Raw genomic sequence first — 288,358 nt, forward strand, 5'->3', positions numbered from 1 at the left:
CCAGGCAGACAAACTCATCTTTGTGGTACACAAACGTTGCACATTCACACAACGAGCTACCATACGTGTGACTGACACAGGTTCTATCCTGTCCTGCTCAATTTGTGCCACAGCTGCACTCGACTACATGTCTGTCTTGGACACAATATAACTTGTCCTGGTCCACTTAGCTGATGCCTGTGAAAGTTCACAAATATGATACAACTGCTAGTGAGTCCACATGTATATTTAGGACATTTATTATGCTTAACAACTTTGTGACATTACATAATACTTCATTCATAGGTGTGTTTCTTCAGTATACCATTTAGGTAGAGCTGATTGGTGAAAATTAAAATATTTTGAAGTGTGTTATGTAAACGAATCTAACTGATAAAAGGAAGCTTTTTCTTAGATTTCTTCAGTCTGCCATGATGTTTTGAAGAAGGTGCATGGGGGCTCCACCTATAGGTGCAAATGAAGATGGCCATGTTTAAATTCCACATATAATGATGGCTCAGGACTCTATTTAGTATTGTCCACAACAATTCTATACCAGTTAATCACAGAATACTCTCACATATACACATTAGGCCAATAGAGACTCAATCCAATCTGACTGGAAAAAAACTTAGTTTGTCATAACTAAACACAATGAACACAATAAAACAAATCTTTTTTCAGCAAATGCAATGTTTATGTTAGTCTGTTTAATTGGATATAACATGTATATAGCTATATATTTATGAAAATGACTATAATTCTGCTCACCAGTAAGTATATTAAGAGCTCAAAGGGTGGAGACAGATCATTTTGAGGGAGAGTAGTATTCCACTGTAACATCAGCTCTGTCGATATCTCAGTATTAATAATTCTGCTACCCACTATTACACTCTCCACTAGTTATGTCTATAACCAAGGCAAGCAGTAAGAGCTGCGTGAGGCTCAATTTATACATTTTCTAAACTTTCTTCTCCTTTCCTTAAATTGCACTACAGGATGGACTGCTGCCACGTATGCATCCAGCCCCTCCAGGCCTTTCCCTATGCCACCAAAATGTTTTATTGCAAACCAAAGTAATGGCCACTGAGTTATTAATAATACCATAAGACGTGTTTAAAATTAATTCCAAGGAACCTTCTCAGTTTTGATTTTCATACATTTAGTGGGTCAAAAGAGTTATTTAACCCAAACAGCCCCAAGGTCTCCCTACTTTTCTTATTTTAGTGATATCCCACTCATTGTTTTAAAGACTTGGCCAATCTAAAGTCAACATAATTCTTGCATCTTTGGGCAATGTGAATAATAAAACAGAATTTCAAAGGAGAAAAACTATTAGTAAGGAAGTAACATTTAATAAAAGTGATAGGTGATTTCTAATGTGGGAATTCTAGGTAGTGGACATTACAAAAGTTAGAAACCATTAAGTAACTCACTCCAAAATTTAGTGTGGAAATAAAAGGGTCATTTATTTAAAATAGGATAGTAGGGAAAATTCTTTGTACATGAGCAATGACAGTCCACAATAAAAATGAGAACAGTCTATTCACAGTGCCTCTGAGCACACATCTAGGTAACTGGATCAGATTCTCGAAGGTATAGTATGTGTGTAATTTACCCACATGCACTCATGCAATCCTCGGGAAAATATTTTTTTAAAGTTACATCATAGATAGATAGATTTGCTTTGAAATACTATAGCATTTTTTGAGACACTTCTATTGAATAATTTGTGGGCTAAAAGTACTCATGAGTGTGTTACAGAGAGGATGTGCACTATTGGTCATAAGTGGCATCAGTTTTGCCTTCATTCTCTCCTCAATTACTACCTTCTCAAAGTTTTCTTTAAGACGAACAAAAAAAAAAGTGAGAAATGGTGTCAGTTTATGCTGAAAAAAATTTACATCTAACATCTCATTTTCATTCTGTATTCATACTTGTATTTCTATAAAAAAAAGTCACACTTTCAAATAAAATATTTTTTTGCAGTTTAAGAAGCAGTGTTTTTTTTTATACAGGTATGGTTACGCTTGGGTCACAGAGTTGCACGAGAGACAGGAAGGTGAGTCCAGGTTTCCAAGGAAAATACAGGTACTTTATTACTGTGTAGAGAAGGCAGGTGCATCTCAAGACTTCTTTCAAAACAGGAGCTGTTACTTCAGTACTCAAGCATAAGAGATAGGAGCCATAACACAGGGTTATCATCCTGCTTTAGCTCCCATCTTCAGATTGGAAGAACACCAGCAGCTCAGAATCACCCTGTGGCAGACCAAGAGTGTGCGAGGAAGAGCATGTCAAAGCCCGGTGTTAAATGTTCTAAACATTGTGTGACACGCACGTTACACGGTAAGCATGATCCTGAAGAGGACAACCAATTACATTGCCCTTGGTTTACTATTTAGCAGACATAGCAGAGCAGCTACAGAGCTGTCCTTGCACCGCTGCTGTGGTCACAATAGTACACTTATTTTTCCCTAGATTCATTATAATGAAATTTCCGTTATAACAAATTTGTTTTTTCCCTCCTGGGGCGGCTTTCCCCCAGAACAAAACAGGAAGTTAAGCATGCTTTTCTTTCTTTGTTCAAGAGTTCTTCTACTGTGCCTGCAGTCCTAACAACACTAAAAGAATTTCAAAAGATTTCTGGTTTCAGAATTAATTTGAATAAAAGTGTGCTTTTCCCAGTGAATTCTCAAGCACACAATACTAGATTGGACACCTTCCCTTTTATCATCACAGATCAGTTTAAATACCTAGGAGTAAACATCACAAGTAAACATAAAGCTCTTTATCAACAAAATTCTGCCGTTTGGATGGAAAAAATTAAGCAAGACTTGCATAGATGGTCAACCCTTTATCTCACTTTAGCTGGAAGAATTAACATCGTTAAGATGAATATCCTTTCTAAGCTTCTCTTTTTATTTCAAAACATTCCAATATACATCAATAGATCATTTTTTAAGAAATTAGATTCAACTATAACCTAATTTATTTGGAATTCAAAACATCCACATGTCCAAAGGGCGACCCTACAAAGACCTAAGACAGAAGGCAGCATGGCTCTACCTAACTTTCAATTTTATTACTGGACAGCAAGCATACAAACTATAAAAACCTGGACATGGAACCAAATAGATGAACATACACAGGCCTGGTCCGCAATAGAAATAAAATCCTGCAGTACTTCTTTATATTCCTTGCTTTGTACCCCAATAAATACAAGTTATCGCCAATATACTAATAACCCAATTGTGCTTCACTCAATCAGAATATTGAACCAATGTAGGAAGTATTTTAAGATAGAGAAGCTTTAATCTTTGGCACCTCTGCACAAAAACCACCTTTTTCCACCCTCTCAAGCATACGCAGTTTTTAATACCTGGAAAACATCCAGGATCAAATCACTTAGAGATCTGTACAGAGACAACATTTTTGCATCATACGAACAATTACACTCCAAATTTAATTTATCAGCAACACATCTTTTTCACTACCTCCAAATTTGAAAAACTTTGTTAAACAGGACCTGGCCAATTTTCCTCACCTTCCACCTATCTCTATATCGGAAAAAATATTGCTCAGTCTCGAGGACTCAGACAGCATTTCTGTAATATATAAAACTATTTTACAGTCCTTCCCTTTCAAAGATCCAAGAGAAAAGTGGGAAAGGATCTCTTACTCAATATTTCAGAAAAGGAGTGGAAAGTAGCAATGCACAGAATTCACTCGAGTTCCATATGCGCAAAGCATAGAGTTATTCAATTTAAAATTACAGTAATCCCTCCTCGTTCGCGGGGGTTGCGTTCCAGAACCCCCGCGATAGATGAAAATCCGTGAAGTAGAGACCATATGTTTGTGTAGTTATTTTTATATATTTTAAGCCCTAATAAACTCTCCCACACTGTTAACATTATTAGAGCCCTCTAGACATGAAATAACACCCTTTAGTCAAAAGTTTAAACTGTCCTCCATGACAAGACAGAGATGACAGTTCTTTCTCACAATTAAAAGAATGCAAACATATTTTCTCTTCAAACGAGTGCCGTCAGGAGCAGAGAATGTCAGAGAGAGAGAGAGAGAGAGAGCTCACTCGCAAAGAAAGCAAACAATCAAAAAATCAATACGTGTGCTTTAAAGTTTAAGCGGCATTTTTTAGAGGAGCGTTAGTTATCTTCTAAGCAAACAGCCCCTCTGCTCACATCTCCTCCGTCAGGCGCAGAGAACGTCAGAGAGAAAAAGAGAGAGAGCGCGAGATTAAAGCAAACAATCAAAAAATCAATACGTGTGCTTTTGGAAGCACCGAGATAAAGCGGCATTTCTTAGAGGTGCGTCCGTATCCACTAGGCAAACAGCACCTCTGCTCACACCCCCTCCGTCAGGCACAGAGAATGTCAGAGAGGGTGAGATAGAGGCAGAGACAAGCAAACAATCGAGCACCGCGCGAGAAGCATATCTTATAGCATTGAAGAGTTTTATTTAATACGTAATACATGCTCTGATTGGGTAGCTTCTAAGCCATCCGCCAATAGCGTCCCTTGTATGAAATCAACTGGGCAAACAAACTGAGGAAGCATGTACCATAAATTAAAAGACCCATTGTCCGCAGAAATCCGCAAACCAGCTAAAAATCCGTGATATATATTTAGATATGCTTACATTTAAAATCCGCGATAGAGTGAAGCTGCGAAAGTCGAAGCGTGATATAGCGAGGGATTACTGTATATATTAAGCACATCTCTCTTGTTTAAATTTGTCCAAAATGTTTTCAGGGCCAGATCCAACCTGTGAACGCTGCAATCAAGCTCTGGTCTCACTGGGTCACATATTTTGGGTCTGCACCAAATTAACATCATTTTGGACCAAAATCTTTAAATGCCTTTCAGACAGCCTTGGTGTCACAATCCCTCCTAACCCATTAACAACTGTGTCTGGTGTACTCACAGAATGGCTTAAAGTGGAGAAGGACAAACAAATTGTAATTGCCTTTACTACAATATTGGCATGTAGGTTTATCTTGGTCAATTGGAAGAATCCTAACTCTCCTATTCTAAGTCAGTGGATAACTGAGGTTCTATGCTATTTGAAACTGGAAAAAAATCAAATTCGCACTTAGAGGATCTGTAAAAAACTTTTTTAAAACCTGGCAGGATCTAATCAATAACATTTTAAAATAAGCAGTTAAATTGAGGAAGTAGGTTCTTTCCCCTCTTTTACTCCATCTATCTTTATTGATTTATTATTTTATCTATTCTTTTGTTTTTACTAACATAAAGTTTTACACTGCTGGCCTAACTCTCTGTCTCAGGGGTGGGGGTTGATTTGTTTCGACCTTCTTCCTTTTTTCTTTTCTTTTTGTGTGTATGGAGTGTTACTTGATCTTAAAAAATTAAATAAAATTAAAATAAAAAAGGAGTTCTTCTTCGCCTTGATCACACCATCTGGTTACAAAGGATACTGCAGTTTTCTCTTTGAGGTTTTTACACTCAGGGTCCTCCTTTGGTTAGCCTAAAGTTTACATTTGTTGGGCAGCTGGTGATCAGTCATTTAAGAGTGGTTTTCCATTCTTCTAGTCCAGCATCAATTTGTAACAGGGATTGCTGCCAGCCTTTGTTACAGCCACACTCTAGGAAATGTTATTTCTTTATGAAGCAGAGTTATGTCCAGGCTGAGCAGTGAGGTTACTAGAGAAAGCACAGATCTGGTATGTGCAAGGTTTTTTAAAGGAAGGAGTAGATGGTTTTCCATTATTTTCTTGGGGCACATAACCTGTGTCGATTGCACATTCTACAAAGAACTTCAACTAAGGAATCAGTGAGGTCACAAGTTAAGTTCTGTTATTCAACACCTCTGTAATAGGCATGAAAAATGACTTTAGCAGTAAAGGTAAGGATGAGTACATAATATCTCTCTATTATAAAAAAAAATCCTGGAGAGAAACAGTAGGGCGACGATACATGATCTTCCCGTTAATATCACGGAAGACACCTAAAAGACCCGCAAGACTAGAGAGATTTGTATTATCGTGATATTTCCCTCTACTTGCCCTTTACCTGTTTCCTCAAGGGTAAGTGTTCTCGTCAAGTTCGTTATCGGGTTGGTCTACTGTTGCACTTTAAGATGAACACACACACATAGATAAACACACACAGAGACCCTAACCACAACAGTGCCCCATGAATGACACACACACGCTGATTAACCCTTAGCACTTTAAACCACACAAGTGCTATAGGAATAACAGCCTGTCATTCAGCACTTCAAGAGACTTACTTATTTTCGGCACGAACAACATACAATGTTTTAATGATATCTCAGACCTAAATATTACTTTTGGTCTCCAAGAATACATTTAAACATACAAAGACTCAGCACTCTTGACTATAGGCCATTTATCAGCCAAGAAAACCTTCTTTATTGTATTTGTCCCTTCTGTTGAGTAGCGCTCTCACTCTCAGCCTTATAAACCTTGCAGCACAGAAATAATGGCAAAAATCCAGCTGTCACCAGGTGCTCAAAGAAATCTAACTTATTACTTCAATCACTCTAGGCATTAAGACAAAGAATAGAAAGTTAAAAGCAGCATGGTATTTATGACAAGAATAATAATAATACCACAAGAACAAAGAATACTAGAAAATAGGTACTGATAGGAAAGTCTGAATATATAGTCTTTAGAAAAAGCGTACGAAAAAGTTACAGATGACAAGGATGAATGTCCCAAGGAGGCGTTTGAATTAGCAATCGATGTTCATGATGCCTTTCTGACGACCAGGGCCGTCTTCCTCTTCTTCTCTCTTCTTCTTCCTTTGCTTCACTCTCCTTCTCCCTTTGCTTCTCTCTATCTTGCTTTTCAAACCAAGGCATATTTATTATTAAATGTCAAGCCTTGGTTTCACAACACATGCACCTGATTGGCTGGTTGTCAAAATGATTGATGAATTAATTCACTGTCCGTTTTCCCACACAACAAAACCTTTGATGTACTCTGAGGTATCAGTAGTTCTTCCTGTCCCAGGCTGTAAACCAAACTGTTGTTCCAGATGTCCATCCATAAAGTAATCAATAGCCCGAGGTATGAGCTCAGCATTCTTTCCCAGGCTGTAAACCAAATTAGCATTAAGCTATGAACAAAAAGTAAGGTGTAAGGGAAGAAAACCTGCTTTAATTTGTCTTAGTTCATCTGTTGTCTTGTCTTGAACAAAATATAATGGAAACCAAAATGTACAGATTTTATACAACATAACAAGATTGGACACAGAGCGTCTCGCGGAGACCTTAAACAAGAGACTTTGTGCCATGAGATTTAACCAGGACCGTCTTGCGATGATGTAGAACATGAGATTCTTGCAAGACACGCCCTTCTTACAACCAAATAAGAGCACAGGCAGCCAGCAACAGTCATGTCTTGGCTTTGAGGAAACACAGATCCATGGCTCTCAGCGCATATAAAGCGTATAAGGACAATACGTTATAAATGAAACATAGACGACTAAGCGAAGAAAAGAGACAAAAAAGAAAAAGAATAATCTAGGTGCAAATTCAGAAAACAAGGACAGTAATTATCAGCCCGGAACAAGTGGAATTGAAAAAAAAGCATGTCCAATCGGGACGTTGGCTCTATACACATGCAGAGCAGGTTAGGGATTATGAAAGCAGTGGAATTCAAAAGGCTCAAAAAAATAGTTGTCGCGATACACGCGGAGAAAGTTAAAGAATATGAAAGTAGGAAAATTAGAAAGTATAAAAAAAGAAAGTAAAGATCGCAGGAGCGCAAATAAATGGAAATTATTACTTGAAAAAGGGAAAATAATCACCACGGACCAGGCGTCATTGAAAAAAAAGCAGGATAAAGCGAGGTCAGAAATAAAAGACAGAGTAGAAAACAAAGTAAAACATCATAAAGAGGTTAAAAAACAAGGGGCCAAACACATGCAGAGCAAGATACAGAATATGAAAGCAGAATGAAATGACAGTGTCAAAACAAAGATAGTAAACATCGCATTAGTGCAAAGAAAGAGAAAGTATTACTCGGAGAAATAACGAAAAGGCAAATAGAGATTGAATATATGGACATAGGTGATATGTCAGAAGTATGTAAATGTTGTAAGTCTTTAAAGATTAAGTCAAGAGAATTTCAAAAACGGAGTTTACCTCACATGCATTTATTGGTTACTTTGCAAAGAAAATTAACAACTGCGGATGATGTAGATCGTTTTGTCTGTACTGGAATTCCAAACAGACAAAGCTATCCCGAATTATAGTACAAAGTCATTAAACTCAAGTCTCACAGACCTCATTTAAAAGATTCAGCATATTGGGACTCGAAAAATTCCAAATAATTGTTTTTACAGAAGTTCTGAAATAAAAGTGAAACTAATGAAATAACAACAATTCCAAGAATAAAAAATCTTAAAATTGTGTATCCGGAAAAACAAAAACAGGGGTTGGCGAGCAAAGCAAATAGAGGGCAAAGCCCACTAGTTATATAAATATAAACATATGTATTTGTGTATATATTCTTTTGAATATGTAAGATAATAACTGGAACTGCAAAATGTTTCCAAAATAGGACATTAAATATTTTCAAAAAGGGGGACACCTTGTGCCAAACAGTATAATTTTGCAATGATATGGGATACAAAATCTAAACTTGGTAGAATAATATCTGACAGATTGGGGCACAAAAGAAAACTGATTTATGGGTTGGGCATCATAAAAGTTCTGGGCTATGTATTGTAAAATCCAGCTTTTTGGAGATAAAGTCATTCATCTAACCATCGATTATCCACCCCGTTATAGCTTAACACAGGGTCACACTGAAGCCAATCCCAGTCAACACAGGGCACAAGGCAGGAACAAACCCTGGGCAGGGTGCCAGCCCACCGCAGGGCACACACACACACACCCAGCACAATTTAGAATCGCCAATGCATGTCTTTGGACTGTGGGAGGAAACCGGAGTACCCAGAGGAAACCCACACAGACATGGGGAGAACATGCAAACTCTATGCAGGGAGTACCTGGGAAGTTAACCCAGGTCTCCTTACTGCGAGGCAGCAGCACTGCAAGTGCGCCACCGTGCCACCCAGATAAAGTCATAAAATGCCTACATTCATATAAGACTTTCTTTATAAAAATTTCTAGTGTTATAGTCACTACTCTCAATCGTTGTGCATCTCCTTTTTAGCATAAGCAGAATAATAGCCATTTATTTGGTTCATCCACCTGCATATTCATATTACATATTTGCTTTATGACAAAACTGCTCAGTGATTTTGTTAATGGCTCAATTTTTTTTAATATGAAATAAAAAGGCCATTTCTATTCACTTACTCACTCACTTTCACAATAGTAACAAGCTGAGCAGGTCAGACCAGACAGCCCTGTCCCAAGCAACATTCCTCACTTGATTGGTGGCCATTCCTCGGCCAGCATCTCTTTTATCTGCTTCTGAGTCTCCTCCCAGTCAGCCAGGAACCCAGATCATCTTATCTGATTCCTCCCCATTTTTGAGAAGGAGCAGCTCTACTGTAAGACCCTCACCCTGTCAGAAAGGGTGACCAATGGATCTCATTTCTCTTGCACCAGCAATCTCATTTGTTCAGTCGCTATTCTAAAGCTTACATTGTTACTATGGGATGGAGAGATTGACTGAGCAGTATGTGTGAGTAGTAACCTTATAAAATTTATTTTGCTTAACAGACAAATTGTAGTGTTACTTTTGCCAATCAATAGATAATGATGGACTACTTTACCCGATTACCATTTCACTCTGGTTATAATAAAGCTTCAATATCCCCAAGCTTACGTTAGCACATTGAGTTTCATGACTGTTAAACGTAGTATTATCCAGCCCTCCCAATATATGCAAGAAAACATTGAAAGCAGACTTTAGAAAAACAAAAAATATAAAATGGGTCCAGTATATATTTAGATTGTAACAGAAGAATAAATAAGTGGCCTTATCTTACAATCACCCAAGTAATACAGAGAGCATAGCCATTCAAACTCTTTCTAGGCGTCTGAGCACTGGAACCATTATCAGACTTACTAATATTGTTTAGGGTCTTGATCACAATACAGAAACCAACCTTGGATTAGGCACTGAACCATTACAGGTCAGAATTGCTCATACATGACCAGTTAATTGACTCCCGTTAAGTAAACCTACATGTCTTTGAAATGTGGGAGAAGAAGGAGAGACTGCAAAGAAAAAAAACACACAGTGACAGGGAAGCCATGTTAAATCCACACAGATCGTGACAGCATTTGAGCAAGGATGTGAACACAGCACGACTCTCCAACTGTGAGGCAGCTTCATCGTTGTTATTGGTTTTGGAGGATCAACTTCTGGGCTCAACAGAGGTATGTAATAACACTCCAGGATGAGACGCAGCTCTGTCACTAACAATATCATCTCCTTCTTCCTCCACAACTCTGAGATGATAGCCAGAGAGGGCAACTGACCATGTCCCTTTCAGGTTGAGTCCTATAAAACCAGGCACCCCCCAGGCACCAGTTTTGAGCTGACTGGAAGACGGGGCTCCTTCAAGCCAGACCCGCTCAACAAAGCAGTAGTTATACCTCTGAGAAGGCCATAGCCTGCATTTCTTTTGTTCAATGTCGATGTGCATTTGTTTCATGTGTTTTTGTTTTTGAATTAAACGGGGTGTCCCATGTGGTATCCCAACATTTTTTTGGACAAAAGCCTTCCTCACGCTTGGCCACACCTCCTATACTTTATTTTAATATACAGAATCTGAAAATACATTTTTGGATATATGTTACATAATTAGAATAACATGTAAATAATTAGTAAATTGGGTTATCATCCTTGATGTGTATACTTCGAAAACCTTCTTGGTCCAACATTTTGGTTTATGCGGAATTCAATGTTGTTAACAAATGCCAACTCAAATCTGACTATAATAGACTGCAGACAAATTTAAAAGACAGCTTTTCAATATACTAAGTACAGAACAGAAGCCTCAGGGCAGTTCATGTTTCTGTAAAACAATATATTAGAATGAAGATCTCCACCCCCATGTTTCAGTCATGACAAAACACTGACAATGCGCAGTTTCCTTTTACTGAAAACTCTTTTTTCCATTTTCATTTTGTATGTAGCTTACACAACCAAAAACCTGAAGCAGTCCTAAAGTTCCACGCAGGCAAGCTTATTCATCACCTACATTTTCAAGACTCTTTTGTTCTTCTCACTGTCTGATCATTATTTCTTTTATTCTTTATAATCTCATTCCATTGTAGATCACCATTGGCAGAGAGATTGTTTTTTCCATGCTCTCCTCTGATAACTTGTAGGGTTTGACTTTATGGAACAAAATGCTTATGGGCATCATATACATATTCTACATTAGGCGCCCTTATTTTTTCACATAGTAATCCTGTAATCATGCTGTTTTTAAAAACTACCCATACAATGCACGCTGTCTTATTTGAGAATAGGGAGATTATCTTAGAACCCCTTCTATACTTGCTGAATGACACTTTGCATGGCTTCTACTTCCTCAAAGTTTCCAGAATGTTAATTCACTTTTGTAATATTCCACATTCTCTATGTGTCTGCTTAACTTTTTCTTGGCATAACAGTTTCCCCAGAATGCCAAATGATATATGTATTAAGTCAACTGGTTAGTAAGATGGCCCACTCTGAATGAGTGAGGGTTTGTGAGTGTATTATCCCACTGATTCCATGATCCTACTAGGAAAAACTCTCACTTCATGTGACTTTATAATAGAAAGAGCATTTTTTGTGAATTAGTGGCTTAATATTATAGTAAAACAGAGTTTCATTTGCTGATGACTACCTGCTTCTCTAGCACTGCAGCATTAAGGATCAAATTCAGCACAGAAAATCACAGATGGAAAGTCAAGGTTTTGACCACAATTACGTACCCATGAGTGGCATCATGGAAACTTCAAGGACAAAATTCTAAGTAAAAGTCTACAGTGGTGTGAAAAACTATTTGCCCCCTTCCTGATTTCTTATTCTTTTGCATGTTTGTCACAGAAAATGTTTCTGATCATCAAACACATTTAACCATTAGTCAAATATAACACAAGTAAACACAAAATGCAGTTTTTAAATGATGGTTTTTATTATTTAGGGAGAAAAAAAATCCAAACCTACATGGCTCTATGTCAAAAAGTAATTGCCCCCTGAACCTAATAACTGGTTGGGCCACCCTTAGCAGCAATAACTGCAATCAAGCGTTTGCGATAACTTGCAATGAGTCTTTTACAGCGCTCTGGAGAAATTGTGGCTCACTCATCTTTGCAGAATTGTTGTAATTCAGCTTTATTTGAGGGTTTTCTAGCATGAACCGCCTTTTTAAGGTCATGCCATAGCATCTCAATTGGATTCAGGTCAGAACTTTGACTAGGCCACTCCAAAGTCTTCATTTTGTTTTTCTTCAGCCATTCAGAGGTGGATTTGCTGGTGTGTTTTGGGTCATTGTCCTGTTGCAGCACCCAAGATCGCTTCAGCTTGAGTTGATGAACAGATGGCCGGACATTCTCCTTCAGGATTTTTTGGTAGACAGTAGAATTCATGGTTCCATCTATCACAGCAAGCCTTCCAGGTCCTGAAGCAGCAAAACAACCCCAGACCATCACACTACCACCACCATATTTTACTGTTGGTATGATGTTCTTTTTCTGAAATGCTGTGTTCCTTTTACGCCAGATGTAACGGGACATTTGCCTTCCAAAAGTTCAACTTTTGTCTCATCAGTCCACAAGGTATTTTCCCAAAAGTCTTGGCAATCATTGAGATGTTTCTTAGCAAAATTGAGACGAGCCCTAATGTTCTTTTTGCTTAACAGTGGTTTGCGTCTTGGAAATCTGCCATGCAGGCCGTTTTGCCCAGTCTCTTTCTTATGGTGGAGTCGTGAACACTGACCTTAATTGAGGCAAGTGAGGCCTGCAGTTCTTTAGACGTTGTCCTGGGGTCTTTTGTGACCTCTCGGATGAGTCGTCTCTGCGCTCTTGGGGTAATTTTGGTCCTGGGAAGGTTCACCACTGTTGCATGTTTTTGCCATTTGTGGATAATGGCTCTCACTGTGGTTCGCTGGAGTCCCAAAGCTTTAGAAATGGCTTTATAACCTTTACCAGACTGATAGATCTCAATTACTTCTGTTCTCATTTGTTCCTGAATTTCTTTGGATCTTGGCATGATGTCTAGCTTTTGAGGTGCTTTTGGTCTACTTCTCTGTGTCAGGCAGCTCCTATTTAAGTGATTTCTTGATTGAAACAGGTGTGGCAGTAATCAGGCCTGGGGGTGGCTACGGAAATTGAACTCAGGTGTGATACACCACAGTTAGGTTATTTTTAACAAGGGGCAATTACTTTTCACACAGGGCCATGTAGGTTTGGATTTTTTCTCCCTAAATAATAAAAACCATCATTTAACAACTGCATTTTGTGTTTACTTGTGTTATATTTGACTAATGGTTAAATGTGTTTGATGATCAGAAACATTTTGTGTGACAAACATGCAAAAGAATAAAAAATCAGGAAGGGGGCAAATAGTTTTTCACACCACTGTACATACTAAATGCCAATAAAGAAAAGAAAAGCATTCTCTGAGGTTGTCTGCTTCATCTCAAGCCAAAGCGCACCTTTTCCCCATGCACTTTATGTACGAAAACCTGTAACTCGACATCACTTGGCTCATGGTCCTCACCCAGCAGCCTCACCTGAGGACAAGCCTGGCATAGCTGTGATGACACATCAACTACGGTTTTGTGCAAAGTTCAGTGTTAACACATTGAAAGAAACAGATCACTGAAAGCATTTACAACCCCAAATCAGAAAAAGTTGGGATGGTATGAAAAATGCAAAGAATAAAAATTTACTTTGACTTTTATTTCATTGCAGACAGTATGAACCCAGGATAATTCATGTTTTGCCGGTCAACTTCATTTCATTTGTTAATATACATCCATCTCTGCATTTCAGGCTTGCAACACATCCCAAAACAAGTTGGGACAGTAAAGCATTCACCATTTTGTAATGTCACCATTCCTTCTTACAACACTAAAAAGATGTTTTGTTGCTGAGGATGCCAAGCGATGAAGCATTTCAAGTGTTATTTTGTCCCACTCTTCCTGCAAATACATCTTAAGGTGTGCAACAGTACAGGCTTGTTGTTGTCACATTTTTGTTTCAAAATTCTCCACACATTCTCTACTGGGGACAGATCACGACTACCGGCTGGCCAGTCCAATACCGATACCCTTTTCTTCCACAGCTGTACCCTTGTATTGTGCACAGAATATGGCTTGCATTGTCTTGTTGAAAATTGCACAGACGTCCCAGGAAAGGATGTCATCTTGAAGGTAGTATATGTTGCTCTAAAATCTCAATGTACTCTTCTGCATTAATGCTGCCATCACAGAAGTATAAATTACCTTTGCCAAGGGTGCACTGACACATCCCCATATCATGACAGACCCTGGCTTTTGGACTTGTTGGTGGTAACAGTCTGGATGGTCCCTTTTTGTCTTTGGTCTGGAGCTCACAGTGTCCATTTCTTCCAAAAAAGATCAGGAATACTGATTCCTCTGACCAAAATAGACATTTCTATTGTGAGATGTTCAATCCCGGATGCCACCAAGTTCAGAGAAGTCAATGCCTTTTTTAGATGCTGTTTTTGTACCAAATCCTGATTTACAATAACCTGTTGACATCCCCTATTTGAAACCACTTCATTATTTAATTATTTTACCTCATCATTGCCCCCCGTCCCAACATTTTTTTTGGAATGTGTTGCAGGCCTGAAATACAGGAATGGATGTAGGTTAAACTAAATGAAGTTGCCCACACAAAATATAAAATACCTTGGGTTCATAATGTCACCAATGAAATATAAGCCAAAGTAAATTTCAGGATCACTGGATTTTTTTTATTTGTATTTTCATATCGTCCCAACTTTTTCTGATTTGGGGTTGTAGAAAAAGTCCACAACAACAAAAATGAAATCTACTCAACCTCCAACAAAAAAGTATGAAATAAATATTGTAACATTATTTGAAACAATCTACTCCAAGGAAAGCAAGCATAGGAATAAGCTATAAAAGTAAAAATTAAGTAAAACTGCATTTGGAACAGCAACCCGGAAGCATTTGTCCACATAAAAGTCATCAAAAACATGAAATATACTAGAGGTTCAGGAGCTGAAATGGACATTTCTAAATATGTCAGCATGGCTTATAGTGACAGGTTAGCTATTTACTGACAAAATGAGCGAGAAGGACAGAAGAGTCAATGTTCTCATGAGAAATTTTAGATTCATTAGAAAAAAAAAGCCAGAACCTGTTCTAACCTACAGTATATGGTCTGCTGCCAAGACAAATGAGAGAGACAGAAATATCATCAAGCTCTGACAAGCCTTGCCATTTGTAATTAGTGTACAAAAGTCTTTGGCAGAATTTAAGTCTGTCAAACAAACCCTACAAAGGACATTTTAAACTGATGCAGTTGATTTGGTAAGTGGCTAGCAGAGAACAACATTGAAGAAACTCATCCCAGCTTATGACAGACACCCATTACATGCAGAACTTAATTTCAGTAAATAAGGGAGGATCGACGCTTTAAAGGCCTACACCAACCGTTCCAGAAATTCCTTTCTGGAGTCATGTGACTTTTTATTAAAGAATTTCAGAGGTAATAAAAATCCAGGAAATACAATTTTTCATATGCATTGTTTTAGGTAAAATACAAATTTAGAAGTAGTTAGCAACACTATAAATATTTTATAACTTTTTAGATGTTTTAACTTGCCATGCAGTGGGCTGGCGCCCTGCCTGGGGTTTGTTTCCTGCCTTGTGCCCTGTGTTGGCTCCAGCAGACCCCAGTGACCCTGTAGTTAGGATATAGCGGGTTGGATAATGGATGTTTTTTTTAACTTGTTTGTCTCAACGTATGCTTATTTCTGTCCAGTATTAGATGCAGCTGGTAAGGCAAATTTCATGTTTTCTTGTGTAAACACATCCGATTCAAAACCTTGAACCTTAAAGGAAATAAATGGCATAATTTTAAATGGAATCTGAATAAAGAACTAGATATTCCTGAAGTATATATCCACATAAAAGATTTTACTTTTACAACCCGTCATGCATTGCCTGAAACATGTAGGTTATGAAGACTGAGTGTTTACGATTACACTCAGTAGGGTTTACATGTTTTCTTGATACACTTTAGTACAGGATTTGGAAAATTTTACTTTTTCATGAAAATGATGTGTTTTCAAGGTTCAGTCACAAAAACTGTAAACTGCTGTATCATCTCATGATTGTCAGTGCTGAAACTGAAAGAAACATGAGAAACACTGACAAGGGGGCATGATTAGGGGGCAAGCTGGCTTACTTCTCAAAGTTCTGTTTTATATAATAAGGACTTAAACACAAGCAAATATAGAAATCATTATCATTTATTATAAACATTTCATGTATAGCTATTTTTTCTAAAAGATACAATTATATTAGAAGCAAGTCACAAACATTACTGCTCTTATTTGTTCTTTAACTTCATTTACAGTAAATAAAAGAGGCAACAGAGGTGCATAAACAGTAGATAAAAATACAGTGCAATAATTTTGTCCAAAATTGACAGCAAGCTGATAAACATTAAAGCTTATTCTGTTGTAGCTGAAAACAATGAAAACTGAAGAAAATGTACATGAAGAAACGGCAATATTTCATCCTAATCTCCTATAGCACAAGTCATGTTAATGTACAGTAGAAGCTAGATAAAATATATCAATGATATGGAATGAGAAGAAGGAGTACAAACTATCATTCAAACCACCCTGACTTAGGTTATTTATTACATTTCTTATTTCACATTGGGCCAAACTTCTAGAAGTGGAAAAATGTAACTTCTTTACAACATTCAATCTGCCAAGGAGAGTGAATGAGCTAAAATAGGGACATCAGCTTAAATTTGAGTCATCTCTTTGGCTTAAGGAGCCTTCTACTTTTCCACTACCATCAGGAATCATCAGAACCTGACTAATGGTCTGTTCTTGGTTATATCAAGGATTAAGCAACAGATATCTGTGTGCCTCACCATATGTATGATATGCCAGGCATGAACACATTTACTTAGTTGGCTGATGCCTTCATCCTCAGTGACTTACAATATTCAAGGTATAACTGGTTCCACTTCTTTTGGTTTTTCTCAGGTAGGTCAAGTGACCTGCTCATGGTCACACAGTGTCAGTAGCGGAATTTGAACTCATAACTTCATGGTTTGAAGTCCAAAGCCGTTACCACCACACCACACTGCCTGCCTAATGCAATGCTAACCAAACATCAAGCCAAACTTTCATAAGTGCTTTCACTTTGTCACTGGTCCAGTGTGCAAGTGTTCTGTGTGACAAATCAGAAGCTACAATGTCACCACAGCGTCATTTGTATGTGATGCATGTCAGTGGTTCAATACGCTGATTGTGCTCATTTAGGTTGTATGAAATGGCCCTTACTTTAAACAGGGGTGGCCAGTCCAGGTCTTGAAATATTTCTGCTCCAACTAAAATCTTAATTATATACTAATTATTTTGGAATAAGCCCTTTAATTTGATGCTATACTCCTTGTACCTGTTATGACTCCTGTGCCAGAAATTCATTCCACATTTTTACTTTTCTAGGCAAATTGACAAAATAGACCGAAGGGAAACAGAATTGCCACATGCCTTAACTTTTCTTATTTTTGTCATAAATATCGTAGCCAATAACGAAGACACTAAGGTAAAAAGGGCACCAATGTGGCTGGTTAGCTGCTGTCTATCTTGTAATTTGATACTCATGGTAGATCACATTCTCGATAATAAAACGAAACTAAGAATTAAAAAGGTAAATTAAAATGAATCAAAGAAGTGGCAGTGGAAAGCGTCTTTGTGGATTTTCACAGCAGTGAAAGTCATTTTATGATAAATTTCTGAGACAGCATAGAAGTCTGATTAAATGAGGAGTTCAAGTAATAGTACTTTGACTTTAAATTAAGAAATTAGTTTGAACAATACCCTGAAGTCACTTAGGATTTCCTGGACCAGGACTACTCAACCCTGTCTTAACAAATACTTCTTAATATAAAATAAGAAGTTAGATTATTATTTTTTTAGGTAATTAAGCTAATCAAAGTCAGTTCTTTTTGTGAGTAATATTTTCACCGCTGCATTTTTTGATATTTACTTTTTATGTGATTTTCATGTACATCTTATACATAGAGAATTAAACATATATTGCAGTATCTTCTTCAATTCCGACATTTTTCTTTTATCATAGTTCTACTGCAGAGATTGTTTTTAAATGCAGTGTTTTTATAATATATTGTTATATACAGGGTGGCCCATATTTATGTATATGATTGAAAAGGTGTTATTGTCAGGAAACTACCAATGTTATTACCAAGTAACATAATGGAACATATGGACATTAAGAACCTTAAATGTTTTTACATCCTTGGTTCTCCATGGTGTGGTCCACCAATGTGCCATCCAGATCGATACACGCCTGAAGACGAACAGCAACATTGTCATGTCACGTTCTGTATTGGTATCTTCTGAAATTCTTTTGTGATAGCTGCATGTAACTCAGCCACATTGTGGATGCAATGTTGATACACTTTGTCTTTTAGGTAATCCCACAGGAAAAAGTCTGGCTTGGTCAAATCAGGAGACCAAGCTGGCCATTCCACAGGCCCACATCGGCGGATCCAGCGTTGCAGGAATGTTTCGTTGAACCACTGTCACATTGGTATGGCGTAGTGTGTTAGTGCCCCATCTTGCTGCCACCACAGATCATCAATGTGCAGTCGTGCAGACAATAAAGGATAAACAGTACCGGTAAGCAACTGCACGTAATTCTCTCAGGTAATTTAAATGCTACAGCCTGTAAAACATCATATACTTTGTACATAAATATGGGCCATCCTGTACTATAGCATTCAGGCTTTATTCAAAGAAACTATGATGGATGAACACAAAGAACAACGTTCTTATATTGTTGCCAAAAATGTAATTCCTCAGGGAAACTACACGCTACAGCTACTTCTTTATTGTTTTGGATTGTATGCACTACACAAGCAGGAATGTTATAGAAAATCTCTTCAGATATAGCTTTCACATCATTTTTCTTCTGGTTTTCCATTAACTGATTTATCTGAGTTTTGTTGAGGGGCTCTGGAGATGAACTGTAAGAAACTGAAATATTGACAGTATCATTAACTTTGAGTACGTCAAACCGACTTTTACCTGTCAGGCAGTGATATTCCTTCCAACATAACTTACTAAAGATCCCGGTTGGCTCATTGAATACACGTACAGACCACATTACCCAGTTATATTTCTTCTTTAGAAACTCCAGTAAAAGGTCTGCCATCTGCTTATTATTTGTAGCATTATTATCTCTCAACAGCCTCTGTATGTCAATTTTTGCTTGTTCTGCAAAGCTTCCAATACAGTCATCAATAACTATTTTCATTCTGATCTCAACATCTTTGATCTTTTCTGACCATTGCTTTGCTAATTCTTCTTCATCTTCATTCTCCAAAGCAGCATGACCCATCAAGACAATCAGTCCAATGCAGAACAGCTTTTTCAGGCGGTCACAGAAATCCTCCATGACACGACGATTTTTCTCTTCATAATTCAGAGCAATCTCTAGAATGGGTTCACCGAAGGCTCTGTTCCCAGTCACTGCATCATACAGGATGTTCAGGTTCTTTTCACCACCAGACTTGTTAAAGTGATCCAAAAACAACTTTTTCTTGGTCTCTCTAAACTTTGGCTTAGCGTTTAAGAAGTCCATGAATTTTCTAAACTGGTTAATCAGATTTTCCTCAATAGAAAAGTATTCACTATCCATGGTGCTCTTCTTTATTTCATTGTTGATGCTGGTGATCTCTTCAGAAATAACGTCAAGCTTATCCCGGACTTTCTGGAACTGTTCCTTCATGAATTCTGCCTCTTTGCTTTCTACATTATCTAAAGCAAGTTTCACAATGGGTGCAGCTATCTGGAAGATAGGAAAAATCTCTCCTACCACACTAGCAACAATTTCAGCACCCTGTTCAAATATATCCATTACTGTCTCCACTACCTCCTTTTTCTCTGCCACCAGTTGCTGAAGAGCAGACATGTTGACAAAATTCTTGTCAGACAAAGCTTTCTGAAAATGATCCTGCAAAGAGAAGAACACATAAAATTAATATGAGGGAATATAAATTTACACAAAGACATTGTATAATCAAAAGATGTTAAAAGGATAAACACCAGATTGCTATTTTTGAATTATTTAATTTTGGTATCTAAGGTGCAATTAAAGTTAAAAAGTAATTGCTTTATATTTTGACCACAACAGGTGCTAACTGCTTGACATTTTATTCATGATGCAAATATTAGGGGAACTGTAATTAAAATATATTGAATTTGAATATGAAAAAATATAACGATGAGCTAAAACATACATTGTGGTGTATATTGTAATCTGAAAAAGAAAAAGAAAAAAAAAACAACCATGATACATTCTTTACCTCAAAAATGATAGACACCATGTGCTTAAACTGAGGTCTTAATTAAAGCAGTCGCAAACAAATGAGACTTTGCTGGGAGGTTTAAAGAATTGCTTGCTTCCAACTGCATTATGCACAGGTTGAATGCATAATAAGACTTGCTTTCATATACAGTACCTCCATGCAAGATCAAACTTGCCATGGAAATCTCTCACATGGTAAGGTATGGCTCACACTTACTCTTATATAATAACAACAAAATAACACAAGTATTGATTGTGTCATGTCTGCTTGCAGTGGTGGATAATATCAATGTGACATAGGCAGGCAGTATGGCATAGTGATTAAGGCTTTATACCCAAATTCCACCAGTGACCTCATGTAACAATAAGTAAGTCACATTATCTGCTTGTACTCCAACTGGGGTAACAAAAAACAAATAACTAACCAACTACCTGTGCTGTTCCATATAAGACAGATTGAAATCTAAATAATCGACATAGACCTCCTGTCACTGTTACACCCCATTTGGTATGGGATTTCTAAAATCAGTGTTAATGTTTGTGATGTATTGTTTATTGAAATGACAGAGACATAGCAACCAGATGGGTACACAAACACTTGTCCTTTCATTAAGGTGGATTCCCTTTTAAATGTTGCAAGTCACCTTAGAAGAAGGTATTGGCCAAAAACATTAACACTAAGTTTTCTCTCCCTCTGATATACAGTATGAAGTGGCTTTACTATGAACATGTAAAATTACTCTATACCTTGTAAATTAGATATTACTGGATAAAATCATATATCTGTTTTCTAAACCTTTTTTTCCCATTAGAGTTACCTTCCAGTTATATGAATGGGCTGCGATTATTCACTGATTAAATTGTAATGTATTGGAACGTATCATAAACAAATCCTCACTGAGCAGTTTTATGGATTGTCTCTTAAATGTCATGTGGTTGGCATAGTAAATGTATGCATACTATATATCATTTTTTTCTTAATGCACATGTACACAATACAGATAAACATACACAAAACAGAGAACCATATACCATTAAAAAATGTGCCCACAAGGTATCTACCAGCACATTAAATCAATTGTGGAAATGTCTTCTTAGATGTTATGAAATTGCTATTAAGTCAACCATTGATAAACCAAATCAATCTCTGCCTGGAATCTCTCAAGTCTCCATTTCTTTACTTTTGATCTACAATTTGCTATTGTGCACACCCACTATACATTTTAAGTAAAGCAAGGCCAATTATTATATCTCTACACTGCAAATTAAATTCCATCAGTTTCACTTACACTTAAAATGCCTGAGGTATGTCAGGTTATTCTTCCTTTTACATTGTCATTAGGTAAAAAAAGACTGTTGATCTTTGTAGCTGCAAGCATCTGAAGTTCTTTAGTAAAAAAAGCAGTAAAACTATACAAAGAAAACTGACAGTGAAACTGCTCTTTTTATATATTAACTACTACTACTGATCGCCCCCTGTTTGCTTCGTTCCCCAACCCCCCCAGCCTGCGCTATGCGCCTGCCACTTCATGTCTCTGCCGCTCGCGTTGTGAAGAGGGGGGCTGAACGTACCCCAAGGAGACGTGGTCGCTCCTCTGAAACCCCCTCTTAAACGGTGATACAATTGGAAACAAATACAGTTTTTTTTTTACCTCATCTTTGCTCGATCAGCTGCTGGCTTCCTGCTGTTGCCGTTCCGTGTGATCTGCATCTCATGCGATGCCTCAAACATTTAAAAGCCTGTACATCAGCTGTCCTACTCTTTGTCTTTTATTTCCGGCCCCAAGTATGGAACAAAGTCTTGTCTCATGGAACGTGAGTTCTTGATATTTTTTAGTTTAGAATTTAAAAATGTAATAAGAATTTGAAAATCTAACAACATCACATTAAAGTTCGATAAATTCTGAAAAGAATGATACCAAACATATATATATATACATATATATATATATATATATATACATATATATATATATACGTAGGTTTAAAATAAGCCCAATTTAAAGTGTGACAAAAAAGTGACATAAAAACGTTGTGTTGTTGAGAAACAACTGGATATCTGTATGTGGTGAGAAACTCAGAATCATAATGTGTGTATATGAGTGTAATTTGTTTCTTACTGCTGCCATGCTTTAAAGCCAGTAGTTGAAAGAAGGTCCCCATTTGATATCATGTATAAATGAAAGCATGATTTTCCATGAGATCATTGTCTCACATTCTCTGAGTAAATTATTTTGTGAGGGACAAAAAAATATTTGAAAACCATACCAAATTGATACTGTATATCTCTCATGGAAATGATACCTCTGCAATATATAAATATTTGGGTATATATTTGGTGTGTTAACTGTATAAAAAGTAGCTGAGAGTAGCTGGGAATGTGCTTTACACAAAGGTAAGAAATAGTTGTGCTTTATGTATGTGTGCCATATTATGGTATTTCTAGCATATTCAAGGGCATGTTCTGTTTAAAAAATTTGAAGTAATGGAAGTATTAACATTCTTTTGTTGATTCGATATTTTAAATAATCCAGATTGTGTCTTGTCTTGTAGGTTTCTGCTTTCTCTGTAGACTGGTCCAAATTCTTGCTGTTCTACAGTAATACTGTATCGGAGAAGCCACACACTGAGATTTGAAATACAAGAAGCCTGCACCTCAGAGATGAATAATTGTACCAAGGCCGGTGCAAGTACAGTAGACAATTAACCATCTTGCTTGATTCATGTGAAATATAAACTACTGGCCAACAATGAATCAGAACACCTTTCAGTGGTAAAATGCAAACATGCCATACCAATTTAAATGTTAATTTTAAAAATAAGCATTGCTATAAAGAATATACGCGTAATTAACACTATAACACAAAGCATCCCCTTGATTACACCAATGCTATCTGGAGGGACCGAAGTCATGAAAATCAACTTTTCTGAATAAACTTTTTTTTAATGATGATTGAACAGTTTCTTCACTTAGTTACAGTTACAGTGTTTTTAACACAGCTTCCTTTCGGGAAAAAAGAAGCTGCCCCTTAAGTAACATTATAGAATTACATAAAGAAGTAACATTGACGCTGGATATTGTTTTGCTGGAATCTTTCTGTTCTGTGTATAAGTAATAGATAGGGCTTGATTAGGTAATTGTGGCTGTATTTACAATCTGATCTACTTCATTTGTAATCTTTAATGAAGGCTGGGTTGGCCACCATCACTTACAGGCACTGCACTATAGTCATAGACCACAAAAGATGTGAGAACTGTGTAGAACAGCACCGCTTTGAGGTGACTATCATGGTGAGTATTCACACAACTGCACATAATAACATTTTGCCTTTTTAAATGAATGTGCTTTTCACTACAACATTATCTAACATCCAAACTAACTTCAAGAATTTGATCTCACTTAGGCTTCAAAACAAACGATAAAGGAGAACCTGAAAACTTAAGAGGCATTTTTCTAGCATTGCTTTAAAAAGGCAGTTAATAAATTGTCAAATATGAGTTATCTGTGAACTCACTTAAAGCGCAGACACTCTGACGCTTTGCTCCACTGATGCCGTCCATGTTTTCGTCATCAGTCTCACCATCCACATCGAAAGAAGTACTCTTGCTCCAGCCATTGGAATGAGGAGTGGCTAAATATGGGTGGGTTTAAATTCTTAACTCCACCCATACTTTCCATTTGTCACAAGTTTGGGTCCCACCCACAAATTCAAGCTAGAACTGCAGGTCAGAGTTCACATGAGAACATTAAATCACACTGATGTTAAGCTCCCTTTTTAAGATATAAATATTCTGATATCATCTGAGCAAATCAGAACAGCATGTGCTATTTATGACAGACTGTTAATCATCTTTTCTTTTTTCTTTTTTAAAAATAGTAAACATTAGATGTGATTGATTGAAACTATTCAGTACAATTCACCTCTATCTTATTTTCTCTCTGAACCTATACTGAAATGAATGTTGATATATTCATCATTAATTTCCATTCATATCCCACTTTAAATTTACTTGATAAAAGCTTTATTTTTCTGTAATTGTGTGATTTAAATTGTACTTACTGTATTAATTCAGCCAATTCAGTAAACTTCATAAAAACCTTGTTTATCAATAGCTACTTTTGCTTAGCCTCGTTTAAACCAGACTTTTCACTTTGACAAAGGGGAAAACAGACATGTTTGTCATCAAAACTGTAAATAAACCATTATTATTATAACCATTATAAAAATTATGAATGTAAAAAATGTTTTATGTTCTGCCTTCAGGCACATTTTCTGTTTTCAACTATTCCTTGCATATGCTCCCAACCTCACTCTCTATCTTACATAAAATGTTCCTTATGCTAATACAGTACTTAATTTCATAGTCTCCATTTATAGTTTTAATGCAAAACAACATTCTTTTTTAGCTCTAAAATGTTTGTACTAGGCTGGGTTAAACAATTAACTCCACCTATGAAGGTTTAGCCTGACCTCATTCTGACAGAGGCAGCGATGACCTTGTTCATCCACATGCCTTAGATTTTTAAAATATCTGATGGTACTTTTTTTATGATTCATCTTAATCAGCAGTTACAAATTGTAGTCTTTTATTCATTTGTTATTTTAGGGCTATCTTTCAGAGTGAAATGTTGTTTTAAATGCAAAAAGTATCTTCTACATCTGCATATTGCAATTTTGGTAGTGATGCAATACACTGTTTAAATAAAAAATTAAATAAAAAAAAAAAACAGTTTGCTAATTGAACACAGTTAAATCATTCATTTAAATGAAAAAAATACCTTCGTCTATCATCACCTAATAAGAGTGTTTTTGTTAGTTACTTCAATAAGACGCTTAACCGCACACATCTTACTAGGCCTGTATTATAAGCTACAAGTTGTCTAACCCAAAAATGCCTGCCCTTTCAGCACAGTTCTCAGATTTGCTTTTTGGTGGTTCTACCTATGAACAGACCTGCTTGGTTATGGTTGAGATCTTGTATAGATTTAAAACTAGATCACTAACTATCTGGGCTTCCCAATGGCCTCCGTGTTAAATGTAACATGAATTTATTGAATTCCATCCCAGCTCAAAAAAATGTATATTTAGTTAACAAATTATTTTCATGCTTAACTATCAATCAATAAGCAGATGAACTCACTGTTCAAAATTACTGAAACATTTCTCTCCTGCCATTACTTCTAAAATTCAGATAAGATAGTAAGATGTATACCCACCATACATCTCCTAACATTTCATCATTACTCCCTTCAAATATACAAATGTATATTGCTTGTTGCAATAGTGTCTAAATGTATTTATCTGTCATGCAAAGACAAAATTATATTCTTTAATGAAGTGTTTATGATAGTTTCTGAGGGGTGTGACCGCCCTAAGAAAAAAGGAATTATACCATATAGTTGTCAAAATCAAGAGATAAACAAGCAACCTGCTTCAACATGCAAGATTACACAAAATTGGGTGGGGTCCAAAGATTTTCTAATCCCACTGCAATGTTTGTCTGGATTTATAGATGAAACAGGCTTCCATAAGGAGAGAAAGTCTCATCCTTGCATTACTTTTTCCTCTCTTACACCAGGCTAAACTCTCTGCAACCCCAGGAGCACCACAGTTCTCTCCTGCTTTTTGAACTGAACCTGGCAAAAACCCACCTGCCTCAGGCTGGCAATGTATCTGTCTGCAGTCTAGCTGAACATGTGGATATACCGAAAAAGGTGTTTCCTTCATAAATACTTAAATAATATAGTGTCAAGGATGCCAGGGGCCACAACCCGGCGGGCACGCCTGGATAGTCCCCGACGTGGACACTGTTACTCCTCGGCCACGAGAGGGCAGCCGCCCGGCCTATTTGGGGCCACAAGGAGTAACCTGGGACACTCGGGACAGGACGTGGCCACCGCCAGGGGGCGCCCGGACAGTGAGGGAATCCTGGATGGCAGCACTTCCGCCACACCAGGAGGTGCTGCCGGAGATAATTCCAAGAAGACCCGGAGTGCTTCCAGGTGCTTTCCTGAGTCTTCCGCCACACCAGGAAGTGACGTCAAGGGGAGCACCTGGGGCTCATCCGGGTCATGATATAAGGGGCCGCCTCCTTCCAGACATTGAGCCAGAGTTGGGAGGAAGGAGACGAAGCTTGTGAGGAGGAGGAAGGAGGTCGAGAGAGAAAAGAGAAAGAAAAGAAGAAGAAAGGAAAGAGTTGGTGAGAGAAGAAGAATGGAAAGAGTTGGTGAGAGAAAGCATTGTGGCGCAGTGAAGAAAATAAATAAAGGAGTGTGTTTTGTACATCCTGGTGTCGGTCTGTCTGTGTCTGGGGGTGCATTTGCCACAATAGTAATACTTTTCTTAAATACTTAAACACTATTTAATACATAAATACTGTATTTCTTAAATACTGAAACAAAGAAACGTATTTACTCTTCACTCGGTGGTCTGGTACATTTTGGAGTTTTCTGTAATTAACACTATACTGTACAGTATGTCGATTTTGATATAGTCTAAAACTGAACCCAATGCTGAGTCCAGAAATTGTGCTAATGGGGATGGGACATTAATGCACATACCCACACCAGGACAATTTATAGTTGTCACTTAACTAACCTGCTTTGTGTTTGGAATCTGAGAGAAAAATCAGAGTACCTGGAGAAGAACATGCTATGTTAAGCTTATCCACTGAGATTAAACTACAAGTCTGTGGAGCTGTGATGCACAGACGTTAGCCACTGTGCTGCCATGCCATCCCTCTTTTTAAAATTATATGTATATGTGTGAATGCTAAAGTGACACAGAGATCAGACCCCTTGTAGTTTAAGTGACTGAGAATATTTGTATCCCTTGCAATAAGGTCCTTACTTTTGGAAGCCATCAGGAACAAATCTCAGATGCTAATTCAAGGCTGCCAAATGGTTAGCTTCTGGATTTCTGATGAAACATTAATTTGCTGCAGTAGGTATACTTAATAACTAGCATGCATTTATATCCACTGATTGCTCTCATACAAGTATTAGTGAAAAAATAAAGTCATGTCTGTTTGATTTTTATCTGTCATTAACCACCCACATTAGATCCAAGATAATTATGTAATCAGCCTCAAGGCCTTTCTTCTCTTTTTTGTTATCACAGTACTAAAAAGAAAAAGGCACCACGAAGTTGCAGAACACCAATCAGTTCTCCCCAAATCACAAAGGCCATCATGCCCTGCAACTACACTTACAGCTGGACCGCCTAGTATGATGCAAGCAGTTTCACTAGGAATACTACTGAGATTTATTTAAGGGTTTCCTTTATAATCCACAATAGTCAAACAAAAGCCAAACACTGACTTGCTTCTTATGTTCTTTTTGTACGTGAGAAGACAAAGCAGAAGAACCTGTTTTAAAAATGCATTACATAAAAGCTCGTGGTTTCATGTGCATTCTTCTTACAGGTGCATCTCAAACACATTAACTATACTTGTTGCTTGTGTTTCTCTTTCAAGTACACTACCTAAACCTTTTATAATGGTATATAAAATGAAACAAATACACAACTCTTCTGTGATCTTCAATAGTGGTGAATGCCCACAGTCCTTTCAATTATTTTGCAACTCTGAAACTCTTCTTACATTTCGAATGAAGAAAAGACACTTTGTCAAAGACAGTAAGAACCGTTCTTATATTTTTTTCTTGTATGACTTATGATTTTTCTCTTAAAAGCCATAAAGAGAACACCTTTCACAAATTATCTAGTCTGAAGGACTTACTGTATAAAGCACAGGACATAAGAATGAACCACACTCTGGCAGATATCAATCCCTTTCTGCATCCTTAATAACCCAAATGGGCCAAACAATAAGGCTCATTAAGATAAAACTGCACCCACTTAGATGATGGGGAAAATTGGGAAAATTCATACATTTCTTATAATTAATGAGTCTGAAAGCTCAAAGCACTGCCAAATAGTTAAACAGAACTGTTAAAATACATATAACAGCAACCAAAGCCCACTGTGTCTTACTAAAGAACCATATTCAATAACGCTGTAAGTAAATTATGGCATGGGGTTTATTATTGCTGCCTTACAGTCCAAAGGACCTGTGTTCAGTTATAGGTACGATTCCTACCTGTGTGAAATTTCCTCAGACTACTACAATTGACTTAAACATTATTATTACTGTACAGTATATCTGGTAGACGCCATTAGCCATGACAACTTACAACATCTGAAAACAGTAAATATTTACCTGTGTATTTTTTACAACTGGTTTGAAGATAGAGTGCCTAAATTACTGAGGGTCGCACAATGAATCATAAGTGAAGACTGAGCAAACATCTTTTATCCTATCCAGTGCTATAGAAGGCATGTTAGATTACCTGACAGATATAAGTGTGTACCCCGCGACCCGACCTCGGATAAGCGGAAGAGGATGGATGGATATAAGTGTGTACAGTATGTGAGTGTGTCCTGCAGTGGACTGGTGTCTCCGCCTGGGGTGGTTCCTGCCTTGTGTCTGAGGCTCCCTGGAGTGAGCCCCCCTGCCCAAGACCTTCTAATGTACAAAAAAGAGAGTACTGCTTGTTTTACACATTTCACTTGTCATCTGAAAGTAGACAAATTTACAAAAAGCAGGTGCAAGGACATTGGTTAGTCTTTAAAACAAGCACTGGTAGTTATAATTATGGTTTTGTTGAGAGAGTGGGGACAAAGTTCATTCAGTGTATGGTGTTAGTTGGCCTAATCCACCTAATCAAAATCAGCAACTTCCCCATTATAGCAGGAAAATGATAAGATTGTTGCTTTCTAAAAACAAACCTTTTGTGCTTTGTCGATGGGAAAAAGTCATCTTCTGTGAGGAAAGTAACACAATCTGGTAACATAATATAACATTTTCAAACCCGCCTAAACCAAAGCAGGGTCTGGGGAGGGGGGCTGGGACTTATCTGCTCAGTTCTGTAAACACACCAACTTCTCTGAGCTACTGGAAAATAAAAAAGTAAGCAGAAAACCGAAAACACAGTCTACCATTCACAGCTGAATAACATTTAATTGGAAAACATCCCATTAAATGCATAAACACCACTATGAACGGAGCAATAGTGCTGAAACCAGCAAAACAAGGTTATGACGTTGTTTTAGGGTTGGATTTAAACTTGAGCTGTAACAAAATATTTCCAGAAAGTGCAGGAATTGCATATCCTTGTAGGGAGCCTTTTATCGAAGATGGCACAATGACAAAGTGTGTAATGGGAACCTGATTTGGAAAACCATGAGATGCTTTTGCAAAAGCCAAAGGATAGGCTTACTGAAGAGAACGGATAGAAAAATGGGAAGAATATTTTTAGCGAAATGTGACATCTAGCAATAACCATTTACATACAAAAGTATTCCACAAAACGATAGAGGTGTATTTGTTTATTTGTGTGCTGTTTGTGAAGACTTGAACATTGACTTCTCTAGGAAACCTTGCATTATTAAAAGCTATTCTGCTTGATAATAATTACTGTATATGTAATTTATAATGCTGTTAAAGAATTACTGTGTACAAAGGTTTATAAAACTTGCAATGTACTTCATGATTGGAAACGCCTTTATCCAGCGGACAAGAACACTTGCGGCTCAGTTATGAAGGACAGGTGCCACTCCTTTTAATAGTATGGGCAACATAAGAAACCACACACCTGTATACTATGAAAAATGTAAAATGAGTACAACATAATCTGACGCCCAGTGCTTGGAAGGGAACCAGATTACTGGCAGCACCCTATTCTTGGCGATACAGTTTCTGCTTCAATAGTTGGTGTTCTAAGCTTCAACTGGTGCCAGATGCCACGGTTCGCTAAAATAACTTGCCAGTAATAACATCGATATGCCGTTACGATACACTGACAGTCGATCGGTGTATTTGTGTGTGTGTGAGTGTTGGGGGTCCACCGTTAAGATTTCTCAAACGATGTCTGTACTCTGTGTTGGAAATAAAAGAAGTAACTGGAAACTGGAAGGAGTGTCGGCACTGCGCACAAACTTCAAGCACTGCTAGTGACTTTTAAAAAATACTAAGGGTGCTGCAGCATAAAATGTGTCTTCTGTTTTTAATAAAGTAATCGACATATTATGGAACTATCATAAGCGATCGATAAAGGGAAGCGCACGATTTTACAAAGCCTTTGTTACAATTATAAAGGGATTACATCATTTAAAGCCAATAATGATGCGCCAATAAGTAATTTGCATTTACAGGGAGATGAAGAGAAAGTACTTTATCGCTGCTTATCACACACCCTTATTTATCAACGCTACTGAATCTGTGACATGCACACATAAACACCATGTAATACCCACTTGTGGACTGGCAACTTTGTGAATTGAATGCTCAAGTATCTAAAACTTTTTTTAAGGGTACAGCTACAATTATCCAAATCTGTTGTGCATATCTAAATTAGTTCAATTTAGGTCCTTTTTAATACTTCTTAAATCGATCTCCTCACTCTCCTTCTCCTCCTCCTCCTCCTGCTCTCCTGCCATCACCCGATCTTGTGAGTTTTGTGAGGGAAACAGAGCGGCCTCTGCTTCCTGCCTGCTCTTCAAAGCCACAGACTATCTTTTCGACGGATATGAAATTGTCTTGTAAGTCATCGCACTTCCCGTTTGTCTCAAGTTTATTCATGACTTGCTCCCACAAATCGCTAACAAGCTCTCTACTGCTTAAAAAATGGCCGTTATTGCTTGAAAATAAATGATACTGACCTTATCACAATGTTCCGCCTCTCACGAAGTTTTAACATAGTTGTACTCTATCAGTCAATAACAACATCACAAATGTCTTTTTAATTTGTCGCAGCAAAAGTAAACTTCTTGCCGCAATTCAAAAAGCGCACAGACGCATCGACAGAACTTTTGCCAATGACCAACTCCCGAGTACGTACCTTTCTTTCTCCGCCGCACCAGGCAGTGTGGATGTGGACAGATGTTGAGAATCTCTTAGGTTCCGCTTGTTGCTGGACGGGGTCGTTTCTGTGACGAAAGACACACCCTCCGAGGAGAGCTCGGCTCTGCCACGTAACTTGCGCCTCCTCCGCTATTCAATAGCTCGAACACCCCCTGCTTTGGCGAGGCACTGCGAGACGCGGCCCTCCGCTCCAGTGCTTGTGTGAGAAGCCGAAATACCGAAAGCTGCTTAGCCGCAGGTGCAGACGCTTCCCATGTAGCTTAAATTTTAAAAAGAGAGAGTCATCGTTTTATAGGGTCTTTTTGTGCTGACTAAGAGGGGGTGCATCTCATGTGCTTATTAGCTAAATAACTTTAGAGCAATGTTTAAATAGTTTGTATCCAGTTATTTTCTATACCAGATAAATTCCATGTTATGGTCTCGGGCAGGTGGTGTGTCAGGAGAATCAAACGCAAGGCAAATATCCAAGCCTGAATGGAGCGCCCGTTTAGCAGGGGACCCACCACGCTGAGTTACAGCGGGGCAAAAGTCGCCAGTGAACCAATAGACTTTTTGATGATGGAGAAAAAAATCTAAAGAGCGCCCAAAGGAAATATAAATTGACAGAGAGAACACACAAACTCCTCACAGGCAGCGGTCGTGCTGGAGCCGTGAGGGAGGAATATAGAAACACAGAAATCGGAGACGTTTAAAGACATTGTATGCGTTTAGTGCTGAATTATTACATTTAATTGCCAACAACACATCGTTACACCCGTTTGTCCATTTTCATAATCTGCTTATCCACTTCAGGGTTATAAGGAGCCAGAACGTAAGCCAGCTGCAAAGGACACAAAGAAGGAATCATTAATACATGAGATCGTGTTTTATCACCAAGACCAAGTTTTGATGTTTCTAATAATATGATATCCAATCCAATGGAAATGTCCGTTTTTTTAAATACTTTGTATGACGTATCTTGAAAGCTCATCAGTATACTGTTGATGTAAGTGATCTTTAAATATTTTTAAAAATAAAAAAACAACTAATAAAAATAACCTCCATGTACACTGTCATATTTTAAGTTTCATAACATAAGAAAAAGTTTTGTTCCATAAGAAAATATCAAAGAGAATTGAATAAGCTTGCTTTTTTGACTATGTGGCTTATTGCCAGGCTGTAAAGTATGGACTGCCAAGCCCCATCACTGTTTCACTTTGTAATGCTGAGTGAGTCACGTAAAATTGTTTTGTCTTTTTATATGTTACCAACCCAGTGTAGTTTGCATTGCGAAATTACGTAAGAGAGATTCTGATAGAGTGGGACCCAATAGTGACCAGCTCTGGACGACAACAAACAATGTGAAAAAGTTCCATGGAAGTTTTTTTTTTTAATTCTCACATAACTCATGTTGCGTAGTCCATGTCCGTTATCTATAGGTATGTTCAAATCATGCAAAATGCATTCATTTTTTCTAGAATATTATTAATACTTAATTCTGGAAAACTCAGAATTATATATATATATATATATATATATATATATATACAGTACAGGCCAAAAGTTTGGACACACCTCCTCATTCAATGTGTTTTCTTTCTTTTCATGACCATTTACAGCACTCCATCACTCTCCTTCTTGGTCAAATAGCCCTTACACAGCCTGGAGGTGTGTTTGGGGTCATTGTCCTGTTGAAAAATAAATGATCGTCCAACTATCCTGACTTCTGCACAACACAACTGCTGGTCCCAACCCCATTGATAAAGCAAGAAATTCCACTAAATAACCCTAATAAGGCACACCTGTGAAGTGAAAACCATTTCAGGTGACTACCTGTTGAAGCTCATTGAGAGAATGCCAAGAGTGTGCAAAGCAGTAATCAGAGCATATTCTAGTTTTGAAGAAACTAGAATATAAAACATGTTTTCAGTTATTTCACCTTTTTTTGTTAAGTACATAACTCCACATGTGTTCATTCATAGTTTTGATGGCTTCAGTGAGAATCTACCAATGGAAATGGTCATGAAAATAAAGAAAACACATTGAATGAGGAGGTGTGTCCAAACTTTTGGCCTGTACTGTATATATTTCTCTTCTGCTTCATCCTGCTTCCTCTTCAAAACCGGTCCCGCCCACACACAGCCGACACGGCATTTTTCGATTCCTATTCGTCCTCTTCCAAACCCTTCCCCATGCTGCCTGCAGCCTCCCATACACCCCCACGCCGCTTTTCTCGATTCCCATTCTGCCTTCGGACTACTAAACACCTATTCACAACTACGTCTTTCAAGAAGTATTTCAATCAATCAATCAACATTTATTTATATAGCACATATTCATACAAAAAAATGTAGCTCAAAGTGCTTTACAAAATGAATAGAAAAATAGAAGACACAATAAAAGATAAACATAAGTCAACATTAATTAACATAGAATAAGAGTAAGGTCCGATGGCCAGGGTGGACAGAAAAAACAAAAAAAAAAACTCCAGAAGGCTGGAGAAAAAAATAAAATCTGTAGGTGTTCCAGACCACGAGACCGCCCAGTCCCCTCTGGGCAATCTACCTAACATTAGTCAAACAGTCCTCTTTGTATTTAGGGTTTTCATGGAAGGACCTGAGGATGATGGTCACGTAGACTTCTGGCTTTCAGTCCATCAATGTTGGTGCATCATGATGCTTTGAGTAGCGCCACCACCACCACAAAGAAACCGGAAAAAGAAACAGAAGAGAGAGTAGGGGTCAGTACGGATTTTGGAGCCACTGTGAATAGTTATTATGAAGAATTGAACATACAGAGTATCAGTATTAAGTTAAAGTGAAGTTATAAAAAGGCCATATTAAAGTAATGTGTTTTCAGCAGTGTTTTAAAGTGCTCTACTGTATTTGCCTGGCGAATTTCTTTCTTCTTGAATTCTGAATTCCTTTCTCACCGTTTTCCATTCCTATTCTTACACTGCCGAATGCTACAGCGGTCGTCGGCTAGTACAATATAAACAGTAAAGACACATTCCCATGATGCAGTGTCTTTGAAATGAAGAAAGGATTTTTGACCAACGAGTAAGGGGAACAGACGGATCCTATATACCTGTATATATATGTATAGGTAGTATGTAGATAGTGGTACCACCATTTTGTACTTTCAGAATGGGTGTATGATTAGATATAAAATTAACTTTGTTTCTGTAGTTTTAATAGAACATTAGAACACAAGAAATTTTACAAACGAGAGGAGACCGTTCAGTCCATCAGACCAGCTTATTTAGCTAAAAACTAAGCTGTCCCAATATGTCATCCAGATTCTTCTTAAAGGTTGTCAATGTCTCTGCTTCAACTATGTGTCTCGATAGTTTGTTCCAAAGTCCCACAACTCTTTGCATAAAGAAGTGCTTCCTGGCTTCAGTTTTAAATGCACCTTCCCTTAATTTCCACTGATGTCCTGAGTATGTGATTCACCCTTAAGCTGAAAGAATGTTGCTGGATCTACTTTATCAGTGCCTTTGAGGATTTTAAATACCTGGATTAGGTTTCCACACTAAACATGTTTAATTCTCTAAATCTGTCAGAGTAGGACATGTCCTTAGGTCCTCTTGCTCTAATATTTGGCACATTCCATTTAGTTTGACTTTGCTTTACAATTCATTGAAAATTATGTTTTCAGTTTACACGAATCAAATAAAAGTTTCCCATTTATATATAATATACACGCAATATAAGAAATGTACTATACCCAGTATTCCATGAGGTGTAGTCCTCTGCAACTGCCTTTAATGCCAGAAAGAATGAATATGTTGCTTCTATGATGAGTCCAGCAAAACAAAATCTCATAGATTGTAACATCACATGCAAACATTAATGGTGCTACAATGCACAGGTGGGGCTAGATGGTCTTTTGGCCTCCGAACCTACAAGAGGTTTATTTCCCCCAACACTTGTGACAAATACAAATTTTGTTTTCCTAATTTTAAATTCAGTTAATGTTTGTTAATGTAATGTTTCTGGAGCCTCCTTCAGTAAGTGCAGGCTCAGAGTGTTGTTCCTAGTTCACAATTACCAACTTTACAGATTACAAAATGCACACACAATGCACCGGAGTGATCTCCTACCTGTCAATCTGTATACCGGGGTCATCAACTACATTTGTTGAAGGGCCAGAATTTTGACACTATGACACTGTGGGGGCTGAACTTTCTAATGAAATGAAATTCATTTATTTGGCATACATAATTAGATATTATTGTTTAAAATGTTTACTTTCTTACAAAATTAATGTTATTTTTACTACCTTATATCTGTGTGATAACTGCAATTAGGCAAACCAAATGCTTTGGTATTTTTTAATATTACGGATATGATACTGCATATGGCAGAACCTGGAGTGGAATGCAAACCTAATGAAATTATATTAATAGCTACTGCATATCACAATTGGTTTGGAATGGTTTCAATATTTTAAATCGCTTAGTGCATGTTCCTCTCTTTACATTTTCTTTATACATTAATTACCTCTTTGAGAGCAGAATATTATTTTTACCTGCAAGGAAGAATGTGCAGCAGAGCATGCAGGCGCCAGCCACCGGAGCTAAAGACAGATCTGGCGAAAGAGCAGAGGGATTATGCAAAGTAAAATACTCCATGGACAATGTTTTGCATATTGTTGCTGAATCAGACTCTGACTTATTGGACTCCGATTTTGATGCAAGTGATTTAGAGATCGAAAACAAAAGTGTCAGTGTCAGCTGATCGGTCTCCAGCTGATCGCAGTTCTGAATGCGTTTGTGTAGTGCCGACACTCTTACATGTCATTATATGGGATGTCAATATCCGCCTCGAAAGAGTTAATTAATGAATGAATTAATTCATATTTTGCAGGCTGGATGGGAGGCTTCGGTGGGCTGGAAGTAACCCGTGGGCTGCCAGTTGATGATCCCAGGTATATTCTATATATGTGTTCAATTTGGACACTATGTTTTTCCCATTGTAACAATATCAGATCCAAAACTACCTACTGTAAAACAAACAGAAAAAGAAATTAACGAAGAGTTGGAGATTCCACCCCATATACTTGAAATTTAGGGAATTACAAGGAAGTCTTTGCAGTCACGAGGTCAAGATAGATCTGAAGTACAGCAGAAATCAGGGCAGTTATATATATAACAGACAGGAAGAGGCGGGTTTTAGGGACCAGAACCGGAAGTACAATACAATACAATACAATACAGTTTATTTTTGTCTAGCCCAAAATCACACAGGAAGTGCCGCAATGGGCTTTAACAGGCCCTGCCTTTTGACAGCCCCCCAGCCTTGACTCACTGAGAAGACAAGGAAAAACTCCCAATAAAAACCTTGTAGGGAAAAATGGAAGAAACCTCGGGAAAGGCAGTTCAAAGAGAGACCCCTTTCCAGGTAGGTTGGGCGTGCAGTGGGTGTCAAAAGTAGGGGGTCAATACAATACAATATACAGAACAGAACAATTCCTTAAGACAGGATAATAATAAAAATTTTAGAAGTACGGTTTAACAGTAGATGATATGACATAATTAGGTTTGGATATTTTTAGAGTCCTGGAGACCTCATCCATCTAGCTGCCTCCCCATTTGGCCATGCCACGGCTGAAACGTTGCTCCGATGAAAGGACCCCTCTTTCCCATGATTCCTGTGATCCTCCATCAGGGATGACTTTACCATAGGCAGGCAAACAACTTGGCAGGTGGGCCGTGGCACCAATGGCCACATTTGGGTACCGAGAAAAGAAACAGAATAGGTGAGGGTCACATCTCAGGAGTCAATTCTTCAGATGGTCTGAAGAGGGAAAAAAAGGAGAAAGTGCTAGAGGACAGTGCCAACCCCTAGTCACAGAAATGCAGTTATTTGAGCCAGTAAACTGTCTCCCATGCGCACGTGTGTAACACTACATTAAATAATAATTTCATTTACCCTCTCATCTGTTAAAGATATTTCTATTTTTAATTTTATTTTTGTAATTTTAATTTTTGTACTCTTTGTAAAGTATTAGGTTTTATTATCAATGTTGTTTTTATTACCAAAGACTACTATCACTTAGATGTGTTATTCTCCCCATTCCACATGTATTTGCAATCTATATTGTTATTTTTTGTTGCTTTCTGTTACATTCTTATGTCTTAAAAAACTCACTGAAAAAAGATCTACAAAGAGTATTACTGATTGCTTATTCATTTCATTAAACTACCATCTACAGTTTGACTGTCAGCACTGACTGAGGCATTGGGGATCGTACCATGGATGGCTAATGCTTCAGCAGTATAAATCAGGCTGGTCTGACCTAAATTAAAGCAGACAGCATTCTTGTGATTCTTGCTTCTCACAGCAATTCCAAATTGTTTCACTCAAAGAATTTTGGTGCCTAATCTCATTCTATGCTGCCTGCACCTGAGGGAATATTTGTTTCCCTAGATGTGTCTTTGTTAAAGTTTCCTTAGTTTTCTTAAACACTCAATGGGCTTATTTGTCATTCGAAGTCTGTCTACTTTCACGGCCATTCAGACACTTTGCGCATCGCTTTCTGTGTATGCTTATTTCTTGCTGCACATAGTTGAGATTTAATGTTCTTAGGTAGGTGCTGCTTTTTATCTATGCAGAATTTCATTCATTTCATTCATATGCAGTTTTAACAAAATTAAAGGCTTAACCTGCTGCACTGAGTGTGGCTTTGATGTCATCAGTTTGCCCAAATTGAGAAAGACTACATCTTGATGAACTTCAGGGACATCACATGATTTTCTACTCTGTGGCTGTGATTATCAGTGCAAGGGCATAGATTCAAGTGTAAGAAGAGTAAGATCTAAGTTAGGCATGGTATGAAATGTGAAATAGCTCTTAGCTAAGAACAAAATGTTTAAGGGTGAAAGAGCACAATACAGTTAAAGAATGAAGTGCTTTGAGTAATGGGAATAGTGCTATAAAATGTAAAGAATTATTATTGTTATTATTAAATGTGTTGTACTAAGAGGTACATAATGTCACTTCCCTGCAGAGAACCAAAGTTATGGTAGCTTCCTGATTGAGATCCATGAGAATTCCTTTAGCTGTCAGGTTAAGTTGCTCATTTTTCTCTTCTTCACAGCTGTGTCACTCCTCATGAAGCTGTAAATTCAAAGCCAAGAGAAGGTAACTTGAATAACTGTTGCAGTAGAAAAACATTTCTTGAATGAATTTTTCAATCAAAAATAGCAAACTCATCATTCTATAATGGATAAATTAACGGTGCAGGACTATATTCTAGTTTAAATTAATATTTTTCAGGAACGGTTTTCCTGCCTCTCTCATTGGGTTTATCTGCAGTGAGTTAACCCTTTGCTGAAGATCTAAGCTCACCTTGTACTTTAGTCAGCAACAAGGCAGGTGCAGCATTAGCACAGTTTTCTTTTTTTTTCTTTTTCTTTTTGAAAGCCTTAAAAACATCAGGCCCTCAAAAAGAATAAAAGATAGTGTTAATCCACTGTTTTCTTTACCATTAGGGTGGATCCACCTGCACATTTGAGAACCAAAAGAGAAAATGATAGTGTTTACTCTCAATGTCTTATCACTGAGCTAATAAGCTGTCTTTCCTTATCTTTTATCAGGTGCTCAACAAATTTCACTGGATGGATGTTACAGTAAATTATCTTTTGCTGTATGTACTTTTAGCATTTATGTAAAAATGTATTTCTTAATGTGGGATTATTTTTCCCAATGAATAAATGTACTTCAATTAAAGGTTGGATGTTTCTCTTTTTTGTGTTGTGAGCCTATATTTTTTGGGAAAAAAAAGAATTTACAGTATTAGAAGCCTAAGAACACATCTTAACCAGGGGTGCCAATAATTGTGGAGGGCGCTGTATATATGTATGTAAGTGTGTGTGCGTGTGTGTGTATTGACTGGGATGGAAGGTAAAGGTGCATCCTGGCTGGAATGGTTATTGACTCCTATCCCAGTCAACATAAAAGAGCAATTGATGGACTGGGGGATTCTGAACAGTTTATCCTCCAGTATGAGAAGGGGCGTACTTAAAGGAAATTATGGAAAGTATATTTAAAGGAAAACCCAGAAAAACATTATTTAGCACAGAATACATTTTTAAAGTCTGTATTATAACATCCTATACTTTCATTCAGGAATCTGATGACAACATTGGTAGCAAAAGAGACTTGGAAAGATGCATTGTGAAAAGATATCCTTCAATGAAATGATGGGATGGTCTTGTTCTGTAAACTCATACACACACACACACACATACTGTATTGATATATTTCCTGATGTCCAGGTCCTTTGTAATAGCATTTGCGATTTGTGTGTGTAATTAATAAAACAGAATTAAAACTTTTATTTTTAACCTTTGCTTATCTGTCAATTAAAGACATTTTAATGGCCTAAATATGGCTAACACTTTTGGCAGGCGAGGGGATCCTTAGCTCTCATTGTCCACGCAGATCAGTGTGATCATCAGATCAGTACCTGTTGGTGGTCCCATAGTCACACCTAAAAACGAAGAGTGATTGTGCTTTTTATTGCGTAGCTCCCAAGTTATGGCATACAGTGCTTAAATAAAGTGTTTGAACTACAGTACCTTTTGTCACCAGATCAGCCTCATCAATTTCATTTTGTTTTAATCTAGATGGAAAACCTTTTTTGTTTTCTTTGGCTTATAAATGATTTGTTAATGTGTTCTTTTATGTATGTTTTTATACCCTATTTGTGTTGTATTATTCTATTTTTTTGTTTACTAACTTTATATACTCCTTTACAGCATTCGTGAGCCTTGGTTATTTTAAAATGTGCCCTATAAATAAAACGTACTTACCTAGCTTGTACAGTATGATCCCAAATTAATGCTTTTGCAGATCTACTTTATTTGGAAGTAAAAAATCAGATTTCTTTTGACTACTGGTGTCGTACACATTCTTATATTTTCATTTTTTGTTACTACTTTAACTTTAGAAATGCTCTCTGTCAATGCATCCTTTCTTACAGCACACCGGAGCTCACCTAACTGAGCTTGTTACCTATCAGTATTAATTTTATATGACACCATTAACAATATGCAGGAACTGGAAAGTTTACAAACCAAACAAAACTGCAATACATGATCAAATATATAAGCTAAGCAGTACAATAAAATGATAAAATAAAATATAGCATTTATAGATCTAAGGCGGATGATTTTAAACAATATGACTAAAAAGCCCATCCAAGTCAAATACAGGTGCAATATAAAATTATTGACAAGTGTACAGTGATAGTGATAGAGCGACAGACGTGACAGAAGTGATAAATTATGGGCCGATCCTTCAAGGCTGCAGACCAAGTTAGTACTGTCATTACTGCCCTTCATAACTTACTATTTCGGTGAATTTCAGAGACTTCTAAAACTCAAAAGCCTTTCAGTATATTCATTTCAGATTTGATAAAGAAAGATGGAGAGAGTAAGCTGTCAAAACTTGTGCAAAATGTTTTTAGACCATTAAGAAATCGAGTATTTGGTAGTCTCAACCGGTCAATAAATTTTTATGGTGAAAAAATAAAAACGATATACTGTAACTGAATGTTGGAGTGTATAGCTCTGTTAATCAGTTAAAAAGTTTGAAATTAAACTTGAAACTTTGTCAAGTAGCCGATGTCCAGGAGCAAATGGAAAAATAATAGCTTCTCTATAGTTTGAGTTGGTCAAGACCCTGGCATGACCCCAGTCTTATTGATCCAGTCAATATTTCATGGAAAATGTCATTTTATAGTAAATTGCAGTGGTCCTGCTGAGAAACTATTAAAAGTACCAGTCTAGAGAGGTAGGGTTACACTGATGTGATATTTCATAAATGAAAATATCAACTATTGACTATAGCAGAAGTGTGGAATTTAGGTAATTTTTTCTTGCTGAACTGAACTCATTTATTGAATCTTTTCCTACTCTCTCATTCTGGCATATCCTTTGCTTGTAACCTTTTATTCTTTTGACCTGTGGTTTTATTTGTATTTAATTTTAGAGTTTTTTTTGCTCTGTGCCGTTGTTTTTAGTTCATGTACTGACTTATGCCAGTCCTGAGTGTGGCTTACATCTTAGCAGAGCTAAACTATGACAGCAATGGCTTTCCTCTTTCCATGTCTGAAAGCTCATTGAATTCATATAGAGCATGAAGATTAATTGAGGAAAAGAAGGTGTGTGGTATTCTTAGTTAGAAACACTGTGGCATATTGATTGTTAGCAACATGATTGGCAGGTATCCATGCCCATCTTTTCTTTGTTGCCTAGACTTTTCAAAATCTTTTTACCATCACAAGTTTCTTTTCCCTTGTTTCTCCATTAAAAGCTGTCAAGAATGAGTTATTGTATTCTGTTTGCACATGTTTAGTATTTGTAGTATATTAGTATTTTATTTTGTTAATGTCATATCTTTTGTGTGTTGGTTTCTGTGTGCTACCATTTTAAAATTTTTGGTTTCTAAGATGCCATGTCGCTTCTAAGCACATGCTGACATCAAAGAAAGCACAACATAAAAAAGCACAAGTCAAAGTATTCAGAACTCAATCAATTAAAGAAATGACATGGTTTTCACTTTAAATAGCCTTTAAAGACAGAACTTGGTTGAATCTGTTCAAAGTCAATCATTATTTGTTCTATCTGAACATCCATCCATCCCACTGAATCCGAACACAGGGGTCAGCTGGAGCCAATCGCAGCCAACACAGGGCAGGAACCAATCCTGGGCAGGGTGCCAACCTACCACAGGACACACACAAACACACCAAGCTCACACTAGGGCCAATTTAGAATCACCAATCCACCTAACCTGCATGTCTTTGGATTGTGGGAGGAAACCGGAGCGCCCGGAGGAAACCCACGCAGAAACGGGGAGAACATGCAAACTCCACGCAGGGAGGACCCAGGAAGCGAACCCGGGCCGCCCGTGCCGCCCGTTCTATCTGAACATAGCAAAAGCAATTTAAATACTAAAAGTAACAGCAAGCATTGTTTGCCTTGCATCATGTCTGAGTTCCCTTTCATTTGTCCAAGTACTCTTGTATGCTTCAAAATGTTTATTAGCCACTTTTAGCTTATTTTGTCAAAAGAGTTCTAAAATGTATAAAGCCTGTGCACACCCTTTTTCCCAATATAGGTTCTTTAATTACACAAACAATAAATTCACAGTAAGATAACTAGTTCATCCATTGCAGTTCCACAAGTGCAGATTTCAGACAGTTTGAAGTATGTATTAAATGCACCACATAGAAGTGTGCACTAAATTAAATTGAATTGTGTTTTTGTAATAGTACTCTATTTAGAACAGGATTTTCTTTGCCTTGAAACTGATGGCTAATGAGAGTCGAGATAGAATTGCATTTGTACAGGCAAGATGAGCTTGATATTGAAGGACAAGGCTAGAACTGTAATTGCAGAATTTTAAAAAAGTACAAATGTCCTGTAATTGCAAGAATGAGATACTGAAGCAGACCACAAAGCTTAAGGGAAAGATTACAATATACCCTGGTCTGTATACTAAAATGCTGAAGGCACAATTTCAATGTCTATGGCCATATTTTTGACTTTAATGGGGGAAACATGTCTACAGGTTAAGAGACTGTTGCACCAGGAAACTCTTTCTGGGTTTATGATAGTATTGGAGAACTGTCTGCATTTAATAACTCAATAAAATGCACCTAATATGAATTCATACTTCATTTCGCTGTAACATTAAAACCAATGAAAGGTGAAGTGAAAAACATTAATTATTTTGTAACAATGGCACCTGTAAAAAGGTGGGGTATATTAGGCAGCAAGTAATAATAATAATTTATTACATTTTTATAGCGCTTTTCTCAGTACTCAAAGCGCTATCCACACAGGGAGGAACCGGGAAGCAAACCTACAATCTTCCACAGTCTCCTTACTGCAAAGCAGCAGCACTACCACTGCACCACCTGTGAGGGCTGAACAGTCAGCTCTTGAAGGTGATGTGTTGGGCAAGCGTAAGGATAAGAGCAAATTTGACAAAGGCCAAACTGTGATAAGAAGTTGTTGGGGTCAGAGCAAACTCCAAAAAGACAGGTCCTCTGGGGTGTTCCTGGTAGAAAGTGGTCAGTGACTACCAAAAGCAATCTAAAGATGCACCTGTGGAGCAAAGGCTAGCCTGTTTGGTCCGACCTCATAGAAAAGCTACTGTAGCACAAATTGCTGAAAAGCTTAACACTGGCAAGGAGAGAAAGGTATCAGAACAGAAAGCAAACCGCAGCTTGCTGCAGATGCGGCTGTGTAGCCACACACTGGTCAGAGTGTCCATGCTGACATTAACAACAACATTTATTTATATAGCATATTTTCATACAAGCAATGGAGCTCAAAGAGCTTCACAAGATTATGGAAAGAAAGTTGTATGAAATGAAAAACAAAAAAGATTAGGCAATAATATTAAAAACTAAGTAATAAAGGAAAAAGGTAAGGTCAGATGGCTGGTAGGACAGAAAAAAATTAAGTCTGCAAGGGTTCCAAGTCCAAAAAGATCACCAACTGGGCATTCTACCTAACATAAATGTTTGTAAATCAGTTCTCTTTGTTTTCAGGCTTCACATGATAGGATTTGATGATGCCGGTCTTGTGGACATGTGGAACACCCGGCTTCATTCCATCATCACAGGGGGCTGCCTTTATCAGGTGGTGATGGTGCAGATTGCCACCACAGAAGAACCAGAAAAGGCAACAGAGAATAGAAAAGATTAGCACAGATTGCAGATCCCTGAAGAATATGATAATTCTATGCCCAAATGGTCCATCAGGAAATACAGCTAAAATGTAGCTATTAAAAAGCCCTATTAAAATAATGGGTTTCTAGCAGTATTTTAAATGATCCACAGTACTAACCTAACAAATTTCAATCAGTAAACTATTCCAGATTTAGGGTGCATAACAGCAAAAGGACACCTCACCACTTCTTTTAAGTTTGGCTCTTGGAGTTATAAACAGACCTCCATTCGAAGATCTAAGGCTACGACTTGGAGTGTCGGGGGACAGGCTTTCAAAAATACAGGCAAAATTATTTAAGGCTTTATAAACCATTAGTAGTATTTTAAAGTCAATTCTAAATGTCATGGGTAACCAATGTAACAATACTAAAACTGGTGGGCTCAGATTTTCTTTTTCTAGTTAAGATTCTGGCTGCTGCATTCTGCACTAATTATAGCCGATTTATTTCTTTCATAGGAAGTTCTGTTAGGATTCCTTAAAGTAATTTAGTAGACTAAAAACAAAAGCATGAACTAATTTTTCAGCATCTTGTCATGTTATAAGAAGTCTAACTTTTCCTATATTCCTTAAGAGAAATAATTCTGACCTAGTAATGGTTAATATACGATTTAAAGTTTAAAGTATAGATCAGAGTTAATGATTACCCCTAAATTTTTTACCTCTGTCTTGACTTTTAAGCCTTAGAGATCAAGTTTATTTCTAATACCCTTGCCTAATTATTTCTAATTTTTCTGACCCCTTCTAATGCTGAAATTGTCTGCAGTGAGCATGTGACCATCAGAATAGGACCATGGAGCAATAGAAGAAGGTGGCCTAGTCTGATAAATTATGTTTTTTTTTAGGTAACTAGGGGGCTCTGGTTATCTGGATATACAATTTAAAGAGATTGTTATTTTGATTTCATAGATTTTTTATTTCTTGATATTTGACAGTAAAAAAGCTGTAGTTAATGAGTTATTCCCCCCAGTGGGCTGCTAGTGCCGTGCTGCGTGATCTGCCTGTTGCACTGCGCGTCGATCATTTAAAAGCCTGTACAGCAGTTGCTGATGCTTGTGGCATGCTGCGTGATCTACCTGTCGCACTGCGCGTCGATCATTTAAAAGCCTTTACAGCAGTTGTCCTTTTATCTCACTTTTTTGTCTCACGGGACGTTAAAGTGTCTCAGAGAATTTGTTTGTAAGTAGGGCGCGTCGTGCAAGTAGTCTTGCAGGACTTCAAAGTGTCTTCCGTGCAAGTAGTCTTGCAGGACTTCAAAGTGTCTTCCGTGCAAGTAGTCTTGCAGGACTTCAAAGTGTCTTCCGTGCAAGTAGTCTTGCAGGACTTCAAAGTGTTTTCTGAGAAGATCACATCTCGTCTCCCTCCCAAGATTTTTTTTTATACTAGAGAGATGTGTTTGACTGGGTGTAATGTGCATCATTTACCTGGGGAAAAGATGGAAGCAGGATGCACTAAGGCAGTATGATGTTCTGGGCATTTTTCTAGTGGGCAATGATTGGGCCTGGCATTCATGTGGACATGTGGATTCACTTTGACATGTATCACCTGCCTAAAGATACTTGCAGAGCACCTAAGCCTCTTCATGACAACGGTATTCCCTGATGGCAGGGGCCTCTTTCAGCAAGATAGTGTGTCCTGCCACACTGCAAAAAGTGTTCTGAAAAGGTTTGAGGAACATGACAAAGAGTTGAATTCCCAAGTTCTCAATCTGATTAAGCATTTGAAGGATGTGCTGAAAAAACATGTCTGTCCTATGGAAGCCCCACCTCACAACTTACAAGACATAAAGGATCTGCTGCTAATGTCTTGGCACCAGATACCACTGGACACCTTCAGTGGTCTTGCGGAGTCCATGCCTCAATGGGTCAGAACTGCTTTGGGAGCATGAGGGGGACATACACAATATTAGGCAGGTGGTTTTAATATTGTAGGTGACTGGTGTATGTTTCTGCAAAAGAGCTGACACAAAGACTGCAGCTACCTAGGATGGAGATTTTCTAGCTTTACAAGCAAAACAGGAAGTGGCACCAGCATGTGGTTTATATTCAGACAATATAAGAGCAAACACAAATGCAAATAATTAATATTTTACAGAAGAGTGACTAAACATAAGCAAAATCTGTCATTGCCCTGCTGGACATATAGCTCAAGAAGAATTGGACTGCTGCTATTCCGTTAGTAACACAAGAGAAAATCTAGGAAATGAAAAAACTAAAAAAAACAAACAAACAAAAAAAAACATAAGAATGTTTTTTAAAAATATGCTAGAATTAATGCCACAAGTTAAAATTCTTACAAATCCTGTTCTTTGTTTATTTAGACATTTTTAAATTGAAACATACCTACATTTTATTGGATATTTCTTAAACTGGATTAAGCAGTCTTACTAAATGAGCAGATGGATAAATCTCTTAAGGTAACAGATATGAATTTTGAAATTGCATAGATCACCTATATTCTTTTGTTTAATTAGTTCTATTTACTGTATAAGAAACTCATTGTTTATGGAAATGGAAAAATTTCACTCCAAAGGGAGACATCTATTTAAGCTAGACCTCTCACAGATTTTACCACATCAAAAAGGCTTGAGTATAGAATTTATCTGTGCCTTCATCATTTCTGCCAACTAGCTCAGTAGGAAGAAGACAGAGAAAGGTAATGTGGGGTTCAAGACAAGCTCTTAAGAACATAATGATAGTCTTACTGTCGATGTCTGCTTGCATCCTGTATATGGAGTTATTTCACTTTCACAAGACTGACTTCATAATAATATGTCTAGAAATGTCTTTACCTTAATGTGTATAGTGTGTGAATGTGCAGTACAAGAATTAAGAAGTGATCTCAGACAACCTCATCACTTACTCTATTTATAAAAAATGTACACTGAGGGGAGGAATATTTAAATCAAAAGAAAATCTGAAACTTTAAATAAAAGAAAAATCAGAAATTTTTAAATAACTGGATACTGTAAATTTGATGGACCTAAAATACAGAAAGAAACAGAACAGAGTCTTTTCAGATACACAGTTGGAGTTGTATCCCACAGTCTGCCTTCATTTCAAAATTGCTTTAAAAAAAAGAAACAGATTCATATAAAATAATGTATAAAATAAGGCTTACAAGAGGTCCATGATCGTATTTGCTTCTATTCCATTTGATAAGTTGATGTACCCCTCTAGAATGACCATACACACCACATAAACGCAGCAGTGGATTGTGGTCCTACTGATCCCAAATGTCTCTCCCACAACTCTGTAGTTGATGTAAGTGGAACAATTTGAACAAAGTTATGGTAACTCATGGTAGGAACTCAATGTTGTTGGGGTCTTAGTGGTCATAGTCTTACGAATCTACGTAGCATTTCAAATATTAATCTTGCCATTATAAAATGTTGCAGTAAGATGCTTTTACTACAATGATTCTCAACTACAACATTCAGGAACTTTCAATGGTCTTTCTCATACATTTAGCTCATGATGCTTTAAAGGGGTGTGGAGAATGGCCGGCCGTTTATCCCGGCCAATACCCCCAAGCCGCCAGGTGGAGCCCTCCTTGCAGTATGGAGGTCCCCAGAAGACCAGCAGGGTATCATGGACAATGTAGTTTTTATGCGCAGCCCTGCTGGATGCCGTGGGGGCCACTAGAGGATGCTGCAGGGAGGACCGAAGACTTCTTCGTGCCCTATGACCTGGAAGTTCGTCATAGGAAGAGCGATGGGCTTCCGGGATGAAGAAAAGAACTTGTACCTGACCCGGAAGTGATTGAGAGTCACATGGACTGGGGATGGAGAACACTTCCGGGTCAGAGAATATAAAAGGACTGTGAGAGCTCCCAGACGGCGAGCTGAGCTGGGTGGACGGGTGGCAACGCATCTGGGAGCTGGAGGATTGATTTATTGTGATTAGTGATTGTTTATATGAGTATTGTGGTGGAGAGTGTGCTTTTTGCACTGTAGTGAATTAATAAAGTCAAGTATTGGACTTTTATCTGGTGTCTGGAGTTGTGGACAGGGATTCAAGGGAGCGAGAGCGCCCCCTATCTGTCACAGGGGCTATTATTTGAAGGAGTATCACTTGGACAATTACTTGATTTTGGTGTTGCTGGTTTTGCATGTTATTCACTGTGTCAGTGAGCTGAGAAATAACAATTATTTGTGTTTCCTTCCCATTAGGTTTTTGTCAGTCTTATCAGTAGGATATGGAGATATCAGGGAAACACAAAGGTACATAATTTGCAATGTAAATGGAATTCAGGAGGGAAACATGTCGAATAAACTTTTAACGTTGATGAAGCAAAATATGCGCAACAGTCTTTTGATTTCATGAAATAACATTTCATACATCATTTTTATTGCTAAAAGTTAATTTGATTGAAGAAAGCTATCCAAAGCATAGTTTGTAAAGAGTTACTTAACACCTTTTCATTTTACTAAAATTTGTAATTGATAGTACAGTGAATTCAGAAAGTATTCAGACCCCTTCACTTATTTCACATTTTGCTATGTTGCCGCTTTATGCTAAAATCATTGAAATTATTATTTTTTTTTGCAAATCAAGCAAAACTCAATACCCTAGGTTTACAAACTGAAACAGGATTTTAGAACTCTTTGCAAAAAAAAAAAAATCTGAAATATCAGATTGACAGAATTATTCAGACCCTTTGCTATGACACTTGAAATGAGGCTCAGATGCATCAAGGCACAGATCTGTGGAAAGCTAGGAAAAAAATTCTACAGCTTTGAAAGTTGCCAAGAGCACAGGAGCCTCCAAAAGTCTTAAATGAAAGAAGTTTGGAACATCTGCAACTCTTTCTAGTGCTGGCTGCCTGGCCAAAGTGAACAACCAGGGTAGAAGGGACTTGGTAAGAGAGAAGTCTCAATGGTCCCTCTGGCTGAGCTCCAGCAGAGCTGTGTGGAGATCTGAGAAACCTCCAGAAGAACCATCATCAACAACAACGGCACTTAATTCTGTTGCACATTTTCAAATACCAGATATAGTTCAAAGTGATTTATAAGATGTCAAATAAAACCGTACAAGAAAAAAAAAACAAATTAAAACTGGCATAACAGAAAATAGTCGGAGGCAGAATAAGGTTTGGGGATGACCATACCATATACTAAAAAAAGCAGGTTGAAAACAACAAATGTCTTTACAGAACGGAGATCAAAATGGAACTGGTTAACAATTAGGTTCTCAGGTATATATATATATATATATATATATATATATATATATATATATATATATATATATATATATATATATATATATTGCACAAGCAAGAAAAGATGGAGTTTCGGGAAGCCAAAAGAAGAAGTGATGTCTGTAGAGGTGGGTTCTGAACCGCATACAATGTCATTATATGATGCCAGAAGTAACACTGTCAGAGGGAGGAACAGAGGTGGTGCTACTGGAAGGTACGGTCTACAGAGGAACAAAAGGAGAGAGTATTAGAAGGCAGCATCAACCCCTGGTCCAGCTGAGAAATGGCACTATTTGAGCATGTAAACCATCTCCCATGTGTATGTGTGTGACACTGGATAAGGTAAGATCATCATTGCAACACTTGCCAATCTGGGCTTTATGACAGAGTGACCAGAAAAAAAACACATGAACGCTGCTTAGAATTTTCAAAAGGCACTTAAAGAACAATCAGACTGTAAGAAAAAAAAATTCTCTGGTCTGATGAAACCAAGATTGACTTGTTTGACATCAACTCTAAATGTAATGCCTAGAAGAAACTGTGCACCACTTACCAACTGTAGAATACTATTCTAGCAGTGAATGTGATGACCACATCGTGCTGTGGGAATTTGGGCTAGGGGACTAATCAAGGCAGAGAGAAAGCTGAACAGACCAAAATAAAGACATATCCTTAATGTTAAAGGAACATTAAAGAGTATAGAATTAAGTGAATGAAACTTCTCGGATATTGATCTGGTCTTTTAAATAGCAGAGGGGGTTGTTAATCAGTTTCCACCACTTTGGTGTTAATGAAATTAACAACAGGTGCACTAGAGGGGCAACAACACAACCCACAAAACGGGAATGGTTTAACAGGTGGAGGTCACTGACATTTTTCCTTCCTCATCTGAATGTTTTTTCACTAGTTTTGCATTTGGCTATGGTCAGCATTAGGTGATACCTGGACCCTACAGAGGTTGCACAGGTAGTCCAACTTCTCCAGGATGACACGTCAATACATGCCATCGCCAGAAAATTTGCTGTGTCTCCCAGCACAGTCTCAAGGGTATGGAGGAGGTTCGAGGAGACAGGCAGTTACTCTTGGAGAGCTGGGCAGCGTATAAGGTCCTTAACCCTTCAACAGGACCGGGTTTTACTCTTTTGGGCAAGGAGACACAGGATGAGCACTGCCAGAGCCCTACAAAATGACCTCCAGCAGTCCACTGGTATGAATGTCTCTGAACAAATAATCAGAAACAATCTCCATGAGGGTGGCCTGAGGGTCAGATTTCCTCTAGTGGGCCCTGTGCTCACTGCCCTGCACTGTGGAGCTCAATTGGCATTTGCCATAGAATATCAGAATTGGCAGATCCACCACTGGTACCCTGTGCTTTTCACAGAGCAGGTTCATCCTGAGCACACGTGGAGAAGCCGTGGAGAAGGTAATGCTGCCTGTAACATCGTTCAGCAGGACCGGTTTGGTGGTGGGTCAGTGATGGTCTGGGGAGGCATATTCATGGCGGGACGCACATACCTCTGCATGCTAGACAACAGCACCTTGACAGCCATTAGGTATCAGGATGAAATTCTTAGACCCATCGTCAGACTCTATGCTGGTGCAGTGGGTCCTGGGTTCCCCCTGGTGCACAACAATGCAAGATTGTTCATATGGCAAGAGTATGCAGGCAGTTCCTGGAGGATGATGGAATTGATATTATTGACTGGTCCCCATGCTCGCCTGACCTAAATCCACTAGAACACCTCTGGGACATTATATTTCGGTCCATCCGACGCTGCCAGGTTGCACCTCAGACTGTCCAGGAGCTCAGTGATGCCCAGGTCCAGATCTGGGAGGAGATCCCCCAGGACACCATTTGTCGTCTCATTAGGAGCATGCCTCCAACATTGTCAGGCATGCATAGAAGCACGTGGGGGCCATACAAACTACTGAGTACGATTTTGAGTTCCATCCATCCATTATCCAACCCACTATATCCTAACTACAGAGTCACGGGGTTCTGCTGGAGCCAATCCCAGCCAACACAGGGTGCAAGGCAGGAAACAAACCCTGGGCAGGGGTTTTGAGTTGCAGCAATGAAATTTCGGCAAAATGGACTACAACAACAACAACAACATTTATTTATTTAGCACATTTTCATACAAACAGTAGCTCAAAGTGTTTTACATAATAAAGAATAGAAAAATAAAAGACAATAAGAAAACAAAATAAATCAACATTAATTAACATCGAATAAGAGTAAGGTTCAATGGCCAGGGGCCTCATGTATAACGCCGTGCGTAGAACTCGCACTATAACATGGCATAAGCACAAAAGCCGAAATGTGCTTACGCACAGAAAAATCCAGATGTAGGAGTCTGTGCGTACTCCAACTTTCACGTTCTTCCGCTACATAAATCCCGATCATCGTGAAAACTAACGCTCGTGCACGCACATTATGTAACGCCCCAAATCCTCCCAGAATTACGCCTATTTCAATATGCAAATCAATATAAATCGCCCTTAAGCGCAGCCTTCTGTGAAAAGACAATGGGAAAAGCACGGGGGGAAACATAAGAATTTCAGCGAATACCAAGTGGAGGCAAATGAAAAACATACTATTTGTTCAAATAAGCCGTGGTATAATCAACAAAAGGAAGTTGATCGAGTGGCATAGCGTGTTGGAGAAACATGAAAGCTCACATCCACAAAATCGCACAGTGCCGGAAATAAAAAGAAGTCACATATCAAAGTCGCCGTGGAAAGCCGAGTTGTAAGCCCACTGTCTGAGTGTCATATGAAAGCTTATTAGGGTACAGAGAAAAAAGCCACACGGTGGGGAAAAAGCACGAAATGTCCACTTCAATCTCGACATTTCCACTTTAATCACGTAGTTTATTTTGTCATTAAAGTAGAACATCATAAAATTCATCTTAAAATTGTTTAATTAACCAGTTTCTAAAATCACATCGTAATTAAAGTAGCACGTTAAATGCTTTGTTTTGTATTTGATTTTCTATGTGCTCTATGTGTGTGAATCACTACTTGCTTCTTAAACCGGCTCTCTTCCTCCAGCTGGACACAGAGCCCATTACATTCGTGATATTACAGCTCTCTGAATAACTAAAATACTGAGATGTATACGTGATATCATTTTCATGATGATAGGAGTTAAAGCACGTTATTAAACATGTTTCACTTCGATGAAATAATTTATTGCAGCAGTACTCGGGGGCGGCTCCTGGCTTGTGGTGGCACTGGGCAGAGGAAGAATTGGTGGCTCCTTAGCCCGCCAATGTCATGCACGGTGGATGGCCACGTATGTTGCAGACACTAGCCGCCTCGTGCTCATGACACAAGCATTTAACTTTTGCCGAAATTTGTCGCTGCTTTTTAGCTGTGTTGTTATTTTATCTTTCTGTTTTATATTCAATATATATTGGCGTAGCCGTCACTGCAGTCAGTGCTTTTCTTTCCCCAAGTAACCGTTTGCCATACAATCAGCTCTGTAATAGACGTTAAGCCATCTGTAAGCTTAGCGCCGATTCTTCAAAACGTTTAAAGAACATTGAAATATCTTCGTAGTACATGTTTAATTATTCTATCCTTAAAGACACTCCCAGTGAAGAATATAGATTATTTAAATGAAGTTAAAGTTTTATCTGTATAATTTAACAAACATATTTTGCTGCATTTCACCTTAAAAATGATATCGTCATCATATGTAAATACGCTTTATAAAGTGGCTCAGGTTGTGCGATATTATAACTATAGTGCAAGTTTACAGTGGGGTGATTGTACTTATAAGTACAAACAGTTTTACAAGGAGCACTTGATTGGCTGCATTTAAAGTTCTTGGGATTAAACTGTTTTGAACCGCGAGGTCCGTACAGGAAAGGCTTTGAAACGTTTTGCCGTACGTGGCTGAGACAGCATGTCCTTAATGCCGTATACCGATAATTCTCTTTCCGATCAGCTGCTGCTGTGATTCACACTCAGATACAGTGATATAAATACTCCGAGTGGTGCAGTGAGAGAAATAAGGAAAAAGATGATCCGCTGTGGCAACTCCTAACGGGAGGAGCTGAAAGAAGAAGAAGAAGAAGAAGAAGAAGAAGAAGAAGAAGAAGAAGAAGAAGAAGAAGGAGAAGTAAGAGTAACAACGCTAAAGCAGTTATGGCATTTGGAATACTATGGCTGTTCCCTGGACCATTATATTGTTACGAGTTAATTACAATCAGATGCATTACACTAATAAACAAAATGCGGTTAGTTTCTGTGTATTTATAAAGCCGCGTCATGAAAATAATGAGTAACCACACAGGAACAGTAGCATTGCTTTGACGCTGGGTGCCGCCAGTTTGCAAAACCGAGCGGAGAACTTGCGTACGACAAGGCATGAGATACCGTGGAAAAGTGCGTGGCTTTACGCCAAGTGTAGGTTTTATACATCATGATTTGAACGTGGAAAAGTTCTTACGCAACATTTCTGTGCGTACGCACCATTTATACATGAGGCCCAAGGGAGACAGAAAAAACAAAAAAACTCCAGACGGCTGGAGAAAAAATAAAATCTGTAGGGATTCCAGACCATGAGACCGCCCAGTCCCCTCTGGGCATTCTACCTAACATAAATGAAACAGTCCTCTTTGGATTTAGGGTTCTCACGGAAGGGCTTGATGATGATGATGGTCACGTAGACTTTAAATCCATCCATCGTTGTTGGAGCATCATGAAGCTTTGAGTAGGTGAAAGAAGCCGGAAAAAGAAACAGAAAAGAGAGTAGGGGTCTAGTCTGCCACATCACTTTTTCACTTTGATTTTTAGGGTGTCTTTGAATTCAGCCCTCTGTAGGTTGATCATTTTCATTTCCATCAAACGATGTGGCATCCTTTCGTTCTTAACACATTACCCAGTCCATATCAGTATAGATTTCCTGCAGGATTTTTTTCCCTTTGAGATCTGATGTGTTTTCAAAGTGTTCCTTTAATTTTTTGAGCAGTTTATTTTCACCCCAGGAAACATTAAAATGTTATTAAAATCAAGCATGCCACCCACACTGTATATAATGTTTGACCTACAAAGCATGTCTTCTTGAACATCCTACCTTGCGACATAGTAAAGTTCTATCTACGAGTGGCTCCTGTCTTGTTCCTTAAAAAAATGTATCCAGGAAATGGATGAATATGCAGTAAGACATAATAATGTAAACCTAGCTGTTGTGATGTGAGATTTTGCATCCAAGTTGATAAATATTTTGTATGTCTTAATTTGTAACTTAGGCAAAGCAATGTAATATTAGTGTTACATTAGTGAGAAGCATTGATGTTCACAACAATCCCACCACCAGTCTCTTTGAATTTTACGACAGAGTTGTGGGAAGTGCCTGAAACAAGTTTGGCTAATGTTTATCTGAAGTCCCTCAACCCACATAGGGGCAAGGCTGCCTAACTGCCAAGCTTTACCTTAACATATGGTTTGGAGGGTAGGTGTGAAGGTGTTATATTCTCCCATTGTTCTGAAGTATGGCTGTTTGGAACTGGCTTGTATCAGAAGCTTTTAAGTACTTTGACACCCTATTGGCTGTAGGGGTTGGACAGTAAAGCCTATAAATTTGCTTGCTTTATCTCACCCTCTCTCTGTTACTAACATCTGATGAAGGGGCATCTCACACCATGAGCTGACAAGAACAACACAATGAAGAGCACAGCTCAGCAGCCATATTGAGACAGGCATGCAGCCTGTTCTGAAGAAAGCTGACCACAAATGATGCCTTAACTAGAGACATTTTTAAGTAACTAACAAGTCTGTGTGCCGCCTGAAACTACACATCACCATTTATCAGGTTGCATGGTTGCCAATATTCACATGTACTTTGCATTTGTTATTATTTATGAATATTATCAATAATACATTGTTTAAATTGTAACTTAACTCCTGCTTGTCTTTTACTACACCTAATTGCCTCAGGTTATACATGTACAAGGGAAGGTGGGGAGAAGTTATATACTATAATATCTTATGAACAGTGGTAAGTGAGATCTGTGAGATCTGAGGTATTCTGACAAAGGCTACATATTAATAATACAATAGGGGAAAGTAGAGTAAAATATTACTCTTCCAAGACAAAACACTAGTAATCAGCAGTGATTTACTATATTACAAAAGCAATCTTTGATTTTTTTATTGTGTATGTAACCTTTATGTACTCTAAAATGTCTGCAGTGCTGTGTAATGTTTTAGGCCATGAAACCCCAAGAACAGCATTTCCCAATATATAAAATGTAGCAGCACTGTAGGTGGGATACAACTTACTTTTGATGAAACCCTTTCCCCTTCCCATCACTCTGACGGTTGTGTTTGATTCATAATGGCAGCATCACAGGACCACGGCCAACCCCGGATGAAATACCGAAATACCACCCAGCGAACAGATGATCGCACTCAATTCACCAAGGAGGAAAACTATTGATGATCAAACATGATTCATTAGACAAGCTGCTGATTACATGGGAAGCTTCCTGTCCCCAAACAACGGAGCTTGATTCACCAAAAGGGACCACCCTCTCACCCCCTCCCCACACACATATGATTGTGCTAAATTCACAGAGGGGGATTATGATGGGCTGTGAACATACTGGCATGTAAATAGCTGGGTTATGACACCACAAAGATGGGGAGCACAGTTTCTGCCTTTTGTGTTGTCACCTTTTAGGTCACGCAGGCTCTTGACTCACTGTTGTTTTCAATGGGAAAGGGTTGCGTACATTTCCCAAAATGCTTGACGATACTGCAACAACTGTCTGTGATTTTCCACTCTAATGACTGTTATGGACTGTGTCTTGAAAACAATAAAAAGGGCAAGATTGGGTCACAAGAAAAAAAATTTAAGACACACTGATCTATAATAATGAATAGATCGTGTAGTTTGCCTTTTTCAAATGTTTTGCTTTTATTTTTCAAATATTTACATTTTTTTTATAAAAACCATGAGAACAAACCCTCAGAAAGTGTCCTGCAGCAATAGGTTAAAGGCAAGAAATACAAATCTGGCACCTTTATCTTCAATCAAAAGTAAGAGGCATGTTATGACTTGATACTTTGATAAAGCAGTGAGGCTATAAAAGAAATTCTTGAAAATGATTTTGCTGCTGCCTATTCTACTTCAAAAGCTAAAAAGATTTTATCTAAAGAATGTATAAGTAGCATTTCACCCTGTAGATCACAAAAGAATACAAAAGTTGTGCCCCAGTCTCAGAAATTGGTTCCTCTCAGTTGTCTTTTTAAAAGAGTTAATCAGAAATTGATGTTCAATTAAGATTAAGTGCCTATAAAAAATATTCACCCCCTTTGAAGTGTTCATATTTCATTTTTATACAATACTGAATTACAGTGAATTTGATTTGGCCTCTTCAATGACAAAGTGAAAAGAGATCTTTGTAAAGTGATATAAATTAATCACAAATGTAGTACACAAAATGACTGAATGCACATGTATTCACTGGCTTTAATAAGACATACCTAAATCATCACTGGCACAGCCAATTGTTTTTAGAAGTCACATATTTAGGTAAATGGAGATTAACTGTCTGGGGTTTCAATTGATTGTTGCCTAAATGCTTCTTATCTTGAAGGTCCAGCTTGTGGTGAGTAAATATTGTGGCCCAACCAACACAATGAAGACAAAAAGAAGACACCATGCAACTCCATGAAAATGTTATTTAAAAACAGCAGTCAGGAGACAAGAAAATATCCAAGTAACTGCATAACCCTTGGTATCCAGTTGATTCAAGTGATATCTCACGGCTGTAAATCTGCCTCAAGCAGGCTGTCCGCATAAACTGAGTGATCTTTTTACATGCACTCTAGGAAATTAGATAGATAGACAGATAGATAGATAGATAGATAGATAGATAGATAGATAGATAGATAGATAGATAGATAGATAGATAGATAGATAGATAGATATGCATTCTTAACAGATCAGCCCATACAACTTCTACCATTTCCATCCATCCATCCATTTTCTAACCCGCTGAATCCAAATACAGGGTCACGGTGGTCTGCTGGAGCCAATCCCAGCCAACACAGGGTACAAGGCAGGAACCAATCCTGGGCAGGGTGCCAACCCACCACAGTTCTACCATTTCACAACATGTTATTCAAATTTCCACTGATCCAGACGTCTAGGTTTTGCATTTTATTGTACAGTCTATGAATCACCCCAGACAATTTAGCAGACACAAGTCTCCTTTTGTGTTGTTAGTCTTATAGTATGTAGCCAAGGACTTAAGTATGGATCAGCAGCCCTGGACTGGGAGAGCCTGTTTGCTGGTTTTCACTAAAAATAAACAACACCTTTTATTAAAACATGATGCTAAATTCAGTTTTGTTTATACTGTACTATTGTGAATCTACAGTAAAGCTGCATCACTTTAAAGCCAATTAAACAAATTACAACTAAGTTACCTTGCTTCAGTAGAAGTAACCCAATTAAAACAGCTACACTGGAAGTATATGATCTATAGAATTGTGTAATTTAGTAGGCAAAACTGTTATCATGTTTATTTTGTTGAATTATATATAGTTTTTCTTAGCTTTAATATTTGAAATATGAATGAAAATGTAGTACAATAATAAGTGTCCAACTGGATATTAACATGTCTTTTCATTTTTGTGCTTGCTGTTTCAACAATTAGATTTTAGTATCATAAAATGTAATGAATACTCGTTTTGAAATTTCACATTCTTACACATGCAATGTAATTTACAAAAAACTATATACTGTATTAGTATTTGACTCATATTGAATATGAGAAAGGACATACCTGATGCAGGACAAATGTATAAGCTATTCACTTTAACAGTTCAAAATTCATGTTGAATTTACTTAATATTTTTGATATCAGATGCAGTGCGGTCTGTTCAACAAGCAAACAGGTCTGAGGTTTTCCAATAATTGTGTACTTGAGACTTCATCAAAATAAAAAATGACGAGAACAGGCCATTCAAACTAACATTGCTGGGAGATGAACTGCTCAAAGTGATTTATTATGAAACATAAATGTTTGGAATGTATTGTCCTGTGATATGATTAATAAAAACAAATCAATCAATCAAACAATCAATCAATAAACAATAACTTCAGTAGACTCACATTTTGTTTAGAATTTAATTGCTGCCAGTCATATTGACAACTGTGTGATTGTTTCTTCAGTTCCATCTACAATATATTGCATATATGCTTCATTTAATCTATGATGTTTTGTTTGTTTTTTTTTGTCTGTTGTTGGTATTATACTATTGTCATTGTTCAATGTACACATGACAAGGAAGTTGAACCTGAACCTGGGTGTTCATCACTGCTGTTCCATTTCTGCCTTCTGTTTTAGACACAGCATATATTTCTCTCTATATAATGGAATTTCTGAAAGTTTAGATCTAATCTCAACATTATCTGCAAGCATTTACAGCTAAGCGGATGACATCATAGCAAGCTCACCTAATAGGACTTGGTGTTCCATACCTTCTGTGAGACAATGGGATGGCAATTTCTCCTTCTTCATATTTGCAACACTCCCCCTCCCTAGAGCAAGTTCTCCCAAAGTAGGCGTATTGGATTCATAGATTTGTCAAATCGGCACCCTTCTTCACTTGTGTTTTGTCTGTTAGCCCATGGTATTGGAAGGGCTCAACAACAGAACCAGTGTCATATAACTACCCATCAGCCACACAGGTGTACTCACTACTCATCTCTGTACTGCGTCTTTGCTGTAAGTTGTGCTTTGCCACCCTTTGATATCTACTGGAAGGCCTATTTGTTTGCTTGAACTCCCAAAGCTCTCCAGAGCAAATGCCCAAGAGAAGCCTCTGCAGCCAACCCCAATTAATAGATTCCATACTTCACATCCTTTCTGTTGTCAATCAAGAATAACAGGCTAATATTTCCTGTTTATATGCCTTCTTTGCTCACATGGCACTGTTAGCCCTATAAGGACTACCTGTAGTGAGCTTTTTGACCAGTGAATGATATTTAGTTATAATTCTGTTATAATAATTTCTCATTTAGACCCTTTTTCATCAACAACTTTTCATCTCCCGTTACTTGACCCTTTACTTTGAATCTTTACTGTACATAATTATGTCCTCAGGCTTTTCACAGGCTTATCTCTGACAGCTGAAAAGTATTCCCTCCAAGTCTTAAATTTAAATTGGTCCTGGACATTACTCTGCTTCAGGAATACACTTCCAAATTTTGATAGTTTAAACTTCTTCCTGGTCACCTTTAATAAGCTCTACCAAACCCATCAAGATCCATATGGCTTCTAGGACTGACTGTACTGTTACTGTTATAGATACATACATCTGATTGGAGCCTGATGGTTCTCACTTGCCAGAGCTGCACCCCGTCTGCAGTAAAAAAAAAATAATTTGTTGGAGAACTTAAATAACTTGAGTAGTTCAGACTCTTCATTTGTGTTACTCTAACCACAATGGAAGGAAGTTGTTGAATGTAACTGATAATTGTGAACATAAAACAGTTTTGTTAAACTAAATTACTAAATGTTAACAATATTTAAATATGTTGATTGCACACTGTTGAATTATATGATAATTTCCTATTCATTAAGTAAACCCAAAAAGCAAGCCTTTGTTTTTAGAAGCTTTAACTAAACTGGTAAGCCATTTGATTTCTAACCACAACCACATGATTATTAAATAAGATTGCCAAGTAACCAATTACACCCAGGTAATTAACATATTACATGCTGTAGCTTCCTGTCATCACAAGTAGATGAAATGCCTTCTCGCGTGATGTAAGGAGTGTAGTAGGTTTGCCAGGTTATTGAAGACAAACATGACCCAAAATCACTTTATAGCCACACAACTCTTTAGAACTTAAAATATTGTTATGGACCATCTTTATCTTTTTCTGGCATTATATAAACTTGTAGATATTGCAAATTCACAAAAAGAGTGGTCTCCTAATACAAATCAACTACACTTATGCTAATGAGGCATTTTTGCCACCAAAAGTAACTCCAACTGGCTTAGACATTCTGGAAACTATCCCATAAATATCACTCTGACCAATCCTCATTTTCCCCAACTAGAAAATGTTCAGAAAAAGAAAAAACAACTGTTTGGCAACACTGATGTGACATCCTGATATTTATGGTAGTTTATGTTAATGAAATTAATTTACTTTTTTATAAAACATAAATTAACTTAGTGTTTATGACATCTACACAAATTATGTCAATTGTACTAGAAACAGAAAAGTAAAGCACACAAACACATTTATTTTTGGTTGAATAAACTTAAAGTTGTAGTGTAATAACCAGCTGTCCAAAAAAGTATCTTTTAAAGCTTAAAAACATTTTTTTTGAGAAAACTCAACTTATTGTAATTGGGTAATGACAATATACCATAGAAAATATTTATGTGAGTAGTTCTTTTAATTAAAGCAGTGAAATTCATTCATATTGTTTCCATATTAGTTATACTTGTTAATGTGACACTCAGTTGTACTAGAAATGTGTACGAAAGCCTCAAAGCCCACTCATTTTAAGAAATGTCAATTTATGTTAACAAAGCAAAAGCAATGCACTCCAGGAATAAGTACATAAGTATTGATTTCACCAAGAGGTTCATTATCATTTAAAACAGAAGCACCAAGATGGTACAGTCAATGACAATGAATACCTCCTATCTTTGTAACAAGTGAAGAGTACCTTCAGGAACATTTTCAGGTATATAGCAGGCTCCGAGTATGGCTTTCACTGTCATGCAAGGTATTGTTCCAGGTAGTGTTTTTATTTTGAAGTATAAAATGCAAGTAAAATGATCAGGAAAAATGTCAATGTGCCAAAGTGTAAAAATAAAACTGTGTTTGTTGACTTAGATGTTAAAGCTCCCTCTACTGGAAGAAAGAATCCAATGTGAAATCATTGCCTAAGTCACCGGTGTCAAACTCCGGTCTTGTAGGGCTGCAGTGGCTGCAGGTTTTCATTCTAACCATCTTCTTAATTAGTGGTCAGCTTTTGCTGCTGTTTAACTTCTTTTGCCAGAATTTTAATTAACTTGACTCAGGCCCCTTAGTTATTTCTTTTTCCTTAATTTCCTCAAATGTAAAACTAAGGGGTACAGGGCTTTTGCAGCTGCTGCTCCTCGCCTGTGGAACTCTTTACCTCATTACATAAAGGAGTCGTCTACAATTGAACTGTTCAAAACAAGATTAAAGGCTCATTTCTACTCACTTGCATTCCGTGACCTTCAGCAATAATTATGGTTTCCTCATTGTGATTATGAAACATTACTTCTGTTTATTATTTATTTTATTTATGTTCATTTATTTTATTTCTATTTATGTTATTCATGTTAATTGTAGGTTTTTCTTTTATTCTATTATTGTAAAGCACTTTGGCCACAGCATTCCTATGTTGTTTTAAATGTGCTATGTAAATAAATTTGACATTGACATTTGACAATTAGCAGTCAAACAATAATGAGACAAAAAACAAGCTGCCACATGACCAGCTCAGCTGTGCCCATCATACAATATCTTAATCTTAAAAAGTGAAGGTCTCAGTAAGGTTGATCTCTCAGGTCACCAAAACATTTTGACAGTGTCCTTAGAAAAAACAGAAAATCAACAGTTTTGGAAATGTTTGCTGTGGCAGAACGAGAGCAGCAACAAGCCACAGAATTAAAAAAAATGAGAATCGGTTTCTCATTAAAAGATTGGTTGGAGTTTGAAGCCCCAATTTAGCTGGTCAACTGTTTGCTTGTTTCATGTCTCATTTGTGTTTGGCTGTCATTTAATAAAGAAAAGAATCAATTCAGAGCACTGAATCCTTAAAAACAGGGCTATTAAAATGATTGGAAAAGAAGTTAATTAGCAGTGAAAACTGATCGCTGATTAGGAAAAAGGGTTAGAATGAAAACCTGCAGCCACTGTGGCCCTCCAGGCCTGGAGTTCAACACCCCTGAACTAAGTAAATAAAATGTTTTAGTGGACTGATATTTTCAGTTTATGTTTACTACTACAATAAACATGTCAAGGAGATATGAACAGAATTCAATTCAAGCTTTTAGTGGAGACTGAGTCTTGTGTCAAAAAGCCTCAAAAGAAAAACAAGCAACCAAAATAAATAAATGAAGAACTATCATCTAGAACAACAAAAACAATCTATGTAATTTGTTTTAATGCAGCCCATAATGAGCTGATCCATTTGCTAATCCTGATACACGGTGATGAATCGAAAGTCAAACCCCTATAGTATTCCTCCAGCATGTTCTACATAAAACCTGGGTTCTTTCCAAATGAACCACATACAGAACAACCTTGTTGGTAGGTGTCCACAGAGCTTCTTCATTATTTGTCTAAACTACCACAGTTGATTTCCTCTTTCCTGGCACATTTTAACATCCTTTTCCCAATATACCCAGCATCTCTCCTCTGCACACGTCCAGACCAACACAATCTCACCTCTCTGGCTTTGTCTCCAAATTGTCCAACTTGAGCTGACCCTCTAATGTACTTGTTCTTAATCCTGTTCATCCTTGTCAAACCCAATGCAAATCTTAATATCTTTAACTCTATACCTCCATCTCTGATTCCTGTCTTTTTGTCAATGCCACCATCTCCATCCCATATAACAGAGGTGGTTTTGTAGACCTTCCCTTTCACTCTTGCTGATATCTGTCTGTCACAAATCACTCCTGACACTCTTCTTCACCCTCTCCACCCTGTCTGCACTCTCTTTTTCAACTCTCTTCCACACTTTCCATTACTCTGTACTGCTGATCCCAAATATTTAAACTCATCCACCTTTGCCAGCGCTACTCCCTGCATCCTCACCATTCCCCTGAACTCCCTCTCTTTTACACACATGTATTCTGTCTTGTTCCTACTGACCTTAATTCCTCTCCTCTGTAGAGCATATCTCCACCTCTCCAAGGTCTCCTCAACCTGTTCCCTACTCTTGCTACAGATCACAATGTCATCAGCAAACATCATAGTCCACGGGGAGTCCTGTCTAATCTCATTTGTCAACCTGTCCATCACCATTGCAAATAAGAAAGGCCTCAGAGCCGATCCTTGATGTAATCCCACTTCAACCTTAAATGCATCCATCACTCATACTGTAGACCAAACTACTGTCACACTGCCCTCATACATGTCCTATACCACTCTTACATACTTCTCTGCCATTCCCAACCTCCTCTTACAATACCACAACTCCTCTCTAGGCACCATGTCATATGCTTTCCCTAGGTCCAGAAAGACGCAATGTAGCTACTACTGGCCTTCTCTATACTTCTCCATCAACATCCTCAGAGCTAACATCACATCTGTAGTGCTTTTTCCTGGCATGAAACCATAATGTTACTTGCTAATCATCACCTCCCTGTTGTGGATGATCAATTGTACCCTTCTGCAGTTACTACAGCTCAGCACATCCCCCTTATTCTTAAAGAATTGGTACCAGTGTGTTTCATCTCCACTCCTCAGGCATCCTCTCACTTTCCAAGATTGCATTAAACAATCTGGTTAAAAACTCCACAGTCATCTCTCATAAACACCATCCACAGGTTTTTCTTTTGGACCAACAGCCTTTCCATTCTTAATTCTTGTCACAGCTGTCTTTACTTCCTTTTTAGAACTTGCCATTTTTATTAACGTAAAATTTAAATTATAAAATTACAAAATATATAATAAGGAAGTAAAGTCACAATCTGGCCTCAGAAATGGTAACTTCTACCCTAACGTGAGATGAAAATGTGTAATGTATTTTGTCCTAAGGCAGTGATAAAGGCACATGGCCATAACCTGAACGACAGACTGAGAAATGCTTTAAAAGCAAGGATAAATATTAACTTGGAGACTGAAGAAAAATTTTTAAAAAGTATTAGTCACCACCCCCAACAATATTAAATTAAATATAAGCTTGCTGCTATTAGAATCAACTGTGGATAAATAATCTTCTACAAAAGTTTCTCTACAAGCATAAACAAGTGATCAGATTACTGTTTGAATAGTGTTTTATTTTTTAAATAATTTCATGAAAAATGATCAGATTGCCATTCTAATAATGCTCTTTCAATAATGGTGTAAGGATGCCCTGTAATTGATGGGGTAGGTCCTGTCTGCCAACAACCCACAAACAGAAATGTAAAGTTTACATCTTGCCTGAAGAAGGCTCCTGACTTGCCTCGAAAACTTGCATATTGTAAACTTTCTAGTTAGCCAATGAAAGGTGTCATTTTGCTTGACTTCTCATTACGGTTCACAGAATGAATGGATGCGTTGATTCACCCTACAGAAATTACAAGTTACCAACAACACCACCTGGTGGTTGACTACCAAAACTCAGCTTCCATTAAAGGCTACTCAAAATGCATTTGATTAGCAAGAATGTGCTACAACTAACTGTAGTCCTCCTCAAAGAGTTCATTAAAGAAGTATGGACTAAACACAACTTAGCGTTAGTACAGAGACCAGAGATGACACACAATGACCTGATGTGTTGCTCTTTCTGAACTTGATCTTGAAAGTAACAATCCAAATACACAACACAGAAAAACCCTTCTTCATAAATGAAGATATATATATATATATATATATATATATATATATATATATATATATATATATATATATATATATATATATATAATGACTTTCACTAATATGCATTTTCAAACCTGGATCGGTTGTTTCACCTTTAGATCATGTATAGCAACAAAATAAACAATTAATGAATAAATGATTTGTAAAGATGAAAATAACCATTTTAGAATGTTTTAATGATTTATTAATGCTATATATCATAAAGTAATACTAATATATTGATTCTTTTAAATAATATTTATACCTATTTGAATGGCCATTAACAAATAATGTTAAGCATTATATAATGATTGTAAATGACTAATTAATGAATGTTATTATAAAGTGTTATTGGAAAAAATGTTAAAATTAAAAAAAAATCTTAAATAGGAAAAATGGCGAAAGCATGGTAAAATCTCTTTTTACTGTGCATTCAGAATTCACAGAATTGTCTTGGGATGCAATACAAATGACAAGAGAAATTTCTGTGATGATTAATATCCACATACATAATCCCTTTTCTCTCTTTTGTTTGATAAAACGTTTGCTACATCAACATAAAGCTGTGCTTTCACCAGTGAAACATTTTAAGTCATACTTTATTATGTAGTATGAAATTGAATGTTTAAAAGAGATGCATTCTTTTCCAATTTTGATGTAATGGGGGCGTAAATTTACAAAATAAAAACATTAAAATCAATATCTCTGCAGAGCAAAATCTACTGGACAACTCAATAGATTTTCAACAATGTTCTGTGGTAATAACTATAAACTTAAAAAAAAACAGTGCCAAAGTGGTTCTTCAGAGGAGTGCTGATGGTTGAACAGAAGACCTATTCACATGATGGTGCCAGAAAGAACATCCATTCATTTAAATCTGTAACAGGCTACACATAGTAAATAATTATAAATAGAATATAACAGATTTATGAAATACCAATGGCTCATGAATTTAAAAGGACTCTTCCTGCATACAATCACACTGGCTAAGTTCTAGTTTTCCTAATCTGTTAATGTCCTGATAAGCAGCCAACCATAAATTAAAGATTTCATTTTTTTCTACATATTAGGGTGTTTTTCAAAGCACAAAGTATCAACTTTATATGCAGAGGAACCATACATCCCAGTAAAGAACCATAATGTGCTATTAAATAACCAGTATTCTTGATTGTAGAAAGTTTTTTTTTTTGGTTTTGGTTTGAGTGGTTAGCTGTTTAGTTATTAGGTCCAAATACACAGGCAGACAATACATTTCCTCGGAAAGCAGTCAATGCAATGCAAAACGTGTAAATCTTTAACAATCCTGAAAATGAAACTTTGGCACAATACTTTCCCTTTACCTTCCATTTAAGGGACAATATAAAACTTGTTTGTTCAGAAATGTTTTTGACTTACTGTACATTGGCTTTCTTATCTTTTCTTTCAGTTCATCCTCTCTCTTTGTCCAGGTGCTTATTATGATACACAGCTTTACAATGTTCTGCTGTTTGTTCATGTTTATTGCTTCTTACTTTCATTCAGAACCTTGTTTTTCAAGTATTTATCTTTTATTCATCCATCCATCCTCTACCGCTTATCCGAGGTCGGGTTGTGGGGGTGGCAGCTTAAGCAGAGAAGCCCAGACTTCCCTCTCCCTGGCCACTTCTTCCAGCTCTTTCGGGAGAATTCCAAGGCGTTCCCAGGCCAGCCAGGAGACATAGTCCCTCCAGCGTGTCCTGGGTCTTCCCCGGGTCCTCCTCCCGGTTGCACGTGCCCGGAACACCTCACCAGGGAGGCATCCAGGAGGCATCCTGATCAGATGCCCGAGCCACCTCATCTGACTCCTCTCGATGCGGAGGAGCAGCGGCTCTACTCTGAGCCCCTCCCGGATGACTGAGTTCCTCACCCTATCTTTAAGGGAAAGCCCAGACACCCTGCGGAGGAAACTCATTTCAGCCGCTTGTGTTCGCAATCTCATTCTTATGGTCACTACCCATAGCTCATGATCATAGGTGAGGGTAGGAACGTAGATCGACTGGTAAATTGAGAGCTTTGCCTTACGGCTCAGCTCTTTTTTCACCACGACAGACCGATGCAGAGCCCGCATCACTGCGGATGCCGAAATGATCCGCCTGTCAATCTCACAATCCATTCTTCCCTCACTCGTGAACAAGACCCCGAGATACTTAAACTCCTCCACTTGGGGCAGGATCTCGCCCCAACCCTGAGAGAGCACTCCACCCTTTTCCGGCTGAGGACCAGGATTCCCCGAGGGACACGGTCGAACGCCTTTTTCAAGTCCACAAAACACATGTAGACTGGTTTGGCAAACTCCCATGCACCCTCCAGGATTCTGCTAAGGGTGTAGAGCTGGTCCACTGTTCCGCGACCAGGACCAAAAACCACACTGTTCCTCCTGAATCTGAGGTTCGACTATCCGACGGACCCTCCTTTCCAGAACCCCCAAATAGACTTTTCCAGGGAGTCTGAGGAGTGTGATCCCTCTATAGTTGGAACACACCCTCCGGTCCCCCTTTTTAAAGAGGGGGATCGCCACCCCGGTCTGCCAATCCAGAGGCACTGTCCCTGATGTCCATGCGATGTTGCAGAGATGTGTCAACCAAGATAGTCCTACAACATCCAGAGCCTTAAGGAACTCCGGGCATATCTCATCCACCCCCGGGGCCCTGCCACCAAGGAGTTTTTTGACCACCTCGGTGACTTCAGTCCCAGAGATGGGAGAGCCCACCTCAGAGTCCCCAGGCTCTGCTTCCTCATTGGATGGCATGTTAGTGGGATTGAGGAGGTCTTCGAAGTACTCCCCCCACCGACCCACAACGTCCCGAGTCAAGGTCAGCAGCGCACCATTCCCACCATATACGATGTTGACACTGCACTGCTTCTCCTTTCTGAGACGCCGGACGGTGGACCAGAATCTCCTCGAAGCCGTCCAAAAGTCGTTCTCCATGGCCTCTCCAAACTCCTCCCATGCCCGAATTTTTGCCTCAGCAACAACTGAAGCCGCATTCCGCTTGGCCTGCCGGTACCTATCAGCTGCCTCCAGAGACCCACAGGACAAACAGGTCCTATAGGACTCCTTCTTCAGCTTGACGGCATCCCTCACCGCCGGTGTCCACCAATGGGTTTGGGAATTACCGCCGCAACAGGCACCGACCACCTTATGGCCACAGCTCCAGTCAGCCGCCTCAACAATAGAGGCTCAGAACATGGCCCTTTCGGACTCAATGTCCCCCACCTCCCTTGGGACGTGGTCGAAGTTCTGCCAAAGGTGGTAGTTGAAGCTACTTCTGACAGGGGACTCTGCCAGCCGTTTCCAGCAGACCCTCACAACACCTTTGGGCTTACCAGGTCTGACCGGCATCTTCCCCCACCATCGAAGCCAACTCACCACCAGGTGATGTTCAGTTGACAGCTCCGCCCCTCTCTTCACCCGAGTGAAGACATATGGCCGCAAGTCCGACGACACAAGCACAAAGTCGATCATCGAACTGAGGCCTAGGGTGTCCTGGTGCCAAGTGCACATATGAACACCCTTATGCTTGAACATGGTGTTCGTTATGGACAATCCGTGATGAGCACAGAAGTCCAATAACAAAACACCGCTCGGGTTCAGATCGGGGGGGCCATTCCTCCCAATCATGCCCTTCCAGGTCTCACTGTCATTGCCAACGTGGGCATTGAAGTCTCCCAGCAAAATGAGGGAATCCCCAGAAGGTATGCCCCCTAGCAACCCCTCCAGAGACTCCAAAAAGGGTGGATACTCCAAACTGCTGTTAGGCGCATATGCACAAACAACAGTCAGGACCCTTTCCCCAACCCGAAGGCGGAGGGAGGCCACCCTCTCGTCCACCAGGGTAAGCCCCAATGCACAGACTCCAAGTCGGGGGCAATAAGTATGCCCACACCTGCTCGGCACCTCTCACCGGGGGCAACTCCAGAGTGGTAGAGAGTCCAGCCCCTCTCAAGGAGATTGGTTCCAGAGTCCAAGCTGTGCGTCGAGGTGAGTCTGACTATATCTAGCCAGAACCTCTCAACCTCGCGCACTAGCTCAGGCTCCTTCCCCTTCAGAGAGGTGACATTCCACGTCCCAAGAGCCAGTTTCTGTAGCCGAGGATCAGACCGCCAAGGTCCCGCCCGCCACCACCCAACTCACACTGCACCTGACCTCCTTGGCCCCTCCCATAGGTGGTGAGCCCATGGGAAGGAGGACCCACGTTACCTCTTTGGGCTGTGCCGGCTGAGCTCCATGGGTGCAGGCCCAGCCACCAGGCGCTCGCCATCGAGCCCCACCCCCAGGCCTGGCTCCAGAGGGGGACCCCGGTGACCCGCGTCCAGGCAAGGGAAAACGTCGTCCACAGTTTTTATTCTTCATTAGAGGTTTGTTAACCGTTCTTTGTCTCATCCCTCACCTAGGACCAGTTTGCCTTGGGTGGCCCTACCAGGGGCATAAAGTCCCAGACAACATAGCTCCTAGGATCATTGGGACACGCAAACTCCTCCACCACGATAAGGTGACGGTTCAAGGAGGGGTATTTATCTTTTATTTGGTGTTTAATGTTTGATAGTATTTTGTACTCAGTATTATTTAATTTTAAAATGTATAATAACAATAATAATAAAAATAATAAAAATTATTATTACAACAATAATATAGCCATGGGAAATACTTTGTCCTAAAATGGATATCTGCTGTTTATTTGCATTACTGCCACCTACTGGACTGTCAGAATGAAACTTTACAAACCACCAATCTATATATATAAGCAAGCCAATGAAAGGAATACAGAGGAGGCTTCTTCAAACTTTGATTATTTTGCGTACCACCAGTACAAGGTTCTTCATTTGATTTTTTGCTGTCACCTCAACAATCCCCTAGACAGAGCCTTCTGAGGATGTGGTAGAAGTGATTGGGATGCATGTCCTTATCTATTGAGGGTACAAAGCTGAACTACATATTGTCGCAGGAGGCTGGGGGACAGACCCGGCCGGGACGCCTGGAAGGACCGAGAGGTGGTGCATTCGTCCTCCGGGCCACGAGGGGGCAACCGCCCTGGATCAGAAGAAGCCCATGAGAGGGGAGCAGGGAGCCTCAAGCCCATTGGGGCCTCTGGTCACAGCCAGGTGGCTCCCCGAGCCTCATGGAGCCCGGGACACATTTACTTCTGCCACACTCATGGACGACAATCCTTCCAGGGACACCCAGAGTGCTTCCGAGTGCTCTTCTGACACACAGTTACAGTTACAGTTACAGTTTATTTTTGTAAAGCCCAAAATCACACAGGAAGTGCCGCAATGGGCTTTAACAGGCCCTGCCTTTTGACAGCCCCCCAGCCTTGACTCTCTGAGAAGACAAGGAAAACTCCCAAAAACCTATTAGGGAAAATGGAAGAAACCTCGGGAAAGGCAGTTCAAAGAGAGAGACCCTTTCCAGGTAGGTTGGGCGGCAGTGGGTGTCAAAAGTAGGGGGTCAATACAATACAATACACAGAACAGAACAATTCCTTAATACAGCATAATAATAAAAATTTTAGAAGTACGGTTTAACAGTAGATGATATGACATAATTAGGTTTGGATATTTTTAGAGTCCTGGAGACCTCATCCATCTAGCTGCCTCCCCATTTGGCCATGCCACGGCTGAAACGTTGCTCTGATGAAAGGACCCCTCTTTTCCATGATTCCTGTGATCCTCCATCAGGGATGACTTTACCATAGGCAGGCAAACAACTTGGCAAGCGGGCCGTGGCACCAATTGCCACATTTGGGTACCGAGAAAAGAAACAGAATAGGTGAGGGTTAGTATTCAAATATAATTATCATGTTACTTATGTTATAGTGCTAATGACTAACAACAGAGATGCAGTATGTACAGTTAATCAGCAGCTCTAGTCAGGATATGCTAAACTGAAGTAGTGAGTCTTCAGCCGAGATTTAAAGGCTGAGACTGAAGGGGCATCTCTTATGGAAGCAGGAAGACCATTCCACAGTTTAGGGGCCCTGTAACTAAAAGCTCGACCTCCCACTGTTACTTTATTAATCCTTGGAATCCTAAGCAGGCCGGCATCTTGAGATCTTAATGTGCACTCAGGTTTGTAAGTCATGATAAGTTCAGACAAGTAAGCCGGACCTTGGCCATTTAATGCTTTATATGTTAAAAGGAGGATTTTGAAATCTGCCCTAAACTTAACTGGGAGCCAGTGTAAATATTTAAGAACTGGGGTTATGTGTTCATATTTTCTTGTTCTTGTAATAATTCTTGCAGCAGCATTTTGGATTAACTGGAGGCTGTATAGAGAACAGTTTGAATAGCCAGTGAACACCGCATTGCAGTAGTCAATCCTACTAGAGATAAATGCATGAATTAATTTCTCACAATCCTGTTTATTTAGAAAGCCTTAATTTCCTAACATTTTTAAGATGGAAAAACATGTTTTGGACGACTTTGTAATATGCTTTAAATGACATGCTAGAGTCAAAGATAACACCTAGATTGCGGGCTGATTCAGTAAAATTAATTGGGATTCCAACTGAGTTAAATGATGACAAAATATTGCTGTGAGCAGCGTCATTCCCTCCAACAATTAACACCTCTGTTTTATCTGTATTTAAAGACAAGTAGTTCTCATTCATCCATTCCTTTAATTCACTAACACAACTAATTAAAGACAACATTGGAGAAACTTCATTTGATTTAAATGAAAGGTATAACTGGGTGTCATCTGCATACGAAAGTGAAAATTAACATTATGTTTCCTAATGAGAGATCCCAGTGGAAGCATGTAAAGTGAAAACAGTAAAGGTCCTAGTACTGAGCCCTGGGACACCATATTGAACTTCTGTGTATAATGATGGAGTACTGTCTGCACATTACTGTACATACTGGAATCGATTTGATAAATAAGAACTAAACTAAGCGAGCACGGGGCCTGTAAGCCCAACATCGTTTTCTAGCCTGTGCAGTAAAATCGAATGGTCAATGGTGTCAAATGCTGCACTTAAGTCCAACAACATAATTACAGTGGAGTTTCCTTTTTTTTTTTTTACCGTGTCCTGTTCGGCTGTGAAGCAATCAGAATTGATGTCTGAATGCTGGCGACTAGCCTTACAGTTTTTCTCTCAGGTGGAGCGTTACAGCTTCTGCTGACGTCACGCCTGATACCAAAACTTTATTAAAAATATTTTTAGATGTTTTAAGATTCGAACCGGACACGGAGACAAAAGTGAAAGAAAAAGAAGAGAGAGAAGGAAGAGATGGAGGTAAAGGGGGAGGGGGGGGTTTCGTATAGAATAAACAATAAATGAACCAGAATCTGCTTCTAGACCTGCAGAAAGAGAGGGGAAAAAAAACAAACCACAAGACAAAAACATTGCTGCATCAGCTACATGAAGATATATAAAAGTAAAAATGTTTGCTGACAATCATACAGTAATTATTACTGAGGCATTTAGGCCACCACAACCTTAGATCATGTGCTGAAGATGTCCAAGTCATACTTATGAAATCACCATGTGAGCACCTGTGTGCGTCGCGCGCTTGTATGTGTAAGGTTTCTCTATAGGAGCATCCAATAGTGAGTGTGAAGGGCCACAGACCTGCCCCCAAAACGTGCGGAAGATGGAGGGAGTTCCAAGCCCAGAGATCCAGAGGTCACCCCAGAGCACGGAGACCCCAGGGAGGCCGTCACCAGAGAAGCCCCAACCCCCACTCGAGAGGCGCAGAGGATCACCCGGGGGTCACAACCAGCAGCCGGCAGAGTCCCGGGAGATATCAACGGCAAGCCCTCAGGCCGCCCGAAGCCGCTCTCCCGAGTCGGCCGGGCCGGAACCCAGCAGCCCGGGACCCAGGGCGACCCACCCGCCGAGGATCCAACAGAGCCCAGGGAACCAGATCCCACCAGGCAGCCACCGGGAGCGACCAGACAGATGCTTAAGGCAGGGGGAGGGTAGGCAAAGATGTTGTAGTATTGCCAGATGTCCCAGGAGAGGGGAGGAGTCCAAAACCCCACCTGACATATACAGTCACACACAAACACAGTCATACACTCCCTCCCTCATGCTCTCACATACACATACAACCCAAGACTTACAAGGATGTACGCCAGACACCCATTCACACTCCCACACACACCCTACCTAACTCTGGTCCCGGTGCTGCCGTACCTGAGGTACAGCCATTCCTGGACGTCAGAGTTAGCCCGTTCCGCAGGGGTAATAGTGAGCAGGCACCCCGTCCAACGAGAGCAAAGCAACCCACCACTCCAGACCACAGGCAGACGGCCAGCTCCCACTCCTAGCCTCCAGCCCGGGCAGCTAACTGAGAACAGAGGTGTAATAAGACCTCTAGTCTCCCTCCACCTGCTCTAATGTAGTGTTGGTGTGTGTTGATAAGGTGCATTTTGTGGTTGGGGGGTGCGGGCAGTGCCGGCACCATGTGGCCTACACCAGCTGATGCCAACACACAGCCCCACCTCCCCCCCAAAACTCTCCGTGACTAGGTGCAGTTTAAAATTGGAAGTGGACACCGCACTCGGAGTGAGGCTGAAATTTCCCCACCGGATGCCGTTGAGTGTGCCCACTCCCAAGGCCCTAAGTGTGCATTTGTGTGGAATGTTTTTGTGGAAGTGTTTAATGTGCAAATAAAATTGGGGTGTAGGCTGCCACAGGACTGCGGAAACGGGATCCATACCCGCACCCCCTGACTTACCCACACCCCAAGGCCCTATGTGCATGTTTGTGTGATGATGTGAAGGAGCAGGAGGAGGAAAATGTCTGAGGATGGGGAGGAACGGCTGAGGGGCCTGAGCCCTCCAGGGAGCCAGCTCCCCTACTGGCCCCAATAGGCACCTCCGCTCCCAAAATCCACCCGGGCACGGAGGCCCCAGCCTATCTAGCCATGGCCAAGCAGCAGCATCACAGAGCCCCACGGAGTCAGAGGCCACCAACCCACACCACCCCAGCAGAATATTTACTCCCATCCCCACATTTACTCAACATTCAGATTAAGTAAGACATAAGACACCCAGGATAAAGCTGGATCCTCCCCCTCCCCCATGGTGGAACTGCCGCACGTTCCGGCCCTCTTCCCGGCAGCGTACATGCCAGGACCCAATCCCCAAGGCCCCACCCATATCCCCATCCGGGACGGCCGCCCCATACCCTAAGCCACCAGGCCCACACCCAGACCAACCCAGGGGCATTGCAGCCACTAGGCAGCGACCGCAGCCACCGTCAAGACCCCCTAAGGCCCCACACACAACCACCAGAAGCCCACCCCGAGGTAACCCAAGCACCACCAGAGTCGGGCAGCAGCCCCCCAGCCCAAGACCCCCCTAGTGAACCCACCCCAGGGATCCTCCAGATACTCCAAGCTCAGACTCTCCACCACATCAACCACAGCATCCTGCAGGACCATATCAATGACCCTCCATCATCGCTATGTGATGGAACCGATCAAAGGAGCCCAGAGAGATTGATTTGAAGTGGAGGCAGAGGCTGTCTCAAGTGTAATATGATCCAATAAAAGATTTCTATACTGGTTAATGCAAAGATTATCTTTTTTTTCCAGTTTATGAAGATAGTTTTCTTAGCGATGCATATGGCAGTGAGAACCACGTGAACCAAATTTGTTTCAATCGGGACATCCTCTAGGTTCCCCAGCAAGCAAAATGAGGGGGAAGTTGGGATATCACATTTCAGACACTTTGACAGGTCTTCACATACTCTATACCAGAATCCCTGAACAGGTGGACATGACCACAGTGCGTGGATATAACTGTCAGGAATGTTGTCTGTGCAGTGTGTGCAGGTGTCAGATGGCACAAATCCCATCCTGAACATCCGATGACCTGTATAGTGTACTCTGTGTAGAATTTTGTATTGAATTAGTTGTAAATTGGGGTTTCTGATCGTTTTAAAAGTTTTTAAACAGGTTTGGGACCAGAAAGTCTGATCAAAGCTAACTAATAGATCCTCCTCCCATTTGCCTATAGGAATTGCTATTGTATCATCTATTTTGGTCAATGTTTTATATACTTTAGACAGTAATTTGGGGTGTTTGAGATTACAGAAGTCTAATACCCTTGATGGTGTTTGTAATTCTACTTTAAGCTTAAATTTTTCTTTAACTACTGATTTAATTTGGAGATATTCTAAAAATCTATTCTTGTCTATATAGTGGAGTTTCCTTCATCAGAGGATATCAGAATGTCATTTACAACCCGTGTTAGTGCCGTTTCTGTACTATGACCAGTGCGAAAGCCAGACTGGAATTTCTCAAATAAATTGTAACGCGTAAGGTGTGACTGAAGCTGACTGGCTTACTACTTTCTCTAGTATTTTAGAGAGAAATGGTAAATTCGAAATAGGCCTATAGTTATTTAGTATGTGTGGGTCTAGGTCTGACTTTTTAAGTAAAGGTTTAATGACTGACACTTTTAGTGCATCAGGTACGGTGCCATGCAGTAATGAACTATTGATAACGGTTAGAATAGGTGCTGCAAACACATCCATTGCACTTTTTACTAGTTTTGTTGGCACTGGATCTAGGGAACAAGTAGTGGGCTTCATTTTAGTAATTAAAGTTAAGACTTCCTGGTGAGTTACAGGATTAAAATTATTAAAGTGCTGAATGCAATGTGCGGCAGGGTCTGCTAAGCTAGTATTTGGTTTGTACTGTGATGCTGAGATCTGGGATCTTATATTTTTAATTTTCTCATTGAAGAAGTTCATAAAGTCTGTACTGCTAATATCTGTTGGTATTTTGCACTGTTGATCTGAATTCCCATTTGTTAATTTAGCCACTGCTCTAAAAAGTACCCTAGGATTTTTATTATTGCTATCTATTATTGTAGAATAGTATTCTGAGCGAGCTTTAAAGAGAGCTTTTTTATATTTATTTACACTCTCTGTCCATGCAATTTGAAAGACATGTAGCTTTGTTGTTCTCCATCTGCGCTCCAGTTTTCGACACTCTAATTTAAGAGCTCGAGTGTTTTCATTAAACCAGTGACAGTTTCTATGTGCTTTGATCACTTTTGTTTTAGGGGAGCCACTGTGTCCAGAGCATCTCTCAAGGTCACATTATAATGTGATATTAGCTGATCTAAATTGTTTTCCACGTTTACATTTGATGTTAACTGATCTAAATGGTTTTCCACAATTACACTCGACTTACTCAAGGTATCTATAAATTTTGAAGCAGAATTACAATCTAGATGTCGCACTGTCTTTGTTTTAATCTGCGAGTGCGCTGGCATGGGCAGAACTAAATCAAACGTAATTAAGAAGTGATCGGAAATAACTACATTTAATGGAGTAATATTTAAATTTTGAATTTCAACTTTGTAAGTTATAATTAAATCTAATGTATGGTTATGATTATGAGTTGGACCTTTGACAATCTGACAGAATCCTACTGAATTTAACAAATAAGTAAAACATTTGCTAAAAGTGTCAGTTTCCACATCAATGTGTACATTAAAATCCCCCATCAGAACTACGTGATCATAATTTATAGCCAAATCAGACAGAAGGTTGCTAAATTCAGTCATGAACAATGAATATGGCCCTGGTGGTCTGTAGACTAGCACTATAATTGTGTTGGAATCTGTTTTAATATTTAAAATGAATGCCTCAAAGGATGTAAAGTTGCCTAAATTTTTAGGAGTGATTTGCAATTTGTTACACACCAGGAAGTGATGTCGCAGGGAGCACCTGGAGCACATCCGGATGAGAATAAAAGGGCCCGCCTTCCTACAGTCTGGGAGCTGGAGTCGGGAGTGAGAGCGGGACAAGGCTCCTGTGGAGAGAGGAAAAGGTAGCCCATGGATAGTGAGAGAAAGGCCCAGTGTAAAGGTGATTGGGGCAAGAAGCACAGTGTGTTGTGCGGGACTGAGTTGTGTGTTGTTGGGAAGAAAATAAACAAGAGTTTTATAAAGATGCGGTATGGGTCTGATGGCGTCAGGGAAAGCTCATAGTATATTCTACAAAATACCTTCTTGCACCAAAATCTAAGAGTGCATCGAAAAGAGCAAAAGATAACTGATTAGGAGTTGTATGTCTCTTTTCTTTTGTTGGCAGTTACCATGGTGGTGATGATGGTTTCATTTATTGTTTGGCAGAAATCAGTTTATAGTGTTGGTAACATCTAATTTGAAAAATGCATGTTAGCAGATCCCCGTGACCCGGTGTTAGGATATAGCACGTTGGATAATGGATGGATCATTTAGCTCATATTTTGATTCAATTTATTTTAGAATTGCTCTTTAAACTATCTTTGGTCACTCTGGCTACCATGACATGACTGACTGGTGTCACAAACTCGACAAAGAGCCATAGCAAGGTTTGGGGCATCCACCCATATATTGCTTCCTGGCTACAAAGTTGAAAAAGTGATAGCACTGATGTGCAGAAATTGGAGTCCAAAACAGAACTGAGGGGATAGGGAAAAGGTGGAGGCTTTTAAAGGCCAATAAAGGAAATGACATCAGGGGGGTAGAGACCAGAAGGGTCTTCATCCATAGTTTCGAGCCCGGAAATTACATCAGAGGGGCTGGAACCAGAATTGACATCACCAGGACCAGGCGGAATTTCCCATGGACGGTCTGCAGAAAAGCAACAAAAAGGGTCAGTGCACTCTGCCATTTCCCAGTCTGGTTCGGAATTACTGTCATTCAAGCCCTTTAGCTGCCTTCCATGCGCACGTGTGTGACACTGACTTCTTGCTGGATTCTTGGTTGCAGGTATATCAGTCCCAAATAATTGAAGAGATTAAATATTTTTGTATACTTTATATATTGCTCCTGTACTGATTTTCAAAATTCAAACAAATTTTAAATATCAGAAGTGATGATACTACTTTTCAGGTTATTTTGAACCACTAGGATGGTGATAGAATAATAAGTCTTCTTCCTGTTATACATGTAGTTTAACCATTTTTTTTTAACAAAACAGTAGTGATTAAACCTATGTAAAGGGAAAAAGACGCAAGGATATTGGTAATATGAAATTATTTGTCTTTCTGTTAAAATATCTGTATTTTATATACTCTATAACATTATGTAAAAAAATTGCTACTCAGAAATGCTGGTGCAGTGTAAACAGCGAGGGCCACCAGAGGGCTCTGCTAAGCCACGGAAGTCTCTTCTAAAAGCTAGAAGTTCCTCATTAAGTATACCTGAGAATGTGATACTGTAAAACCCTGTTTTCTTTAGAAACATACTGTAGGAAAGTGTGTAACATAACATTTAGCTTTTGATTGGTATCTGATTTAGCAGATTGCCTTTTGGAGCTGGAATAAGCAGCCCAGAATATTAATTAAATAAGTCATCTTTTTTGTTTGTTTTCCCTTAGACCTCTAACAGCATAGAGAAAACCAATAATAAGAGGTTTGTATGCTCCACTTGCCTGTGGGGAACTGTCAATAGAATGGCCTGGAAGGGTCACCAGATGTCCTTGCAGTGAACTATAAAATCTAATGCATCACAAATTCATTCTCAAGCCAAGAAACGTAAGGAAACAAATTCATCAGGTTGTTCTGGGTAAAGAGAGAGTTTTTTTAAGGGTCATCCAGAATCAGGTCTAACTCAAACATATTATTTAGCTACCTCTACAGGGCTAACATTAAGCATCAAGAATGGCTGCTTTTATTAAACATGACAGGTATTCATCATTTAGTTTATCGTTTACCAGATACTGTTCACAAAAATATATATTTGAAAATTGAAGTACATACTCCTAATTATTGTACTCAATAATTACCTACTTAGCTATACAGGGTGGTCCTGATCTAATTATGCAGATCCAGATCGTCTGGATGACAAATCACTTCTAAAAATTTAGGCAACTTTACATCCTTTGAGGCATTCATTTTAAATATTAAAACAGATTCCAACACAATTATAGTGCTAGTCTACAGACCACCAGGGCCATATTCATTGTTCATGACTGAATTTAGCAACCTTCTGTCTGATTTGGCTATAAATTATGATCACATAGTACTGATGAAGATTTAAATGTACACATTGATGTGGAAACTGACACTTTTAGCAAATGTTTTACTTATTTGTTAAATTCAGTAGGATTTTGTCAGATTGTCAAAAGTCCAACTCATAATCATAACCACACATTAGATTTAATTATAACTTACAAAGTTGAAATTCAAAATTTAAATATTACTCCATTAAATGTAGTTATTTCCGATCACTTCTTAATTTGATTTAGTCCTGCCCTTGCCAACGCACTCACAGATTAAAACAAAGACAGTCGACATCTAGATTGTAATTCTGCTTCAAAATTTATAGATACCTTGAGTAAGTCGAGTGTAATTGTGGAAAACCATTTAGATCAGTTAACATCAAATGTAAACGTGGAAAACAATTTAGATCAGCTAACATCACATTATAATGTGACCTTGAGAGATGCTCTGGACACAGTGGCTCCCCTTAAAACAAAAGTGATCAAAGCACATAGAAACTCTCCCTGGTTTAATGAAAACACTCAGCTCTTAAATTAGAGTGTCGAAAACTGGAGCGCAGATGGAGAACAACAAAGCTACATGTCTTTCAAATTGCATGGACAGAGAGTGTTAATAAATATAAAAAGCCCTCTTTAAAGCTCGCTCAGAATACTATTCTACATTAATAGATAGCAATAATAAAAATCCTAGGGTACTGTTTAGAACAGTGGCTAAATTAACAAATGGGAATTCAGATCAACAGTGCAAAATACCAACAGATATTAGCAGTACAGACTTTATGAACTTCTTCAATGAGAAAATTAAAAATATAAGATCCCAGATCTCAGCATCACAGTACAAACCAAATACTAGCTTAGCAGACCCTGTCTCACATTGCATTCAGCACTTTAATAATTTTAATCCTGTAACTGAGCAGGAAGTCTTAACTTTAATTACTAAAATGAAGCCCACTACTTGTTCCCTAGATCCAGTGCCAACAAAACTAGTAAAAGTGCAATGGATGTTCTTGCAGCCTATTCTAACCATTATCAATAGTTCATTACTGCATGGCACGTACCTGATGCACTAAAAGTGTCAGTCATTAAACCTTTACTTAAAAAGTCAGACCTAGACCCACACATACTAAATAATTATAGGCCTATTTCAAATTTACCATTTCTCTCTAAAATACTAGAAAAGTAGTCGCCAGTCAGCTTCAGTCACACCTTACATTACAATTTATTTGAGAAATTCCAGTCTGGTTTCGACTGGTCATAGTACAGAAACGCACTAACACGGGTTGTAAATGACATTCTGATATCCTCTGATGAAGGAAATTCCACTGTAATTATGTTGTTGGACTTAAGTGCAGCATTTGACACCATTGACCATTCTATTTTACTGCACAGGCTAGAAAACGATGTTGGGCTTACAGGCCCGTGCTCGCTTGGTTTAGTTCTTATTTATCAAATCGATTCCAATATGTACAGAAATGTGCTGACAGTACTCCATCATTATACACAGAAGTTCAATATGGTGTCCGCAGGGCTCAGTACTGGGACCTTTACTGTTTTCACTTTACATGCTTCCACTGGGATCTCTCATTAGGAAACATAATGTTAATTTTCACTGTATGCAGATGACACCCAGTTATACCTTTCATTTAAATCAAATGAAGTTTCTCCGATGTTGTCTTTAATTAGTTGTGTTAGTGAATTAAAGGAATGGATGAATGAGAACTACTTGTCTTTAAATACAGATAAAACAGAGATGTTAATTGTTGAGGGAATGACGCTGATCACAGCAATATTTTGTCATCATTTAACTCAGTTGGAATCCCAATTAATTTTACTGAATCAGCCCGCAATCTAGGAGTTATCTTTGACTCTAGCATGTCATTTAAAGCATATTACAAAGTCGTCCAAAACATGTTTTTCCATCTTAAAAATGTTAGGAAATTAAGGCCTTTCTAAATAAACAGGATTGTGAGAAATTAATTCATGCATTTATCTCTAGTAGGATTGACTACTGCAATGCGGTGTTCACTGGCTGTTCAAACTGTTCTTATACAGCCTCCAGTTAATCCAAAATGCGCTGCAAGAATTATTACAAGAACAAGAAAATATGAACACATAACTCCAGTTCTTAAATCTTTACACTGGCTCCCAGTTAAGTTTAGGGCAGATTTCAAAATCCTCCTTTTAACATATAAAGCATTAAATGGCCAAGGTCCGCTTACTTGTCTGAACTTATCATGACTTACAAACCTGAGCACATTAAGATCTCAAGATCCCGGTCTGCATAGGATTCCAAGGATTAATAAAATAACAGTGGGAGGTCGAGCTTTTAGTTACAGGGCCCCTAAACTGTGGAATGGTCTTCCTGCTTCCATAAGAGATGCCCCTTCAGTCTCAGCCTTTAAATCCCGGCTGAAGACTCACTACTTCAGTTTAGCATATCCTGACTAGAGCTGCTGATTAACTGTACATACTGCATCTCTGTTGTTAGTCATTAGCACTAAAACATAAGTAACATGATAATTATATTTGAATACTAACCCTCACCTATTCTGTTTCTTTCTCGGTACTCAAATGTGGCATTGGTGCCACGCCCACCTGCCAAGTTGTTTGCCTGCCTATGGTAAAGTCATCCCTGATGGAGGATCACAGGAATCATGGGAAAGAGGGGTCCTTTCATCGGATTTGCTGGCCCAGCACTGTTTCAGCCGTGGAATGGCCAAATGGGGAGGCAGCTTGATGGATGAGGTCTCCAGGACTCTAAAAATATCCAAATCTTATTATTTGATATCATCTAATGTTAAATTCTGCTCGATACTTCTAAGATTTTATACTGTATTGAGGATTTCTTTGGTTCTGTGTATTGTATTGTATTGACCCCCTTTTTTTGACACCCACTGCATGCCCAACCTACCTGGAAAGGGGTCTCTCTTTGAACTGCCTATCCCAAGGTTTCTTCCGTTTTTCCCTACAAGGTTTTTTGGGAGTTTTTCCTTGTCTTCTCAGAGAGTCAAGGATGCTGGGCTGTCAAGAGGCAGAGCCTGTTATAGCCCATTGCGGCACTTCCTGTGTGATTTTGGGCTATACAAAAATAAACTGTATTGTATTGTATTGTACTTTGATTCATGCAGTGACGATTCAAGTTCGGCGCAAAGACAATTCTTCATGTCGTCAGTTCGCACACTTCTCAATGATCCGGGGGTTTTTCAGGTGATTTTCTATGTAATAAACTTAATAAGTTATAGCGTAATGAAAATTGCATAATTAGATCTGGACCACCCTATAGTATGCGAGCCATTACTACTGTGTACTTACTGTTGCCATCTGAGTAATGGTTTAGGTAAGGACTTATTTCTCATTCTTTATCAACGTCTGATTGTGTACTTTCCTATTCCATTACATGAATATGATGCAAGTATATTAAAATAAAAGACATTTCATCTAATTTGTTGCAAGTTTGCCTAATGTACCCATATATAACACAATTTTTCAATGTAGTATGCAATATTTGAGCGTAAATATAACACATTAACCAATATACACATTAGACTTTCATGGACATAAAAATGAAAATAAAATCAAAATGGTTGGTGTCAAAATATTTATTTTGAAAATGTTCAGTTTTTAATGTAATCTGTATTAAGAATGGGTGCTCCTTATGTATACAGCTGTAACATTTTTGCAGTTAGATATTCAAAAATAGCTAATATAAGCCTGCAATAGACAGCACCTCATCTTGGACTGGTCCCTGAATTGTACTTAAAATGGTTGTCTCTATCTGCTGCTTGCAAAATGAATACTGGAATCATAAAATTGCCCAAAGCTTTCAATATCTCTTTCATATCTTTTGTGCCAGTCTCTCCCTCCCCTTGGAGAGGACATTCATTTCAGTGGCTGGGTCTTTGCCTTAGATATCCGTGCCCACTATGAATAAATACTAGAATTATAAAATTGTCCAAAATCTATTTAAAAAGATTGTAGGATGTCTTCTAGATCATTTTCACGCCTACTTTATCATATATATTGGAGGTGTCATATATTTTCATGGCCTGGCCTTTGCCATAGAAATGTGTGCCACCTGTCTGCCGAGTGCAAAATGAATCCTGGAATTATTATATTGTCCAAAATCTCTTTTAAAAGACTACAGATCACTTACAGTTCTTCTCTACTATTATTACTATTCTCTCTGCTGGTGGGGACATTCCTTTTATGTATGGGGATAAACTTTAGAATTATATTTCTGTTCTGAAAAGATGACCCTCTATATTCAACATTTTTAACTAAAAAATGAAAAAAACCAAGCACTCTTTGCGGGGGTTGGGGTAGGGTGAGCGAAGAGAAGGGAAAGAGAGCAATTTATTAATTCATTATGTACCAGTAACACTGCACTGCACAATAATGTGCAGTGAATACACTTGACTTGAGAATTCATAGTTTTCAGACTCTTTCTCTGTCTCTGTTTAGCATTTGTTTGCTCAGAGGTTGATGCGCTTGCTGCTTCCTGAGCAGCTCTTCTTTTCTCCACCCTAGCAGTCAGCTTCTTCTCTTCTTTCGTCGGCATCTTTTCACATTAAAAGTGATTAAGTCAGTGTTTGTGTTGCAATTACTTATAGGTTTTCCTTAATTTTTCACTTAAGCTGGCACTTATGTCTTCAATCTGCCTCAAGAATGATTTAAGTTATGAAGAGGTAGGGGAAGTGATGGCGAAGGTGGTAGGGATGAGAACGGTGCCTGCTGCGTGCTGCTGAGGGTTGATTCTACAATAACATAAAATAAAAATAAAAAGAGGAATAACCTTAGAGGTCGATCATCACCCAAAAGTGGATAGTAGACATCAAGTAGTATATGTGCACTAAATTTAAGGTCAATTAGGTCAAATGGTTTGCGAGCTACAGGTGATTTAAAATCCTAGACAAACAAACAAACAGCTACAGTAGCGTATTACATATAAAGATTTCTTTCACTCACACAGTTTAGCTGGCAATAAATATTTAATATTAGTGTTAAAGCTGAAAACTGAAAAAAACTTTTACCACTTTTTCATAAAATCACATACTGACCCTTAACACTGGCAAGCTGTAAAACCCTAATCAAACTTTGAGCTTTGTAAGATGGGAAGTCAAAGGTCTCAATCACAATCTAAACAGAAAAAAAGTATGCTCCGATTTCACAGGTTTAAAGGCCAAGATGTTTTTACAGGAGACTCACCAAATAAATAAGAACCAGTTTCCATCCATTTCCTAACCCGCTGAATCTGAATACAGGGTCACAGGGGTCTGCTGGAGCCAATCCCTGCCAACACAGGGCACAAGGCAGGAACCAATCCTGGGCAGGGTGCCAACCCACCACAGGACACATACAAACACACCCACACACCAAGCACACACTAGGGCCAATTTAGAATCGCCAACCCACCTAACCTGCATGTCTTTGGATTGTGGGAGGAAACTGGAGCGCCCGGAGGAAACCCACGCAGACACGGGGAGAACATGCAAACTCCACACAGGGAGGACCCAAGAAGCAAACCCGGGTCTCCTAACTGCGAGGCAGCAGCACTACCACTGCCCCACCCCCAGAACCAGTTTCAACTTGTCCAAATCTTTCATTCCAGCTATAAGAAAACCAGAGGTGTGGAAATTTTAATTCATAAATCAATACCATTTGTTGCAACAGATGTAGTATCAAATCGTGAAAGGTGCAGAGTTGGTTATGGGTACCTTATTCTACTCTAAAATAATCCTGGTAAATATACTGCTCAAAAAAATTAAGGGAAAGCTTTATCATTGCAATCTAACACCTAGTCAATGAAGCTTCTGGAATATCAATCTGTCCAGGTAGGAAGCATAAACAGTTGTGAATCAACTTCACCTTCTTTGGTGCAAAAGAAAGTGACAAAAGGTGTACTGGAGAGGCAAGAGCAAGACAACCCCCAAAAAGGGAATGGTTTTCTAGGTGGTGGCCACAAAGAATTGTTCTCTCCTTATTCTTCCTGACTGAGTCTTCTCTAGTTTTCCATTTTGCTATTGTCTTTGTCACTACTGGTAGCATGAGGCAGTACCTGCAGCCAATTCAGGTTGAAAACGTAGTCCAGCTCCTCCAGAATGGCACATTCATATGTGCCATCGCAAGAAGGTCAGAACTTACCCTTCAGGTAAGTTAGGCATGCAATGGTTGTCAAAAAATTCAATACACAAAACAAAACATAAGTAATCCTCTTCGCAAAGCTAAATGACCAATCTGTAATTGCCATCTCAGAAATGCAAAATACTTTGTTCTTGCATTGTGCTGCTCACCAAGTGCAAGAACAGAACACTGTGACAACTCTCAAGGCAAAATGTAATAGCATATTATACCAATCAATAATTAATAAACTATCACATATAAGGATATTTTTTAAAAATATTTCAGTTTATAAATATTGTACTACTTACATATGTTTTAGTACTAATGACTAACAGCAGAGATGCAGTATGTACAACTGATCAGCAGCTCTGCTCAGTGTATGCTAAACTTGAAGTAGTGAGTCTTCAGACTGGATTTAAAACCTGAGACTGAAGGAGCATGTCTTATAGTAGCAGGTAGACCATTCCACATCTTTGGTGCCTCTCACTGTTATTTCTGTAAATGCTTGGAATCATAAACAGGCCAGCACTGTGAGAACTTAATGTGTGCTTTAGTTTGTAAGTAATAATGCATTCACATAAATGATCAGGCCCTTGGCCATTTAAGAGTTTACATATTAAAAGGAGGATTTTGAAATGTCATTGCAAGCAGCCATTGCAAGTACATATAAACATCTTTTCCAATACAATTTTGCACATACCATGGATACAAACAAACTTTATTATATACAAACGTTCACTTTAGCAGGAAGAATTAACACTGTCAAAATGAGCATCCTCCTTAAATGGCTATATCTATTTCAGAGTATTCCTATACACATAAACAAATCGTTCTTTAAGTAAACAGAAACAATCATAACATCATTCATCTCGATTTTGAAATGGCAGAAGCAGAAGGTGGAATGGCACTGAATATACTTAACTTTCAATTTTAGTACTGGGCATCAAATATACACACAATCAAATTTTGGAAGTTATTAGAAATTCCTGAATTCAAACTAACCTGGCTTGCAAAGTAAAACAAATACTGTACTAAGTCATACTTGTATGCCCTGCTTTGTGCTCCACTCAGTATTACCCAGCATCAGTTCACCATTAATCCAGCTCTGCACCAATTATTTAAATATAGAACCAAATGCAGGGCACATTTTAAGGTAGAGAAGCTCTTATCTTTTGGTCTTATACACGATGATCATCTTTTTCAACCTTCTTAGACACACTCAGTGTTAAACTCATTGAAACCAACAGAGGTTAAGACACTCAGAGAGCTTTATACAAACTGTGTTTCTGAATTTTATGGATAATGATGTTCCAGATTTGGGCCTTGTTCAGAAAGCGGACGCCAAAAGTTTAAGATTAGGCACCCATACACTATTTTAAGATTAGGCACTTACTTTAAATTTTTAAGATTAGGGACCCTGGTGTACCTATCCATACCCCCATGGACCTTAAGTTCTGGGTTTGTAGTATGGGTAGGCCAGTCTAAAACTAACAACAAGAAGGAGATGGCATCCGCTTTTTGAACAACACCCCCAGATTTAACTTGGTGGTACCTAATTTTTTTACCTATATGCAAATTAGAAATTTTGTTTAAAGAAAACCACCAACTTTCCAGATCTCACAACTACTGTATCGCAGAGGACATACTAGACTAGTCTTGATGAAGACTCAGATTGCATTTCCACATGAAAATATGAAAATATTTCAAAGACTCTACCCTTCAAAGATCATAGGGAATGATGTGAAAAGAACCAATTAATTGGCATCTCAGAAGAGGAGTGGAACATTGCCACACACAGAATAAAATCTAGTTCTGTATGTGGCAAGCATTCCAGTATTCAGCCAAAGATCTTTCATCTATAATATTTATCCCAAAATTTACCAAAGGCAAGACCCAGCCTGCTGTCTAGCTCCAGTATTATAAGGCCACATGTTTTGGGAATGCACTAAACTAACATTATTTTGGACCAAAGTCTTTAAATACTTCTCAGGCAACCTCAGTGTTACATTCACTCCTAATCCACTAATGGTGATAACTTGTGTATTCTCTTGTGTACATGTGTTTTAGCATATAAGTACTGTGTTTCAAACACTTAACTCATTGCCTGAGCTACCTAAATGTGTAGCCTGTAAACATGATTGATTGTTTTTGTAATAAGCTAAAATAAAACACATTTCAGTATTACATCTTATCTTCTGGTCTTGGCTATTTTAAAAAAAGGGCAATTGTATGTAGTGTGTTCAAGACTAAGCAGATTCAGTAAACTACAATAATAACATTAACCCCTGGTGAAAATCCATTTGAACTATTTCATGATTTCGTGAAGAATGTTTTATACTATCATCAAAAATATATGTCCTTTCAATTTATTTTCCATTTTTCTTCAGCGGATTTTTATAACTTTAGCAATATTTTCAAATTCCTACTGGTTATTAGAATGGTGCAACATATTAACTTAATGTTGTCTACAATAATTTGCTTATTGAAGAATGAAAAATGCTCATATTCCATTAAGGGTTCACCTAAAATTGTGTTTAATACAGTATATTTTCAATTGATTTCATTGTACTTCAATGTGTAGTTGCCTTGCCAATCCATCATCCTCAATTCTGTTATCAGTATAGTTTACACGTACCCCTTGGCTGCATGAGTTTCCAAGCCACATCCACAAATTGGCTCTAAATGACTGGGTGCATGTGCATGAGTGGCACACCTTCCAAGGGTCAGTTCCTGTTTTTTGCACACTTACCCTGAATAGGATTAAGCAGAACTGAATATTATTTTCTGAATTATATGTTCTGTTTTCATACAGTGAGTAAATGGGTATTAGTGGCATAGTACATACTGGCTTGCATTTTGAAAGATTATCTCAATTAAAACTACAATTTTAGTTCACAAAGGAAGAATATTAGGGCCATTTGGTTTTATAGTAAACTGATTCTGCTAATTGTACAGAGTGTTATAGAAGCTAGAAGATAAAGAAATAATCTATTTTCTTGAGATATTAAGGAGATCAGGTAATAAAATACTCATGAGAGAATCCTTGAAGAACACAGATCCATCTGCCTAATCCAAAACATGGGCAATTATATGTAGTGTATTGTATATAATTGTATTTTAGCCCCTACTTAACACAGCTAGTATATACTGTATATATATATATATATATATATATATATATATATATATATATATATATATATATATATATATATATATATATATATATATATATATATCCTTCTATATAAAAGTGGTTGGGATTGTCCTTCTGTCCCGTAAGTGCTAAGCAGGCGTGAAGTTTCACACACGCCCCGTCCATTTTCCAATGCACGATGGGATTTGTAGTTTCTTTTTTCCAAGTAAAAGATGATTTTCTACTCCAGACTGTGCGATATCTTCTTCTTCTTTCTTACTATATAAAAGCGGTCGGGATTGTCCTTCCGTCCCATGAGTGGAAAGCGTAGCGGTATTCCGCTTACCACAGACTTACTACTTGCAGTTTGCGGTACGAAGCGACATGATGTGAGCAGAGTTCTGGTGCTCCCATCGTTCCCTTGCTTTTGTGTGCGATGTGCTGGAAAAATAGACAAAATTATGTCTCTGGAAATAATTAATGTTGATGGAGTACAAATACCTCACCGCATAGTAAATATCAGGGGGGTTCAAAAGGGCGACCTCAATATAGAAAAAAAATTTTAATTTCATCACAAAAATAACAGAAACTACGAGTATTAAAGTAATACCGCTCAAATGCAATATAACCAAATTAATGAGTTTGTATAAAATATCAAATTGATCTACATATTGAATTGCCTTAAGAAGTGGTCAACTTAAAAGTCGGTCGCCTTAAAAGGTGGGTCAGCCTAGTATATTATAGCGTGCAGCTGGGGCTCTTGCCCATTTGGGACATCTCAACGCTGGGATGATTGGGGAAGCAAGCAGGGCCAGAGCGTTACCTTCCCCGGGATGCTAGATGAGAACCCCCTGGGTTGCAGCGGTGCTTGGACTCCCACAGGGCTTCATGGGAGTTAGAGTGTGGTGTAGGCAGAGCTGAAGAGAGGACAGGAGGCGGCCAGAGGAAAGGCACAAGGACTGTGAGCCCTGGACTTTGGGGGAATTGGTGAAAGAGGCACTGGGGTTGCACGTGAGCACAAATTGTAAATATTGTACAATAAACGGTGTGGGGGTGAACAATATGATGTCCGTCTGTGTGTGTCCGGGCCAGCGTTCACAGTGGCGTAGTCGGCAGGATGCTCCGCCTGGTGCAAGGCGGGGACCTGCATCAATAACAAATATTTCTGTGAATGGCCCAGCGCAGCAGCGGACCCCACACACTGGCCGCAGGAGCAGCCTGTGCACAACCCCGTGGGAGCGTTTAACCCCCGAGACCGCCGTCGGACCGCAGAAAGGCCATCCCCGGGTGTGGAGGAGGAACCGACGTCGCAGGAGCGCCGCGGGCCCCGAAAGTCGCGCTGTCGGGATGGACAGCCAGGCCGGCGTTGCAACACAGAACGCCACACCGAGGCACGGGCCTCGGCATGACGGGATCCGGGAGGTGAGTGCCCTGCCCTGCAATAATCGGCCCTTCGGGGTCGTACATACATACGTACATACCCTCCTACAGGGAGGGACGAACCGGATCCGCGTCCATGGCAGGAGCACGCCGGGCCACGGGCTGTCGGCAGCACGGCGGCAGCAGCAGAGGAGGCCACGTATTCGGAGCCGCTGCAGCTCAAAGAATCGCCGCAGCTGCGGAGCTGCGAGGAGGCACGTCTCCGCACCCAAAGCAGGGGAGACAAGATGGCACGGGATTGGTTGGTGTGCCCGCCGATGATTGGATGGAGGCGGGACCTAGGAATGCCAGTCTCGTGTCGAAGAGGGACCCGATTGGGCCAGAGGGAGTGGCCCAGAGGAGGCAGGCGTCGCGTGGAGCTGATGGACAGGTAAGCTCACCGACGTCTGTCTCTTTCTTTCCACCAGCGGCTCGGCACGTGTCGGAGGAATCACTTCAGCCCGCCGAGCCGTCGTTAGAGCAGGTGCTGAGTGCTCTCGGCGCTCGTTTGGAGCAGCTGACGGGGAAGGTGGTCGCGCCGGGAGAGACGCCGTGGGAGACGGAGGATCGGCGCGGCGCTGGAACTGGAGGCCGGCAGAGCACAGCGGGGGTGGTGAGTATTGCCGTCCCCGTAAAGCATGTGGGGGGGTTCACCGAACATGGCCGTGACTGTTTACGGGACGACCGGCTTCAAGTAGGCAACTCCCCAACAGCGGATGCGGCGGTGCAGATGGCCAATCGGGCGAGGAGAGCGAGCACGCAGGCGCTGGCAGGACAAGGGCTGATGAGTTCCCTGGGTCCTAGCGCCCTGTGCTCCAAGCCCGCAGCAGTCTCCTGTTGCTCTGCAGGGACGCAGACGGGGCTGGATTTGAGCTATTGCCATGCTCAGACCCAGACCGTCAAGCCGTCCAAGAATAGAAGGAGGAACCAAGGGGTGAATGCCGGGACCTCCGATACGAAGGGGCGTCTCGCTGGGTGTGAGCGCCCGGAGAAGGGCCATCCTCTGCGGGGGCAGAGGAAATCCCCTGGGCGGCTGGGCGAGCCGCCTGCGAGAGCGGTCCCGCGGACAACGAGAGGACGGGCATGGAACCTGCGGCGGAGGACTTCGGCAGGCAAGTCAGGGGCTGTCGGAATGGGGCAGGAGCACTGCCGGTACAGAGACCGGCAGGACGCTCGGGGTGAGTGTCCTGGCAGTGCTTCTGGCCCTCTTTTCCTTTTTCCACAGGCCCAAGCCCCAGCGCTGAAGCCGACGTCGTCAGGGACCTGCCCTCCTGGAACGGGCCGCTCCGCGGGAGAGCTCCACGCCGGGAGGCCAATAGTGACCCAGCTGGGGGAGACGGCGGGGGCGAGAGCGGCGCAGACCAGAGGGGCACATTTGCGTCGGAGGGGGTGCCGAAAGGAGATGTCCCAGGGTGCCGTGTTGGACCCTGGGGACATAGTAGGACCCTCTCTGGGGACGTGCTGCCCTTTCGGGATGTGCCGTTCGGACCCACGTGTCCTTGCTAGCGGAGGGGCACTGTGGTCCCCGGTCGGGACACCCAGGAGGACGAGAGGAGGGCTGGTGCCTCCTCCAGACCACGAGGGGGCGTCCGTCCTGGTTATGTTGGGGGCCTCAGGTAGGGGGCTTGGAAGCCCTGCTCTGTAGCGACCCGTGGCCACCGCCAGGCGGCGCCCCGATGCCGGTTTATCCCGTGTGGTCCTCGGCCGGGGCTGGAGCCCGGCCGGGACGCCTTGGAGGACCAGAGGAGGGCGTGTGCCTCCTCCAGACCGAGAGGGGGTCGTCCGTCCTGGTTATGCAGGAGGCCTCGGGTAGGGGACTTGGAAGCCCAGCCCTGTAGGGACCCGTGGCCACCGCCAGGCAGCGCCCCAGTGCCTATTTATCCCGGGAGCCTGGCACTTCCGCCACACCAGGAAGTGCTGGGGGGAAGACGACAGGGGACACCCGGACGGCTTCCGGGTGCGCAGCCGGCACTTCTGCCACACAGGGGTGTGGCCAAGTCTAATTGCCGGGAAGCAGCTGAAGCCCATCCGGGTTCCAATAAGAGGGGCCGCCTCCTCCAGTCATTGGTGGATGTCGGGAGGTAGTTGGCAGAGCTGGAGAGAGGACAGGATGCTGCCAGAGGAAAGGCACAAGGACTGTGAGCCCTGGACTTTGGGGGAATTGGTGCAAGAGGCACTGGGGTTGCACGTGAGCACAAATTGTAAATATTGTACAAAAAACGGTGTGTGGGTGAACAATATGATGTCCATCTGTGTGTGTCCGGGCCAGCGTTAACTATATATATATATATATATATATATATATATATATATATATATATATATATATCTATACTAATAAAAGGCAAAGCCCTCACTCACTCACTCACTCACTCATCACTAATTCTCCAACTTCCCGTGTGGGTGGAAGGCTGAAATTTGGCAGGTTCATTCCTTACAGCTTCCTTACAAAAGTTGGGCAGGTTTTATATTGAAATTCTACGAGTAATGGTCATAACTGGAAGCTGTTTTTCTCCATTTACTGTAATAGAGATGAGCTTGAATGCCATGGGGGCGGAGTTTCGTGTGACATCATCACGCCTCCCACGTAATCACGCAGTACATAGAAAACCAGGAAGACCTCAAAAAAGCGCTTTAGAAAACATGCATTATATAATTGAGAAGGCAGCGAAACAATAAGAAGCGGAAAGTGACATATACAACCATATTCATGAGTTCTGCTACTTGAAACAAAGCACGATGTAAACCTACACTTTAAATTAAGTTCATAGACAGGCTGCCGCTGGCGTTTGTAATTTAGTGCCTGCCCATATAAGGACGTCCGTCAGCGGCAATCCAATAGCATACTGCCACGGGTAAATATTCACGGGTGAAGGACTGTGCTTATGGAGAGGAAGATGAGATGGTCAGGGTGGTGTTTGACACAAACTCAGCGAAACTGCGAGAGAAAGTTTTAAGTGCCAGGACTAAGGTAACATTAAATACAGCCATGGACATAGCACGAGATGGCACCAGCACAGCTGGGAACCTTCGATGCATGTACTCCAAGCTGCTCACGTGAACTGACGAGTGCACAGATAAAAGCAACAGTTCCAAAGAGCTGAACAAAAACGAATTACACAATTGAAAAGGCAGCAAAAAATATGAAGCGTCTGATAAGCATATTCATAAATCCAGCTACTGTGGAAACAAAGCACACGGTGGAAAAAGTCAATGTCCCGCTAAAGGAAGACAGTGTGAAAAAAAAAATACCCGTGCATGCAGTGTGTCAGGTCTCAGATAAAGAAGAAGACGAGCTGTTTATTGATGCAGTAAGAAACGAATCGATGAAAGAAACCTGTCATCTTTACAACGATTGACAAACACGGAATGTAACTTGAACACAACACATCCTACAAATACGAACCTGATTGAAAGAAATAATGATAATCAAATCCTTGATGACAGCAACACTCAGTAACACTCACAAACAAATACTGTATATTGACAGTCATGTTACGTTATTTTTAAAATGTTCCCTTTTCTTTTTCTAGCTTTTAACACACTACTTCTCGCTGATACGCTGGTATATATATATGTATATATATATTCCGATCTACATACTCGAATAATGGATACTTTATTCGCCATCAATGATTGTTTTGGTAAAGCCATACTCAGTGTATTCATTAGATGAACGGTAAAAAAGTAAGAGCGAGGGGAGGATGACTCATTGAGGCATGCAGGCTGTAGCGTCAACTCTATCTGAATTGCGCGATCACATTTGAAAAATATATCTTTTCAAGTTATATTTACTCCATATGTGTCAAAGTCAAGGCCCGCAGGCCACATCCGGCCCGGCGTGTAATTATATCCGGCCCGCAAGATCATTTTATATACTGTATTATTGTTATTAATGGCCCGGGGATATGAAGCACTGGTAACACAATAAACTACAGATCCCATAATGCAGCGCTTCAGCTGCCTTGCCGCCTCTTCAGTCGTTTCCTTACTTTGCGAAGGAAGCAGCTTTCTCAGAGCTTCTGCACTGTTTTATAAACGAACGATATATAAGAAAGTCCTTTTTCCTTGCTTTGCCAACGAAGCAGCCTTTTTATTTAATCCACGGGTTCTCCGCTGTTTCATTGTTCATTTACTACGATTTTTATAGTTATTGTGTAGGTTTTATTTAATCCACGGGTTCTCTTCTGTGTTCACTGCGGTGTCTTCTTTTGTTTACGAGCTTGCCAAGGAAGCAGCTTTCTCATAGCTTCTGCACTGTTATAAAAACGAACGACATATAAGAAAGTGCTTTTTCCTTGCTTCACCAACGAAGCAACCTTTTTATTTAATCCACGGGTTCTCTTCTGTGTGTAACTGCGGTGTCTTCTTTCGTTTACGACCTTCGCCAAGGAAGCAGAAACTAACAATCACCGAAACTTTGTAACGGCACAAGACTTCAGGTCACATCTCTATAAAACAACCTAATTGAAGCAACTATATTTACTGGCAGTGCCTCAGTGACACAGTTTTTATTTCTCGCATCCCCGTTATACCATCTAATCTCCCATTTTAATTCAAACGCGTTCAATTTCCAGTAAGGCTCTGCTTCGCAATGACAATTAATAAGTCTCAGGGACAAACACTACAAAAGGTTGGCATTTATTTGAGGCGGGATTGCTTTTCACATGGCCAACTGTATGTTGCATGCTCAAGAGTGAGCTCAGCACACAGCTTAGTCATATTACAAACAGAGGGCGAACTGACAACGTGGTATACAGAGAGATCCTTAACAATTAATTTTGACATTTTCGCTCAGTCTAAAATGTTTACTTTTTTATTAATAAAAATATTCAGACAGTATTTCACCGCTGCGAAGCGCGGGTATTTTGCTAGTATATATATATATATATATACAGAGAGAAATGAACAGCCTCAACACACAAAAAAGGTTTAGGGTAGCCACCCACACACTTGAAACTGGCTGAAAAAGCACAAATGAGTACAGTACTGAGTCCAAAACAGAAATGATCAATGGAGGGAAGATGGTGGGACCGGAACCGGAAGTAACGTCTTAAGAACACAGGCATAATTTCCCATATCTGGTTTGTAGCGATAAAAGAGGAAGTTTTTTTTTATTTTAACTTTATTGTAATCATTCCATACAAATAGATCAATTTAAAAAAAAAATAGGATTGAAAACAAATCGAACCCCACCCCTGAGAAAGAGGGCATGGCCAACGGAGTAATACTTAAAGCTTGTAAGCATACCTATATTGATGAATTTAATAGGGCAATAGAGATGAATGGAGAAGAAAAAGAAATGTGGAGAGAATTACTCTTTTTTATTCTAAAATATTATTGATTAGATCCTGCCAGGTTTTGAAAAGTTCTGTACAGATCCTTAAACTAAGAATTTGATTTTTTAGTATAAAACATTGGTTTGCCACTGACTTAAAAGAGGAGAGTTAGGATTCTTCCAATTTAGCAAAATTAGTCTGCGTGCCATAAGTGTAGTGAATGCAATCACAGTTTGTTTGTTCTTCTCCACTTTAAACCCATCTGGAAGAACACCAAACACAGCTGTTAATGGGTTAGGAGGGATTGTGACACCAAGGCTATCTGAAAAGCACTTAAAACTTTTTGTCCAAAATGATGTTAATTTGGTGCAGGCCCAAAACATGTGACCCAGTGAGGCTGGGACTTGATTGCAGCATTCGCAGGTTGGATCTTGCCATGCAAATATTTTGGACAGTTTTAAGCGAGACAGATATGCTCAATATATCATTTTGAGTTGAATAATTGTATGCTTTGCGCATATGGAGCTCGAGTGAATTCTCTGCATTGCTACAGTACTTTCCACTTCTTTTCTGATATGTTGATTAAGAGATCTTTTTCCCATTGTCCTCTTTTAAATCTTCCAGCTTGAGTGACCGGGGTTGACCATCTATGCAAGTCTTGCTTAATTTTTTCATATAGATGGCGACATTTTGTTGATAAAGAGCTTTATTTTTACTTGTGATATTTACCCCTAGGTATTTAAACTGATCTGCAATGATAAAAGGTAGGGTGTACAATCTAATATTATATGCTTGAGAATTCACTGGAAAGAGCAAACTTTTATACAAATTAATTTTGAGACCAGAGATCTTTTGAAATTCTGTAAGGGCTGTTAAGACTGTAGGCACAATATTTCCTGGGTCTGATATATACAGTACCATATCATCTGCATATAGAGAAATTTTCTTTTCCAGTCCTTCTCTAATAATCCCCTTTATCTGATATGCATTTCGACAGTGAACTGCCAGTGGTTCAATGGCAATTGCAAACAGCAGTGGTGACAAGTGGCATCCTTGTCTGGTACCACGATCCAGTTTAAAGTAGTCTGAACAAATATTGTTAATACAAACTGAAGCTTCTGGATTATACAGTAGTTTGATCCATTCACAAATGTTCGGGCCAAACACAAATTTCTCTAATTTAGTGAAAAGTTAGTTCCATTCAATTATGTCAAATGCTTTTTCTGCATCCAATGATAATATCTCTGGGGTGTTTGACTTTGCTGGTGAATATATTACATTAAACAGGCATTGGAGATTGGAAGATAAGTGTCGGCCTTTAATAAATCCAGTTTGATCTTGTGATATTACCGAAGGCAGCACTTTCTCCATCCTTCTAGCTATGATTTTTGAGAGTATCTTAACATCATTATTCAGAAGAGAAATTGGTCTGTATGATGCACATTGTAACAAGGCAGGTTTTTCAAGTCGGTCAAAGGAACTGATGTCCTCAGGACTGGAACTGGAAGTGCCATCTTCGTGCCTGGAACTGAAAGTGACTCCTTCAGAGCCAGAGCTGGAAGTGAGGTCTTAAGAATGCAGGCATAAATTTCCCGTATCTGGTCTGCAGAGATAAAAGTGGAAGGTTTAATATACCCCGCCACATGCCAGGCCAGGGGGTGGCGGGGCATATATAAAGTCAGCGTCGGAATATATAAAATCATTCCTGAATATAGAAAGTTAGGACAATTCACAAATAAAATGGTCTAGTTTCATGAAATATTGTCTAATCTCCATGCTTGTTGTTTTACTCATACTAGTGGAAGGTAAACATTGACGGAAGCCACTCAGAGTCAATTGGGCTTGTGAGGTTCATCCAAAAATGTGCCCATACAAAAATAAATAAATATAATGTTCAAAATGCTGGGCACATACAGTACATCATTTTAAATCCATTAACTGAACAGTGTTTTTTTTGTTTTTTTTTAACTATCGCTTCACTCGCCCACCTCACAACCCCCACCCCCAGGGGCCCACTTCACGCTAGCCAATTTGCATCTGTTCCGCTTGCATTGTGAAGTGGGGGCTGAATGCTCGCTAAGGAGATGTGGAAGAGTCAGCTGCTGGCTGTCTGCTAGCTGCTACCGAGCTGCGTGATTTGTATGTCTACACTGCACGTCGATCATTTAAAAGCCTGTACAACAGTTTTTCTTATTGTCTCACTTCGTTGTCATGTGGGACTTTAAAGTGTCTCTGAGAAATTGTTTGTAAGTAGGACGTGACATGCAAGAAATCTTGCGGGACTTCAAAGTGTCTCTCCGAGATGATTACATCTCGACCCAAGATTTTTTTATATAATAGATAAATATTTTTCTGAATAAGTTTTAGTTAACTTATTTAATTTGTATTAGGAACTCATTGAGTTTACTAAAAATGTGCCTGAGTCATTTCAATCAATATATTTTGACTTTGATTTTATATATTCTGGAATAACTTTATATATAATCTAACTTTAAATTTATATATACAGGAATGTTTATATACTCCGACCCTGACTTTATATAATTAGGATTGACTTTAAATATTCTGACACTGACATTCTACACTACATTCAAGTTTTGACTTTATTCGGAAATTACTTTATTTATTCTGACGCTAACTTTATATATTCGGGAATGACTCGATATATTCAGAACACTGACTTTATATATTCAGAAAATCATTGTATTTGCCTGTTTGGCAGCCCATATTAACAGTATATATATATATATATATATATATATATAAATATATATATATATATATATATATATATATATATATATATATATATATATATATATATATATATAGTGGGTCTCGTAGACTGGAGAGACGGCCCTGCCCTTAACCAACCAGGATGGCACTGTCGGTCCTCCACTCCTCTGCGTGTCTTTATATTAGTATATATTAGTTTGCCGTGGTCTAGAAAAAGGATCCCGTGTTTGCAGTTGTCTGGGCTGTATCTCAGGGAAAGGAGGAAAAGGAGGAAAAAATTACTTCACTTATGGCAGAAGCACAGTCAACGTCTCAAAGGCCGGCACAGCTACATGCGAGTGCCGCCTGCTCGACTTTTATAGTATTTTTGCAGGGCAGGAGATGCCACTTTTTGCAGACACGTTCATGTGATCAAAAGTCTCCGTGCTCTTTGGAGGTCTTGCTTATTCTTTGCGTACTGCATTCACAGTCAGTTCACGTGAGCCGTTTGGAGTACATGCATCGAAGGTTCTCAGCTGTGCTTGTGCTATCTCACACGATCTTGTGATGTCCACGGCTTTATTTAATGTTAGCTAAGACTTGGCACTTAAACGTTTTTCTCGCCCTTTTGCTGAGTTTGTGCCAAACACTAGTCTAACCCTGACCATCTCATCTTCGTTTGCGTAAGCACAGCCCTTCACCTGAGAATATTTTTAGCAGCAGCATTTCTATTGGGTTGCTGTTAACTGACGGCCTTATATGGGCAGGCACTCATTTACATGGGAGGGACGCAACTCCGCCATTCACGGAGACCGAGCTGCTGGCAATGGTCGTATATATGTACATAAGTAGGTTCCAGTTATGACCGTTACGTGTATAATGTTGAAATGAAACCTGCCTAACTTTTGTAAGTAAGCTGTAAGGAATGAGCCTGTCAAATTTCAGCCTTCTACCTACACGAGAAGTTGGAGAATTAGTGATGAGTGAGTGAGTAAGTGAGTCAGTCAGTCAGTCAGTCAGTGAGGGCTTTGCCTTTTATTAGTACAGATGTATATGTATATATATATGTTTATATGTGTGTGTGTGTGTGTGTGTATATATTATATATATATATATATATATATATATATATATATATATATATATATATATATATGCCAGCAACACTCATGACAATGACAAAAAAATTACATTGTCAATCATGTTACGTTATTATTAAAATGTTTCCTTTTCTTTTTCATTACTTCTTTAACACACTACTAACATATATATATGTTAGGTCAATAAGCATTTGGACAGTAACACAATTTTCTTAATTTTGGCTCAGGTGTGAGTCTGTGCAAGTGCTTCACTGTTAGTTGTGTTCCTGAGAGGCTTACCATTTCCCCAACTTTTGTCTGCCTAGTGGATTGCGAGTTTTTGTGTAACAGATGAACAACCATTACCATTTTAGATGAAAGCTTAAAACAACTTTAAAAATGGAACTGAATAACGTTCATGGCTTCTGAACATTCAAGTCAAGAGTGGTCCATGCATTATGGCTGGAGAAAAACCACAGTCTTCATGTATTCATAAGTCATGGCTAAAAAGAAAAGCAACAAAAAGCATAGTAATAAAACTATAGATATTTAGAATAAATAGTAATAGAGCACAGATAAAATAGAAGTAGGACTTCAACTGAAGCAGAAAGTATCCCTCAAAAATGCTGCTTTTCCCAATAGTATATTATAAAAAAAAACTGGGAAAAACTGAACCTCTGTGTTTTTCCCAGTTGATTCTGGGGTTCGTCAGGGGTGTGTTCTTGCTTCTTATCTGTTCAATGCTTGCATGGACTGGGTGTTGGGCAAGGTCGTGGGGTCCAGCGGGTGTGGGGCATCTGTTGGTGAAGAAAGATTCACAGATCTTGACTTTGCTGATGATGCTGAAATCTTCGCGGAGTCAATGGAGGCTCTGATTGGAGTAAGGAGCCAGAGTGTCTGGGCTTGCAAGTGTCCTGGATAAAAACCAAGATCCAGGCTTTTAATGACCTCTTGTGCACAGCCATCAGCAGTGTGTCTGTTTGTGGAGAGAGTGTTGACCTTGTTGAGAGGTTTACTTACCTTGGCAATGACATTTATGTCTCTGGTGACTCTTTCTGTGAAGTCAATAGATGGATTGGGAGAGCATGGGGGATCATGAGGTCACTGGAAGGGGTGTGTTGGGCTCCCAATAACTATCCAAAAGGACAAAGGTTCAAGTCTTTAGAGTCCTGGTGCTTCCTGTCTTGCTAGATGGTTGCGAGACATGGACGCTATCCAGTTACCTGAGATGAAGACTGGACTCCTTTGGTACTGTGTCTCTCCGAAAAATTCCTTGGGTACCATTGGTTTGACTTTTTGTCGAATGAGCATTTGCTCATGGAGTCCCGAATGAGGCACATTACCTGCATTGTGAGGAAGCATTAGTTACGGCACTACGGCCTTGTGGCGCATTTCCCCTTTGGGTGATCCGGCTCGTAAGATCCTCATTGTTGGGGAACCAAGTGGCTGGATAAGGCCAAGAGGTCGCCCACATAACACCTGGCTGCGGCAGATAGAGGGTCATTTCCGGAGGGCGGGACTGGACTGCGTGTCTGCCTGGGGGGTTGCAAACTGGGATCCCGCGTTGTTTCGCCATTTAGTGGGTGCGACAACGAACTGTACCGGTGCATGCTCCCCAACTTGACTTGACTTGATATTATAAAAGACTTTCTGTATTGTATGATTTTTTTCAACAAAAATTTAAACCATTGTTGTGTGAGATGAATCTGAAGCTGAGTCACACATTAAAACAATCACACTCAAACAAGTCAAAGAACTTTAAGTTTTGGAATGGTTGGTAAAAATCTAATTTTAAATGCATTCGACATATTGTAACAAGACATGAAATGCAAGTTTCTTGTTTGGTAAACACAAATAGTTGTGAAAGGAGTAGTTAGCCTACATGTTTCCACAGTGCTGTAAGAAAATTGATAGATTGCAGTTATTATAGCTAAATGTGGAATAATATCCCAATAAATTCATTGGAAAAATTTACCATTTTGAAAAAGTAAACTAGTAATCGCGCTATTGCGTATCTTGCTTGCTGGGTCTACAGGTAAGGCATGTGGCAGTTTAGGGTGCAGCACAAAGAATAAAAGTGCCCAGAGGCACCATGAGCTTGCCAGACAGATCAGCTATCATTGCTTTTATCTGAGAAGCACCTCCTGTTATTACCTAAGAAACATCAACTGCTGGAAGTTGGTGCATTAGCTGTACTGTAGAGAAGTATTTGTAGTTTCGAGCTAGAGTGTTTTTTTTTTTATCATTTAAACGGTATAGCATCTCTTTCTGCAAATTACAAAATGTGATTACTTTAGAAATTATGCTTATTTAATTAGAAACAATTACAGTATATGCTTTTGTAAATACTGATTCCATGAATATTTTATACTATTTTCAAAAATATATACCATTACAATGTGCTTTACATTTTTCTTCAGTAGTTTTTTTATAATTTTAGTAATAGCTTCAAATTCCCACTGGTTATTAGAATAATGCAAAATATTAACGTATTGTTATCTACAATAGTTTTCTAATTAAAGAATGAAAAACACTCAGATTTTTACATTACAAGGGTACACCTGAAATTGTGTTTAATATATTTTCAATTGATTTCATGGCACTGCAATGTGTAGTCGCCTTGCCAATCCATCATCCTCAGCTCTATTGTTAGTGTAGTTTGCACGTACCCCCTTGTCTGCATGACTTTTCAAGCCACATCCCCAAAGACTTAATCATTAAGTTGATTGGCCTCAAACAAGTGTGGGCACACCGTCCAAAAGGTCGGTTCCTGTTTTTTCCACAGTTATCCTGAATTGGATTAAGCAGAACTGAATATTATGTTCTAAATTATGTGTTCTCTTTTCATATAGTGAGTAGACACGTATTAGTGACCTAGTACATACTGGCTTGCATTTGGAAAGATTTTAGTGATTATTTCAATTTAAACTACAAATTCACGTCACAAGGATATAATATTAGGCCTATTTGGTTTTATAGTACACTGACTCTACTAATTGTACAGAGTGCTCCAGAAGCTAGAGGATAAAGACATCATCTCTTCTCTTGGGGTGTTAAGGAGATCCATTAATAAAATACTCGTGAGAGTATCCTTGAAGAACACAGATCCATCTGCCTAATCCAATTTTATGCATTTTACTAGATGCAAAGTAAGAACCTACTCAAGAAAGAGTACTTACTACAAGAACACAGATACAAAGGAATATTCACTAGCAAAATGAAAAACAGACCATAAAGGTTAATAAGAATAATTTGTGAACAAATTTAAGGAAGGGAAATACTAAACTACTGACTATGACAAAAAATCTTAACCACACCATTTCAAGAATTTCAAGATTTGATAGGTTTGTTGGATAATCTTTATTGGTTACATCTTTAACATGGGCAGAGTTGATTACAAATATTTCAACATATTTTAAACTATCTCTTCCTTCTAAAGGTCTTAATTAAATGTTTTTCATTCTAATAAAATTAATAACATGTGGTATAAAGAAAGATGGATGAGTTGCTATTAGATGAACAAAATTCAATGTAACAGACAAGCAAAATACGGTACAGTAGAGGTCTAACTATTAATCTTTAGATTATCATAAATGTTTTTTAAAAGTAAAAGTCAGCAGATAGATATATAAAGATGAAGTGTATTGATTCAAGTTTTAACATTAGACAGTTGACAACTGAGACAAATAATCCAAAACATTTGCCATAATATGTATTACAATTATTTACAGTACATGTTACCAGAGAACTGAATGTTACAAACTAAGAATTATTAAGCTGGAAGAAAGAGAATATGACAAAACGTATTTGAAATAAACTATATTTACATCCTACCAGTGGACATAATTAAGGGACTGACCTTAAAAAGTTTTAAAGAAAAATCTGAAGCTTCTGATAAATGAATTCATTAATAAGTTGTTGACAATTTAGTTTACTGACTCAACTGGCTTTCTTTTAACACCTGTGCCAGACACCTATCCACATTTTCCATTTTTTCTTCCCACTCTTTCACACATTTGTCTACATTGTCGTCAGTAACAACTTTGAAAGCAACAAGGGCAATAATTCCTTCGGCAAAAAGACACTGCAGAAATGTGCACAGCTTCTTCATAACCTCAGGGTCATTGTCTGAACTTTTCTTATAAACCTCCAGAATAGGCTCCCCAAATAATTTTTTTTCCCACAAGACATTATCATAAAGGCTGTCCAGATTCATGCTTCGTTTACACTCTTTAAATGTCTTAATAAATTCGTCAGTCTCTTGCTTTTTAAAATTTTCCTTGGCTTCATACATATCTTTAAACTTTTTAAACTGATGTTTGATGTTTTTCACTGTATCATCATTCTGTAAAATAACTGACATTTTTTTGATATTATTCAGTGTTTTCTTATTTTCAGTTAAAATCTTTTCTATTTTTGGAAGAAGTTCATTCAAGTCTTTCTGAACCTCTTGGTCTTCATCTTTGTCCACTGCACTTGATATACCCTTCATTACTAATCCCACTATGCCAAACACAGGGTGAACCACTGCTGCGTTACATGATATTTCTGCGATGCCCATCCAAATTCCACGCATAATTTGCTTAACTTCAGAGTTATCCATGGTTTTCCAAGTAGTTAAATGTTTTGTAAGACACAACTAAAAAAGAAAAGTAACAAAATATCTAATAATTCAAAGGTTAGGCATTTAATATAATTTCAACTTAATGAAGAAAAAATCATGCTTCAAAAACATTTTCTTGACCAATAATAAATTTAAAGAGCTAAAGAGATATTTAGAAAACCTTTTCTAAAGAAAAAAATGAAATTATTATTGATCAGTAAGTACTCATTGTCACACGCATGTGCATTCGGGAAGGTTTAAGGGCTCTGGTGATGGTAATTCTCTGCTGATCCAGAGGTTGACACTCCATATTAATGCTTTTTCTTCTTCTCCCTCTACAGACAGGAGGATTGATGGCTTTTCCACCGATGACATCATTTCCGGTGTCTGCCTGTCTGGGAAACATCATAACCTCCATCTTTGACAGTTAGATTCAGACTCCTGTTTAAAAAGACATTTTCTACAGTGCTTATTAACTGTGTTTTATTTCTTTTTTAAATTCAATTATATGAGATGTGCCTATGGGTGCTCCAACACTCCTTACTGTCTCTGCCTTTGTTTTTACATCATGTAAAATAACATTAAATAAATCAAAGGTAATTGTATGCCAGGGTTTATAATGTTTGAAAAGACATTTGAATAAGCAGCTACATAACCACATAGTGATTTATTTTAATTCTTACTTAAAGACTAATTATATATATTTAAAAATGTATTATTCATAAATTCACATACTTTTATTAATGTCTTCCAATAAATATAGATGAGCATTTCATGTTATATACTTTTGGATTATATGAAAAATTATTTTACTGATATTGGATTTTAATGATGGTTGAAAGTTTGTTGTGTTTAGCATTATTAAACATGAAGCATTATTAACACTTACTGTTATGTTTTATTCATCCTTCAATGAAACCAATTTTCCAATTCAAGCTTGGCATTTTGTGAAGCTGGAGCCTACCCCAATAATACTCTATAAAAGACGAGAATCAAAACTCTTTTGCCACAACTTAACACACATGAGCCTTTTGGAATGAGTGAGGAAAACTGGAGCAGTCTGAGAAGGTGTATATAAATGTAATGAATTATTAATTATTATTATTATTATAAGGTACTCTCAGGCAGTGACTGGTCCAGGAGTTGTATGCAGGAGTAGAGAGACATCTTAACTAACTACTTCACTGCAATGCATGTCTTATTAATAATGATGAAATTAGTCAGCACTACTTTATTGTATACCATAATATTATTGTACAGTATACTGTATTGTATTATTGTATTGTAATATATATTGTATTATTGTATACTATAATATTACTTTATTGTATTGTAATGTACCCATATACAGTATAAACATGGTTCCTTCCTTTTTATTATGGAACTATCAAACACAAATTTTTGATTACAAAGATTTAAAATATAACACAATAAGCATTGAAATTGTTCCTACTACAACATTATTTTCTATGTTCATGTTGCTTATTATCACAATATCCTCCCTCTCATTTACAGTCTTTTTCTCTTTATCAAGGCTTCTCTCTACGCTTCATCTTTTCAACTAGAACAGCCGCTTCTTAATCAGACCTAGTGTTTTATTACATGTTTAGGATGTATGTAGGACATTCCAAAACACTCCAGATAACACATCTTCAGATAGGTAGAACTTTTACTACAATTCTGATATACAGCACATGTTCTGATTAAGTTGGAAAATTACACTCTAAACCTAATGGACAGATGCATTGGAACTTCAAGTCTCTAACATTAAAAGTTTGATTCAAAATTTAACTCTTATTCAGCCTTTGGAGTGCAGAACATGGAGAACATGCAAACTCCACAAATTCATTGACTGGATGTTGAACTGAAAGCAGGTCTCCAAGCTATGAGTAAACAGCATATTCCACTAGGCCAGTATAGCCATTATCTTTTAACCAATGTGAGCAACTTAATGCAGTTATGTTATAACACACCTTCACTCAGTACAACCAAAACAAATATCTTATTAGTGACTTGTATTACACTGAATATTAATTGGGCAGCATTATGGTGCAGTGGTTAGTTCTGCTATCTGACCCACTTCAGAGTCCTCATGTCACATATTGGCTTGGACAGCTCTGTGTTTATATGCATATTCTCTCCATGTTGCTTTGCGATTCGCCAGATGCCTTAGTTTTAACCCACATCACAAAGAAGTGACAAAGGGCAGCCCTGGCGGAGTCCAACTCTCACTGGAAAAGGGCTCGACTTACTGCCGGCAATGCGGACCAAGCTCTGACACCGATTGTACAGGGACCGAACAGCTCTTATCAGGGGTCCGTACCCCATACTCCCGGAGCACCCCCCACAGGATTCCCTGAGGGACACGGTCGAATGCCTTTTCCAAGTCCACAAAACACATGTAGACCGGTCGGGCAAACTCCCATGCACCCTTCAGGACTCTGCTAAGGGTGAAGAGCTGGTCCACTGTTCCGCGACCAGGACGAAAACCACACTGTTCCTCCTGAATCCGAGGTTCGACTATCCGACGGATCCTCCTCTCCAGAACCCCTGAATAGACTTTTCCAGGGAGGCTGAGGACTGTGATCCCTCTATAGTTGGAACACACCCTCCGGTCCCCCTTTTTAAAGAGGGGGACCACCACCCCGGTCTGCCAATCCAGAGGCACTGTCTCCGATGTCCATGCGATGTTGCAGAGACGTGTCAACCAAGACAGTCCTACAACATCCAGAGCCTTAAGGAACTCCGGGGTATCTCATCCACCCCGGGGCCCTGCCACCAAGGAGTTTTTGACCACCTCGGTGACTTCAGTCCCAGAGATGGGAGAGCCCACCTCAGAGTCCCCAGGCTCTGCTTCCTCATTGGAAGGCATGTTAGTGGGATTGAGGAGGTCTTCGAAGTACTCCTCCCACCGACCCACAACGCCCGAGTCGAGGTCAGCAGCGCACCATCCCCACCATATACGGTGTTGACACTGCACTGCTTCCCTCCTGAGACGCCGGACGGTGGACCAGAATCTCCTCGAAGCCGTCCGAAAGTTTCTCCATGGCCTCCAAACTCCTCCCATGCCCGAGTTTTGCCTCAGCAACAACGAAGCCGCGTTCGCTTGGCCTGCCGGTACCTATCAGCTGCCTCCAGAGACCCACAGGACAAAAAGTCCTATAGGACTCCTTCTTCAGCTTGACGGCATCCCTCACGCCGGTGTCCACCAACGGGTTGGGGATTGCCGCCACGACAGGCACCGACCACCTTGCGGCCACAGCTCCGTCAGCCGCCTCAACAATAGAGGCACGGAACATGGCCCATTCGACTCAATGTCCCCACCTCCCTCGGGACGTGGTTGAAGTTCTGCCGGAGGTGGGAGTTGAAGCTACTTCTGACAGGGGACTCTGCCAGCCGTTCCCAGCAGACCCTCACAACACGCTTGGGCCTACCAGGTCTGACCGGCATCTTCCCCACCATGAAGCCAACTCACCACCAGGTGGTGATCAGTTGACAGCTCCGCCCCTCTCTCACCCGAGTGTCCAAGACATATGGCCGCAAGTCAACGACACGACCACAAAGTCGATCATCGACCTGAGGCCTAGGGTGTCCTGGTGCCAAGTGCACATATGAACACCCTTATGCTTGAACATGGTGTTCGTTATGGACAATCCATGACGAGCACAGAAGTCCAATAACAAAACACCGCTCGGGTTCAGATCGGGGGGGCCATTCCTCCCAATCACGCCCTTCCAGGTCTCACTGTCATTGCCCACGTGAGCATTGAAGTCTCCCAGCAAAACGAGGGAATCCCAGAAGGTATGCCCTCTAGCAACCCTCCAGAGACTCCAAAAGGGTGGATACTCCAAACTGCTGTTCGAGCATACGCACAAACAACAGTCAGGACCCTTCCCCACCCGGCGGAGGGAGGCCACCCTCTCGCCCACCGGGTAAACCCCAATGCACAGGCTCCAGTGGGGGCAATAAGTATGCCCACACCTGCTCGGCCTCTCACCGGGGGCAACTCCAGAGTGGTAGAGAGCCCAGCCCCTCTCAAGGAGATTGGTTCCAGAGTCCAAGCTGTGCGCCGAGGTGAGTCCGACTATATCTAGCGGAACCTCTCGACCTCGCGCACTAGCTCAGGCTCCTTCCCCTTCAGAGAGGTGACATTCCACGTCCCAAGAGCCAGTTTCTGTAGCCGAGGATCAGACCGCCAAGGTCCACGCCTTCGGCCACCACCCAACTCACACTGGACCCAACCTCCTTGGCCCCTCCCATAGGTGGTGAGCCTATGGGGAGGAGGACCCACGTTACCTCTTCGGGCTGTGCCCGCCGAGCCCCATGGGTGCAGGCCCGGCCACCAGGTGCTCGCCATCGAGCCCCACCTCCAGGCCTGGCTCCAGAGGGGGCCCGTGACCAGCCCGGGCAAGGGATAACATCGTCCAAGGTTTTTATTCTTCATTAGAGGTTTATTGAACCGCTCTTTGTCTCATCCCTCACCTAGGACCAGTTTGCCTTGGGTGGCCCTACCAGGGGCATAAAGCCCCGGACAACATAGCTCCTAGGATCATTGGGACACGCAAACCCCTCCACCACGATAAGGTGACGGTTCAAGGATGGTTCAAACTTTTATGGACAGAATTTCTAGGCGCAGCCAGGGTGTTGAAGGGGTCCGGTTTGGTGGACTCAGGATTGGGTCACTGCTTTTTGCAGATGATGTTGTCCTGTTTGCTTCATCAGGCCGTGATCTTCAGCTCTCTGGATCGGTTCGCAGCTGAGTGTGAAGCGGCTGGGATGAGAATCAGCACCTCCAAATCCGAGAGCATGGTCCTCAGCCGGAAAAGGGTGGAGTGCCCTCTCAGGGTTGGGGGAGAGATCCTGCCCCAAGTGGAGGAGTTCAAGAATCTCGGGGTCTTGTTCACGAGTGAGGGAAGAATGGAGCGTGAGATCGACAGGCGGTGCGGCATCCGCAGTGATGCGGGCTCTGCATCTGTCTGTCGTGGTGAAAAAAGAGCTGAGCCGTAAGGCAAAGCTCTCAATTTACCAGTCGATCTACGCTCCTACCCTCACCTATGGTCATGAGCTATGGGTAGTGACCGAAAGAACGAGATCGCGAATACAAGCGGCTGAAATGAGTTTCCTCCACAGGGTGTCTGGGCTTTCCCTTAAAGATAGCGTGAGAAGCTCAGTCATCCGGGAGGGGCTCAGAGTAGAGCCGCTGCTCCTCCGCATCGAGAGGAGTCAGATGAGGTGGCTCGGGCATCTGATCAGGATGCCTCCTGGACGCCTCCCTGGTGAGGTGTTCCGGGCACGTCCAACCGGGAGTAGGCCCCGGGGAAGACCCAGGACACGCTGGAGGGACTATGTCTCCTGGCTGGCCTGGGAACGCCTTGGGATTCTCCCGGAAGAGCTGGAAGAAGTGGCCGGGGAGAGGGAAGTCTGGGCCTCTCTGCTTAAGCTGCTGCCCCTGCGACCCGACCTCGGATAAGCGGAAGAGGATGGACAAAGAAGTGACTTTGAACTCGCTTTCTAACTTCCCTTTTGGAAGCATCACCTCTTTTAATCTGTCCTTTAAAATTAGCTGCTCACAGTACTCAGGGCTTTCCTGAAGTCACGCCTCTTCTTTGTTGGTTTTAAACTGTCACTCTGTTTTCATTTGTCTTATACTTGAATCCTTTTTCAGGTATTTCAATCTTTTTTTTAAATAATAGCTGAAGGTTAGGGACACAATGTTTTTATGTGTCCTTTTCTAATTTATTAGTATAGGAATATACTTCCCAATTTTGTTCCTTTTACATGCTCATAAAATCCTTGAATAACTTAATTTTGTAGTTTCTGGTGTGGTTTATAAAATATCTTTATGATTAAACATCTTATGAAAGATGCTATACAAGTCGAAACTTGTATTACCTACGCCTATATGAATTTAGAAATTGACTTTTACAATGCATTTTGCAACAAAGCCTTTAACTACAACTTCAGGTTTTGCAGGAATATTAAAAGTATTTTAAGCCTTTAGTGACTACTACCATTTTTCTAAAACAGGAATAGTGGAAGGCTCCATTAAATAATATAATATAAAGCATGATATTCTATCATAAAACAATGAAAATACTTTCATACATTGTTTCTTTTTATAATTCTAAATAAATTTTACAAATTTAAATATTAAAAAAGTTAGCTCATTTTTTCTGTACCTCTTATGGGACAGCTTCCGTTCAGCTAAACAGCAAACCAAAGGTATCTGGATGTCTTGTCTGTGTGCTTCTTCTGCTTCTCCAGTGCCTTTTCTTCACATTTAAATGCTTTTCAGCACCAAGGTAAAAAAAAAAACAAAAAAGGAGTGAACTGTTTTGATTTGTCTTTTGAAATGTATGTGGGAGGAGTCAATGATCTTTGTAATTTTGAGTAATCTGTTGCTTCAGGCTTTGAGCAGATATCTTTCATATTTTTACTTGTTATTTCAATACACTTTAGTGACATTGTTTTGTGGGAATATGTTTTCTATATTGCAAAGTCTTTGAGAGAAAAGAATGTAGTAAAAAGCAAAATGACACCTGTTATTGGCTAACTAAAAAGATTACAATATGCAAGCTTTCGAGGCAACTCAGGCCCCTTCTTCAGGCAAGATGTAATATAGAAACTGTAGTTCCCTGTGTTTATATACACATTTGTCCTAGTGTGTGTACAGTATATAAACATAGGGAACTCCATTTGATCATTTTCCTCAATAAATAAATGACCAAGTATAATATTTTTGTCTCATTTGTTTAACTGGTTTCTCTTTATCTACTTTTAGGACTAGAGTGAAAATCTGATGATGTTTTAGGTCATATTTATGCAAAAAAATAGAAAATTCTACTGGGTTCACAAACTTTCAAGCACAACTGTAAGCAAACACACATACCCTAACCACAAAAGTACTGTATGCATGCTGTATACACGTGCAGTTATTCCCTAGCACTTCAACCCACACAAGTACCGTATAAATAACACATGCACAGACTGCTTTCCCTAGTATTCCTATAGACTTACTTATCATAGGCACAAACAACGTGCAAAGTCTTAGATATATCTCAGACCTAAATATTACCTTTGGTCTTGAAGAACATATTCAGAAATACAATGCCTCAACATCCCTGGCTAAAGGCCATTTATCAACCAGTGAGTGTTTTACGTTTATGCACTGTTCATTATTGGTCCTTATCCAACATATAGGTATCCCTATCCTATGATTCCTAGGTCATTTTCATATGTTTTCGATTTTCTGTTGTGTATTCAAATCTAACATTCCTACATTTAATACTTTACATTTACTTACATTCAGTTTCATCCCCAACAAATCTGCCCAAGCCTGTATGCTGTCTAAATCTCTCTGTAATGATTCAACTGATTCCAGATTATATGCTCCTCCACCTAGTTTGGTATCATCACAAGTTAACTAGCTTGTTATTTATACTCCTGTTAAAATATTATTTATGTATATTTTAAAAATAGCAGCAGCCCCAGCATTGATTCCTGAGGGACACCACCTTTTAACATCCTTGCACCATAACCCTTTGCTTCCTGTGAAACTGCAAAGATGTTTCTGGGCTGGATTTATACTTTTTATTTTTATTTTTATTTTGATTTTAATTAGCTTACTAATATGAACATCTCTCATGTATGAATCTGACTTGAATTTGAGGTCTAGTTTCAGTTTTTTGACTCAGTTTTTGAGATGTCCATAACAGTCATTTTGGTGTAGCAGCACATGAATAAATGAAAGATAAGTGACAGCCTGTGATTTAAGATCATAGCACCATGACTTGAATGGTGCTCCAGTTAGTCAACCAGACAATTTTGCAGCCATGTTTTTAAATAAAGTGAAAGTTCCCTTCCAGTTAGGATGAAGATTGCCTCTCTTAATAAAACTCCTTCCACTCTTTTACAAAGGCTAACATTTTATTTGTCCTCCAGAAGTCACATTTATGAAATTTGCGTTCACATTAAAATAAGTCCAAAATGTACGTAAGGAGCTTTCTACCAAAATAAAGGATATATAAAAGAAAACTTGATGGGAGAACTTGTGTATATTTACAGCAACTCTAACCTATCCATATGGTTCAGAGAAAGTGGGAAATGATGACACCCTTGATAAATTAAGGAAATGCAGCCAAAGCCACTAAAAACATGACTCACAAGCATAAGAATTCATATCATCGAGTTGTTATTATAATGTGTGTTGATGTCACCAACATATTAAACCACAAAACTTATTAATATGATGCCTTTTCAGTTGCTTTTAAGAGAGCCAACGCTGTGTATTTGCACTGAAGAACATTTTTTTAAAGTTTATATCAGCTACCTGTTGTCACATCTTGCAGGACAAGGAACTAATGTCATCACCTGTTGTCTGTAACTGTGTTAAGTAAAAACATGGACATGATTCACTCCCTGCATAAAGAAAGCTATAAATATACCCTATAGCCTATTCATAATTCAATGGTTTGACACAACATGACTTGTTTGGTAATGCTTGAAGAATATGCAAGTGTTCACATACAAAGGAAACTATTTAGGCCACCAAGAACCATTCTCTTGGAACTATGTTCTGAATTGAGAATTATGAGGAGATGGACACTGCTTAATGCACCGACAACATATAAAGAAGGCATTGGTGTGGCACCCAGGATTCTGCTGGGACACTTTACAATGTGGTCATCCTGTGTGGCTCCTTCACCACCTCCTTTAATAAATCTGATTGCTGTGACATTATGTTAGTCTCAACATGTTGGTGCAAGGTGGCCAGTGTAGTCACCGGGGAGACATTTTATTTTAAGATCTTAATAATCTAAAAGATGTGTATATTGGTTAGATTAGAAAATTTTAAATATGTGTGTATGCAAAGGTCACGTGGTGCTTTGCCTGGGATGACTCTTAAATAAACATTCATTTCTTTTGGGTTATGTGCTGGATAATAGATATGTTTATTATGGAGAATACATTTTGTGAGCTTTTGAGCTACTCTCTATTTATTTGGTGTAATTGAAATAATTGCTTTAGACAAAATAAAGGTTTGGGGACCGTCCCCATATATTGTTGGCGAGACAATAAGCAAAAAAAAAGATGTTGATTCAAAGTCGGGAATTACAATGAATCTAATTGAGACAAAATGGCGTTTATATGTAAAAGAAAAAACATGTGACAGGAAATGGTTGGCAGTCTGGAAGCTTTACAGGAAGTGACGTCTTCAGTGTTGGCCAGAAGTGACGTCATCAGGGATGGCCGGAAGTGACGTCATCGCGGCCATCTTGAAAACCCGAAAGTTGATTTATTATTTCCAGTCTTGGTTTCTGTTGGCAAAAAGAGTTCAGGTAAGCACCACGTGACAACCCCTCATCTCGCGATGTTTCACTCACCTTTAGGCTCTCTGACTGCCTCCTAATCGCACATGTGTGACATTGGATAAAGTTTAATTCTTATTTTGCCATTACTATCTGATGTTTATGTGGCACGGAGCTATGTGTCACAACTTATGAGTGGCATTTTGATGAAATTTGCAAAAGTTCCATTATAAATACCATGATTCTGTGATGTAGGTTCATCCCTTGGTCTAATAAATATATCTAAAACATTTCTAGAATAGTTAATGTATTTATCAAGTAGACTAACTGCTAGGCTTTGTTTCAGTTTTCAACTATCTTTTATTCCCGACTTGTCTTTCAATTTGCCCCTTTGTTTACCCTCAATCAACGTAGTTCTGACCTTTTCTTGCCGTGTAAAGCAAGTCTTGTTGTTCTTCAGAATAAATTTTGGAGATGCTGTCTCAACATCTAAAAAGAGCTCATGAGTGACTGTATGATTTTTGAGGTTGTTACTAAGTTTGATCGCCTGGGGAAGGAGGAAATTGCTATTAGGGAACAAATGAAATGACTTACAGCCTCCGTTCAGCATGCAATGTATGAAATGTTAGCTTTCAAAGAACTCTTAAAAAAGTTTAATATGACTGAACTACACCTTCCTACTAATGAAGGCTACACCAGAGATCCAAAAAAGTTTTGTAGATTAATGTGAGAAAGCATTGAATCTCCAAACCTCGCACTTAGGCAGATGATGGAGCTACAGTTGCTTACATTGCTTCTTTCTCTTTAATAAATCTATGTACGCAAAATTTTTAACTTTTTTTTAAAGAGTTTACATGTGTTTTTGATATTCCCAGTTGCACTCATAATGCTACATTATATCTTTTGGAACCATAGCATCTGATTTGGGTTGGAATGAAGCCACTTTAGTAATAGAATTTAGAGATGGATTGTCCAATAAAATTGAGGATGAAATTTAGAAGAGACTGTTTTGCTGCTGCACTCAGTTTTAGAGAAAATATTAGCCGTAATAGTTAACAATTGCACCAGTGTTAAAGGCATTCATTTTGATACTTTACTTTCTCGGTATTTAAAATACAGAGAATTCTCTCTGCAAGCACATCTGAAAGAAGTCCCAGAGTTGCTATTTGACTATTGAGCAATATGAATTAGTAATTCTTCATTTCAGACTGTTTTTTGAATAATATTTGTGCAGAGCTTCAACAGAGAAACATCATGTACTTGCCAGAATGCTAAAAGACAAGGGGCCTTGTGTATAATGCCTTGCATAGAATTCTCTATGGACAAAACTAGAAATGTGAAAATGCAAAAAAGAAACATTCAGATGCATAAAACTGTGAGTAAGCAAAGTTCTACGCACTCTTCCTTTAAAAATCCCAATTAACGTGAATTTTAACACATGCACGTGCCTACAGCTCCACCCCAACTCCTCCCAGAATCTTACCTATTTGAATAGGCAAATTAATATAAAAAGCCCCTTCTGTTAAGTGTTTTGTTAAAAGACAATGGCAAAAGCACTTTTAATAAAGAAGAACTTTAGCAAATGCAAAATAGAGGTCTTGCTCAGTGAAGTGTAGGCAAGGAGAAACATACTATTTGGTGGCTTAAGCAGTGGTATAAGCAGCAAAAGGAAACTGAAGAAGTGGTACAGTGTGGCAGAGGCACTCAAAAGTTCAAGTTCAGGAAGTCGCACATTGCCCAAAATAAAAACAAATAGTTATATATCAAAGTTGACATGAAAAGGCAAGTCGCAGCACACAGTCTGAGTCTCATAAGGAAGCATATTAGGGCTACAGAGAAGAAAAAAAATAGGGTCACGGGGATTAAAAGGGTCTATGTCAAGATTGAAGTTGAAATGTCAGCTCGAAATTTTCAGTTTAATCTTCTAGTTTATTTTGTCATTAAAGTAGAATGTTGTAAACTTAATCTGAAAATCAATGTTTCATTTACTAGAGTTTCTCCAACTCCATTGTAACCAAAATTGCACGTTAAATGCTTAGTATTCAACCCAATTGTTAGTCACTATGTGCTTCTTAAATGGGCTTTCCCTTACGCTGGAGACACACAGAATACATTACATTCATGATATTACATCTGTCATAACATTTTAGAATTCTAAGATATGAACAATATAATCTTCATGATGAAATGCATTATAGCATGTATACTGCTTTGGAGTAAGGGGGTCACATCCTCTCTGTTCCCCACCTAGAGTTTGTATGTTTTCCTATTGGGTTTCCTCAGCATATTTCGGTTTCCTTCCAAAGGCATGCAGGTTATGGGATTTGGTGATGCTAAATTAATGCTACTACTGTATGTGTGCGCTCGTATTCACCTTGCTATGACCTAGCGCCCTGTACAGGGATTGTTTCTAAAGTTAACAATTTATCTGTAAAATGTGATTTACATACTTTAATGCATTTCATCATAGAAATGACATCAATTATACATCCTCGAATTCTAGCAGTATACAGCTACAAGAAGATAGCTCTTGGAAATCTAAAGTAACTTACAAGCCAGTCATTATCATGGAACAGGAAATCAGTTTGATCTGTAAATATGTGCTGTCTTCTCATTCTTCCATTTGTGGTATCTTCTAACAATGCTAAAGCAGCCATAGTAGTTGAAATGGTTTGGACATTCCATGCACCTTTATTTTGTTATAGATTGATTACAATCAAGTGAATTAAACTTGTAAACGATATGCAATTCATTTGAGTGTATTTAATAAAACCTGCACCATGGATGCAAATCTTAATAAGAAAGGAAAACTACATAGAAGCAGTCGCACTGCTCTGACGCTAGGTGCTGCCTGTTTACAAAACTGAGCAGAAACATGCATACGCATGGTCTGAGACTGCCGTGAAAATATAAGGGGATTTACATGTTGTTAGCATGGAAATGGTGCATATGCAACATTTTTGTATATATGCATCGTTTACACATGAAGCCCAAGATGTCAAAACTAAGGTTGAAGTGATTCACAGTAATCGTGGTGTCTCTATTGATTGTTCTTCCTTAGGGGCAGACTACTGAATGGAAGATTCCTTATGGGTGGCACCAGTCTTATATCCTAAATAACAGGAAGCCATGAGGTTAATCGGCTGCCTGAAAATTATATTACCAGTCATTACCTGTTTGTTTCTCTTTCAGACTACAAAGAGAAATGGAGAAGCAGTTACTGTCTGTGTTTTTTTTTTTTTTGTCACCCTGCACAGTTCCACCTTCATAGTAACCTCTGCCAAATACTCAAATGGCCTGCTTGTATGAAAATACATTGGAAGATTCTGTTATGAAAACTGAAAAAAGTAATATACATTACTTGATTTAATTTAACTAAATAAAATAAATGAAACATGCTGAAAATCTAACAAAAATCTAATTACCTTAAGTATATAGTAAGTATGTAACATTCCCTGAACATGGCATGCAAACACCCCATCAGATCATGTTACATCTAGGTGACCATATCAGAGGTCCTCTAGGTTTTAATTGTAAGCAAAATAATGGAGGCAGCCACAAGGGGTGGATTCTAATAGCACACCATAACGGTCTCATTAACGATGCCTGATGCAATATTCTAAAACAGAAAAAAAAAACTTTGATCTGTCTTACTCTAGTAAACTCATATACTCATACACTTCTACCATGAGACAAGTTGGGCAGTCTCTCTTTAATTGAGTTTATTCATTCAATCATTTATTTCAATACAGGACAAAAATATATGCATCCTGGAAAAAGCAGAAACTAACCCACATTGGATATCACTTCATCCAAGGCAACCTTAAACACACAAATGTACTGATGAATGCCTTGCCAGTTCATAATTATTATTTTTTGAGGAAACTGGATGACATATAGAAAACACATATAAACATCGATGGGCATGTGGAGAGCACATATGCAGTGGCCAACCAAGCTGTGTGGTAGTTCTGCTAACATCTGCATTATGGGGTTGCCCCTCTTGCAGAGGGTTTACTGTTTTATCTCACATATATTATTATTTGCAGAAACTGTTCACATGAGTATTGGCAATATTTCATAACAGAGTGTGAAAACCTTTAAAACCTGTAAAATAAAGATCCAAAATTGACTAGACCAAGGTGATTCGGTGGGGGTATCAATAATTATGAGGTAACCCTGAAAACATTGGCATAGGATGCTAATAAAGTAAGAAGCTGCAATGCCGTCCCAAAAATTCTATAGTCTTGTACCTGCACCGTTGTATAGCTCCCACAAACAGAAACCATTGTGAAAGCATTCAGACAACACAGGAAAAGGTTTGGAGGCAGCTGTTTGTATACTTGAAGTATGGCTGCCAAAGATGAAGGTTTGGTTCATATTGAACTAACTGGTCTTAACAGATCTCAGTCCAAAAAACAAACAAACGGATAGGCAAACATGGCAGTTTTAAAGTCAGGCAGGGAAAGTGATGTCATCGGGGCAGGAACCGGAAGTAATGTCATCGGAGCCAGAACTGGAAGTGCTGCCATCAAATCCAGGTGGAATTTCCTTTGGGCAGTCTGTTGATGAAAAAGAGAAAGGATCAGTGCACTCTACCATCCCCTGGTCTGGCACATAATTACCTTCATTTGAGCCCTTTAGCTGCCTCCTATGCCAGTCATGTTATTTTGTGAGTGTCAGCTCTTGATTTCCAGAATGATAACTTTTAACAGGAGTAAACATCTGTGAAAATGTGGAAAAAAGTGGAAGTGTAAATGTAGTCTGAACCTGGCAAGGTTCATAGTAAACAAAAACAAAGAAGAACATCAGGAACACAAGTAAGTAGATATCAAGTAACTGAAGAGGAAATGAATATGCACACTGGACTAAAGAGAGGTTGAGTAGTCACAGGCTGGGCATCCAAGGTGTGCCTGTGATCAAGACACAGCTTGCAAAAGATGGCATGACTTTGACACTTAAAACCAGAAAAAGGTCAAAATGCCAGCTTCAGAAAAACAATGACATGAACATTATCTGGAAGTGCTAGTAGGTTGTTTATTGGAAAACTGTTGTACTTGTCACGTTTAAATGCTGCTATACCATGGAATCTATAATTCTATGCAATTTCTCTAGGAAAGTATTAGATAAGTAAAACTACCAAAACAAATAACTAATGATCAGGTTAATACCACTAATTTGCTTATGTGAGTTTAGTTTTTAAGCTTGCTATAAATGTATAGTATAGTATAATGTACAGAATATATTATTGGCAAAGCTTTCATGAAGTGAAAATATTTGCAATATAATTTTAATTGGGGTACTGGTTAAAGTATGCTAGGTTTCTGTGACCTTTACCTGAGTTTTATAGAGTTTTTAATTACATTCAATTCCCAAAAGTGATTCAGCTTTGTTCATGAACATCATTTTATGACTGCAATATGGCACTGTGCTAATGGAGGATCTGGCAACTGAAACATCTCTACTTACTGATATAAAATTTATTACACTGATAAGACTGCTCCTTGAGCTTGGTTTGAAATTCGTGCACATGGATTTTGACTACGATCTTTACAAAATGCATGACAACAAAAAGATGTGTATGCTAAGTCTATGGGGAAAAAATATGCTCACAGTAAATGGATTTAACTGTGTAGCTGTCACCTTTAAACTTACAGAAAGTCTGACAAAAAAGAAAATTAGGCCCTTTCGGATTATGAAATATGAATTTTTATGTTTAAAAAATTGTCATCATATCTCTAATAAATAGTAGGTATGTGTGTATTTAGTTAATTCTACCCATCTGCAGATAGGTTATTAAACATGAGGTGCTGACAGGGGTAACCTGATGCTGTTTTGAAATGATGAATGTGTTTTTTGCATCACAGGCATTGCACAAATTCCTGTAAGACTTGTTATAACATTTATCAGGGAGTGGTTTCTACACTGATTACAAACCAGTTATCTTAGTTCTTCCCAAGAAAAGGTAACAGTAGATTCTGTGTAATTGGACTGCAAAGGTCTTCTCTCATTGTATTAAAGGGCATGTCTTTCCTGATCATTCATAGTCATATCTGAGTTTATTTATAAGGCTTGATGACTCTACAAAATACTATGAAGAATTAAAATGCATTAATTAATTTTTTTTGAAGTGTTGATAATTATCTGACAAACAGCATGATGGAGACAATATCTCTGGGAGCAGTGAATGAACTTTTTAGAATTATTGGTTTAAACTTATGAATTCCTGAAAATGAAATGAGCACAACAGACTGAAAAAATTTGTGAACTTCCAGTAGGTGTGATCAAACATGAGTAAGAAAATTACAGTGTATGTTTCGTCCATGTATCACTTACATATTACATTTTTTGATTCACCTTTTGTTGTTTGATACTTTTGGAATAAAGTTCATCAAATAAATGATAAAAAAACTGAGTGGATAAAGTGCCTAGGATATCCGTGCAATTGATTTTTGCAGCTGCAAGTGAACTATGAATTATGTTGACTTGGCCAGCCACCTTAACATCCAACAGTGAAATAAAAAGCCTGTGTGTTGCTGGACTTATGTCTCATCTCTGTCTGTGTCGGTTTGGGGAGCTGGTACATCCCCTGCAGGCCACAAGTCTTTATATTTCACTGTGAGAAATGCTTCCCAATAGTTTCCCAGACTGTAAGCACAGTATAGAGCATAAATAAGCACAATAAAACATACAGCACTCCTTCCACTTCCACTTCTAACCGAGAAAAGCTTTGTACTGTACCTCCTCGTCCCAACTCTGGCCTCCCGGAGGAGACAATTTTATGTCAGACCTGGGAGTACTTCCAATACTGGGGCATAGCCTGACAGAAGCACCTCTGGGTCAGATGGGAGCCTCCTGAAATAGTGCGGCTCTTCCCCTGCAGCAACCAAGGACCATGATAGGATTATCCCTCAGGATTACAATTCTTATATATCTTTGCAGGCATCCCTACTGGGTCCATGCCAGTGGAGCACTACCATCTATTAGGCTGGGGGAGAAACTGCCCTGAATGCACTAACTCCCCCATACTATCCATTAATTCATCCTTTTGTAAGGAAAGTTGCTTCATGTCCCATCCTAGCTGGATTATACCTCCTTCCATTATGGCATCCCAGTCAGGAAAGGGTCCAGCACTGCACTCAACATACATAAGGCTTTATTACCAACAGGAATATTGAAATATGACTGATGTGTCATTGAAATGTAAAATTAAATGAGATTTTCTGTTATCTTCATTGTCCTACCACTTGAAGTCACCAAAATGTCTGTGTAGCACTTACAGATGGTCACAATTTGCTGCAACATTAAGCCAGTTTTCATCACAAGTTCATGTTTTATAAATCTTAACATTTGCATGAGGAATGGCTTACACACATTTTCAAGAATAAAGACATTTTACACAGGAACTCACAACACATTCATTCCATTACAGAGGAAGGTATTTTAGCCACACAGTAGCTGCACATGTTACAGTTTGTCAGACTTTGAAAATTATACATTTTGCTTGAGAGTATTAATTGGTTATCTAGTGGTTTTTAGTCACAGGGAATCTGGGTTTAAAAAGAGTTCTTCTGGGAATTCAGTTTCTTAAACAATGCTATATTGTATTAATGTTACATCTTTGTAACTATAATGTTGCCATTTTGTGGCCCTGTTACCGACATGCAGAAGCCATTGCTGGGTATGTTGCTGCTGAAGCTCCACACTGCGCTGTTATTTATGTGATGATATCAGAACCACAAGTATCTCAGCGTCCAAGTTTGTGTGCAAAAGTATTTTGAAGATGTTAATTTTGCTTGTTTGTAATCCTGGTTAAGATCCTTTCTGCCATCCATTTTGGTTGTAGTGATCAATCTTCGCTTTCGTTAATGCCCATGTTAGGCCAAAGTTCCTTTCCCCTCTTTCTGTCAAGATGATCTACCTGAAGAACTTCCATTCCTCTCTCTTCCCTGGAATAGGTGAAAAGACTGGGCAGGTCACCTTTCTGGATGCCCTTACTTGTATTCCTTGCACCCTTAACTCCCTGGGGCCATCCCGGGTGTGTCTTACTGTGACTGGCTTTCAATATTCATCTGGGAAAAAACAAGAAAACATATTTTGAGCAATATAAAAACTACTTGTACCATCCCTGGGCTTTACCTATGCTTCATTGCAGATTTCATGAGGAGGAGCAACCTGTGATTAAATACTGTACATTACAGGGACCATTTTGAAGAGAAACAAGGGGAAGAAAGTAAAGGTTGCACTGGCTATGTATTAACATTTCTTTTCAGATCCTCAGCAAGTGGAAGACCTGCCCAGCAACAATTGACATTACTACCATTTCATCCAAACTCCTCTTTTTGTCCCCCAAGCTATAAAGATGGCTGAGACTACATAGTACTAGTGACTAATGACTGGAATACAGAAAAAAATAGGAGCACAGTGCATTGTCAGAGAAGAAGAGAGGTAATAAAAAAGATTGGTGTTGACAGGTGAGAAGAAAAAAGTCAAGGATAAACACTGAAGCTGCCCAATAAACTAGTCATGGTGCCAGTGCAGGTTAGATCAATCTAGACAGGGCAGGTTGTAATGTTTTTGTTCTCTCTTGATTACACAACTGTAGTATGGCATAAATAAATTTGACTAAAGCCACTGCTGATGTGTATGCTCACCTGGCAAAATCTGACCTGAGGACAGAAGGCTACAGGAACCAATAGTCACACAGATTTTTATAACCTACAGCAAACAGACAAAACAAAACAAAACAAAACCAAAAAGGTCAAAATATGGAGCAAAATCAAAGACCAAAAAAATCTAATCAGAGAAAAACCCTACTGCAGCTACTGCTTAGAACTTTGGCCTAGGTTCCAAAACATAGTGTGGGAACTGTAACATGTAAAACTGTAATATACTTTAGGCACTGTTGTGCATGAACTAGTTCAAAAGAGAACGTTCATTGAGCAAGCTCGTTTTTCACGAACAGTGAACTTAACATAACCTATTTGCAAGTAAAGAACTTGAACGTGAGCTAGTTCAGTCTTATGTGACATTCTGTATCTGGTTTGGTCCAAATTAAACGTTTGGCCTTACCCTGTAATGTAGGGGTGGAGCCGAATCTGAATACGGTATTTGGATAAGCACAAATAGGGGATTTTTACAAATATGTATTTTGCACAAATTTCTTGCCATTTATTTGCATTTGGAAAAAAAATACATAAAATCAAACAGGCACTCTCTGTGTCTACCTGCTTGTGCTTAGGCTGCACCCCCACTGACACGAGCACTCTGTGAAGCTCCGCTTTCGCTTTTAGGGAAAAGCTGTACTTCGTGAGGCCACTTGACATTTTTCCCCATTGGACATGCAATATGTGACACGAATTTTGACCTGCAGTATAATATGTTAGTTCCCCTACACGCTGGTTCCACGATCACCATTTGTGTCAGATGGTTGGAAATAGAGCAGTAATTTATATGTACAGTATACTTTCATCTACTTAATTTCTTTTTTGCATATATGGTTATATGTATTTGTTTCTAGGTATAACTCAATAAACTGTATTTAAATAAAAAAGTCTTCGTAATTATTGTATTTTATTCAAGAACACTGCAATAGCCTAATACAAGGCATGCAAAATTGAAAAAAGTAAACCCATGGGTCATTTATTCTCACTCCTTAAAGAATACAAAATGAACTGAACATGAACTAGTTCAAAATTGAAATGGTGAACTATGAACGTGAATGTATTCATTTTAATCTGTGTGAACTGAACTTTGAGCTAGTTCTTGTGAAGTGTGAACTTGCACAATACTGACTTTAGGTTTCAAAATGACTGAAAATAACACCATTACTGAAAACCACACCTGCCTAGAGATGTTTACCTAAAATAAATAGATAAGCTGCAAGTGTGCATTATACATTTGGACAGAGTGAAAATATGCAATGTGTAGAAAAGCTATATCACATTTCTTTACATTTTTTGTGTTTGTTTCCAGGTTCATCCCAGTGTACTCCAAAATGTCAGGTTCCTTAGTATAGCCCTGCATTTTATTCACATAGAGTGTCCATGGTGGGTTTATGCTCCACTTTACAACCTTCATAAACAGATGCAATGCCATACATGGAGTAAACACGTCATTGTCAGTAAGAACCAATTGTGTTCCTGACACAATTCTAAGATTTCTGTTTGTAACATCATATTATGTTTTTTCTAGTAAATCTCAGTCTAATGGTGTATTTGGTGGCAACCCATATTGAAAACAGATAATGAAAGTCAGACTCTCCTTTAATGAGTGAAATCAAGTCAATGGGGTTACAAAAAGAAAAAAGAGGTACTGCAGGTTAAGACAAAATTTACTTTTTTGTTACTAATACTTTCATTAGAGTAATAATCATATGCAGATGCATGCATTTAGCACTCAAGTCAAGTCAAGTCAAGTTGGGGAGCATGCACTGGTACAGTGCATTGCCACACTCACTACATGATGAAACAACACGGGATCCCGGTGTGAACCCCCCAGGCAGACACGTGGTCCAGTCCCAACCTCCAGAAATAACCCTCTATCTGACGCAGCCAGGTGCCAAGTGGGTGACCCCCTTGGCCTGGATCAGCCACTTGGGTCCCCAACAATGAGGATCTTACGAGCCGAATCACCCTCGGGAAAACGCGTCACAAGGCCGTAGTGCTGTAACTGATGCTCCCTCACAATGTAGGTAATGTGCCTCATTCGGGACTCCATGAGCAACCGCTCATTCGACACAAAGTCAAACCAACGGTACTCAAGGATTACACAGTACCAAAGGAGTCCAGTCTTTGTCTCAGGACACTGGACAGCATCCATGTCTCACAACCATATAGCAGGACAGGAAGCACTAGGACCTTCATCCTTTTGCATAGATATCGGGAGTGCCACACAACCCGTTCCAGCGACCTCATACTCTCCCAATCCATCTACTGACTTCATAGGAAGAGACACCAGAGACATGAATGTCACATGAATGTCACTGCCAAGGTAAGTAAACCTCTCGACAAGGTCGACACTCTCTCCGCCAACAGACACACTGCTGATGGATGTGCCCAAGAAGTCATTAAAGGCCTGGATCTTGGTTTTTATCCAGGACACTCGCAAGCCCAGACACTCTGGCTCCTTACTCAGCCTCTCGAGCGTTCCAATCAGAGCCTCCATTGACTCCGCGAAGATTTCAGCATCATCAGCAAAGTCAAGATCTGTGAATCTTTCTTCACCAACAGATGCCCCACAGCTGCTGGACCCCACAACCTTGCCCAACATCCAGTCCATATAAGCATTGAACAGAGTAGGAGCAAGAACACACCCCTGATGAACCCCAGAATCAACTGGGAAAACACAGAGGTTCTGCCTTCACTCTGCACAGCACTCACAGTACCAGTGTACAGGCCAGTCATGATATCCAGCAACCTTGAGGGGATCCCACAAATTCTCAGGATGGTCCTACAGGGCAGCTCGATCAACTGAGTCTAACGCTTTATGAAAATCGATAAAGGCTGCAAAGAAGCTCTACTGATATTCGTGTTTGCACTCCATGTGAACCCTCAGTGGCAGGATGTGGTCGATGGTAGACTTCTTAGGCGTAAAATCAGACTGTTCCGGTCGCTGGTAGGTGAGCAAGTGTTCACGGATCCTATTGAGGATGACCCTGGCAAGGACCTTACCCGGCACCAAGAGCAGTGTTATCCCCCTGTAGTTGCTGCAGTCCAGGCGATCACCCTTCCCTTTCCAGATAGGGACGACAAGTCCCATTTTCCAGTCAGTTGGGATGATGCCAGTCTCCCAAATGGAAGCAAAGATTGCTTGCAATGCCAGGAGGACAGCCTTACCATCAACCTGGAGAAGTTCACCCCGGATACCTCAGATCCCTGCAGCCTTTCCTCCCCTCAGCTGGTTCACCACCTGTGCAATCTCAGTGAGATTGGGTGGTTCACAGCGAATTGGAGGATCAGCCTCAAGGACCGTGGACCCAGAGATATCCAATGTCCTAGCCGGAGGATCAGTTTTGAAAAACTGCTTAAAGTAGCCAGCCCAGCGGGTCACAACTGCAGTGTCATCCATAAGGATCGTTCTATCAGCCGCCCCGACTATGACTCTCCGAGGAACAGATTCAGATGTGCGTAATGCTTCAATTCCTCTGTAAGCAGGACGTGGGTCCGCTAGACCACAGATTGTGTGACTTGCCCACAGATCCCTCTAACATACACCTCTTTATTTGACCTCAGAGCCCTCGCAGCTGTTCGTTTCAGTTCCCGGTACAGACCAGAGTTGCCATTGAGCCTTGTGCTGGGACTCCTCTCAATGATATCCAGCGTGCCCTGCGAGATGAAACACCTCCTTCTGGAAACACCGGTAACACCAACACAACCCTCAGCAACCTTCAGGGTCTTATCATGTAAAGACATTTAGCACTGTGGCAATAAAAAAACTTCTTAACATTTTTTGAGTATTAACATGCATTTTTTGCATTAGTGAACAGTCAATAGAATTATTTGTGTAAGGGTTTAGTTGATTTAGGTTTATTAGTGGTAAATACATTGTTACCAATCAAACAGACTTACATGATAGACTGCAAACTGATAAAATGTTTATCAGCCATTTATTCCAGTCATTCTTTAGTTCTTTTGATAACAGGTCAAGTGCATACAGTAAGCTGATTTGTTGCCAGTCATAATGCTGGGCTGCCTTACGGTAAGCTTGGCTTGTCCTTAAAGATACATGTTAATGAATTTACTGTTAGTGTTGATCAGTGACTTTTTTATAGGGTTTAATTGCTTTTTTGATATAGACTGGAAACAATTTAATTTTCTTCATTTAGAATGTGAGATAAGAAAGGTTCCTCCAAGGAAGGAAGGTAATCCTATTAAATCTCTCAGTGCGCCTCATGACAGCTAATAAAGATCCCAGTAATTATAGGAGGCTACATGGCCTTCTGTATAAAAAAGCACATAAAGATGCAAGAAAAGAGTGTGCTGGATTATTCAGGGTTGACTAGCTTTCTAAACCCTTTACAGTATGAGTTTAAGGGAGTAGTGCTGGCCAGAGCTGTCAGGTGAAAGATCTTTGTAAAGTCTACAGATATCTTAAGGTCATCTTTAACACAGAGGTAAATTCTGAATGGCAAATAAAAACCACAAACTCCAGCATGTAGATTAACAACAAATACAACCAAACCTAGAATTCTCCAATTAGGTGTATGCAATAAGATAACAGAGTGGCTGGTGGTAATTTTTTTGGTGATTCTCCCATGCTTATTTGAAATGATACCTAGGTATGGAATGTTTATCATAGACAAATACTTCCAATGTGCTTATAAAGGTTGGGGCACTTCTATCTGTTGTCACACATGCTTTGCTGCCTCTGATCAGGTATGCAGTGCCACCCTAAGGTAAGAGGTGGCATTGCTGCTAAATGTCCTGTCTCTTTCCTCAGAGAAGATCCCTCTGGAGGCTAACTGATCATGCCCTCTTTACCTCCAGAAGCCCAAGCATATAAAAACGACCATTTCCAAAAGGAGGCATTTCACTTTTGACCTGAATCTTTAACAGGACAGAGCTCCTAGTCAGATCAGTAATAACAGAAACACTGCTTAAATGCCTGTTTGTGCTCTAGTACCCCTGTGTTCCTGTTTATTTCTTTGAAGGTTTCTAATTTTAAATTAGAATGAGGTGGCCAAGATGGCACCCAAATATTTTGGGAATCTGTAAGTCACTCTGCCCCAAACTGTGTAGTCTGTTATTAAGTATTATGGTTTGTACTATGAAAATATAGCTATCAGTTACAAAAGATAACACATTACTGCCTGGTTGACTATTCAAAGCCTTGCCATTAAGGGGAGGAAGTAGTAACAGTGTTGATCTTTTAAGTACACACAAATGCTTAATTTGTAAGAAATGTCTAATGGTGTCCCCGTGCAGGATGCTCAGGACTGTGCAGTATATTTGATAGTATATATATATATATATATATATATATATATATATATATATATATATATATATATATATATATATATATATATACTGCTCAAAAGAATTAAAGGAACACTTTTAATCAGAGTATAGCATAAAGGCAATGAAACTTATGGGATATTAATCTGGTCAGTTAAGTAGCAGAGGGGGTTGTTAATCAGTTTCAGCTGCTGTGGAGTTAATGAAATTAACAACAGATGCCCTAGAGGGGCAACAATGAGATGACCCCCAAAACCGGAATGGTTTAACAGGTGGAGGCCACTGACATTTTTCCCTCCTCATCTTTTCTGACTGTTTCTTCACTAGTTTTGCATTTGGCTACAGTCAGTGTCACTACTGGTAGCACGAGGCGATACCTGGACCCTACAGAGGTTGCACAGGTAGTCCAACTTCTCCAGGATGGAACATCAATACGTGTCATTGCTAGAAGGTTTGCTGTGTCTCCCTGCACAATCTCAAGGGCATGGAGGAGATTCTAGGAGACAAGCAGTTACTCTAGGAGAGCTGGAGAGGGCCATAGAAGGTCCATAACCCATCAGCAGGACCAGTATCTGCTCCTTTGGGCAAGGAGGAACAGGATGAGCACTGCCAGAGCCCTACAAAATGACCTCCAACAGGCCACTGGTGTGAATGTCTCTGACCAAACAACCAGAAAGGCTTAATGAGGGTGACCCAAGGGCTCCATGTCCTCTAATGGGCCCTGAGCTCACTGCCCAGCAGCATGCAGCTCGATTGGCATTCGCCATAGAATACCAGAATTGGCAGATGCACCACTGGTGCCCTGTGCTTTTTACAGATGAGAGCAGGTTCACCCTGAGCAAGTGACAGAAGTGAAAGGGTCTGGAGAAGCCATGGAGAACATTATGCTGCCTGTAACATCATTCAGCATGAGCAGTTTGGTGGTGGGTTAATGATTGTCTGGGGAGGCATATCCATGGAGGGTCTCACAGACCGCTACAGGCTTGACAAAGGCACCTTGGCTGCCATTAGGTATCAGGATGAAATATACACATACATAGGTCAGTGTCACCTTTAAAAGCTCAGACCCCTTTTTCAGGCATGATGTAATTATTATTAGATATATTTTATTATCGATCACAAACAAGGGGAGACCATTTAATCCATCAAGCCAGTTTGTTCACCTAACAACTAAGCTGTCCCAATCTCTCATCCAGATTCTTCTTAAAGGTTGTCAAGGTTTCTGCTTCAACTATGTGTCTCTGTAGTTTGTTCCAGAGTCCCACAACTCTTTGCATAAAAAAGTGCCTCCTGGCTTCAATTTAAAATGCACTTCTCTTTATTTTCCACTGATATCCTCAAGTATGTGATTCAAACTTGTGCTCAAAACATGTTACAGGATCTAGTTTATCAATGACTTTGAGGGATTTTAATATCTGGATTAGGTCCCCACACAGTCTGCTTAAGACTAAACAAGTTTAATTCTCTGAGTCTGTCACAGTAGGACCCGTCCTTAAGTCTTGGGGTGCACTTGGTTGCTCTCCTCTGCACAGCTTCAAAGTACTGCTATGTCTTTCTTGTACCGTGGTGACCAGAACTGCACACAGTACTCCAGATATGGTCTTACTAGTGCATTACGTAGTTTGAGCATAACATCCCTTGACTTAAATTCAACAGTTTTTATGATATAACCTAACATTTTTTCCTTTTGAAATGTTTCTGTACATTGTCAAAATCTACCCCTAAATCCTTTTCAGCGGTTGCTTCATGTATGACATTTTGTATTTATAACTGATGTTCCTTTTTGTCCATGTGTAGCACTTTGCACTCTTCTACATTAAACTGCATTTTCCAGGTGTTTATCCAGTTCTGAAACCTGTCCAGGTCTTTTTGAATTCTTTTTGCTGCTCAGTGTCTGCCATCCCTCCAGTTTTATTCTTCAATACGTTTAAACAACCTTGAGATATATAGTAATTAACATTGATCAACATTTACAGTAGGCTTACTGCAGTTTTTATGTACAAATTGGCAAGTGTAGTTATTTATACATGAAGCTTACGGTAACGTTGATTAGATAACTTTTATATCTGAATGTCTGATATGAAATTTGCTGATAAATTAGTTGAATATTGAAACTTCAGAATAAATGGAGAATAACTGGAACAAAAGGGATAAGCAAAGTTATTGATTTACTGTGTCCAAAATGTAGGTTTATTTCTAAGCATGTGGCAATTGCAGATCAAAAGATATACAGAAATCTTACAACATATGCTGCATTTCCCAAAACAAAATTTTCTTTCACTTCTAAGTCACTTCACACAAGTTTTTTAAAAGATCATGTCATGCACAGGGCAGCACGGTGGCACAGTGGTAATGCTGCTGCTTTGCAGTAAGAAGACCTGGGTTTGCTTCCTGGGTCCTTCTTCCGTGGAGTTTGCATGTTCTCCCTGTGTCAGCATGGGTTTCCTCCGGGTGCTCCAGTTTCCTCCTACAGTCCAAAGACATGCAAGTTAGGCGCATTGGCGATCCTAAATTGTCCCTAGTGGGTGCTTGGTGTGTGGGTGTGTGTGTGTGCCCTGCAGTTGGCTGGCGCCCTGCCTGGCATTTGTTCCTGCCTTGCACCCTGTGCTGATTGGGATTGGCTCCAGCAGACCCCTGTGACCCTGTGTTAGGATATAGCGGGTTGGAGAATGGATGGATGGATGGATGGATGGATGGATGGATGGATGTCATGAATAAAGAGCCAAATCAATATCTTAAGTACTAGGGGGCTTTCTTTGCTAACCAACCCACCCGGTCTGCTCTATGCGCCAGCCACTTGCACCTCTGCCATTCACGTATGTGGATTTCACTTTCACCAATACTAAATCTTTTCATTCTCACGGATACGCCTCTTCATTGGGAAAAAACACTACTTTTCCCTCATGGCAACATGAAATAGACGATCTACAAGTTTCCGACTTGAAGTTTAAATCTGAACAATATATTCGATCTCTTTTCACTGTTCCGTTATTTCACTGAGTAATAATTTCCGTTTGTTTGCGCTAATCCGATCTTTATTATGATTTTTTTGAGACTTTCGAATTTTAGTACTTTCATTATCTATAACCTGCTCTGCATGTGTACTCCGCCAATGTTTTTGAATTCTTTACGATGTTCTACTTTGTCATCTACTCTTTGTCTTTTATTTCTGGCCCCAGGCGTGATTAAATCTCTTGGCACAAAGGTACATCTCTCTGAAAAAGTCACATCTCATCCCAGGATTTTATTATTATAATAGAGACATTACACTGTATAATATCTATTGTTCATCAATCAACCTACAACAATTCAGGCTTTTGAGGTAGTCAATCCCAGCAGCACTGGGCACAAGGCAGGAACTGACAATGCATAGGTAGACAGAACATTGAAGGGCACCCTCATGAACACCCACACACGGAGCCAATTTACAGTCACCACTCAATGTTATCATCTTACATATCGGGATTCACAAACAAAATAGAATTACCTGAAGAATACTCATGCAGAAATGAGGAGGAGGTGTTAACAGGCACCAGGTCAGGATCTGATTAAAGCTTCTTGGAGCTACGTGCTCGGCCATCTTATAGCTATTGTTATGCTTCTGCTGTGCACTGCAATATTTTAGACAAACTAGTAAAATCCTCTGTCCATGTTCTACAGCCTTTAGTTTCATGTGGATGCTGAAGCATTTCCAAGATAACATCAAGCATAAGACAGCAATTAGTCGTGGATGGGACATCAGTCCACTGCAAGTTGTTTCATAGGATATGATAGGACAGTAAGAGGAAATCCAAATGAACACAGAGGGAGAGAAGAAAATCCAAGTGAGGTTCTTGTGTCGTGAAGCTTTGTGTTAACAACATTGCACACCTTTTTTTATATTTACACCATATTTAAATAAAAAAGGACAAGAGAACCTGAAGACATGGGTAATACCCAGCGACTTGTCAACTGCTTTTTCAGTATAATGCAATACTGTGCAGAGACAGGATAGCATAAAGAAAATGCATCTAATAATCAACATTCACATTAAATTATCTTGACTTTTTCAGTTATCAATTTCTTTGACAATTGTACATAAAAGCTTACAAGGATATGCCCTTCAGCCCAATGTGGTTTGTCCATTTATTTTAAGTTAATAAGTCAAAACAATATCATGTTGAGATTTTAAGGTACTATTTTCAACTAGAACAATAAGTAACTTGTACTTATCATCTGCAGTTTTTTAAATAAAATAACATTTTTACAATTTGTGCAAAACATACCCTTAATTGTTTCTATTGTTAATCTTTATTGTTAATCTTTATTTGCTTAAATGAAAAAGACAAGTTTAGCCTTTCTTCATATTTTATACCCCATAATTAGATAATTAGCCTAGTAGCGTTTCTCCTTCTTATACAGCATGCTGGGAACAAAATCTGCACAAAATATTCCAAATGTGGTGTCAGAAGTGCTATATAGCTTGACGATAACTTCTTCTGGAGTTCACCAGGTTTGCACAAGTGCTATCAAACTTTGAAATCACCTCCATAGGCCATTCCCTTGCAAACAACTTCTCATATGTCTACCTACAGATTCCTTCCACTTATTTTTATCTTTAAAACTTTACACTAATTTGCAGGATATTGAAGTTAATTTGCTATTTACAAGATTAAATCTGAAATCTTTCATTTTCTTCTATAGGGATTTTGATGAATTTAGAATTTTTGTTATATTAATTAATGTAGTGTCATCTGCAAATATAGCCTGCTTGGTAAATATTTACGTGAAATGTTCATTACTTATTCTATATTAATTAATGTTGACTTATGTTTATTTTTTATTTTTCTATTCATTTTGAGCTACATTTTTTTGTATGAATATGTGCTATATAAATAAATGTTGATTGATTGATTGATATTTAGAAGAGAAACAACCCAGCACTAATCCCCACGGAATCACACTGAAAAAAAATTCTCACCAATTTATATGTTTAGCCTGTTGATGGCATCCTCCACAGAGTCGATTTATTTGTACAGTATGCATACTGCACAGCGTCAAACAAGGTGTCACCTGCATTGTGAGGCAAACATGAATTAGGAGTTCCAAGGATTTAACACATACGTTTATTATTTATTAGTATGGGTTGACTTTCAGGGATCTTCAAGATTATAATGCTGGCACTCCACACAATATTCATTGTAATATTGGTTTGTCATTGTCAGATCACAGGGTTTGCTTCAACTTCCTTTAATCAAGTTGTTTGTTCCTAGTATAAGTTATGTTCTGTTTGAGTGAGATAAATGGGGGTTTGTTTCAATTTATACAGTATTTGCTACAGTTTTATCTCTTACTTTTCTGAAACATATAAAACACCTTTAAAATGTAAATCATTCTCCTAAATCTGGCCTTTTCATTCAGCCTCTGTGATGTACAGCATGTGTCTCTGTATTAATTTCACTCTCCTGTAGGTGAAGATTTTAGAAAAAATGATACAGTACTGATTAAACAAAAATATTGAATAGGTAGGCATGATAAAATGACATTAGAAGCAAAGCGCCATCAAGTATTCTTCATTTTAAACACTCAGGGTATCCCTGAGCATCAAGAATTCTGCTGTTGTGACATTTCATACCAAATGACAAGTGAGTTCACTCTTTTGCCTATGAACTAATGTCTTGTCAGTTGACTTCTGTTGCTGGTTTACATAATAATGTTTAAACATTTTCCAGTAAGCATCTATTCAATCATTGACATACATTTATTCTGTGTTATAACAACTGTCGACTATGATTTTGGCAGCCTTGTAATGCCCTGCCTGTAAGTGTAGCAAATAATCCATTGTTTATGATTTGATTATGCTGGATACTGGAGCTGCATGCCTTTCCGTTTAAAGATAGCTTTGTAAACATGGAAGTGTGTATGGCACAATGTGGCTTCTTGTGTTGCTCAATCTCGAGTTGAAAACACACACAACAAAACTAATAAAGTCTTGCCGGAATTAACGCAATACTCAGTGCACCATAAAGGCTAATGATTTCAACAGTTTCTTGAGCAACCTTTTTGCATATCTCTTAATATTTATAATAAGCTCACATATAAATGAGTACAGATTATGGTACACATTTAGTCTGATAAAAGCATTTTTCTTTTAGATTCAAAATGCACAATAAGTAATCTATGGCAGTAACTCACAGCTGAACAGTTGGTAGTTCTTTAAAATCTGGATGAGACAGGGAGAAATATGTTACCCAGATAGGAGGCCAGTGCGATGACGCAGTTGAATTGGCTGATTGAACAAATAAATAACTTTGTGCCTGGCCGATGTAAAATAATGGATGGACTAGCTTAAGCCAGGAGTCGGGAGCAGTTAAATCATCCATACATCAGGTGGCAGTGATCTTCACGTGGTAACCCAGTCCGGACACACACAGGGGTGCTTGGGATATGGAGTCCAGAAGTGCAGTCCTGTCGGGGTCCCTACGTTCCAATAGAGGGTACTGTTGGGGAGGACCTCCCTACTTTCACTATGACCCAGACGTGCTTCCCAGAAGATATGGCGTGGCCCCGGAAGCAGATAAAAGAGCATGAAATCCATGAAGAAGTTGCTACAGCTGCAACAGTGGACACAAAGACACTGTATGTTACTGTTGCAGTACAGTATAGTACATAGTACAGTAATTACGTATCGTTTTACCATTTTGTGTGTTTTAGATATGTATAACTATACTGTATTGTCTAGAATTACCTCTAACATCACGATTTAAAAATTTAAAAATCTCAGCATTTCTCAATGTGTTTTTTGAAAAATTGAACAACTGTTTTTTCGAAATAGTCATGACAGTGAAAATAGTTGGCTACTTTACAATAATAGCCTGTCATGTATGTGCACATAGGGGAAACATTAAGGCTCTGTTAAGATAACCAGTACCAACCCAGGATGAGAGATGGTGTCAATGCTTCTTTCCTTTCACCTGAAGCTCCAAGATGCTCTTGGCTGAAGATACCTAGCCATGGCCCAGCTCCCTAACTTTGCTTATCTCTTTCTGGACGTGGGTGTATACATTCAAATGGCCAGCTAAAAGAGAGTCTTCATTGGGACCTTGTTGTTATGACCACTGTAAAATATTGTGACATCAATAATTTAATTGAAAAACAAATTATGTGAAAAAGGGCATGACAACTAGAGCTGTTATGTGCACCAATACAAAGAAAACACTCCAAAACTAAATTGGCATGCTATATAAGGGTGGTGCTGCGAGGAAGGAACTCCATCCTTTGGTAAGTTCGATGAAAGACTGAACACCTTCTTTTGGCAGCTGCGGGAGTTATAGGCTGGAGACTGGAAGGGACTTAGTTAATTGCCCCCAGTGTGTCTTCTCTGTGTGACGGAGTTAACAAGAGAGAAGGATAGTGTTATCCCCTCTCGACCCTGAGTGCTAGTACATAGACCCTGGAAAACATACGAGACAGAGCTCTGTAGTTACTGTAACATATATAGGGTAACCTTTGACAATGAAGCCCTTTTCATTTGTATAACCACGTTCTTTATTTTGTTGCAGAAATTTCCTTTTTCTTATTTTATTAAACAGCAATAACCTAGATGGTGCCCTGGATGGTGCCCCAACCATTGCTCTTGTGGTTGTGCCAACTTTGTGTCCATCACAGTTTGGTATAGTTTGCAGGATAAATCATTATAACAGTACAGGTGGATTTCATGACAATAGTGCAGAAGCTAGCTAAACAAGTAACCCTAATGTAACTACTGGTGGCATCACAGAAGTGAAAGCCCAGCAGAATAAGGGTGATGCACTACTTATGAACAGGGTTAAGGAGCTGTCAAAAGTCCACTAGTCTTAATGCATCTTTGTCATAAAGACAACATTGAGGCATAGCCTCTTAATATTTGAGAGAACTGCTACCTCTCATTGCATTGGCTCAGCAACGTGTAGGTGGGTCCTTTTTCTGACCCACGAGGCACAGTGTACCTATTATGATCTAAACAGCGTCCTGCTAGAGACTATGCCACTCTTAAGAAGGAGAGAGCCTTGTGATGGTGTTTCAAAGGTAATTAATGCAAGGATTGATTGATTAAGCAAATATGAACATTTAAAACTCAACTGAACTGTATTAAAAAAGTCTCTTATTAACAATGTCTCTTTTCTTATTAAAGACAGTGTTGCATGTGGATTGCTCCTACGCTGCTACACAATACTTGTTTTAAGATATGCACATTCGTACAGTGCCAGCTTCAGCATTATCACTGAGCCTCTAAACATTCAGTGTTTCCTTCTATAGCCATTATGTGTATCCATATTCAGATGCTTTAGCAATTCTTTGATTGTGGATACTGTAAAGTTGTCTGTAGTTTAGGACAAGAACATATGAAAATGAGGCAAGGACTTTGTGTTAGAATTGCCCCATAAAAAAGAGAATTAAAGAATAATGTATATTACTTAAAAGGGTTAATATTTGATCCTGCAAATGATGTTGGCATCAGACAGAAGGTTTCACAATTATGTAATAGTGTGGGTGGTGATGTTATACGCTAAGGCAAACTGGAAAAAGTGTTTATCCCAGGGATGTCCAACTCCAGGTGGACTGCAGGTTCATTCTAACCATTTTCTTAATTAGTGACACATTTTTTTCTGCTAAGTAATTTTCTTTGCCTTAGTTTTGATTGAATGGTCATTTAAAACTCCACCCATTAATTGAGTTTTACCCTAATTACCAGCCAATAATGAGATACAAAATGAGCTAAGACATGACCAGCAACCTGTGTCCATCATATAATATTTAAAAATAAAGAAAGGTGAAAGTCTCAGTAATAATTTTTAATAATAAGTTTATTTGCTGAAGTCTCCAAAATATTTTGACGGTGCTCTTAGAAAATCAACAGTTCTGAAAATGTCTACTGTGTCAGAATGAGAGCACCAACAAGCCATGGAATTAAATAACATATTTAACTAACAAAAAGAACAAACTTCTAATCAGCAAACTGGTTGGAGTTTGAGACCCCAACATAGATAATCATCTTTTCATGTCACGTTTAATTTTTGTTTGGCACATGTTTTTGAGCACACTGGGCCTCTGGGAACACTCAAAACTTTAGAAATGTTTTTTACCCTTGCCTTGATCTATGCCTCACCCCAGTTTAATGATGAAGACCAAGTTCCTTGGACTTCATGACTTAGTTTTTGTCCTGACATGCAGTGTGAATTATGAACCTTATATACGTGTATGTGTGTGTGTGTGTGTGTGTGTTTCTAAATGATGTCCAATCAATTCAGTTTGTCACAGGTGGACTCCAATCAAGTTCTAGATACAGCTCAGGGATAATTAAAGCAAACAGGATACACCTGGCCACAATTAAGAGTCCCACAGCAAAGAGTCTGAATACTTACAGTCATATGAAAAGGTTTGGGAACACCACTTAATTCTTTGGATTTTTGTTTATCATTGGCTGAGCTTTCAAAGTAGCAACTTCCTTTTAATATATGACATGCCTTATGGAAACAGTAGTATTTCAACAGTGACATTAAGTTTATTGGATTAACAGAAAATATGCAATATGCATCATAACAAAATTAAGACAGGTTCATAAATTTGGGCACCCCAACAGAGATATTACATTAATACATAGTTGAGCCTCCTTTTGCAAATATAAGAGCCTCTAGACTCCTTCTATAGCCTTTGATGAGTGTCTGGATTCTGGATGGAGGTATTTTTGACCAATTTTCCATACAAAATCATTCCAGTTCAGATAAATTTGATGGCTGCAGAGCATGGACAGCCTGCTTCAAATCATCCCATAAATTTTCGATGATATTCAAGTCAGAGGACTGTGATGGCCATTCCAGAACATTGTACTTCTCCCTCTGCATGAATGCCTTTGTAGATTTCAAACTGTGTTTTGGGTCATTGTCTTGTTGAAATATCCAACCCCTGTGTAACTTCAACTTTGTGACTGATGCTTGAACATTATACAGAAGAATTTGTTGATATTGGGTTGAATTCATCCGACCCTTGACTTTAACAAGGGGCCCAGTCCCTGAACTAGCCACACAGCCGCACAGCATGATGGAACCTCCACTAAATTTGACAGTAGGTAGCAGGTGATTTTCTTGGAATGCGGTGTTCTTCTTTCGCCATGCAAAGTGCTTTTTGCTATGACCAAATAACTCAATTTTTGTCTCATCAGTCCTAAGCACTTTGTTCCAAAATAAATCGGGCTTGTCTAAATGAACATTTGCATACAACAAGTGACTCTGTTTGTGGTGTGAGTGCAGAAAGGGCTTCTTTCTCATCACCCTGCCATACAGATGTTCTTTGTGCAAATTGCGCTCAATTGTAGAACGATGTACAGATACACCATCTGCAGAAAGATGTTCTTGCAGGTCTTTGGAGGTGATCTGTGGGTTGTCTGTAACCATTGTCACAATCCTGCCGCTCCTGTATTTTTCTTGGCCTGCCAGTCCTGGGAGCAACTGTGCCTGTGGCCTTCCATTTCCTGATTACATTCCTTACAGTTGAAACTGACAGTTTAAACCTCTGAGATAGCCTTTTGTAGCCTTCCCCTAAACCATCATACTGAACAATGTTTGTTTTCAGATCTTTTGAGAGTTGCTTTGAGGATCCCATGCTGTCACTCTTCAGAGGAGAGTCAAAGGGAAGCACAACTTGCAATTGACCACCTTAAATAACTTTTCTCATGATTGGACACACCTGTCTATGATGTTCAAGGCTTAACGAGCTAATCCAACCAATTTGGTGTTGCAAGTAATCAGTATTGAGCAGTTACATGCATTCAAATCAGCAAAATTACAAGGGGACCCAAATTTTTGCACAGCCAGTTTTTCAGATTTGATTAATTTCATAACTAAATGCTGCTTCACTAAAAATCTTTCATCAGTATTCAGATGTTCCTAGGAAATGAAAGACATACCACTGTTATCTTTTTTGTTGAAAGTAGAGTAAATTATTATGCAGGCTGAGAAACTTTTCATATGACTGTATATGAATGAGAGATATCAGTTTTTGTGTTTTAATAAATTTATAAACCTCTCTGAAAACATGTTTTCATTTTTACCATTATGAGCTATTGAGTTTATATTGACAGGTTAAAATAGAACATATATCCATTTAGAATAAAATCTACAACACAGTAAGGTGCAGAGAAAGTGAAGTGATCTGAATAAATTTTTAATCTATTGTATACAAAGTTTGTGAATGGAAAGACAAGTATTTTAAAAGGTCTTATTTAAATTGCCTAAATCTTGATGGTTGAAGCTTTCAAAAATACAGCATACAATGGAGTGAGTAGTCTAGTCACACAGTAGGGACCCACACAACAACTGCAGTTGTTTGACAAGTAAACTCAATTATATCTCCAGTCACCATTTCAAGTGGTCGTTCTGAAGAAATCAAAATGAGTGAAGCTTGGTATCAAGATGATGGACTGCATTGTGACCAACAAACAGCAAAACTTTAAAAGCACTTGGATACTTCAGAAAACATGCCAGAAAAAAAGCTTAACTATATTGAATATTTCAGAATTCACTTAAAGATAATCACTAGAATGGACATAAAGTAATACTTACAGGATGAGTACCATGGGAACCGGGACTTGGAAGATGTTGTTCTTTGATGTGGTGTGGTAAATTTTACATCATAATAATCAATTATGTAACCTTTAAGTAGTCACAATGGTGGCTTAAAGCAGGTTTAACTTTGCAGGCCAGATATATTATGCAACAGTCTGAATTCTTGTTTATTTTATGTGTTTTTGCTATGTCATGTTATGTTATATCTGCTGATTTTATTATTGATTAATTGTGTACTGTCCCTTGCATATGTCTTTTGTTCTTTGTGGGTGGTTCCCCAAGAGGTGGTGCCATCCTTGACATCATTGCTCCTGAGCCCTTTCTCTGGCTATTTAAACAAAACTGCTAAAAAAAACAGCTACAGTCCCAGTGAGGCATTATGCAGGTGTATTGTTGTAGCTATAAAGGAGACCCAGTAGAATTTCTTGACACACTTCAGCTGAATAATTCTTTGGCTGAGTACTCAGTGTTAGTGTGTCAGAGAGTGGATGTGCAGCATTGTTCATAATGGCACTCAGTGTTGTTTAAGTCTCTCCTTCACTTATACCTCCAGGGAAACCAGAGCTTGCCCTTTTAATTAGCTTGTTGATTGAGTGGGCCTCTCCGGAAGTGATGTCACCGGCCCAGCCTACTGCAGCATAGTAAATCACAGTGGCCATCACAGAGTTATAGAAGATGTGAAGAATGTCACTACCCAGACTAAAGGAACGCAGTCTCCTAAGAAAAAAGAATATGCTCTGCCCTTCCTTATATAGTTCCTTTGCGTTATGACACCAATCAGTCCTGTTACTGATGTGGATCCCCAAGTACTTGTAGGAGTTTATCACCTCTACATCCAGTCCCTGAATAGTGATTGGACGTAAAGTCAATAACTAATTCCTTGATTTTGCTGATGTTAAGTCACAGACAATTCTTTCTGAACCAAGAAACAAAGTTCTCCACCTAATTCCTATACTCTGTCTCATCTCCCTCATCAATACACACCACAGGTGCAGAGTCATCTGGGAATCTCTGCAAGTGACATGCCCTGGTGTTATATTTGTAGTCAGAGGTGTACAGAATGAAGAGAAAAGGAGACAGGACTCTTCCTTGTGTTTCTCCAGTGTTGTTCACATCCGTATCAGAAACACAGTCCTTGAGCCTCATAAACTGCGGTCTGCTTGACAGATAGTCCATTATACAGGACACCATAGGCTCATTCACCTGCATAGCTCTGAGATTTCCCTTTAACAGAGAGGGATGGATGGTACTGAAGTCACTAGAGAAATCCAAAAACATAATCCTCAATGTGCTGATGGCTTTGTCCAGGTGAGGATAAGTCTTGTGGAGCTGACAGATCATTACATCCTCCACTCCAGTCTTTGTCTGGTAGGCAGTGAGATTCATATAGTCCAGGACCAGCTTCTCAAAGGTCTTTATAATGTGAGAGGTAAGTTACACTAGTTTGTAGGTATTAGGTGAAGAAGTGACTGCCTTCTATGGAACAGGAATAATGTAAGATGCTTTCCATAGCAGTGGCAAGTTCTGAAGTATTAGGGGGAGACTGAACAGGTGACAAAGGTAACCACAAAGCTGGTAACCATATGCCATAAGAACTCGAGAACTGACTCCATCTGCTCCCGTAGCTTTTCCTGTGTGTAGTTTCCTCAGTTGTTCTCCTTACTTTTAACTTCAGTTACGGACAGTCCATGCTGGTGGTCAGAGATGGTCATTAAAGTGCTGGTGACAGAGTGAATTATTTCCATTGCTGAGTCCCCATTTGCAGAGGGAGGGATATAAACATGAATAATAATGATGTAATTTATCTCCTTGGTCAAATAACGTAGTCAAATTCCGGCAGCCAGAATTTCAATATCTGAGTTATAAACTGATTTTTTAATTGTAATGTGCTCCCTTTTACATCATTCCTCATTCACATAGATAAGTAGACACCCTCCTGTCTTTTTTTCTCCACACCGCACTGGGTCTCTGTCTGTTCAATTAAGATGAAATCTGTCCAGCATTAAAACAGTTTCAGGTATATCAGGTTTAAGTCACAAATGCCACAGTACTTGTATTCTCCATGACCTGCCATAAGAGCAGACAGTTCATCCATCTTATTTGATGGCAATTGAACATTGCCCATTGCAATGGATTGAAAGCCAGTTGTAAAACCTTTTTGCCTTGTTTTTACTCTCACGCCGGCACATTGCCCTCTCCATCTTTAGACTTAACTTCCTATTTTTAAAGTGTAACTGCATGTAACTGAGCTGCTTAGCCACTTGCAACTGCAGCACAAGTAGCTGATTATGGGTGTATTAAAGCTCCCTGCTTTTATTCTCTCAGAATCTCTTGCATTTCCAGGTGTTGCAGACATACAGCAGCCTTCAGGTCCACTTCATGACTCTATTCAAGTTCTTTGCCAATCAAAATGAGCCAGTGCCTGGATTTGTCTGCATTACAGTTCATTGGTAAGTTTAAAATCTATTTAAAATCCATTTATCTGATTTCAAGTGGCTACTATCAGTGACAAGCCAGAATTCAGATCAAATATAATTTTAATCAAGAATAGTAACTAGTAAAACAAGCTCAAACACAAAAAAAAACAAAAACGATGAGAAACACAGAGGTTCTGTAAAAGACTGCTGCTTGCACATTGCCCGATATTAGTAAAATACTGCACAATGGTTAAAGGTCTGCAATCACTGTGTGGCTCACACATGAAATCATGTGTTCTCAGAGCTGACGGGATTGAGCCAATGCTGCCTATAATGCATGCAGAGATGCCTCTGTGTATAATTAAAAAGGTCCATGAGATAATAATTGGTAGGGTCATGAGGGCATGCTTTTAAAATCTAGATATCATCATTAACTCCTGCAGACCACCAAAAATATACATCTTTGTAACGGAGGGAGGGTAAAGTCTAAGATATGTTAGAGAATGGCTTGATTATTTGGGGCTGCTTTCCAGACTTTAACACAGTTACTTGATTTGATAAAGACAACACACATTATAGAGGCAGATTGCACAAATAAGATGTCTCGTGTTAAACAACAGCAGCGTAATATTTTCAAAAGTGACATTACTTTGAAAGTCCACATAATTAGAGTAGTGGTTTGAAAATTTTCTGATGACCCATTACTATTTTTCACAGTACAACAGCTTTTCATTTGGTGCTTTAGCAGTTGGCTGAAGCCTTTGCCGTTGTTTCCAATAGTATCTAGACAGTGATATTGTAGTTTTGTAGGTTAGTTGTAGTACTTTACATGTGCAAAAAATAAAATGAGCACAAATGAGTTTCCACCCAACATTAACTGCAAGATCCACCCTGAACATCCAGCTCCTCCCATAGAATCTTGTTCCTCCCCATTCTGCAGGCTGTAGTGAGAGATAGTTCCTGCTTTTACTAATCCCATATCAAATGGACATAACAGAGACACAGCAACCAAATGGACACACAGGCACTTGTCCTTTTATTAAGATGGATAACAGGTTATTCTGTTTCCATGTTTTCTGGATTCAACCATTTTGAAAAATATAAAATTAAGTTTGGTTTTAGCATGGGAGTTGTTATACATTTATACTCTATACACATATATATATAAAAAGTTCAATATCCTTTGATTGACATAATACAATTTTCAAGTTCAAAGTTACTGTATCATTTACAGAGTACACAAATTTCTTACTTTCATGTCTGACCAAAATGCTACTAATAGAGGATTCTATTCAACCAATTTAATATAAAATATTTTTTTAATTTGTTAAAAAACATGATTTATACAATATGTAATAATTTCAAGAAACCTTCATGAAGAAGAATACTTAGAGTTCAGCACCTAAACTGGACACATCAAGGCACGAGTTTCTGGAGTCTCTGTGCCAGTGCAGTGAAAGATGAACATAAACATCCATGTTTATATAAGTGCAATTCTCCAGTTATCATATCAGGCATGAACTATGGAAGCTAATCAGATCCCCTTGAGTAACCCACTGGCATACAGGGAGGTCATGTGAATTTCACACAACATTGTTTGGTGTAGTGTTGTGCCACAAAGGGGCTTTTGTACATCTGTATTCAAAAATGAATATGCTCAGTTCATTGTAAATGAATAATAATGGACATGTTTGATTCTTCTTCTTTTGGCTGCTCTCATTAGGGGTTGCCACAGCAGATCATCTTTTTTCATATCTTTCTGTCCTCTGCATCTATCAGCCTACAAAGCCTGATACTACATGCCCACATTCTCCTGTAATAACTGAAGTCTTTGACACTTGAAATAGAAATTGTAATGAATTCTGAACATTAACATTAGGGTGCAACAATGTTAGAGGATGGACAGAAAAAGGGCATTTTTTTGTTTTTAGATTCCGGGTATAAATAAGGAAAGGGAGATTTTCTGATTTTTCAATAAGATACCTTAAAGTCCCATATGAACCACTCCAGGAATTAAATACACCATACTTTTTTTAACAAGAAATCATAACCAGTAGCCTACCAAATCATTATTATTCATAAGCATGGTCCAAAGGTCTGAAGCTGTAACAAGTAGTTATGCAAGATTTTTTCGTGTTGATTTTATCTACTCAGTTCTACAATATGATTAACCAGAATTTTTACATGTTGGCAGGCTTCATTTTATCCGTTTGTGTTATCTGTTCAGAGATATCTGTCTTCAGAGCTGCATGCACTGCTTAAAATAAATAGGTTTTTGTGTGTAGCCCACATGCTGAAAAGCACGCCTAATCTGTGATAACAGGTGCAAAGTTTCAGACCGGTTGGTCAGATTTCAGCAACTGATTCCATTTGTGGCAGGTGGCAAATAAGCACCACTTAAAAAAAAACCCAGGCATGAAATGATCCTTGAAAAAAGCTTTACATTTGAATTTATATATATCTTTACTTTTAAAGAAAGCCACTGCATGGATCTGGTTGATTTGGCAACATGTGAATTCCACTCATACATGAGCATTTGGCAGCTCTAAACTGGTAACCAGCTGCTGTCATTCACCCTTTTCTTCTAACGCCAAATAGAAGTGTCTACTACTCACCATTCAAGCACCCATTTAGCCACCAAATCACACAGACTGACATTAGAGGAATATTTTGTTTTTGATTTTGCATATGACCTTTCAAGTTGTTCAATATTTCTTTGACACTGGCTATTATGATTATAATAGACCTTTCAAGTTGTTCAGTATTTTTTTGACACTGGCTATTATGATTATAATAAAGTAGGTGAAGACATTTCGTTAGTGACCTCTAAGAACTTATTATCTTGTGTTTAATTACTGGAAAGCCCTTGGGGGCTAAATGCTGAATGGAGCAGTGTGACAGCTTGTCTGGACAAGCACTATGCAAACAGCTGAGCTACCATTCAGTGGTACAGTCCTTTGAATCTCCCCTGCTATTTTAACCTACATGGGAGTGCCCTATGCAGGGATTGCTGGGAAGAAGAAGAAGAGGCTGGGAACTGGGTGAGAAAGGAAGGGGAGGCAAGACTACAACTGGTGAGTGGTAATAAAGCCTTTTGTCTTTATGGCATAGCAGCACTGTGAAGAGCAGAAGGGATAGATCTGGCAATGATAGGACACCTACTGTCCAAATCCTGTGAAGCTTTTATATGGAAGAGGCCAGCTTGAGCTGGGCACTGTCTAAGGGAATAGGAATGAGAGTGGGAAAGGAAAATGGGACTGTTAGCAGAGGGACAGCAGAAAGTAAAGGAGAATTCCAAAGAAGAAGAGCCAATTATTTTTCTCATTTTTATTTATTAGTATTTCATTTTGGTTGTTTCCACATTGTGTATACAGTTCTGACTGCACAAAGGTAAACTGTAACTAAGCATACGACTTGTTTACAGTGTACACAGACAGACATCTCAGAAATGGCCAGGAAAGGAAGGATAGTACACTAACTGCCCCTAATGCCTCAATAAGAATGACATGTTAGGGTTATTTACAAAACAGCAGTTGGTCAGCTGTGTAAGAACATCTTTTCTCATAGTTTTTTTTCTTATTCTACCCTTTAAAAGGAACACAAGGCCTTGTATATCAGACAGTTATAATGGAGAGATGAATGGGGAGGAGCCAGAGGGAAGCGGAAGGGAGAGAGGGGGAGCCAAAAATGACAAACACATTGAGTGCAGACCAGCTTGGGCTTAGAGAAAGAAAGAGCACTGTTGTTATGAAACATCATATGCAGGTGCCCTCCACCCTTAATACTTACTTCCAAATGAATAAGCAAGGATTTAGTCAATTTTTAGAATAAACAAACCTTTAAGATATGCTTACCACTTAAACCTAAACAGAAATAATGATGACAAGCTGACTGAAGTGGCTCGAAGGGACTGTTACGGTTGAAAAGTCTGACCAGGCATCTTGTATGTCTTCTATGGTGATTCATTTGCCTGCATGAACACTGGTGTTGCTCTGTGTCTTCTTGTCTTCTACAGTTTTGTCATTTTCCTGACATTTTGCCTGTAGTAATATACAATAAAATCAATTTGATGATATCAGTGGTTCACATGAATGACTAAATGAAAGTTTACAATTTTAAAATATCAAAATATTATGTCATGACTTTTTCTAACCTGCGTAATCCAAACCAGGGTCATGGGGTGGGACTGAGGGTCTGAAGCCCATCCCAGCTATTTTAGGGTGCAAGGCAGGATGAAATCATAGACAGGGTGTCATTCCATCACAGGGCAACCACACACATACACACCCACACACCAAACACACACTAGGGCCAATCTGCTATCACCAGTTCACCTAACGTGAATGTCTTTGTACAGTGGGAGAAAGCCGGAGCATCCGGAGAAAACCCACGCAGACACGGGGAGAACATGCAAACTCCCAGTGTTGCCCAATGTCAAAAGTGTACTAAATTTCCACATTTAGAATATAATAATGACATGTGTTAGGTTAATGGGTGATAGTCCAGCATGAGTAAGTTGGGGTGGTTTGTGAGTGTGGCTCATCCAGGGTTCAATTCAGATCTGTTCTAATTTATTGTCATGTGTACAGGGTACATTGAAATTCTTACTTGCATGTCTACCACAGAAAAAAAAAGTATTTTATAAACAAGAAAACACAACATGTTTAATATTTCATATTGAATGCACACTGAAAAGTGATTGTATAGAATAGCCAATGTCTTCAATAATGCTGGTTCCTGACTTGCGGGTAATGCTATAGGAAGGCAAAGACCTGGAATTTGTAACAAGCAGGCACAGTATATGCCTGGAGGAATGAAAGGACACTTGCAAAATAAACAAGTGCAGTGAGCTTAGTTTAGGATTCTGCAAACTACACCTAATGTGGCAGGCAGTGGATCTTTTTTTTTCTGTTTGTGTTGATCAATTTTAGCTTGTGTTTTAAAATAACTCTATGGCTATTTTAATCAATAAATAATAAAGAAATTCAAATTAACTTGTAATATTAAGAACTGTAGATGCTACTTAAATATTTTTCCACCACTAGGCTGGGACTTGCAGCATAGTTCAGTTTGGAAAGGAACTCCTCCCTATCATCCTTTTAAGATGGAACATTTAATATTTGTTTTAAATTTGCATTTTACAGTTCTTTAGATGCTCTGTTTAATGTGGCTGTACTGTATTTGTTTGAAGTTGCATAATCAAAACCTATTAATTCTATTTAAAAGGAATGTTTATCTTACATAGCAAATTTCATGGTGAACACCATCCCAAAGTGGAAAACTGTATCACCTTATAAAATACATCTTAATTGTGTTCATAAAAATTACTTATGAATGCTTTGAAATCTCTTCAGTTTTTCTGTCTGGCACATTCTGACTCACTAGTATGAGAAAACCCCCAGATATGATATAATGTTCGGTCATGTTGATATCTAGGTATGCAAGACATCAAGATTTTTGGGGTTTCTCCCCTATGTTTGGCCCTTGAGACCCTAAAAACCCTCAATATTAGGCCATTTTTGAACCACTTTTTGTGCAGGAAATTAAACCCTACCCTAACCCTAACCCTAATGGGGTCCTTTATACAAACTTTGAAAGAAGGAGAATACATAATATAGGATATGGAATGATATTTTATGCTATTTTGAGGTTGCTGATCATGAGTATTTTTCATAATTTTTATAATATTTTTGATCCTGGATTGTTTACTGGTGGTTTAGGCCCCTAAGAGCCACTCCCATAAGGTTAGAAATGAAAAATTTCAAATATAAGTATGTGAGGTATCATTTTAGTCTATTTCAAGATCAGTGATTATGAATATTATGTTATTTCAAGGTCAGTGATTACTGTATATAATGTTATTTTTGATTCTTGTACTGGTGATCTGGTGGTCTAGCGCTGTGGAGACTATCAGAAGGTGAAATATGACACATTTCTATTACATTTGAGAATAATTAGACTCCAAACATCTAAACTGAAGCACACATATTACTATTTCAGTGTTTGATGTAACTTCTGTACTTCTACGTCATGAAGCAAATTATTACATTTCTTATTAACACCCTGAATAATAGCAGCTTATGCTGATTTAGACTTTTTTTATATAATCAACAAGGCTAATTGGTGACGGTCCAGTGTGAGTACGCGTGGGTGTATGTGAGCACGTTCATCCTGTGACGAGTGTCCCATCCATGGTTCAGTATAGTTTGGTTTATTATCACGTTTACTGTTTCAAGCACACAAAGTATGTCATTACAGTCCAGACCATACCTGCCATTTGATCATTCCAAACCAGTAACTTAAACCAAAAGTGAAACTATATAGGCATCATTGGGAACTTTTTTTCTTGGCTTTTTCTTTGTTAACTTATATTCATTTTAAGGCAATTTTTGAATACACATAAATTATGAAATACAAATGAGGTTTGTAAATCAGATTGTGTATAGGAAATAGAAATTCCAGTATAGAAAGTGAAATTCCAGTTTTAATCAAAATCAAATCAATAGGGCACTCTAAATACATGGCACCTTTCTAAAGCTATTAAGTGATATGTCACTTTTTCATGCACTTCACAGTGCCTTTTAAAAATACTAAAAATGAATTTCAGTAATAGATTAGATTGCTAAATAATATTTATAACATACAACATATGAGAAAAAAATCCAAGTTACAATATTGCATTATGGTAATATAACCATTTCAGTCAGACAACTGTTTTGCATTCATTTTGCATAAAACTATTCAGGGAGAAGACTTAATTTTAGGCAAATGTGAAGCTAGATATGAAAGCACTGAAAATATGTTTAACCCTTTGTTAAACAATGATCCATCCATTCATAACACTTCCATTTTCTGACCTTTTAAATCTGATCTGGGATCCCAGGGGCCAGGACATTAGTCTGCCACAGGGCACAAATCGCACCCATCAACCATTGCTCATACTAAGTTTCCAGACAACCTAACATTCTTGTCTTTGGGACGTGTCTTAGGAAAACCACAATATCCAGTAAAAAATAAAACAGAAAAAAAGCACTTAGACAGAGGGACGGCAGGCATACTCCACACAGTCAATGGCCAGACTGTTAATTGAGCCCAGATCTGTAATGCTAAACACTCCACTGCTGTGAATACGTGAAATTAGCCCAATGTCACGTGGTTAGTAAGACCCACAGTCACTGATTAACACAACTAAACTGTTTAAAAACTAGTGTTTTTTTTTTGTTCCGATTTCAGCGGTTAAATTCCTTTCAGTATTTTAAAAAAAGCAGAATTCTGCAGTAAACTTTGAATTTTTTCCCTGAAATAATCTACCAGTGTATAGTAAAACTAAACTCCTGAAACATTAATATACTCCTAAAAGAATAAGTTAATAAAACTCTACAATTATACGGAAACATTGGCAGATAGAAATAATAGACAAAGAAAAAACAAAAAAAAAAAGAAAGAAAAGCCACAGTAATAAAAATCAAATAAATTATTAGACAGAAACTGTAACTCAACCAGAATACACAAACAGTTAAATACAAAGAAAATTTTCTTATTCAGTTCTCTAGAACCTCCTCATTGACTCTCTCAGCTTTTGCCCACAGTATCTCTTTTCCTTTCAATGTTGACAAATCATGCTTTTAACAGCCACATACCTAAATAAAAGTTTCTGTTGTTCCTCAAACTTACTTTTCCAAGGTTCCATCTGTTGTTTTTCCTGCACTTGCAGAGAATTATCCACAATGTCCAGATTTTGACAAAGAAGGCAGTTCAGTGTACTGTTGGATCTTCATCCTGCCAGTCATGCTGGTGGCAGACGTTTATTGGCTGCTGCAAGGAAATGGAATGTCAGAGGATGCAAGGCATGTTGGGAAACTATTTTGAAAGAAACTGTTATTCAGCAGTTAGGGCCATTAGCAGATATCAGAACATGACATGTCAATGTACCCAGTAAATCAGGGCCTTCCAGTTTAATAATTTATAATTATACACAGAGAGATTAGAACTATCTTAATTCACTTAAAATGGTATAATATGCTTTTAAGATGAGGTATTTTCCTTTATTAAAATAACTGACACAGATTTTCAAGGGCTTTATAACCTGACATTTTTAAACCTGCCTGTATTTAATTAAAGCAATACCATAGCTGTTTCTTCATGAGAATACAGATTAATAAAAGGAAAGACAAAAATCTGTCATTTTAATCAAAGCAATCCAAATAAAATGGAGTGATGGTTTAGTAATTAACATCATTATCTCACAGGATTCATTTGTCACTTAGGTCACTGCGAGTTTACTTGGGGTTTTTATGGACATTCCAGTTTTTCTCCATAAGGCGTCCATGAAACGTTGACTAGAGACTCTGAACTGAATTAGTTTGGATGTAGTTGTTACCAAGTGTCACATACACGGCAGGGTGTTAGTATGTCTGAATATTTAAGTATAGGACCAGTCATGCTCTTTACCCTGAAAAGAATTAAAGAACAAATGAACAAATAAATAGAGAGCAGATTCGACATCTTGCCAAATGCTGTTTAGTGCTTGTGTCTTTTAATGATTCTTTTTACATCTTTAGATTATTTTAGATTGTACAGCATGTATTTGATCTATCTTCCTATTCTTTAAATAATAAAAATACTATTACAAAACTAAAGTGTAGGTGTTTTATCTTTTTCGGTTCTAGTACAATCTGTGAAAGCACTTATTTTCATTAATTTCTTTTTGGTAAATAAAGTAATGACAGAAATATTTCATATTTATTTAAATTTTATTTCTGCCTCCTCTAACATTACGTTTTTAAATTAATTTAGTGGACAAGAAAAAATAAATTATATTTATTTTATATACGGTACTTATATTTATTTAATTTATTAAAACACACAGTAAGTCAGGCTCAGTTTAAGTTTATTCCTGCAGATTTAGTTAACATTTTCAACACTGCCTGTGCTTTACAGATTTTTTATATGTTCATGTCTTTTGCACACCTGAGTCAGTGTCTCAAGAAACCAGACTTACCCCAGTGAGCACAAGGCAGACTGAGAATCCATTATGGGCCGCAGTCACACACACACAACCACACTCGGCCAGTTTAGTGTCACTAATCAATCCAGCCATGTAAAACTGGAGTCTACAGAAAATCCCCAGTGTGGTAAAACATGGGTGCAACAGTCATACACATATTTCTGTGCTATAAGAAAAATGTCAAAATTTGCGTAAAATTGAAAATCAAGCAACCACCCTCTTGGAAAATTGTTTGTACATCACTCTTTGTTTCATTTTCATATCTCAATTGAAGTTTTCTGTTGTGATGAAGAAAGAACTGTAAAAGTTTAGTAATGCTAAATTTGACTACAATATTCCATAACTATTGTTTGTACAAAAATATTTCTAAGAAAATGTATTATTTTCTGTTCTAGTTTTTGGCGAAATTGTTCAATTAGTTTTCATCTCTGTCTTACATGTTGCACTAAATTTATACAATAAACTTTGATTTAATCAAAAAAGAAACCAATTAGAGTTATATAACTGGTATTTGTACACTGTGGACCAGAAACTAAAAATATTTTATTCCAGATGATGGCTTTGGTAAATCTTTGTGCAATAGATATAGATGACCCCGTGACCCTGTAGTTAGGATATAGCAGGTTGGATAATAGATGGATGGATGGATATAGATGATCAAGGCCAAAAAACCACAACTCAGAAATACTGCTGCTGCTTCTTCTTTGTATTTGGTCTCGCTAACCACTCGCTTTCAACATTTTCACACAACACTTGATATCTGTGAGCTACAATCTGACTTACAGATGACAGACACCAAAATGTAAGATTATGTTACCCAACTCTATTCTTAACGGATACAATATGTAAATCAGAATAAAGGAAGATATTTTTTAAATTAAGGAAGTTCTGTGAAAAAACATTTTCCCCCTGGGGACAAAAAAGTTGTATCTATCTATATAGATTCCATATTAATTTAAGAAATTGAAGTAATTGTTTTAAAAATGTTTTATTTTGTCATTTGAACTCCACTGTACAAAATGAATGGATATATTGGCACTATTGTTTGTGAACAGAAGTTAATTTTTTAGCCTTATAAATTGCTAAATTTCTCTATTAGGGCATATGTAGTACGATCTATCTATCTATCTATCTATCTATCTATCTATCTATCTATCTATCTATCTATCTATCTATCTAATACAATTAGATTTCTTCGTAGATGTTGATTGTGCTACTGTTGTTGTTTAGTTTAATTCAGTGTATGCTCCAAACATTTTTACAAAAAACCTTGTTAACTGAAAAAAAGACAACTAGGATGAGATTATTTGAAAACAAAGTCCTCTTTTCATTAAGAAATGGCAATAGTCACCCCAGTGTCCCTTCAATAGATCAGCATTGCTTGGGCTTTAACACCAGGTGAGATAATATAACATTTTACTGTGCTTGTGTCCTATGAAATACCAACCCTTGAACTAGTAATGCAGTCAAACAATACTTATTGACTAAAAAAACATGTTTATGGAGCTTCTATTAACATTGTCTTTGTCTTGAATGTAAACAAGGTATCCTAGATACAGTATGTCAACCATAGAGATTTGTAGATACAGCATAAGCCCACACAGTTTGAAATACAGTACATTATTGTAATCTCTGCAGTACATACATATTTTTAAATTAAATCAAATAGCAGTTATTGGCAAAATAGGACATACAGTACCTGTAAATTATGTGCCTCTATATTGTACAAACTAAAACTATTGCTACAATATATAAAGAATAATGGCTTTATTTTAAAGAGAAACATTTCCCCAAAAAAGAAAAAGGCGTAACTCTGTATATGATGCTTGACTAGCATCTATATACTGTATTGGTGTCATTGAATATTTTTGCTTTCATATTAACATAAACAGTCTCAAATCCATTTAATCTAGTATAAGGTTGTAGTGGTCTGGAGACTGTCAGGTATATAACAGGAATCAACTCTAGACTGGCATCATTCTATCACTGGGCCCACTGACACACAAACTCCCACTCACACACTTGTCACTTTTACAGCCGCCAGTTAATCAGACGCACATTTTTAGGAATGTGGCAGGAAAACTGAAGCTGTAAAATGTTATTTCGTAAGTCAGCAAAGAGACCTAAAATCTTGTGATGCCCCGATTTGTTTTACAGAATGTGAAATGCCACTTGTCACACACATGCAGGCTATTAAATTCACAATTAGGTTCATTTTTCAATATGCTCTAAACAGAAGCAGGTGGCAAAAAGAAAATGTTGGTTGTTGAATGGCTGTAGGCTGATTTTGGAAACACAGTTACTGATGGGCTTTCAATTATGCATGTTTTCTTAATTACAAGCTGGTTTGTACCTTGGAGCATTGAAGGTCTTGCTTTTTAAATGTCTGTTTGTGAAATGCTATAAAATGTATATAAACTGAACTTAATCACTGTTTACGAATTTCAGTATTATGAGATTTGAGGTCATAGATTTATTTTTTAAAATTAGATTCTGTCTGAATCCACACATTGTGCAAATGTAAGTAAGACTGTCATTTTAGAAGATGTTCTGTTCTGAGATCTGTTACAATGAAACCCCATCAAACACCTGCTGCTATTGTAGAAATCAGGATAGCCCCTCCCCTTGGCTGTAATCAAACCTAACATTCTGAAGCAAAGATGCTTAAAATGACTGGGAAGAAAAAAAGAGGTGGAACTACCAAGTTTATTCCATATTTTACCATATTACTTAAAGTATTTTTTAATATATAAAACATTTGGCAGCAAACTAGTGGTCCAATGAGGACCCAAGGAACTAACTGTATTGAACCAAGTGGTGAAAGTGGTGCCTTAACTAAGGAGGAAGCTGTAGTTTAAAGTATAAGAGACTAAAAATAGGATTGTTGGCTAGGATTTAGTCAAAAACAAAGGAGATCGTAAGCCAAACATTCTAACACTGACTTTAGTTTCTCTCTCTTAAATAACACTGACAAGAACATGAAGATTACTTTCACTAAATATTAAACAATACTGGCTACCATGTGGTGGCATCTTTTTTAGCTGGGACAAAATTATCTGATATGTCACATGAATTCCATGTCAAGTGACCAGTAACAGGTGTGTCACTAAAATATCACAAAATTGAGGCGATAACATAAGTTTATTTAATGCCACCATCATAACTTTAAAATAATAAAGAAAACAAAATATAATAATACATATTCAAAAAAAAACATAACGAAATGGCTCCAGGGAAGACACATCACTGGTACATGACAGTAGCACTGTGACATCATTGACAGAGTTTTGTGTTCTCGACAACAGTTCTCTCAAATTGCTATTTGTCTCAAGGTACAGAGAGACTCAGGTTGTGTGTTGAACTCATAATCCTGTCCTGGGCTAGGGCTTTAAGAAAAATGATTATTATCTTACAAATATTCTCTACAAGTCCAGTAAGGACATTCTAAACAGTGTTATCTTAAAAACACCTAATTTTAGGCACCTAATGTAAAACCTCTGGCCATCATTATGAATCACAATTAACATTGGTTACCTCTGCTACCTCACAGTTTTAGGGACGTGCTTATCAAGCGTCTCAGAGTAGGACGATGGTCCTGACTGTTTTAAAAGTGATTCAAATTATGGTTCTACTCTTAGGAGTCGGAGTCAAAGTATTTTATCAGTTTTTCATAATTTCAGTAACTACTCCTAACTTCACCAGGATGCAGGAGAGAGCTCGTGAGCTGTTCTAACTTGCTAGGATCTGCCAGATAATGGTGTTAAGGCAGAGATTGGTACACAACTCCTGGGAAAGGTGGAATGTTTTGGAAGCGCTGGGTGACAATGAACTCATAAAAAGATATTGACTTGACAGAGATGGAAATATATTGATAACAAATCTTGTATGTTAAATGACTACGCCATCTATGCTGAGAATGTATGTGCTGTCAGCTGAAATGAAGGTGTAGCACTTTTCAGTAGTGATGATTGGGTAATGTCACAACCAAGCATTTTTTTGAATTTTGCAACAAACCTTTAACACCCTTACAACACACGAGATAATATACACATTTACCCACCACTCCAGATGAGGTAATATCAAGACAAGCTACATTCATGCAAATGGGGATGCACTTTAAGGTCACTGCTCCAAGTATGGATAAGCATGCATACATGAACCACAATCAGTATCGTAGCATTGATACACTGGTGGCCATTGATGCAAACTGTATAGCTATAGTGATCAGTATACTATCCTCAAGATAGTCAAGGTTGGAAGAGTGATTGACAACAAAATGTCACAAAGGTACAATGAGCTTTCTGCATTATCTGAAACCCTGGAACATTCACTTCAAATCCTAACAGCCCAGGAAGGTTCAAGAAGGCAGGTGGAGGCAGGACAGAGCTTTGCAGATGATAAGGGGAGAGGCACGGAATAGCACAGTGTAAGATGATCGTAATACTGGAACAGTGAATGTGACTTCAGAAACAGTGCAAGAATAGCTGTGGCTTGTTTCAGTAACAGTTACTTTACAAGACTTTTTCAGTGGCCATAACAGTAAGGAGGTATGAAAGTATGGATAACCCATCTATCCATCCATTTTGTAAGCCTACTTTATCCTGAGCAGGGTTGTGGGAAATTAGTCTTGCTGAGTCAGTAGAGACAATCATGAGTGAATTCTGCTTAAAACTGAATGGGACAATTAGATGGTTCACTGAGTGTCACATTTCTAAACCAATCCAAAGACAGTGCTTAAAGTAGGGGCAGTGATTCTGAGCTACAGACTCTTTACTAGTACTCTTGTTAACCTGGTCCAAAAGAGAGCAAACTTCTAATTACGATGAGCTGTCTACAGTCAAAAAGTCTCCTAAAAAGGCCTCTAGTACATACATAAATATTTGTCAAGTGTGCAAAAAGCACATTACAGTGCATCCGGAAAGTATTCACAATGCATCACTTTTTCCACATTTTGTTATGTTAAAGCCTTATTCCAAAATGGATTAAATTATTTTTTTTTCCTCAGAATTCTACACACAACACCCCATAATGACAACGTGACAAAAGTTTACTTGAGATTTTTGCAAATTTATTAAAAATGAAAAAATTGAGAAAGCACATGTACATAAGTATTCACAGCCTTTGCCATGAAGCTCAAAATTGAGCTCAGGTGCATCCTGTTTCCCCTGATCATCCTTGAGATGTTTCTGCAGCTTAATTGGAGTCCACTTGTGGTAAATTCAGTTGATTGGACATGATTTGGAAAGGCACACACCTGTCTATATAAGGTCCCACAGTTGACAGTTCATGTCAGAGCACAAACCAAGCATGAAGTCAAAGGAATTGTCTGTAGACCTCTGAGACAGGATTGTCTCGAGGCACAAATCTGGGGAAGGTTACAGAAAAATTTCTGCTGCTTTGAAAGTCCCAATGAATACAGTGGTATCCATCTTCCATAAGTGGAAGAAGTTCGAAACCACCAGGACTCTTCCTAGAGCTGGCCGGCCATCTAAACCGAGCGATCGAGGGAGAAGGGCCTTAGTCAGGGAGGTGATCAAGAACCCGATGGTCACTCTGTCAGAGCTCCAGAGGTCCTCTGTGGAGAGAGGAGAACCAGCAATCCACCAATCAAGCCTGTATGGTAGAGTGACCAGACGGAAGCCACTCCTTAGTAAAAGGCACATGGCAGCCCACCTGGAGTTTGCCAAAAGGCACCTGAAGGACTCTCAGACCATGAGAAACAAAATTATCTGGTCTGATGAGACAAAGATTGAACTCTTTGGTGTGAATGCCAGGCGTCACATTTGGAGGAAACCAGGCACTGCTCATCACCAGGCCAATACCATCCCTACAGTGAAGCATGGTGGTGGCAGCATCATGCTGTGGGGATGTTTTTCAGTGGCAGGAACTGGGAGACTAGTCAGGATAAAGGGAAAGATGACTGCAGCAATGTACAGAGACATCCTGGATGAAAACCTGCTCCAGAGCGCTCTTGACCTCAGACTGGGGCGATGGTTCATCTTTCAGCAGGACAACAACCCTAAGCACACAGCCAAGATATCAAAGGAGTGGCTTCAGGACACCTCTGTGAATGTCCTTGAGTGGCCCAGCCAGAGCCCAGACTTGAATCCAATTGAACATCTCTGGAGAGATCTTAAAATGGCTGTGCACCGACGCTTCACATCCAGCCTGATGGAGCTTGAGCAGTGCTGCAAAGAGGAATGGGGGAAACTGGCCAAGGATAGGTGTGCCAAGCTTGTGGCATCATATTCAAAAAGACTTGAGGCTGTAATTGCTGCCAAAGGGGCATCGGCAAAGTATTGAGCAAAAGCTGTGAATACTTATGTACATGTGATTTCTCAGTTTTTTTATTTTTAATAAATTTGCAAAAACCTCAAGTAAACTTTTTTCACGTTGTCATTATGGGGTGTTCTGTGTAGAATTCTGAGGAAAAAAATGAATTTAATCCATTTTGGAATAAGGCTGTAACATAACAAAATGTGGAAAAAGTGATGAGCTGTGAATACTTTCCGGATGCACTGTAAATGTCTTAAAAGTAAGAGAAAAATCCTTCTGAAACATCATATTATACATTGGCATTCAAAGACAACAATGGACGAGTGATAAGTGATGGATGCATTGTCGCAGGTGCAGTGTGTACTCTGTTCAGTTACAATGACAGTGTAGGAGTCAATATAAGTCTAAAAGAATTGGCAGCTATGTTCATGAAAATAGGAATTGCAACATATGCATTTGAAATAAACTACTGTATGTGTCACACCCCTTCAAAAGGAGGTGAAAAGGGCCACCATTAAGAGAGATGATAATGAAGAGCCATAGGAAATGCATATATCAGTATTTAAAACACTGGAATTAGTAAATGTGCCAAACAACACTAGTACTGTACAAGGCTACACAGCATCCACCTTCTGATTGCACATCTAAATAAATAACTAAAATAAGTTACTGTCTAATTTGAAATGCAAACATGCCATGCCAGAATAGCCTCAGTGATTTAACACATCATATATCCATAGACCACAATGCTTATCTAAACTCTGTTTGTTGCTGTTATGCCATATACTGTAGTAATGCAATTATCAAAATGACAGAAAGATATCGTAGCCAACTGAGGCACTTCTCAAACTCGTGGAGCTAAGTAGCTGTGGTGGTCTATGAGTGTGTGTGTGTGTGTGTGTCTGTCTCTTCTGTCATCGCACTCATTACAATGTACAAATTAATTATGCTCTACTTACTACAAACTTTTTAAAAAGTTGTCCCCAGATGTCTATTATCCTTTGAGATTCATGTCTATCCCCACAAGACTGGGGAAACAGGAGCTTATCCAAGCAAGCATAGCTTGCAATACAGCAACGATCCCTGGAGCATTCATTGTTAAATAAATGTCCCTGATGTCATACCTTACTCTTATTTGGTGTCTGTGTTTTGGGCTTTGCATCTTGGTACTTGTTACAGTATCATTCTTGATGCTGTAAAAAACTTTCAGCAATTACATGATCTTAGCATAATATCCTCGATTATTGTGTTTTCTAACACTACTTTGAATATTATTAGTATTATCTTTGTGGTAGGGTGGCCCAGTGGTGCAGAAGTAGTGCTGCTACCTTACAGTAAGAATGGCCAGGTCATGTTCTGGGTACTCCTTGCATGGAGTTTGCATGTTCTCCCCGTGTCAGCATGGGTTTCCTCCCAATGTCCAAAGACATGAAGGTGGGGTGAATTGGTGATGCTAAATTGGCCCTAGTTTGTGTGTTTGATGTGTAGGGGTGGGTGGGAATGGGAATTTTTCCCACTTGATAGATTGACGCCCAGTCCTGGGTTTGTTCCTGCCTTGCTCCCTGCGCTTGCAGGGATAGGCTCCAGCCCCACCGCAACTCTATTCTGGATTAAGCAGGTTAGAAAGTAACATCTTTGTGGTGCAACCATAGCATTGGTATCAGAAAACTGCAAAATATCATTACAAGTTCCAACGAGCAGCTTGTTGTATAGTCATTTATTATTAAATATGAATTCTCAATCCTAACTGGGAGTAGGTGTATGAAGCTTATGTTCTGATCTAAGTGCTCCTAGTGAGACTTTTAGTTCAATTCCTAGGAGTAATTCTGAGACACTTTGTAAATGCAGGCCCAGGTTCAATTCTCAGCCTGGTCACTGATTAGTTTATAGTACACCATATAAGTAAAGCTGTTTTGACTTAATGTTAAACTATTGTTTTTACTTTTAATGGAATGTATGCGGGCAGCATGGTGGTACGGCGGGTAGCGCTGCTGCCTCACAGTAAGGAGACCTGGGTTCACTTCCCGGGTCCTCCCTGCATGGTGTTTGCATGTTCTCCCCGTGTCTGCGTGGGTTTCCTCCCACAGTCCAAAGACATGCAGGTTAGGTGCATTGGCGATTCTAAATTGTCCCTAGTGTGTGCTGGGTGTGTTTGTGTCTGTGTGTGCATGCCCTGCCTTGCACCCTTTGTTGGCTGGCATTGGCTCCAGCAGACTCCTGTGACCCTGCAGTTAGGATATAGTAGGATGGATGAAGGAGGAGGAAGATGGAATGTATGCATCAATGGTATATACAATTAAAAATATGAGCAAATATCCTTTCTTTTTCTATGTGCATTGTCACATTAATAGATGAAAAACTGTAAATCACTATCATTAAATTGGTCAGTGCTGCTGTCTAATGGATCGTGCATAAAGATTTCAACTTCTGCACTCAGTCGTTCTCTGTGTGTGGATTGCAAGTTCTCTCAATGTTTGTGTCAGTTTTCCTCCCACATCCACAAAGTCTTACAATTAAGGCTGGCTGGCCTTTTTAAATTGTCCTTGTTTTTAAGAGTGTGTGGGTTTGGGTGTGTGTCTAAGTGGGCCCCTCACACGCCATTTGGGATTGCTTCTTGCTTTGCATCAAGTGGATAAACAAACCCTCAGTAATCCTAAATTGGACTGAAAAATGCTATGCTATAGACTCTGGCTTATAATATTATGCAGCACTAGGTTTGCTCATTCATACTCAGTTTCTGTCAGTTTTAAACTGATGAGTGAAATCAGTGCTAATTCAAATAATCAAAAGCAAACAGCAGACTCCAGGCCTTCAAATGAAACAGGTCCTCAAACAATTTGTCGTTGAGGAGGAGGAGGTGCTAACTGAAAAAGCTCGTTACATATTTGTTAGTATTGCCTGAAACCAGGATATTGAAGACAATGCAAAAGCGTTAGCATTGTACATCCTGACGCTACTCTGCCCTTTCAGTCAGATTTTATACAGCTCGAAACAAGGTAAAGCTTAAACCTATTTAAATTATAACTTTACTTTAAAATATAATTTGAATAATGTGACTTTCCTATGGGAAGTTAATTAAGAAAAGGAGTAATCATTTTAAGAAGAACTAAAGTGCTAAAAACTTGGGTAGAATGTAATGTTTTTAAAAACTTGCTAGTAATTTAGCAGACCCACAATACATGCAACTTTGAGCTTTATCTATCAAGTGTTTTACTTTTTTATTTATTTTTACAACATATTTAAATTCATAAGCCTTTTCTTTGTTCTTATTTCCTGCAAGCACAATAGTTGTTGTCAAACATTTTACTGATCATATCTTGTGAAATGATTCATTAGATTTTATGCTTTACTGCTTTTCTTTAACATCATCTAGTTGAACAGGATTAGGTATTTGAGATTCACAGCTCAAAGAACTAATCAGACACAGGAAATAAACACATTAAAGCAATTTTTTTATTTATGGTGTGAATTTTTCCACCCATCTCAAAAAGTCTGTTTATGTACAAGACAAATAATTTACAATCTTCTCTCAAATCTTAATTATTAGTAAAGTAAAGCTTAAAATAGCAGAGTAGATTGTCTAAAATTGTGCATTGTAGAGCACTCCAAATACACGTGTTCCTTTGCAATTACTTGGGTCCCCATGCTTATACCATGTAACTGGTGTAGTGGTACCAACCCATTTTGTGCACCCAGTGTTCTTAACACCAGGCAAGTGTGTTATTCCATTTATCATTGTAGTAAATAGTTTTCCAGTTTCATTAGAAATGACAAGCTAAAATTTTCCTGCTCAGTTTTGACATGATTTCTTTGCCTATTATGCATTAGAATATAATTTTGAGCAGTTGGCTTCAGTTTTCAGTCCTAGAGTTCAATCAAAGGTAGACACTGGTGTCGATAACCGTGTTTTATATGTCTCCTGAGTTTAATAAAATGATCCCAGGCTAATGTAATCTAAGTTAGCACCATCAGGCTAACACTGGACATGGCACCAGTCCATTCACTTACTCTCACACACCTACACTCATGCAGGCTTGTTTATAGTCACCAGATAACTTAAATCATTTTGAAATTTGGGAGAAAAACCCACATAAACACCTGCAGAAAGAGTAAACGCCATACAAATAGCAACACCAAGGACTTTTTTCCTTTTTTTTTTTAATAAACATTGCTAGGAAATGTGCCAAATATACTCTCCTTACTGTATAGTTTTACTTTTTTCCCTCATTTTAATATTCAAACTGTTCATAGTTAATGTTGCAATTTAATATTTTCTTATTTTTGTGGCAAAAAGAAAGTATAAACAATCTACAATGCAAAATGAAACATTAACGATGTCAGTATTCTCACATTTCTTGTTCTGCTTTTCCCAGTGTGTGTTGCAGTGGCAACCTATTAAGCTGGTCTGACCTGAATATTTTTTTTATTGTAATAATAGTTCTCCAGGTCTTTTTGGGCAACTCCCAGGTATTTCTATGCCAACTGAGAGACATAATTTCTCCAGCACTCATACTGTAACTGCCCTGAACCCTCCCTCCTGGTGTGCCATGCCCGACATTTGTCGTTGGAGTAGCCCAAGGGGCTTTCTCAGAGTTTCGTAATTGCTGAGTTCCTCACTCTGTTACAAAGTGAGCTTATTATCAGAGCACATGCTACTTCTATCCACCATCATAACATTGTGACCAGGGGTAAAGATCAGGATGGGAATTAAACTTGGTGTGGCCACCAGGGGACATCACTGGGCCCCAAGCTTTGAACACAAGTTACTGCAATAGTTCTGGGTGCAAACGAGAGAATTTTTATTCACAGAATCATTTTTCACAGGTCCTTTACATTCCACAGTATCACTATTATTTCTTTTGTCTTCTTGTTCATTTTCCTCCACTCCTTCCAAGCAAGAATTGTTCACCTCCTCCCAACTCAGATTTCCTGAGCAACATGGAGGTCTCCCTTTTAGAATCTGAACCACAAGTACTTTCAGGGACAGATCATTGTCTCCAGGAAGCACTTCTGGGTGAGAACAGTAGATTCACCTCCTGATAGCTTCTCCAGGTGGCACTCACAGAATCCAACAGAGCAGCCCTATAGAACCACAATTTCCATGCTGCCCTAAGGGAATCCAGACAGGGGCTCACCAGGAAGGAGGCTGCCACCAAATATACGGGGGAACGATGTGAACATAAGAGGCAATCTTTGATGGTCTGCCCTTTCTTCTGGCCCCTAAGAGTTTTCAATTCTTCTCTGCCATGATGCCAGTCTCAGCATACCCTCTGCACTAGAGGGCCTCCATGGCAGCTTCATAGCTGAGGCAGGGAATGGCATGCCTCTCTCCATCACCATTCATTATACTTTTTTATTTATTTATTTATACATTTTTTTTAAAGGGGGAACAAGAATGTATTTAAGAGATGACACTCCTTAGCCTCCCTGAAGAAAAGACTATATTCAAACCTAATATCCAGGAAGGGACTATTTGGACTACACCTTAACAGTAAAACAGTGAACCAACATATTTTTTCCCATGTGTATTGAAGGAGTAATGGAAGGCTGCATTCCTGTCAAGTTAAATGTAAGTTAAGAACTCACAATGTCTATTCTGCTTTGTCCCGCAGTTTCTAATGCTGCCAGAATATGACCCCAAATTGGATTAAGGTAGTTTGAAAACCTAAATGTTTTACCAACCAAGTATTGCTGAGCTTATTGCACTCCATTACTGGTATGGCAGTGTGATCGTCCAGGGTGGCTGTACCTGCCATACTCCCTTGAACCCATGGACCATTAGTAGTCATAACTGAGATGAACTGGGCTATGAGGACACTAAACAACAAGATTATAGTGCAAATGTAGAAGGTGCCTTTATTCACTAACTCAAAGGGCAAATCCATACATCATCTTAATAAATAATCCATAAAAACAAATGATGTAGAGGTTAAAATCCATAAATTAATAAATCCATAAAAATGAGGTTAATATCCGCTGGCAAGTTCTGTCCTTTTAAAGCAATCCTGAGCCACAGTCCTTGCATTCTAAAACCGATGCCTCCTCTGCTTATTCTTTACGAGTCTCCACAACCAGAGGAGACGTCCATTACCAGGCGAGTCTACCTTTATTGACCTTAGGTTCCCACCACCTTCCCAGGCATTCAGCAGGGTGCCATGCCAAGTCTTGCTCACATCCTCTGCCACCATTCTTCAGCCTTCATCCAAGAAACATACAAAGTGGTACTTCTCTCCTGCTCCTTTTGCGCTCCGCACCAGCAACTTCTGTCCCTTCTAGCCCCAGCCACACACTTCACTAAGGTCCACATTCGCAACTGCCTGCTTCCTCTCTTCAACAACACAGGCTCCCCCATTAATCTGCCTTCCTTTCACTTGAAAGTACTTTCCTTTAACCTTCATTTTAACTCAACTTTCGTTTTGTTGTTTTCCGTTTTGTTCTGTTCTCCATTTCGATCCTTCTATCATTTCTCCAGACTTCTTTCTCTGGCTCCTTTTCATACTTTATTCGGGCATAGGTGCCTCAATCATGGACGCCAGAGCACTAATGAGGTCATTGGTTGCCATGCACGTCCACACATGAATGCAGCATCATCTCTCTGGAGCTGCTCAGCCATACTACAACGTGCACCTGCACACACCCTGAACCTGAGCACTCCTTCATTTAAAAACCGTACATTGCCACAAGCATCTATCACATGCTCTGCCACAAATACAAAATAATTTGCAATGTTTCATTTGTCCATTTATTTTCAGATATAGTGGTCATGATCAGAGTTATATCTACCATTGACTGATTAGAGAGCAAGAATATTAGTTTGAATGGGACACCCAATTATATGTTAAATATTTTTATCTCACAGCTACGCAGCTGAGACACCTACAGAAGATGATGGTTTTTGTATTTCTGTTTTTCTTTTAAAACTAATGTTAGGTATTGAAAAAAAATCTAAGATATGAGGTGGTGTCATTTCAAAAATGCTTATTGTACTATTGCTAGTAATATCCTATATATTACTTATTAACTAACTCTCAATATTTCTCTTTCAGTGATCTCCGGATATTATATTCTCCAGTTGCACTTGCAGAGGTTCACCACTTCACATCTGAGAGGATTGTTTCACTAGAAATCATGTCTGAAATTTCAGAAGACCGGGAGAAAATAAAAAAAGGCTTGAAAATGGCACTGGAATGTGTGGCTTCTATTTCTTCAGCTGCTGCTGTAGTTAATCCTATATTTGGTTTAGCAGGATCCATAATCAGAGTTGTTCTCCACAATATAGACGATGAGGATATCAACACACTAAAGCGAGAATTTAAAAGTGTTCACTCTGGGTTAGATAAAATTTCCCAGCAAAATAAGAGAACATTAATGCAGATCCAGAAAGAAACTCTGGATGGCCAATATTCCCGAATAGAGGAGAACATCAAAAATCAGTTTCGGAAATTCATGGAAATTGTGGAGGCTAAACCTGAGCAGAAAGAGCAGAAAAAAAATAAATTTGAGGAAAGCTTTGCAAATGATGATGGAGATCAGAATTTACATACACTCTATGATGGAGTGATGGGAAAGCCCAAACTGTTCAGCAAACCAATTCTGGAAGTGTACATGAAATTCTCAAGTGGCGATCGTCGGATTATGGAGCCTCTGTGCACACGATTGACGTACTTGTTCTGCATTGGTCTCATTGCCCTGATGGGTTATACAGCTATCATTGAGGATGATGAGGATGAGATCCGAGAAGACTGGGGAAAGAAAATGGAAGATGTACAGCGGCAAATGCAAACTGTGTTGAGCGCCTGCCATTAAGCAAAAGTATTGTTTGACCAAAAGAGACATGATGCAAATAAACTGTCATCAGAAAAATGAAGAGAAAAAATCTACTGCTTGTCATTTCTAAATGGATGCTTTAGTGAGGAATGCAGAAAAAACTTTGACCAGCAAATAGTACAAAACTTGGCTTGTCTGACGTGAAACAACCTTTAAATTTAAATGTATTTACACTGCATCAACAGATAATCAGTATATGTCAAGTATCTGTATAGCTAAAATACACATAAACACACTGTGAGAAGTCATGTGGTTGCTTAATACTATTTCAGTTTACACATATGTTCATAAAGTGTACGCTGCTATTTTAATCAAATGCTCTTCTGCCTGGTGAAAAGTCCAGCCTTTACTTTACAACAATGGCATCAGGCTTTTCTCCAATCTTTTTCTGTAATCATGCATTCTGTTTAACCATTGCTATGGATTATTGACCTGTTCCTTTGCAAAAAGGGAAGAAAAACATACTTTTCCAACTTTATGTAATATGCTTGTATACATTTATTTTATTTACATATGCAAACATGCACTTGTTATAGAAAATGAGATTATCCTTTAAATCACTTTACATAATGAGTGACCATTTTGTGGACTTTGTACACAGCACTAATTGCAGATATCTGAGCTCCAGTTTGTACAGTAATTTGCCATGTATTGTTTTATTTCCTCAGTTTGTTCAGCTTCATTATTAATAATAATAATATGCCTAACAGCACAGGAAACATGTACTTAAGTCAAGCTGAGCCCAAAACTGGCGCTTCCTATTTCCTGTAAGTTTCCACATGAGCTAAATATATACATTTTTTTTTTTTTTCTGGATAAACGTAATGTAAAATCACATACATAAAAGCAATGATGTCCATTTCATTCTGTACTTTTTTTTTTTTTTTTTTAAATTAATTGAAAAAGAAAAATTTATTAATAAAACAAAGCTAATAGTACTCTGATCCAGTATTTCTGGGAAGTTAGTGTTAGGTTTGCACTAGCATATTGCCTACATTGCTGTGCATATATTTTTTTAATAGAAACAAACTTTTAAATATCTACACTTTCACTCCAAATGTAAAATTATCAAGGTGAATTAAGTTTGTTCCATTTATTTTATTTTGCCATTGTCTGTCACATCCTTTCTATCATTGCTATTCGTATCCCTGAGTGCAGTCATATCTGCAGTTAGCAGGTCTGTACATTAATATTACATTCTATTTGATAAATCACAATTTACAATACTCAAAGTACCAAAAACAGGCTACTTTAAATTGGCTGTAGATATGTGCAATGTTTTTAGACTTGCAACAAAGGGGTTAGGGGGTTATGTGACCTGCTCAGGAGCAGACTGGAAGTCAGACAATATAAAGACCCAGAGCCCCATGTGTTCAAAGGCCAGTGCCATAGCCCCCACACCGTCTTTTTCCTGTCATAGTCTAATAATAATTTAGTCTAATATTCATAGTTTAATAATTAAACCAAAGATGTTAGCATTTGGATACCTGGTGATTCTGTACTGTGGATATGTTAGTGGGCCCTGTGATAGAGTGGTCCCCTGTCCAGAACCATTTCCTGCCATGCTGCAGTGATAGGCATCAGCCCTCTGTGACCCTGGAATGGATTAAGTGAATTTGTTAAAAGTAAGTCCACTAAAATAGATTGTACTCTAATGAAAAAAATATTTTTATAAAGTAAGGTAAAAGCCTTTAGTCTAATTTTCTATTCAGTTCAGGCCATAGCTGTGGAGTTGGACTCGATTCTACACACTATTGGCTGAAACAAGCCCTGGTTGGAAGTGCCATTCCTTCATAGGAAACACACACACACCCTCATATGTGAACAATTTTCGGTCCCTTTCATATTCTGGAAGTAAAAGGGCCCTGAAATACGCAAAACAGAGTTTGGAGAACATCTAAGCCTGGAGAGCTATACAGTACGTGAGAGTGACACTACAAGTGGCACAACTGGATCCCAAACAAAACTATCTTCTCAAAAATGAAGTCTTGGCTCTTTAATGTGATAATTGTGTTGAGCCTCTTGCTTTGAAGTGAGGTCTTATGTAGGAATGATGCACTTTACAGTAATTTTGCCTTTAACCTCTAACTAGCTGTAACATGTCCAACCTCTCCTAACGTGAGCCTGTTTTGTCAGTTTATTTCAAGCACTAGTTCACTGCATAGGTTTCTGTAAACATTAAAATGGAAACTTCTTTCAAAGTGGATATACAGTACATAAATACTGTTAACCTTTAAAGACCTGCTTTTTATTACACGTTTTCCATCTTTGAATTAACCTTCAGTATCAAACTGCATTCCACATTAGATGCATGTCACATTTTGTGAGGCGGTGGTAATCTTTGTTATTTACTTCAAACATCAGTAATAATCAGTTAATTGTAAGCTAAAGACAACAATATCTGCAATTGAAGCAAATGTCATGCAATGATAAAGCATACCTTGCTAGTCTTGTGTGTTGCAGCTTGCATGTCTTTATAAAATGTGGGAAACATCAGCTAAATGTGCTATAGAAAAGTTACAATACATTTTAAACTATTTGTATTTAAACATATTAAAATATACATATATATATTTATGCAGCTTATAGCTAATCTCATTGACCTATGTATAAATACAGCTGCCTTATTCAATATGCTGGTACTGTTACTTATATAAATGCATAAAAGCTTAATTCTGTAATATCTGAACTCGGCTCGTTGTTTTTTTCCAGCTTGAATTACTACATCTTCTTTAGAACAGAATTTTGTCCCTGCTTGCTGTTTTATCAAAACTATTTTTAAATTTCAGCTGCATCCTTGGCAATTGTAATAGCTAAAATATTATGAGTGTCTTAATGAATTTTTGTTGCCTGTTATTAATAAAATAAATCTTATTCATTCATTTTTATAATACCTTTCCAAATGTAGCAAAGTTTGAAGCCATGGATATGCTTATGCTGTGAGTTGTGAGATTTTATCATATTTAGTCTTCATAGCCGATTTCATTTGGAAGAAAATTAATAAAACTACAGCATTTAACATTTCTGTTTTAGACATGAGCATTCATTTAAACTACCATTGCTATAAAATAAATTGTACTGATAATCTTTATATTCTGTCACGCATGTACTTCTGAGGTTTGCCTTCCAGGCTTATCTGAGGTAAGCAGTACCACTCTGGGACACGAGGGGACGTGATCGCTGATGGTAATATCTCCTTTTTCTTCCACAGCCCTGAGAAGTCACCATGGAGGGAAACTGACTCCATCAGCTGCGGTCCCTCTGCTATAAAAGCAAGACAGTCTTGGCATGGCACGTCTCACTTCGGAGCTCCCGTCATCAGTCTGCTCTCTCCTATGTGAAATTAAAGTGCCAGGGGAAAAGATCAGAGGCCTCTTACTTAGTTTTTTGGTAACCTGCGTTTAATTTTGCTTTATTGAACATGCCATCGAGCATCTCTTTTGGTTAAGGACTATGTAAATATTAAAAGGGGCAACCCATTTGTTGCGCCAACACTTCCTCTGTGATCAGTGTACTGTCTCCATCGACAATCGTATTTCAAAGACAAGGCCAAACTAGTAAATCATGAGCTGCCACTGGCTTCCTTTCACCAGACCACTGGACACTGCCTCCTCCTCAGTTTCTGAAAGTCCATTTATTAATCAATATAGAAGAACAATCAAGACAACGGGAGAACTTACATGCATTCAACTGACCTGTTTTATTGAACACATTTATTGGTATTTGTGAAAGGGCTAATCTATAATTAAAACATTTAACATTATAATGAAGACCGTTGATGTGATGGCATTAAGATTGTAGTAGAAAATACTCCATTGCAATGACTCCTTAAAAATCATGGGTTCATGATACAAGGGAATTTTTCCTCTCTATTATCAGTGTATGTACAATCCAATCCTGGCTTGAAGAAGTTAATCCTGTCGTTACCAGGAATAAGTCTCCAAATTGATCTAGCACAGCGGCTAGTTTATCAGAGGACCTTACACATAGGAGACATCTTTATACTGCATAAAATGCTTAGACCTGGCAACAAGCCTTTATACTGTAATAAATATATATATATATATATATATATATATATATATATATATATATATATATATATATATATCAGAAATGGAACAACAGTGCAGACAGCGATTGCATACCTTCCCACAGAAAACACCTAGAAACAGTTGTGCAACCTGCTTGTCCTCAGTGGCTCATGAGTAATTTCACAATGCATGTCCTTCAGGAGGATACTGAGAAAACTGGGATAAATTGTGTGAAACTCAAAGTTTCATACATTAAGGATGGAAGCTGGTATTATTCTCTTTGTATGCTAGGTGCCTGCAGGCAAAGTCCACAGGGGACAGGTAGGACAAGCAGTCTGAAAGCTACTAAAGTGTCTTCCCATTTACACAGAAATCAGAAACTAGCGGCAAGGTGGCTGTACGAGTCTTGAAAAAAACAAATGAAGCACTAACAATATGAATATTCTCAAATTTCTTCATTTTATAGAATTTTTAATCTGCTTTTCCTGGCGTGTGATGCAGTTGTAACCTATTGAGCTGGTCTGACAGAATATTTTAAATGAGGTAATAGCTGTTCAGGTCTTTTTGGGGAACTCCTGGTATGCCCTGTCCAACATTTGTCACTGCAGTAGCCCAAGGAGCTTTCTCAGTATGTATTTCCTAATTGCAGGGTTCTTCGACCTGTTACAGAGTGAATTTAGCATCAGTGCCCGGGTTACTTGCAGAGGTGGGTAGAGTAGCCAAAAATTGTACTCAAGTAAGAATGGCATTACTTCAAAATAATAAGTAAAAAGTAGTCATCCAAAAAATTACTCAAGTAAGAGTAAAAAAGGTATTTGGTGAAAAGACTACTCAAGTACTTGAACATAATACATGATTTATTTTTTTGAAATGTTGTAATAAGGCAGACAAAAATATAAAATAATGTTCAAATTCTGGTATTTCCAAATAATAAAATAAAAAATGAGTAAAAATAAATCTTTATAAAATAAAGATGCACAAATAACACAAAGTCCCAAATCTCAGTTTTTCACAACAAAGCTTTTGAAGCCAATACCTACAGTAGGTAACATGTATGTTTGAACAGTGCAGACTACTTACAGTGACAAGATATACTGAATGTACACCGACAGTATAATACTGCATATTCACTTGCCCTCCAAATAGCACAGCTGATAGAAAATAACATTGGAACAAGACAGCTTGTGCACGTACAAGAAGTCTCACTCTACCTTGTGACCAGGTGAACATCAGGATGGAAATTAAACAGGATTTGGGGGCTTCACCCCCTCCTCGCTTCACTCGCCAACCCCCGTTTTTGTTGATACACTTTAAAGATTTTTTTTTTCTTTGAATCGTTGCTATTTCATTAGTTTCGCTTTTATTTCAGAACTTCTGTAAAAACAATATTTGGAATCTTTTGAGTCCCAACGTGCTGTATCTTTTTAATAAGATCAGTGAGACATGTGTTTAATGGCTTTGTACCGTAATTCAGGATAGCTTTCTCTGTTTGGAATTTCAGCACAGACAAAACGACCTACATCATCATCAGTTAATCTTTTTTTTTTTTTGCAAAGTAACCAATAAATGCATGTGAGGTAAACTCCGTTTTTGAAATTCATCTTGGCTTAAACTTCAAAGCCTTACAATATTTACATACTTCTGACATATCACCTATGTCCATATATTCAATCTCTATTTGCCTTTTCGTTATTTCACCGAGTAATAATTTCTCTTTCTTTCCGCTAATGCGATGTTTACTTTCTTTGTTTTGACACTTTTTTCTACTTTCAAATTCTATGACCTGCTCTGCATGTGTTTGGCTCCCTTGTTTGTTAACCTTTTTGCGACGTTTTACTTTGTTTTCTACTCTGTCTTTTATTTCATACTTTGCTTTATCCTGCATTTTTTTTAATGACACCTGTTCTGTGGTGATTGTTTCCCTTTTTTGAGTAATAATTTCCGTTTGTTTGCGCTCCTGCGATTTTTACTTTCTTTTTTTTTTATATACTTTCTGATTTTCCTACTTTGTTTAACTTTCTCCACATGTGTATCTCGCTAGCTATTTTTTTTTTTTTTTTTTTGAGCCTTTTGAATTCCACTGATTTTATAATCTCTAACCGGCTCTGCATGTGTATCATGTCAACGTCCAGATTGGACGTGCTTTTTTTCAATTCCACTTGTTCCGGGCTGATAATTATTTTCCTTATTTTCTCAATTTGCACCTAGATTATTCTTTTTCTTTTTTGTCTCCAACGATTTTGCGTCTCTTTTCTCCGCGCCGCTTTCTTCTTTGCTTAGTCATCTACGTTTCATTCATAACGTATTGTCCTTATACGCTTTACATGCGCTGAGAGCCCTGGATCTGCGTGTGCTGAAACCCAAAACAGGACTGAGTGTGTTGCTGGCTGCCCTTGCTCTTATTTATTTGTAAGTAGGATGTGTCTTGCAAGAATCTCATGTTCTACGTCATTGCAAGACGGTCCTGGGTCAATCTCTTGGCACAAAGTCTCATGTTTAGGGTCCCCGCGAGACGCTCTGTGGCCAATTTCTTTTAAGTGTCTTCTGTGATCTTAACGTGCAGATCACGTATCGTCGCCCTACTGTTTCTCTCCAGGATTTTTTTTTATAATAGAGAGATGTGGCCATTAGGAAGACATTACTGGGCCCCAAACTCAAGACACAGTTCCTGCAATGACAATTCTGGGTGCAAGCAAGACATTTTTAATTTAGATACAGGTAGAACCTAGAAGCTCTTAACACTCCAGTCTCACTATTATTTCTTTCTCTTTTATTCCATTTCTTTTTCTTCCACATCTCCAAAAGCACTGTCTATTTCATCCTGAAGGGTGTACTCACACTAGCAATTTGTTCTGCGCCTGAGCATGTTTGGCGTCATTTCTTGTTTGTCTTGTTTGTTTAACTAGTGTGATCACTCCATCTGGGCCAACTGTACTGTGCCCTGGCCCAGAAGATTCGGGAACAGTGTGGTCCCTAAATGTGACAGAGCATGGACATGATGACAATGATGTGACAAGTCAGATAGTTGCCATTCAAATTATTGGCTGAGCCAGGGAATGCAATGCCTATTTTCATCACCATCCATTATAACAGCCTCCCATCCAGGTAAGGAAATGATGTCCATCCCAGCCAGGATGCCAGTCTACCCATGACAAAAGACAGTGTCTCAGGATTACAAGAATGGGGCAGTGCTCCACAGTTTTTAAAGGAAAACAAGAAAGTGTTTTGAACAAATTGATGACACTCCTTAGCCTTCCTGGAGAAAGAATACTCTACTCATGCCTAATATCCAGAAAGGGATAATTTGGATTACTTCCTGATACTAGAACTGTATTTTTTTTTTCTTCCATGAGTATTGCAGTAGCAATGGAAGGTTGCAGTCACGTCAAGTCCATTATTAATATCTTTATTTAAATCATATTAGGTATTTCTTCAGTTTAAATGAATAAATCTTATTCATATTAATCAGTAGCACACAAAAATGGGTGAATTAGTCATCTGGATTGTTAAAATGTTAGGGAGACATGATGGCATAGAGGTTAGTACTGCTTCCTCACTAATCCCTAGTCATGGGTTTGAATCCCATTTCCAGTCCCTGCCAGTGTGGAGCATGGCCATGCTCTCACCATGTCTATTCTGCTTTTCCCCTCCATACTTCAGTTTTTCTTCCACTGGTCAAAGTTTGCTTACATTTGATTAATTGGTAAGTCACTTTTGATCTTACGTGAGTGTGTCAAGGGTTTGTTCATAGGTTGTGCCCAATGCTGCCAGAATAGGTTTCAGACCCTTCATGACCCTAAATTGGACTAGGCTGGTTTGAAAACCTTATGTCAGATTAATTATTAAATGTTATATTAGTTTTACCAACTATGTAATGTTGAGCTTACTGCACTCTGTTACTGATGTAGTAGAAAAAGATTTGCTTTGTTACATCTGTTCATTCATTTGCAAATATGTCAGTCCTTAATTGTCACGTCAATCATTGTCTGATTCACAGTTGTATAGTTGAGACACATACAGAATATGACGTTGTTGTATTCCGGTTTATTAAAGTTATATTACTTATTAACTAACTGTCAATATTTAACTTTTATTGATCTCTGGACAACTTTATATTCTCCACTTGCACTTACAAAAGTTCATCATCTCACGTCTGAGAGAATTCTTTCACTAGAAATCATGGCTGATATTTCAGAAGACCGGGAGAAAATAAAAAAAGGCTTGAAACAGGCACTGGAATGTGTGGCTGCTATATCTTCAGCTGCTGCTGTAGTTAATCCAATATTTGGTTTAGCAGGATCCATAATTAGACTTGTTCTCAACAACATAGATGATGAGGACATGAACACTCTAAAGAGAGAATTTCAGAGTGTTCACTCTGGGTTAGATAAAATTTCCCAGCAAAATAAAAAAACATTAATGCAGATCCAGAAAGAAACTCTGGATGGTCAATATTCAAAAATAGAGGAGAACATCAAAAATCAATTTCGGAAGTTCATGGAAATTGTGGAGGCTAAACCTGAGCAGAAAGAGCAGAAAAAAAATAAATTTCAGGAAAGCTTTGCAAATGATGATGGAGATCAGAATCTACATACACTCTATAGTGGAGTGATGGCAGAAACCAGATTGTTCAGCAAACCGATTCTGGAAGGGTACATGAAATTCTCAAATGGAGATCGTCAGATTATGGAGCCTCTGTGCACACGATTGACATACTTATTCTGCATTGGTCTTGTTGCCCTGATGGGTTATACGGCTATAATTGAAGATGATGAGGATAAGATCCGAGAAGACTGGGGAAAGAAAATGGAAGAGGTACAGCAGAAAATGCAAATTGTGTTAAATGCCTGCCATTAAGCAAAAGTATTGTTAGACCAAAAGAGACATGTTGCAAATAAGCAAACTGTCTTTGAGAAATGAAGAAAACAAAATCTACTGCTTGTCATCTCTAAATGAATGCTTACAGTGTGTTATGCAGAAAAGACTTTGATTAACAAATGGCAAAAAAATTTACTTGGCTGATAAGAAAAGAATATGACTACATAAACAAATAATCACTCTATTCTCTTTATCTGAATGAATATAATTCACAAAGACATAAGAAGTCATGTTGTGGGTGTATGGCCGTTGAAATATACCATATGAAGAATAAAATGTTCATACTCACAATATTGGACTATGAATTAAACAATATATCAAATAGGAACTTGGACTGCAAGCAAGTCATAATTTGGACTTTGTGAGCTAATACTGATTAACCTACCGACAATTAAAAAATCTGGACATTTTTCTTTACTTTAACAGAACCTACTTAAACTTTTAAACTTTGGACTCTAAATCCCCTTTCAAATAAACTCTTGTGTATCTTTTAAAAATGACTGCTGTAGATTGATTTTAAACTCTGTGTTTTGCTGACTTGTACATTGTATAATTTAGCATCCTAAAGAAACAGATTCTTACAAATACTTTCTTTAATTTGTTAGGCTTGGGGTAATAAAGATCAGAATGAAAAATTAGCCTATGGAAGACAAACACTTATCAATTATTCTTGTAGTCATTCTTTGTGAAGTGAGACCTTTAAGTTTGGGATGCATGCTAGACATAGAAAGAAGAGCAGAGGAAGGAGAGCAGAGAAGGCAACAACAAGAGAAAGAAGAACCCAAATAAGCTGACAGTACTTCTGTGGACTGAAGAAAATCCAGAGCTGTTCTGCACCCAGACTTGAAAACGACTCATCTTTCATTACCTGTATTTTCTACATAAGTATTTGTAATAATGCGCTTTTTCAGATACATTTCCTAACATTTTAAAACTCTTTTCAAATATATTTCCTACTTTTTCAACCATTGGTTTTACTGATTTATCACATTGATTTTATACTGTTTGATTGGGTCAAGGTATATTTTTAAGAGCACTAGGTGTAGGTGATTGTCATATTCAAGCAGGTGTTGGCAGCTGTGAAGAGACGTCTTCAGTAGAAAGCACATGGTGAGTGGGCACCAGCTTTGGTGATTACCACAACTGTAACTTACTGTATGTCTGAAGACAACCATTTGGGCTGCTTGTGCAGAGCTAGTAAGTCTCTTTGTTTGAGGTAGCTGACAACATGCAGGTAAGGCTGTACACACTGGGCTCTATCTACACTGCAAAAATTGCAAATGCAAAAAGTAGACAAAAAACTTTAAATAGGAGTTGTTTTGCTTTTATTTAGCAAATAAAAATCTGCCAATGGGGTAAGCAAAATCTACTTAACAAAGGTAAACTAAATAACTATACATTTTTTGGTAAGTAAGTCAATAATTCTTACAATAAGGAAAACAAGATTTAATGTCATAAGTACTTTTCACTTGCTTAGATTTAATTTTCTGCAGTGTATGAAGTAAATATACATAACACTCATATAAATAATGCAGTTAACGGAAACTACAGTGAAGGTGAACCAAAATGATGATCATTGGAATTTCCATGATAATATATTCAAGGTATACTGATGAGAACGCCTGGTGTGGATGACTGCCATATTCCCATGGGGTTTAGCAGCTGAAAGCAGATGCCTCCAATAAAAAGTAGCAGTGAGCGAACGGGCACAGGCTTTGGCAATTGGCACAAGTGTAGCTTAACTCTTTGGTCTGCCTGTGCTAAGCTAGTTTAGTCTCTTTGCTTAAAGCTGCTGTCCATGTGCAGATAAGGCTGTACATGTGGGGGGCTATAAAGCAGCTACATTAAGGCAAATTTCCACAGCAATACAGTGGGCTTAATAATATTTCAATTCAAATGTGCGTTCATAAGGTGTGTGCAGTTATTGTAATCAAATGCTCCTCTGTCTGGTGAGAAGTCCAGGCTTTACTTTACAGCGATGGTATCAGGCTTTTCTCCATCTTGATGTTTTACTTTAATTGTGAATTCTCTTCTTCCTTTTCTATGGATTAGTGGCCTATTCCTTTGCAACGGGAAAAAAAAACACACTTTTGCAGCTTCGCTGTGTAACATGCATGTATGCTTTTATTTAATTTCAAAAAAGCATGCACTTATTATAGAAAATATGATTATCCTTTAAATCACTCTGCACAATGACTCTTCATTTTGTGGACTTTGCACACAGCAGTAACTGCAGATATTTGAGCGCCAGTCTGTACAGTGATTAGCCACGTGATGTTTTATTTCCTCAGTTTGTTCAACTTCATTGTTAATAAAAATATGCCTAACAAAGCACAGGAAACATGTACATAAGTCAAGCTAAAACAAAAACTGGTGCTTCCAATGTTCCTCCAAGTTTTCACATGAGCTTATTAATTTTATTTATTTATTTTTTATAACCATTTATTACTATTTCATTTTTTTCGTATGTCAATATAAAAATAAATATATTTATTAACAAAGGAAAACTGATACTACTGTGATTAAGTGATTCTGAGAATTGAAATTTAGGATGACAGCAGTGTAATGCCTGCATTGCTGTGCAGAAAGTTTTAATAGAAACAAACTTTTGAATATCTTAATAATTTTACATTTCAATTATACTGCCTATTACACCCTTTCTATTGCTGCTATCCGTATCACTGAGTGCATTCATATCTACAGTTCACAAATCTGTATATTAATCATACATTTTACGAATAGAGCACTTTTACCATATTCAAGGTATTTTGTCTTAAATAGACTACATTAAATTGGCTATAGATATTTATAATTTTTTTTTTACTTGAAACAAAGGAGAGTTACATGACCTGGTCAAAATCAGACCAAAGTCAAACAAGACATAAACCCAGCGACCCAAGTGTTCAAAGGCCAGTGCCATAGCCACCACACTGTCTTTCTCCTCTCATTGTCTAATAATATTTTTTTGTGCCTTTTATGAATAAGAAAATAACATCTATCATGGCTCCAGCATCCTGTGTTTAAATCCCATACCTGCTGTAGTTGTTGTCCATGTAGAATGTGCATGTTCTTGTGTCTATGTGGGTTTCCTCCCACATCCCCAAAGATGTTAGAGTTTGGATACCTGGTGATTTTTAACTGTGGGTATGTGAGTGGGCCCTGTGATAGGGTGGTCCCCTGTCCAGAGCTGTTTCCTGCCTTGCTGCCAGTGTTGCAATGATAGGCCCTCTGTGACCCTGAAATGGATTAAGTGATAGATTGTCGTTAAATGCAAAATTGTTTTTTACAATGTAAGGCAATAGTCATTTTTTACATTTTCTATTTAGTTCAGTCCATAACTCTGGAGTTGGACTCTATTCCAAGAGTATTTTTGGAATGGCAGAAAGAAGCCCTGGGTGAAGGTGGCAGTCTCTCACAGGAAACACACACACACCCTCATGCTTACTCACATTTGGACAATGTTTGGCCCCTTTCATATTCTGGAAGCAGAAAGACCCTGAAATGCACAAAGCAGTCTTTGGAGAACATGCAAGCCTGTGGAGCTGAAGGTGAAAGTGGCACTACATATAGCACAACTGAGCCCCAAACCAAACTAAACTATCTCCTCAAAAATAAAGTCTTGGCTGTTAACATAATCATTTTGTTGAGTGTCTTGCTTTAAAGTGATGTTTTATATAGGAATGGTGCTGCACTTTATAGCAATTTTACCTTTAACCTCTACCTAGCTGTAACATGTCCTACCTCTCCTAACATGGGCCTGTTTTGTCAGTTTATTTCAGACATTAGGTCACTGCCCAGGTTTCTGTAAGCATTAAAACTGAAACTTCTTTCAAAGTAAATATACAGTACAGAAATAACTGTTAACCTTTAAAGACCTGCTTCTTACTACACGTTTTCCATATTTGAATTAGCCTTCAGTATTAAGCTACATTCCATATTCGGCAAATGTCATATTGTTTGAGGCTTTCAGAAATGTTTGTTAATTACTTCAATGATCAGTTTTAATTGATTAATTATAAGCTAAAGTCAACGACATCTGAAACTGAAGCAAATGTCATGCAATGACCAAACATACTTTGCTAGTTTTTTGTATTGCAATTGCTTGTCTTTACAAAATCAGGAAATTTCATCCAAATGTGGTATAGAAGAATTATAATAAACTTAAACAATTAGTATTTAAACATATTGAAACAGATATATGTATTTACACAGCTTATAGATCATCTCTTTGACCTTTGTATAGATATAGCTGCATTATTCAATATGCCAGTATTTTTACTTATATAATTGTATAAATGTTTAATTCTGTGATATCTATAATCAGCTTATTGTATCTTGTTTAGAATAGAATGTTGTCCTTGTTTACTGTTCTATCAAAACTATTAGATAGCAATGGATCCTTGCGATTGTAAGAGCTAAAATGTTATTAAAAATCTATTAAAAATAATTTTGATTGCATATTATTGAAAAAGAAATTACAGTTAGAGGTCATAGATATGCTTATGCTGTGTGTTGTGACGGAATGTCCTTTTGCTTTTAACAAGGCTTTTTCTGAGCCAGCTAAAATTAACAATCAATACAACTGCACCATTTAACATTCCTGTTTTAGATAGGACTGATGCTACACAATAAACTGCACTGCAATCTTCATATCTCTCTATTATAAAAAAAAATCTTGGAAGGATGACTAGGGAGATGACACGTGATCTTCTTGGAAGACAATTTGACATCCTGCAAGAGACACTTTAACGTCACGTGAGACAAGGCAGTTGTTGGAATGCTTTTGGTAGACATGCTTCATGTGCTCCCAGCTCTTAAAACAACGACAAGCAACAAGCAGAACACGCAGCTTGCCAGCAGCAGCAAGCCAGCAGATGATCTGACTGCTTCTCCTTAGCGTGTGTTAAGACCCAACAACGCAAGTGGCAAAAGGACAGCAGCTGTACAGGCTTTTAAATGATTGACGCGCAGCGCAACAAATAGAACACAGCTTGCCAGCAGCAGCAGCAGAAAGACAGCAGATGATCCGACGGCATCTCCTTAGCATGCATTCAGCTAATTCACAACGCGAGCAGCGTTATACGTCCTGTGAGAAAGATTTAACCACGCCCGGGGCTGGAAATAAAGGACAAGTATTGTTTTTACAAAAGCTTTAAAGTAAAAGTGAAAATAATGCATATGTAACAATTCCCATGAAAATAACAATCTCTTTAAGTTGTAAATCCGGTAAACCAAACCCGGGGTTGGGTGAGCGAAGTGAGCAGGGGGCGGAGCCCCCTAGTATATATATGAAATGACTGGTAAATTGTGAGCTGCCAGAGGCTTCATTTCACAAGACCACTAAACACTGCCCCCTCCTCATCCTTTGAAATCCCACTTATTAATCAGTATAGAATAATCAAGATTGAAGTGGGGAACTTACATGGGTGCATCTGACCTGGTTTTATCAAACACATTTATCGGCATATGTGAATGATCTAATCTGTAGTTAAAGTGCAATAATTAACCATTTAGGGGTGATGGCATCATGATTGCAATAGAAAATACCCAAGTTCAATGACTGATTAAAAATTATTGGTTCAGGATATAAGAGAATTTTGCCTCATTATTGTCAATGCATGTACAATATAAGATGTATTTTCCACATTATCATCTTCTAGATCCAATTCAGGCTTGCAGAAGTCAATCATATTGTTAACAGAGGTAAGGTTATAAAATGCCCTAGCACAGCTGCTAGTTTATCAGTGGATCTTACAGATAGGAGACATATTTATATAAATGCTTAGACATTGCCACAAGCCTTTATATTGTAATAAATGAATACATTTACCAAAAAAGGATTGCATACCTCCACACAGAAAACACCTAGAAAGAGTACCGCAACCTGTTTGTCCTCAGAGGCTTATGAATAATTTCATTATTTGTGCATTGCAGGAGGGTACAGAGAAACTGTATGCAGCACAAATGAAAAACTCACAAATCATGAATGGAATTTTGCATTATTCTCTCAGTACACTACGTGTCTCCACAGGGGACAGGTGGGACAAGCATTCTGGAAACTACTGAAATGCTTTCCCATTTACACAGAGATCAATAATTAGGGACAAGGTGGCTGTAACAATTTTCAGAAGGCACAATGGCTTGAAGGCCGTACAGTTTTATAAGTCTGAAACTGATATCCATGCAGAATCCCCACACTATATATACTGTAATTGTACTGTGAGTTACGCCACCACATTAACATATGGTCTGGGAATTACCCAAACCAAACAAAACACAGACTAATATTCCAGGTACTTTTTACTACTAAGAGCTAGAAATTTCATATAATAAAGTGTGAACCACAATCTAACCACAGGGTTGTTAAGGGAAGATATACAAAGGGTCAAAAAATAAATACATATGTGAATCAAGTTTAACATTCAAAAATAATATATATAAAATAATATGCACAGAAGAAAAATGCACATTTTTGAATTCAAATCAAAACAAACTTGCATACCATTGCACAGTTTTAAATCCCATTAATCAAGATGCTTTCCCTGTCTGAAGAAATACAAACAGCATTTTCAGCACAGCATAATGATCAGCTCTCAAGATGCACACTGCCTCTTGCACTACTGCTCCTTTGATAAAACCACAGATACAATCCTAACCTCATCTCACTGATGCCAGCAGCCTGTCTACCTGTGACCAAACTGCCTAATGAAGAAGGACACCAGCAGGACCTCACTCACTAACTAGTTTGGCCTACACCTATGCCACTCTCTGCCAGTAGCTGAGCCCAGCACTGTAACATGGCCTGCAGTCAAGATTTATTAGGAAGGAGGTAGTGTGACCTGAGATTCAGATACTGAGGAAAAAGAGAGTGGTAGGCCAAAAAGCACCTTTAGAAAGTCACTCCATCTGACAATCAGGGCAAAATCTATAGCCTTGGAACCCCTGCATATTTTGTTTTTTTCTCAAGCCCTGTGGAGTTTTGTTTTTTTTCTTTTTCTGTTTTTTCTGTCCTCCCTGGCCATCGGACCTTACTTTATTCTTTGTTAATTTGTATTGCCTAATTTTTATACTTTTTCTTTTTTCTTTCTTCTTCTTGTAAAGCACTTTGAGCAACATCATTGGTGCGAAAACGTGCTATATAAATAAATATTGTTGTTGTTATAGAACGTGCATCAGTAGGGCTTTCTGTTATTTTATACTTTCTCATTGTTCATATCTCCATTGTGCATTCTTATAAGACAGATTACTTTTTAAAGTAAATAGCTCCTTCAGAATTTTTATTATATGCTGAAACAACTCACAGAAGGCCATTCTTTAACAAGAGATACACTCACCTAAAGGATTATTAGGAACACCTGTTCGATTTCTCATTAATGCAATTATCAAATCAACCAATCACATGGCAGTTGCTTCAATGCATTTAGGGGTGTGGTCCTGGTCAAGACAATCTCCTGAACTCCAAACTGAATGTCAGAATGGGAAAGAAAGGTGATTGAAGCAATTTTGAGAGTGGCATGGTTGTTGGTGCCAGACGGGTCGGTCTGAGTATTTCACAATCTGCTCAGTTACTGGGATTTTCACGCACAACCATTTCTAGGGTTTACAAAGAATGGTGTGAAAAGGGAAAAACATCCAGTATGCGGCAGTCCTGTGGGCGAAAATGCCTTGTTGATGCTAGAGGTCAGAGGAGAATGGGCCGACTGATTCAAGCTGATAGAAGAGCAACTTTGACTGAAATAACCACTCGTTACAACCGAGGTATGCAGCAAAGCATTTGTGAAGCCACAACACGCACAACCTTGAGGCGGATGGGCTACAACAGCAGAAGACCCCACCGGGTACAACTCATCTCCACTACAAATAGGAAAAAGAGGCTACAATTTGCACAAGCTCACCAAAATTGGACAGTTGAAGACTGGAAAAATGTTGCCTGGTTTGATGAATCTCGATTTCTGTTGAGACATTCAAATAGTAGAGTCAGAATTTGGCATAAACAGAATGAGAACATGGATCCATCATGCCTTGTTACCACTGTGCAGGCTGGTGGTGGTGGTGTAACGGTGTGGGGGATGTTTTCTTGGCACACTTTAGGCCCCTTAGTGCCAATTGGGCATCGTTTAAATGCCACGGGCTACCTGAGCATTGTTTCTGACCATGTCCATCCCTTCATGACCACCATGTACCCATCCTCTGATGGCTACTTCCAGCAGGATAATGCACCATGTCACAAAGCTAGAATCATTTCAAATTGGTTTCTTGAACATGACAATGAGTTCACTGTACTAAAATGGCCCCCACAGTCACCAGATCTCAACCCAATAGAGCATCTTTGGGATGTGGTGGAACGGGAGCTTCGTGCCCTGGATGTGCATCCCACATATCTCCATCAACTGCAAGATGCTATTCTATCAATAAGGGCCAACATTTCTAAAGAATGCTTTCAGCACCTTGTTGAATCAATGCCACATAGAATTAAGGCAGTTCTGAAGGCGAAAGGGAGTCAAACACCGTATTAGTATGGTGTTCCTAATAATCCTTTAGGTGAGTGTATAATAACCATGATATTTAACTAAAAAATCACTTCCTATAACATCCCATGGATGTCCAAGGTAGGCATATTTAAATGGAGAGTGTGCCTTGGGATGGACTGGTGTCCTGGCCTGGCTGGTGCCTGTGTTATGCACAAGGCATCTGGGACAGGCTTCAGCTCCCTATGATACTGCAATAAATGAGGGCAGATTCAAAAACAGAAAGGATAAGTGATTGAATAATTCAATTACTTTATGCGTTTATTACCAGGATGGAAGTCACAACAACCATGAAATGGATAAAAAAGTGAAAAATGGATGGATTCATGGATGGGTGGGTGAGTAGAAATGCAGAGGCAAAAAAAGCTGTGACAGATTTTAATATTTTTAGGTTATTTCTCATGAATCTAGAAAATAAACAATGCCAGAAGAAAACTAGAGTGCACAATGTGTTTGCTGGCAAATCCAGTTCTGTGAACTAGAGAAAAACAAGTCAAAAAGATAAACTAAAACTTTTAGATCTTAAGATCTACAGGTTATGGGACATGCTTGTAGCACCAAAACTGGAAAATCAAAGAAACTTTTTTTCAAAGCTTCCAATGCCACTTATAAAACTGTGTGTGGACTTGAACATGAAAATATGTGCATGTCAATAGAGCAGGAAAATGCATTAAAAAATAACTTATCAAACATGATGCACACACATTTCTAAACAATTTACTTGTTATATATTACAATCACCTTGTAAGTTTGCATACCTGAATGCACCTCAATCACTGACCTGAAACATTCATAATTTGACGCATGCTAATAAACCTCATACATATGCAATCTCGATGCTGCAGAATGTCATTGGCTGGCAGAGCAGCCTCGCTCCTTACATGTCACCACCTGAATTCACGAGTATCTGGCTATGCTCTGCAACTGACAATGCAAGATCACATATGGCATTAAAGTACCTCTTCTCTGCGTTTTGGGGGTCCAGGAAAGGTAAGGTAAGGTAAGGTGCCAGTATCTGAGCAGGTAGCCACTATCACCTGGCCCATGAAATAACGTGAGTGCTGTAACAATGAATAGTACAGGTCATATGAAACACTGAGGGTTCAGCCAGTTACCTTAGAAACAAGCATTTCATCCTGTACAGTACCATCACATCTGCCAAAGCTACTTTGCCTCAAAATAATTGAATCATGGGTTGACCCAGGCCAATGAGATATGATGTTTACCAGTTTCATCTGGGAATGTCACTGCTCGAGGTTAATAAAAGCATCTTCATTATTGTTAGGTGCCTTTATTGCAATATGAGTACAGTAAAGTGCTCCAGTTATGTTAGGAGAACTGGACACTGTTGCAAGTTGGCTTTTTATGTTGTTATGCTTCATGTACTGTATGTGCACCCACACCATACAAAAACTGCATATAATACCATGCCAGTTGGTTAATGGGTTCCCACAAAGTGGACATGAATGTGTGAAGCTTGGCTGAGATATTTTTGACTTGTCGGCAAGGTCCCTGAGAAGTGACAACAGGCAACCAATATAAATTGACAAAAAAACTCCAAAAAGTTCTTCAGTGCAAATATACAGCATTGGCCCTCTTAAAGGGAACTAAAATACACCCTATATGCCATATTCATCACTTTTGAGGTGTAATATGTTTGTCACATCAACTCACATTATAATAACGGCTCAGTGATATGAGTTATTTTGTAAATCATCACTTAGCTTGTTTGCTTTCATCATATGTGTGAATCATCGCTTAGCTGGTTTGCCTACTTTATCAAAATTGACGTAATTTCCAAGTTTCTCCAAAATGTTGCATACACATGGGTCAGAGCTGTTATAAAAATATTACGCATGTTCCCCCATCAAGATTTCATTTATAAATCCTGATATTTGTGTGTACATATTTTTCAAGGCTCATTTTCTGCATACACAAACTTTATATATGAAGCTCTAAGTGCATTATTTTAGTCACTCTAGATATAAAGACAAAGTACAGACATGTGAAAACAACAAGATATTTATTGAAGTAATAGAAGAAATAGAATAGAAAAAAAAATGATGGCAAGGTCTGGATATAAATAGTCTTAGAAGAAAGCTTAGTGAAAATCAGCAATGTCAAGGGTATGTGTTGTCCTCGGTAGCTTTTTAATTTAGCAATTGATGCGATGCAGCTTATGTTTGTTGACTTTTAGATGAAATGGTCACTCTCTTTTTCTTTTTATATGTATTGGTCTCTGACTTTGCTTCCTATGTGTTTCTGCTCACGGTTCTTTAGACAGACCCAAGTGGCGTCTCCAGGACATATGACAGTACGCATATTTGATTGGCTAGCTATCTTCATGATAGATGATTTTGCTCAATAGGCTTTGATCTCTACACGGTTTTCTTTTTCCAAGTTCTAAACTGAACAAAATAGTTTTTGATCCTGTGGCATCTGCCCTGTTTTCCATTCTCTCTACCATTTAAGTTATAAGCTGACTGAAACAGATGCATTAAAGCTATAAATCACTGGTAGGATACTTTCAATGTATATTTCTCCAGTAGTTAAAATGACTTAAGAGTTCTGTAAATTCATTTATAGTTAAGTTGCCTTACAGTTCATCCAACTTCATTTGAGCAAAACTAAAACTTATTATAAGCAGTCTGTTGTTTTAAAAACGGAAGATGTTACCCTCCTGAACAGCAGCAAAGAAGAGAAGCTTGCTGTTATCCAATTCTTTCAGCTCAATATGGAAACAAGGTTTAACCTCAGGAAAGCGTTGGATCAAAAAATTAAAAAATGGCCACATTAGTGTCACAGGTAAAGAACAATCAGGTCACCTGTTCACATCCCCTGCTCCTGACCCCTAAAATGATTCTGGAAAACAGGCGTGTGAGTGCTGGACCAAGTGTTCTAATAACCCATTGGACTATGTGGAAAATAATGCTCAGGTAAATTCTCTGTTTCTACTACTTTCAGTTTTAAAAATATATTGTGGATACCTTTGGCCTCATCTTTTTACTGTATATATATTGGGGATGGAATATTTATGGCAGCCCTCAGTATTCTGAATACTATCCCAGGGATATAAGGACAGCAAAATAACAATGTGGTGGACAAACACATGGAACAGCACAAAGTAAATACATACACACAAAAAGGGGTACCAACACGTATACACAGAATAAACCAGCTCATGGCGTTGTCCCTTATCAAGGAATCTTATAATTTTTTGACATAGGGATGGACCAGTAGCAATCAAAGAAGAAGATAAGATTTAAAGTGCAAAAAATTCCAAAATATTTGATCCATAACAAAGAATTAAAGTTGTTGGAAACTTTACAGTTCCCAAGCACGCAAGTCCTTAAAAATCCCATAAATTCCACTAGAGGGGTAATATTGTCAAAATCCAGTTAGTTAAACAAAGAGCAAAATAGTATCTTTATAAATAAAAAGATTTATTTGAAAAAAGTTCTACTAACACATTGACTGCTGGATCATTTGTTGCCAGGAGGATGCAGTATAGGTCTATGTATTTTTGATAAATAATGAACTTTATCAAAATATCTAAAAAAATTAAAGAAATGTATTAAAAAGCAATAGTTTTATTATCAACTAGTTGCATTTGGTCTTTGGGACAAAAAATAACCTGAAGACTCTATGGCAGCTCATGAACTTGGAGAGGCTGTTAGCTAACTCTTAAGAATTACCCAGTGCAGAGAATGTTGGCCCAGCTCTGCATGCTGCCCCACTGTCTTTCATAAGAAGCCACTGGTGATACCATATCATAGCCATATTGCTGGCATACAAGTCCTATTAATCTTTTTCTTGAGAAAATCCCTCCAGATAGACAATATTTTTCACGCCTTGCCCTCTGTTGCTGAGATGCTTCACTTGCACATTGTTGACATGTTGTGTCTCTTCATCTGTGTCATTAGCATGACGGCATTGTTGTGCAGTGACGTTGCCTGCACATAGGTCTTTCGTAGTGAGGTGCATGCAAGCGCTTCTCTCGCTCGAACGGATTGCTCCAAACACAAACACAGGTCTTTCATTTATATGTGTCTAATAGTAATTCTTTCAAAAATGTAAAAAACCAGTTAATTTATTTTGAGTAGCAACACAAGTAAAAGTCTCCATTTGATTGATAGATAGATAGATAGATAGATAGATAGATAGATAGATAGATAGATAGATAGATAGATAGATAGATAGATAGATAGATAGATAGATAGATAGATAAATACTTTATTAATTCCAAGGGGAAATTCACATACTCCAGCAGCAGCATACTGATAAAAACAATATTAAATTAAAGATTGATAACAATGAAAGTATAACCGACAGACAATAATTTTGTATAATTTTAACGTTTACCCCCCAGGTGGAATTGAAGAGTCGCATAGTGTGGGGGAGGAACGATCTCCTCAGTCTGTCAGTGGAGCAGGACAGTGACAGCAGTCTGTCACTGAAGCTGCTCCTCTGCCTGGAGATGATCCTGTTCAGTGGATGCAGTGGATCCTCCATGATTGATAGGAACCTGCTCAGCGCCTGTCGCTCTGCCATGGATGTCAAACTGTCCAGCTCTGTGCCTACAATAGAGCCTGCCTTCCTCACCAGTTTGTCCAGGTGTGAGGTGCCCCTCTTCTTTATGCTGCCTCCCCAGCACACCACCGCATAGAAGAGGGCGCTCGCTATAACTGCCTGATAGAACATCTGCAGCATCTTATTGCAGATGTTGAAAGACGCCAGCCTTCGGCTCTGTCCTTTCTTACACAGCGCATCAGTATTGGCAGTCCAGTCCAATTTATCATCCAGCCGCACTCCCAGGTATTTATAGGTCTGCAGTCTCTCTGAATGAGAGTCTTAGAAACATGGCACCTCGTATATTGCAGGTTTAGAAGAACATGTACTGTGAATAAAATGCATTTTTCTGTGCTATTCATGCTTGTTACACACAACATATTTGGTAGTTGGTTTCTGTTTGTGCTCAGTAAGTGGCAGAATGTTGGAATGCTGTCCTGAAAATTGCGACAAGTTGGATGTCTTGTGATGAAGACATGTATTCAAGGCTGCGATCTGAATCAGTCCCAGAGTCTACAGGTTCCATATTGTCCAAATGACTGTCATTATCTCGATCACTGTCATCATCATTAAAACAAATTTTGTTGTTTCAAAACATCAGCAGCTTTATACCTTTTTCGTGATCATATAAGTATGCAACTGTCCTTGCATCTAAAAAAAATAATTCTATGGCTATCCACTTGATGGCAACACAATAGTACATATGTTATGCCTTGACAGGCTCATTGAGATGTGACTTAACTCATACCTTGCGTTCAAAGTGTTAAACAGTGAAGCTCCGAAGAGCATAATAGGCACAGGAGGGAATGTCTGAAAAGGCAAAGGCAATCCAAGGCAAACAAATCCTAATCAGAAATCCAACAACAAAGTCAAAAACAGGCCATAGAATAAGAGGTCAAAAAATCCAGTAAATCACAAAACAATCAAAGAGCACAGAAAATCACAGAAGAAACTCACCACAAGCATGTTCAATGAACTGCAGGGTTATCCCTGCCTTTATAGGGCTGAGGAAAGAGTCCCTTGTGGTGATGAGTAGGTGGACCCATCTCTTAAGGGAGCACACACAAAACACAAATTAGAGACAACAAAATACAATGGACATAAAGAATCAATACAGTTAAAGTACTGTAAATAATTAATATGGTTAACATAGAATATAAACATAATAGCATTTGAATCCCAGCTAAGCAATCTCTAGCTAGCACATGACAAAAGCATCCACAGTGCTTTCTATTCATTTGCTTTCTGTTACCTTCAGTAATACTAATGGTTTTTCTCATTGTGATTGTGTAATCTTACTTCTATTTATTATTTATTTTATTTATGTTCATTTATTCTATTTCTATTTATGTTATTTATGTTAATTGTATGTTTTTTTTCTTCTTTTATTGTAAAGCACTTTGGCCACAGCATTCCTATGTTGTTTTAAATGTGCTATATAAATAAATTGACATTGAAATTGACATTGACATTCTTAATATCAATGTCAAGGATGAATAAATAAATGATTCCAGTAAAACATGAGATCCTAATAAAACAATCACTAATTTTCAGAGAGATCAAATTAAATCAGTGCATTAAAAACAACTTAAAAGAAACCTCTGGTCCCCTTGAAAAAATAGATTCTGTTACTAACCCAGAGCGTCACACTAAATTCAGCCCCTCCTAGTAATCTGGGACAGACCCCATTGCCCTCAGTCACAAATGTAGACAGTTCGTCCTTAGTATGTTTCCATCCTGAACCATTCCTTTCCACTTGCCAACCTCTTTTTGTCTTCAGTGCTACTTTACAGTAATACAGCTAAAATACTGAAACTCTTACAATGTGATATAAAACTCTATTATAAAAAAAATCCTGGAGAGAAACACTAGGGCGACGAGACATAATCTTCACATGAAGATCACGGAAGACACTTAAAAGACCCGCAAGACTAGAGAGATTAGCCACGGAGCGTCTTGCGGGGACCTTAAACATGAGACTTTGTGCCAAGAGTTTGACCCAGCACTGTCTCGCGTAGAACATGAGATTCTTGCAAGACATGCCCTATTTACAACCAATATCAAATAAGAGCAGGGGCAGCACCAGTCCAATGTAGGGCATGCAAACTCACACCAGTCCATTTTAGAATCACAGATTCACCCAATATGTCTTTGGGATGTGCTAGAAAAATAGACATGGCTGGAAGAAAAACCCCACACAGCCATGGGAGGAGACAGTCGTCTGCTGACCACTGTACCACCATATACATATTCCAGCAGGTATAACTTTATAATAACAATGCAGACTAAACAGTTGCTTAAAAGAATATTTAATATTATGTATTGAAAGAGAAAATTACAGTTGATTAGAATAAATGGACTATTTGATGTAAAGTTTCATCCACTATTCTAATTAAAAATAAAGACATTACTGGAGGTATCTCAAGCAAAACACAAAGCCTTAATTGTTTATGTGGAATAGCCTCCTTCTTTGATTATTTGATTGTTAACTGCTTTGAACTGCTGAATCAGAAATGATTATAAAGAAAGTACTAAATTGCTTTAACTAATTTTTTTCTTTAATAAGGAAGTTTAAAATGAAGCCCACAAGGACCCTAAAATAAAGCACTTGTAGAGCCTTAACCTGATTTATAGCTCTGTTTAAAACTTATGCTGTACTTATGCAGGTAGGTGAGATCATTGAAAGCAGTTTATACTTCTGTGTAGTACCGGGCCACTACACATGCCTGAATGTTAGTTGCCAGTGTTTGTAGCGCACAAGAAAAGAGAACGATCCATTAAAATCCAGGCAGACAGTTTTTGCCCTGCAGGATCACTCCTTATCTTGCTTCACATTTTCTTCCAGAGGTGAACGGATTTGTCCCTCACATTTTTCCACTATTTCAAACATTTGCCAACTTCCCAACCAGAAGGTGAATGGAAACACATTTCAGGAAATATGTATTTACAGAACTGGCCAGTCAGAATCGTAGGGATCTGTGTATGATTTGTGTCGATGTGACGTTTAGGCACATTTTTAAGGAGAGGTATGTCAGGCTATACCATAGACACAACGTAGGTGACGTGGGCTGTGGTGTACCTGTGGCATATGCTCGGCACAAAAGTATAAACCAGCATTTACTGTTAAACTGTTTCATTCAATAAATTACTATTTTATGCTTCAGTCCTTTATATCTTTAAAGTTGCAGAAAACCCTATTTTTTTTGTCCTTTCAATGCTTCAGGTATAACTTGTTCAGTGCTACAATGAATACATTTTTGACAGTCCTTCACAGTCTTCATGATTTTTAGTCACAGACATATTAGGATCTTCTTTTGCTAAACTCTTGATAGCTTGACAGTGGGTTAAAACTAGGTTTAAAGCCAAGATGAACACAGAATGGGAATGCTGCTAGTGTCATGTCATGTAATGCCATATAGATGGGTTCCCTGTCTGTACAGAAAATGCAGCAAGAATGGGATTTGTCCTTTTAGAAGGAGTAGTGCTTCTGTAATGCTGTCTCAGGCAAGTGAAGACAAAAAAGATAAGTCTGTGCTGTCATCTTTAAGAGATGAGCATTTGTACAGGCAAGGCTGTGGACACAAGATCTATGCTTTAAAATGTAGGAGCAGTTGGGAATCAGAAGTACAGCGTCCCTAAAAATAACAGCTGGTGGCCATCAAACCCAAGAGTGACCCAAGACAGCTACCACTTGCAATTCACAGATAAACATTAAGAGGGAGTTTCCAGTAAGCGGAAAACTGACTATTGAGCATTCATAGAAGAAGATAAGGCAAGAAGATGAGAATACGGGCTGTCTGACAACCTACTCAGTCAGTATGATGACACAATCTGGGCAGACACACACATTTAGAAATGAGGAAAATAATACAAAGTATGACTAGGAATGAAAGAAAACTCTATCTAATAGGCAACATTGTTAGCAAACAGAAGTAGCATGACTTTAATTGATGTTTCTTTTTTAGGGACGAAAGCATAACTCTGATCTTTTGGTAGAAATGTAATTCAGTGCCTCTTGACAGGATACTGATGAAGAATGAAGCAGAAGGTTTGTTACAGACATTTTACCCATCTGAGAGTTATGATTTTGTCAGGAGCAACTGTGTCATAGGTAGTTGTCGATTTGATGAAACTTGACGTTTTAGACCTCCATGACTTTCTTTTATGCGAAGTATAGGGAGAGTATTGGAATCGTCCAAAAATTCAGTTTCGAGATTTTGATGAATCTTGAAGTTTTAGACCTCCCTGAGTCCGAAAATACCATTTGTGGAATTATGTTGAGGTGTCTGTCTGTCTGTGCGTGCATGTGTGTGTGTATGTAAACACGATAACTTGAGTATACTTTCACTTAGGTCAACCAAATTTTGCATACAAGTATTAGGTACAAAACGTAGATTTCTGTCAACATTTGGGCTATTTCCGTTAACCGTAAGTGGTACTTTACCCTTTATTCATGCAGCTGCAGAATCAGATTTATTCAACTTTACTTTTATGATAATTGTTCAATATATTATTAATTTGATTTGATTTGTTGTTGACAGTTCTTTAATGTACATAATATAAAAATATAATTATTGTCTTGCGGTTTACTCCTCAAATAGCCATCCCCATATCTGGGTATATAGGAAAGTCTAGGGGAGACCACTCCTGATTTTATTTGAAATGAAAGGGTCATTAAGAATTATGTAAGTCTATTAAAAACTAACGATCATCTTGCAAATGAACTTCTGAATAGGACCTAGCAATGGTAGAAGTCTTGACCTTGTCTGTGTCAAGACAATGAGAGAATGTAGTTAAGGCAAATGGAGTGCTAAGCTTTGTTGCCATAATAATGGAAAATAAAAATTGCAAAACAAACAGAATAGTTAGACCTCATTTGGAGCTGGCATGTAGTTCTTCCTAGCAAATTCAGTTGAAATCAACTTACTTTTACATTACATTTCCATGGTAAATATTTATAAATTTAATAAATTAACAAGTAAAACACAAAATATCATGCAATGTACACACCTATTCATTTTCTGTACCCATCCATCCATCCATTATCCAACCCGCTATATCCTAACTACAGGGTCACGGGGGTCTGCTGGAGCCAATCCCAGGGTGCAAGGCAGGAAACAAACCCTGGGCAGGGTGTACACACACACACACACACACACACACCAAGCACAATTTAGGATCACCAATGCACCTAACCTGCATGTCTTTGGACTGTGGGAGGAAACCAGAGTACCCGGAGGAAACCCACTCATACATGGGGAGAACATGCAAACTCCAAGCAGGGAGGACCCGGGAAGTGAACCCAGGTCTCCTTACTGCGAGGCTGTAGAGCTACCCACTGCACCACCGTGCCCCCTTTTCTGTATCCACTTTGTCTAATTCATTAATACGAGTTCTCATAGCCTATACAATGAAAAACAAGACTGGAAAAAATCCTGGATGTAGCACTTCTCATTACAGAACCTACTCACACTTTCATAGGCACTCACATATTGCCAGTTTAATTTTCCAATTAGCAGACATCTTTGGAGTTGTGGGATTAAATCTGGAGGGAAAAAAAAAACAAAAAACATGCCCAGACTTTCACAAAAACAATGGCCAAGCATGGGATCTTAACCAAGGAATTTGGAGGTATGAACAAACAGCAGTACCCACTGTGCCACCATACATATTTCTGTAGCCTTTCAAGTTTGTAAGTACCTCAGTGTGGGTGGCATGAGTAAATTGTATATACCATAAAGAATATGTAATAGGCAAATCTAAGAATACACACATACAGTTTTAGGGACTGAGTTAAAGAGAATATTTGCCAATCTGGAGCAAAGGAGAGCAAGGGAAGGTCTTTATATTGCTGAAGGATATACAGTAGAAGAGATAGACTGTTTATTTATTTATGAATCTCAAGCCCAAATTGTGCTTAACATGATTAGTTCTGAGTGGTGTCTTAGGTACCACTGCTGACTCACTGATAAAGGGAGCTGAGTTTGAATCCCAGTCCTGTTTTACAGGTTTCTACAGTGTAATCTGGCTCTCCTTGGGTTTGTGTGGGTTTTCTCCAGGTGCTCTGGTATCTTTTGACATCCCAGAGATGATTTCATATTGTCAGGGGATTAGTAAGAGTGAGTGTGGCTTATGGTGCAATGCCAATCTGTTCAGATTTGGTTCTTGCCTTGTGCTGGAAGCTACAGACAGAATCTCTGACTCCCATGACCATTTCCTGGAATTATCAACTTCTGAAAACACATGGACATTGAATTTTTGGATAGACGGGCACATGACAAATTTTGTGTCTGTTGTCAGCAACTTGTAGGTAATACTGTTTTTTTTTTTTTCCTTTTCTGCTAATATTTTTACCCGGAAATATTTTGAACCCACCATTGTGGAAACTGCCTGAATGCACCTTTCCTCGCCAATCATAATACAGTATGTCATATTTTTGTTTTTTTAAATCTAAGGTTGTCAATTTAAGCTCATAGTCATATGTACATGGTACAATTAAATTCTTGCTTGCTTGTCTCATCACAGCAGCTAGCAAACAACAGATGATAATGCTTGCCAATGTATAAGTTCTTAAATCTAATTTTTAAAGAAGGCTTATTAATTATTAAACTACACATTCCAAATATGTGTAGTGCAGGCTTCTTTAAACAGAGACTAGGGATTAGTGTGTCCTATGGCAAGAGAAAGTAAGTAAACCCTTTGGAAATAACTGTATTTATGTATAAATGTGTTTAAAAATATGGCTTAATTTTCATCTAAGTTACAATAATGAACTATCCCAGCCTGGTTTAACTAATAATGCACAAATTATTGTATTAATTCTTGTAAATATTAAATATATCATTCATAGTTAATGTTAGGAAAAGTATGTGAATCCCTGGAGTTAGGAGCTGGCAGACTCAAAAATAGACACAAACAGTTTGAGTTTGCTGATCTGAAGAAGTATCTGTTGATATGAAGTATGTCTTGCAAAAAAGAGATTTCATAAGCACTATAATCAAGAATTGTGGATCTGTATAAAGCTGGAAAGGGCTACAAAATAATTTCAAAGAGTTTATGTATTCATTAGTCTACAGCAGGGGTCCTCAATCACGGTCCTGGAGGGCCACAGTGGCTGAAGGTTTTTGCTCCAACCCAATTGCTTAATAAGAAGCACTTATTGCTCAAGTAACACTTCTGCTTCACTTTATTTGTCTCGCTCGTTAAGATTTTAAACCCATATTGCTTATTTTAGTCTTAAACAGCATTTCTCCATTTAGCTTGTGACCATTTAAACCTCTGTGTGTATTTACCATGCACTATTGGGTTTAATTAAATACTTGAAGAAAGAGAAGAGAAAAAAGTGAAGGACCGAGAATTACTCATCCATTTTAGCCTTCATTTCATATAGATCATATCCTTAGAAAGGGGAAGAAAGTCTACGATATGAGAATGACTTGACATAGCAGAGTTAAAGCACTAACAAGCCATGAAATTAAATTATTAGCAAGAATTGCTTTCTAATTAAGCAACCGGGTTAGAACAAAAACCTGCAGCCACTGAGGCCCTCCAGGACTATGATTGAGGAGCCCTTGTCCACAGTAAGACTAAATGTGTATAATTGGAGACAATGTAGCTTTCAATTTGAAAGGCACAATGCAGAATGCCAAGAGAGGTGAAAAAAGAACAGTTGAGTAGGTTTGAAGAAACCATTGGAACAGGTCAATATCTCTGTTAATGAGTCTACCATATACAAAACATTAAATGGGTATGATGTCTATGGGAGAACATCAAGGAGGAAGCCACTGCTCTCTAAAGAAAACACCCTCCACAGCTAAACTTTTTTAAAGACCACCTTGACACTCCACAATACTATCGGAAAAATGGTTTGTAGACTAATGAAACAAACATTGAATTTTTCTGGAAGAATATGCATTTGTACATATGGTGTAAAACTGCATACCAACAAGTAAACAATGTCTCGTTGATGAAGTACAGTGGAGGAAGCACCATGATAATTTTTGGTTGATTTGCTGCCTTGAGGCCTGAAGAGCTTGCTATCTTCAAAGGGCAAATGAAGCTTATTAAGGTTTTCTACAGGACATTGTCAGGATGGCTATCTGCCATCTCAAGCTCAGTAGAACTTGGATGATGCAACAGGACAATGACCCTGAACATTAAAGTAAATCTAGTATAGAATGGATTAAAAAAATGAAAATCAGCTTTTTGGAGTGGTCAAGTCAGAGTTCAGACCTTAAAGGATAAGTTTGGTGTTTTTCAAGTCACAGTTATTTCTTCACAAACGTGATGTATTGTATATTAATTTGCCATGCAAAATTTTGCTCTAAAGTTAACCCTTTTCTGTATAATTTAAAAAAGATCTTGCCCGCTCTGGCATTTTACAATTGAAACTATGGCACATGGAGCACCACAGCTTTGCTTCTGACACATATTTGTGACAACAAAACAGATCAGGAAATTATCATTTTAATGCATATTCCTGGTACTACATTTCCTGAGTTAAGGATGCATTTTCTGCTTGCTCGTTTCATAGTAGTGACTCCATGGGGGAAGTCCTCACATAAATAAGATGATACCAAGCATGAGGCAAGAAATGTTTAGTGCAATTTTGATCTATTTAGAGTAAACTCCATCCTTGGGGGGCGCGAAAGATTGTTGCAGAGGAAGACAAGCATTAAAGTAGTGCACACTACTTCTTTTAAAATGGCTGAATCTAATAATATTGGTGTTTTTTATTTGGAAATGACATGCATTAGACATTTTACGATGTGTGTATAATTTCAAGATCATTTCTCAGTAATGTTCTTGGCTTGAAAAATATACATATTCAGTAAAGCTTTTATTTAAAGCTTTTGTTTTCCAGTGGTCTTCTATGCCCCATAGCTTCCATTTTAAAATGCCAGAACAGGCTATGTATTTTTTTAAATTTACAAAACACGCAAAATTTTAAAACACAATTTCATGTGACAAATTCATATATATCATGTTTGTAAAGAAATAACTGTTTTGAAAAATATGGAACTTATCCTTTAACCCAATAGAAATGCTATAGAATGACCTGAAGAGAAAATTTCACATCAGACCTACTAAGTCTATGGCTGCTGAAACAGTTCTCTGAGGAAGAACGCTCCAAAATTCCTTCTAAACATTGTTGCAGGTCTTATTCACAGCTACTGGAAGTGCTTGTTTGAGGTTATTTCCATCAAAGGAAGTTCAACTAGTTATTAAATGCAAGGGTTCACTTGTTTTTCCATAACACACCCTGAATGTTCAATAAAGACATGAGAGATCATAGTTGTTTGTTTGTTATTAGCTTAAGCGTATTGTGTTTTTCTGTACTTGTGACTTATATAAACATTAGCGTAGTATTTATCAAGCATCTCAGAATAGCTCCTATGAATCACATAAAAAGTGCGACTTGGATAAGAAATTCCACTAACTCAGAGTGGGATATGAGAGGCATCCTACACCCATTCCCAATGAGGAGTAGGAGTTCAAGTTTAAGAATAAATGATGTGATAATTTTATGACACCCCAAGCCACAAAACAGCACACATGAAGGTGTTTTGCAGTTTCCTTGGAGATCACGATGTCACTTTTGTAGTTTTCTGATACATACAGTAAGCTAAGGCTTCACCACAAGCACAATAATAATAATATTTAAAAGGACATGATTACATTTAAATAAAAGGTTTATGCCTCTCTAATAAAGCACTCTGGAGTTACTAAAGAGTAATACTGTAACAAGCTAAAAGATGAAGAAACACACTGAATGAGAGTTAAGCCTGATAACAAGCATGTTTATTTAACAATAAATGTTGCACAGCCGTAATTCAAAAAGAAACACCTTCCTGCTGTTTAGGCCATGGGAAACACCAAGGCTATTCTTGTGCTGTTTCTGGAAATGTGTTCACTCTTTCAATGATCCTGATCATCTTTCAGAGTTGAGTACTGTGCCCCTCTCTGTACTCTTATCTTGCCTTATCTTCTGCAAGGCTCAATTAATCTAATGACCTAGAAGTCTCCTCCTGGATTTAGTAGTCAACCATCTATTCAGCCCCCATCTATCATCAGGATAATACTTTATGCTGGCTACTACAATACAGTCTGCTTCCATGACCATCTGTGTGTTGATACTGTGATATCATTTGCTATTCACTTATGCCTGCTCATCCATACTGGAGTAATGATCATTATGTACGTGCTGTTGATCACACCAACAATTCCAGGAAAACCAGCAGTGTGCATGAATGCAGCTTTCTTTAACATTAACTCACAGCTCACAAACTCTCCTAAATCCTGGCAAAGTTAGGAGTAATTTCCTAAATTAAGATAATTGATAAAATGTTATTACAGTACTCCTATTCCAAAAAGGAGGACCAAGTTTGCTAACTCTGAGATTTTTGAGCTAGTTATGATTTCCTGCCCTGAGGCACTTGATAAATATGGGCACAGATGTCCTCTGCTAGTGAAATTCCTTAGAACCATATCTTATGACCATTTAATTATAATAATAATAATAATAATTACAGGAAACCGAGCAAGTCCAAATGATTCACATACTTTTTCTTCCCACTGCACCTACCTTATATGCAATGCTGTTGAGACATGTTTCAATGCCCTGTGATGTTGTAATGGGAGAAAGCGGATTCAGAAAAAGAAAAAATAATTGACTGAATAATTTAATTCCTATATGCCTTACTGACTGGAAGTTAGAGCAATCATGAAATGGATAAGCAAGTGAGGATACTGCTGGATGAATGGATGGTTAGGCGTGACCAGCCAAAACTGTATCAAGCGCCTAGTACCTTTGTGTCAGATTTTAATGCTCATGCTTCTGGAGAATTTAGCTGCCAAATTCAGTACTGAGAACTAAGAAAACAGCAAGTCAAAAAGATTAAACAAACATTAAAATCTTCACCATGGCGTAGAGGTTAAATAGAAAATGTAAGGTTTTCTTTTTAAACCATGGGATGACATTAATGTTGAACTCTTAACCCACAGAGAGATTCAATGGAAACTAAAGAAGTTTAAATACACAAAGCCGGGAGCAATTTTACTATCAGTGGATTTCTTAGGAAGTACTGCTTTGCATATTTCAACACCTGTTGTATACAGTGAAAAGGCCAGAATTAATCTTTCTGCATCAACAATGATATATCTTTTTTTTATGAAATGCTGCCAATTTAAGTTTATAGACATGTGTATTTAGTACAATAACATTCTTACTTTCATGCCTCCTTAGAACAGCTGACAAACAACAGGCGATAATGTTTGCCAATGTATATGCTTTTTTAGTTAAAAACAAGGTTTACTTTATATATCTTTATGAGAATAATGTTTTAATGTTTTTATTGTTGGCTGCAGCAGTACATTTGCATGCATGTGTGAGCTTTATTTGTCTAAATTACTGTGACACATCTCAAATTGGTGTTATACCTTGTTACCATTCTTTAAGGACTGTGACAGATAGGGGCGCTATCGCTCCCTTGAACCCTCTGATCAAACGTCAGACACCAAGTAAAAGTTCAAATGTTGACTTTATTATTAACAAACAGTGCACAAAGCACCCTCCTCTCCACAATACTCATTAAATTATACAATACACTACAATAAACCAATCCTCCACTCCCAGACGCATTGCCACCCTTCCACCCAGCTCAGCTCCCCGTCTGGGAGCTGCCACAGTCCTTTTATAATCCCTGACCCGAAAGTGTTCCAATCCCCAGTTCATATGATCCTTATCACTTCTGGGTCAGATAAAAAGTCGTTTTCTTCAACCCGGAAGTACGTCACTTCTGCTGTCGCTCTGCCTATAACGCACTTCCGGGTTATAGGGCACATATGACTCTCTATGCCTCCCTGCAGCGTCCTTTGTTGACCCCTGGGATATCCAGCAGGTTTGTAACAGAAAATCCCATAGTCCATGATTCCCTGCTGGCACCTTCATGCTGCAGGGAGAGCTCCATCTGGTGGACTGGGGGTATTGGCCATGATGACAAGCCGGCCATAGACCACAGTACTTTCCCCTCAGCGGAAAACTATGTTTTGAAGCCTCCAGCCCCGAGGGTCGTCTTCCTCCAGGTAGGACTTCTGGTCGGACCTTGGCTGTGCCTTCTGTAGTATTCCCTGGAGAACCTAGGGGAATTTCATAACGGTAATCCACCTTATCCCCTGCCCTCCAGGGACAGTTGCGCCAAATATGTATATCCGTAACACTGCCTTTGTCCTCCCAGAATTCTCCCTCTGCGACGCTGGAAACACTCGGGGAACTCTGTCTCTGCCCCTTTCTCGCTGAGGAGGGTTCCCCAGCTGCATCTGTGTTTTTTATGCCCTTCTCCTTCTTAGTGATTTTTCATAACAGCCAGATGTGTCTCTCAGTGTCACTACGCACACAATGCCAATTATGTTTTTCTATATTAGTGACTGAATTCTACATTTTAGCAGCATTTTTCATTTGCTTTGGGTGTTGCTTCCGTTCCAAACCACTATCTAAGTTGGCATGGATGCGACATGAAATTAGGATGTTGGGAATTACAAACAGTGAGTTGTACCATGTGCTGCTATGTTCAATGCAAGTTGATATTTTTTTCTGATTTTCTACCTACATTTCCAAAGACAACTCTAAACAGGTAAAATATGTGTGTGAATGAGCCTTAGGTTGGCCCGCTATCATGTTCAGGGCTATTTACTTCCTTGCTCACAGTGCTGCTAGGATAGGTTCTGGACCTCAGCAACCTGAACTGAAATTAGCTGGTTTAAAAATGATATGATAAAATTTAAAACATCACATCTGATACACATTCTTCGGTGAAAACAACTGACATAACACAACGATTATGACTCTGTGATTTTCAGGGACATCTTCAAAATTTTGTTATTGTGATTTCAGGTGAGATTTCCACAATACCCACAAAAATCACTGTCCACTATTCCTAAAGATTCAATATGTCATGTTGTATGAACTAGTGTGCATATATGTAAATATGCACACATAGGATGTAACCAAAAGTACAAACACAAACACCTCATGATCATCTTTTGACCTTCCAGTGACTTGTCATTTTCCATCTGTGAGCGCTGTAAACTGGAATGAGCAGACCCTTACATACAAACAGCCATCTTTTCACCATCCGTGGCTTGGGGTGAACAGAATGTTAACATAAACTACATTATGGAAAGTGTCACCTAGTAGCTTTGGATAAAAGTGCAACAGTGTAAAAGATCAGGCTTCCATCAAACTCTGAGTCTCAACTATCTATGTCTGCATGGCTAAGATGGGACTGGTCACCCACATGCCCTCAGAACTACCTGAATTTGTAGAGGTATGACCTGAACAAGGTTTTTAATATGCAGCATACAGATGCCTATTCACGGTTACTATAAAGTATTGCATTATTTCAGATTAGCAGATGGTGTACCTCAACTACAAAACACTTCTTCCATGTCATTTCACAGACATTTGATTGGATTGGAATTGGGTGAAAGGGGAGCTTACTACACTAGGAAGAATTCATTGTTCTTTCTATTCTAGTACTTTATGTATGGAACAGAGTGTTACGTTTCCTCTGGCATTCAAATATTGTTTTGCTCATGCCAAGTTGTCCATAAGAACACAATCTATACCATTTCATTGTTTCAACCTGACTTCTTGTAATTTTGACACTTGACAGTATCGCTCCTAAGGCTTGTAATATATTGCCATGACTTGGTGCTTCAATCATCATGTATAATCAGATAACACTTTTCAGTGATAATGACCTAAATTTGATTTTGCCGGTTTCTTGCACTGGAGTTACACCTCTTTACTTTGTGCTCACCTAGCATTCACCATCTATATCAACATATTCTGTCACATGTTTTGCATTCTAGTATTCCCCCCTTCTGTCTTCTTTTATCATCTATGTGTTTTGTAATGCAGGACTGCTGTTGCCTGGATATTTCTTAAGCAGCTGATCCAGTTCCAAGTGGTCTATACTGCTGCACAAAAAGCCATTAAAATCTTTATTGCTTTATATTCTCCCTTTGAACTGCACACAAACACAGACACAGGCCATTGGTATCTGGCTACTCGCATGTATCTGCACCTACAGTAACGATGCCATTGGTGGTACATTTATTAAGAGTGTATGGTCAGGTGTGACTAAAAAGTGGCCACTCGTCTCACAGACCATTCTGCACTCCAGATATCTTAAGTGTATATCATGATACAGTAAATATGAGAAGCCTAGTAATTTTACTCTGATTTAGCTGTTTTATAATACATAAAGTATGCAGACTCTTTCATAAAAAAATGTAATTATGGATTTTGTATAATAAAACATTATCTTACAACTCAAATACTGAACCTATTTCAATGCTATAGAAATATAACAATATAATAAAAAATCAGGTGTCAATCTGAACTGAACAGACTGATATAAAATAACATTATCAGACCCACTTAATCAGGGCCACAACAACATTAAATGCAAAGCAGGAAGCAGCTGTATATGGGGTGTCAGTTCACTTCAGGGCCCATTCACATACCCACAAGGCTGGCAGCCAGTCACCAATTATCGAAGCTTGCACATATTTAGTATGTGGGAGGAAAACCCGTGAAGGGAACGTGTCCACATGGATGCCATTCAGGCCTAGAACTCAAACCCAGATGCTGGGCCAGTATGGTGGCAGCACCACCCACTACATCTGCTTGAATAAGGCTAAGTCAAATATATGATTGTCTTTATTTAGTCTAAACTGAGTGTGTGTGATTCATCCACACCTCAGTGTCTAAAAATATAAAACAGCCATGGTAGAAGTCTGTTTATTAGTTATGGATGACATATACAAGTAGAAGGAAAATATTTGTTTGGCTCATATTGGTAAGAAGATTATTTAAAAATTAATTAAGAGTTTTGGTAATAGTATTGTCATATTACAACATTTTTAATAACATACAGTATCTTTACAGTTAATATTTCTATCAAGAATGTCAAGTTCAATTCCTAGAGGAACCCATAAATTAGAAGACTTTTTCTTAATATTATTTAAACACAATGATTAAATATGAAATTATTATCTCCCACCTCCCAACCAGCACATTGCACTGGATAATCTAATTAGAAAAGGCACGGAAATTTTCAGTGCCCTCATTCTGTCATATTGTAGACTTTCCTTTTCTGATAATATTTTGTAGGCTGGATCATGCTAATACTTTGCAGTCCTTCCCTATTTCTCTTAGTTTCATTCTAAATAATTTATTAATTCAGATGCATTAAAAGCTACTATTAAGGATGATGAACCGTAACAAGAAAACAAAGTAAAAATAAAAAACAATTACACTCCTTCACCGGAAAAAAATGGTTTAATTATGAATATAGTTATGAAAGTATATGTAATGAAAACCTGAAGCAGCTTGTGAGGAGCTCAGTCTGACATTTCTAATCTACACAGCCACCACACCTTCTTAGTTCAAAAGCATAGGTGTATGTAATTATCATTATCTCCACTAGATGTCACAAAAAGATCAGATTGGCATCCATCCTTCATTTTCTGAAACTGTTTGATCTGGAAATAGATAGATAGATAGATAGATAGATAGATAGATAGATAGATAGATAGATAGATAGATAGATAGATAGATAGATAGATAGATAGATAGATAGATAGATAGATACTTTATTAATCCCAAGGGGAAATTCACATAATCCAGCAGCAGTATACTGATACAAAAGATATGGGCTGCAAGAGCCTATTTCAGAAGACATGAATACAAGACAGAAAACATTACTGGACTGGGCATCAGTTCATTGGTGGACACACTCACTCACACCAACCAGTTTTAGAAAAACAAATTCACCTAATATATATTTGTAATGTGCAAGGGACAACTAAAGTACCCGGAGAGAAAACAATGCAGCTATGATGGGAAATGTGTAAAAATAACACAAATAGTGGCTTAAACCTTTAAATTTAGATGTAACAATCATAACTACTGCCCCACTATATACAGAAAACAAGCTTAAATATCCTTTATATCCATTTCAAGGTTTAGTTGGTTCAGAAGATCCCAGCAGGTTTAACTTTGGGAAATTATTGATTTACCTCGAAGCCTTGTGAATGTAACAAATGTGGCATATAAATAAAATGCATTATTATTATTAGTAGCAGTAGTAGTACTACAATGCCAAGACTAACATGCAAAGGCAATGCTGCTGGTGTCGTTGTATGTAATGTCCAGAATTGGGGCTCGGTCTACAAAATGACAAAAGCAAGAGTGGTAACTGTGCTATTCAAAGCTGTAGTGCCACTGTAATGCCATTTTGGACTTAGGCAGAGGAGAGAGGTCTCTGCTGTCAGTCTTGGAGAGCACTTGTGTAGCTGCGGCTGTGGACTCGCGATTAGTGCTGTGTTCCTGGTAGTCATCAAAGCCTTATAGTAGGAGTGTCAAATGCAGACCTTAGAAGGCTACAGTGTCCACAAGTTTTTATTCAATCTACTTTCTTAACTAGAAAGCAATTATTATTGCTGATAGCATAGACTTCCTTTTCTTTCATTTTAATGAACTTACTTCTTAAGTTTAAGAACTCTAATTTTTTCTCCTTTTTTTTCATAACTAGCAGTCAAACTTAAACAAGAAGTGAAACAAGCCAACCGAACAACTAAAATGATTCCATTTGTATATACGTGTTCATCAAACAATAAATGTTTAACAAAATTTGAAAAGAAAAATATGAAACTCTTAGAAATACTGTTCTCCTTTGCTTCACAACAGTTTTTGGATTGTGAGCTCAAAAAAAAAAAAAAAAATAAGATGCAACTAAAAAATCTCAAGCAAAAAAGCTGCAGAAAATTTATAAAATTGTATTTGTAGTAACATTTTATACATTATATCACAAATGTTTGGGTTAAAGCCGATGAAAACTGATGAAGCATAGAATGTTCTTCATCAGGTTCATGTAGTTCCTCAGACATACACATTATAAAGACGTCCAGCACTCCAGTCAGCCGGCATAGCTGCCTGATATACGCCATTAATTCCATTTATCCATTTATTATCTCTTCCATATAAAATTTCAGGGTTACAGGGAGACAGCCTATTATAGAATGCAGAAGGCAGGAATCAACTACGTAATTGGGGTTTACTGCAAAGTTAAATTTCCACCTATCAGACCATTTCAAAGTTCCCTACTGACCTAACACAGGCATTTTAAGAGAAACCCAGATAGATCTATGAGGAATACAAACAATTCACACAGAAAGTAACCACTTTGGGAATTTAACTCAAGGCTCCAGAACTGTGAGGCAGTAATTCTAACCTCTGTACCCACCATTTACGGTGTAGTTTTTAGTTTTTAATCCAATCAATTTCTTAATTAGTGGCTGTAGAACATCTGTTGGTGAAGAAAGATTCACTTATCTTGACTTTGCAGACGATGCTGTGATTTTTCCAGAGTCAATGCAGGCTCTGATCAGGGGACTTGAGAGAGACTGAGCAAGGAGTCGGAGTGTCTGTGCTTGTAAGAGTCCTGGATTAAAACCAAGTTCCAGGGGCCTCATGTATAAGGCCGTGCGTAGAACTCGCACTATAACATGGCGTAAGCACAAAAGCCGAAATGTGCTTACGCACAGAAAAATCCAGATGCAGGAATCTGTGCGTACTCCAACTTCCACGTTCTTTCGTTACATAAATCCCGATCAGAGTGAAAACTAACGCTCGTGCACGCGCATTTCGTAACGCCCTAAATCCTCCCAGAATTACGCCTATTTGAATATGCAAATCAATATAAATCGCCCTTAAGCGCAGCCTTCTGTGAAAAGACAATGGGAAAAGCACGGGGAAAATATAAGAATTTCAGCGAATACCAAGTGGAGGCAAAGGAAAAACATACTATTTGTTCAAATAAACCGTGGTATAATCAACAAAAGGAAGTTGATCGAGTGACATAGCGTGTTGGAGAAACTTGAAAGCTCACATTCACAAAATCGCACAGTGCCGGAAATAAAAAAGAAGTCACATATCAAAGTTGCCGTGAAAAGAAGAGTTGTAAGCCCACTGTCTGAGTGTCATATGAAAGCTTATTAGGGTACAGAGAAAAAAGGCACACGGTGGGGAAAAAGCACGAAATGTCAACTTTAATCTCGAATTTTCCACTTTAATCACGTAGTTTATTTTGTCATTTAGTAGAACATTATAAACTTCATCTTAAAATCGTTTAATTAACCAGTTTCTCAAAATTACATCGTAATTAAAGTAGCACGTTAAATGCTTTGTTTTGTATTTGATCTTCTACTCGTATGTGATCTATGTGTGTGAATCACTACTTGCTTCTTAAACTGGCTCTCTTTCTCCAACTGGACACAGAGTCCATTACATTTGTGATATTACAGCTCTCTGAATAACTAAAATACTGAGATGTATACGTGATGTCATTTTCATGATGATAGGAGCTAAAGCACATTATTAAACATGTGTTTCATGAGCCTCGTGCTCATGACAAGCATTTATCTTTTGTCGAAATTTGTCGCTGCGTTTTTAGCTGTGTTGTTATTTTCTCTTTCTGTTTTATATTCAATATATATTGGCGTAGCCGTCACTGCAGTCAGTGCTTTTCTTTCCCCAAGTAACCGATCGCCACACAATCAGCTCTGTAATAGAAGTTAAGCCATCTGTAAGCTTAGCGCCGATTCTTCAAAACGTTTAAAGAACATTGAAATATCTTCGTAGTACATGTTTAATTATTCTATCGTTCACGACACTCCCAGTGAAGAATATAGATTATTTAAATGAAGTTAAAGTTTTATGTGTATAATTTAACAAACATATTTTGCTGCATTTCACCTTAAAAATGATATCGTCATCATATGTAAATACGCGCTTTATAAAGTGGCTCAGGTTGTGAGATATTATAACTATAGTGCAAGTTTACAGTGGGGTGATTGTACTTATAAGTACAAACCGTTCTACAAGGTGCTATTGATTGAGTGCATTTAAAGTTCTTGGGATTAAACTGTTTCTGAACCGCGAGGTCCGTACAGGAAAGGCTTTAAAACATTTTGCAGTGGCTGAGGTAGCGTGTCCTTAAAGCTGTATACCGATAATTCTCTTTCCGATCAGCTGCTGCTGTGATTCACACTCAGATACAGTGATATAAATACTCCGAGTCGTGCAGTGAGAGTAATATGGAAAAATATGATCCGCTGTGGCAACTCCTAACGGGAGGAGCTGAAAGAAGAAGAAGAAGTGAGAGTAACAACGCTAAAGCAGTTATGGTATTTGGAATACTATGGCTGTTCCCTGGACCATTATATTGTTACGAGTTAATTACAATCAGATGCATTACACTAATAAACAATATGCGGTTAGTTTCTGTGTATTTATAAAGCCGCGTCATGAAAATAATGAGTAACCACACAGGAACCGTAGCACTGCTTTGACGCTGGGTGCCGCCAGTTTGCAAAACCGAGCGTAGAACTTGCGTACGACAAGGCATGATGTACCGTGGAAAAGTGCGTGGCTTTACGCCAAGTGTAGGTTTTATACATCGCGATTTGAACGTGGAAAAGTTCTTACGCAACATTTCTGTGCGTACGCACCGTTTATACATGAGGCCCCAGGTCTTTAATGACCTCTTTGGCAAAGCCGTCAGCAGTGTGTCTGTCTGCGGAGAGGGTGTAAACCTTATCGAGAGGTTTACTTGCCTCAGCAGCGACATTCATGTCTCTGGTGACTCTTCCTATGAAGTCAGTAGACAGATTGGGAGAGCATGGAGGGTCATGAGGTCGCTGGAAAGGGGTGTGAGGCGCTCCTGCTATCTTTGCAAAAGTACGAAGTTCCAAGTCTGAGAATCCTGGTACTTCCTGTTTTGCTATATGGTTACGAGACATAGATGCTGTCCACTGACCTGAGACGAAGACTGGACTCCTTCAATACTGTGTCTCTTCAGAGAATCCTTGGGTACCATTAGTTTGACTTTGTGTTTAATGAGAGGTTGCTCCTGGAGTCCCAAATGAAGCACATTACCTGCCTTGTGAGGGAGCGTCAGTTACAGTAGTACTGCCAGTTGGTGTGATTCCCAGAGGATGATATGACACACAGGATCCTCATTGCTGAGGAATCAAGCAGCTAGTCCAGGCCATGATGAATCCCACATAATTTCCCTGGTTGGGTGGCTGGACTGCACATCTGCCTGGGGTGTGCCAACTGGGATCCTGAACTGTTTCTTCATGTGGTGGGTATGGCAACACGCTGTACCTCCTAAAATGGATTCTGCAGTCGGTCATATTTTTGTTAGTGTTATTTCTCTAGTTTGTAATCCATTACTTTTTACTTTAACTCAGATTTTTTTTCAGTCCCTTACTTTTGCTATCTATTATCCATGTCTTGAATATTTTTCCTGTGTTTACCTACAATCTTCTATCTTTAGTTTACAATTGTCTTTTACAGGTAATTAGCTTGCAGTACAATCACTGACCTTTAATATTATTTTACCAGTAACGGCACGATAACGTGCAGTGAATATACTTGACTTCAGCATTCATAGTTTTCATACTCTTTCTCTGTACGTTTACAATTTGTTTGCAGCTCTTCTTTTCTCCACTCTAGTGGCTCACTTCTTCTCTTCTTTCGTCAGCATCTCTTTGCATTAAAACTGATTAAGTCAGTGTTTGTGTTGTAATTACTTGGTACATTTTCTTTAATTTTTCACTTAAGCTGGTACTTAAGTCTTCAATCTGCCTCAAGAATGATTTAAGATATGAAGAGGTAGGGGAAGTGACCCCGAAGGTGGTAGGGAAGGAGAATGGTGCCCATACGCATTTGCCACACAGCCGCCCTGCTGGTCGCTGCCGAGAGTTGATTCTACAATAACATAAAATAAAAATAAAAAGAGGAATAACCTTGGAGGTCAATCATCACCCCGAAAGCAGATAGTAGACGTCACGTTGTACATGTGCACCAAATTTCAGATCAGTAGTTCAAACGGTTTGCCAGCTACAGGTGATTTAAAATCCTGGACAGACAAACGGACAGCCATGGTAGCATATTATATATAAAGATGTGTGTGCGTGTGTGTGTTTGTTAGTTGCAATGGTTAAGAATATTTAGTAGAACTAAAGTCAGACATTTTTTGAAAAAAATATACTTTATTTACATACATAATGAACATACAATAACAGAACCTAGACAAATTCCTAATTTGGTCTTGTTTCATATGGTCAAGCCTTATGGATAAACACCATGATATGTTTGTGTTACATTGTCTTACATTTTAGAATGGTTTAACTGCACAATATGTTTATGTTGTATCTCGTTAGAATAAAGATGCAGCTCAGGGTGAAAACTGGAGGGTAGAAGCTGTCCCTTAGGCTGCTGATGCTGGCACATAGGCACCTCTACTATCTCCCAGAAGATAAAAGGGTAAACAGACCATGACTAGGGTGAAACGAGTCTCCAATGATGCTGTATGCACTGCACAGGCACTGTTTGCACTGGTGTTCCATAATGGCAGGTAACAAGACACCAATGATGGGCTGGGCAATTTTTACCGCCCACTGGAGAGATTTTTGATCTGAAAGAGTACAGTTACCATAATGTAATTCAACTAGTCAGAATGCTTTAGATAGTGCAATAGTAGAGGTTTACTAGAATCTGTTTGAGACAATTGGACTTTCCTTAGCCTCCTCAGAAAGTAAAGACACTTTTGTGCCTCCTTGATTAGGGCAGAGTTATTTAGGGACCATGAAAGTTCGTCAGAAATGTAAAGGTGAAGACATGTTGGGCCTTAGTCCCACTGATGAAGATGGTGACGTACCTGCAGCCTTTTGAGTGCCTGTAGCATTACATAGGCTTGCAATTTAGTGCAGCACCACGATTCACCCATCCTATGGTATTTTGCAGCATAAGCTCCTTGGCTCATAGTGAATCCTACATGCCATACATCTGGTCGTTGATTAGTAAAATTTTAAATGTTATATTACTTTATGGATATTGTAAAATAACTAATAATGTCGGCATATGTGTTGTTTTACTCTTACACAAGGAGTAAACAAATGCAATAATAAAGACAGACACTGATGTTTTTCCTTTTTTTACTTACTGATAAATTATATATCAAGTTCCAACAAAAACATGTGCATTAATGCCAAGGTGCAGGCACATCACATATTCAATGCAATTGTTTTGTAACATAAACTAGTCCTTATATATAGTCTTAAATTCTCACAGATACACATTTTGATATTTCCTCCCACAGAATTTAGATGTGTAACAGTATTTTTTTTAATTGGCAAACAAATACACAGGAAAAAAAAAAAAACTTAAACTGTATGTATATGAAACATTTATATACTGAGAAACCCTGTTGACCAAAGCTAACAGAGCCCTTGAATACTTTGTGCATTAACATTGACTACAAATTCAACCTTTCAGGAGGTTTGCAAATCCTCTCAGTACAGAGTCTTTCTTGTGTAGGTGTAGCCGGCATCTGAGAGGAGGGCGATTCAGCAGGTTCTGGAGGCTGAGATTCCCCAGCAGCAAGGGATGTGCCAATATCAAAAAAGTAAATTAATCTGAGTCCTGAGGAATGATCTTCTCCTCAACAGGGTCTTGTGCTGCAACATCTTAGGCCTGTGCATCTAACAGCTGGTCAATATGTTTGCGCCAGACTGTATCATGCCCAACCTGCACTATGCATGTCAGTGGACCAATATGTGACAAAATCTTATCAGATTGCCATTTCTGGTTTGAGTATCGGTGGTCTCTGGCAAGTACTTTTTGTCCAACTTCACATTTTCTAAGCTTGCTTTGTTTTTGGTTTTGGAAGCACTGTTTCTTTTGCACATCTTTTATGCAAATCAGGCTTCAGCAGATCCAAGCAGTATCTCAAGCTTTTTCCCAAGAAAAGCATTGCTGGAGTCTGAGCTGTGGCTGAGTGAGCTGTGTTTCAATTGGCTAGAAGGGAGTCTCCAATTTTCTCATGTAGAGACTCTTTTTCCTTTTTCATGGCTTTCATAGATAGTTCGAAAGCTTGAATAAAGCTAGACCATTTGTTGCAGGATGGTAAGGAATAGAGGTGATGTACTTAATGCCATTCTTTTTTACTAACCCCTGGAACTTGGCTGATATAAACGGAGTTCCATTGTCACTGGCTAGTTGTAATGGAAGACCTGTTCATGCAAATAAGGTGTGGAGTATATCTACTGTTTAAGATGATGTTGCATTTTTCACTGCAAAAATTTCAGGCCATTTCGAATGTGCATCAACTACAAAAAGAAACATTTGATTATGAAAAGGTCCTGCATAGTCAATGTGAAGTCATTGCCAGACAGAGCTTGGCCATTCTTAAGTATGAAGGGGAGAATTTTGGGGCTGCCATTGATTCTGTTGGCATCCTGTGTATGACTAGGCCAAGTTCTCTATTTGAAGGTCGATTCCAAGCCATCATATGTATCTTCGGGCTAATCTTTTCATCTTTACAACACCTAAATGACCTTCATGAAGTGCCTCAAGTATTGTTGGATGAGGTTTTAGTGGCACAACCACTTTTCTTCCCCACATAATGCATCCTTGACAAACTGATAACTGTTCATATTGATCTGAGTACCCTGCGAGATCACTTCTAGAAGACCAACCTTCTTATTATCAAGTCAAACAATTTTGCCACAGTGGGATCTCAACTTATCTCTTTCTGAATGTAAGCACGTGTAATGGGTAAGGGGCTCCAGCATCTTGTGAGAGAGAACAGCACCAATGGCATATGGTGACGCATCACAAGTCAGGTGCAATGTCAACTTTGGATTAAAATGTGTCAGCACTTTATTAGATGCAATTAGGTGCCTGGCAATTTTAAATGCTTGTTCACAATCTTGTGACAATTCCCATTTACTTCCCTGTTGCAGCAAAGAGTTTAGTGGGTGCAACACTGTTGAAATATTTGGCAAAAATCAGTGGTAGTAATGTACAAGTCCCAGGAAAAAAGTGTCTTCAGGATGGCATCAATCTTGTCCAGGGATTTATGGAGGTCATTTCTATCAATAATTTGTCCACCGTACTCTAGGGAGTCTTTAAAGAACTGGCATTTACTTTTATTGGCTCTCAGTCCAAATTCTGTCAGTCTAGTAAGGACTGCTTCAAGGTTTGCCAGATGTGCACTATTATTACTACCAGTCACAATTACGTCATCTAAGTAACACTGAGTACCAGAAATGTCCTGTAGCACCTGATCCATTGCTCTCTGCCACACGGCAGAAGCAGGTGAAACTCCAAAAAACAGTTTGTTATAAAGGAAGTGTCCCTCGATAGTATTAATTGTGAAGTACTTTTCAGATTACTCCTCTAATTCCATCTGTAAATATGCTTGAGCCAAATCTATTTTTGAAAAGTACTCGCCACCAGCAAGTGAGGCAAAGATATCCTCTATGCGTGGTAAAGGATATTGGTTGACAGGCAGCACAGGATTTATTGTGACTTTAAAGTCACCATAGATGTGTATAAATTCTATAATGGGCAGTCCTTCCTTGCGGGTACTGTACTGTAAAGAACATTCATAAAGTAACGATAGTGTTATGGAAGTTATGGAAATGCCGTTAAAGAAGTCAATCTAATGTTTTTTTTTTCCCCGAGGCGAGGCCCTATAGTCAGTCCTTAGGCTGTAGCCTGTTTCCCCCATTAAGTTTTGCGAAAAGATGCTTTTATACAAGCACTGGAGTAGAAAACGAGAATGCTCAACAATGAAAATAAGACCGTTTGCTATTAGGTCATTACAGCTTTTTCTTCTCAAGTATTGGAAAACAAAGCATCAAAACATTTTAAGGGAATGAAGTACAAAGGGTTTATACCATGATTTAAAGCTACTGGATGTTTCTCTTTTTCTGAAATCCATTTTCAGTCTGGATAAAGCACGACGCCTGCGGTTACTCCTAAACGTACCTAATAATAAACGTTACAACATATATTAATAGTGATGGATCAGCAGGGGGCGCATTCGAACTGCATAATCAGTTTCCAATCATATTCGCCTTATAATAAAGCTGCTTTATGATTAAATAATGAATAACGTGCATACAAATACCTGTTCCCTGCCATAATATAGTCTGTAGCAGTGATAAATACATTTAAAAAATGCTTGCTGTATGCCCATGAGTGAATTTACATACTGAAATATTTTACATATAGTTTTTATTTTTGGCGTTTTTCTATATAATCTTTAACAAAAATCTATATTAACTTTCTTTCTTTCTTTCTACAATGATTACAGCTCTGCTCAGGAACCGTTACTTCAGCAATTTGCACACTCGCAATCTCATTTTACTACCCAGAGCTTAAGCGCATAGGTGAGCAAGCTCCCTTATCCCTGCTACGTCTTTCGCAAAACGTGAATGTTATAAATCTTTAATAACAGCTGTGTCACAACAGGGTTTTTGAGAAACCGAAGATCTGGCTTATATATGCTGTGTGTAAATATTCATAAAATCGCCTTTAACTGCCCCCCATTTTGCGCATTCCTGGTCTCAAAATGCGACCCGTTACTTATATGATGAGCATAAAATACATTTAAATGATAAAGAGAATACAAATCTTTTGTTCTTCTTCTTTTTACAAAATGACATTTATGAGAAAATGCAGAATAAGAGGTTTAAAATGAAAAACAGAACATAGGGCCAGTCCATGTACTAATACAATAATAAATTGCCCGCTTCGGGTGATGATCATCTCTTAATTATTATTAAAAACTCAGTAGAGACCATTGTGTCTTATAAAAATATTAACACATAAGACGACTTTCTAGTAAAACTGAGGTTAATAAATCATTCAGATGTTTTGAATTAACACACAATAGCAGTGTACATTAACAAATTTAAATCAGTTCTACAGATACATGTTATCAAATTAAATAAGAAAACCGTAAGTAAAATAAATAAAAATGAAAAGGGTAAATTAGGCAGGTTTTATGTTTAGGTAGGTGCCTTGACAAACACAATATTACTTATCAAGGATAATGCGAGGCAAATATGGCTGCGAGAGCCAAGAGAAAATGTTAGGACAGTTCTTTACCTACCATTAACATATTACCGTCATCTAATCTGCACTAAGGAATCTATTAACATATTAAAAAGTCTATACATCTATATATGTTACTTTTCCATAAAAAGGAAAAAATATATAAAATCTAATCTAATCACAGGATTCAAGTAGTAACGGTACTTTAAACACTTATACAAAATATTAAATAATTTAAAACGTACGTTAGTGAAATTATTAACAGTAAGCAATGAAATGCACTTTAATAAAGAAGTTGTTTTATATACAAAAAGAAATCAGCAACCATTTCTCCAAGGCATGACCACTTATTACCATAACCTCTAATTTTTTTTTTTTTCAGTTAACCTTCACCATGTAAACCAAATCTGCTCAGATCTTTTCTTTTGCATCAGCAATTACTGACTGCGCGCGCGGAGCTCGGCGTTTTCTTACCAAGATTAAGGAACCACTTCGTCCTCTCTCGAAGTCCTCTTTCTTTCATTCCACGAGCCGGAGATTAAACGGCAATCCATTTCTTTATAAATGAGACGTCTTTTTATTCCGTAGAACACTTCTGAACTTAGAGACCAATTCCTTTCCAATGACAGTCTGAGTGCTCCTCTGTGCAAGTTTCCCGAGTTATAAAGCGCAGTTTCTGACCAATCAGCGGTGGGATGTAATTTAGGACCTGACTGCATTCTGCCTGTGACGCACTGTGAGTCTCGCAGTCATCTGCAGTTTCTCATCGCTTGAGAAAATCCTCTACATCTTTTTGGTATCTGTTTTTTTTTTAATTTTATTTGGTTTATTCCTTAACTACATAAAGCAGGTTTCACACACCTTATTGCAGCGGGACTTGACAAAGTCACACTCAAAAGGCATTTAGTATTGATAAACAATGTATAGCTAATTGTGACTAGGAAGAAATGGAAAGGTGGTGTTTAAAGGGTGGGTTGACATTCAGTGGCAAACGGATGGAAATATACTTTAGGAGATACGCACTTCAAGGTTGCTTCTCAATTAGACCTTCTTTTATTTTGCAGGCGGAGTACAGCCGGTTTTTCAAGACGACAGCAAGGGTAAGCCTTCGTTTTGTCGGTAGGCTTTGCTTGTTTTTAAGGTTTTGCGATGGTTACAAAGCAGATTAATTGATAGACTGTGACTGACCGTTATGCACAATGCGTTTTACATAAGATCTGCTGCTCTTCTCGGATACACCATCCTGTAAAAACGGCTCTGTTTTAAAATTGTAATTTAATGTTAAACTTGGTAATGTTAAATGTTTTGCATTTATTACCCGATTAGATGATCATGCAGAACATGTTTTCCGTAAGCGACGTTTCAGTTATATACAGTACTGTGATGATCAGTAAAATGATCGTTAGCCCTGTTTTCATTTTCTTCCCTTTCTTTTTTATTTTTTTTTTTTTTTGTTCAAACGGTCTATCAACAACCAAACTCATAAAAATAAGTCTCAAGAAATAAGCAAAAGTCTATTAAGAGTTAAAGGATTCTGTCTGCATTTCAATAAGCCTCTAAAATCTCTTAATGATTTACAGGCTTGATGATTTACATAAGAATGCAATGTTGTGAGTTCTTTAAAAACAAATTAGTACATATCTTAATGAAGTTTATTAATTTACTATTTTATGCAGCCACCCCATCCTTTAGTAAAACTAGTGAAGCTTAGATGGAGGCACCTCCCCTCTGTTTTTGCAGTAGTCCTGGTAACAGGAGTCTCGAAAAATCCTTGCAGACTATTTCTATCTTAATGTGTCTCTGTATTTCTCACAGTTAAATCATGTGAAAAGATGGAAATTACATTATGTGCAAAGTAAATATTTAGAAACAGTAAAAGGACCTTTCTCGTCAATAACCAGGTACACTTAATGTCCTACTGTATGTTATTACCCAGTAACAGCAAATTCAGAGATGCTGAAAAACTTGAGAGATAAACAAAAACTCCAAACAAACTGAATATGTGTCTCCTGGTGTGTGTGTAAAGTGACCACTTTGTTTAATTTGCACCTTTTCTCACTACTAATGTACCCCAACATACATGATCATTTTTTATATACAAACAAAAGTCTATATGCCCCAAAAAGTACTGTTGTGCCTGGGTAAAGAGATAACGGATTATGCCAGGGGAACTGCTGACATCAAAGAAACTGATAAGAATACTAAGGCTGGAAAAGAAGATTATTCTCCTGGAAAAAGAAGAACACTCAATGACTGAAGAGAAAGAACAACATATTCTCCTGGCACTGGTAAATAATACCTTCACACATTGATTATCTTGGATAGGTTATAAGAACACCTGGGGCCCATTCAGGGAGCTCTAGGTGGATTTCTGCAGGGGTTCCAGAGATCATTCCTGCCCCCCAAATAGATGAAAGGTTACAGTATATCCAGATGTCACCCCTGACTACATCTTAAAAGCATCTAACAGTTAAAGCCCAAGTAAACCTAAAGGTGGACTAGGAGAAGGGTTCAGTTGATGGAAGGATGTAATGACAGAGGACTATTGTGAAATACATGGGGAAGAAAGAGTAAGGACTGTTGGGTGTGGTGCAAATTTGAGAAGAGGGTCAGGTCAAATTTTAATTCACAGGGCATTTGCCTTATATAGGCAGGCCCAGAGAGGGAACAAAATTTGTTTTCCTTTATATATACTTGTGTATTATTGGTATTCCCTCTGAATCCCCTTCCTTTTGAGCTTTCTATAAAATAAAAACACAATGTTTTCATGTGTGGTGTGTCATTCTAGATTTAGGTACTGCTTAAGAGCATCCCCTGTCTTTCCAACTTAAGAAAAGTGAAAGCATGCTGTATAAGAGTAAACTGAATTGAACTGAAATCTGTGATGGACTGCGGCGCCAGCCAGGGCTGGTTCCTGCCTTACATCTAATGCTTCCAGGACAGAATAGGCTTTGGCCCTATGATTATGAAATGGATGAAGTAACTAAACAAAATGAATGAAAAAATTGATTTAAAATACATAGAAAGAGGGATTGGCAAGGATAATAGGGGACACCATCTATAAAATGCTGAACTTTCATTGTAGTCTCATTTATTTTAAAAGGGAAAAAATGTGAAAATGTTCATAAAGTGATACATTTGGGATTTTTTTTGTAATAGAAAATGTGGGTCTTTTTTGGATGCCAAAAGTAAAAACGTTCTCTTTTTCCTTGACATGTGTGTATTAATAGCAAATAACTTTTGTGGCAAATGTCACATTTATATCAACAATGTTCAGTGTAAAGAGCTGTGATCTGTAGGGGGCCTAACAGCACCCCAAGCCCTACACACAATTGCCAACACACAAGTCCCAGGTTCAAAATAAAAGTTTTAATCAATCACAATACTTTTACAGGTTCTTGTCTTCATGTCTACAAACCAGATTACTCTTTCTTCCCTTTTTCTTTTCTCCTCCTCCCCACCCAGGTAAGTTTTTCTTTGTCCTCCACCCCTAAGTCCAATACACCTGGGTGAGGCAGACCGGCTCTTTTAAGCAGGGCCCAGGAGTACTTCCAGTGTCAGGACATTGCATGTAGGAAGCACTTTCGGATCATGCAGAAGTAGGGAGAGCCAATCCGTTTAGCTGCCCCTGGTAGCACCCCTGGAGCCCAGCACAGTGCCCCATGGGCACCTCGGCCCAGGGCTGCCATGATCTAGCATATTGGGAGAGCATATATGCCTGGAAGGCTATCTCCCACTGTCCTTCAATTATACTGGCTTCCTGGCCAGGTAAGGGTCTTCATTAGAACATTACAACAATGTAGACGAGAACAGGCCGCAAAAAAGCTGAACTAATTTCTTCCAAAAAAACATCGTCGAGTTTTCAAAGTCCCTAATGTCTTACTGTCTACCACACTACTTGATAGCTTATTCCAAGTGTCTATCGTTCATTTTGTATAGAAAAATGTCCTAATGTTTTGGTGAATTTTGAAATAACAGTCTAGATCCACTGGAATAATTCCCTTCATAATTTTAAACACTTCAATCATGTCACCTCTTAATCTTCTTTTGCTTAAACTAAAAAGGATCAGCTCTTATAATCATTTCTCATAATTAATCCCCTATAGCCCTGGAATCAGCCTAGTTGCTCTTCTCTGAAACTTTTCTAGCACTGCTATGACCTTTTTGTAGCCTGGAGACCAAACCTGCACACAGCACTCAAGATGAGGCCTCACCAGTGCATTATAAAGGCTGAGCAGAACCTCCTTGGACTTGTACTCCACACATCGTGCTATATAACCTGACATTCTGTTAGCCTTCTTAATGGCTTCTGAACACTGTCAGGAAATCGACAGCTTAGAGTCACTTTGACTCCTAAATCCTTCTCATAAGGTGTACTCTCAATTTTCAGACCGCCCATTGCATATTCACTGTATCCTCCTCTGTTTTCATGTTGCCATCTCATTCTGGCCTTCTGCACCTCCCTTTCTTTCTGGACATTCACTATCATGGCCTCCAGCCAGGTAAGGAACTAGGGAAAATCCCAGCAGACACCACTTTATGTGACATGTGCCTCAGTCATACTGCAAATGTCTTGCTTATGTCAAATGTCTCTCTCGTTTATCATATATTTAATTAATATGGCAAATGTATTACTTATAAGTACAATGTTTGTCCTTCCATCCATCCATTATCCAACCCGCTGAATCCGAACACAGGGCATAAGGCAGGAACCAATCCCGGGCAGGGTGCCAACCCACCGCAGGACACACACAAACACACCCACACACCAAGCACACACTAGGACCAATTTAAAATCGCCAATCCACATATATCCAGTTAATATAGCAATAGTTTCACTTAGATGGCAAATATCTGCTGCACTAGGTACAGTGAAAAAGTAAGTACACCCTATGGACATTGTTGACATTTTTAAACAGGCAAATATTAGATCTTCATGCAAACTGTATCTACAGATAAAGGTGATATACACTTACCTAAAATCACAAAGTAAAATTTGACTTTTCAATCATTTATTCAACAAAAAAGATCAATAAATGTAATAGTCTACTAAGGAAAGAATAAGTACACCCCTGGTCACAGATGCTGATATTGCCCCCTTTTGCAGAAATTACTTCTAGTAAGCATTTTGCATAACTGCGCACCATTCTGACATCAACTCAGTGACATTTTTGACCTCTTTTCCATTGTAAAATTCTTTTAGTTCCAAGATGTTTTTGGGTTTTCTTGCATGTACATACCATTTTAAGCCCGTCCCCAAATTTCCAATGGGATTCCAACCAGGGCTTTGACTAGGCCATGTCATAACCCTCCACTTCTTTTTAAGCCATTCCTTGAGGGATTTGCTAGTGTGCTTCAGATTATTATCATGTTGAAAAGTCCATTTCCAGTTCAACTTCAACTTTCAAACAGAAGACCTCACATCCTCCTCAAAGATGCTTTGATATAATGGAGAATTCAAACTTGACTTGATGACTGCAAGCTGCCCAGGCACTGAGACAGCAAAGCAACCCCAAACCATAACATTTCATTTCCATGTTTTAAAGCTGATACAAGGTTCTCTCCTGAAATGTCTTTGTTGTGGCAAACTTGCCTACTGTTACTATGGCCAAAAACGATCATTGGTTCATCTGCCCAGAGTGTATTGTTCCAGAAGGCCTGGTCTTTGCCTATATGTTCCATGGCAAACTGTTGTCAAGCTCTAATGTTCTTTTTGGACATTTACCTGGCCCACATCACATGCAGGTCAAATTTGTGCAATCTCTTTCTGATTGTATTTGCTTGCACTTTGACACCAACGTTTGCAAGAACTACCTATACATCCCATAATGAAACTTGGTATGAAATGCTTAGCACCTGGGCTGAATTTACTTTGGTGGTTTGGGGATTTGCAGTCATGGACAAATTAGCAATCATTTGAAATTTATGACACTAGATGATCACCCTTACAGTGGAACAGCTGATTTCAAATACTTTGGTGATTTGTTTAATTCCATTGACAGGCTCATACATATCCTCAACCTCCTTTCTGATGGTCCTAAGGGGAATCATTGGCACCTAATCTGGAACTCCTGATTTTAATTTTATGGATCTAAATTGGTGATAAATGTACTTAACTTTTTGCACATGACATATGTTTTTTTGTTAATTTAGATTATGAGGATGAATATGCCATATCAGTTTTATGTGTAATTTGTTCAAGCATATCACTTTTATCTGTGGGCACTTTTGCATGAAGATCTACTGTTCATAAATTTCTATGTATTTACTTTTTCATATGACTGAATGTGATGCTTAGAAAGTGTATAATAATTTATAGATGTGAAAAGTGAGGTCTAATTTGTAAGTCAGCTCTGAAGAGCAAAGTGTAAATCAACAAGGTTAACTGTAAAAGGCACATATAAATCTAAAAGATTCCCAGAAATATTATACTCATTATTAATGAAATGTAGTTATGTTCCATTATTTCAGCATCTGAATTCTGCTAGTCAGACATTTGTTATATAAGTGAGACAATTGCTGTTTACTCTGGATGATATGACATTTAAGAGAGGCGTTTGACATATACTGTAAGTAAGAGATTTGTTATTTTGCAGAACAAAAACACATTTAAAAAATGAGCAATAAAGGACAGTATAAAAAAAATCACCATTTTATAAACCTTGCTGCATTTCCCATCCTTTAAATGTAAAAAGTTAAAAAGAGAGTACACCATTTTAGAAACATACAAGCACCCCCATTTGAAATTTCACCACAATAATAACAATCAAGCTTAAAGAGAAAAACAAAGTGGACACAGTGAGCATGCAGTTTGAATTGTTATTCAAAGGTAAAGCAGTTTTTATACGTTTACTGTGTGTTACCTTGTTATGTCTAAATTATTGTATATCAATATAATGTCAACATCAATATGAATTGAACTGTTTCAATTTCCAATAAAGAAAATACATTTTGTCATTTTATAAGTGTAAAAGATGTGTAAAGCTGTATCTGTATTACTAAATACAGTATCTCAAATTTTTAATTTGATCACACTGGCCATTTACAGCTCCTAATGTAAGAATGCTATTGATGCATTTTTATTAAATCTACCTGTATGTGTTCTTCTTTTTTATGTTACTTTTCATTAAAAGTGTCAAATGCATCTTTCTACAGGAACTTCACGAAGATAACAATTTTCACCTCTGATATTGAAGTCATTGAAGAGCAATGTCTCATAATCTTAAAAAGATTGTGGCTGAGAAAAAGGAAGCAATTGAAACTGTGATGGAAATGTTTGAGCAGGGCACTGAAGTTCTTGCCAGTGCTGTCGGAGAGATATTTCCGATTTGTGAAGTAGCTTCACCAATTCTGAGCCTTGTTCTAGACAACATAGAGAGTAAGGAGGTGCAATTTGTGAAGGCACAGTACCAAGTGGTCAGAGATAAACTGGATGTGATATCCAGTGAAATTGAAAGTCTGAACCAAGAAATTAAGAAAGCCAGAGTGGACAGCACTTTCTTTGTTGTGGAGGAGAACTTAAGAAATCAGTTCAGGAAATACATGGACATTTTAAATGCCAAACCGCAGTACAAAGAGGTTAAGAAGAACCTTTTTTTAGATCATTTCAGTAAATCTGGTGGTGAGAGAAACCTTCACACTCTGTATGATGCAGTCATGGGAAACAATACCTTTGGAGAATCAATCCTTTCCATTACACTTACATATGAAGAGAAAAATCGCAGACGTTTGGAAAACTTCATTGTTTGCCTTAAAGAACTCTTTTGCATTGGTATAATCTGTTTGCTTGGCCATGCTGCCATCACTGGCGGTGAAGAAGAAGAACTGATTAATGATTGGAGCAAAAAAATGGGAGAAGCAGAATCCCAGATGAAGTTGGTGTTAGATGAATGCATTGATGGTTTTGCCGAACAAGCACAGCTTGATGTAGAGAAACTTGTCAAGGAAAAAGATGAGATGAATTATGAGGAGCTACCAAAAGATATACTTGAATTCCTAATGAAAAAATATGATTGGATCAAGTGGTCGGTCCGAGTAAATAAACATTCTGGAAGCAGCTTCAGCAACTGGAGAGCTGGAGAAAAATATCACTCAGTGACTGGACAACATTGGTTTGACTTACCTCAGATCAACAACACAAACGTCATGGTGTCTTATTCTGCAGACCCCCAACCTATCAACAAGGACTGCATTCGCCAATTGATGGAAGGGCAATTCAGGAAAGAGAAGGCATTGGCTGTGGCAGAAAATATTTGTGAGCAGTTGCCAGGGTGTGTTGTGCACACTGTCAGCCGCTACAAAGAAATATGGGCATTGTGGAGCTTCCCCGATGAGTGCCACTACTGGGAGCACCACAAAAATGTCACACTTTGTGTCCATTCTGAATAGTAGTCACTTAAGGTATTCTCTAGTTACTGCTTGGTGACCATCTTCCTTGTCAGCACCACCATAGGCCATCATTGTGTCTCTTTGGGCACTTTTTAATATTCTTAACTATGGAAGTGCATTACTGCATTAATAAAAGGAGTAATATGGATTTTTACACAAAGTATACTTGTAGAACCATGTTGACTGTAAGGCTTAAATTTAACTGTATTTAATGTTTCCTGTTATGAAACAGATAATAAAAATGAATTAATAGTCAACATTCCTGTGTCCCGGTATTGGAATGAATAGGGTCAGAAAATAAATGAATAAATAAGGGGTTAGGTTCGGTGTCTTTGATTGTAAACTCTTTTGGAGAATGACCTTAAAATGGAAATTCATATTAGCCAGGCCCATGTGACATTTAGTTTATAGGTAACAAGGCATTTCTATAGTGCTTTGGTAACAGTTCTGGCATTACTACACACTAACTTGTACACGGACATGTGCAATAAAGGAAGATATATAATGGCCTATTTTTAGGCCTATCTTAATTTCTGGCTATACAAATGAATTCTGACTGTAACTTTCAGGGGCTAGGCTAATGAATATTAAACCAGAACATCAGCAAAGCAAAAATTAAAATTGACCCAATATAAATCACGTCATGTACCTGTATTGTCATTTTAAAAGCATGCAATTTGTGGTTAAAGTTCCTATGATGTCTTTTTGAGATGGATATTACAGGAAGGTGCTATACAGAATAGTATTCTAATTCATTAATTTAACTTACTGAGCACAGTGACAGCAATAGATACAGTCACAAATTATATTCAACATAACATAAACTATGATTTTATCTAATTTATGGGGTTTAAGTATGGCCAGGCCTATGCATGGACTGCAGACTACAGGAGCCCCACAACGAATCAAGATGTGTGAAAAAAAATATTTGACTTTAGTTTTTCAAAGAAACACTCCTCCTGCTGGATTAGCCAATTGAATCCTCTTTAAACTCTTTACCATTTGCACACTTTCACTGTCATTGCCAAGTTTACACGTTTCTAGTGAAGTGCAGCTAGTGAAGGATGGCGTCAGCAGGGTGAGTAGATACCTAAACTACATGAAGTAACAAAAAGCAGCGGCCCACTGGATCTCCATAGCATAAGGCACATGTATCTGGCACAGAGGATCTGTGACAGAATTTCAGTCTGTTCATAAGTGACACCATGTTTGATGTATCAGACAGATGTGCACAGCAACTGCAACGATACAATCTAAAACCAAATCATCAGGAACACATGTGGTCTGAGGTCAGTAGTGATGAGCTGCTGGTTTTCCTTGCCCTTATTTTATATAATTCATAAGCCAAAAGTTAAAGTGTTACTGACAAACAAAACTTTCACTTGAAAAATCTTATGGACGGCTGATCATTAGAGAAAAATGTTTAAGCTTTCTTCTCATGAATTTGCAATTTTTTGCATATTTTGCATGCGCAGTAGTGAGAAATCATATTTAAAGTAAAATCATCCTTTGAGGCACTAATAGAGGGATTCACCAGAGTTTACATACCTGATCACGATGTTGTTGCTGACAGATCATTCGTTTGGCAAGTGGATAGTGGAAGTGATACAAACATTGCACAATTTTTGAGTTGGCAGTAGGTCTACTGGACAACAGGTAAAGTTTAGAACAATCTAGACGAGAACAGGCCATTCAGCCCAACAAAGCTCGCCAGTCCTATCCACTTTTTTCCTCCAAGAAAACATCAAGTCGAGTTTTGAAAGTCCCTAACGTCTTACTGTCTACCACACTACTTGGTAGCTTATTCCAAGTGTCTATCGTTCTTTGTGTAAAGAAAAACTTCCTAATGTTTGTGCGAAATTTACCCTTAACAAGTTTCTAACTGTGTCCTCGTGTTCTTGATGAACTCATTTTAAAATACAAGTCTCGATCCACTGTACTAATTCCCTTCATAATTTTAAACACTTCAATCATGTCACCTCTTAATCTTCTTTTGCTTAACCTGTAAAGGCTCAGCTCTTTTAATCTTTCCTCATAATTCAACCCCTGTAGACCTGGAATCAGCCTAGTCGCTCTTCTCTGGACCTTTTCTAGTGCTGCTATGTCCTTTTTGTAGCCTGGAGACCAAAACTGCACACAGTACTCAAGATGAGGCCTCACCAGTGCATTATAAAGGTTGAGCATAACCTCCTTGGACTTGTACTCCACAGATCGTGCTATATAACCTAACATTCTGTTAGCCTTCTTAATGGCTTCTGAACACTGTTTGGAAGTTGATAGCTTGGAGTCCACTATGACTCCTAAATCCTTCTCATAAGGTGTACTCTCGATTTTCCGACCGCCCATTGTGTATTCAAACCTAATATTTTTACTTCCTATGTGTAATACTTTACATTTACTGACATTAAATTTCATCTGCCACAAATCTGCCCAAGCCTGTATGCTATCCAAGTCCTTCTGTAATGATATAACGGATTCCAAATTATCTGCTAATCCACCTATCTTGGTATCATCTGCAAACTTAACCAGCTTGTTACTTATATTCCTATCTAAATCATTTATATATATTAAAATAGCAGCGGCCCTAGCACTGACCCCTGTGGAACACCACTCTTAACATCGCCAGTTCTGATGAGGTTCCTCGCACCATCACCCTCTGCTTCCTGTGTCTGAGCCAATTCTGCACCCATCTAAAAACATCACCCTGAACTCCCACTTCTTTTAACTTGATGCCCAACCTCTCATGTGGCACCTTATCAAATGCTTTCTGAAAGTCCAGATAAATAATATCATAAGCTCCACTTTGATCGTATCCTTTTGTTGCCTCCTCATAGAATTCCAACATGTTACTAAAACACGACCTCCTCTTCTGAACCCATGCTGACTGTTCAGAATAACTCCTGTCCTTGTCATGTGTTGCTCAATCTTATCCTTAATAATTCCTTCCATTAATTTTCCTGTGATGCTTGTTAAGCTTACTGGCCTATAGTTGCTTGGATCTGCCCTGTCACCCTTTTTATATAATGGGATGATATTTGCCATTTTCCAGTCCTTTGGAATCTCTCCAGTGCACAGTGACTTCCTAAAAATATGTGTCAAGGGTTTATATATGTACTCACTAGCCTCCTTAAGAACACGAGGATAAATATTATCTGGGCCTGGTGATTTGTTTGATTTCATCTTATTTAATCTGAGCAGCACTTCTCCCTCTACAATTTCCAAATCCCTCAGTACCTCCTTAGTAGTTGTTTACCTCTGGCAGGTTATCCACTTGCTCACTTGTAAACACCTCAGAAAAATGTAAGTTTAGGGCATCTGCTATTTCATTGTCTGTATCTTTTAATTCCCTTTACTATTCCTGATGAACTTGACCTCCTCCTTAACTGTTCTTTTACTACTAAAATACTGAAAGAATCTCTTGGGGTCTTCTTTCGCCTTATCTGCTATATTCCTCTCCAACTGTCTTTTAGCCTCTCTGATATCCTTCTTAATGGTTGCCCTCATTTTCTCATACGCTACGGTTCTCTTTGCAGTCATTAGTCTTATATGCCTTATACAGCAGTTTTTCCTTTGCAACTTCTTTTTAAATCTTTATTAATCCATCGTGGAGTTTTTTAGTTTCCTATTACTTCCAAATTTAGGTATGTATCTGTCCTGCATTACATGTAAAACATTTTAAACCTGTTCCACTGCTCCTCGACTGTCTCCACATTTAAAAGCTTATCCCAGTCTATCCTACTTAGACTTTGTCGCATCTGCTCAAAATTAGCCCTACTAAAGTTCAACTTAACAATTTTAGTCTTTGCATCTGTACTCTTACAAAATACTGAGAATTGTATTACATTATGGTCACTTGACCCTAGTGGTTCAATCACCTCTACACCCTCAATTCTATCCTGATTATTACAGAATACTAAATCCAGACAGGCTTCACCCCGTGTTGGTGCTTTAACATGCTGTGTTAAAAACAGTCGCTGATTACTTCTAAAAACTCCTGCTCTTGTGCTCCTCCATCTGTAAGGTTATCCCAGTTAATATTTGGATAATTAAAGTCCCCATGACTATAATATCCCCTGTAAACTTGCCTTTTTGATATTACTAAAAAGATGTGTGTTGAAATTACTGTCTGAATTGGGTGGTCTATAACACACTCCTAAAATGAGACCTTTTCCCTAATATTTTCCAGGCGAAGCCACATGTCCTCACTAAGATGGGGCTCATCATCCAACTGAAGATGACTTACATTTAATTCCTGTTTGGCATAAACAGCAACCCCACCTCCTTTTCTGTTCTGTCTATCCTTCCTAAAAATGTGTATCCCTCTATGTTACACTCATCCCCATCTTTGTTATTTAGCCAGGTTTCCGTTATTGCTATAATATCATAATTATGCTCTGCTACATACAACTCCAACTCACTTACCTTATTTTTGATACTTCTAGCATTAAGGCAAGCTATTTTTAATGTGTTAATCCTTCTATCTTTACGTGTTTGCTTAAAATTTACATTACTATGCATTTTTATTTCTACACCATTGTTTGTTCTTCCATGTATAGATCTAAATCTGGCCTGTCCTAAACTCCCTGCCCCCATTCCCTAGTTTAAACAATCCTCGACTAGCCTACACATACGCCTCCCCAATACATTGGTGCCCCTCCGGTTCAGATGTAACCCGTCACAGCGGAACAGGTCCCATCTGTTCCAAAAGGAGTCCCAATGCCCCATAAACCTATACCCTTCTACCCTGCACCAAGATTTGAGCCAGCGTTAAGCCTTCTAATCTCCTCAATCTTACCTGGACTGGGCGTGGCACAGGCAGAACTTCGGAGAAGATTACCTTGTCAGTTCAGCTCCTCAGCTTGGCACCTAAAACTTTGAATTTGGATTGCAGAACTGACAGACTACACTTATGTATGCCATTTGTTCCAACGTAGACAATGACAACTGAATCCACCCCCGCTCTGGCCAAGAGCCTATCCACCCTTCCAGGGAGGTCTCCCACCTGTGCTCCTGGAAGGCAACACACCATGCGAGACTCTCTCTCTGGAGCACACCTGTGCTTCAATCCCCCTAATGATTGAGTCCCCAACTATAACTACCTCTCTCTTTTTGGGAACTGGTTTTGAGGTGGCCCGTTGGGGCTCCTCAACCCTGCCTACCACCTCAGAATTATCAGAGTCACCGTCCAGCTCCGCCAGGACATGATCAATCAATCAATCAATCAACATTTATTTATATAGCACATATTCATACAAAAAAATGTAGCTCAAAGTGCTTTACAAAATGAATAGAAAAATAGAAGACACAATAAAAAATAAACATAAGTCAACATTAATTAAAATAGAATAAGTAAGGTCCGATGGCCAGGGTGGACAGAAAAACAAAAAAAAACTCCAAAAGCTGGAAAAAATGCTGTCCTAGTGGTCTGATGAATATGCGATTTAAAATTCAGATTACAGTCAACGGTTACCTCTAAGTTTTTTACTTCCGTCTTAACTTTTAATCCTTGTGCATCAAGTTTATTTCTGATAACCTCATTGAATCCATTATTGCCAATTACTAAGATTTCAGTTTTCTCTTTATTTAGTTTGAAAAAATTACTATGATAATGGTTAGACACTTCTAATTCTGGGGTTGATGGCCCCGGACAGTGTGCACCCTTTACCTTACACCTTGTGACCGTGACCCACTTATTCCTACCTGTCTGGTCTGGAATCTCCTCCCGCGTCACCTTCGGGGTGTACACTATCTCTCTAAAGGACACCTGGGCCAAGTCCGCCACTTCTCTATTACAACGCAAGTCAGCCAACTCCTCCTCCAGTTCAGCGACCCTGAGCTCGAGGTGCTAGATCAGCTGGCATCTCTTGCAGATGTAGCCCTCATAGACAACTGGCTCTTTCAAACCATCATCTAAAAAGTCCAACATCCAACAGGATTTGCATTGCACTGGCCTCATTATTATTATTATTATTTATTGGTAGCTTGTCTAGAATCTACAAATTTGTAGGAAAAAGCAAACCCTGCTGATTTGTTAATATCTTACTTTTATATTTTTTATTTTTGTTTCCATTTTTTTAGTTTTATATTAACAGCTGAAAATACCTGATATTGTAAAAATAACTTATGTGCCAGAATAATGTTCTTAAATATTTTTCCTACCATTTGTCTTTTCCTCTCTGTTAAACTCTCTCTCAGAATAAACAGTTGAATGATCAAACTGTTTTTCTTTTTGATATTTAATTTGGCATACTGTACTCTGATAGTTGTCAAGAATTATTTAAGTGATAGCACCGCACACTCTGTCTTCTCTCTATCATTCATAATCTCAGACTCATTATAACCGTTTTTGCTGTTATTCGTACACTTATTGCATGCTCTCACTCTCTTTGCTTTTCTTGTGTTGTGCCAGTTTAGATTTAGGTAATTCTTAAACTATGGCATTACATACTAATTTTTCTGTGGTTCCCTCAAAACAGCCGGCTGTTGTTAAGCAAGCCTTCGAGCAAACAGTAGTTTTAGGAGCTGATGCATTCAGGGTTTAATAAGTATATAAAACGGTACTTTTCAAGATAATTCTGTGCTTCAAAAATATAAGATTTTTAAAAGACATTAAAAAAACAGCTTTTTTGCTTTTCTGTTAAAGCATCTATTCGTTTTGTTAGCACTTTCATTAAATATGCCATCTTTTCAAAAGTGATTAGTGCTTTTGTATGGTTAAATTTAGAATATTTCATTACATACATCACTGAAGTAGAGTCTCATCTTTTAGAGTACCATAGTAGCAGTTGGGTTTACATTTTTGAAGTCATTGATTTTTAAACCAATGCCTGCCTTGAATAATTAGAAGTCTACATCTTGGCTTACTGCAGTTTATTGGACACACTCTTCAATTACATTTAATGTTTGTGCACATCCTGTCTGCTTTAAATATTTTTTAATATCTTTTTCAACATTAATTTAACATTAGAATGAAACATTTTACTGAGCTAACATCAGTTATCCAAAGTAACATTTTCCAAAGTAATAATTTCCATTTCTTATAAAGTCGCTTTTTTATTTGCAAAAAAAAAAAAAAAATATTTGGAGAAGTTAACTCATTTTAATACTATGAAAAATACATTTGACTCAATCATTAATTAATCGGGAGAGAGCTTTAAAGGCAGTTTCTTAGCTAGTGCTATTAATTATTTGGGGTCACTGCAGAGTACAGAATGATAAACCTGCTCTGGTCTAATTGCTTAGCGAATGTGCTGTGTCAGGAGACAAGGTGCTCAACCCATCTCATTATCTAATATATTTAATGGCATTCTGCTTGCTCTGCTAGATACAGTAGTTTAATTTGCTTATTATTATAATTTTAAAATATGCATTTTGTTCATTTAATTTTCTAAATCACTGTATAAAAATTTTGAGTGATCTTAATATATGTAAGCAAGAGTTTTTACAATTGTCAATGAAAATATAAATTCATTATGATGTATGGAAGCGAAGGTCTGTGATACATTTTACATATTTGTAGTTGAAAATCCACAAAGGGAGAAAATGAAGCTTTCGATTCCTACTAGGAAGCATCGTTAGAGGAACATGATTATACTTACAAGAATCCAAGGCAATATATAGATAATAAGGAGCAGAGAATAGGTGGATGTGTAGCTAGAGATCCACAAAAGGAGAAAATCAGTCAGGTATCTTAAAATAGTTTTTTATTCCTAAGCTTTCAACCACCTACCAGGTGTCATCATCAAAGGAAAATGATTAGACGTACAAGAATTAAAGGCAATATATAGCTGGTTGAAGGGTGGGGGTGGAGTGGGAGGTTTTGGGTTCTAATGAGATTTAGAGGATATTGGTTATAAACTGTTATTTATTATTTTCATGTTCTTCTTTTTAAGTCTGCATATGCTGGGTTCATGTCCAAATGTTTGTTAATGCCATTTTCATTAGAGAGCCAGGATTCAGTCAGTTCTCTGCCACTTTTAGTATTAGCCTTGACTTTTACTTGCACTGAGTCCCATTTAAATGTGTGTCCCATTGAACTTGTATGGGTCCTTTCATCTGACTGCATTGTGATGTTCCTGTATATGTGTGGTGAGTGTTTTTGATGTTTGTCCCATGTATACAGCTGGACATGAATCGTATGTTATGCTCTAAACCATGTTCTGTGTCTCTGCTGCCGATTTCCTGCTTTTAGCATTAAAAAAGACTATGCACAGTGTTTGTAGGCTTGTGTGCTACTTTGATGCCTAATAACAAGCTCTTCATTCTGAAAAAAATCTTGTTATGTAGTCCCGCAAAGCAATCAGTACTTAATTTGGTGGTGTTTTAAAGAAAATTCCAAACATTTTGCATGTTTTCATCAAATGCAGTCTTCCTAAGCCTTCTTGCTTTGAATGTCAGTGGCTGATCGTCGTCCTTGTAACAGCCATGAATCCGCAGGACTGAAGTGTTTGATCTGCACTTATTGTTACAGAAAGAAAAAAAAAATCACTGTATTATAAATGACAACCACCGCTTCTAGACACAGAATATTGCACTGCATTGTGGGTTGAAAGTTGCTAGGCTACACAGAGTGTTGCATCCATGGTGTGTACTACTGTAGGTATTTATGTAGGAATTTCTGAAGACTTACAAAATATGTTTTTAGGTTTTTCTCTGTGTTTCTTGTGTGGTGCATGCAGCAATGCGCTATCGCTGCATGCTTCCTACCTGGCTGGACCATGGGCTGGGCCACTCAGAAGTTGCTTCTGGGCTGTATGTAGCACGTGGGCCACCATTAAAATAGGACAGATGTAGAGTATGTCCCGAACCAAAACTTTGACCCTGGAGTTTTTTTTCTTTTGCTTTTTATACGATATGAAAGACACTAAAACCTGGTAGCTCAGTAAAACACCAGAACAGACTGAATTTAGACAAACAGAAAAAGTGATCAGAGCTTTGAAAAAAATTGCTTACCCATGCAATGCCGGGTTCTGCTTTTAGTATCTAGCATACTGTATATATACATATATATATCTATATATATTCTATTAATATATACTCAGCAAAAAAAGAAACGTCCTCTGACTTTCAACTGTTTTTACTTTCAGTAAACTTAATGTGTAAATATTTGTATGAACAGTAAAAGAGTCAACACCATAAGACATAAACTAAAAATGTTTCACAAAGTGTCCCTGAATGAAGGGAGGCTCAAAATCAAAAGTACCAGTCAGTATCTGGTGTGGCCACCAGCTGCTTGAAGTACTGTAGTGCATCTCCTCCTCATGGACTGGACCACATTTGTCAGTTCTTGCTGTGAGATGTTACCCCACTCTTCCACCAAGGCACCTGCAAGTTCCTGGACATTTCTGGGGGGAATGGCCCTAGCCCTCACCCTGCGATCCAACAGGTCCCAGACGTACTCAATGGGATTGAGATCCGGGCTCTTCCACTGCGAGGATGATCAGCTGTCCTTCCTGTCTCCCTGTAGCGCTGTCTTAGGTGTCTCACAGTGCTGACATGGCAATTTATTGCCCTAGCCACATCAGCAGTCCTCATGCCTAATGCCTAATGCACGTTCACGCAGATGAGCAGGGACCCTGGGCATCTTTCTTTGGGTGTTTTTCACAGTCGGTAGACAAGTCTCTTTAGTGTCCTGCGTTTTTAGAATTGTGACCTTAAATGCCTACTTTCTGTAAGCTGTTAAGGTCTTAACGACTATTCCAAAGGTGCATGTTAATTAATTGATTATGGTTAATTGAACATGCATGGAAAACATTGTTTAAACCCTTTACAATGAAGATCTGTAAAGTTATTTGGATTTTTAAAACATTATTGTTGAAATACACAGTCCTGAAAAAGGGACATTTCTTTTTTTGCTGAGTATATATATTGTAAAAGATAGCTCGGACACAGACAGACACGACAACAGATGTCCACAACACACATGGTTTATTTTTGTTTCCTGCACACAACACAACACAAACACAGTGCCCAAAGACTCACAGTCCTTTTCTTTCCTTCTTCCGCCTCCACTTCTCTTGCAAGCTCCATCCTCTTCCACCCGACTCTGGCTCTCTGAATGCAGTGAGGCAGCCCCTTTTAAAATGTACCCAGATGTGCTCCAGGTGCTCCCTGATGATTTCCCTGCAGCACTTCCTGGTGTGGCGCAAGTGCTGCAGTCCAAGGCTTGTTAGTCCTACAGGTGCCCCCTGGCGGTGGGCACAGATCACCACAGGGTTGAGTCCAATCTAGTGCACCCCTCACATTCCTAACTACTTATCCAGCCTTGACAACAGTATGTTGTGATCGATGGTATCAAAGGCAGCAGTTAAATCCAAAAGCAGTAAAACTGTCGAAACCCCAGAGTCAGCTGAAAGTAAAATATCGTTAATAACCCCGAGTTAAGCCGTTTCAGTGCTGTGATTAGTTTTAAAACTGGATTGAAAAATTTCTTGACCACCATTACCATCCAATAAAATCTGAATCTGCTGCAAAAAAACTTTCTCAAGTATTTTAGATAAAAAAGGTAGTTAAAAAATTGGTCTAAAATTATTTAAGTCCACCTTACTAAGTTTAGGTTTTTTCAATAAGGGCTTTACTACTGCATGTTTAAAATAGACAGTGTAAGATATGGCCGGCCATTCATCCCAGCCAATACCCCCAAGCCGCCAGGTGGAGCCCTCCTTGCAGCATGGAGATCCCTAGAAGACCAGCAGGGCATCATGGACAATGTGGTTTTTATGCACAGCCCTGCTGGATGCCATAGGTGCCACAGGAGGGAGCTGCAGGGAGGACCGAGGGCATCTTCGTGCCCTGTGACCCGGAGGTTTGTCATAGGAAGAGCGACGGACTTCCGGGTTGAAGAAAAGGACTATTTACCCTGACCCGGAAGGAATAAAGACTTGTGGACTGTTGGGCAGAAACACCTCCGGGTCAGGGAGTATAAAAAGACTGTGGGAGCACCCAGACGGCGAGCTGAGTTGGGAGGCAGGGTGGCTAAGCGTCTGGGAGTGGAGGATTGGTTTATTGTTTGTTATTGAGTATTGTGGAGAGGAGCGTGCTTTGTGCACATTGTTATAAATAATAAATAATAATTGGACTTTTAACTAGTGTCTGACGTGTGGTCTGAGGGTACAAGGGTGCGAGGAAGCCCTTAATCTGTCACAGTTGGCGTAGCCGGCAGGATTCTCTGGCCGTCAGTTTGGCAGAGGACCTGGGAAATATTTTTTTACTGTGGACAGAATACCCCGGGAAGACAGCGTCACGACACACACAGGTAAAATCGCCAACCTCACCTTTATCAAATCCGTAATGGGGAAGAAGAAGGGCAAGCAAAGCGACAACGCCAGCGGGAGTGCCTTAGGTGCAATGGCCGACGCTTGGGAGGAGTCAAGGAGAGGCCTTACAAGTCCGGAGAAACCTCCAGGAAGCAATGATCACTCTAAGGTACGTGCCGGGAACGACATAACAAATCCTTTTATTGTTACTAGCTTTGTCCCGTGCATGTATCTTGGAGATGATCACCTGAAGGCTCCGAGGGAAAAAGGAGACTGCCCCGAAGACGGCGGCCTGCTCCTGTCGAAGCCAGAGTGCCTAGCAGTTGACTTCCGCGTGACGGTAGCCAAGGAGGGACACGGCAACAAACCCAGTGCAGGCTGGGAAGGAGGAGGACCGCGTCCCGCTGTTTGCGCCTTCGAACCCGAAGGAAAGGACTCGGACATTCCGAAGGGGAAGGGGGAAGCGAGCGAGGCGCCGCTCACCCCACAAAAAGGTAAGGAGGGTCAGGAAATGGCTGTTCAGGATGTCATTAAAGAAAAAAAGACAAACCGCAGCCTGCTAAAAGAAGCGGCCCGATCCTCAACCTGTGAAGAGAACTCCAAGTCCCAGAAGCCTCCGCGAGACCCATCAGAGCACGTGCCTGAAGCGGGCATGCTCATTGGCTCCTGGCCGGCAGAGTAGACAGACGAGGAAGTAAGTCTTTTGCCGCTCGAAATAAAAAATAAGATTGACTTGCGGGAACTCGAGCGCTTGATCAAGCCTGTAAATAGTTTCTTACAGGTCCTGACGACCATTGAGAAGATCGTCGGGGAATTGGGAGTGTCAGCCAAAGCGCCGTTGGAGAAGCTGAGGGATTACGTGCGGCGATTTGGTCGGGACCCTCCCATATATCATGATGTGGCGGTACAGGTATGTGAAACCCGTACCGTATATAAAACAAGAGGGACGCAGTGTAAACCGGGCCCTCTTTTAATAAATAGCGGGTGCCAGTACACTACGTGCCCTACAAACGAGGTCGGAACGTTTACAGAGTGGCCGGGGGAAGGGCCGGTCATGCCGGAGCAGCTGGATGGTGCTGTCTCTCAGAACGATTCGGTCCTAAAGACCCCGACCCATGTTATTAATAAATCAAAGGGCATGCAGACAGTAAAAGGGCTCTCTTTCACTAATAGAGAGACCCAAACTGTGGACAAGCCCTAGATTAAATAAGGGATCCCAAGATTAAAGAGGGGGTCTCCTGACAAAGTTGAGCAGCGAGCTGAGAGCTCAGGGGCGGCCGTGGAACCCTCCTCAGTGGACAAAGGGGCGGAGCGGAAGTTTCCAGACTGTTTCCAGACTCGCAGAGGGATACACACTGGAGGAAGGCGGCTTTGCTACGAATGCCACCGACCGGGACATGAATGGTGAAATTGTCCTGGGAGGACGTGGAATAGAAATCCTTTTTTATATAATATTCCCCCAAGGTTCTCCCAGAACTTTTCTGGACTTCGCCAGAGCCCAAACAACTCCTCCTGGAGGAAGACATCCCTCGCGGGGCTGGCCGCTCTGAATCATGATTCGTCGCTGGGGGGGGAATACTGTAAGATATGGCCGGCCATTCATCCCAGCCAATAACCCCAAGCCGCCAGGTGGAGCCCTCCTTGCAGCATGGAGGTCCCCAGAAGACCAGCAGGGCATCATGGACAATGTGGTTTTTATGCACAGCCCTGCTGGATGCCATGGGGGCCACAGGAGGGAGCTGCAGGGAGGAATGAGGGCTTCTTCGTGCCCTGTGACCCGGAGGTTTGTCATAGGAAGAGCGACGGACTTCTGGGTTGAAGAAAAGGACTATTTACCCTGACCCGGAAGGAATAAAGACTTATGGACTGTTGGGCAGAAACACCTCCGGGTCAGGGAGTATAAAAGGACTGTGGGAGCTCCCAGACGGCGAGCTGAGTTGGGAGGCAGGGTGGCTAAGCGTCTGGGAGTGGAGGATTGGTTTATTGTTTGTTATTGAGTATTGTGGAGAGGAGCGTGCTTTGTGCACATTGTTATAAATAATAAATAATAATTGGACTTTTACCTGGTGTCTGACGTGTGGTCTGAGGGTACAAGGGTGCGAGGAAGCCCTTAATCTGTCACAACAGGCACAATTCCAGTGGTAAGAGATAAATTATGTAATATATGTGGTGCAAGTGTATTTAATGATCCTCTCCATAAGCGTGTTGGAATAATATCAGAAGGACAAAAAGTAACCTTTAGTCCATTTATAATGTCTATAAGCAAAGAAAGAGACACTGGTTCAAAACGGTCTAGCACAGCATTACAGACAGGAGGACAGGGAGCATCGCAAGGGGACGATACTATACAGGCTCATATTATATCAGTCTTTTCAATAAAAAACATGAGAAACTATTCACACCTGTCCAGAGACAAGTCATGACAGCTGGAAACATGTGGGTTTAAAGCAGAGTCCACTGCCTAAAATAATGACTGTGGATTATTAAAATTGGTAGACACCAAGTTTGAAAAATAATCCCATTTAGCCTGTGCAGCAGCTTTTTGAAAGCTGACAAGACTCGATCTAAACATCTCAAAAGATATCTGCAATTTGTCCTTCTTCCATTTATGCCCAGCCTGCCTACATGAGTGCCACAATGATTTAACATTACTGTTAAGCCAAGGTGCACACTTGGATTTAGCAGAACAATCTCTTAAAAGAGCGACAGTCTCCAGGGTAGTTAAACCGATGGAATTAAAAATGGACACGATAATATATATATATATATATATATATATATATATATATATATATATATATATATATATATATATATATATATATATATATATATAGATAGATAGATAGATAGATAGATAGATAGATAGATAGATAGATAGATAGATAGATATACAGTAGTACAAATAATCACACCTGTCTGAGATAATTATGAGAGTGAATAAATAGATGAAGATTACCCTCGCAGAGCCTCGATTGTTTACTTGTTTTGGTTGGTTTTGTATCAATAATTGAATTCTTGGTGGTATGTTTTAATGCTAACACTAAGCTGTCTAGAATGTGGTGTAGTGTTTCAGTTCTATAATTATCAACAATTTTGTGGTTATTGGTTAAACATTTAGTACTTTATGAAAAGACTCTGGTGTACTGTCATTAATTAAATAAATTATGTTGTGGTCTTTCTAATTCTAAGCAATCTGTTAGGGAATTGGATACAGTATGTCTTTCAGATATTATTCCAATAATGGAAAAAGAGGTCAGATGGTGTAGGTGTCAATACCAGGCCTTTAAAACAAGGTGGTCACAGAGGTCTGTATTGATTGACAATGAAATAGTAGTTTACTCCTGTAAACGCTTAAGTAGATGTCGTGCTCAGTATATATTTTTACTTGTTTTCAAGAAATATTTTGGAGTTTTTGGACTTTCAACATATACAGTATATAATCAGGCTAAAACATCCACACATTTGATTTTAGAAATAATATGGGTAACTGCAGCCTGTCCTGGCAGTATTAAGTACAGATAAGGAATCCAACCTGGTAATATGCCAGCCCATTTCAAGGCATACTCAACTACTATCCCTAAATTATTAAACTATCTAGAGTGATCTTTAAAACAACAGGAATCTATGATATTATTTTAAAGAAAATCTACATTATTTTAATGCAAGATTTAAAGAAAAATGTGGAAAAACAGCTGATAAAATGTGGTATAAACATGATAACAGTTTCCCTTTTAGGAATCTAGAAACACATGTAGATTGTTAGCTTAAGGCTTGATGTTTTATGCCAGGATTTTGTCGAAGTTGTGATTCTTCCACATGCTTAATCAGTCTATTAACTGATTTCTATAGATGAAAGACTGAAGAAAACAAAAAAACTATTTGAACTTAGCAATCCTGTAAAATGAATTGCATGTACCTTGGCAATAAGAGATAGAACGACTCAAAATCCTCAACTGGAACTGTGATTTTATATTTTAGAAGAGAATCAATAGCAATAGAATAGCCAGAAATCAATTAAGATTTGGGCTAGAAAAGTCAAGCAAATTGGGCAGTCTAAAAATGTTGATATAAAGTCTACAATGTGTTGGAGAAAACATAGATAGAATATGTAGAATACTCCATTTTACACAACTAGACATACGCCAAGGTGATTAGCTTGGGAATGCTGTGACCACATCAAAAGCTACCCTTACATCTAGGTTTGCAAAATCCTAGGAGTCAGTGGTCTTTGATGTTTTTTTTTACATCATTATTTTAAGCACAATTGATTTAGTGCTATGTGGGACAAAAAGAAATAAGGCAAATTAAAAAAACTGCATTAAAGATTTTTTTTTGTTTTAAACAAAGTTTAAGTGAATTAAATGTCCCACTCTACTTTTTTCACATAAAAACAGAAATATGCATTTTAGCATAAAATGGCTCACAGATGCTGTCCCCTCTACCACTCAAATTAACTGGCAGAGCTTCTACATATTGGTTCATTTCAATGAGGAGCAAATTTAAAAGACACCGGAAAGGCCATAGAGTAAACCTGATGATTTCTCTCTGAACCATTTATATTCATGCATGGTGAAGACTTTCCAGACTGACTAGCTATATCAATGTCACCAAATAGAGAGGCAAAGCCATTTACACTTTGAGAATGAGAGCATAGATTTCTCTAGAGTTGAGTGAAAGAGAAATAGTGTAAAGCAGAAACAGAGTGAGCTGTATTTGCTTTCAAAACGTTGCTTTTCTTTTCTTGTAATACTTAGGAGTTTGCTCCTTTAAACTGGGATCCTAAAAATATGATCAGTGGGACAATGTTTTTTTAATTTCAAAAAAGGAAGACGGAACCAAGAGGCACAGATGACTGTTTTTCATGGATTAATAGTTTATTGTGCAGCATTATGTTAAATTAAGCAAACAGACATGTGTGGCTGGCCATGTTCCATAGTGGCTAATGTGATTTACTGTGTGACCCTCAGTCAAGTATGCCACACTGTAGACTGCATTACAGGGAGCGGCTGAATGTTTGGGGCAGGGCTGGATGCCGGGGTTGGGTGAATGGTCAGTTACAATATTACCTACAATCTACAGTCAAAGTTTTTCAAACATTTACCATTTTATATGTAAAAATAAAAATACACCAAACAACACTTGCTGTATCACAATTTATATGACTAACTTAAATTCAGCCAAACCATCAATCTCATAGTATTGTGAGTGCTTGTATTTGTATTGTTTTATAAGTAAATTTAATCAATGTTGCATCCATCTTGTAATTGTAATCTTCATCCATGTACAGAAAAAAAACTCTTGGGGCAAGCCATTTCATAATCTGTGAAATAGGAATGGAATAGATAGCTGCTGATCATTGTGTGACACTTTCTTTTGCAGGATCATCACAGTTATCTATCTATCTATCTATCTATCTATCTATCTATCTATCTATCTATCTATCTATCTATCTATCTATCTATCTATCTATCTATCTATCTATCTATCTATCTATCTATCTATATCTATCATTTAAAACCCAGCAGATAAACAGGCAATAGGGACCCATTGTTGGCACTGAGGATGAGAAGTTAAAAGGCTGTTTGCAGATTGTAGGTATTTGCTGTATTGCAAAGGGGTCACCACTTTGAAGGTTTTGGCTGGTTCAGATTACAAACAATACAGAGTTGTGATAACAAAACTGCTCCTTCCTTGGAGGATTTCTGTATTTACCTGACTTGGCAATTAACATGTTTGACAATATTGGTTTCTAAACAGCAGATCTGTACTCATTAATGGTTGGTAACAATACATTTTGTTGACTTGTGTTTTCATTATTTGTTAAACCCAGGAAATTTAGATGTGCCATTGTTTAATCTGGTTGTCCAGAACTGATAATTGCAGGGACTGAAGGAGATTTAATCTCTGGCCAGGAGAAGGCAAAAGGTAGGGGGACAGTCCACAGAAAACGGTGCCAAGGCACTCAGACAGAGCACAGGGGCTTGCAGGCAGACAAAGGTACCTGGCTGGCATGACGTGAGGCACAAGGACGGCAATACTTCCAGGGAGGAAGAGACAGCTCTACAAGGAGACACCAGTTGTGGGTCCAGCGAGAGAGGGAAGCCGCATAAAAGGACCGAGCAAAGCTGGCAGACAAAAAATAAGGCATGCCTAATTCACAGCAATACAAGGAGCCAAGGGTGGAAAAAAAGGAACAACAAAGAGATGCCAACAGGGATTCCACGATTTTGACAAAACTTCTCTTGGGAAACGAGTGTCCGGTGAACAGAGTGCATCCGTAGACAGTTGAACAATTAAGTGTTGGGTAACAAAGAGAACAAACTGGACTTTGCACCACTACAGGTTGTATCATCCAATTCTGTTTTTAATTGAGAGTGCGGACTGTGTGCTTTCCTTTCTAAAAAAGAAATTTTCTTCATGGTACTGTTAGATTTGGTTTATGTTCATTTATCTTTTTAATGCACTTATTATTGTCTGGTGTAATAGAAGTTACTGTTGCTTTTCCTGAAATTACTGTTGTGTCTTTCATTGTGTGTTTACTCACCGCCCAATTTAAGGAAACCTGTGTGCTATTATTGGTAAATTTCAGGAGTTCCCAGTCTCTTCATAAAACTGGGTGGCGTAGTCGGATATTTAAATGGTGTCTAAATTAGATTACCTGTAAGTGTGACCAGACACCTGTCACATATCTATCTATCTATCTATCTATCTATCTATCTATCTATCTATCTATCTATCTATCTATCTATCTATCTATCTATCTATCTGTCTGTCTGTCTGTCTGTCTGTCTCAGAGTACGAGCTCAGATCTAGGTTGAAAGGGTCAGATCTTGTTAGTCTGATTCTGAGTCAAAGGAGAGTTAATCTCTCCCCGTAGCATTGAGAGCAAAGCTGTAAACAATTCTGGATATGGCATTAGTCCATTGAAGAGCACTCTCACTCACACATCTGCATTTACTCTCACCTGGACAATTTAGAACTTCGTCATTGTGATGTGTGTAAACCTGGTGTACTCTGAGGAAAAAGCACATAAACACACCATGAGCAGACAAAGTCCACATAGATAGTCAGGTCCCAAGATTCCAATTCAAGACTATAGAACTGTGTTGGCAGCAGCGCAAACAAATGCAACACTGTGCTCTGTTTCATAAATACTCTATACATTAAATTCACCTGTGGCAGGATTTTTCAAAAGTGCAATCAATAAAACACACTAAAACAGTACAGTTTATGGCTTATAATTAAGTGAATACCTGCCATGTGGCTTGAATTTATTGTAAATGTTTATAAGTTTACTTAAGCAAAATGAAGTGTGTCAAATACCATTGTTCAATTTATAATATTATCTCCCCATGATGGACTAGGCCCTGTCCAGGGATTGTTCCTGGTTTATGCTCTGTGCTTACTGGGATAACTTCCAGCTGTCCCACAACCCTTCTAAAGAAAAGCAGGTGTGGAAGATGGTTGGATGGTTGGTAGGGTTTTTCTGATCAAGATGTATTTTAGGTAGACATGAATTCTCAAAAAAAGTGAAATTTGATGTCAGTGAAAGTTAATACTTGGTTTCATAATGCAAACAAAACAGAAAAAAAACAGTGCAACAGTATAATTATATTTCCATTTGGTAATCCTGTTAGAACAGACTTCTGGGAAGAGAGATAAAGAAGGCCATCAAAGGATGACACTTTATTGATTTTGTTTTTAGCTGCCTGATTTCTAGAGGCGGCCTGTGATCTATGTGCATGAATGTGCTGGTTTCCCCTGGGCATGACTGTACATAATGAACGCTTTACAGAGCACTTAGCCAGAGAGAACATTATCAGATTTGTACGATGAGAAAAGGGAGGAAGCAAATCCAAGGACAGAATGGATTTTGTATCCCAGTGGAATTACAGTTGCCCTTATTTTAAGTATATAGTGAAAGGACATGAAAGGGAAATACTGTACATCAATAACTAATAAAACATTCATAATTTGTACAAGTAAGTTAATATTTTACATTACCAATATCTGCAGGCCTCTGCTGAGTAAAATAAGTATCTTTCCCAGCTGAGCAAATGGAATGGCTGCTGGCAGTGATCTGCTTTTTCAAAGCTATCAATCACCATCAAAGCTTGATCATCTTCATAACCTTTAAACACTGTGACCTGAATCAGGGACATTAAAATATAACAAAGACAGTTTAACAAAATCTGTGGTGATAAAACTAAAACTAAAGCACTACTACATGCCCATGGGACGAATAAATAATTGAAAAAGGAAAGCTGACACCCAAATGAATCTGATCCATGATGCACTGTGAGCTCTACTGAAGTTTAAGTGAAAATGTCAACGTCAGCCAGCTGAATTATGGCTTCAGGTCAGATGTATCAGAAATGTACTCCTGTCACTCTATTCATGATTCATTTTTGCCAAAATGGTGTTTACTTGCTTTGTTATCTGTAACAATTAGTTCCTCCAAATGTCTGCTTTTGAAGCTCCTTCAATAATAATAGAATGAAACGAAAGCTAAAGGCCCTTCTCATCACTATGACACTCTGATGCAAAATTTCCAACATTAAATCTCAATTGTCTCTCCAGTGTTTTACTGTGCTGTTTTGGTTACACTGAATAGTAACTGCAGTTTAAAAGCACTTTTGTGCTCTGCTCTTAATGACAGTTTTTCAAGTGTGTTATACAGAACACTTATTTATGCTGTATTTGGTTCATGTTTACTTGTACTTGTTATTCTGTTAATGTATCCCAGTCAGATGCTGCATTGTAACTTTTACTTACTATTGCACCTTTTGATTGCAGGCTGTAAATGGTGTTGTAGCTGGGGAAAAAAATCCAGTCTAGACAGACTCCATCTGAGCTTGGCTAACTGGTCATCCAGTCTTACCTATGAAAGAGCACAATACATGAAAGCTTATTATTTAGAGACTATAGGAAGAACTTTACAAAAGGAATTCAATCACCTCAAAGTTAAACACCCACTTTGTCTTAGTCTTATTCTAATACCAAGAGGGACAACTTGATCAAAATTGAAGTGATTGTCCAGTATTTAGTATACACAGATTCAATTTGCTGATTTTGCCTGTTATAAATACAATCTTGAGTTTCAGATAAATAGCACACTGAGAGCTGATGCACTTCATATCAGTTGCAGCAGAAAGATTTTGTATAGGCAGATAGGAAAATATGGTGAAGGATATTGGAATTGTTACTGATTTTATGTTTATCTGACGTTTCAGCTCAGTTTGTAAAAGGTTTTTTATTTTATTTTATTTTTTTTAATTTAGAGTATATAATGATGATATCCAGCATCTACTGCTGGAATAATTTGTAGTAGTTATTAGAAACATAGAGGGTTAGTTATATAGGAAAAGGGAGAATATCAGCTGTATCTCATACAAAGATGACTAGTTTATGGAAATTATTATTATTATTTTGCAGAGCTAACTAGTAAAATGATTTTCTTTATCTAAGTTGATGGTCATTGCAACATGACAGGGTTTAGTTTAGTAAGACATTCTTGACTTCCAGCACTGGTTCAAATGTAGTTGTCTGTTGGATTATCATATTTCATAAGACCATTTGTAGGCAGCCACAAAGTTCAATCATCATGCAATGAATCGCTGAGGTCTGTGTATTCACTGCTTTGCACTGATATAATCTGTTTATGAAATCTTATTTTTTCATGTACCACATATATTTTATGTCTACTGTTGTTTTTCTTTTCATTACTATATTGTATATTATGTTATTATTGTTTTATTTTTGTCTTCATTATCTATATAACTTTTGAAACACCATATAGCCAATATTTTCAGTTGGACCAACAACAACCTACATGCCAAATTTACTGAAAATCAATTCCACATTTTTGCATGATTGGTGAAGAAACAAACAGAGAAGGTTTGATCTGGGTATTGAAATAAGGTGCTTAGAATGCAAAATGGATCAACAAGAATTAAAGAATCAAAGGATATAAAGCTATTATGATATTTTGTATATGAATGAGATTGAGGTCAGGCTGATTTCTGCTATTGAGCTTTATCTGAAGATGTTTGACTTAGTTCTTAGAAAAGCCTGGGTGTTAAGTTTTATGGAGACCAGAAAAATATAACGCTAAATGGCATGGCATAGTGACACTCTTTTTGACTTAAAAATATTGTTTTGGTGCAATTCACCTATCAGTTTTTCACTGGGAGGTTCATCACCCATATCCTAAAAATCTCTGAAAACAAAGAACTTTCTCAACATTTTCATACATGAGTCATTAAACAAAAAGCCTAAGCCTAGAATTAAACTCCTCAGAACATCTGTGGCATGACTTGAAGATGGCAGTTTCCCAGAAGTCTCCACCTATCATTTCTTTTCCTGAGGCACCACATCCTCATGATGTCATGTCCAGGACAACACTCATCACTGACTTAATTTCCTGTCTGTCACATATATATATAGCAGCCATTTTGTAACCAACCTCAGCTGTGTTAGGAGCTCATGTCTCAAATTCTCATCAACCCTTTTCAAGTATATTTCTTTGTCCTTGTGCTTATTTTAGTGTGTGTGTGCATATATATATATATATATATATATATACACTCACTCACTCATCAACAAAATTCCTATTTCCCGTTTAGGTAAAAAAATTGCAATTTGACAGTATGGTACTAGAAGGAATATTTTGATATATCAATATTTAGGGATAAACCCCCAAAACAGAAAAGTATCTTTGAGATTTTGAAGGTGTACAAAGGTGAAGAATCAAAGGAAAAATGTATTTACAGTATGCAAACCTTTGTAATGTATAGTAGAGCTGATTTCCTCTATTCTGTTTATTATAGTATGCAGTACACTACTGTGTAAACATTTATAAATATACGGTACTGATAATGTTGTAAATGCTGCAAAGGTGACATTAAAACAATATCTAAAGATGATTAACACATACCCACTACAAGTACAGTATTCCTGAAATATTGGTAAGGAGTGGTTCCTTGCTTATCGGCCAATTTGCTTAATGGCCTAACCATAGGAACAGAGCTTGGTTGTTAAGTGAGGAGTGTCTGTACATTATATAGTGAAGTTTTGTCTTATACACAATTTACTGAAATGCTTACACTATAAACTGAAATGTGTACAGTGTGTACTGAATTTGTTGTATTAATAGTCAACAAACTTTATTCACTTTGCCAGTGTTTTCTTGTTTTTGGTCAAGCTAAATTATACAACGTATGTTGATATTTTGTCTCATACACTATATACACAAATTTACTGACTTGACAGTAACAAACCTATAACAGCTAAAAAAATTGAGAAGGTTGTGAATTTGTGTGCAGAATGCTTCAGATACAGAGTATATGCAGTGTATTTGATGTTGTAAACTTCCTGCTGAGCAGCATCTAGACATGAGCATTGCTCCAGCTCACACTCTGGTGTGATGTTTTACTGAAAATCTCGTGAAACATTCTATTCTTCTCATAATACAGAAAAATGTGTTTTTTGGTATTTTACAGATAGGTAAAATACCAAAAATATTATAATCCATTGCTTTTTTACATGTTTCCATTCTCCAAACCATTTAATCAAATTCCCATCCTCTTGGCTCAAGGAGGTGTGGGGGTGCATTTCATTGTACCATTTCATAAGCATTTCAAACATTTAATTAACTGCATTGGCCCATAAATGTAATTGCTTTTTGTAAAAAGTTAAATAAACCTTGATTAGGCAATACAGCTTTATTGTTTGTCTATGGCTTTGACAGAGGAAATTAGATCCCCATCCTCTGTCTCACATTCAAATTGATTCCCTTAACAGGTTGGATGTTTTTTTGAAGCAGACAATTCTTCATTATCCATCTCAGAGCTTGTTGGCCAAAGGATGGAAGTTCCAAGTCTTCCTGTAAGTGTGCAAGCCCAGGACTTTGTTAACCTCATTCAGGGTTGTTTCTGGGGTGATCGATGGAATGGGTCATAAAAACACTTGCTATGGAAGGTATGCTGAATGGAATAAGCAAAGAGCTCCACAAAGAGATGCTTAGTAGAAATGTTGAGTGGAAATTTCAGACACTTGTCCCTGATGATTAATTGGGAAGCAAAATAGCCTTTTACATTAAATCCTTAAGGTGTTTCTTCCCCTCCTCTAAAGACTAAGCAGGTTGAAGAAAGGGAAGAACTTGTTGCCCATGAAGTTGCTCCAGAAGTTAATTTGGAAATTAAACATGATTTGACTAGCGAATCTGGGGAAGAGACTCCTTCTATGAATTTAGAACCAGATAGCACTGTACCTTTGAACTCCTCAGTTCATAATGTGCAGAATACTTCAGAAACAGAATATGAGCAATTACAGAAGAGGAAAGCAAGTTTGAAATTTCTGTGTTTAAACAGGCAGGAGATGAATATTATATGGAGCAGGATGCTCCATTTTGCAATAAAAAAGGTTTCTTATACTGTGTGATATTTGACCTAATCACTCCTTACTTTACAGAGAAGTTACTGCATTTTTTCCACAGTCTTAAATAAAGGTTGTGTTATGTACCATGCAATCACATGTGCTAGATGGCCATCTTGGCACTAAGAAAAAGAGAAAATGTATTTTAAAATATTTGTACTGGATAAATGTCGCTTGTCCTGATTGTCAAATATGTTCGGACATAAACCCCATGCACTCCCCACATACAAATGCCAGTTAAAGAAGTGCCTTTTGAAAAAGTTGAATGGATATTGTTGATATATATATATATATATATATATATATATATATATATATATATATATATATATATATATATATATATATCGAAAGATCCGAGGACACCTTTTACTTTGAGATTCATGAAGAAATTGTATGAAAGCCTTGCTATAAACAAGTTAAATGCTACTATTTATCACCCACTGACAAAAACATTAAAGCAATAATTAGACATGATGTTCATGATGACCCAACTTCCTTGGATATGGTGTAACTATTTCTGATGTATGATGTGAGAGAATTACCACCGGCATCTATGGATTTAAACTTGTTTAAATTACTTTTTTGGCAGGGTGTTGGATAATTTAAAATAAGAGTTGTTGAATGGTCAAAATGAAGATTGCAAGTTTGATTTTGCAGATCAGGTCATTTCCTTTGTAAAAAAAAAATCTATATCGTCCTTGATGGTGAGGGAACATCTGCAATGTGAAGAAGCAGAGAAACATTCATGTGATAGAAAGTGTAAGGTCCATGAATTTCACAAAGGCAATCACAGACTTTTTTGGTTCCAACTGATCTTCATAAGTTTCTGGCAAATGGCAGGGCCCAGCCATGATCGAACAGTGAATAAATGCACCTGTATGGAAAACCCTAAGCTAGAAGCAAAGTGGTTCAAGGAAAAAAAAATAAAATTGGGTGTAATTCAGGAAAGTACAGTAAGCGTAAGTGGTGTAGCCCAATTTTATTAGTTGCAAAACCAAACAGGAGCATATGGGTCTGAATAGATTTTAGGTAACTGAATAGGGCTTTGAAATTTTATGGTTTCCCAGTACCAAATGTTAATGATTCACTCAAAAAACTTGGCTAAGCATTATATATCTCTACCTTGTTCTTGACTAAGGGATATGGGCAGATGCTTTTTGAGGAATCCAGTTGTGAAAAAATTACTCTGGCCACTCCAGTTGGTTTATTCAAATTTATTACGCTTCCATTTGGACTTCATCGGGCACCCTTCACATTTCAGCAAATGATGGATCAAAAATTACACCCACATTCTGAATATTTGGCTGCATATCTGGATGATGTTGTTATTATCAGTAACAACTGAGAGACACCCTTACATGTCTTCAAGCAGATTAAGGAATGCTACCTCACCTGCTAATTCAAAGAAATGTAAATTAGCTATGAGAAAAAGTCACTATCTGGGTTATTCAATGGGTAAGGGGCTAATAAAACCACAAATTAATAAGATTGAGGAGGTGCTTGTGTATCCACATCTGGAGAAGCAGAAGCAGATGCTTGTTTTTTTGGTTTTAGCAGGTTTTCATGGATGGTTTACTCCTAATTTTACTGATCGGGCTGCTCCTTTAACTAATTTGACAAAGGTCTGTAAAAAATGCAGTATTGTCTGTTCGGATGATTGCAAGAAAGCCTTTACCAGTTTAACCCTTAAACTGACAGATACTTGGGGGTATCTTAATGCACCCCTGGACACCAAATACTTTTTTGCTCCACTTTTTAAGGAAATGTCACAATTCACTAAGAAAAAGTGAAATTTTAATGGAACACATTTTTTTTCATGCAAAGAGCATCACAATTACTGCAACACTAATCATTTTACACACTGCCAATGAACTGTAAAAACAATAAAATAGAACTACTACAGCAGTCTATTATTATATATACAAGGTGCAACTGACGCCATTGATGAAATTCAGTAGATTACCAAGTCAACTGCACTTGAACTGGCTGCATACAAGCACATAGAGGCCAACACTGATGCTTGCAGACTAGTCTAGTAAAGCGGTTGAATCCCAGGGAAAATGATGCTGCAGTGCTGCAGGGGGTGGCAGTGGTCATGAACTGGCTGCTCAACAATGCACGCCACTGACTGGTCACCTCTGGCATACTGGCAAATTGCACTGGGAACTGAATATAGCTGGTTCTGGCATTCAATGAATGTACATCGTTGAATATACTTGGCTCTGGTGTGCTGGCAAATTGCATTAGGAAGCGACTATAGCCAGTTCCGGGGGTTTAAGGGTTAAATGGTGCTCTTTCTTCTTACCGTGCCCTGTGAAATCCAGACTTTGCCAAAGACTTTATTGTGCATCTATATAAAATACAAAAATGAATGTGTTATGTCACATGACCAACAACAGGCTGTTTATTGTTAAACAATATGACTGTAGCTTTAAAAATGGTGGCGCCCATTAGAACTTAAAACACAAAATGACATCACCAGGGGCCTCATGTATAAACGGTGCGTAGTACAGAAATGTTGCGTAAGAACTTTTCCACATTCAAATTGTGATGTATAAAACCTACACTTAGCGTAAAGCAACTCACTTTTCCACGGTACCTCATACCTTGTCGTACACAAGTTTTCCGCTCGGTTTTGCAGACTGGCGGCACCCAGCATCAAAGCAGTGCTACTGTTCCGTGTGGTCACTCTTTTATTTTCCTGACGTGGCTTTATAAATACTGCAGTGGGTTGGCACCCTGCCCAGGATTGGTTCCTGCCTTGTGCCCTGTGTTGGCTGGGATTGGCTCCAGCAGACCCCCGTGACCCTGTATTCGGATTCGGAGGGTTTGAGAATGGATGGATGGATGGATGGATGGCTTTATAAATACACTGAAACTAACCGCATATTGTTTATTAGTGTAATGCATCTGATTGTAATTAACTTGTAACAATATAATGGTCCAGGGAATAGCCATCGTATTCCAAATACCATAACTGCTTCAGCGTTGTTACTCTCACTGCACCTTCTTCTTCTTTTTTTTCTACTTTCAGCTGCTCCTGTTAGGAGTTGCCACAGCGGATCATCTTTTTCCATATTACTCTCACTGCACCACTCAGAGTATTTATATCACTGTATCTGAGTGTGAATCACAGCAGCAGCTGATCGGAAAGAGAATTATCGGTATACGGCATTAAGCACACGCTGTCTCTGCCACGGCAAAACGTTTCAAAGCCTTTCCTGTACGGACCTCACGGTTCAGAAACAGTTTCATCCCAAGAACTTTAAATGCATTTAATCAATTGCTCCTTGTAGAACTGTTTGTAGTTATGAGTACAAATCACCCCACTGTAAACTTGCACTACAGTTATAATATTACACAACCTGAGCCACTTTATAAAACGTGTATTTACATATGATGACGATATCATTTTTAAGATGAAATGCAGCAAAATATGTTTATTATATTATACAGATAAAACTTTAACTTCATTTAAATAATCTATATTCTTCACTGGGACTGGCGTGAAGGATAGAATAATTAAACATGTACTATGAAGATATATATCTATGAAGATATGTTCCAGCTCTCTAAGCATACAGATGGCTTAATGTCTATTACAGAGCTGATTGTGTGGCGATTGGTTACTTGGAGAAAGAAAAGCAAGGACTGCAGGGGCGGCCATGCCAATATACATTGAATATAAAACAAAAAGAGAAAATAACGACACAGCTAAAAACGCAGCAGCAAATTTCGACAAAAGTTAAACGCTTGTGTCATGAGCAAGAGGCGGCTATGCAGTGTCCTCAACGGATGTGGCCATCCGCCGTGCATAAGATACCATATTGACATTGGCACTGCACAGCACTGTACACGCTATCACAACAGGAAGGCACCAGTCGTCAACACGTCTAATCTACTGACAAGAGACAACTTCCTGCTATGTGCGTAACAGTACAAGCAGGCTTGCTATTTAGAATGAATGGGGGTGGTGCATCACTCACCCACCACACAGTCAAATCCACTACAGTATGCTGCCTGCAGCGTCCGCCCACCGAGAATGAACACACCAAAGGCGGGTAGTGAATCACCCACCAACGCCCCATTCAACAGGCAGCCACCTGAGGCACACTACAATGCTGCCCCCTGCCACCCCGTTCACCCTCAATGGCCTCTGTTCAGCCACAACCAGGTCAGCGCTTGCAGCATTACCAACCGCCCACCGAGAACGAACGGGGCAGCCGTGTGTGGTGGGTGGGCAGTAAAACCACTTGCCGCCAGGAGCCACCCGAGGGACACTACACTGCGCGAGCAACGAAAACGTCCCCCTCCAGCCTCTGTCCAGCCAATGCTTGCAGCTTCCCCAGGCCGAAGATGATGGATTTCTGGGGCACATGAGTCGCAGCTGCAGCCCTGTTCGTAAGTCGTAGGTCAGATATACATAACCTGGGGACTACCTGTATAGTAATAAATACATCAGGATGAGTCTAAAAGGATGAGGGCCTTTTTGGACTGGTATCGCTTTATTGCCAAGCATGGAGTTTACTGTCTGCAGACATTACCATTTTACTTGTAAAGAAATGACCAGCTGTGGAGCCATCATGTTCAGTAGACCATGAACTGGACTAAGCTGTTTCTAAAATGGAGAATGGATTATTTCCAAATCTAACCATTTGTATCACAATACTAATACCAAGTACTTTTGCCTACTTAAATAGGTCTTCTTGTGTATATTTTTGATATATATTATTTCTGGCCACCAAAGAAATTGACAGCATTCCTAGAAGACACCTTTTAAACTTTACAACTCCCTAGGCTGGTAAAATTAAATTCACTGATGCAAAGCACTGTGTATGCAGCGGATTTCCACACTTAAGAAGTGAGCACATTAACTGCTAAGAGAAAGCTGACTCAAGCAGTCGACTGGAAAGCTGTACTGTAAAGAGATAAGCTGACTCTACACATTTCTGCTTTCCAACCCAATTAGTCTGTTCAAATTTCAGAAACAGAGATGATTATAGTGTTACACATTAAATGATCTCATTACATGAAATGTTTGCACATATGATGATTGTTGACAAATTAAAGAGCAAGTTGCTGAGTAGTAAATCAATTATTTCAAACAGTTGCTGCTAGTATATTATTTCTTGTTTTTTAAAGGATAAGAACTGCAATAACAATACAAACTATTAAAAAATATTATAAATAACAGTTGATTTAATCAATGTCCTTTATTTTAGACCCTTTGTGATTTTTTCTATTAATCTACACGGTGGTACAGTGGTAGCGCTGCTGCCTCGCAGTTAGGAGACCCAGATTCGCTTCCCGGGTCCTCCCTGCGTGGAGTTTGCATGTTCTCCCCGTGTCTGTGTGGGTTTCCTCCGGGCGCTCCGGTTTCCTCCCACAATCCAAAGACATGCAGTTAGGTGGACTGGCGATTCTAAATTGGCCCTAGTGTGTGCTTGGTGTGTAGGTGTGTTTGTGTGTGTCCTGCGGTGGGTTGGCACCCTGCCCAGGATTGGTTCCTGCCTTGTGCCCTGTGTTGGCTGGGATTGGCTCCAGCAGACCCCCGTGACCCTGTATTCGGATTTAGCGGGTTAGAAAATGGATGGATGGATGAATCTACAATGATTACATTTTGTCGTTCAAATATGTTAGAGTATGTCATAAACAATTAAAACAGGATTGCTAATGCACTGTTAATATTATAACACATGCATCAGTGTTAAACTCTATATCAGTCAGAAAGACTAGGATTTTGTAATAAATCTTTGTAGATTTTCATACCATATTTTAACTATATTCAACTCTCAATGCAGTATGTAGTATTTTTGTCTCAGACCTCCAAGGACCTGCATTCAAATCTGTCTGCATGTCTGGAAAGGTTTCTCTTTAGAAACTTTAATTTCCTTCAATATTTTAAAGATGGACCTAGCAAGTCAATTGGTTTCTCTAATCTAGTGGCATGATTTTGATCCTGCACTGTGATGGACTAAAAATGTCATGGACTGCAGAAGTTCAAAAAATGTGTTGATGGAACCCATTATGAGAAAATGAGCAGTTATGAATATGAAAGATAGGGGGCACTTAAAATGAGACAAGCTGCTGAATGTGTTCTAGTAGTTGGTATTCTACTGCTGACACATGCATTCACCACAGCTGGCTAGGCAATAAGTTAAATGGTCTTATTTTCACTGTACTGCTGACACAATGTGAGTTTCTTGCTCTTTCACCCAGGTGCTACTTCAGCTTTATGGCTTCCTGCCAGGCAAGCTATCTTTTAACAGCATCTGAAAAGGGGATCAGATTTTACAGAATAATGACAAATTAATTTTATCACTCATTCATTTCTGGAGCATGCTTATGCCATTTTACTGTCATGTAAATCTGGAATCTATCCTGACTACCTCGATTAGGTACAAATTCCACAGCAGGGCGTGCACACTTGGTAATACTCACTCATACTTGTTCACTTTAGCGCCATTCAACCTAACATGCACAGATTTAGGAAATGAAAAGAAACTAGAATACCTGGAGTAAATACACAGTCGTATGGGGTGAATTTGCAAACTGTATTCAGAGTACCTGGGCTAAGCTTTGAGCCCATGTTCCTGCAGCTTTGAAGACAGCATTTCTAACCAATGTGGCGCCTAGGTATGAAAACATCCATCCATGCATTATCCAACCCGCTATGTCCTAACTACAGGGTCACGGGGGTCTGCTGAAGCCAATCCCAGCCAACACAGGGTGCAAGGCAGGAAACAAACCCCGGGCAGGGTGCCAGCCCACAGCAGGGTATGAAAACACCTACTTTGAAACAAACTTTAAATACTGTAATACATTTTAACTTTAATATATTTTTAAAGTGAATGCCAACATTGTTTTAAAGACTTACTAATTTGATTTACAATTTATCTAGGTCATTGTAGTTCATTTTATGGTATCAGTACTGCTCCTCAACTGGACCAGTGTTTGATTTCCAGCTGCACTGGCTTCTCAAGCAAGTTGCACATTTCTCCATATTCATCTGGATTCTCTCCTACAACCTAAAAAGATGATGTTAGGTGTATTTGCGCCAACTTGTGTCTAGCATAGCCGTGCACACTATATGGAAGTGTTTATTTATTTATTTATTTATTTATTCTACTTAAACAGATAAACCACTTTAACCATGGTTAAAAAACTAATAAAAAGGAGTATGGCAGAGAATGGTGTTTATGCTTTGTTTCTTTCTATTAATATTGCTTTACACACACAAACAAAAACACATGAAAGAAGCCAATGGAACTGCATGTGATATTTTAGGTATCATCTCCACTGCTCAAGTATATTCTATTTTATTTGACAGCACTCAGTGATGTAAAGTTTGTGTAGCAGAATGTCTTCGACCTGTCCATAGGTGAACTTCACGTTATACTGATTTCATGATGTCCAAACAAATTACCGTATATACTCATGGATAAGTTCTCCCACAGATAAGTCGGGACTTGATTTTACCGTATAATTTCTGGTATTTTATAATGTTAGTCATATAAGTCGAATGCGGAAAACTCACACTATTGGTCCAAGAGATTATAATATGCTGACGCCCACCTAAGAGAGTAACTATAGAGCACACTACCTTTTATTCTATGTATTGTGCCTGCAGCGGATTTCCACACTTAAGAAGTGAGCACATTGTACCTGAACTATTCCGAAGCAACATTTCCACTGATTTATGTTTTTTGTATCTCACACCCTCATACACCTTTATCATAAGAGCATCCCTTATCTGCGAAGGAGCGTGCAATCAGAAGAAAATATGAAGCTGGTTTTAAATTAAATGTCGTGGAAGTAGCAAAAAAAATTGGTAACTGCACTGATGCAACAAAATTCTATGCGTCTGAGAAACTGAGGCAAGATTGGAAAAAAAATTAAGCGTTGCATTTTTTGAATTGGCATATAAGTCGGGGTCTGATTTTATGATCGATTTTTTGGGTTTCAAGACCCGACTTATACATGAGTATATACTGTAAATTTCTCTTCCTACGAACAGGAAAATGGGTCTTGTTAACAGTTCAAAAAAGTAGTTAAAAGACAACCTCAGATGAAAACACTCACTTTTTGCATTCTTAACTACCAAAACAATAGTCAAAAATCAGATCTGAAATTATTTTTTTGTGTCTTAAGCAAAAGCAAAACCCTACAATGACTGCATTTTTAAAAGTGATTACTAGTAAGAGTGAGTCTTACTCATTGTTTAGCGTAAATTTCAGCCATAAGTCTGTGAGCTCATTCCTTACAATAGCAGCACGATGACATTACATGTTAACAATAACATACTAACAGTGAATGTCAATATTATTACCTGTGAAAATAACACAAATGGTGGCATCCATCAAGAAAACAAGCTGTAAAATGGCACTGTGAAGACATCAGTAAAAATAACAATAAAAACTCATCTCATCTAATTTTCTGCAACCATTTTTTCTGGCAAGGGTCAAGGTTTTAGCAGGCCAAGAAGAGCAGCCCAGACTGCCCTGTCCCCAACTACACATTTCAGCACTTCCTGGGGAATTACCACACATTCCTAAGGCAGCCAAGATGATATAATCCCTACAGCATGTCCTGGGTTTTCCACAGCATCTCTGCCAGGGGGGAAGTACCCAAACCACCTCAACTGCCTCCTTTCAATCTGGAGGAACAGCGACTCTAACCTAAGGCTTTCCTAAATTGCTGAGCTTCTGCTGGGTGTCAGCCCAGCCACCCTACAAAGAAATCTCATTTCTGCCACTTGTACCCATGATCTTATTCCTGTGGTAATTAATCACAGCTAATGACCATAGATGAGAACAGCGATGTAAATTGTCTCATAAACTTAGAGTTTTGTTTTTACACTCAACTCCCACTTTACCACCATGGACAGGTACAGCACCTTTGAAACAGCTGTTTTTGCTCCAATCCACTTGTCGATATTATGACAAATGAATAGGATCTTCAGATATGGGAACTCCTCCACTAAGGGAAGCCTCACCTGATGAGAGCAAACTATTCTTTTCTGAGAGAGAACTATGACCTTAGACTTAGAGGTGCTGATCCTCAACCCAGCTGCTACACACACGGCAACAAATTGTTCTAGTTTGTGCCAAAAGTCACAATTATATAAGGGGAAAAGGTCAATATCATCTGCAACGATGTTACCCCTTTCCTCTCTGGTTGGACACTCTCACATCCTTAGCTGCACCTTGATATATATCCTGTCCATGAAAACCACAAACAGGAGTGGTGAAAAGACACAACCTTGACAAAGCCCAGCATCCACAGTGAATAAATTTGACTTAACACCAAGTATTAGGACACAGCTCTCCCTGCATTCATACAGTATAGGTAATGAGTACCATGCTAGAGTGGTCCTGTTACCACATATTCCTAAAGCAACTCCCACAACACATGCTGAGGAACAAGGTCATATCCTTCTTTTAAATCTACAAAACACATGTAGACTGCATCATTGTACTTCATTGCACCCTCCAGCAACTGAGTCAAGGAGAAGAACTGTTCTACTGTTCCATAGCCAGGATGTAATTCACATGTTTCCTCCTTTATCTATAGCTTAGCCACCAGATGAAGCACCCCTGCTTATGGCTTACCTGGGAGGCTGAGGAGTGTGATCCTTCTGCAGTTTTAACACGCCTTCTTGTCACCTTTCTTAAATATGGGCACCACCACACCAGTCTGACAATCCAAGAGTGCTTTACACAGTGTCCATGAGACATTGAATAGATGTGTTAACCACACTATCTCAACAATATCCAGTGCTTTCAACATCTCCAGTCAAATTTCATCTACTCCAGTAGGTGTACAACCACAGAGTTCACTGGATATGTCAGAATATGCTGCCTCCCACTTCCTCAAAGTGTTCCTTCTGCTACTTGTCAATTTCCTCAGAAGAGGTCAGCACCACTCCATACCTGATTAACATAATATGGGCAAGGTCAGGCCTACACCTCTTGAGGCATTGAATAGTCTGCCAGGAAAAACTCGAGGCCATCCAATAATCTTTCTCCATGGTCTCTCCAAACTCCTCCCATGCTCAAGCTTTTGCTTCCACAACCACTTTTACAGCCTTCTTCGTAGCCTGTTGGTATCTCTCAACAAAGTCAAGAGATTCTACAGAAAGCACTTCACTGAAGATCACCTTCTTCAGTTTGACAGCTTTCCTCACCTCTGGTTTCCACCATCAGGTCCTAGTGTTGCCGCCATGAGATAACCCAACCAACATATGGTCACAGCTTTTAGGTGCCAGTTCTACAACTGAGGACTTGAACAGGGTCCACTTGAATTTAATGCCCTCAACCTTACTTTGTACATGGGAGAAGTTCTTTTGGAGCGAGGAGTTGAACTCATCACAAACAAGCCTCAGCCAGATGTTCTCAGGGAACCCTAACTGCATTTCTAGGCTTCCCTAGATAGATAGATAGATAGATAGATAGATAGATAGATAGATAGATAGATAGATAGATAGATAGATAGATAGATAGATAGATAGATAGATAGATAGATAGATAGATAGATAGATAGATAGATATTTGTCCCCGAATATTGGCTTTTTATATAAGCTCTTTAAATAAATATATACATAAATAGGTAGATAAGTAAGTAAGTAAATAAATATACACACACACTGGAATTACTATAAAGAAAGAAAAATTAAAAAGAAAGAAAAGTTCTGAATTGGCTGTCACAGTGAGGCATTATGCAGATGTATTGCTATTGGTATAAAGCAGCCCCAGTAGCTTTACTTGACATACTTCTGAAGAATAATTCATTGGCTTAAAGTACTCAGTGTAAGTGTGTGTCTGAGAGAGGATGTGCAGCATTGTTCATAATGGCACTCGGTTTTGATTTAGTCCTCTCCTTCACTTCAACCTCCAGGGGGTCCACAGTGTCTCCTATAACTGAGTTTGCCCTTTTAATTAGCTTGTTGATTTGCTGGGCATCTCTTGAAGTGGTGTTACCAGCCCATCACACCATACCTTAGAAAATCACACTAGCCATCACAGAGTTAAAGAATATGTGAAAGATGTAATTTCTCACATTAAAGAAACATGGTCTCCTAAGGAAAAATAGCCTGCTCTGGTCTTTCTTACGCCCCTCACTTTGAATGTAATTCACTATCAACAGATGATCAGTTGACAACTCCTGCTCATCTCTTCAACTGAGTGCCCAAAACTTATGGTCTCAGATCAGATGGCATAATTACAAAGATTATCATCAACCTTCAGCCCAAGGTGCTCTAGTATCATGTACACTTATAAGTCTTATTTTGGTTGAAAATGGTGTTTGTTATGGACAATCCATGTCCAGCACAGAGATCCAATAGCAACTCAGAGTTTTGGTTCAGATGTGACAGGCTGATCCTCCCAATCATAGCCCTCCAGGTTTCTCTGTCATTCTAAATGTGAGCATTGAAATTACACAATATGACAACCAAGTCAGTGGGTGACACCCTTTCAAGGACCTTGCCCACCTTCTCTAAGAAGGCTGATTACTCCAAACAGCTATTTGTTACATATGCACAAATAACAGTCAGAATATTTGTCTGGCAACCCTCTTGTTCACTCAAAAAAACTCCACTTGCACAGACCTCATCAGGAGCTTATGAGTAATCCCAAAACCCACCTGAGATCTTTCAAACATTGGAACTCCTAAATAGTAGAAAGACCACCCTGAATCAAGAAGTTTGGTCCCAGAACCCATGCTGTGTGTTGAGCTGATACCAACTATATCTAGCTTGAACTTTTCCACGTCCTGTATCAGCTCAGGCTCTTTCCACACCAGAGAGGTAATGTTCCAAGTTCCCAAAGTGAGTCTCCATTGTTAGGATCAAGTCCATTTAGGTCTTTTCTCTCTGTGCCTGCCACTAAGCTGGAATCACAACCAACACTCACCCTTAATCTTGCAAGTGATGAGCCCACAAGATAAACCACCTTGTCTTTTGAGGCTGAGTATGGCAGGGTTATTTGGGTGGCGTGAACCATCAGGAGCTCACAAGGAAATGCCAACTCCTGTCCTGACTCCAGCAGTGGTCCTAGTAACCCTATCCCAGGCAGGATACACTATTTTTTTTAATTTGTGCTGTCAGGAGAGACAATGTGAACCATTCTTTGTCTGACCTTTCAGCACAAAACTGTTCACCAAGGGAGACCCTACTAGAAACACAATGCTCCAAGCAGCCTAGCTCTAAGCATTCCTAAGTTACACAACCTCCACCACCACATCAAGGTGATAGTCAATATAAAACAGCAACAATAAAACATCCAAAAATTAAATGTCATGAATCAGAATAAAAATGAATGAGTTCCTTACACAATTAGCAAAGGTTAACTCTGTCTAACCTATTATCTTTTGTTGAAAAACTCCCCAATCAAGAAAGTACACATTTTCAACAATAACTTGCTCATCTGACCAAAAACTATATATTATATTTCAGTTTCCTAGAATACATTGCTAATATGTCTCCCCCAGCAATCACAATCCATCACTCTCTCAGAAAATAATCACCTTGCTAGACACTTCTTCTTTGAACTGGAAATCTCCTGCATCCTTTTTTCTTTACTGATTAACCTCCGGTTGCGGTCGTGCGTCGTAACTGAAAACTCAGTTTTTAAAGACTGCTTACTTCATTGTGTTTTAACCTCAGTTGTAAAGGATTGTTTTAAGGATCCCATGGGATACCCCTCGCAAACCATTTTACACGCTGCATATGGCGATTCACTTCCGGCATGGTTCCTTCCTGCATGCGCCATAGGTGTCCTACTTGTCAGCAGCTTAGTGAATCCACGCCCCTTCCAGCGTGCTTTCCATGGTTGTCTTGCCTTAGTGAATTATATATTTAGATATTTTTTTAAAAACAACAAAAAGATTAAAATAAAAAAATACTTGTTTATGGTATCCATTCCTGGCATAAAGCATAACAATGTTTCATTTAACCCATAGGCTGATAAAATATAATATATAGCAACCTAAATAAATATTTGTGTATTTTTGTAAGCTATGTATTTCTTTACATGATTTAATTACAATTACAGACCCCAGTAACTATTGATTATTCTTTAGTTCAGACTCCGCTTGCTGAAAAGGCTATAATTCTAATCAGGTCAATCCATTAATTTATGAATCCATCAATCTGTTTTCTCAAGCCATTATAGGGTAGTAAGGAGATGGGGACTGTCCCAGTATCATTGGTCATCTGTCCATTACAGAGAACATTAACACACACACACGTATTCATTCATTCATTCATTCATTCTTAGCTAGTTTAGGGTTGCCAGTTAACCTAATCTACATGTCTTTGTGAATATGAAAGATAATTGGAGTAACTATGACAACATGGGGAGAGCGTGCAAGCTCAATATAGACAGTGACTGGAATGGGAATAGAGCCCATGATCCTAAAGAAGGAAGCTAACCATCATACTACTGGGCCTCATGGCCAGAAAAAGGAGAAAATTAAAATAGTAAGAAAATTTGTTGCTAATTCTGCAAATACAATTTTTGAAAAGCAAACATATAAATGGAGAAAAACTACATCTAATTTTTTATACGTTTTAGTAACTATATAATAAACATCTCGTTAAATTACCTTGCCCTTTCAGATTATGTTAAAAAATTAAATTGTGTTACATATGCTTTCTGACTGCATGGAATTTATATCAGAAATAACTGAAGGTAAAACAATATACAGCAAGATAAAAATTGCCTTAATAAGTCAAATTCTTAGCTGTTGACTGTGCTTTCTTAAAGCGAGCTTCTTTCTGTTTCTCTCCTCTTTCCTTTTGATGACCGTGGGAAACTCACAATGAATGCTTTGTGAGCAATGGGAGCAGAAAACATTTCGCAGTGAGCTATCTGAGCCTTTATTCTCCTCTGGAGTCTCCTCTTTCCCATCCCTTGGGATTTTTCTGAGTGTGTTTTGTATTATTTGGTTAAAATTGTACATCTACTTCAACAGATGTCTATTTCATTTTGTGCTGTATATAGTAGTTCTGAAAAGTATCATTCGTCTTTAATAAACTATTGTATCCACTCTTTACTGAAAATAGATTAAAAGTACATGGTTGAAATATATAGCATTTTCAGTTCAATCAAATGAAGATGTACTTTCAAAAAAGATTCTGCTATCTGTATTTTAAGCTCAATACTAAACTGCTCAAAAAAATTAAAGGAACACTTTGAAAACACATCAGATCTCAATGGGAAAAAGAAATCCTCCTGGATATCTATACTGATATAGACTGGGTAATGTGTTAGGAACGAAAGGATGCCACATCGTTTGATGGAAATGAAAATGATCAACCTACAGAGCCCTGAATTCAAAGACGCCCCAAAAATCAGAGTGAAAAAATTATGTGGCAGGCTAGTCCATTTTGCCAAAATTTAATTGCAGCAACTCAAAATTGTACGCAGCACTTTGTATGGCCCCTTGTATACATGCCTGACAACATCGGTGCATGCTTCTAATGAGATGACAGATGGTCTTGTGGGGGATCTCCTCCCAGATCTGGACCAGGGCATCACTGAGCTCCTGGACAGTCTGAGGTGCAACCTGGTGGCATTGGATGGACCAAAACATAATGTCCCAGAGGTGTTCTATTGGATTTAGGTCAGGAAAGTGTGGTGGTCAGTCAATGGTATCAATTCCTTCATCTTCCAGGAACTGCCTGCATACTCTCACCACATGAGGCCAGGAATTGTCGTGCACCAGGAGCCACTGTACCAGCATAGGGTCTGACAATGGGTCCAAGGATTTCATCCTGATACCTAATGGCAGCCAAGGTGCCTTTGTCAAGCCTGTAGCGGTCTGTGTGACCCTCCATGGATATGCCTCCCAGACAATCATTAACCCACCACCAAACTGCTCATGCTGAATGATGTTACAGGCAGCATAATGTTCTCCATGGCTTCTCCAGACCCTTTCACTTCTGTCACGTGCTCAGGGTGAACCTGCTCTCATCTGTAAAAGCACAGGGCACCAGTGGTGCATCTGCCAATTCTGGTATTCTATGGCGAATGCTAATCGAGCTGCATGCTGCTGGGCAGTGAGCTCAGGGCCCATTAGAGGACATGGGGCCCTTGGGTCACCCTCATGAAGTCTTTCTGGTTGTTTGGTCAGAGACATTCACACCAGTGGCCTGCTGGAGGTCATTTTGTAGGGCTCTGGCAGTGCTCATCCTGTTCCTCCTTCCCCAAAGGAGCAGATACTGGTCCTGCTGATGGGTTATGGACCTTCTATGGCCCTCTCCAGCTCTCCTAGAGTAACTGCTTGTCTCCTAGAATCTCCTCCATGCCCTTGAGACTGTGCAGGGAGACACAGCAAACCTTCTGGCAATGACACGTATTGATGTGCCATCCTGGAGAAGTTGGACTACCTGTGCAACCTCTGTAGGGTCCAGGTATCACCTCATGCTACCAGTAGTGACACTGACTGTAGCCAAATGCAAAACTAGTGAAGAAACAGTCAGAAAAGATGAGGAGGGAAAAATGTCAGTGGCCTCCACCTGTTAAACCATTCCTGTTTTGGGGGTCATCTCATTGTTGCCCCTCTAGTGCATCTGTTGTTAATTTCATTAACACCACAGCAGCTGAAACTGATTAACAACCCCCTCTGCTACTTAACTGACCAGATTAATATCCCATAAGTTTCATTGACTTTATGCTATACTCTGATTAAAAAGTGTTCCTTTAATTCTTTTGAGCAGTATATTTATATACATAAAACAGATATGTAAATTCAGAAGACTGATAATGTTGGGATAGAGTCCTGCTATTTTTATTCAGAGCTAGAAATACTGAAATGTCTGGAATAATACTGTTTATCTGCAGTGTACTTGTCAGTGCAAATGATTTATTTTGTGCAGCACAACAAATCTGTTGCCTGTTACAAGTCTATAATTAGAACATACATAAGATAACATTCTTGGACCTACTGATCCAATTTGATATCATTTGGGCCAGAGCCTATCCCAGCAGCACTGGGTTCAAGGTAGCAGAAAGCCCTGAAGAGGGCTGCAGTCCATCAAATGGCCTATTCACATACGAAACCCACTCACACAGGGAAAAGTTTGGACTTACCAAATCACCTAACCTACACATAACAAAAACACTAAGTGAAAAACTCACATGGACAACAACCAGGCACATGAAGCAGAAGCACTATCCACTGAGCAAAGGTTGTTAATATATCAACAAATTAATATTTGAGGCAACAATCCCAAAATATATTAGGCTTTCTTTTTGTATTAGTTTTCAGTAGACTGCAAATAACATTTTTAAATCTATTGAGATATTTTAGCGACTCTTTTGCTAAGGTCAACACATCATCACAGAAAAACATAAAATAATTTAAAAACTGTTAAAGAACTGAACACAAAAGCAGGATTAAAAATGGAATAGCATGAAGCATCTAATAAAACCACACAAAACTCTAAGTCTTGCTGCTCCTTGAGACTGAGATGACATATCTTCAACCTTGCCTTCTAGATGGAGTGGGACACTGACTTGCCTATATTGCATTACTTGCAAGGACACCATTATCTCTTTTTCTTGATCCCTTTATTCATTCTCTATAACTGAAAATTTGGGTTTAAGGTGGCACTAAATCTTATCCTTTGTCCCAGAATTCTTCTCATATTTCGAGAATCATGTACCCACAAACCTTCAGTTGCTCTTAAGACCATCTTTCTAAGTAACTGTCAGAGAGGTTCCTGCTTTCCCAGCCAGATGCCTTCTGCTGTACTCCATCAGCTAAAGATCTTTAAACCTGATGTAAGCCCTGCATTGACTCAATGTCTTTCTATCTCTCTACAAGGATGGCCAGGCATTCATGACAAAAACATAGAAATTTGTCATTTTTTATTAAGACAAATTATATATCAATATAATATGTATATGGTCATGCAAGGTATGACAACTGGACTGGAGAAATGTTGAAGCACCAACCAGGTCACCCTGTTTAATAACAAAAATGGAGCACGATGGCACAATAACAGAACATAAACTGGCAAGGGCGGGGAATTTATAGTAGATCAGGTCTGGCTTGGAGCTCCTTCTCTCACAAGAGGGGGTCCAGAATGAGATGCCATGCATGTTCTGTGTGCGTCTTGCTTTTCTACATCTCCGACCGAAAGGGATGGTGTCAGTTGCCATCACGGTGCCTCTTGTCCTGCATGTGGGAAAAGTAAGGGATGATAGCATTAGTAACAGTTCCCTCCCTCATTCTAGGGTGGGACTGCTTAGTCAAGATGAGTCAGAAGGGCGATCCAGAGAGACACATGGGTGACAATGTTATAAAATTTTGTTGAAAGATGTTGGAGTGTGTATCAGTTTGATCTGCAATGGGCTGGCATCTTGTCCAGAGATGGTTCCCGTCTTTGCACCCAGTTCTGTCATAATAGGCCCCCAAACCCTCTAATAGATATAATTATATAACCATTAATTTTAGTAACCTTTTCTCATTACATATTCATATGGACAGCCAGACAGATCTGACAGCATGAAACAGAAGAAAAGAACCAATCCCAGAGGATGCCAGCCCATTTGAGCTCACACATTTACTCATATCAAGACAATTCAATGTCACCATCTGATCTGAAAAATGTATTGTGGGGATTTGAGAAGAAACCAAGGTAATCAAAGAAAAATCCATACACAAGGGAAAATGTGTACAGTATCTCTGCACAGATGATGACTAGGTAGTTGAACTCAAAATTCTTTGAGGAAGTAATTCTAACTAAGGGCACCAGTTGGCCATCTATTCAACATAATATATAGCATACTTATAACATTCTCAAATCTACTTAATACAATTAAGGTTCACAGATCTTGAGCCTTTTCTATCCTCTCAGACAGAAGTCAGTCCTGGACAAGTCTATTATAAAACCCACTCATGCATGCAGAGAAAACACCAATCTACCTAATCAGCACATTATTGGAAATATGGAAGGAAAATGGAGTACCAAGAAGAAAACCTATGCTGGCCAAATATACAAACTCCATACATGAAGGGACACTGGAGCAAGGTGACAACAACACTACCTACTGTGTCATTCTATTTCTATATACTTCTTTTACAAATAGTGTCCAAAGATTATCTGTCACAATTAAATAAAAAACAAGCCTCATTACTTAATAACATATGGCATGTATATTTTAAGCCAGACGGAAATGGAGGAAATGACAAACAACAAACCCTTTGGGATAAAAGCCGGAGAAAATGGCCCCCATGTGGTCAAAGGTCTTTGAAAAAAATGTATTTGAAAGTCTTGTGGAATTTGCCAAGTTGGCCACACATTGCCCCTCTGGCCAATCTCATTTTCATCAAATAGACTGTATTGTGTGTAAACCTTACAGGGTTTATAAGATTTCTGGATATTCTTCCAATGGAACAGTTCTTGAAAATGAAACAAAGATTTTGAAAATTGGCATATGTGTGTCAGTGCTGAAATTCCTAAAATAGTAGTAACATTATGAAGGGTAAGCCTGAAGCAGCTGTTGCAGTCCATTATTACATGTGCATTTTTAAAATATTCCTGCAGTAATTTTCATTTTATACGCTTTTTTTTTTTAATTGTGTCAGCAACAGCTGCCAGCCTGCTATCTGCTTTGCTCACAAAGGGAATATGCAATAGCTCTACATGCTTTACTTTTTTAACATACTGTTTTTAGCTTAAAATGGACAGTGCTCATTCAAGCTTTTTCTTTGCAATACCTAAAATTAAACTAGCATTGACACATTTTTAGACTTTGAATTTATTTGTTAAAGTATAAAAAATGTGTGATGGCACACTGGTTAGCACCCCGGTCCCAGAGCTCCAGAGTACTGGCTTCAGACCCCAGTCTGTGGCTGTGTGTTCTCCCGATGTCTATATCGGTTTTTCTCCATGTATTTGGGTTTTCCTCCCACCTCCCAAGATGTCCGTGTGCTTGGTTAACTTACTCATTATTACTACACGTGAGTGGGCCCTGTGATTAACAGACACCCTGTCCAGAGTTTGTTTCCGCTTTGTGTCCATTGTTGGTACGTTTGGTTTCTACCTCCCCACAACTCGAAATTGGACTGAGCAGCTTTGAGAATGTGGTGCTGATTTATCACAAAGATCTGCAGGGATGCCATGCAGGGTTGATTCTTCCCTCGCAACCTAAACTGCTAGAACAGGTTCCCTTGCCTGTCAACTTGCACTGGATGGATGCACATTTCTTATCACTCTTCTTCAGTACAAAAAATGGTATCAGTTTTAAACATTTGTTTTTGTTGATATTCAATATTATTTTTCTCATAATAAAACTACTCTTTGGCCGTGGCAAAACTAAGCAAGAGAATCAATCTTAGAAAGAACTATCATGCTTGTTACACAATATGCTTATTGTGGGCCACTGCTGACCTTAGCAGGACTAGACACAGTGTGAAAACCAGCCCAGTGACAATTCACTTCACTGTAGGGCATAACCACATGAACACTCAAATCCAGTCTTTATAGAGTGATAGCGCTGATAGCACTTTGCCACTTCCACCACATGACAAAATACCTCGATTGGAACCAGTGGGTGACACCTCAGCACCACACTGGAACAGTGATTGGAGTGCCAGTCCTGATTAATGTCATGCCCAGGACAAAGCAATCACAGGTAAAGAGCCTTGCTCAAGGGCCCAACGGAGTAGAGTCACTTCTGGCATTTAGATTCTTCCGATTCTTGCCTCAGAGCCACCACTCCATCCCTAAAGTGAATAATAAGCCTAATATTATATTTTCTGTATGTGTACTAGGAGGAAAATAAAAAGACAGAATGTGAAATGAAACTATACTAGACTATACTTCCTTAGAAGGCTGGTGTCTTTCAACATCTGCAATAAGGTGCAGATGTTCTATCAGACAGTTGTGGCGAGTGCCCTCTTCTATGCAGTGGTGTGCTGGGGAGGCAGCATAAAGAAGAGGGACGCCTCACGCCTGGACAAACTAGTGAACTGGATAGTTTCACATCTGTGGCAGAGCTCTTGTCAATCATGGAGAATCCACTGCATCCACTTAACAGTATCATCTCCAGGCAGAGGAGCAGCTTCAGCGCCAGACTGCTGTCACTGTCCTGCTCCACTGACAGACTGAGGAGATCGTTCCTCCCCAACACTATGCGACTCTTCAATTCCACCCGGGGGGTAAACGTTAACATTATACAAAGTTATTGTCTGTTTTACCTGCATTTTTATCACTTTTTAATTTAATATTGTTTTTATCAGTATGCTGCTGCTGGAGTATGTGAATTTCCCCTTGGGATTAATAAAGTATCTATCTATCTATCTATCTATCTATCTATCTATCTATCTATCTATCTATCTATCTATCTATCTATCTATTGTCAATGGCTGTGCTGGAACTCCACTTCAGTCTTTAGTTTACCTCTCTGTCCCGGTGCTCAGGATAATTTGTGTGTCTGTTATATCACAAATTAGATTATTTGTTAGATTTTTCTTTTAGTATTGAATTTAATATTTTACTCTGGTTTATTGTCCTTTATTCTATTTAATGCTTTGTTATCTGTTTCATTGTTCTATTCAGGAAAATATTTGTATCCAATGTTACATATACCCTTCTGTTTTTTACTAAGACTGTGTGAAGCACCTTGAGTATGGGAAAGGTGCTATATAAATACAATGTATTATTACTATTATTATTAACCACCTAAGCACCATACTTTCGCCCTAATTTCATGAAAGCTTTATTAAAATGTATTTATGTTGCGGCTCCAGCAGACCCCCGTGACCCTGTAGTTAGGATATAGCGGGTTTTATAATCTGTTTTTTCCAGTAGCCTTTTGAAACATAAAGATGTTTTGACCGACTTATGGCACAGTGGCATGGCAGGCACTTTTGCAATGTAACAACACTTGGATCCAATTTACTTTCTGGGCAGCATACTATCTGTGTGAAGTGTGTATGTTCTCTCCACATTAAAATGTTTCTTTCAAGGACTTTGTTTTCCCTCTGCAATCCAAAGACTGGTTGGAAACTTTGCCTGGTATTAATGACTTTGGATGTGAATGACAGTGTGCCCTGTCATGGACTGACTTTCTGTACACACTTTGTTCTAGCCTCACATCTGATGCATGAGTTTGTGTAGAAATCTGAAAGGTTGATAAACTCTGCTCTGACCTTTACTAATCGAATGGTATGGACAATTGATGATACCAAATGATTTATTAATTCTAGATGCAAAATGGAATATCATATTCTGGAAGGGGCGGCACGGTGGTGCAGTGGGTAGCGCTGCTGCCTCACAGTTAGGAGACCCGGGTTTGCTTCCCAGGTCCTCCTTGTGTGGAGTTTGCATGTTCTCCCTGTGTCTGCATGGGTTTCCTCTGGGTGTTCCAGTTTCCTCCCACTGTCCAAAGACATGCAGGTTAGGCACATTGACGATCCTAAATTGTCCCGTGGGTGTGTGTGTGTGTGTGTGCGTACCCTGTGTTGCGCTGGTGCCCTGCCCGGGGTTTGTTTCCTGCCTTGCACTCTGTGTTGGCTGGGATTGGCTCCAGCAGACCCCCGTGACCCTGTAGTTTGGATATAGTGGGTTGGACAATGGATGGATGCATACATTTCATTTGTACCTTTGCTTATAAAGGTTTTATAAAGTGTAGATTATTAAGGAAAATTGACTAATGTAGCTATAAAAAACAATATAAGTGTGGGTTCCCTGAGAAGACTTTGTGTTTTTTTAATTATATAATTCAACCAAGACTATAAGAGACACACAGAGATCAGTTGAAGGATCGATGCTATAATCAGTGCATTGATCACACTTCTTTTTACTGCCACAAGTAATGTTTCAGAGGTTTGTGTTTTTTCCTCCCCACTCTTCAATCAATTTTCATGCCAGAGCTAATTAAATTAACAGTAATGTGGCTGTGACTGAATCAATGCCTCTTTCTTAAGGGATCTGTAGCATTACACTATCTGAAGAGCTTTCAGTTAGTTGCCAGATAACAGAGTTATCTTTTAAAGGGTAAAAACAGGCAATAGGTAAAATGAAAAAAAACAAGGCAGCTTGAAAGAGATCATTTCGGTCTTACTGTGTTTGCTCAGGAACGAAGAATGAACACATAGATGTGAGAAAGAGGTGAAAGAAGAAGGGAGAAGAAACAAAGCCAGGAAATGAAGGGATACGAAAAAAGCTAGAAAGGATAAAAGGGGATGATAATCAGATATGGGTCATATCTAAGAAGATGAAGTGTAAAAATGGCATTAGTCCATGATTTAGTGCTGGCAAAACTGACAGCCAAAGGCTCCCGGCAAGATGTTTATGATGTATGAGATGAGTGAATTATTATTTTGTAATGCTCTGTGTTTCTGACATAATGTGTTCTATTAGGCAGATGCAATAAGAAATGTGTATGTACTGTTTAACTTAGGTTGTCTTTACATGTCTCAATTGATTCAGAAATAGTCAAGAAATACAATATGATGTCTGAGCCAAATATAAAAGAAGTAGTGGGACGGCTTTCTGTTGTTATGCACCAAAAATTTAGAATACATTAATAACAGATACACCAGATTAACACTGTGAATTACTGTAGCTTTTTCAGGGCAGTTGTCAACTAACATCAACACAAGCGATTAAAGGTGAATGATGCCTTTAGTTGACATCTAGCGGTAATTCCATCTAGGGGGTAGAGGACGGGAATCAGGTGTAAACATAGACAAAACTCACCATTACGTTACAGTTTGACTCTCTTTGCTAGAAAGAAAGTTGGAATCGCTGGTTTGACCTCCAATCCCTGAGTCACAAAGAGTAAACAATGTCTAAAATGGCATCGACAACCCCTGCTGATCGTAGAGCTGAACATATTTGTGTAGCTGATGTGCCTACAGCAACATTCACTTGGGAGGACTGCCACTTATGATGACAAGAGATACAAACTACATTGAGGCTGTACAGTACAGGGACAGCTAAGCAGCCAACAGGAATGATGACCAGCTTACTGAGCTGTTCTTTCAGGACTATGCCATGTCCTAGGTATGTGAATTCATATAATGTAGAGGCTCATGGAACGTAAAACATGGTGACATTTATCATTCATCAATATTTTATGTTGATTTACATGGTAAAACCATTGATTTTTAGAAAACTGAGTTTTTTGGAAAAAATATTCAGCCTTGGAACAAAAATAATTAGCCCTCAAAAAGTTACAAAAATTCCTAAAAACCGACTTTTTTAATTTTGTGTTTTTGTAACTACATTTTAATTCTCTAAAGAACTAGATATGCACAGAATTACAATATTCTTCAATGAATTTGCACTTGTTATTAATGTCTGCTTTTTTAATCTCTGTTCTTTTTTCTGGTTCTTCTGTGGCCACCACTAAACCTGATCAAAGTGCTGTGCCACCACCTGTGATGTTTGAATAAAAGCAGACAATGGGCATTTATTAAGCAGGACCAAGAAGAGAAGTCAAAACAAAAGCCAAGCTTAAAAGTGAGAAAAGAATAGTACCATGTGACAAGACCAACTTTTAGACAAGAACGAGAGCCATAAACAAAACTGGGATCATAACCAAACATGATATAATATAACATTCTCAAGACCACTAAATTTGCATAAGACCTACCTTTAAACATTTGTGTTATGCGCTCTTGTTGAAGAAAACATCTCTTCAAATTAAAACACTTCTACCACATGTCTCCCCCTTCTCGTGGCTCTTATATTTCAGTCCAAGAATCAGCCTAGTCGTTGTTGTGTTGGCTTTTGCTAGTGCTGTTATGTTCTTCTTGTAATAAATACACAAAACTGTACAGAATATTCCAGATTGGGTGGCACGGTGGCGCAGTGGTAGCGCTGCTGCCTTGCAGTTAGGAGACCCGGGTTCGCTTCCCGGGTCCTCCCTGCGTGGAGTTTGCATGTTCTCCCTGTGTCTACGTGGGTTTCCTCCGGGCACTCCGGTTTCCTCCCACAATCCAAAGACATGCAGGTTAGGTGGATTGGCGATTCTAAATTGGCACAAGTGTGTGCTTGGTGTGTGGGTATGTTTGTGTGTGTCCTGTGGTGGGTTGGCACCCTGCCCAGGATTGGTCCCTGCCTTGTGCCCTGTGTTGGCTGGGATTGGCTCCAGCAGACCCCCGTGACCCTGTATTCGGATTCAGCGGGTTAGAAAATGGATGGATGGATGGATATTCCAGATTGGGCTATGCCAACATATTATACAATTTAGGCATTGGTTCTTTTGACTTATATGATGAACAGCAGTGGCGATATATAATCTTACACTGTAGCTTGTGCTTTCTAGCTGCAGACTTTTTCACATCAGCTGTCATTTGGCTCATGTGTGCCCATTTTTTAATTTGGTTTAGGTCATGAGTTTGAGTTGATTGGAGTGATTAAACAGTGATTATAATAAACCAGTAACGTCGCACTGCATGATAACATACTGTGAATACACTTGACTTGACCATTCATAGTTTTCATACTCTTTGTCTGTACATTTAGCATTCATTAGCTCGAAGGCTGATGCCTTTGTTGCTTCCTGAGCAGCTCCTCTTTATTCTACCCTAGCAGCCCGCTTCTTCTCTTCTTTCTCCGGCATCTTTTCAAACTAAAACTGATTAAGCCAGTGTTTGTGTTGCAAAAAACTTAGTACATTTTCCTTAATTTTTCACTTAAACTGGCACTTAAGTCTTCAATCTGTCTCAAGAATGATTTAAGATATGAAGAGGTAGGGGAAGGGACAGAGAAGGTGGTAGGGATGAGAACAGTGCTCATATGCATTTGCTACATTGCCACCCTGCTGGCTGCTGCCAAGAGTTGATTCTACAATAAAATAAAATAAAAATAAAAAGAGGAATAACCTTAGAGGTCAATCATCACCCCAAAAGTGGATAGTAGACATCGGATAGTATATGTGTACCAAATTTAAGGTCAATAGGTCAGATGCTTTGCGAACTATAGGTGATTTAAAATCCTGGACAGACAAACGAACAGCCACAGTAGCATATTATATAAGAAGATCCTTGGAATAATTGCTGCTGTTATATTAGATACAGAGCAGACTTTTCTTCAGCAATTTGTTTTCTTTTCTTCTCGTTCCCCATTAATACATTGCAGAGATATGATAGGTTCACTACTACTTCTAATTTTTCAAATACAAATGTTTCTATATTGCATGAAGTGCACCTTTAAATTTGCTTCATTGCTCCAAACCATTTCCACGTTTAGAAGATCATTCAAGTTGATTTCTTTAAGGCTTTAGCATTTTTGCTTAATATTTATGTTTCTGCAATTAAATTTAGAAGGTTTAACACTGTAAACCGTAAACCATGACCTTTGGATGGTTACGTATTCTGCATATTCTAGATTTTATCTTGAAAGCATAAAATACGAATACAAGTCAGGCTTTCCCTTTCCTACTGACTTTAAAAATCAACCATTGATAAAACCTTAGAAATCAAATAACAAGACAACTGTGAGGAAAACAAGATTTGTCTTACAATATAAAGCTTTTCCTATGGATCATCTCATTTGCCTCCCATCCTCTGTTAAGGTCACAACCAGAATGTTTTTTATTTAATTACTCTTTTATTATGAAGGAGTCAAAATGCTATTGTTAGTCATTTTAAAATAGGTAGAACTTTTTGACATAGTAGCAGCTTGTTGACTGAACCATATTGATCATTCAAATGTGAAAATCAAAAGGTGTTAGAGGAAATGTACTCTGCAGTCACTGTGGAGAAAACACTTTGATTGTTAAATGTATTTTAACAAAGTACACCTCACTCTGTCCATATCACTTCTCTCTCGTTAATTGTCATCCATGGGAGAATCATTTGGGTGATTGCAGATTTCTGTTTTATTTATGTCCATAAATGCTAACTTAAATAATTTTAACAGAAGTTGTTTTTTGCAGCATTTATTTTGAATACCCTTTCGTAACCTCTTGATATTCCCATTCCTTACAGGCATGAAAATTCTTCACATGTTATGCATCTGTTCTTATACATATCCTTTTTTTTTTTGTTTTTCTTCTTTTCATGAGTGTTTAATTTTGCATTTCACACTGAGCTTTGATCTGCCACTATTTTCCTTTTGCCATTAGTATAGTAGGTGTTTGAAAGATACATATAGCTACATATAGCTCTCAGTTGTGATCAAAAATAACATGCCGGTCTGAGAACCAAATGCAATGCTACTCCAGAAAACGAAGAGAAAAATACTGTCTACTTGTTGGGCTCAAATGTCTTATTTTCAGGTCAACTTTTTCAAGTATCCTGCAAATAAATTTGCAAACACTGGAACTCGAGTCTGACGTGCTACAATGACAAACTGATTTGTAACAAGACACATTAAGACAGCTGTTTTCACTGTTTCACAAACATAGCTGAAGCCAGATGTTAACCCTGCTAGATTTTTAACTGGTTGCATCTGACTTTCCTGACAAAGACAACAGGGGAGGTTTGTCATTAACAGTATGTTGTATGAATGAAACAGTTATCCTCAAATCCCACGCAAATGCATGTTAAGATAGCCAGTATATCAACTAAATTTCCATAGAGTACAAAATGTAGTAACTGGTGCTATCAACTTGTGGTACAGTAACAGGATAAATGATCATTGGGTTATGACATTTCCTTACGTCTCTGTAATAATGCACCCAGGACAAAAACTCCAGAATCAACCATCATACCAGCTCAGAAAAGTGGTACAGTGTGTGCTAGATTAGACAATCAAACAGACTTATTTTCTGGTTGATTGCCATTAATACAGAGCCTGTTGACTAGTATACTTTTTTCCAGTTTTGGTGCTACAAGGATGACCCAAGACCTGTAGATGTGAAGATCTAAATGTTTTAGTTTATCTATTGAATTTGTTTTTACCTAGTTCACAAAACTGGATTTACCGGCAAACACATTGTGCACTCTAGTTTTCTTCTGGTATTGTTTATTTTCTAGAGTCATGAGAAATAAACTAAAAATATTAAAATCTGTCACCAAATGCATCCAGTAACTGAATTATTCATTCACTTATCCTTTCTGTTTCTGAATCTGCCCTCATTCACTGCAGCATCATAGGGAGCTAAAGCCTGTCCCAACAGCCTTGTGCATAAAACAGGCACCAGCCAGGCCAGGACACCAGTCTATCCCAAGGCACACTCACCATTTAAAGATGCCTACCTTGGATATCCATGGGATGTTATAGAAAGTAATTTTTTAGTTAAATTATCAATGGCCATTATATCTTACCAGTAACGGTGCACTGCACTATAACGTGCAGTGAATACACTTGACTTGAGCATTCATAGTTTCCATCCTCTTTCTCTGTACGTTTAGCATTCATTTGATCAGAGGTTGATGTGCTTGCTGCTTCCTGAACAGCTCTTCTTTTCTCCACCCTAGCGGCCCGCGGCTTCTCTTCTTTCGTCTGCATCTTTTAGCGTTAAAACTGATTAAGTTAGTTTGTGTGTTACATTTTTCTTAATTTTTCACTTAAGTGCCACAATCTGCCTCAAGAATGATTAAAGATATGAAGAGGTAGGGGAAGTGGTAGGGATCAGAACGGCGCCCGTACATATGTGCTGCACGGCCACCCTGCTGGCCACTGCTGAGAGTTGATTCTACTGTACAATAAAATAAAATAAAAGTAAAAAGGAGTAACCTTGGAGGTCAATCATCACCCTGAAAACGGACAGTAGAGGTCATGTAGTATATGTGTAGCAAATTTCAGATCTACATGTGATTTAAAATCCTGGACAGACAAACGAACAGCCACGGTAGCGTATTATATATAAAGATTAAAGAATGGCCTTCTGGGAGTTGTTTCAGCCTATAATTAAAATTCTGAAGAAGCTCATCACTTTTAAAATTAGTCTGTCTTATATGAATGCACAATGGAGAGATGAACAATGAGAAAGTACAAAATAACAGACAGCCCTATTGATGCATTTTCTATAATACAAACACAATTTGTTTATATAGCACATTTTCATACAAACAATGTTGCTCAAAGTGCTTTACGAAATTAAATAAGTGGAAGTTAATATAAAATATAAACAAACAAGATTAGGAAATTAAATTATTCATTATGTAACGAAGACAAAGGTAAGGTTAAATGGCCATAGGGACAGAAAAAAACAAATAAAAAAAAAAACTCCAATTAGCCTGGAGAAAAAAAAAAACAAAATCTGCAGGAGTTCCAGGGCCAAAAGTCTGGCCAGTCCACATTGGGCATTCTGCCTAATGTAGATGTTCTAAATCACTCCTTCAGGCTTCACATGGAAGAAGTAGATGATGATGGTCATGTAGACATCTGGGACACCCACAATTCAATCGAGGGTGCAGCATGGTGCCTTGATTAGTTGGTGGTGGCACAGATCGCCACCATGGAAGAACCACAAAACACAGCAGAGAATAATAGATATTAGTACAGAATTGCAGAAACCACTGGGAAATCATATTCAGTGCCCATATAGTGTAATAGGGATACAACTACACAATGGCTAAGATAAAACCATTTTAAAATAAGGGGTTTTAGCAGTTTGTTATTTAAAGTATTAGCCTGGGAAATTTCTATTGGTAAAGTATTCCAGATTTTAGGTGCATAACAGCAAAAGGCCACCTCACCACTTATTTTAAGCTTGGCTCTTGGAATTATAAGCAGACCTTCATTTGAAGATCTGAGGCTACAACTTGAAGTTTAAGGGAATAGACATTCCAAAATATATGATGGGGCAAGGATTTGTAAACCATTAGTAGTATTTTAAAGTCAATTCTAAATGACACAGGTAACCTATGTAACAACGCTAAAACCGGTGAGATGTGTGCAGATTTTTTTTTTTCTTGCTGCTGCATTCTACGTTAACTCTAACCGATTGACATCTTTCTTAGGCAGTCCTGCAATGGACGTTAACTGTTAGATTTTTTTTTTTCCATCTTAAGTCATTTCCCTTTTAAACATGACTATCGTTGGTCTATGCAACCAAAGAACCCTCAAAGAAATGTTACAGAAACAGCTGACATTTTAAGGCAAATCAGAAACATTTTGGTTAATGTCCTGTGACATTATGTTTGTCCATGATTTGGATTGTCTGCGATGGGCTGGCACCCTGCCCGGGGTTTGTTTCCTGCCTTGCACCCTGTGTTAGCTGGGATTGGCTCCAGCAGACCCCGTGACCCTGTAGTTAGGATATAGCTGGTTGGATAATGGATGGATGGATGGATTTGGATTGTGCATAGTTATATCTGGTCATAGTTTCAATCTCCATTATAAAAAGTGTTCACATTTATGAAAACCAAGTATACACATTGTTCATTTGTAATTATTTTTTAAAAATAATTAGTTTTTTTTGTCGTTGTTTATTAATTTTAATTTAAGGAAGTATACGGTATAACTGAGCAGATAAAATTTGCAGAACATATACAAAAATACTTCAAAATCAAGCTAGACAGAGAATTAGATACATTTAAAAAATAGAGAAAAAGACAAATCCTAACAAAGCAAAAATTCTATCCCCACCCAAGAAAAAGGGAAAAAGAATAAAACGCAGGAAAAAAGTCCCTCTATATGAATGCTTATGGACTGATCCACTAAGCAAGAATTAGACTTTTTCTGTTTTCAGATGATATATAATGTCAGTTACCCACTGAATTATTAAAGATGGGCTTTGATTCTTCCTGTTAAACAAGAGAAGTTTACATGTCAGTAGTGTGGTAAAGGCAATTACAATCAATGTGTCCTTCTTCACTTTAAGCCCACCTGGGAGTACACAAAACACAGCTGTTAATGGGCTACAAGTGACTGTGACACAAAGGCTGTCTGATAAGTATTTAAAGATTTTATGCCAAAATTATTTTAATTTGGTGCACTCCCAAAACATCTGGCCTTGTGATACTGGAGCTACAAGGCAACATTTGCAAGATGGATCTTGCCCTGGATACTGTGACAGATTAGGGTTCCTCTCGCACCCTTGTACCCTCAGACCACACGTCAGACACCAGATAAAAGTCCAAATAATTGATTTATTATTATAAATAAGTGCACAAAGCACACACCTCTCCACAATTCTCAATAAATAAATAAACACAATAACAAATCCTCCAACCTCCCAGACGCTTAGCCACCCTGCCTCCCATGCTCAGTTCGTCCGTCTGGGATCTCCCACAGTCCTTTATACTCCTTGACCCAGAAGCGTTTCACCCTCTGTCCATGTGACCTGGAACACTTCCAGGTCAGATAAAAATCCTTTTTCTTCACCCAGGAAGCACATCGTTCCCCTTGTCCACGTGACTATGACGTACTTCCTGGGCGTAAGGCAAATAGTCTCTGGGTCTCCCTGCAGCGACTCCTGGCGGCCCCCATGGTATCCAGCAGGGCTGTGCCTTAAAATGTCTATTGTCCATAATTCCCTGCTGGCATTCGGGGCACCTCTATGCTGCAAGGAGGGCTCCATCTGGCGGCCTGGGGGTATTGGCCGGGATGAACGGCCGGCCATGTACCAGAATACATTTTGGCTAATTTTAAATGAGGTAAGTATGATCAGTGAAGTATTTTAGGTTGAATTATAGAGCATACACTCATATGGAGCTGTAGGGTATTCTATATATTCATTTCTGAGATATTAATTGAAAAGTGTTTTTCCCACCATATCCTCATTGAAGGGAAGATACTTTGAGATGTTTTTATATACTGTTGAGATGCTGTCGGAGTCTTTAAGACTGTCCAGTATTGCGTACGGTATAAAAACAGGTGGAAGGTGTAAAAAATTGGGTAGGTTTCTTTGAACAAAATCTCCAATATGAAAATAGTGAAAGAAATGTATTGATGGAAAGTTCAGTTTGAATGGATACTGTTCATGAGATGCCACTACGTTATCTATACAGGGAGTCCTCGGGTTACAACGTTTCGACATACAACGTTTTGAGTTGACAGCGCTCACTCCCATAAAAACTTAAAAAAATTGAGACATGAGTGTTTTGGCATACGCCATTAGCGTTGTACTTACAGACTATGTGGGTGAACTAGTTTGGTTGCACGCAGCGGAAGAATACGCAGTAACACAGCGTATGAGTGAGGGAGTTGGCGAACTAGTTTTGTTGCATGCGGAGGAAGTATTTTGTTTGTGTGGCTTTGTTTGGCGAATTTGTGGCCCTTATCATGGCTTCTAAATGAGAGTCTTCAGATGTTGGTGCTTCAAAGTCGAGGAAAGCCGTCATGATGAAAGTGAAATTAGACATTGTAAAGAGATCAGAAGGAATAAAGGTAAGGGATTTTTTACACTCATTTTTTTGTCATTTTTTCTGTTACTACAGTACATTGTACAGTACAGTATATTTATGTCCTTTTCCTTTTTCTGTGGCTTAGTTGTGTTTTATGTTCTAGATTATGATTTTGTAAATGTGTTAGGATAAGTAAGTGAACTTGGGCTAGGATGTGTTTCGACTTACACCAAAATTCGGGTTACATTACTGATGTAGGAACGGAACTGTGTCGTAACCCAAGGACCCCTTGTATACTGTTCTCTAAGTGTCTAAATCCCAAGCATTTTCCATAGGTTAAATACTGAGTAGGTCTGAGAAAGTTTAAAAATGATATGTAGAGGAACACAATTAAGCCTCTCTGGTTTGAAGTGCATCCTCAATTGGTTTCATATTCTTTGGTGGAAATTAGCATTTACTGGGACAAAAAACAGGTCGTAAAAAGAAGATGTAGAGAAAGATTTGATTGTCATCACTGACCAGGCTGGTGTAAATTAATTAATTTCTAGGTCTTTATAGTGTGTATATTTACTGCCCAGTAATAAAATTGAAAGTTAGGTAGTGATATTCCATCTTCTGCTTTAGATCTTTGTAGAGTTGTCTTTTGAATGCTTGGGCAATTTGAATCCCAGATAAATTAGCTTATAATTGAGTCTAGTTCCTCAAAGAATGATTTGTTGATGTATCTAGAGATGCTCTAAGGAAGATATACTGTAGAAGCTTAAGAAGGATGTTGATCTTGACAGTATCTGCTCTCCCAGTTAAAGTAAGATGGAGGGTAGACCATCTGTTAATGTCTTTTTTGAGTTTTTCCTTACTATTACCAAAATTGTGCTAAAAAAGATCTTTATATTACCTGTGATGTTTAAACTGTTTTGATACAATGAACAAATACTGTAGATGTCCAACCTAGTATGATTTGCTTCTATTCAAATTTTTTTTGAGTCCAGATGTCATTTGAAATTCTGCTGTGTTTATATGTGTTGTTAATATGAACTGAGGCCTTCTGATCTCTATGCTGCAAAGACAGAGATATATACCTGTAGTAGTAGTAGTAGCAGTAGTTGTCATATGTACACAGAAGATGAATGCACTCAGAGGATTTGCATTTTGCTGGATGATATGGAGGTTAAGATCCTGTCCAGTGATATTTTTCATTTTTTATAAAAATTGTCATTTTTATCCTCACTCTTTAATTTGTTTTCTGTTAACTTTTATAAAAGTGATCAAAATTCCTATCTAGCAAAATATCATGTTATCAGTGTTCTCCATAAAAACACTAAATTAATCATTTTGTTAGCCATCACTGCAACAGGGTAAGTAACAGATAAAGAAATATGATTTTTTTGGCTGGGGAATTCTTTTAACATTCCAAGAAAAGACATACATTTAATGACCACATACTCCAAAATAATTAAACTCTTTTTGGGCTCTTAGCCAGTTCCCACAGCCATAAAACTCTTTCTGCTTTATAAGACAAAGAAAATGACATTCATACATATGAAAACACATTCAACTTTTATTCCATTTGCAGATTTATTTAGAGAGTTCATAACCATAAAGTCCAGATTATGCTTATACTGTATAAACTAGATTGTGACAAATGATACTGAAATGTGCAGTTGTTTGAGATTATCCGGAAGGAAAAGCTGCTGTCATTGAAGTTCTCCCTAGACTGAGTTTGGAATTCAATGCAACAGACCCTTAATATCAAATTAATGAGGATAAGTATTTCTTACATTGAAAAGTGCTCTCTGAAAGCAAACTGAAAGGTAGTCCTGGGTCAAAATCCAGTATTTTTAGATTTCACCTGTACTTGGAATCTTGTTCTATGCTACACCAAAGCCTAATTAATAGTATTTACATGGAATAAACTGTCATGTTTTGGGATATTGTGTAGTAGTCAGGGACAGAACTGAGTATAAAGTGGATGTGAATTAAAAAATAGAGCGGTTCACTGTGTTGTTCCTTTTGATGGGTGATTTAGTGGGTTAGTGTTTAGCACTGATGCCTCCTGGATGCAGTGTCTGGGATTCAAATCCTCTACAGTACCTGGTCACTATCTGTATGGAATTTTCATGTTCCTCTCGGGATATTTTGGGTTTTTCTTCCATTCCCAAAGAAAGGCTTGCTTGGGTAACTGTCGATTGTAAACTGGTCCTGTAGGATTGTGGCCATGTGTATTAGTAGGCCCTAAGATGGACTTGCAGCCTGAAAGTGGTCGGTTGGTGCCTTCCACCCAACATTGAACGGAGAAGCTGTGGACCACCCAATCCTGAGCATTTGAATTTTTTTTTAAATAATTTAAACCAAATATTTATATATATTATGAATTCAATTAGAAAACTACAGGCAGGGCAAATAATTTTCAAAATCTACAAAATTGGAAAATAAATTGTGAAACTATTTAAGTATAAATCATTAATAGAACTGGAATGTTTCAGTAACTGCAATCTATTTTGTCCCCAATATATTTTGAAACAATTTGGAGAATTAGTCAAAGTACATGCATTAGACGTTGCATTCCTGAGTCATTATTTTTTCTGTGTTTCCCACACAAAAGACACCTTTATTGAAATAACGAGATGAGAAAAAAAAATTCTTAAAGTAAGCTTAAATGTAATAATGCAAGGCTTTCCTTGGTTTGTAAAAACCATAACGTTGGCAAGTCGTTTGAAGTTTAATACCATGCTTCAGTGTATGGCTATTCTATTTATATAGCAATCATTATTTAAACAGTTGTTAATCTCAGCTGCAGGGTCTTGAACAAAGTGGTAGATATGGGATTTTTTTAAACAATGGAATAACATAACATAGTGTAACATTCACAAACCCCTTTAGTGAAAATGTGGGTTATGGAGGAGGCACCAAAGCCAGCTTTGATTAAATAGGGTATCATTTTTTTCTTTTATTATGCAAATGTTGCTATACACTTCAAATACCTTCCTTGCCACTGTGTTTGAAAGAAAATGTTAATAGTTGGATGAGTTCAGCACAGACCACTACATTTCTAAAATAACCAGGCAAGTAGTTTCAGAAGTGCTGAATCAGACATAGGAGGAAGATAGCTCCCATTCTCAGCTCAGCTGCAAGTTGCTTCCCCAACCCCAGGCCCCTTTAAACGACACTGTGTCAACATGAAACAGTGACTCTCTTCAGTTTTGTCTGCCGCTGTGATTCTCCATTAGTAACTCACCTTTCATGTTTTCTCTTCACAAAAAATAAGCAAGTGAATGTCAAATTAACTAAAGCTGGATCTTCTCAACTCAGTTTTCCAGTTCCAGCAAGTTAAAATGTAATAAAACAATGAAATAATAAAACAATTGAGTAGAAATGAAAACAGAGATCACATCATTGAACAATCCGCTATACACTTGGAGTAGCTCTTGTGATATTCAATGAAGTGCTGCCCCCTGCTGTCCACAACTGGTGCAGCTCAAAAAGTAATCTTTTTTTCTCTTAATGAAGTCCGGGTTCTTTAGATAGATAGATAGATAGATAGATAGATAGATAGATAGATAGATAGATAGATAGATAGATACTTTATTAATCCCAAGGGGAAATTCACATACACCAGCAGCAGCATACTGATAAAGAACAATATTAAATTAAAGAGTGATAACAATGAAGGTATAACAGACAGACAATAATTTTGCATAATTTTAACATTTACCCCCCCGGGTGGAATTGAAGAGTCGCATAATGTGGGGAAGGAATGACCTCCTCAGTCTGTCAGTGGAGCAGGACAGTGACAGCAGTCTGGCGCTGAAGCTGCTCCTCTGTCTGGAAATGATACTGTTCAGTGGATGCAGTGGATTCTCCATTATTAACAGGAGCCTGCTCAGTGCCCGTCGCTCTGCCATGGATGTCAAACTGTCCAGCTCGGTGCCTACAATAGAGCCTGCCTTCCTTACCAGTTTGTCCAGGTGTGAGGTGTCCCTCTTCTTTATGCTGCCTTCCCAGCACACCACCGCATAGAAGAGGGCACTCACCACAACTGTCTGATAGAACATCTGCAGCATCTTATTGCAGATGTTGAAGGATGCCAGCCTTCTAAGGAAGTATAGACGGCTCTGTCCTTTCTTACACAGAGCATCAGTATTGGCAGTCCAGTCCAATTAATCATCCAGCTGCACTCCCAGGTATTTATAGGTCTACACCCTCTGCACACAGTCACCTCTGATGATCACAGGGTCCATGAGTAACCTGGGCCTCCTAAAATCCACCACCAGCTCCTTGTTTTTGCTGGTGTTCAGTTGTAGGTGGTTTGAGTCACACCATTTAACAAAGTCCTTGATTTGTTTCCTATACTCCTCCTCCTGCCCACTTCTGATACAGCCAACGATAGCAGTATCGTCAGCAAACTTTTGCATGTGGCAGGACTCCGAGTTGTATTGGAAGTCCGATGTATATAGGCTGAACAGGACCAAAGAAAGTACAGTCACCTGAGGTGCTCCTGTGTTGCTGACCATAATGTCAGACCTGCAGTTCCCGAGACACACATACTGAGGTCTGTCTGTAAGATAGTTCACAATCCATGCCACCACTTATGAATCTACTCCCATCTCTGTCAGCTTGTCCATAAGGAGCAGAGGTTGGATGGTTTTGAAGGCTCTAGAGAAGTCCAGAAACATAATTCTTACAGCACCACTGCCTCTGTCCAAGTGGGAGAGGGTTCGGTGTAGCATGTAGATGATGGCATCCTCTGCTCCCATCTTCTCCTGGTATGGGAACTGCAGAGGGTCAAGGGCGTGGTGTACCTGTGGCTTCAGGTGGTGAAGCAGCAGCCACTCCATGGTCTTCATCACATGTGACGTCAGGGCGACAGGGTGTAAGTCATTCAGCTCACTAGGACGTAATACATTTGGGACTGGGGTGATACAAGATGTTTTCCAAAGCCTAATGCTTTTTTAATGCTAACACATGCCTAAACCTTTCATATTTTTAACAACTGTAATACCATTAACACTGATAATGAAGATTCATAAGAAGGTTAGCTTTTTTAGTAGCTGAAAATCAAAAAGGATTTTAGATTAACTCAATTAAGGCTAGTTATTTTTTTCCTTTTCTCCCTGGGCTCAATATATTTCCAAAAAACTTGGTTTTCTAAAAAGCACACAAAGCAATGTCACTGTGTTTTATGTCCCATCATCAGCCTCAACAGTATGTAAATTCACATACTTATTACATACTGACTACATAGTGTTTGTCTCTTCACTCATAAGCTGAAAGGCACTTTCTAGAAAAAAAAAGAAAAAACATCTTTCATGTTTGATTTCCAGATCACTTGCATCCAAATCAGAGTCTAAGTCAGAGTCTGATTCAGCAATAATACAAAAAACACATTTAATAAATAAATAAATAAATAATAAACACGGAGTATTTTGCTTTGTGCATTCACTTCGCTCTCTCACTTGATGTCGATGCCATTCTAAACTTTCTAAACTCACTGCTACTCACGTACACACAGGGATTTGATGTCAAGTCAACTAGTCCTCCTAGCAAACACGTGATAATGTGCAGTTTTTATTAAATGCAGTGTGCTCAGGCTCGGAGGGAAGTAGGTGTGCACAGTAGCATGGCAGTGCAGCCCCAGGATGTTAATGAGGGAACTGGTGAAGAACACATTCACATGCAGATGTGTGCAGACAATTTACTTATTAGAACTCTGGGGTCTGTAACTAAGGTACATGTGCCCACACAGATGAGAAGTACCTTGAGCAAGATAGATAGAAAAGGAATCCAAACATTTGTGAATCGAAAGAAGGATGAGATCAAGAAAACAAAAACAGAGAGAGCAAAGAAAAAAACAGTCCGGGGGTTAAATGAAAGAAATGAAACAGCATAATCATGGCTGAGCTGGTGCTGCTATGGGGAGGTGGCAGGGAAAGTGGCCCTGAGAGGAGTGAGCGGATAGTGCTCTTGGGGCAGGGTGGCTCCTGCTAAATGTTCAAGGAGTAGGAGTGACCAACCATTCTAAGCAGACTTCTACTGAAGGGCAAGGGATGGCAGAGGGAGAAAGAAGAAGGGCTCCTAAAACTGGATAAAAAGGGTTGACTGCACCTGTGAAAGGACATTTCCTTTTGCTGGGGAGACTGAAAAGGGTAAGCAGAGGAGACATCACTTTTAGCTGGATACACCAAGCTAAAAGGCTTTAACCCTTTTGGATTATTTATTATTTAACTCTCTGTTTTGAACATTGTTTTTAACATGGCATACTCATTTATTGAAAACTTCTGCACTGCACCTTTCTTGGATGCATTAATTTTAAAAAATACACTGAGCACCTTTGATACACCAGTCCTTGGGTGTTTATGTATCCTCATTGGCCAGTCTATCTCAGGTTTATTTGACTATCAATGTCCTGGGTTCGAGGAGGTAATGCCAGCTGCAGGCAACCTGGTCATCACAGGATTATCGTTTTTAGATTATTTTAAAGTTAGTTTTTATGATTTGATTGTTTTTTGATCCTTTGCAAGGGATTTAGCTCTCTATGCACCTCTATGAGTGGGTGAAAAATTTAAAATTTCTATTACAATCGAGAATATTTAGACTTTAAACATTTAAATTAAAGCACATGTTTTAATATTTCTAATATATGACGTAACTGTTCTTGATTTTTATGTACGTCTACCTGATGAAATAAATCATTACATTTTTTATGAACAACCCGAATTACGTCAGCTTACACTAATTCATACTTTTACCGTTTTTATGCACTACACAGGATACTAGCCATGTAGGAATGTTGAAGTTTCTTCCTCTAAAACAGGACAATCTTCTTTGAACATAACTTGTTGGATAGGCTACATTTTAATATTTTCATCCTCTACTTCATAGCAACTGTCAACAGTGGCTTGAGAAAGTAGAACAAAGACTCTTAATTCCACAGTCGGCTGTACTTTATCCCCTTTCAGGCTGCTCAGTCTACCCTCTGGCACAATAGTATCTTATACTTTTCTTTAGTGTAGATTTTTTTCTTACTTCTGCAACACTATACTCAAATCTTCTGCAAATCATCCAAATGTAGTGTTTGCGTATTGATTTTTCAGAAATAGTCTTGCATATTTGATTCAGCTAGATAATAATAATAATAATAATAATGATGATGATGAAGATGATGATGATGTCTGTCTTGTGCAGTCCTGCAGTTATCCAGGACTTCCAACTTTGCAGCTGATGTGACATGTATTGGTTCAAGAAAGTAGGCATTGCAATTGTTTTCTTTGCTGTATAAAGAGATGATTAACATAAAAAAGGTCCAATTTAATTTTTTTAATTGACAGTTGTTTCAAAAGAAGAAACATCCTAAAGGTAGACTGTTGATCTTGCCTATGTATGTGTATTTAGTCTTGCATCAGCTCTTCCAGGAGCTTATTATCCTTCAAAATAATGTAAATATTTTGATATAGGTTTTATTTGTTTTAGCCCAAGATATTGTATGCATGGAAAACGGATCTGCTCCAGGAAATCCTAAATGGCTGATAAACCTGTTGTTGCAGAAGCAATAAAATAATAACTGAAATGTACTTCACAAAACATTTTGGGGATGTTACCATTGCAAAGGGACTTATCAGTGGAGTTGCATTGTTCCTTTTTCTGCCATACCCTAGCTGTCTCTGGGCACTGCCAAGGTGCACATTTTTTTTTTCATAAATCCTTTTTAAATGAACAGCTACAGAGGAATTCTTTATTTAATGCTTGTTATGCTGCATTCCTGTGGATTTCTGCTGCATATTAAAGAGCTGACGAATTAAGGCTGGCAGCAAGAAATGTACCAGGGCTTTGAAAGTATTATATAAGATGAGCTACTCTAGAGCATGCAGTGTAAAATATGAGGAACTCCATCAAACAGCCCATATTATCTCCTAGTGTGTCTTATGCTAGTATTTTCATCTTCTTCTTCTTCTTCTTCACACTTGAGCCTCACAGTTTAGGAAGGTGTTTCTTAACAACAGGTTCAAAGAGTTGAGATCAGTGACTAGTCTGGGGTATACAAAAAATAAGTGTGTACACCTTCCATTGTCAATTTTTTTGATCAAACAAACATAATTTACTGGAAATGTGAATATTTACTTTGTGAATAGTAACTTAGCTTAATGTACTTTTCTGGGAGGATTCTACTCAACATATCCAAACACAAAGGTTTACAAAACATCCATTGTGAAGGAAACCAGGAAATTTAATAGAAGTTTACTCTCCTTGAAGACTTCCATTAGCAGTAGCTTATGGGTGGGGACGCATCTCATAGGCTCCTGGACACTGAAACCTTCTTATAAAAAGCAGTTAAATGTTTGGGTGTCACTGAACACTTACACATTTGGTGCTCTATGAAGAAAGAAAGAAAAAAAAAACAGGCACATCAGCCTCAAAGCAATTTAGTCTCTTCATAATAAATGAAATCATCCTTTTTTCCCTGCATTTTTCCTGCTCTAAGGTAAGCTAAATAATATTCTACTTTTTGGTAACTTTTTAATAAAAACATTTTGTGCTAGTGATCTTGCAATACTAGAGGTATTTAAAGCTGATGCTGACACATCAACCACCATGACACCGGAATAAAGCAGGACCAGTGAATTTTACAGACTGTTCATTACATCTTTCAGCTTTGCCAACAACCTTCACTGTGCTTCTGCCTTCAAGTAGTCCAGGCCAGTCACTAGAATACAGCAAAGATGGCACTGTGTTAAAGTACACTATGCAATCAAATTGACTAATCTTAGTGGACTTGCTTACTGCATAAAGTTATGAAGTAATAAAAACATAACAATCACAATGTGACACAGTGCTTAGTAGTTCTGCTGCCTTGTGCATCTAGAAGTCTCTGTTCAAATCTAATACCTTATCATTTTTTGCAGCTTCTCCTGTGGAGTCTACCTGGGTTTTTTCTAAGCAAACTGCAATTTTTCCCCCCACATTCTTAAAGATGTGCAGGTTAGGTTATTTAGAGAATACAAATTGTCCTTTGGTAGGGTGAACCCTGTGACAGACTGCTGCCATGTTCAGAGTTGGTTTCTACTACACACCAAGTGCTATAGAGATACTCCAAACCACTACAACCCTCAGATGGGTTAAGACTACCACACTAGCATTTACAAATACTGAAGTTTATATTTTAGCTTCTTGGACAAAATGTCTGGAGATCTATACTACTATATTCTTCTAATCAGTTATTATTATCCATTCACCCACTAATCCTATTGCCATGAGAAGAGAGAAACCTATGGAGGACCTGTGCCTGGATATAATGTCAGTCCTTTACAGATCATACATACAAACAGTGCGTGACTTATTCATACAACACTAGCTTAGAGTCTCCAACTAGCCTAAGAAACATTTCTTAGACTTGTGTAAAAACCAGAGTATCCAAAGAAAGAAGATTTGGAGTGAATCAGAAGACTCCACACAGAAGCTGGCATTTGAATATTCCGGGTGCTGGGACAAGAACCTCTAAATACTGCACTTCCCATACTGTTGTTCTATTTTACTGTTCTCTTGTTATATTTTTGTATTTTGTATCTTCTGCTTTTTAAAGGGCAAAAGTCATTACAAATCTCTTACTCGTTTCCTTGATGCCTGTTTATATATATGGAGGCACGCTTCACGCTCGCCACTTCACATCTCTGCTGCTTGCGCTGTGAAGGGGGAAGGCTGAACGCATGCTAAGGAGATGTGGACAGATCAACTGCTGTTACTGAGCTGCATGTTCTGCATGTCGCGCTGTGTGTCGATCATTTAAACAGCATTGTACAGCAGCTGTCCTTTTGTCTCACTTCCTTGTCTCGTGGGACGTTAAAGTGTCTCTGTGAAATTGTTTCTAAGCAGGGCGTGTCGTGCAAGAAGTCTTGTGGGACTTCAAAGTGCCTCCCCGAGATGATCACACCTCGACCCAAAATTTTTTTATATAATAGATAGATATATATACTAGGGGGTTTTGTCCCATGCTCGCTGGTAATGAGAATCAAAGTCAAAATGAAAATTGCTCTAACTCAATCACACACATCTAGCCTCAACACAAGATAAGACAACAAATAGCATGTGGTACTCGTGGAAAAAAGCTCTCTTTCTTTAAAGAAGGTAATCTCAGAGCCCAGATGGGAATGCAGAAAACATCTTTATTTCACAGCAATGTAACAAAGAGACATGACCATGATGCAAGTGCTTAAACTAGGAAGTGCATCAGTTTATATTACATTTCTTATCGTCTATGCAAAATACACACCCACACACTAGGGACAATTTAGGATCGCCAATGCACCTAACCTGAATGTCTTTGGACTGTGGGAGGAAACTAGAGAACCCAGAGTAAACCCAGGAAGACACATGCAAACTCCACACAGGGAGGACCCGGGAAGCGAACCCGGGTCTCCTAACTGTGAGGCAGTAGCGCTACCACTGCACTGCGAAAATGTATAGTTACTTAATATGCAAGTATCACTCAATGCTGCATCTCTAAAACAATGGCTTTCCTAGCTTTCTCATAGCACACACTGACCTTGGCTTTTCATTACCTCATACTGAAGTTTAAGCAAGTAAGTAGAAAGTAGGGTCAGGCTGCTGCATGTAAAAGCAAGTGGCCTTGGGCTGATAAAAATATATTAGTTGTTTTCCAGTGACTAATAGAAAATAAAAAAAAATAGGCATAAGCTTACATGACCTAAAGTTAGCTAATATAAATGTCTTTCCTTGAACTTGATTGAGAACATATTGATCCATAAATTAAATTTTCTGCAGTACCAGCTTAAAAAGTGTTGCAGCAGTGACATCACATAAACCACTTCCAGTACTGCTCCCCTAGCAAAGGTTAATTGTGTTGTAGCAATAGCACCACAAAATGGTGGAGAGTACAGGGATACAAAGGTGTCACAGGATAACAAAAACTAATGATCAGAATTATTGCAATGAGTTCAGAGGCATTATACTGCAAAACCAAGAATACAGGGAAAACAATGATATACAAAACCTTAGCAAGTATTAAAAATAACAGAGACAAAAATGTATTTAAAGCAGAAAAAATGTAATTATGTCTGAATTGTAACAAGATACCTCATATTGAGGGGCCTCTCTTAACAGAGTATTTATGGCTTTTGTCTGTGAAAAATGTCCATTACATTTCTAATGAAGTTTGTACAGGATGTCCCTTTCAATACACAAGTGGGTAAGGTGATAAACACAAGTCTCAGTGGCAAAATCCAACTGTTCTACTATCAAGAATTCCAAAGGATGTACTATCTGCACATTGACTGTATGAAATGTAAGTGACACAAACTTATGTTCCAATTCACATAGTAAATATGGGTAAATTATTGAATAGATGTGCCTTATTCTGCTGCAACTCAGGTATTTCAAAGTCATTGCAAATTTTAAAAGTAGATCAAGAACTGACAGATGCAAAGTTTAATGACTGGTTCACAAAATATTAAAAAATAATGGAACAAAACATGAATAGATAGTAGAAGAAAGTTTATTAATCATATTAATCATTAACAACATAGTCCGTCTTGAAAGGCAGTGCTATTTCTCTAGAATTATAAATAACAATTTTAGTAATCCCAGAGTCTTATTCTCTACGATTGATCATCTGCTAAACCCAGGTCACTCAATGGAATGCCTCCAAAAACTTTCAGTGAAACTTGTGAGGTTTTTGCTGTATTTTTCAATCAAAAAATGAATGATATTAGAAATAATATAGTACATCTCCCCAACACTGATCCTCTTAAACCCCGGTACTCCATTATAAACAAATTATAGATTTACCTGATTTATGTAAAATAATTTCTCAATTGAGACCATCCACCTGCGTCCTTGACCCAATACCAACAAGTTTTTTCAAAGAACTATCTGGGGTGCTAATTGATAGTATTCTTGATATAGTAAACTTGTCATTAGAGGCGGGGGTCTTCCCAGACTGTCTTAAGACTGCTGTTGACTCCTCTGCTTTTGAAAATTTTACACCTATTTCTAACGTGCCTTTCTTAAGTAAAATCCTAGAGAAGGCAGTCATTATGGAGCTAAATGACCACCTCAATAAACATGCTATTCTTGATAAGTTTCAGTCGGGTTTCAGAACAAATCACAGCACAGAAACTGCACTTGTTAAAGTAGTAAATGACTTGCGGGTAAATGCAGACAGAGGCTGTTTATCTGTTTTCATCCTCTTAGATCTGAGTGCTGCATTTAATACCATTGATCACAACATTCTTAGAAATCACCATAGTCAATAGGTGGGCCTCTCTGGCAGTGTCTTAAATTGATTTGAGTCCCAGCTGGCAGATAGAAAATTCTTTGTTAGTTGTGGTAATTTACTTCAAAGACAGATGATATTCTATATGGTGTTCCACAAGGGTCTATTCTGGTTCCGCTGCTCTTTTTGATTTACATGCTTCCATTAGGTCAGATTATCTCAAGGCATAACGTGAGCTACCAGAGCTATGCTGATGACACACAACTGAATTTATCAATAGCGCCTGACAACCCCGACTCTCTTGATTCACTGACAAAATGTTTTACTTGTGTTTCTGAGTGTATGAGTAGTAATTTTCTCAAATGAAATAAGGAGAAAACAGAAACTTTAGTGATTGGCAAAAATGGATATAATGAGGTTATTAGACATAAACTTGATGCATTAGGATTAAAGTCAAGATGGAGGTAAAGAAATTAGGGTTAACTATTGACTCTGATCTGAATTTTAAATCACATATTAATCAGATTACTAGGACTGAATTTTTTCACTTAAGAAGTATAGCAAAAGTTAGACTAGGAAAATAAAATCTGAACACATTTCTCCAGTTTTGATGTAATTGCATTGGTTACCTGTGTCTTTCAGAATTGACTTCAAAATACGGTACTGCTTATAGTTTACAAAACCTTAAATAAGCTTGCTCCATCCTATATTTTAGAATGTCTTTCACCTAACACTCCAGATCGTAACCTCAGATCTTCAAATGAGAGCTAAACTTAAAAGAAGTGGTGAGGTGGCCTTCTGCTGTTATGCACCTAAACAGCTTACTGATAGAAATTCGCCAGGCAAATACAGTGTACAATAGCACTTTAAAAAACTTCTAAAAACTCATTATTTTAACATGGCTTTCTCATAGCTCCATTTTAGTTTAATCATGATACTTTGTGTATGCATTTAATTATCAATATCATTCCTCGTGGATCCATAATCCATACTAGCTCCTACTCTTCTGTTCTTTTTCCGGTTTTCTGTGGTGGCGATCTGTGCCACCACCACTTAATCAAAGCACCGTGATTTCCCTGCATTGATGGATTAAAGGCCAGAAGTCCACATGGCCTTCATCATCAGGTTCTTTCATTAAAACTTTGAATACAATAAAGACTAATTGTGAG

The 288,358-nt window shown here is 38.6% G+C and overlaps 6 protein-coding genes and 1 long non-coding RNA gene across 15 annotated transcripts in view; 4 read left to right on the forward strand and 3 right to left on the reverse strand.

The window, feature by feature from the left end:
• Positions 1–16,414: 16,414 nt before the first annotated feature.
• LOC120528810 (protein rapunzel-like) lies at positions 16,415–31,637 on the reverse strand. Of its 2 annotated transcripts, none has more exons than XM_039752926.1 (2): positions 31,438–31,637; positions 16,415–20,183 (listed from the first exon to the last, which is right to left on the reverse strand). In XM_039752926.1, the coding sequence occupies exon 2, from the start codon at positions 20,139–20,141 to the stop codon at positions 18,969–18,971; it is 1,173 nt and encodes a 390-aa protein (XP_039608860.1). In that variant the 5' UTR covers positions 20,142–20,183; positions 31,438–31,637; the 3' UTR covers positions 16,415–18,968. The 2 variants fall into 2 exon arrangements, with proteins under 2 accessions (XP_039608860.1, XP_039608861.1); XM_039752927.1 differs by lacking the exon at positions 31,438–31,637 and adding an exon at positions 31,259–31,402.
• A 70,412-nt stretch (positions 31,638–102,049) lies between these two features.
• On the reverse strand, positions 102,050–109,596 carry LOC120528828 (protein rapunzel-like). The gene is made up of 2 exons (XM_039752928.1): positions 109,491–109,596; positions 102,050–103,347 (listed from the first exon to the last, which is right to left on the reverse strand). Exon 2 carries the CDS (start codon positions 103,309–103,311, stop codon positions 102,640–102,642), a length of 672 nt encoding a protein of 223 aa, XP_039608862.1. The 5' UTR covers positions 103,312–103,347; positions 109,491–109,596; the 3' UTR covers positions 102,050–102,639.
• Positions 109,597–119,927: 10,331 nt separating this feature from the next.
• On the reverse strand, positions 119,928–212,315 carry LOC120528894. 2 transcript variants are annotated; one of them, XR_005633595.1, is made up of 4 exons: positions 212,151–212,313; positions 148,251–148,391; positions 144,431–144,616; positions 119,928–120,691 (listed from the first exon to the last, which is right to left on the reverse strand). It is a non-coding gene; the product is annotated as an uncharacterized LOC120528894 (long non-coding RNA). The 2 variants fall into 2 exon arrangements; XR_005633594.1 differs by lacking the exon at positions 119,928–120,691 and having other exon boundaries at positions 141,602–144,616; positions 212,151–212,315.
• LOC120528870 (protein rapunzel-like) lies at positions 143,570–166,775 on the forward strand. 3 transcript variants are annotated; one of them, XM_039752963.1, is made up of 3 exons: positions 158,758–158,855; positions 161,244–161,428; positions 162,906–166,775. In XM_039752963.1, exon 3 carries the CDS (start codon positions 162,988–162,990, stop codon positions 163,663–163,665), a length of 678 nt encoding a protein of 225 aa, XP_039608897.1. In that variant the 5' UTR covers positions 158,758–158,855; positions 161,244–161,428; positions 162,906–162,987; the 3' UTR covers positions 163,666–166,775. The 3 variants fall into 3 exon arrangements, with proteins under 3 accessions (XP_039608884.1, XP_039608891.1, XP_039608897.1); XM_039752950.1 differs by lacking the exons at positions 158,758–158,855; positions 161,244–161,428 and adding an exon at positions 143,570–143,650; XM_039752957.1 differs by lacking the exon at positions 161,244–161,428 and having other exon boundaries at positions 158,748–158,855.
• LOC120528861 (protein rapunzel-like) lies at positions 170,269–173,049 on the forward strand. Its single transcript, XM_039752941.1, has one exon. The coding sequence runs from the start codon at positions 171,744–171,746 to the stop codon at positions 172,575–172,577; it is 834 nt and encodes a 277-aa protein (XP_039608875.1). The 5' UTR covers positions 170,269–171,743; the 3' UTR covers positions 172,578–173,049.
• A 74-nt stretch (positions 212,316–212,389) lies between the features above and the next one.
• Positions 212,390–220,323, forward strand: LOC120528839 (protein rapunzel-like). Of its 3 annotated transcripts, none has more exons than XM_039752929.1 (3): positions 212,390–212,472; positions 212,741–212,776; positions 218,832–220,323. In XM_039752929.1, exon 3 carries the CDS (start codon positions 218,886–218,888, stop codon positions 220,062–220,064), a length of 1,179 nt encoding a protein of 392 aa, XP_039608863.1. In that variant the 5' UTR covers positions 212,390–212,472; positions 212,741–212,776; positions 218,832–218,885; the 3' UTR covers positions 220,065–220,323. The 3 variants fall into 3 exon arrangements, with proteins under 3 accessions (XP_039608863.1, XP_039608868.1, XP_039608864.1); XM_039752934.1 differs by lacking the exon at positions 212,390–212,472 and adding an exon at positions 212,517–212,645 and having other exon boundaries at positions 212,722–212,776; XM_039752930.1 differs by lacking the exon at positions 212,390–212,472 and adding an exon at positions 212,517–212,645.
• A 60,702-nt stretch (positions 220,324–281,025) lies between these two features.
• The window catches only part of LOC120528905 (protein rapunzel-like), a 16,241-nt gene continuing 8,908 nt past the window's right edge, over positions 281,026–288,358 (forward strand). For 2 of the 3 annotated variants that reach the window (XM_039752999.1, XM_039752984.1), the window contains exon 1: positions 283,308–283,442. The gene's annotated coding sequence lies outside the window, so the exon portion shown is untranslated. Of the gene's footprint in view, positions 281,110–283,307; positions 283,443–288,358 lie in introns of those variants that run through there. The other variant, XM_039752991.1, reaches the window with a different exon arrangement.

The sequence above is a fragment of the Polypterus senegalus genome, chromosome 1 (assembly GCF_016835505.1).
Source record: "Polypterus senegalus isolate Bchr_013 chromosome 1, ASM1683550v1, whole genome shotgun sequence".
NCBI classification, from domain to species: Eukaryota; Metazoa; Chordata; class Cladistia; order Polypteriformes; family Polypteridae; genus Polypterus; species Polypterus senegalus.

Coding starts and splice junctions, on each gene's coding strand:
- LOC120528828 (XM_039752928.1), bottom strand. CDS start 103,311: ATGGATAACTCTGAAGTTAAGCAAATTATGCGTGGAATTTGGATGGGC.
- LOC120528861 (XM_039752941.1), top strand. CDS start 171,744: ATGACGTTGTTGTATTCCGGTTTATTAAAGTTATATTACTTATTAACT.
- LOC120528839 (XM_039752929.1), top strand. CDS start 218,886: ATGTCTCATAATCTTAAAAAGATTGTGGCTGAGAAAAAGGAAGCAATT.
- LOC120528870 (XM_039752950.1), top strand. CDS start 162,988: ATGTCTGAAATTTCAGAAGACCGGGAGAAAATAAAAAAAGGCTTGAAA.
- LOC120528810 (XM_039752926.1), bottom strand. CDS start 20,141: ATGTCTGCTCTTCAGCAACTGGTGGCAGAGAAAAAGGAGGTAGTGGAG.